The sequence below is a fragment of the Pholis gunnellus genome, assembly GCF_910591455.1.
Source record: "Pholis gunnellus genome assembly, chromosome: 24".
In the NCBI taxonomy this organism is placed as follows: domain Eukaryota; kingdom Metazoa; phylum Chordata; class Actinopteri; order Perciformes; family Pholidae; genus Pholis; species Pholis gunnellus.
In genome coordinates this window covers 6,894,996-7,172,043 of record NC_136551.1, presented here as the reverse complement: position 1 = coordinate 7,172,043, position 277,048 = coordinate 6,894,996, and the positions used below count along the sequence as shown (strand labels likewise).

Genomic DNA, 277,048 nt, shown 5'->3' with positions numbered 1-277,048 from the left:
ACACGCACCAGGTGTGTGTCTGTAAGAGTCACACAGACACACACCTGGTGCAGGTGCTGACAGAAGCAGTAGAGAGGAAGCTAGACAGGTCCAATAGTAATATCCCAGTCACCACAGAAAGGTCTACCCTCTCCCCAGGCAATGTAGATATTCTCATCTTTTTGAGAAAAATGTTGGTAATGATAAATATTGTTGCAGGGTCCGTGTATGTTTTAGTCATCTGTTTTACCGTTAATTCGTAAAAAACAAAATACGGAAATACCATATGCCGTATGCAAGAAATGAATAAATAAATAAATCTCGGCCGATGGGAGTGTGTTAGCATCAGTAGTACATGCTGTTTAATATTAATTTATCAATATACACAGCAATAATCAACTTTTCGATTAATCTGTGCATTGTTTGATGCAATACAGTTCGTGATATAGTTTAATTAATCAAAGTCATTTTTGTGTTCACTTAAATGTTGCTGTTCGCACTGATATTTCTTGTTCCACTGTGTTGTGCTGTTGATTTAGTGAACGCAGAGTGTATCCTGTAAGGACACGCAAAGTAAGTGTTCACCTTTCTAGATGGCAGTATAAGTGTATTTAAACCATATAATTATACATATTTACCTGTGCCTTTGTTAATTATCTAGGTTATTGATACAGATGTATTTAATGCTGATTATTCCATCTGATATTTGATGTTTTAACAAAATATTGGCGGGGACATTTGTGTCTTTCCCAAACTTTGGTCGTGACTAGTGGACCATATGCAAACCTACGCCCTTGCAAACAACCAAAAAATCTAGAAAAACATGATCGAAGAGAGTCAGACTCTACCCTGAGTTTCTTTGAAACACAACTTCACAAGCTGTACACATAACCCAAACAATTATGGTGTAAATGTACCTGAGTTGGACATATTAAAGACATCTAGAGTGAACACGATCACAGTTATCCGTCAGTTGGGAGGCAAGACGGGGGAACTTTTGTTGGGACTTGAATTTATTTTTTTACAACTAAACTAAATTTCAACTGCACATTTAACGTTAACGTTACCACTACACAACTTACTAGTGGTGTAACAGATCCAGATCGATCCGTGATTGGTTCGGATCACACCTCACGGTTCGGCATACTTGTGAACCGTGGATTAATTGAGTATTTATTTTTTATTTATTTATTTTTACAGCTAAATCATCATAGTGTGTAATAAAGTTTCACTGCTGCTGTTACTTTTCAAGTAACAAGTGAACTGAGTGTGTTAAGATCATTTAACGGTGAAAGTCATGGCGAGCGGAGGAACTTGAGAAGCCCCGGGCGTCATTGAAGTCACAAGTTTTGGAGCTTTTAGGCATACCTGTAACTTATGACGGGATAAGGGTGGTGGACAAAACGATTACGGTATGTAAGCGTTGTTTAAAGCAGGGGTCTTCGACAGCGGGTCGCGGAGGTATTGCAGGGGGGTCGTTACATTTTTGGTTGATTAAACAATTAATCCCCAGCTGACTAAGATCCCAGACTCAAGGACGCACGCTGCAATATTATTTAAAAAGATAAAAAGACATTTACTTCACCCACAAATCCTTGTGCAATCATTTTTTCAAGAAATTCCTGGCTAAAACACTGCAGCTCCTATCCACAACTACTGAGGCTAGTATATTATTATGCCATGTGTGTGGACATTGTTATGAGCGAAAATGGATTGTTTTATAACTCGACCAAAACACATGAATCTGTCCATTATTTTAATAGTTCAGTATTGTATGCAAGATAACAGGTATGTTTATGCATGGACATACGATAACGGCAATACATTGGGCACGTCCACACATATGAAGCGCCACCATCCTGGTCTGTCAGCAACGGGGGCCAAGCCACAACAACAACAGCTTATCAACGCGGCATTTAAGAAACCGTTTGTGGCAGAATCAGACCGGGCTAAAGCTATTACAACATCTATGGGGGTCTTTATTGCTGGAGACATTCTCCATTGTGGAAAACAAAGGATTTCAAAATCCCGTTCAAGTGCTTGAGCCACGCTACGAAATCCCCTCAAGCACCCCCTTCAGTATTAAGATCGTTCCAGGCCTCTATGAAAAAAGGAAAAGATCAGGATTGTGGACGAATTATCGAAGGCATCCTCTGTTGCCATCACCACAGACGGGTGGACCTCCAGGGCAACGGAGAGCTACATGACTGTGACCGCTCACTTCATCACACCGAGTGGGAGATTCATACAGACACCAGACACGCACCAGGTGTGTGTCTGTAAGAGTCACACAGACACACACCTGGTGCAGGTGCTGACAGAAGCAGTAGAGAGGAAGCTAGACAGGCCCAATAGTAATATCCCAGTCACCACAGAAAGGTCTACCCTCTCCCCAGACAATGTAGATATTCTCATATTTTTGAGAAAAATGTTGGTAATGATAAATATTGTTGCAGGGTCCGTGTACGTTTTAGTCATCTGTTTTACCGTTAATTCGTAAAAAACTAAATACGGAAATACCATATGCCGTATGCAAGAAATGAATAAATAAATAAATCTCGGCCGATGGGAGTGTGTTAGCATCAGTAGTACATGCTGTTTAATATTAATTTATCAATATACACAGCAATAATCAACTTTTCGATTAATCTGTGCATTGTTTGATGCAATACAGTTCATGATATAGTTTAATCGAAGCCATTTTTGTGTTCACTTAAATGTTGCTGTTCGCACTGACATAACAAGGATCTGGCAAGGAGTGACTGAGGGGCAGGAGCTTATGAAGAGGGAAGAACAGGTGAGAAGAGTTGTGCTGATGAGGGGGAAGTGCTTGATTACAGATCAGCGGCAGGTGAAGGGAATTAGGCTGAGGGAGTGACTGACAGGTAGAGTGGAGTAACATACTGCTCAGTTCACTTGTTACTTGAAAAGTAACAGCAGCAGTGAAACTTAATTACACACTATGATGATTTAGCTGTAAAAATAAATAAATCAAAATAAATACTCAATTAATCCACGGTTCACAAGTATGCCGAACCGTGAGGTGTGATCCGAACCAATCACGGATCGATCTGGATCTGTTACACCACTAGTAAGTTGTGTAGTGGTAACGTTAACGTTAAATGTGCAGTTCAAATTTAGTTTAGTTGTAAAAGAAAAATTCCAAGTCCCAACAAAAGTTCCCCCGTCTTGCCTCCCAACTGACGGATAACTGTGATCGTGTTCACTCTAGATGTCTTTAATATGTCCAACTCAGGTACATTTACACCATAATTGTTTGGGTTATGTGTACAGCTTGTGAAGTTGTGTTTCAAAAAAACTCAGGGTAGAGTCTGACTCTCTTCGATCATGTTTTCCTAGATTTTTTGGTTGTTTGCAAGGGCGTAGGTTTGCATATGGTCCACTAGTCACGACCAAAGTTTGGGAAAGACACAAATGTCCCCACCAATATTTTGTTAAAACATCAAATATCAGATGGAATAATCAGCATTAAATACATCTGTATCAATAACCTAGATAATTAACAAAGGCACAGGTAAATATGCATAATTATATGGTTTAAATACACTTATACTGCCATCTAGAAAGGTGAACACTTACTTTGCGTGTCCTTACAGGCTACACTCTGCGTTCACTAAATCAACAGCACAACACAGTGGAACAAGAAATATCAGTGCGAACAGCAACATTTAAGTGAACACAAAAATGACTTCGATTAAACTATATCACGAACTGTATTGCATCAAACAATGCACAGATTAATCGAAAAGTTGATTATTGCTGTGTATATTGATAAATTAATATTAAACAGCATGTACTACTGCTGCTAACACACTCCCATCGGCCGAGATTTATTTATTTATTCATTTCTTGCATACGGCCATATTGCCTTCTCTTTTATTTTGAAATATTCTTGTTTCTGGGTTACCTGTTGTGCTCTACGGTCATTATATTGCCTTCACTTTTATTTTTGAAATATTCTTGTTGCCGGGTTACCTGTTACCTCCGCGTCTCATTTTAAAGGATGAAACAAAAAAGGGATTGGCAAAAACGAAATACGGCTCGTTATTTGACTTTGGTTCTTTGGTTTTTCCATTTTTGAAATTCAGAACCAAAAACGGAAATACGGCCGCCCATTTCCGTTTTTGGTTTGAAACGAAAAACGAGAATACCATGGTATTTCCGTATTTTGTTTTTTCCGAATTAACGGTAAAACAGATGACTGAAACGTACACGGACCCTGCAACAATATTTATGAATTTTTTTTTTTACAACTAAACTAAATTTGAACTGCACATTTAACGTTAACGTTACCACTACACAACTTACTAGTGGTGTAACAGATCCAGATCGATCCGTGATTGGTTCGGATCACACCTCACGGTTCGGCATACTTGTGAACCGTGGATTAATTGAGTATTTATTTTTATTTATTTATTTTTACAGCTAAATCATCATAGTGTGTAATTAAGTTTCACTGCTGCTGTTACTTTTCAAGTAACAAGTGAACTGAGCGTGTTAAGATCATTTAACGGTGAAAGTCATGGCGAGCGGAGGAACTTGAGAAGCCCCGGGCGTCATTGAAGTCACAAGTTTTGGAGCTTTTTGGCATACCTGTAACTTATGACGGCAATAAGATTAAACGATAATGAAAAGTTAAAACATTTATTCAACTTAACATACAAACAATATACAAAGAACACAGATTATTTACAATATAAAACAATATCAGCTAAAACAACAAAAAAGAACAATCTTCTGAAACGTCTTGAAAACATCACAACTTGATGTTCTGTAAGATCTGGTGATTGCTGGGTATGAACTAGTTCACCAACATTTGTAAAACCCAGAAGACAAGAAAGCAGAGACAAGCTTGACCACTTTGAACTCTTAGAAAGCCGTATGTTTTTTACATAACAAACATTCATTGTGTGTGTTAGTCAATGATTCTGCATTGTAAAACCCCATCCTGGACTAATATAAAAAGGTTCCGAGTCTAAAATGTGTCACTACAGTAGGACTTTTATATAATCAGAAACAGCAGATGGCACATGAATAACAAAGCTTAAAATCCAATTACTCCAAGTACTAGGACAAAAGTGCCTTAATGCTTAATGTGATTGCAGCACGACTTCATGCAGCCACAGCAGCCTCTCGGGTTGTCCTCTTCAGTCACGATATTATCCATTTCCATTCTTAAATATTTTAATAGTAAAATGAGAATTAGAAAGATATTATTGTCAATGATATGTCAAAGCGCCTGGAGGACTTCATTATCTGAGGCCAGGACCAGAATGCAATGCTGCAGGCTGAGGTGACCAGATCCGGAATCAGCTGTCTGTTCGAGAGGAGCAGCTCGCCAGCGCCACCTTCAGGTAAAACAATAGAGCTTAAAAGTAATGTGCATGTCGCATTTGTCAGCAAGTTTTCCAGTTGTTTAATACTTATATCTAATACAACTTAATACTTGCATATAATACAACTTAATACTTGCATATAATACAACTTAAACAATTCAACACAATCATTTCAATCTAAATAAGTCATCTCAAAGTCAGCTAAATTCAGTTCAAATGAATAACGGTGCTTACTTTACCTGGAGGTTCAGGGTCTCTGTTGCACCGCCAGCTGTCGAACTGGTCTCTCTTCTCCAGATAAAGCCTCACGTTCCTCGCCCACTCCGGCCCAGGGTGGTCCCATAATGGGCGACGCTGACTGGGACTTACCTTTACAGGCTCACCGGGTCCCTGAGGGGGTTTAGGTGGACTTACCTGAATAGATCCACCTTGTTCCTGGTGCTTCACAATGCCTGGGAGAGACAGCGAGATCCTTTTTGCGGCACTGGCACCCAGTGGCAGGTGTCGGAACTGTGTCAGTCAGGTGCCACAACTGTGGCAGTCGAGCGGCACTGAGCGGCACTGTTCGGCAGCTGCTGAGCAGAGTGGGCGGAGTCACATTTCTAGAGAACACATTGTTGTTACGACAGTTCAGCTGCCTGCCATAAATCAGTTTTATGATTTTAGTTGATTCACCGGAGCCACCCGTTCTCTGTATACATTCTGTGAGTAACCACGTTGTACTTTTTTGTTTCTTATTCATTTTATTTAAGTATGATTTTGCTGGTTTTGCAACAAAAGGAAACATAATACACTCCTTCCAAATTATTACTTTTATAGTCATTTACAACAATCGGCAAAAATAATGAAACTAAATCATCCGTTTTATTATCATTTAAAAGTATATATATAAAAACGTTTTTAAATGAAAACCCATAAAATCTCCAATCCAAAAATACATGTCTGAAAATATCTTCACTCTTCCTCTGCTTAAAAAAATAAAATCCACTCCAATTAAACATATAAAAACAACATGAGAATGTATCAACAAATGAACAAGACTATATTAGGCGACCCAAACATTTGTCCCTTCTTCACTGTTGAAAACTAATCGCACTCCTTAAATGCGCCATCCACCTTGTAGCCCTTGTCCATGAACTCCTCACAAAACATGTCGTAATCGCTCTGATACTGGAATTCAAAGACGAAGACACTTTGTGGTGAGTCTTCGTCTTCATCCATATTTGCACGGTCGTCTAGCGCTTTCAGCTGGTTTTCTTTGTCCATATTTGTCACTTCTGGCAAAGTGACTGTTCCCTTGAACACCTTGGTCTGGCACCACTTGGCTGCCAACAAAGTGTGTTCCAGTCGTCTTAATTTGCCATTGTTCTGCATTTGAAGAAAAGGAGCATTATAAAAAACACCATTAATTTGAAGTATATTTCATTTTTGAAGTCACTTTGACTATAAAATATGAAACAATAACTAAATATCACATTTAATTTCAACAAGAAAGAAGTGATACATCGTAATGCTACATCAGCACAGTAATACTTTTTCCAAACGTCTAAAAGTGATGTGCACATATTGCTTGTGTACCAGACTGGAGGTCCTTGAGCACCATGTATGTTGTGTCAAACCAAACAAACGTTGGATCGAGTGGGTGTTATGGGAGACAATAACCAAACTTTTTTGTAATGGTGGTGGGGGATCATAAGCAGGATTTCACTTGAGTGTGAATAATGTAGTGGAACCCCAATTTGGAATTCACCATCCAATTCGGGTGGAAAATGATAAACCCTTTTGTTTAACTATGTAATGATGTGTTCAGACATGCTATATCAGACTTGCAAAATAATTACCTGTTGGTCTGTCGGGTCTTGGGCTGCAATGCTGCTGTTTTTTTTATCTGCTCCACTTGAAATTAACAGAGAGAATAAATTGTGATATTACTTTCAGGATTTACTTTTCTCTAAAAGATGAAATGTTCACACTTTACAGAGAATGCTGGATTCTTAAGGCAAACTGAGCATAGGCATACAGTTAGCCATAGAAACACAGTTCTTCATTTATTTATTATTAACCTTGAAAATGTTTTGATTTATATCAATTGCATTGTCCCGATATGACTTTGCCCTTCATCACACAACTTGTTTGTGTCTTTGCTGTGTCTGTATTTTGTTCATTGTTGTCATTCAAATCCATAACATCTTCATTTAACACACACCACTTCCATAGCACCTCTATTTAAACAACTATTCTATTTTAGATAGTCTTAGTTTCCTCTTCTCTTGGCTCTTTAATGCTTTTAATTGTATTTGAATGTCACTTTGTGGTGTGTTTCTTTTGTCTCAATGCTTTTGAAAATGCTGAATGGCCTTGTTGGTGAAATGTGCAGAGTAAATAAAAGGTACCTTCTTTTGCCTCGCCTTTGGGGTGAGCTTGGGGGGATGCTACGGAGGACCCCAGTAACCGTGCTGCCAGGGTCATAGTCAGGTGGGGGTCCAGGTGAGGTGTCGATCTGGGAGGCGGGTCCTCTGATCCTGAGGATGGTCCGTGAGACTCCGGGCCGGTTAGGGTCCGGGATCTGGACGCTGGTGTACGCGATCCGTCGGGCCATCTGAGGGTAAAAACACACACAACCCTCAGACCACTGACACATATCATGGTACTTTTTCACATCACATATCACATTAAAAGGATCAGTAGCACAAAGCAGTATGACTAGACCGAAAGTAGTCATACAATAAACTATATGCAGAAAAAAACACAGTAAAGTGCAAAATGTTTGCAATTGTTTCAGTGTTGTTACTGCAGGAGGCCTTCCATACGTCTAAAAGCTGCTGGTATCAAACCCATGAACACAGTCACCACTGAGAGTTTCACTGTACACAACACAGTTTACTGTCACGTGATTACAATGACACCTGACCTGCTCTGATATTCACGACACCATTTTGTTTTCATAATTATTGAGCATATGAAGGATTAGGCTGGATAATGTACTGATTTCTGTCAGCTGTTTATTGTAAACATTAATATGTGCGTGCACGTAAAAACGTGTGTAGATAATTACAATCAGCCTGGAAGCTTAGCACAGTTTACACAGAGTACATCTACACTCAGATACATTTTACACAGCGAGATTTACACCAGACTACGTTAAAAAAAACGTCAATTTAAAGCTGTCTTGCTGATTGACTAAAAGTGGGAAACATGTCCGCGCCTTTTCTATAAAATAATTATCCTTTTGTGGTTGTTTCACTCTGCTGCTCATTGTGTTAATGTTCAGGGCACGAGGACATAAAAGTGACACGTTTTTGAGCGAGGTTTGGTGTAAAATAGTCTCCTCATATATGAAAAACATCACGAGTATGTAGGAAACGTGTGAATTGTGAACACGTTGAAATAATACGGATTAAATATATTGTCATGCGTGCATCACTTATGATCCATATCCGCTAGAAGTTGTATAAATATATAGAAACAATATTTGTCTTAGCATTTCTCAGTGTGTGCTAGCTTAATGCTATACGGTCGGGTCTAAACAGCTAACGTTAGCTAACAAAACAAAAGCGTTATTGGTTTAAATTAGACAAAAACGTGTTTAAACTTGGTCACAACAGTCAAAAGTCAATCCTAGTGGATGAATTTACACTGATAATTGAACATATTACCAATATTAGCATACATATTGGTGTATTTTGGGGGATTCACAGTCTCAATGGTAAAATGCATTGAAGACCATAGGGGTTTAGAAAGTGTATAAATCTCACTTCTTTGCAGCAAATAGTTCTCACAACTTGACAGTAGGTCACAAGTAGAGTTCCTGATGGAAACAATCACAGTTTGAAGGTTTGTGAGGGATTGCGCAATCTGAGGTGAGGCACAGCTCGTCGCTGCCTCACCTCGCGTGTCTCCTCTGTTTGAACAGGACATGAGCAAATTCAGCGATTTTGACTATAAAAATGATTGAAATCATACAGAAATTACATTTATAACACAGATTAGTAGAGAAATATTATTTATTTTATTTGATCATTATTTGTTTTTTACTCTTCATGATGACAAGTGAGGCTCTGCCTCCCCTGACCGCACGTCCCTGGTTATTTATGTTTTCCTCTTTGTTAAGCACTTTGTGACTTTTGTCTGTGAAAAGCTCTTTATACATATTTTTTTCTTCCAGGGAATGGACATTGAGATGTCCATTCCCTGGATGTTCACTGGTACCACCACCAGCTCTTTGGTTTTACCAGAGTGGACCCGTGGCCTTCCTCACCTTGATCCTTCTCAGTGCAATATTAGGTGTAAAACTACTGGAACCACGTAGGGATGGACCGATGTAACTTTGTCAGTCCCGATAGCGATAGCGGTACCTGGGCTCTGGATGTTGGCCGGCTGGGTGGAAGTGACAGAGATCATTATTTTATGAGTAAGAGAATTAGACTTGACTTAAACATTGCTTTCCTAACTTTGTAAAAGAAAATACAATAAATAACAACATAGATTTTAATTAAAATAATACAATGTGCACCAGCAACTTGGTAAACAAAGAACAAACAATAAATTGGCCAAAACTTAAACAGGAATACAAATTCCATTATGTAATGTTTATAGTATACATCCATAGAATCACCCTAAAAAATGACTTATAATTTCATATAAACATTACATTTGATACGAACGACTGATCTAAAGTATGTATTTATTTAATGAAGATAAATGTATCCTGAATACTCAGACAGCAGATCCCACTTCCACTGTCGCTGTACTAAACATTCATAGCCACAAGATGGCAGACATGTTTCAGTACTTCTTCACATGCAACATTGTCTCATGAACAAATATCTCACCACTCAATGTGGAATAACTGTATTATATGATATTGAATATGATTATTGATTACAAAACATATTTAACTAGAGTTAAATGGTGTTAAAACTGTCTTTTAATGCATTTGTACATCAGTTGTACAAATGCATTGTCATAGTTTTTACCAAACTTTTTTGTAATGGTGGTGGGGGATCATAAGCAGGATTTCACTTGAGTGTGAATAATGTAGTGGAACCCCAATTTGGAATTCACCATCCAATTCGGGTGGAAAATGATAAACCCTTTTGTTTAACTATGTAATGATGTGTTCAGACATGCTATATCAGACTTGCAAAATAATTACCTGTTGGTCTGTCGGGTCTTGGGCTGCAATGCTGCTGTTTTTTTTATCTGCTCCACTTGAAATTAACAGAGAGAATAAATTGTGATATTACTTTCAGGATTTACTTTTCTCTAAAAGATGAAATGTTCACACTTTACAGAGAATGCTGGATTCTTAAGGCAAACTGAGCATAGGCATACAGTTAGCCATAGAAACACAGTTCTTCATTTATTTATTATTAACCTTGAAAATGTTTTGATTTATATCAATTGCATTGTCCCGATATGACTTTGCCCTTCATCACACAACTTGTTTGTGTCTTTGCTGTGTCTGTATTTTGTTCATTGTTGTCATTCAAATCCATAACATCTTCATTTAACACACACCACTTCCATAGCACCTCTATTTAAACAACTATTCTATTTTAGATAGTCTTAGTTTCCTCTTCTCTTGGCTCTTTAATGCTTTTAATTGTATTTGAATGTCACTTTGTGGTGTGTTTCTTTTGTCTCAATGCTTTTGAAAATGCTGAATGGCCTTGTTGGTGAAATGTGCAGAGTAAATAAAAGGTACCTTCTTTTGCCTCGCCTTTGGGGTGAGCTTGGGGGGATGCTACGGAGGACCCCAGTAACCGTGCTGCCAGGGTCATAGTCAGGTGGGGGTCCAGGTGAGGGTCCAGGTGGGGGTCCAGGTGAGGTGTCGATCTGGGAGGCGGGTCCTCTGATCCTGAGGATGGTCCGTGAGACTCCGGGCCGGTTAGGGTCCGGGATCTGGACGCTGGTGTACGCGATCCGTCGGGCCATCTGAGGGTAAAAACACACACAACCCTCAGACCACTGACACATATCATGGTACTTTTTCACATCACATATCACATTAAAAGGATCAGTAGCACAAAGCAGTATGACTAGACCGAAAGTAGTCATACAATAAACTATATGCAGAAAAAAACACAGTAAAGTGCAAAATGTTTGCAATTGTTTCAGTGTTGTTACTGCAGGAGGCCTTCCATACGTCTAAAAGCTGCTGGTATCAAACCCATGAACACAGTCACCACTGAGAGTTTCACTGTACACAACACAGTTTACTGTCACGTGATTACAATGACACCTGACCTGCTCTGATATTCACGACACCATTTTGTTTTCATAATTATTGAGCATATGAAGGATTAGGCTGGATAATGTACTGATTTCTGTCAGCTGTTTATTGTAAACATTAATATGTGCGTGCACGTAAAAACGTGTGTAGATAATTACAATCAGCCTGGAAGCTTAGCACAGTTTACACAGAGTACATCTACACTCAGATACATTTTACACAGCGAGATTTACACCAGACTACGTTAAAAAAAACGTCAATTTAAAGCTGTCTTGCTGATTGACTAAAAGTGGGAAACATGTCCGCGCCTTTTCTATAAAATAATTATCCTTTTGTGGTTGTTTCACTCTGCTGCTCATTGTGTTAATGTTCAGGGCACGAGGACATAAAAGTGACACGTTTTTGAGCGAGGTTTGGTGTAAAATAGTCTCCTCATATATGAAAAACATCACGAGTATGTAGGAAACGTGTGAATTGTGAACACGTTGAAATAATACGGATTAAATATATTGTCATGCGTGCATCACTTATGATCCATATCCGCTAGAAGTTGTATAAATATGTAGAAACAATATTTGTCTTAGCATTTCTCAGTGTGTGCTAGCTTAATGCTATACGGTCGGGTCTAAACAGCTAACGTTAGCTAACAAAACAAAAGCGTTATTGGTTTAAATTAGACAAAAACGTGTTTAAACTTGGTCACAACAGTCAAAAGTCAATCCTAGTGGATGAATTTACACTGATAATTGAACATATTACCAATATTAGCATACATATTGGTGTATTTTGGGGGATTCACAGTCTCAATGGTAAAATGCATTGAAGACCATAGGGGTTTAGAAAGTGTATAAATCTCACTTCTTTGCAGCAAATAGTTCTCACAACTTGACAGTAGGTCACAAGTAGAGTTCCTGATGGAAACAATCACAGTTTGAAGGTTTGTGAGGGATTGCGCAATCTGAGGTGAGGCACAGCTCGTCGCTGCCTCACCTCACGTGTCTCCTCTGTTTGAACAGGACATGAGTAAATTCAGCGATTTTGACTATAAAAATGATTGAAATCATACAGAAATTACATTTATAACACAGATTAGTAGAGAAATATTATTTATTTTATTTGATCATTATTTGTTTTTTACTCTTCATGATGACAAGTGAGGCTCTGCCTCCCCTGACCGCACGTCCCTGGTTATTTATGTTTTCCTCTTTGTTAAGCACTTTGTGACTTTTGTCTGTGAAAAGCTCTTTATACATATTTTTTTCTTCCAGGGAATGGACATTGAGATGTCCATTCCCTGGATGTTCACTGGTACCACCACCAGCTCTTTGGTTTTACCAGAGTGGACCCGTGGCCTTCCTCACCTTGATCCTTCTCAGTGCAATATTAGGTGTAAAACTACTGGAACCACGTAGGGATGGACCGATGTAACTTTGTCAGTCCCGATAGCGATAGCGGTACCTGGGCTCTGGATGTTGGCCGGCTGGGTGGAAGTGACAGAGATCATTATTTTATGAGTAAGAGAATTAGACTTGACTTAAACATTGCTTTCCTAACTTTGTAAAAGAAAATACAATAAATAACAACATAGATTTTAATTAAAATAATACAATGTGCACCAGCAACTTGGTAAACAAAGAACAAACAATAAATTGGCCAAAACTTAAACAGGAATACAAATTCCATTATGTAATGTTTATAGTATACATCCATAGAATCACCCTAAAAAATGACTTATAATTTCATATAAACATTACATTTGATACGAACGACTGATCTAAAGTATGTATTTATTTAATGAAGATAAATGTATCCTGAATACTCAGACAGCAGATCCCACTTCCACTGTCGCTGTACTAAACATTCATAGCCACAAGATGGCAGACATGTTTCAGTACTTCTTCACATGCAACATTGTCTCATGAACAAATATCTCACCACTCAATGTGGAATAACTGTATTATATGATATTGAATATGATTATTGATTACAAAACATATTTAACTAGAGTTAAATGGTGTTAAAACTGTCTTTTAATGCATTTGTACATCAGTTGTACAAATGCATTGTCATAGTTTTATTAAACATCCCTATTTGCATGACTTGCTAACATTGCATGAATCTGCCGTTGTTCACGTATAAGAAATGTCAGTTTAAGGGTAAAAAAAGGAACGTGTTTGCTCTGGCGATCAATTTAAGGAGAGCTAAATGAAATGAATAAACAAATAGCTTAAATCATTAACATGATGAATGAATTGCCAATGGGCGACTGGAATTATCTGAATGTAATGATTCGCTAACTGATCTATGTATTTAATTCAGACTCACATTTTTCATTATCCAACGTGAACAGTGGCTGACAAACTATACTTTATGCACGGACCGTACTTATTCTTGAGGATCCTTATGAGGCTCACTCCAAATTTATGTTTTGTCAAACAAAATATTTACAATGGCAGGGATGCAACATTTGCAACATTTATGGATGCTGCAGAGAAACACAAATGTATAACTGATAACTTAAAGGAGCTGTAGTTCATATTTTCAACGCTAATATAGCAACAAACGCATATTTGCTACATAAAAGCATGGATACAACAAAATATAAATAGGTGTTCTTTACTTTGTTGCACACTTATTTCTTGGGTTTATTTGATCTCACATGCCTGTAGTAGTGCAGAGTTGTGGAAACCATCATCTCCTCTTCTAGTGGATTTGTTGGTCAACTCTCAAACCACCAACATAAAAGCTCATTTGTGTTGCATTTTTTCCCTAAACACTGATCACTTCTGTGGTTTAATGAAGGTTTATTTATATGTGTACCCAGTAACCATACCTCCATTCTATTAATATATCAACATGTAATATTATGAGTATCAATACTTAACGGTACTAACAGCCTTTGAGTCAAATGAAAATCAAAAAGGTATTCAATTTTCACTTGCACAAAATGTATTGTATATAAATTGTCATACATTGTCAGATTTTTGAATTATATCAGAAATATTATGAAATTGTTTCTAATATAAAGACATATTTAGAAAGTTTGTCATACATTGATTTTTATTGTGCTACTCTGTAAGTAAACAGTTTACATCAGTGGCGGGCCGTCAGGGCCTGCAAAGCCTTCTCTGCTGGCCTAAACAGAATCACAAAGTTATAGCTATTTTATAATTTAATATTTTTTCTGAAATACATTTCATTTTTAATTATATGTATTATAATTTATACAAATATTTTTCCCGTTATCTTATTTTCTCACTGCACAGCTACTGTGTTCCTCAGTTGCTCCGCTTCCAGTGCAGCTTGTTTTAAGTAGATCTTTTATCCAATCAGATTTCACCTCTGTGTCTCTAGGTAAGAAGAGAGGCCCCAGGCCTGCAGACTTACCAGTGAATCCATGTGCAGGTTAAGTGAATGCGGACGATATTGTTGATTGACATAGTCTTCAACCAATCAGATCTTTAGATTGAGATTTTTAGACGCGCCAGAGCGGCTTGCAGGCCTACGGCTACGTCAGCATTACTGCAGCTCAGAATCCAGGTGCAGCTCTGCCGGTGCATAGTGTGCTGTGATTGGTCAGTGGGCGAGCACGTGACTAAAGTGAAACTTATGCTTGCTAGCAGAGCTTAGGTTGTAGCAGTCAAGTGGAACTATATGGAAGAAATTATGTCAAATTATGTTTTTTTTACCTAGCTTTGTTTTTTTAACATCAAATGGCGGAAGGAGGAGGAGAAACGGATTTAGTGGCGGAGTTACTGGGAACGCTTTTCTCAAGAAGGACATTTCCGAACAAACTGGACATAGTAAGAAACGACCCCACAGCTAGCAGCCCTGACCCAGCCAGGAAAAGGATTTGTATGCAGCGTCGGAGAAGCGTTGCACATGTTATGGCTGGGAATGTGTTTCATTTTAACTGAGCGTCGGTACTTTTGGAGAGACTCGAGTGGATCTACAACTCAACGACCACGTTCGCAGGGAAACAGCTCCACAACCGCGGCCCGCCCTTCGCCGTTCCACGGCCGAAGACGACGACCGACCGGCGGCGGAAGACGGACAACCGACCGGCGGCAGACGACAAACCGAATGGCGGTCGATTTGTCATGCTTTGTTGTCATATGAATATATGCACTGCTCTTGTGAGTTTGTCATTGTGTTACATTGATTTGGACTCTATTGTCCGTTAATGACGCAGCGTCCCGTCATGCTCGTATTCATGTATCTGCACTCTGCATTTCGTGTTTTGTATGCTAGGCGTTGAACTTCATGTAACATTTTATTTCATTTGTCAAATGTTGCAGTGTTATGTGAATATGCGGCTTTTACACGAAACAAATAATAACCCGTAGCTGTGACGTCATAATGAGGTTATTAGAAGTGTAGAACAGCACTGAAGGCCCAGGTATAAAATCCACGGCCCGCCACTGGTATACATACAGTACATACAGTTTACATGAACATACTGTGTTCTATAAATACCTTAAAGCTATTAGAATGATTATTTCTCCTTCAGTCTGAACCGTCTGTCTCCTTCTTGGTTTGTGAGCAGATGCAAAGAGCTGCTGACAGCTTCCTGTGTGTGTGAGGAGCTTCTCAAACCCACCAGCACAGAAGAAGCAGTCAGAGACGTAAGAAGAAGCAGGGAGGATGTAACCATACTCACTGGGTCTCTGACTCTCTGGGGTGCTGGGAGTGGTTCAGTGGTCTGTGGTGGGTCTGGGTCTTCCTGGGATGATGGGTTGGTTGACGTCCACTCTCAGCTGCCCCAGGAGTGAGACAAAATCACAAAGGAGTCCTGCCCTGTGAGACACAAACACAAGAGATGACTACTTTTATCTCAACTATACGACCTTTACAGTGTTGAATCTGGTCTCCAATGATGGAATCTTATTACTGATACTTCTGTAGTCTTAGTGAGGGATTACTTACTCAGCCCACTGAAATGAAGGAGACCGCCGCTCTCCATCTGGTCCTGTGGGCCTCCATCCTCCTCATCTGGTCCTGTAGTCCTCCATCCGTCTCATCTGGTCCTGTGGTCCTCAATACTTCTCATCTGGTCCTGTGGTCCTCCATCCTTCTCATCTGGTCCTGTGGTCCAACATCCTCCTCATCTGGTCCTGTAGTCCTCCATCCGTCTCATCTGGTCCTGTGGTTCTCCATCCTCCTCATCTGGTCCTGTGGTCCTCCATCCGTCTCATCTGGTCCTGTGGTTCTCCATCCTCCTCATCTGGTCCTGTAGTCCTCCATCCGTCTCATCTGGTCCTGTGGTCCTCCATCCTTCTCATCTGGTCCTGTGGTCCTCCATCTGTCTCATCTAGTCCTGTGGTCCTCCATCCTTCTCATCTAGTCCTGTGGTCCTCCATCCTTCTCATCTAGTCCTGTGGTCCTCCATCCTTCTCATCTGGTCCTGTGGTCCTACATCTTTCTCATCTGGTCCTGTAGTCCTCCATCCTCCTCATCTGGTCCTGTAGTCCTCCATCCGTCTCATCTGGTCCTGTAGTCCTCCATCCTTCTCATCTGGTCCAGAGTGAACACATCTTCTCTGTTGTCTAGGAAATCCAGGATGTTGCTTCCTGTGTTACAGCCATCGATACCTGAGAAAAAGAGACTTGGAGACTTTTCTTAAAGTCATTTTTAAGAATGTACCTCTGTCTGGTACGCTAACCCTTCACCTAACTATAAAAATAGATAGAGTGAGTAAAATGAACAATCTTTGAATAACTGTTAAGTGAGAATTTGAGGCAACTTGTGTTAATGTTGTTATTAAATGTTGACTTACCTTTGTCTGGTAAAGACATCTAGACTTTATAAAGAATAATACACAACAGAATAACAACCATTCACTGTTAACTTACCTCTGGTTTCTGCACCTAGCATCAACTATTAATCAAGGAGATATTTAAAAGCTCTGCTGCAGGATGCTACCTATCGCCAACCCCGCCAGACACGAGGGAAGGCTGTCTGGTGCTTTATCAGTCCTGCCAGATGCAAAGGTTTTACAATCCTGCAGCAAACGGTCTCAATCCGAGTCGCTGTCTTCAGCCGACTGCCAGTATTTCCTGTGTGTGTGGGGAAGCTGAGGCCTGAGGTGGAGGGGTGGAGACCATCTGTAGTCATCTGTCATCTGTAGTCTTCTTTGTGGAGGATCCGAGGCCTGAAGTGGAGGGCCCTGCGTCCTCGTGGTTGTCCTCACCGTTCCTCTTGCCTCTTCACCCTTACCTGCTCTGTACGGTCCTCTTACCTGCTCCTCTTGGTGGACTCTTCTGACCTTTGGGGGACTGGGGGCGGAGCTTCTTCAGGACGACGAACCAGCAGTCGAAACTTCTCCCAGAAACCCGGAGGTGGTAACCGCTGGATGAGAGGGTCATCTTCATCGTCTTCCTCCTCTTCTTCTTCTTCTTCTTCCTCTTCCTCTTCTTCCTCCTCTGTATCCTCGAACATGGAGTCATACCCGGAATCTAAGCTCTCCCAGTCGGGCCCGACGTCTTTCTCCTCACAGTTCACACCATATGAGAGGGAAAAATTACAACTGAAAGGATTTCTCTTAACATGAAATATTTCTGGATTACAATGAGCGATTAAATTAGAAAAAACAACAGCATATCCATAAACTAACTATGACCTACACGTGTCACCAAGTCACCAACGCACGAGAGGCTGTGTCTTTTAATATTTCAACATGAATATCAAACAAACTCTCATGAAAAACTTTTGTTTTTATCTCTTTACCTCCACAAGTGGACGGTTAGTTGCTGCTCTGTGCGGTCAAGAGGACGCCACAGGCTCTGAACTCAGTGATGCTGACAGATCTCACTCAGTGGCGCTCTGTCCAGTGCGTTGCGAGTGTGCCAAACACACAGGTATACGTGAACAGGTGCACCTGTTTTGCACCTTTGGTGAACCTGTGAAGCACAGGCTGGGATCAGAAAGAACAGGCCGATGGGAGTTAGAAGTGGGGCGAGACGTTTGAAGTGATCCATAAGTCTTCGTGGAGCTGTGTGAAATGTTTTCAGTGCGTCTGTTGATTCTCAGAAGGAATTGTTTCATGTGCACAGAACCACGGGGGCTCTGTTGTTATTTTACAGCAGCCTGAGGTTGGTTCACAAAATGTCACCAGCAGATCTGCTGTGAGTAATTGTGGCTTTACAGTTCCACCAATTGGCGAGGCTAAAACTAACCTCACGTCTCTTGCGGGCCACATTTTGGCCCTTGTTGTGGCTCAAAATTTGACATCCAAAGAAATGTTTGGTCTCATTTTGAACTGGAGAATCTGCAGATTAATTAAAATAAAATAGAACCATATTCATGGGACATCAGAATGAAGTTTGTTACACAATAATCAATATACAACATTTTGACTCACAGTCAATTTGCCTAATGATGAATAATGATTCAGTCTAGGACCAATAATCAATAAAGAGAGGATCAAAGTATATTCTTAACACTATTTTCAAATGGGTGTTATGAGTGGGAGCACTGAATGAGCTCAGCGGTTCAGCTAGCATCGAGGTGATGTAATCACCTGCCATAAATCACACAGCACAGGTTAATGGGACCCCCGGCTCCGTTCAAGGCCTAAATTTCCATTTTAATTTTCTGCTCAGTGGAGTTGATGTATGTAGGGACACAGTGAGTAGCCAGGCTCTCCACTCCCTTCTATTTATTGTTATACGACGGTGACCTTTCCTTTCTGGATCTGTAATACTAGACTCTCTCACATGAGGGGACAGGTAGGCGTGCACCACAGTCACACAAGACATTTCCTATCCAGTGAAGACAAATGCCACACAGCATGGAGGGTGGGAATTAGATTATTCCTGAGTTTTGAACAAACTGAGCAGCAATGTTGGATCTTTTCATAAGGGCATTCAGTGTCCGTGATTGGTAATCGGCAGTTTAAGGGCATTGTATTCATTTGATAAACTTGATTCTTGTTTCTATAGCACAACACAACAGAAAGGCCAACTGTTCTGCTTTTAGAGATGAAGTGGAGAAGAGTCCTCTCATCATCTTAGATATGTTTACAGTCCATATGTAAAATGAAAACCAAAACACAGGATTAGAAGAGCTAACCCCACTCTTAAAAATGGATGTGTGGATCAAATAAACAGGGCGTGTTTACCCAGGAGATCGCTGTTTGTGTGTTGCGTCGAAGTTAACGCGCAACTTTCACCACGCTCAGGTTGGTGCAGTTTGCTCATCCGAAGCCTTACAATGGTCAAGATAAGAACTGTTAACCCCCACTGAGTCTGTGGTTATGTCAAACTATCGGACACTATATGTCATAACCATAAACCAGTTGGTCAGTGAGCTGTTTTTAACGGAAGTGCTGTCCAAACATGGACGGAAAAACAGGTCTGAGGTCATCAGCTCTTTTATTATTTCAGTCTTTTGGGCACAGTAGAAACTAAATATGACGTACTGGCTAACTATATCAATAGCTACTGATAGGAGACATAACGAGCACAGACACATGACTCACGTTACCTCGTGTCGGGTCATTACCCTCTCTGCAGGTACAGAGGGAACTGCTGCTCAGCATCAGAAGGATTTTGACACAAAATCAATGGAAAACAGAACTGTTTGCGTCTGCCGTCTACCAAGTTTACAAGCAGGTGACAAAATATTAGCCTGGAAATCAGCCTGATGATGATGTCAAGGTTGTTCCATCAACCAAACATGGGAGGATCTAGAAGGATCAATAGAAGAAGTAGGGAATGAAGGATTGGTTACAGGACGGTGACTCGAGGCTGGCGGATCACTGGCCACAGCTCTGCCAGGCTGAGCCCCGATGAGGCTTCCCTCACCGTTAATGAGGCTAAAAGTCTTTGTACCAAGTTTGATTCCATGGATTTCTCATTGCTCTGATTGTCCCTGACAGGGCACAGATACCTGCTTTCTGTTCTTATAGCCAGACACAAAGTTTGCTAAGTTTTGAATATTGAACGGTTTATTCATCCTCTCAAACTTTTTTGATGATTTTTCGTGATTTTGGTCTCACGTTTGTGTTTCTCAATTTCAAGGAAGGATCCTCCTTTCAAGATACAAGGATGACCACATGCCATCTTTCGACCACACAGTGTCATGTGTTGACCCCTCAATGAGCTCTATTTGCAATACTCAACACAAAATATAGAAACACAATAGGATTCATGTTTTTAGCCTCATTGAGAACTGTATTTATAATTAAATGAGAAGGATGAATGATAAGCGTTGAAGAAAAATCAATGTCTGACATAATATTATACATTTTAAAGTCATCAAAGTATACTTTTACACTGTGGTTTTACATCTCAGAGAAAAAGCAAACTGGTGTTGGAGCATTTTTCTGACCATCTGCTGAGTGCTGTTGTACTGTATATACATTAAGTTCATGCAGAGGCCCATTAAGTGGCTAATGGGGTTTGATTGTCGGGGAAACGAGCTGCGACAAATGAGAAGATGTCCTAATGGATGGACAACTTCTGCCACCGAGCCAGAGAGTTTGATGGAGGGGGATGGGACACTCCGGCTGTGTGCTTCTTCAGCTGCAATATTCTGTTTTCACAGAGACAGAATCATTTATATCAAGTCAGTATTCAAATGATATCTGGAGAATCCAGCTGCCGTGCAAGGTTGCATTAAGAATAGCAGGAGTGGCTTCACTCGGTCAAAGCGTTTTATAGAACACGCTGCAGCTCAAAAAATGGTATTTTAGAAAAAACTGAAATGGCTTATCACAGCAGTACAACTGTAATACACCGACACAAACGCGGAACTGTCCAGCAGAGGTTTGTCAAGATGTCAGCGGCAGCAAGACAGCATTGTGTCCCCATTAAAGCACAATATTTAGGATTAGCAACACGAAGATTGTTTTCCTGTTAGTAGGAGTCTATAAATTAATTTTCTGATGTTTGTTTTTTCATCACGCCCGTGTTAAAAAAGAGAAGATAGTTGAATTATGTTTTGAAAAATGAATCAGAAAATTTTTCAATATATATTTGGGGTGAATTTATTGATATAATTAAAAAAATAACTACAATGAGACTTTTATGACTTTTTTTTATGACATAATATTCCGGGATATTTTTAATGCTATGGCATACTTTACCATGGTATTTTAATGACATACTATAATATGATTTGTGCTGACTTTTTTTATGGCATACTACACTATGACTTTTTAAATGACTTTTTTCTGAGGTATGACAGTTTTATGACATTTCATAAGCATACTATACTATAACTTTTTTCCTATGGCATACTTATCTATCATTTGTATCTGCTATTTATTTGACATATTCTCAGATTTTCTGTTACTTGTAGCATGCATAATGATTTTATTTGGCAAACTACACTATGACCTTCTTATGGCAGGTTTTATGACCTATTGACTTTTTTACCATACGGTGACGTCTTCAGGACATATTTTACGAGGACATTTGTGTGACATATGATACTATGACATTTGTATGACATATTCATGACATACGATACAATGACACTTTTGAAACTTTTATTTGGCAAACATAACGATGCTTTTTAATGCCTGTCAGCCACAGCAGATCAGTGAGGGAGCTGAAGAGGTTGAAGACAGACATAATCATTTCCAAATTTCACAAGATGTTTCTAATGAAATAATCTGCTTTAATCCATATTTGGAATTTAGCCTTTCAAAAACTATATTTTCAACAACACAACATCTTATTTTACCTTTTTCTTGGCTGATGTAAGTTTTTCTGACAGGATTCTCTGAGACGATTGTGGGTGGATCTCAGAGGAAATGTTGTATTTTAAATGAAATGCATAAATCTGGTGCACTATGAGATTAAGAGGCTAGATGAAGAACGTTGCGCTCTTATCGTGCTGGGAAGCAGGGGGCTCCGTCTTCCCCCGCAGGGCGGGAGGGTGCAATAGCACTAAGTCGACAGCCCCAGGAAGCAGCGAGGTTCGGGCAAGGGATGCTGCTATGCTCATGGCCGTTAATCATCTTCCCCGCGAGCCTTTCCAAGCCGAGCTGGTCGCAGTGCACACGAGGAAATGTGCACGGAGAGGGCCAGCCAGCGGCAAGCGCGAGGGGATCTGTGGTAAATGGACTTGTACTTGTCCAGCGCTTTTCCACTCAAAGCGCTTTCACACTACATGCCGTCATTCACCCTACATGCCGTCATTCACCCATTCATCCACTGATTGTGGTCATATTTGTGTTGCTGTCTCCGTCTAAGCGGTCGGGGCAGATGGCCGCCCACTCAGAGCCCGTCTCTGCTCAAGGTGAGTTCTTCCTTTGCACACTGAGCTGAATGGAGACCGAGTGAAAGCCATCTGCTCAGCGGGCTAACCCAGTTGCACAAAGCACACCCACTGAGCCAAACAGTACGGTAGCCCATTCACACTGAAATCGCAAACGACACAAATTGGGTAACTTAAAAGAACCAGTGTTCTCATCACTAGTCGGGATCTTGAGTTTGATGGTGTGGGTGGTGATGGTCTCAAAGTCCGCTGCAGTTAACTCAATCCCTGCGCTAAGGCTGATGAGTGTATGTCTGCTTTAGGAATAAAGGCGAAAAGGAAACAAATTAAAACAAAATGTAGTCGAGTCAATGGCAGCGACTGGCTGCTGCATCAGCACGCGTTGCTGTCACCATGGTTACAAAACCTAGAAACCTTCACATTGAATTGACCTGCTTGATGGGGTCATGCATGAGGAACTGAAAGACGCGGATGAATAAACCGTATTTTGGCAAAAACATGAGCAGGAGAAATGGAGAGTGTGTTTGTGCATATTGATAGAGTTACTGGAGCCCACTGTACGTAGAATGATTTAATATCAAGTAGGCACAGTAGGCTCTAAGCTGTTTCCCCCTTCAGCAGAGCCTGGGGCAAAAGCAGACTAAATAGCTGCCAACGCCACAGCCTTGGCACATATCCGTCATCATTTATGTATGCCTGAATTACTATTGCTCGTTTGTTTACCCCTGGTTTTACATATGCACTAAAAATGTAAAAAGAAACATCATCTGAGAGGAGAAGAGACAGAAGTGGCGCATAGGTGTGATAGTATAAAATTGCTAAGAAACGACAATTCAAGTATTGCAACTTTTCGAGGACAAGGTCCGTTTTTTGTGGCCCCTGTTAGAGGCTTAGCCGGGGAACATAATTTGCAGATAAATTGGGCGAGGTGGAGAGGTATGAAGAGCTGTTTTCACTAATCCCACTTCACCTTGAAGCTGTTTGACTTCTCTATTCTCTCATTTCTAGCCAGACTCTATCAGCTAAAATCCCATGGCCAAGAACTTTTAAACCTTGCTCTTGCGTGTGAACTAGTAAGGGGAATGCAGCCAGTGGTTCTTGAGAAAATAAACAACTGTCTTCACTGAAAGGTCTGTCTTTTTGCAGGGGGTCTGACTGCTCCCTGGTGATGCAGGACAGGTAATCCACAGTGAGATTATGTGGCTCTCTCATGTTGCACAGGTGCCAGTGGCTGATATGACAAAGTAATAGGCCTCTAACAGCCCATGTGGAGATGGCGGTCAGAAGAGCTTTAGATAGCAGCAGATAAACAGCAGCTACCTGGCATTGTGTCAACAACAACAACAGCAGTGCAGCATTCACTTGACTTTACTCAACGCCCTCATTTTGACATTACACCTAATGTGTTTTTGCTTTTCTATTCATCAATCTGTCCTATTAGGTTGATGTTGTGGAATATTCGCTGTGTGTGTATCATATGGATCTGACAAGTAGCTGAATTTTGTTGCGCAGTGTGCAAATAAATAAATAAATAACAATGATGATGTCATTATGGCGGGTTTGAAAGAAAATGACATTCAGGAGCCAGGGTTGGGTGGAAGGATCTTTGACTACTTGATGTAATCTTACAACACTTCTTCAGGGGGGCTTTCACCAACCTGTTTGAACCAGCTGACACCTATCTCTTCACCTGTGTGAGAAGCTGCTGACTGCTGTGGAGAGCAACCAACCAGCTTGTTTGTGATAACGATATCCTATGTACTTAAGGTTCTGAATACGTTTTCCACAGCACTGCTCCTTATTAATGTTTCACACAAAATCTGTCACTGTCAAGTCTTTTTGTATTGTCATAATGTCTTTGTGTCAAAGTTACGCTTGTTAAAATATACCAGAGTGGGTAACATTACCATGCATACATACACCCACTGAAGTGAAGCCACAGCCTTGCCAGGGTGGTTTGACGCGGGTGAAGAATCCTTGGGAAGGCTGTGGCCCTCTGGTTGGAGTGGCGCCACTTATGGTTGTCTCAATCCAGGCTGCAGTAGAAGGACCCAGTCTGTCTAACGATGCTGCTTGTGGAGCCATCAGATATGATTGGCCTGTGCCAGGCCAGCGCCTTGCTGTGACAACCTCAGGAGACCCACCGTTGTGCTCGGGAGGCGTACCTTTGGCCAACACTGGGATGGGCCTAGGTCATCAACGGCTTAGGCTGAATGTCCTCTGCAACACCCTGAGAATCCGAGGTCCTATTTGGAAGACTCTCGGCAGGCTGGTATGAGGGAAGGGCGTGGGACCAAGGATCCTTGAAGCCGCCGCCTTCCTCGTGATGTCAGCAAGAACTACCGCATCTCCTCAGCCCCTCGCTTGGTCTGGGCAGCCCTGGGCATGCACACCTGGGAGGACTAAGGGTCACCGGCTTCATTCTGTTCAGTCCCCCCCCCCAGATCTGTTGCTGTCGCTGGCAAGATCAGCGATCAGGTAGAGCCAGGGTATCAGCGGGCTATTTTCTCACCCTCAAAAAGGATGGGAGACTGAACGTACTGAGCCTTCAGGTTTCTCCAGCCCCTGAAATTCAAAATGTTAACAATTCCCAGGGTGAGGCCGGTGATCCAGGCAGGAGATTGGTTTGCCACCATAGACCTCAGGGATACCTTTTAGATTCCCATCTGGGAGGGCCACAGGCAGTTTCTAAGATCTTTGAATTCTGTGTTATCCCCTACGGGATCTTGCTCGCCCGTCGCACCTTCATTGGGTGCATACTTAGCCCCTACAGCATGATGGACTCAGAATTCAAAATGATCCTGATGATTGGCTAGTACGTGCCTGGGCAGAAGAGTAGGGTAGCCACCAGGTGATCCTGCGAAGGACGGACAGCACAAATGCATTAGTTTACATCAACAGGCAGGGACGCCTTGCCTTCCCTCGCCTTATCAGACTTGTGCACAAGCTGTCAATGTGGTTGTCCCAATGCCTTCTATCCATCAAAGCAGTACAAAGGCCTAGAGGATCAGGCTGCCTGTCCAGAGGTGGCCCAAGCTTGAGAGAATGGAGGCTCCATCCAGAGGTGGTGGCAGAGATTAGCGTCGCTTTGGGATAGTGGTGGCAGATCTGTTCACCTCTAGGAAGTTTACTCACTCCTCCCTGTTCTTCTTCGTGGGAAGGGACAACCCTCCACTCGGCACAGACACCATCGCCCATCAGTGGCCCCAAGGCCTTCTGTATGTATTTCCCCCCTTTGGACTCCTTCTTCCCCTCCTGCAGCTCTGCCTTGGGACCTGGAGTTGGTCCTGAAGGCTCTGCAGCGTGACCCCTTTGAACCCCTTTGAGTCCGTCAGCCTGAAACGGCTGTCAAAGACAGCGTTTCTGTTCATATTCTGCAAGGAGAGTGAAGCCCTGTTAGTCCATGATAGCCTTTGGAGGTTTAGGCTTTCGGAATTACAGCTGATAGCTGCAAATAAACAAATGGCCCAGTGGCCAAGATCACACAAATGATGACGAAAACTAAAGATTGCAGTGAGAAGAACATGGCATTTTAGTTTGCTTTTGTTATAGGTTATAACAAACTGTTATTGTCAGAGGAAATCTGTCACCTGTAGATGAGTGGCAGATAAGACAGGAGGGCAACAGCTGATAATAAACACAATACCCACAATTAGTGTAAGTAGAGGGTTGTAGAAAATGATTAATTTAAATAACTAAGCTGCTTGCAGTTAAATGGTTAATGTGTGTTGCTAATGATCGTCGCTTGTCTCCCTTGCTGAGTGATTATGCACTGTAATTATGTATGAAAGTACGGTAGTAGATACTTAGCTGTAATGTAATGTAATGACTAAGATTGAAATTATTATTCCGTAGGACGTCTTTCATACTGAAGATTCATTTTTAGAGTCTTTCTTTAATATGTATTCCAAAGCAGCACAGCCATAATCCTTTAAAAGCAAAGACACCGTACAAAATGACTGTAACAGCATTTTATTGAATCTCTAGCTCAGTGACTTGACTCAGTTTCTACATATTTTATATTCATAGTTTTCATGCTTTACAGGTAGAGCTCATGCATTAGGCCCCGCAGTCTCGCTATATTTTATGGGGGAAATCAATAACATAATGCATGAACCCATAAGAATTGTGGAGGCTCACCAAGCACCAACATATGGACAGGTAGGAACAAAATACAGTGGACCATATTTTACCGTTCATCCATTTACTTTTGCTTTACCTCAAAGTCTATGGAAAAAGTAATCCTTTCCCTTTTTAAAAAGTGCATATACCATGGAAACCTAATTGGCGGCACCTCCAAAAACCCTGAGGGCCCAAGTCTGGAGCCAGGATAGCTGAGACAGGAACAGGTCTGCACATGCTCAAAGTTAAGACGCATTTTCAGCAAGTAAATAGAAGCAGAAAGGATACACATTCAAAATATACAAAGAAAGGAAATCAACCTATATTAAAAGTAAATAAGTTAAAGATGCCCTGTGTGTGTTTGAGGCTGGAGGTTTACATCCCGAGGACTTTTACAGCAAATAAAGAATTAGAAAATCATTTAAAAGTTACAGACAAATGGTTTTACAAGAAGTAAACTTAAAACCCAGCCCTAAATACAAGCTGGATCAGGACATGAAATATTGATTTTTTTTTTGTTTTTGAGGAAAAAGGTGTTGTTTGGTTTTTGAAAGAGTAGAACATCACACATAAAACATCACTTCACACATCATCACGAGTAGTAGAGGCAGAACACAGTCATATAAAACAACATCTGAATGTGTGCAAAACAACACGGAACATAAAAAAAACTGTCAAAGATTTGACAGATGCTGACATCATCTTTGGTGAGCTTTTACTGGTGGTGATAGCGACTGAAGTGCTAACAGCAACAACACTAGCAGGTGTACTGTAGTTACTGCATAGGGACTATCACTGTATGAGAGATTCACAGACTCTGAAATGTTTGTGGAGTTTTGTTGCATAAGGTTGTGACCGTGATCTAGTGCAACAGGGCTCATATTAGGAGAGATGTTCACACCCAACATGTGTGTTTAACCTCTGGAGTGTTTCCTGTGTTTGGTCAGATGTGAACCAGGCTATTCCTACTCAAATGTGTCCAATCCAACTAGAGGAAATGACCCCGAACTACAAGGATTAAAGGGTATGAGGAGACCGATTCTGACAGTCAGCTAATTCTTTGAATAGCATCAAGTGGACAAACCGGAATGGCTGAACGATTCAGTCATGAACAACAATCACCGCTGTTCTCAAGAAGTATATTTCCAGAATCCTAAAGAGTCCCTTAACCATCGGGAAACCATATTTCATTGGTGTGACTCTGTTTCCTTATTCCAACAAAGATGGAAGCTTAAATGACCGTACTCAACTCTTACAACGTAAACTAAAATAACAATATGTATTACCACTTATATCGGTCTACATGTATATTGATGTTTCTCTCCAATATTTCATATTTTCATACAAAAATAAACATTCTATGTTTTGCTTGTATTGTGGAAAAGAACGAGGCCGTATGTCTGGATTAGGAGTGGTCATACGTGGGGCCAATTTCACTTTGAACCATCTTCATGGTGACATCAACAATTATCATTACTATCACTGTAACAGAACAAGTAACATTTAAAAGAAGAAATAACACAAATATATATATATATATAAATATATATATATCTCATTGTGTTGATATATCATATATCATATTGATATTGATACAGTAAGCTTGTTCTGGACTAAATGGGGAATAGGGGGCAAACGGGAAGACAAGAATGCAGAAGGACAACGGCCTAGCTTTAACAGAACAATGTTTTTGGTTGTAGTTCTTTGATTGACAGATGTGTCAGCCTATCACAGTCAGTAATTGTGGTTGTCGCTTGCCTCTCATCAGGTGCACCCAGGCTTCCTCACCTTTGACCAAATTTTGGATTTTCTGGTGAGTGAGCAGCGCAGCATTTATTAAAACATCTCTTCAGAAAGTTTGAGTTTGACACCATAGACACTCCACCTATGTTATTTACAGTCTGGACCGACACATTTACAGTATAATCCACCATACATGCCGACCTAATGTGGCAGGACTGCGAGTCCATTTCATTTACATCAGAGTAAAGCTGTCTTTGAAACGGAGGGTGGAGCTGTGGATGACTGTCTTCTAAAGCCATTCTAAAGTCATCTCAGTGCGCATATCCTCAGCAAAGAAAACCTCTTTGTGACCTCAAAGAAGTGCAACAAAGCAGAGAGAACACTTTCACAAACTGCAAGTGGACATTCTGAAATTATTACAACACTGATACTTGATAACAAACCTTTTACTGGAGACTTCCTATGAATTTGGCGTAAACACACATGCAAAATGAATACATCACTATTCTTATATAAACAAGTGCCATTAAAACTAACAATGCTGTTTACAAGTTTCCATTCCCAAAGTCTCTTTTTACATTTGTCCTGTGTATAAAGTTGCATAACTGACTGAATAATAATCTTTTTGAATGTGTAGTGCTGGCTGAGAGGAAGTAGCACGAGGCTATAAAGATGAAGGTGGAATGTTAAATCCATGGATTCTGACATCTGGATGTGGTGCCTCTTTCCTCCCAGTGAAACACAGTCCAGTCCATGGCAATCCAGAGGGAAATGATTCCACCAGGGAAACTGACCCAGAAAATAAAGCGAGCAGACATGTTTTCTGTCAAAGACCCATCGCACTAGCTCAGGTGGTGGGTGCAAACTGGTCCTGCTCTATAGGTTTCTTCACCCAGGCGCCCAGTGCGGCTTTGTGGAAGGCTCTGAAGAGCGCCTGCTTGGCGCTGTGGTACTCCACCGCTGCCTGCTTGGCATCGTGGTAGCTGCTGGGCCTCACTGTTTTGATCCGCAGGGTGGAGGACAGCTACGGGTCATGGACAGAAGAAACAACATTGTCTTAGCTGTAAAAGTACCGAGTGCCTTCAAAGAGGATGCTCGGTGTAATGGTAAAAAATATATATCAGTATCATGAAATGGTTTAGAAACACTCTCTTCTCCCGATTAACATAGAAATATTCTACGACATCGGCCAAAACTATTGTTATTTAAATAAGACTTGCAGTATAATTTCTGTACCAACTTTTGCCTAACTAGTCGTCTTCACCAGTGTTCGGGATTCTGATGGCATCAGGGAACCTGATGAAACTATGTGATACCAGGCTTAAACCTTAAACCACACAGTTATAGTAGTAGTAGTAGTAATCGTAGTCTTCTTATCAGTACTGAAGAGGTTTTGTTTCCAGTGGCCCTAATTTCTTTTTCATATTGAGAAGAAGAATTTCTTCTGATAGGTGTGTGTCCGACTATTCGTTCGAACAACAATGGCGGCTTGTAAAGAGGTTATCAAAGATGCTGCAACAGCATCAGTTATTAGAGATCTGGAGAGTATTTTATGGAAAGAAGAGCGAAGAACGGCACTTTTCTTGATGGTAAGAGTTTCATTGACACTTTACAACGACCGCTTCTCAGATGGTTCTGTGTAACAAACCATCAGGTTAAGTTATCACTACCAATTTAATGCTTCAGACGGGCCAAACATCACCTTCCATTCTGTGAATGTGAACGTTAATGTTGAGAATTGAAACAGAAGAACCTGAAGTTATGTTCAGGAAAAGATGTGGTTTAGGTTCAAATAGAGCCGTCTACTGAGTGAAAGTCCTGTGTTTGTTGGACCCATCCACCCACTCCGACCTCCTCCCTATACGAGGACTGTAGCTTTACTGTGCATTGAAGACAAGTACAGAATGCTGAGTGTCAGCAGTGTTACCTTGCAGTGCAGGCGCATCCAGCGGCTGTAGAGAGCGTGTTTACAGAGCCTGGAGGGTCGACCCAGATCGTCTTTCCCGGTGGTGGCGTTGATCACCTCTAAGCCTGGGTCTCCCACCGTCCAGTTCACACTGAAGTTGGGCGCTTTTCCTGGCTGACGAGCCTCTGCATTGCTTATTCCTGTAGGCAGTTCACAGTGGACATTAACAAGAATGGAAGGCTAAATCCATTTCGTAAAACACAATCAGGTAGGAGAGTAAGCAGTAAGTTTGAGGCCTTATCTATTAAAACTCTTCTGGTGTATTAATGGTCTTGAACAATAATCATTTTTTAATTGGTGATTGGTGAATTTCCTGACTTTCTCAGAGTTCATACAACCGTCTCTGCCTAAACTACTACCCTCAAACTTCCCTGAGATTGCATAAAACCCTTGACCGGTGAGAACCCTCCTTTTCAGACTTCCGAAGGACCTGCAAAATGCAGTGTGGAAAACCAATCAGTGGAAATCAGTCCTTAGTAAAAGGGCAGTCTGTTTCTCACCACTGAGCAGTGGTTTGTTCAAGCTGAAGGACTGTGGCAGGTCCTCGATCTCAGTAATCCTCTGGTACATGGCTCTGGAGAGGTGGTCAGCATGGTACAGGCTGCCCAGAATGATGCTGGAGAAGTAGATGGCCTCAGTGAAGTAGCTCATCAGAGAGCCTTGGAATCCAACTACATTCCACCTGAAGGGGGACAGAACGGACACATTTACTCATTTAGGCAAATAGCCATTCAGTTTGTCAGTTCTCGTCTTCTTTTTATGAACCACAGAGACAAAGAGACGAAGGTGGTTAAACAACGAAAACATACAAAAATCAACACGGTTCTTTCAGCTATATCTGATGAAAACACAGATCTCATTCCAGCTCAGAGGAGCGCTGAGGCCTCCTGGAGATGCATCAAGCAGCCTAATCAAAGCTCCAGTGGCCTAATGACACCTGAGAACCGCAGCTGACAGAAGACACAGAAATGGAGTGATTGCAGCATGACGTCCAGACAATTCGTCCTCTCTCCACATGCACATAATCATCAGGATTCCTAATGGCCTGCTGAAAAACACCTCAAGTGGGTCTGTAGGGCTGTGTTTACTAGGACAACTACAGTATGTACTATGACAGGTACTGTTGATTCACCTACTCACACTCTATATCGTATGCTCATATTGTGTGTTTTGTTTTAACACATTTCTTTTAAACAGAATTAGTATGGAAGGAAACAAGATAACGTACGTATCCGTGCTGGTGCTCTGGTACATTTCAATTTCACAAAATCACAACGCTTTAAACTTCTGACAGCAACTGCTGTAGTTGAGCTGACTTGTGTTAGAATATGGACAGCGACCCTCTTTCAGAAAGAGTGATGAAAGAAAACTCAATGATAGACAGAATACAGTGGAACAGAGGTGAGCGCCATGACTTCAGCTCTCTATAGCTACATTGTGGCAGATATAGTTAGGTTTGGTCAAGTGTGTGTGTGTGTGTGTGTATCTGTCTGCCTGTTTCTATCCTTTTTTGCCGGACAACTGTCAGCAGCTCTTTGACCCAATATAGTATAGGCTTGCACTGCACGCTCGTAAACATGCCGTACATGGTATTTTTATGCTTTAAGTCTATTTTCTTTCACTGCACATGCATAAACACAGTGATTGTAATGTTGGCTTTGAGCGCTACCAAAGCACAGGTGACCTACACTCAATCCTGTGCCTGAACATATCCTGTGGCGACGCTGATGGAGCACTAAAGCGGCGGCTCTGCCAACGCGCTCTCACTTCTGTACGCAGACATTGTGTGTGTGTGTGGACAGGAAGTGGAACAACACAAACCTGGCTATCTTGTCACTGCAGGACATGGTGAGCAGCCTCTCACCCTGAAGAACCCCGTCCCATGTCTGAATGGTGTTAGTGGAGCGTACTGGGATGGTTCCTTCACCAGACTCAATTTTAGTGCGGAGCTGCCCACGGGCTTTTCTGTTCGGGTGTCTATCCCCGTGGTCTGAGACAGGGAGAAGAACAATTACACACACTTGAAGAATCTTATGGTAAGCAATACATTCTCAAGCAAAATGTTCTTATTTAAGAGATATCTTCTTTCTAATCTGAGGAACTCTCACATGTTTTTTAAGTCTTAAATCTTCATCAGGGCATATCATGAAGGGACCATTTCTATGTTCCCAAGGGCCTATGTCCCCAGGTTTATATTGCATGAGAAAGGGTCCTATGTACCCAGGATCCCATGTTGCTCAGTTCTACAAGGTCCCTATGTTCCTAAGGTCCTATGTTCCAAGGGTTCTATGTTCCCACGGTCCTATTTTACCAATGTCCTACATTCCTAATGTTATATGTCCCCAGTGTGCTATGTTCCCAGGGTCCTAAGTTCCCAATGTCCTATGTTTTCAGGGTCCTATGTTCCAAGGATCCTTAGTTCCCATGGTCATATATTCCCAAGGTTCTATGCTCCAAGGTCCTAAGTTCCCCAGAGTTATATAGCACATAATGTGAACACGACAAAGGGTTCTATGTTCCCCAGTTCTACATATGTTTCCTCAATGGGTCTTTGGTTGCCAAGATCCTATGTTACCCCAACCCGTTCTCATTTCCAACTCGTCACATACGGACGCTTGGTCAGGACCCCTTGGCATCACTTAGGTTTAGGCAACAATTGTATTTAGGTTAAGGAGAAGATCATGGTTCCCAGCTCTATATAGCACATAATGGGAACCAGCATAGATATGAACATAGACACTGGGAAACTGAATCCTTGACAAAACAAAACCGTTTGCAGAGTTTACTTTAAGTGCGTTACATCATATTGAATCATAGGAATATCATAGGACCCTGGAAACATCGACACGCTCCCATACTAAACAAGTCCAGCCTTTCTCTTGTTCTTCATCCGCTCACCCTCCATTCCAGCTTCATGGGGAGAGAAGATGCGGGCGTCTCCACAGGGGGAGGTGCTGATGTACAGGTGGAACTGGACATTTTCCTTCAGTCTGAAGCCTTGTCTGTTGTCACACCTGGTAAAGACGGATGTCTGCTGCTCCTCTTCGTGGTTACTGGAGACACAAATGGGAAATCAAGTGACATTATACCATACACAATGCTTTGTAAAGCTTCCAAATTGGCTGGCAGGTATCCTTTAAACTGTATGTCAGAATGACTCACTCAACTTTGGTTAGTGTTTGACATGCAGGAGGACAAAAAACTGTGTTGCATGATAAGAATTTATTTTATTGGATTTCAGACATTTGGGTGTTTAAATTGACAGATTGACTACGAATGTTATTCTCCCTTATCACGGAGAATAGTCAGGTCTTTAGTAAAGAGTGGAGTAGTAGAAATACAAAAACAACATTTACATAGGTCACAGGATTCAGACACCAGCTCTCACCTGAGGAAATGCTCCAGCTGGGAGTACAGGTACCTGATGAGCGAGCGGCGAGCCACAATCTCAGCATGGCAGTCATTGAGGGCCAAACCTCTGTCACTCATGTATTCACCATTGATGCACTTTGTTCCTGTGGACACGCAGATGACCTGTGCCTCCTTCACATCTGCACCTGTACAAGAAAGCACGGGGACAGAGGAGTCTAAAGTGGGACATTGATCTGATGTAATCATACACAAATAGCTGTGCAGAAACCCAAAAATCTGAGATCAACCCAAAGAACATTAAAGACCTTTAATGTCAACCCCTGTTTTTCTAAACTTAACAAGGTTAAAGTTATATAAATCTTTGAGCAGCTCTTCTAAAAAGCACGAACAGGATTTCAAGGGGCTGATGGGCTACAGTTCGCTGGGCCAATCAGCTGGCCAGGCCATCGGGAATTCTCCCGGGGCTCTAAAGATACGGTGGTGGAGGTGGATACAGCGCTGTCAATCAGACTTGCTGTCAATTTGTCCCTGTGGCCAACGGTGGTACTGTAATGAAAAAATGCCCCGCGGATCAAATAGCATTCCCCGTAGACCTCTATTATAAAAGAGACATCTGTAAAACAGGACACCTACTGCAACTGCAAGCAAGGTCAAATCGCCACTCTTTTTATTATGCATTTTTAATCCATGGAGGTTTTATATTTGATATACAATCCTAGAAAATGACTTTTATTTGCATGACATCATCGCAGCGCAACACCTATGGGTCAAGCTGGAACAGACAGGTGGGCCAGCGGGGGAAACACCAATGAGCATGTGCCCCTGAACAGTTATTAATCCACCTTACAGCTCATGGGAGCCATTCTAAATCAACATTGATGATCACATTTTACCATCCAGCAAAGCAGAAGATAACCACTTGAAGATGGACAGAATACTCAATCGCTCACGTTTTTCTTTTGAGAAATCAAAAGGAACCAACTACGGCATGTTGCTCTGAAACCAAATGCTAATTGGACAGAAGCTAACCGGGAAGTGTGGCAAAACTTTGCCTCTGAAACAAAAAGCAGAACCTTTCTTCAGATTTCCGTGAAGGACTCGAACGAAGGTTTAGACTAGAGAAACTGGAGACTGACTTAATGGGAAACAAAAGCTCAGGTCAGAGTCGTGTTAGCTAGATTATATTTGACATAAAACGCAAATGCATCCCAATCACAGCTCAAGGATAAGGTAATGCAGCTGAATCAGGTCCCTGCTGATGCAAAGAGAGTGGAGAAACATTTAGTGCAGAACAGGAGTAAACTTCTCTTAATCACTAGACTCAATAGAAACGCTCAGCTGTCTGTCCAGCCCCCTTAACATTCAGGGCTGCAGCTTCGAGCACAGAGCTTGTAACCTCTTGGTGGATGAGAGTTGAACATTTTCAGAAGCAACCGTTTGACTGACGAAAAAAAAAAGAAAAAAAATCACCTGTTGTCATGACGACACCTGACAATACTTTCCGTCTGGAGTGTGGCGACGTGAAGTTGTCCGTCAGCTCGCTGAACTTGTCGACGACGAGGTGAGAGACGGCGTCTGCCAGCACCTGAGATGGCAACGCAAACAAATACGTGAAAATGATTTCAGAAAATAAAGTCTTTTGAACAAAATGAACGACGTGGGCCGACCGACTCTCGTGTGTAATACGAATATGAGAAAACAACAATGCCCACGTGTGATGAAAATAAAGTGAAAGCTGCTTCTTATCTGCACTGAAACTATTATTGAATATTTCAATTAGGAACGCTGCACTGGTGTGAATGACAGTCAGGGTTCTGAGCAGCTTAAAACAGTCAAATCCTCCGCTCCACCGGCTGCTCTGGAAGTAAAGCAGAGCGACTTGGAAAGGCTGGTATAATGAACAGCAGTGTTTGAATAGCACTCAGAGGGTGATGGTAATTAAGATAGCAGCTTTGTTATCAGTGTGCAGGGATTACAGGCAGGGATTAGTTCACGTGTAAATAGATTCCTGGTGTATTGAACTTGTCTCTCCTGAAGCTCTTCAATCAGACTTTGTCAGGTTGAACGTGAACAGTGACAAAGTAGACGAGCTTTCCGTTTAGACGACAGATGTTACGAGGAAGTGTTTGCAGCTATAATCAAACAGGCCACTGCCAATTTCTGGCTGTGACCTTTCTCAAAAAGCTTATCTTCATAGGTGCCTATTGTCACACACACACACATATATATACATATATATAAATGTAAATAAATAATAAATAACATCTATCAGTAAAGAGGACTTTCTATAAGCTAAAAGCATGAAAAATAATTCAGACATAATGTCACAGTTTATCTTAATGAAACAAAAGTCACATTTTCAAACAAACGGAGATGTTGTAGAACACAAGTGCACTTTTTCTTCTTCTAGTATTATGCATCATTTGTGTATTATTACCACACACCATCACATGACTCCAGTCCAACAGTAAGAATGGAGATCTGTGTGTATGGGCAGTTTGCTTGGTTCTGGTTAATAACCAAACATCTGGTGAAGTTACAGACTTAGCAGATGATCTTATGTTCAAGCTAACGCATCCGGCCCTAGGAACGCAGAAATCAATATCTTGGCCTCCTCTTATAAAATTGATTGATAATGTGGGTTTGACTACACTAACATTCATCAGTCTCTGTTTACTATTCATATTATGCTGGAACCAAACTTCAAAAAAATTGCTTATGTCATCAGATAATGGGCTTTGCGTTGCATATTTTCAACTCGTAGCACCCAAGGGATGCAGAGCAGAGAGAATAATTATGAGTAGCACAGAACAATTGAAAAGGAAGGGAACAAAGGCTCTGGTGCCATTCTTTAAGAAGTCCCATGTGATCATACCTTTAGTCACACACCTGCAATGCTATCATCAACTCTGTGCACTTCCTTACTTTGACCCTATCTTTGAACAACACAAGACGGAAACGGTAGAGTAAGGAAGAAAGTAACGGGGTCATTTACCTTCGTCCATGCTTACCTGTGGCAGGTGAAGCTGCAGTCCTTCTCTGGGTATCGGCTGACTTGACGGAGCCTGATCCAGCTGCATGTTAAACAGAGCAGACAGAGCAGCCTGGGCAGCCCGGGCCTTGGCCAGCTTCTTGTTCCGCCCAGAACCCTGGAAAATCTGAGCATCGACTGACACTGACATTACAAAGTTCTTGGCATGGCTCTCCCCGCTCTCTGACACAAAGTCATACTTTAGGCCCGGCCGTAACTCATTGAGGATCATGACTGGATTCTTGCCGCTTGTAGGGGAGATGAAGGGGGAGGGGACTAGAGGTAAGGGGGCCTGGACCAGGTTTGGGACAGGGGAGGGTAGCAACGGGTACTCTATTCCCAATGAGCTGAAGGAACCATTACTGTTGGATGCGAGGTAAAACGGGTCATCTGCAGGAGTGGAGGTCTCAAAGGCATTAAAGAGCATGTCTGGAAAGTCAGCCTGGTCCGAAGTGAAGTCCGTGTGAACAAACAGAGTCCGGCCCATGGCCATGTGGGCTTCGGACGCATTGGGGAACTGGACGAAGGAGCGCAAGGCCTTCTCTGCTGCATTCAGCTTTGCCTTCTTCTTGGTAGGACCAGAACCCTCGAAGAGCTGCGCGTTGACCTCCACAGTCATCACAAAGATGGGTGCATGGACGGGCCCAGTCTGAGAGAGCAGTTTGTACTGCAGCCCTGGCTTGATCTCATTCAGCTGCATTAGGGCATTCTTAGGCAGAATGGGCCCAGGGACTTTCTTACGCTTCTTGGGCCTGTACTTGGAATGTGCATGCCCATTATTGCCCTCCTCTAAGGGACGCTTCCTCCCACCCCCAGCACTCCCATTGGGGAGTTGAGCAGCCTCAGCTGCAACCCCCTCTTTGGAGAAGAGGTTGTCCAAGTTCCGATTTTCCTTAACATCTGTGCTGCATGAACCTGCGGTGCCCAGAAAGAGTAACTTACAATGCCTTCGTTGCAGGATCTTGTAAATGTAAAATTTAGAGATTCCTTTACCTCTCTTTGCAACTGAACAAGTGATGTGTGTTCCTTAATCAATACTTATGTGGTGTCAAGTAGGTCAATTATGTTGGTACTTTCAAACACATTCATTAATTTATGACAGCGAAAATGTTACACACAATCAGGACTATTCTGTTTACAACTCAAGGGGAAAATTTAGATTTAATTAGGTTTGAGCAATAAAACTGTAATACTCGACTGACCAAAGTCTAACCTTGATTACCATGAGAAGCAAAACTTTAGTATAAGCTATTTGTTGCAGTACTCAAATTTAGCAAATTACAGAACAAAATGTATTTTTAAACGTCTTCCTCAGGACGATGTTCTGTGTTTTGGGAACACATATCACCAGGCCCTGTTAACAAAGCTGATGGAACTTAATGTAAATTTCCATTTATAACATCCTCCAGCAAAAGCTCGATAGGTTACTCCTTTCGGTGCTCAGGACAGAAAACAATCCTATAAATTGCAGGCTTAGAAGGGTTGTGGGGAAAGATGGGGGTGCAAACAAGGGTGTCAACTTTTCCCAAAATAATTCTGCACCTCAACTGAGCCTGAAGAAAAATACCAGAGAAATGATATTAACTTTTAGCATTTGATTGATTAAACATGTCCCTTGTAGACAGACAATCAGCAGCTATTGTGCATTACAAAACATGTGGGTATCAATACAAAATAGAACCTTTTGTTTATTATCACACACAGTTCAGGCAGGTTTAGTAAGTAAAACCTACAATATGTAATTTCACGGAGTTATGTGCCAACAATAATCTTTCATTTACAGACTCTTTCAGTCTCTTTCTGACACTATACATAAAAAACGTATGGTCGCGTGTAAAAACACTGACTGAACATGTCAGATCTCCTGAATTTGAACATTCCATCCAAACAACTGTGAAATGCAGGATTTGGTGGAACAACAAGTCCCTGTTTAAACATTGATCACTTCTCCATCATGTTAAAATAAGAACTTGTGGCATTTTTGACAATTTTAGAAAGACGAGTACTTGGCCTCAGCCTACTGCCGGTGTTACATCGTATTCTGTGACCTGTCCGATTTTGTGACCTGTAGCAGTGCAACAACAATTTCAACTTCTGATCACGTTGGGAAAAATCAACGATAAAGTCGACTAATATTTCCACTGTGTTGTTTTTACTTTAGTGTCATTACTTCTGCAGCTGTGCAGCCCCCCAGTGAGCAGCAAACGCCGCTTTCCCTCGCAGCGACAGGAAAAATGAGTGAGGACAGGGTTAATGAAAGTCAGTCCAGTGACGGAATATGTGGCGAATGCCTTAGACCCTTAAAGCAGAGGAGAATTAGTGAAGGTATTCTGACTGAAATAAAAAACAGAACATTGTTTTCTACCAAGATGTCCTCATTCCCCTCCAAACAAACTACCTGAACACATTTGATAAGGGATTAAAAAAGGACTCTGAAGTGCAGTAAGATACAAAAGAACCCCATCCCTAACCACTGTCATCATAAGTTTAGCTTTATATATTCCAATAACAAAATGTTCTTCACTTCCTCCTTAATCAAAGTGTACAGAGTTGTGTTCGGCGTTCAGTCACAGCCAGTCGACGACTGTAGGCAAAGTAAATAACAAGCATGCGAGAGGGGAACTGAACTCAAACATGAGAAACACAATGGCAGATAATGCCCTGAGCAACAAGAGGGGGGGGGGGGGGTGATTATAGGTCTGTTGGGGAAGAGGGAACATACTGTTATTGTTCCTCTACTGAAACAGCCAGTGCTGCGGCTCAGCAAGCAAAAATACTCACAAGCAGAAACAGAATTTCTCTTCATTAGATTGAGAAGTGAATCCAATGGAAAGGTCTGTCTAGGGGTCTAAATGTCCAGTTGTAAGGTCAGTGCGTTACCTGGCATCTGACTTCTTATTTTTTTTTTTGATTTGCTGTTTATCATTTGAACAAACTTGAATAACCTTGAGCACTTCCATCATCAGCCTGCGACCAACTCTCCCTACACTGTCAGGCATAATCCACACGTTCTCCCAACTGGTTTCACTTTGGCTTACACAGAACAGGGACCGGATTACTGCTGTGTGGACACAAATAAAGAAGAGTTTAAAGAGTCCGTCAGCTTCGCGGCAAAAGCATCAGCAGGCCCAATCACAATAGACAATTTAGTCCATCTGGTTCAGGTCTTCAAGCGCACAGACTCCTTCCAGCCTACCCCGACAAACAGCCAGACTCGCTCACTCTTGAACATAGAATCTCATCTCAGCTTGATGCTTGATCGTATCATCTTTGTAAATAAAGAGGCAACTTATCAGAAGCAAAAGCAGGCACATAACTGGAGTCAGATGAAAGTAAAGCTTTGTGTTAACTTGTTTTGCTCGCTGCATATTAACGTCCCTTACAATCTTGATACAGCCATCTTTTCCGTAAAATCCTGTTGAAGCTTATCATGGGTCAGGTGGTTTTAGGGCTGAAATAGACCTACATTTCAAATCCAGAGGTGTCTCTCAGGGGGCTTAAGGGAGCTTTTTTGTTAAGAGCAAGGGGACAAGCTTAGAATTTGTCATCAAAATGGAGTGAAATCTCACAGTAGATACACCCTGACCCTGGGATTAAGCTCTGATCCTGCCTCCCGAGTTGTCCAAAAAGAACATTTTCAAGGACACTCCGACAGTAATACAATGCACCAGAGGTATTTAAGCCCAGGATTCTGTATATCCTAATACCCATATGCATGTGTCTCATACGCAACACAAGAATAAAAGTTTAATCTTTACTCGGAGCTGAAAAAAAGTTGTTGTCAATGCTTTTGGCTCAGATCTGAAATTGACATCTTGGTTAGACTTGAAATGCATAAATTGACTCACTCATGCTTTTGACTTCGCCCCCTTCTATGGTGAGCAGCCTCTGTTGGGTTCGAGGAAGCCGATCTCCCACTCGGCCTGGAGGAAACACACAAAGCAAACAATGCAGGTGGATTTGGTGATGAAGGCTCACAAAAAAAACACACAACACAGATGCACTAATAGACATGTGCTCAATGCTAACCAGCTTGGCAGAGAAGACAAACACTGACTGGCAGGTGAAACAGAGTTCTTGTTGGAAGCATTAACATTCAGCAGACAGCAGCCAGAGAAGCCTGAGCAGCCTTCTGAGACTGATACATTTGACTAACCCTCATATTCTAACAGCTTTTTATTCATTCTTTATAACACACTGAACATTTCAGAAGGAAAGCTTTTGATTTGATTTCGCTAAATCCAGGAAACGAGAGGTGAAAACATGAAGCAGCTGATGTGCACGCTTTGAAGGTGGGAAAGGTTGTTGGTGTCACATAACAGCGTGTCCACATAGGACAACACATTCTCACTCGAAACTCATCCAATACAGACGCTTGGTCAGTATGGAACCCTCGAGTGTCCGTTTCCTCCCGTTACATGTACGGCGTCTTTTTCAAAATAAACTTCCGTGATCGCGCTCGCTCCATAAATACAGTGTCTTTTCAAAGTAAATCGTGGTTTTGGTCCGTTTGAGAATGTTTGTTACATCTTTCAGTTTTAGTTTGACGCATCCATCCACTATGACCTCCTCCCTAAAACACACAGGGGGCCGCTATTCGTCTTCCATGTAAAACCAAGTCAACATTGACTTATTTTTCCATACTTTTCAACACGTACTTAACTCACACCCGGTACATAAGCTACGTAACAAACATACTAATTTACGCTTTGGTATTGGACAAGTTGGGAGTGCTTTATGAGGAAATTGAGGCATCATGGAGACACTGGTATCTAGTTTCATAGTAGTACAGTGTGTTTGTTGGAGGGTGAGCTAATTAAAGATTAGAATGTGATGACATGTGACGACTGATTTCATCCACCTCGTCACAGTTTAGCAGAGGTGTAGTGAGATCTATTAGCCGCCATACAAATAAATGAATAATCATAAAATATGAGGGGAGATTGCTAATTTCATTCAGTGGTTTGATTAAAAGAGTACTCGACTGAGACAGCATTGCACTCCTATGACACAGTCTGACTCATGATGGACAGTTAAAAAAAAAAAAAAAGAAACACATTGTTCTTCCTGGCACCTTCATTTCCCACAATGCACCGTGACTGTTTTCTTTGATTCAATTTCTCTGTGATTAGTATCATTGTTATAGCTTGTGAATTTACTCACTTTCTTTACGAGCTTGATGACACAAAGTAGAACTCAGCGTAGCATGAAAGCCATCAGTGTAGATGTCTTTACAAAGCTTTTAGGCATTTTATAACAAATCTGTCATCTGCATTTTCTTGTTGGAACCAATCCAAACCCTGTTCCCTCAACACCTCCTTGCTCATATGTCACTCAGCTTATTCTCCCCTTCAGCTAGCCCCCCCCCCCCCCCCGCCCTGCCCTAAGCTACTCCTGTCAGACAGAGGTACTCGTCTCTCAGGCTGATAAGAGACACCGAGCTGCCGTTACTTCCTCCGGTCTAATCAGGAAACTGTCGCTCAGCGTGCCGTCCCTGGACATAAATAAACAAACGGAGGCCGGCAGAAATCCCGCAATAATTAGCTTCGATTTACAGAGATGGCGGAGGCGGAGTTTCACTCCTCTGATCCGAGAACGCAGAGATCCTACTGGTTGTCAGCTGTTACACCAACCCTGGCTTCTCATCTTGGATGGGGACGGACGGCAGCCTGACTGATGTTCACATCACGGCTTCACCACATGACCAAAGAACAGCAGCACACGAAACAACTCGAAACATCTGTCCAACATGAATTGACCAAAAAAACCTTTCCACTGATTTATAGAATATGAAGAGAACAAGGTTAGATTACGTGCTGTTAATTCAATTGTATAGGTCAAAAACATATTTTAATGCTGATACTTTAACTCATAACTAAGTATTTTAACACTGTATTGTGATTTTTACAGTAGTATGCTCTGATGAAGGTCCTTTAGACGAAAAGATAAAAAATAAAGTGTTCTCTGCATAGATTTAAGTGTTCTACCGGTTTGGACAGATCTGGTAAACTCCCATTCTTTACTCTACGCCACCTGCTATACTCTGTGAATGGTTATAGTAACCATCATCTCTATAAACAGTGAATGTAGAATATGTAGGCAACGGGACAAGACTTTGGCATCGGAGGCGTTCTGAGTAGTGTTGACCAATCAGGTTAGAGCAGGCTGTGGTTGACAGCAGGTAAACAGTCTGTGTGGAGAGCTAAAGAGGCAGAACGCATTGGCCAGAAGACAGTCCATTGCCAAACTAAATCCATGAGGTAACTTTGGCAACATAGTGGAGAAACTAAGTCTTGCACCATTTATGTCTGAAATAAGTCGTCAGAGTTGAGATTATTCCATGAAATCCTGTGACGCTGTTTTTGTATCCGTACAGGAAATCCATTTATAGAAAGCTTTGGTTCACAATGTTTTTCTATATTCAGCTACAAGTGAGAGGACCTCAATTAGACCCAATGCAATGGCTAATCAGCTTTCCTCTGGAAGAAGAACAGAGCAAAACTCCAAGCCAATGGGATTGACAGGAAAGGCTTCATACTTGGTCTGTTTAATCGCTCCTCTGTTGGCAGATATGGCCTCCTGCCCCGCTGCCACTCAGCTCTGTGGCTCCAAACATTAGACATGACAATGTTATCAGGCTTTTCTGGCTCTATTGTGCGAGGCGGGTGGAAGGAGAACAGGGCTTCGGTTGCCTTTCTCAAGATAATGGAAGAAGAAATTGAACTCAGAGGAAGTAAAATGTCAACAAATGTAGTTATCAGCAAGGCTCGTCACAGGAACTTTTGAGGGTTTGAATTTTGTATTGTGCTTATTCAGAAACCTTGTTTACTTCATTATTGACTGTCTGAATCACATACAAGGCGACCGGATTACTACAGAATCTTATGTATCTGATCCGTCACACACTGCTGTTTTAAACGTTTCGAAATCGGCTGTTACAATGACGTTCTTCTTCTTTCCTTAAATAATAACAGCAAATGTATTATTTATATTTTGAAATAGTTTTGGCCTCAAAGGAAGAAGAATTAAATGATTCAAACGTCCATTGGGTGGTTGTCCCTTCAATGTTACCTGTGAGGGAGGAGACTGTTGAACTTGAACTGTTGAGTGAGTCTCTTTCATTGAAGAGGTTTTAACTGTGATTAGTTCTAGGCTGCTTTATTGTGAAACACTCGACACCGAAACAGGAAACTGCTCCTGTTTGAATCGAAGTTTCCAGTTTCTTTGACATTGACAAACGCAATCTCGGAACCCATCGGCTATCGTCTTGGTATCTAGCCTTTTAACAGCTTAAAATTAGCTTGTACACCGGCTGTGAAACAATCCAGTCGTCTCTCAACTCCAACTCCAGTCTGGCATCTCAAGTAGATAATCGAACTGTGAACAAAGAGCAGCAGGAAGAGGAAGTCGAGAAATATAGTCCCTTGTCCCCAGAGGCTTATCTGCTGTCAGACTGATTGCTCATGGGTTCAGAGATCGTGCTCCAGGTCTTCTGACTGTACTCAAACAAGCTTTGGTGGCAGGAGATTCCTAACTTTTCAAATGCAGAGTGTATGAAACATTATATGTTCTGCAGTAATACATCAACAAATTGGAAAAACAAGGAAGATTGTGGAGGATAAACAGCCAGCAGGAATGGAAAGTGGCATGTATATTAAAGGAATCCGTGGCCTACCATCCATGTCGCGTGGAGAATAAGTTTATCAGACAAGCGGGACAAAATAAATAATAAATGATTTACTCTGCCTACTGCCACGCTCCGACACACTGCCGCCTCAGATCATGCATCACAGCACACTAACCACAACAGCTAAACACATTTACACGGAGAGAAGGCCGATGCTGTGTACATTTAAACAAGGCTGGGAACAGGCGCAGGAGACAATACACCATAATAGAGAATAAACTTCAATCAATAACCCGTCCGTGTTCCTTGAAGTAAAAACCAAGTGAGGAGCAAACATAGATGTGGTGAAAATACATCCGTTTATCATCCTGTTACGGTTGAGGGGAGGCTGGAGCCATCGGCCGGGACAGACATGTTAAGTTCTACGTAACATTACGTCTATCCTAAAGTTCTTCCCATACAGATACTAGTATCGGAAACGCCTCCAATACAGCCTAAAATGCTGGAAAGGTTATCAGCGATAGACAAGTCTGTGCATGGATCCGATATGATATCATTTATCAGCTCATTTACGCTACACAGGAACAACAACAACATGTGTCACTAGCTAACCGATCCGTTCATCTTGTCCCATCGGTGTTCAATTAATACACTTCCATTTAATCAATTCCAATTGATTGCTAGCGTTGTTTGCACTGTTCGCTGTGAGGCAGCCGGCTCAGCCGTCAACATGTTGAGAGGCAATAGATATTATTTGAATTTTGCGTTTCGCAACTTTTGATTTTGGGCATCGGAGCATTTTCGAAACGGGCGAATTTGCAAATTAGCCAGAGCCACTCTCTACCCCATTATGTTAGAAGTGGATTTTCATGATTCACCTAAATAAATGGAAACTAATAACTGCTCGGAAAAAGAAATCGATCTGAAAACTGACAGGATCTTTGGTAGATGATCCACTGCTAATAGGCAACGGCTCTACCTTCAGTCACGGCTTTGTGGCTCACTGCTGTGGGGAAGAAATATAAATAATACTCCATACATTCTAGACATGTCAGAAACACCAGCTCGGCAGCATTAGCCGATATGTCAGCGTCTCGTGCAGCCCTCGGCAAACCCCATCAACAAGAACACAGAATTTGGACACCAGCCATCAGTGGTAACTAGCGACTGAGCCGACAGTGATAAATGGATTTGGGAGCCTTTTTCTGGTGCTTGAGGGGAGTTACAATCATAGCCCGAGAGGGAAAACAACTGCAAACAGCTGTCAGAGGACTCCTTTAGTGGCCTAATGCAGATGGATCGACCCTGAGGAGATGCAGACAGCGGGGAGGGGAAACCGGTGGCCTCAAACATGTGATGCAGAGACAAAAAAAAAACATTGCCGGCAACACACTGCTTTTCTCACATACAAACTCCATTTTCTCCCCATGAAATGACATTTTGAGACTCGCAGAAATTGGACCCTGACGGGCCGGGGTGTGACACATTGATAGGCCAGGGACAGGTGATGAGTTGGTGGATGAGAGGAGACAGAGAGGAGACACTGGAGGGAAGGTTCTGGCTGTATCATGCAGTCACATCAGGTGGGGAATAGTTGTTGTGCCTCTAAAAGAATTGGGTTGAAGACACTGGATAGAGCTAACATTCAAAAATGTAACCGCCATGAATCAAATAATAGTTGGGTATTGTACCAAAGAGTAAATGTAATTCAATGTGACATTTTGACTTTGAACAAGACGATCACAAAATGAAGACATTTGAGTAAAGTCTGCTCGACTCAACGATCTCGTTGCCTGACCTTTTCAGCTTGGCAGGTCCAAACAGAAAGCTTATTAACCTGCAACTCTCTGGAAGTTTGCCTTTTTAAATTGACTTCACTTTTCACAGGCTCCTGGAGTTGGATGGAAATGTGACATTTGCAGCAGGTTACAAGAAAGTCATAACAGAATCTGCCTAATGTAACGGCAAACCCATCATATTCAATCACACAAGGACAGAAAGGAACATGGCCGGAGGGCTGGGGGGGTGTAAACCCTCATATTGTCTCTGAACGTAAGGCAGGCAGCGACACACAACAACATAATTGGGAAAACAATATAGTAAGGGAGTTTATTGTCACACTATTTTACTTTCATTTCAGTCTAAAGGGTAGGAATGGAGGGACCATACTCTCCTTTAGCTTCTGTTCCAAAGACTGTCAATAAGTCTTGTGCACTTGTGATCAACAACATGATGAGCAAGATGTTCACTTCACATGTCTTGTACGTATGTCAGAGAAACGTTGGGGTGTTGAACCATCGCTGCTGGACTACAGGAAAGAAACCCCTCACTGCTTCCCAAGGACACTCGCATGGCTCCAGCCATCCCTGGAACATTTTCACAGGGACTCTGTGAAATCTTTATGACGGCTTTAATTTGCTGTGTGGCCCAGTCAGTAGCTGGAGGGCAGGGTCAATGCTGCATCAATTCCACACGCTAATGCAACTCACTTAACCAACAGGGCTTCCATGCAGACCAACACACAGCCCCCCCCCCCCTCACATTTGTGCTGCTGACAGCAAACTATTCAGACTGCTTTAGTGCCCTCTCCACTGGTGGCCAAGGAGAAGTGCCAGCCTTCCTGAAGGTAAAGCAATTAAGTGGATTATCTCCTTCCATACTGCGGGGGGGGGGGGGGGGGGGGGGGGGGGGGGAATGGGGATGCTTGGGTAGCGCATTGTAAGTGAAGCCTCAGGGCCAACAACCACAGGAGTCCTTTAGGGAATAAAGCTCACGTATTGAGTTCAAGGTCAAGGTACACTCTTCAATGTGTGAGTCTGAATTACACAAATATTAAAATGTGTATCTGCAGACCTATGTGGTCAGTTTAAAACTGATTTGACATGTAATTATCTCTCATGTTGTGTACTGCACTCACTTCCCCTGCCTGACCTCTTCGACATGCAAATGGTCACATGTAAGAAGCCAATTAGAACTTGCATGTATTTATAGAATGAATTATTCTCCAGAAGGGAGAGTTGGGTTTCTGCAAGTACTTTCATACACAGCTAAGAAACCAGAAAGCTGACAAAATCCCAGAGACTGATGCGTTTCTAAACACAACCTCTAACTGTTCTTTCAAAACAGCTTTTCACCATTTTTGTTTTCCATTTTCTTTCCCACTCTGTCAGGCTGACCTGAACTTGACGGGGTGAAAATACACCGTAATTCAACAAGACCACTAATGGCCGACCTGGGTCCCTTTGTGTATATATGTATACAAGAGTTGTTCATGTTTGAATAATGAAATATGCAGAACTGTAGAACAAAAACCAGCAGCACATCCTCCATGGACGGATAAACATCCTTAATCCAGACCTACACTGTGGCTTACTTACAAAATGTTGCTGTTCTATTGTATGTGAGCTTTCTAGAGTTCGATTGTAGCTGTGAATGTTGACATGTTGCAGTGAGATATTTGGCTGTGAGCCTCAGAACTCTCTGTTGTCTACTTTGTGCAACTTTGCCAGTTTACCCCCCCCCACACACACACACACCACCACCCCCACCCCACTGTTCCCCTGGCACACACTCTCATTTTCATTTAACGCTATCACAGGTAGCTCGGGCCTCCTGGGGCTGAAAATTGCTGCCGACTAGATGCCTGTGAATGTTGTGCTGGTGGTGGCCAGCTGGGACCAGTAGAGCAGGAATGTTTTCCCATGAGAGAACATCTCCTCAGTGGTAATTTTACTTTCTTTTTCCAGAGTTCCTGCTCAATTGAGAAGTTTCTGAGCTGTAGTGTTGTTTTCTCTGGTAGTCCAGGAGCAATTACATCCATGAAACAAGAAGAAGAACTCACCATCTGTTGAAACCAAAAATAAGACAGCATTTCGTTTTTGGAGCAATAAGCTTATGCTTTCCTTGGCCTACAGTAACACAATCTCCGAACCCATCGGCTTTGGGTCTGACGAGCATTTAGCCTCAGGGGGCACAGTTCCTCCCACAGGATTTAGTGAGACCTCAGACCCTCTACGGTGGTCCTCATGCTCCCCCAGAGGAAAATGTACTTTTTAAAGCTAAATGCATCAATCTGATAAGAGGCTATACTGTAACTAAGTACATTCACTCAAGTATTGTACTTGTAGCCTTTTTTGAGTACTTTTTGAGTACTTTTTTCCATTTTATAGAACTTTATACTTCTAGTCATGTACATCTCAGAGGGAAACATTGTACTTTTAACCTCACTACATTCATTTCACAACATAAGTTACTAGTTAGGCTACTTTGCAGATTCAGATTTTATCCAAATATTATAAATCAATAATGCTTAAGTATTTAAAGTAGCAGCTGCAACAAATAAAGTGATAAACACAATGCATCGACATTTATAACGCAGAGATTTAGGTCTACCATAAATGAAATGGCCCAATCTACATAATGCGTATACTTTAACTTTTGGTACTCTAAGTATATTTTGATGCTAATACTTTTACTTAAGTAACATCTTGAATGCACGACTTCTACTTACAGAGTAATTTTTTCACTGTGCTCTACTATTCATTTTATTAGTTGCATAAATATGAATGGTGGCGTAAACCGACCAAACCCTGCTCGAACGTGATTGGCCAATACTACTCTGACTACAAACGATTATTGAGATTAGACTCATTACAAAATATAGGTGACTTGGAGTTGATTGAATGTGTATTTTTACTCCGGTGTATTCTTCTTGGTGAATAAAGTTCATGTAAATGCACAAAGTGTAGGAGCTGACAGGGTCAGATTTCGGGTTAACGCTAGCCAGCTAGCATCACATAGTAGCACAATCACCTCACTTCTTACGGGCTTGTTAGCCTTAGCTAGCTTGGTAGCTTTGAGCTAGGTGGCCGTGTTTCAGCTACCAGGCTTCATTCGGCCCACCTCGGCTCCATCCACGCTCCACCTCTCCCCTTAATCTGGGCTCTACAGAAACCTACGGGACGTACAGGCCACACAGTCTTTGGTGAAACGACGTCAAAGAAAGATCTTATGTGACGGTTCTAGAGCCGGAACACTGAGTTCCTGACCTAGTCACAACGTCAGCCTCTGACCAGCTGATCTGTGGTGACAGGCTTTGATTTCGCTTGAGCTTATTTTCGACTTTTTCATTTTTCACAAGGTCTCTAAAGGTCGGCATGAGAGATTCCAGGTTCCCCCTCGCACCCACTGACCCTCCTCCACCCTATTCTCTCTGCATCACTGGTCTCGCCGCTCAAAACAGATGGCTATCACTGTTCTCTTCACCCCAGTCAAGGCCGGGCCGGGCCCTCCGCTATCTCTCTGAGCGGGGGGGAAGGGGGTAGAGGGTGAGGGGACGGGAAGCTCAGGGCTGATGTTGAATTTCACACCCCACGGCATCAGGATTAGCGAGACCAGGAGCTGATGGACAGCCGTGTGGAGGTGGAAGGTTGGTGCTGTCTACTGATGCCTAAAAGGTATACGTCTCTGCATGCTTCCCAGTTACCGTCCATGCTCTCAGCCGTCAGGTACTTTGACAGCTAGCACCTCAATGAACCGAGTCTGTTTCCAGTAATAAGGACACATGGTCCGGACTGCTGATTCATGGACCAAAGATATTGATGCTTTTTGATCCAAAGACATGCTACAAATCTAAAGCACATTTGAAGAAGAATTTAGATAAAAGCGATCTATTCTATTTGTTATTGTGTCATGTGACTTTTAACGATATAATTACATTGCTACCACTTTGAAAACATGTTCTCATTAGTCACTTAGACACAGAGACATGAGAAAAATATAGAAGTTAACCTTTAAGCAAAGAATCTAAATACTTCTTCCACCACTGTAAAAGAGCAGTAAGGTCAGGAATCATCAGAGAAAACAGAATGTATCTATCTATTTTGTATTTCATTGTTCATTTTGATAAATGATATCCTGCGGATGCAGCAGATTTGACACATGGCAGGAACATGCAACACGGGATGATTTTCTGATACCATTTTAAATACAAATCTTGCGTTGAATCTGGCTTAAATTAAAAGTCAATATTAGCAAAAGTGATGCATGAGTCTGCCCTTCATGCTGTGTGCTGCCTCCTTCTCTACCTGTCTGACGGACAGGGGGGGGGGGGGGGCCTCAGTGGAGCTCACAACCCTGAGCCCTGAGGAGAGTCGGAGTTATCAGCAGAGCTTCAGGCCAACCCCGGCTCCAGGGTGGAGGGTGGAGGGGGGGGTGGGGGTCTGTATCAACTCCTCTACATCACAGAGCGCCGGCTGTTTGCTAGACAGAGATCTGCGGCTGCGGTTTTGGGCCGACAGACACATCCCTTAGCGGCAGCGTGGCGTACACGCCTCACAGAGCACATCGGCTTATACCTCGTCTGAAATTCACTTTTGCTCCCAGTAGATTAAACTCACACTTCAGTTCATCTCACAACACCCCGCTTAGCAGGGACACGGAGAGGATGGGCTTCTTACTCGCCCCGCATGCAAAGTATGTACAATGGCTCCATTCCTCTTTTTTTTTTTACACATTAATACTGTTTACCACACTCTCCATGAATAACAGTTAGGCTAAATTGAATATTCCCAAGTGGGATCAAAAGATATACACCTGCTGCTTTGGCTTTTTGTGGCCGATAGCTGGAATTTGAATTAATGTGAGGATTAAGTGCACTTGACTTTTGCAGTTAGTGAAAATATTAGCAGTCGTTTGCAATCATGCACAGAGCAAATGAAGCAGGACAGTCCAGAGCCGAGCAGCGCTGTGGTGCTGGTCTGTTCCAGCACATGTTCCAGCTACAACCAAGACTAAACACTCACACGTCTGACATTCACTGAGCCATGAAGTTAATGCTGCTGCAAAGTGCATTTTCATCTTAATGATTCATTTGACAAATGTCTGGCACAGTTAGAGGATATCAACACTGGCTGTGAGCAAATGAGACTCATCCAGAAAGAAGAAACTGTCAGTAAGACAAATATTATTCATATTAGTATATATAAACAGTGGTGGAAGAGGTATTCATATCCTTTATTTAAGAAAAAAGGACTAAAAAGTTAAAATATCTGTTATTTTCTAGTATCTAGTATTAAAAGTCCTTCATTGAAAATGTTATTTCAGTAAAAATATGTAAATGTACTAAAAGTATTAAAGTAAAAGTATTCCCGTGACTTGTTATCATGAGATTATTATTACTCATGCATTCATTTAAAAGAAGGATTTGACTGTTAGCTGGTTGAGCTGGAGCTCATAGGGAACTATTGAATAATGATTATTGTCATTATGGATTTATCTGCTGACTTCTTCTCTGAATTACATCCATTTTGTGAATCAGAAACCATGAAATGTTTAGCATTAAAATGACTGAAACGTTTCAAATAGTTGTCAACTAATTGTCTGTCAATTGACTTATTGATTAATCGTTTCAGCTGTACTTCTATAAATTGTTGGGTAGTTTGATTTATGACAATTTTTCATGTTTTATGAGCACCTCATGTGTTATTTATATGCACAAATAATATTTTTTAAAGTAATTAGTCATTAAAGCTCTTAAATAAATGAAGAAAGTGAAAAAGAGAAGTAGAAGCATGATATTTAAACAAAATACTCAAATCAAGTACAAATACGTAAAGTTTAGCAAAGTACTTCAGTAAATGTACTTAGTTACTATCCAGCACTGACTTTACAGTATAATACCTTTTATATTTCTGAGGGCAGTAATGAGCCCGTCGTGATGCAGCGAGTCAGAAGGAGGCGGGAAAAGATTTACAGTATCTTTAACTAGTTCTTTAAGAAAATAAAGTGCTGCTGTTCTAATTATTAATAAGCAAAAGTCTCAGCTGCAACACCTCAAATACCAACGCTTGGTCAGTGCCCCTGTAGTGTCTGTAGGAGCGCTAGATGTAAACCCATCCACATCTTCATTGGACAGTAAAGAGCGAGAAAGTCCATGTAGCCAGACCGACTTTCACCCAGGAGACCACTGGTAGTGTCCCATATAATACCAAGTCAATGTGGATTTATTTGACCTTACTTTAACACATTCATTAACCATTATCAGCTGATATAGAATGAAAATATAGGACTGGGAGTCTCGTCGCTGATCCCTGATAATGCTACATTGTGAACAACCGGATGATTCTGTTCACGTAATGTCATCATGTCGGTAATCTTCACTAACGGTGCTCGTTGTTGCTGCTGACAGGTTCATATTGTTATTAGAAGTGTCTGACAACTTTATGGAAATAATCCTACAGAGAAATAAAAACCTGTTTCTTTACGTTTCCCTTTAAAAACGTTGTTTACAGATGTTTGAGTGGCTTTTTAAATCATAAAAACTGGAAGATAATTACTCTCAAGATACTTCAATCATCTCTTTACCGAGGAGTTGGTCCCTTCTAGGATGTCAGCATTCTAATGAATTAATAATTCTTATTAGGAACGTCGCCAGTTGATCTGCAACATCAGCACCAATCAGGACCAAGAGCATTTCTCTGATCGATCAATATCAGCTGGAAAGGCCTCTGGCGACATATTGTCCTAGAAATAACTGCAACAAACAATATTGTCATTTTAAGACCAGTAAATAAAATGCAAATTTTCCAATAAATGCAAAGTGATTTATATCGGAGATGCTGTATTTATACCTGTGCCTCTTATTTAAATACAGTTTATCATCATTTGTATATCACCTTAGCATTTTTCTGTCCAGTAGGTGGTGACGATGTAACATTTATAGATGCCGCAGAGGGAAAAACGACTGGATAACTGATAACTTCACTTCATCTATAACTGGATACATGTGCGGTAATGTTTAGAGTCAACAGCTGACGAATCAGAACTGTGGGTTGACGGTGACATCATCCCTCCAGATACCTGCCGGCTTCAGGTGTCTGCAGACGGAGAGGAGAATATTCTCCAGACGCTCATTCAGCAGGATGTTCAAATGATGTATTATTATTACAGATATAACATTTGATCATTGTGTTTTAAGAGTTACGTAACTACTTATGAGACATTTTGAACTCACACATCTACTCCACCTGACTGAGCCGTCTCTAGCACTTTAAAGCATGTCAGGCCCAGGCCAAAACAAAGTCCCAGGGTGCACTGCAGTTTCCAGGACCAGACCTTTTAAGGTGCCTTCATCCCAGGAAGTGTTCACAACTGATCCTTTTTAGTTTAGTCTCAGGGGGCTGACACAACAGAATCATGCCAACACTCATCACTTTGTGATCATTTTGCACAAACATGCTTTCAGTAGAAACTTGGTGGTGTTGCTAACTATTTATTACTGAATATTACTGTGACATATAAACAGCTTCCGCAAAGACTGAAATGCAGATTGCATGACTTTTGTTCTTTTTACACAACTTTAAATTCAGTGCAGATTGTAAGAAGTCCACGTTTACTGTGAATCCACATCTCAGCCCGAAGAAACTGGGGCAGAGAAACTTAAGTTCTTTTCTGAAGGGGGTCTGTATTAATAATGATTACCCTATGTGTTCATTTTATCTTCATTTTAACTTTAAATTATTGATACCGTCTCAAAAATACAGAATCCATCTGGCTCTAAAATCAATGCACTTGGACCTCTTCATGAGATTTCCCTTTCTGTTTCAATGTTTACTCTTCAGACCTCAAGTACATGAAGTGTGGATTAAAACACGTTCGTCACCACGAGCATAATTTACACTCGCCATGTATTATCTTGTGCTATTTCCATGATAAAGTTGATTCCTACAGAGCTGAAATAAAAAAATCAACCACAGAAAGATACCCAGTAACCAGTGAGATGAGCAATGAGATAAAAAAAAGTGAAATGTCTGTTCTAAGCAGCACATTCATGAAGAGCATCAGGACATCTCAACAGAAAGTCCAGGACAACAAGCAGCTCCTTCCATGACGACGACCAAACGACACAGAACTAACACGACCCTCCTAACAGCAGCTGCTACCACACTCGCTACCACACTCCGGTCTCAAACAGAGCAGAGCAGCAGGTACAGCACGGAGGAATACCTTTGCGCTCGGAGCGTTTCTTCCTCCTCCTCTTGCACCTGCGGCGGATCAGGCAGCAGTAGGCTGCCGCGGTGCCAGAGCTGTCCAGCAGCAGAGCCATGGCTCGGGTCCTCTCAGCCAGCCTGCAGGCTGTGGTGTGCTCCTCACTCTCAGCCTAATGCTAAGTACAGACACAGAGTGTGCCTATCCAACTTTGGACAGAGGAGGGGAGGCGGGGGGGAGGCAGGGGGAGGGGCGGCCAGTCTACCATGAAGCAGGCAGAGAGCTGTTGGCACATTGGCTCGCTGTGGTAAATGGCTGTCAGATAAATGGGCTGGGATGTCTCCTTGTCTCCTCCTCCTCCTCCTCTGTCTCTCTCTGGCTTACCTCTCCTCTCTTTTCACCCCCCCCCCCCCCTCTCAAATCCATACTCTGGGCTGTGATGAACTTGGCACGCAGGCACTCTTGAAAAAAATACCAAAAAGTGCCTTTTGAATATGCATCTGACACTACATGAGACAAGTGTTTAGAGTAGCTGGAGGAGAGGAGCACATCCATTACAGGAAACACTGCAGGATCAAAAACAGCAACAACTTTTTCACACGCTACTTTTACAGGTGTTTGGCAGCTAATACCAAAAATGTCACGGATCCGTAATGTGTTTTGGAAAGGCCTCAGAGACGGAAGGCTAAGGCTGAATAATAAACTGAAGAGTTCAACTTGTGTTGGCCAAGCAAACACGAGTAAGGTCACATTTCCATAGAGATGGTCCAGTATTACAGAGAATGTGGATCTACAACTCAAAGCCTGGACCTTACGCGACCAACACAACCCCTACCACATGTTGAATGTTATCTCCAATTGAATATCAGAGGTTATCACTGCCATTATAATGCTTTCGATGGGCCAGACTGCACCGATCATGGTGGGAAAGTCAAAATCAAACATTGTTTGTTTGAAACAAAACAACTTTAAGTTTAGGCAACACAACTATTTGGTTAAGTTGAGGATAGGATCTTGGTTTTGGTTGAAATAAGTACGTAAGTTAGGTGACAAAAGTATAATAAATTAAGTACAATAAAATAAGTATAACGTTGACTTTTGGTTTCATATGGGACACAAACGGCGGTCTCCTGGGTGAAAGTCCTGTGTTTGTTTGACCCATCCACCCCGACCTCCTCCCTAAGAGGACTTTGTCGCTATTTGTACCACGTCATGGGTCAATAAAAGGCGGACCGCGGTCCGGTTTATTATTCAAGATTGAATTGAATTGAATAAGCTTTGCAGCTTGAGTGAGCTATACACACACAGGAGAATAAACAGACTCTTATAGGTTCATTCTTCCTATGGCCAGTTTAAAAGCAGTATGTCTCATATGTTCCGAGACCGTGGCGATTATTGAAAGCAGCAATTGTGAAGCGTCACCACAAAGCAAAATATATACCTGAGGTTTCAGTAACCACAGATAAAGTCCCTGCACACAACTTTCTCCTTTTAGAAGATGAGCAGAATACGGATATCTTAGCTTCTTTGATTGACATCACTTCTCACCTGAATGAATTGAATTTAAAGCTGCAGGGCAAAGACAATTCAGTTAAATTCTTTATCTTTTTAAAGAACTTTATTTTAAGAGTCACATTCATCAAGGTGTCTGTAACTTCTTTTGCTGACATAAATCAATGAATGCAGCTCTAACACAGAGGACTACGCTGCTTACTTCAACGGGTCGCAGGACACTTGAACCCTCATCCCACCGACATATTTAACATACTCATTGTGTCAAATGAAAAGCGACAGATCACATGAGGAAATGTGTGTGTGTCTCCTTCACAGTGACCGAGTGTCCCTACCGACAGGCTTTATGAAATAAAGGATGATGGCATGATGTTCCATAAACAGTGTGCCTATGACAGTCTGAAGGTCAGCACTGCCCCCTGGTGGGCTGCAGTCACACTTCAACACCAGACATGAGGAGATACCAGCAGCACTGTTTCTTCATTACCCAGGTTTATGGCGATGACGATGATCGCAAGCGAGATGAATATTAAACTTTAACGATCGTCTTGAGGACGCACAGCCGTCCCTCAGCAGACGTTTGGAACACAGGCACAGGTGGAGCTCATGACATTAATATTCAGTGCATTCAGTTTAGGTGTTCCACAGTCCTGGTGTTGTGCTGTACAGACACATCATTAATGTGATTAGTTACACCTGACCAGACCAGAGACATCCCGCTGCTTCCCACCATTGACAGGAAACAGGAAGTCAAAACCCAATGCAGCGTTGCCCCAGCTGTATTTCAAGCATTGGAGGGGTAGTAGTGGTGAATCGATACGTGACGACTGCACTACTGACCAACAAAGAGAACACGCAGGCTACTTCCTCCTTCAACAACACAAACACTTCCTGGGTGCATCTGATTGGTCGAATGTTACGGGCAAGGAATAGGAAGCGTGGAATTGAGGGATCCTGGCTGACTTTGTCGATCTTTATACGTCTCCTGTCCTGGATCATGATTTTATCATTTTACTTTGATCATTTTACACATTTAGAATGAGGAGCCGCGAGGATTTCGCTGGTGAAAACAGTTGTATAATGTCTTCTCTGTCTGAGGAAATGACCCTCATGATGTCACAATGATGTCATCAGGAGTTTGTCAGCTTGGGCTCGGTGGCACAATTATAACGGAAACCCCCGGCGTCCTAAACTTGATGAGTTTGAAAGATGTGGACATTTATTAGGCAGGGGATCAAAGCATAAGATGCATTATGGGAAATGCAGGATCCTGTGTTTTGGGAGTTTGACTAAAAGTCAGAACACTTTTAATTATTGTGAGGCCTCCCAACTTTTTTTTGCTCGAGTGCCTCTTTAATATTCCATTCAAACATAAACATGCAGTGAAAGGGAAGTCGGCACGCAGACTCAACCAACCTGCTTTATGTCTTCTTCTGGAAGGACTTCAGCAATGTTGTGCTCTGAAATGAAGAAAACATGTTGTTATTCTGATGAATGCAGCCGTGTCTCTGTCGTCCGAAGGCCAAGCGGTAAAAGCTGAGGTTACAGAGAGCGGCCTGTAGGGGGAGCTGTCCTCTACATCTCCACACTGTGAGATACTGAGCTACATGTAACACACTGCTCCCTCTCCTCCCACTCCTCTATGCATCTCAGCTGAAGGAGCTCGGCGTTAGCAAGAAGCAAGATTCCAATAATTCCACATCGGAGAGGAGACGACGCAGTCACGTGACCTGACTGTGTGGCTCCTGCGCTGACAGGCAGAGAGAATATGCACAGATTACAATTACACAAAAATCACAGGAGCTTGTGGTGTCAGTCTCACAGTGACGCCGCTCGGAATCCTTTCATTGAATTAGTTCATTCAGTTTTATCAAGTCACGGAAAAGGCTTTCTGAAAAATCGCTCTTTTAAGTCGTGTCTCAGATGTGAAGTGAAGAAATGAAGATACTAGGAAGGAGACAGAGGATATTCCGGGAGCCAGGCCTCAGGGTGACACTCGGCTGGGGGACCCAACATGGCATCAGGACTCTCTGTGAGGAGAAGGTCAGAGGTCAGGTGTATTGGGAACCTCTCCAGTTCAAACTGGCTCGGATTAAAACACGGACTGGTGTTTCTTTAAAGGACTGGTCAGAGAGAGATGAGCGAGGAGACAAAGATTTCTCCCTTTGTTCAAAACTTCAGCAACACGAATACAAGACCACAGATACAAAGAGCCAAGAGCTGGAGTCACAAACAAGTGAGCATATAATGTACTAAAAACATACTGATAATGAGTTATCCTCCCTTTATAGCATTGTATAATTATATCTATAAGGCTTTATAACAGTAGTCATAACACATTAAAGCATGACACCACTGAGAATAATCACATTCAAATGTAACATAACAGTGATTATATATAGTGAGGATTATAATGTCTCACAGCTGTGGGAATTATACTACAGTCCAAAAATTGACCAGCATTTATTACCAGCAGATTTCTGAGAATTACATTTGAGTCATTATAAACATTTTTTTTTTTTTTACAAAAGGCAAATAATATTTCAATTTTAAAATCTAAAATAGGTCATGTATCACGTTCTTCTCAAACAAATTGAATGTTATTTTAAAGGATAAAGAATAATTTATGTATGAATGAAGAGTGAAACTCCTCCTTTAATAAGGTAGGGACATCTTAATTCAAAGCTCATTATTTATGTCTTCTGTACATTGTGACTTGACTCTCTCCTTTTTTGTTTTGTGAATACATATTTTCAATGTTCAATCTTCTCCAAACATTCATTAGAATATAAAAGATGATGTGACGACATAAACAAGCTGAAGCTGGCGCCTTTACATTCATTCAAAGACCTTTAGATCATATACAATAATAATTGTATACAATATAATTGTATATTTCCAAGTGCATAATTAAAAACCTCTCTTTAGTTGAAGTTATTAAATAGGGTCATGATTAATAAGCTGTGACACATATTGTAATAATCTTTAATAGGCCCCATTAATGGGATCCAATACACTCCTTTGTCTGTTTCTATTTTTTCATTTAATAATTAAACTGCATTCATTTTTTTTCCCCTATTTCCCTCAAAGTTCTGTAAATTATTAAATTCCCTCTGAAAACCCTTTTGAATGAATTTCCTTTATTGACTTTGTTTCCCTTAATATTATAATATTAATATGATATATTATATAATCTCTCTGGAATAAAAAAACTAAAACTGCTTTCACTGAGGTGTTAGTACCAGGCCTCCATTAGAAGACACACAGGGTCACAGTTAAATGCTAACACAAGCTAACACGTGTAGCCCGCTCCATCAACGGTACCCACACTGGATGGACTTCCTGCACTCAACCCGAAACAACACACCAGCACTGTCACTACCACGGGGCTTTAAAGTGACTTAACTAAATCACAGAGCACTATCACGGACAGGCGTGTGATAAAGACGAGTCAGATGTGAGCCAAAGACCACATGAAGCGTGAGCGCATATCTGTTTGGACAGGGAGGTGAAGAACAGCAGCAGGAGCCGAGGCCTAGCAAACACAGGCTTTAACTGTCCATCGCCAGCACACTCACACTGCTTTCAGTCACATATCAGATCAGCAGGAAAAAAGGGGGAAACATATGACGTTTTTCTTGTTAAAGCAGCTATTATTATTATATTTACCACCGTCCTGAAAAAATCAATCACGTCTTAAAAGTCATTATAAACCGTGGAAAGTTCTAAACCACTACTTTGTTCTCCTCATCGCGATGGTTCTGTGCATCAAAAAAAACAACAACACACAATTCAAATGATAAGGAACCAAAATATATAATTTGATTCTTTAATCTAGTTTTTTTAGTAGTTTTAATGATGTATTATAATCTGCTTAGAGGTCGTGTTAGGAAGTTAAACAGCTCATAATTCATCTCTAATATCTATTTTAAAATGCCGTGAAAACATCTCCACCAAACAACTGGATTTATTCAAGTTTGTCACCAAAAACTACATTAAACAACATTATATTAGAACATATGACAAATATACCTTGAATCATATTTATGTGTTATAATTTATCTTCGATCAATATCCATCTTTGCTGTATTCAGCATGAACACTTGATAATGTATTAGAATAACATTAGAGCCATAACTGGCCTTGAGAAGAGATTCAGTCTGGTGTGTCTGTGTGTTTTTAAATGATTCCTTTGTTACCTTTTCTTGTGTGGAAGATGAAAACGCACTGAAAATACAGTTAATACAAGCTTAGTGAAGCGTTCTTCTTCTACCTCTCTTCACTCCAGACCCACCACTGAGTTTTAAAGGATAGATATTACAGAAGACTTGAACATAAATATGCATGATTTTATTTTTATGATGTATTTATCTGTCCATAAATGTGAATAAGCCCTTCTTTCTTAATATGCTAATCCTTAATGTAACGCCATAGTAATCAGTCTATCTGCTGTATCTTCCTTTTTATCCATTTGCGACCGTCAGCCTCAGTCGGTAAGTAGAAACCCAACATTCCTGCAGTTCAAGTGTTTGTGAGGAGAGCAGTGTCCTTCATTTCAAAGTGCTTAGAAATGAAGGAACCAGCCATTCGTCGAACTGAAGCTACTGTATACTGAAGCAGACCAGCAGATGGTACTTTGACGACATAAACGGGGGGGGGGAGGATACCCACAATGCTTCTGACATACTGGAATGTTCTTTGTAACCAATGGTTCTATATAGTGTACCTTTCATTGGTACAATCACAGTAGAAAAACAGCGTTCACGTTACAAAGTGATCCAGCAGGAATCAGCACGTATGAACTTGCCACAGCAGCACCGCGGCAGACAACACGAGGTGCCCTCGTAGACAACTACTACTTGTTCAGGTTTAGTAAAACATTGGGGTTTGGGTCCAAATAAGTGCGTTTGTTACGTAACTGCCGTTACTCAAGTAGACTACGTTAGTGCGTAACAAAAGAAAGATAAAACGACTTTTGGTTTCATAAGAGACACAAACAGTTGGCGTCTGTCCATGCAGCAGCAGCCTCCTCGTGCCCGAGCTCCATCCTCAGAGCTTCCGCCTTTCACCTTAAGTGTCCTCCACAAACCTCAGCCTCGCTCTGATATACGCCACCGGCTAGTGAAGCCGTGAGGTCGACTGAAATCAAATGTCCAGGGGTGTGCAGAGGAGGAGCAGCAGCGACGGAGCGGAGGCTGGAGGATGCACCTTTCTTTCCTTTTTCCAAAATCCCACAGCACAGACGGATGAGAAGCAAGCGCAAAGGGATGTCTGTAACCTACTTTCGAACATTTGCATATTATTCAGAGAGGGAAGAGGCAGCTCTAGAGAGGGGGGTTGATGGGATGGGGGGTGGGGGAGCTAAGGGGCTTGACAAGGACAAGACAGGTCGGCTGGAAACACAAAGTCAGCATTTCAAAGCCCTCGAGGTCGCTGTGTTAATACATCTACTTCGAACCACATCAAAATATATTCACAGCACCAAACTCCAATCCGAGCACCTCTTCAAATTAGAGATCTTCATTTTTCATTCACTTATTCATGAATGTTGTCTTTTCAATGGCCCATAAACATTTGCCTACAGTGGTTAATATTTCATCACAGATCGGCATGTGAAAAGGAAAATGCAGCCGGTCCCATAATTTAGGCAGGAGCTGGTAACTATGGGGGGGGGGAGGGGCCTCTCTTTCCCCCGTTGTCTGATCCGTTTTTCTAAAATCCCCCTTCATCGGGTCGGAGCGCTGCTGACGGAGGAGTGTATCTGCAGCAGAGAGGGGACCGAGGCTGGAGGAGGAAATAATGGGACTCCAAAAAACAATATGGGGAGGACACGAACACACACATCAGGCGTGTGGTCCTAAAGGTCTAAATCAGATCTCATGTTTATTCAAACCTTGCGGGGGGAGTGTGTTCCTGTTTCAGTGTGTTAACGTCGCCTCTCGAACTTCGTCACCTTTCCATGAGGACACTGAGCCTACTGACTTAAAGGGGCGCTCCGCTCACTTTACACATCAAGGTCAATTTACTGAGCATTTAGAAAGAGTTCTGAATGATGTCTCCTTTGTGACGTCTGACGAACCTGCATGCCGTCATCAGAGGGAACGCTACATTTCATATCGTCAGTAACACAGTAACTGGATCTAATGTGTCATGGCCGATGCCCAATTCATTTAACGTCGTTCAGTATCAGGTCTGATCCATACCAAATATACCAGTGTGGTGTATTTGGTGCATTGCCACTTTTACATAACTGCTCAGTGTAAACTGCTCCACATACAGAGGCAGGGTTTGCAGTCGGTTACAGGGGATGATGGTAGACCATGTCCCTTGAGTAAAACATGCAAATTATTGTTAACTTTTTGTCTGGCTTATGGCTGCAACTAGCAAATAATCACTCAACTGGTTGGTCCATTAAACATCGTAAATTACGTAAAAACAGTAAAATGTGTGCCCATCCCAATTTCCCATCCCAATGCAGCTGTATCTACAGGCAACGGGGCAAGATTGTTGTATCGGAACGTGTACCGGCTCCTTTTTGTAGTCCGAGTGGTATTGACCAATCACGGTCGAGCACTCTTTGGTTCAGTGCTGGTAAACAGCCGGCGTGGAGATGTAATCCGGGAACCCATCGGCTATCATCTGGCGACGAGCTAGCTTTTCATTAGCTCAAGTTGCTAATCGGACTGTAAACAATAAGCGGCAATAAGGAGGTCTTGGTCCATATGTTGCTGCTTTCACTGTCACCTTGACTAATCGTTCTCCTTGTTTCGCCTCAGTTTCCCTCTTTCCCTCCTCTGCGCCGTCTGACACAACGCTGTCAGCTGTGCTATTTTTACACAAAGAGAGCTCATTTGATCTCATCCCAGCACTCGTGTTGCCACCTCTGAAGGTGTTCAAGTGTTTGAAAGGTCAAATTATGGCAATTATTTCTCAGGTTTGCAGAGTACCTGTGGATGCCCTGGATCCAGACTGAAACAACACTCCAAGTCAGAGTCAGGGCTTGCTCAAAATGTTCAGTGAACTCTGATAATGAATCCTGTTTGCCTTTTTCTTGCCCAGTCATACTTTATTGTGCTGATATCACACAATAACTTCATAACTGTGTGATCATAACTGGAAAGCAAGCAGCACATTAGCTTATTATTTAGTTTAACCAATAGTTTAAGTCCACAGTATTCCACTAAATAAAAAAGGAAATCCTCACGTAATGGTAGAACCATCCAGTGTTGGTATTTAAATTTGATGAATTACTTATTTATTTTGATGGTCAAAGCATACAAATGTACCGTAACATAGGCCAAATAAAATAACGCCAATAATAATTCTGTAGATTCACCAGATTACCTGTGCTGGGTCATTTTATTCTCCCGACTCTATGTGTGTGGGGTACCCTTCAGAATAAAGGTATCGTTATCAAGCCCCTCTGTGTCTCTCGTCCTTTTAGGATTGTTCCTTCATGTTGGGAGCTTTTATCTGTGCAGCCACTCTGCTGAATGAGTCCCCAGAGCGTTGTTGAATTACGCCGGCACACGGGCCGTTCGATTGGCTGTCTCTTACTGTATTGGAAAACGTCTGTCTTGATGGGAGCAGCCGGGCCGAGGGTACACTCTGCTGACACGCAAACACACACACACGCTAACACATTAACTGGATGCCATTTACTCTCCCACTCTCACTCCCATGCTTTATTGACATTGAGATGAAAATGAAAGGGAAAATGGGGCGGGGCCCCCAGGGGACACTGTGCACCAGACGGGTCGCATTCCTGTGACCTTCAACATTAAAACAAATCAATCGCAGACTCGCCTACATTTTCACTGATTCACGAGAAATATTCAAATCTAATGGGAAGATTGCTTTTGGAATGATTCGGTTTTTACAACTTCTGTTCATTGATTTATCCATCAGATCTATCGGTTCTGATAATATGAACCTCAAAGTAACTGCTGAGATCTGGGAACATGATGACATCACTACAACAATGTCAAACAGTAAGGGGGGCAGAAGGTGCCATGAGACTTCATTTCTGGGGGGTTTTTTGCGGTGAAACATTGAGAATGCATGATAAAAAAATATTAGGTTTCCATTGATTTCATAGTTATTTTTATATTTTCAGACATCACAATCCCCATGTTCTAAGAGTGGTCCACTGATCTACCAGTCACTCACATCAGACTCACATGGACAGTTCAAAAGGATCAGATTGATGGAGCACAACCAGTCTTTTTTATTCCACACGGCGTGTCTTCTTTGTCAAAATCTGGTGCCTACATTACCCACAATGCAACTCTACTAGCAACCACTAGCTTGGTCAGATATTCCGGCGTGTTATGCTGGTAACAGCAGCAGCGATGCACATGGGTCAGGTAAACTCACTTCTTTCTAACCTCCAGATTGTTTCTCAAACATGTAGTCTTCAGACACACACTTAAATAAACACCAAAGGGCCTTGGGGCCCTCACACCATAAGCACTGCGAGGCTTAAGTTTTAAACACCAAGGGGTCTAGGGGGCCACAGTGGTTATCTCACACTATAACACCCAGAGGTGGTCAGCTTGTGCTGTGCACTGATATTTCCCTGGTATTCAACTTCCTCTGGAAGTCTTAAGCAATGCACCGCGTGCCGCCTGAAGCTCAGAGGGCCCCTGGCAGTCTGAAGCCTTGGGGCCCAGTCCATAATCTAGCCATGTATAGAGCGGTCAATAATAACATCTGTCAGATGCTAGCATCTGTACTTGTTGTCGTGTAATGCGTTAATATTATGTGTCTTTATCACCACGGAAACAATTTAGGTTTAGGCAATAAACTTGTTTAGGTCTAAAAAAAGAAAAGATCCTGGTTTGGAGTAAAATAAGTATATTTCTTAAGTGAATGAACTTGTGTAGCCTACGTAATTACAAACAAGTCAACGTTGACTTTTGGTTTCATACGGGACACAAACAGAGGTCTCCTGGGTGAAAGTCCTGTGTTCGACCCATCCGTCCACCCTGACCTCATCGCTACTGTAATTAACATGTAGTTCCGTTGAACCTGGATTTGTGTGTCCACCATGACGAAGGATTCTAATTGACTTTATGAACAGGAGTGGTCATTTCACTTGATTTAGCCAATTAGTGTACATAGCTGTAATTGGGTACCATAAAAATAATGTCATGACATGGGGACCTGGCTTTAAAAACTCTTGTATTTGGAGTTCAAACTGAACAAGAACAAACCTGAAATGTTGCTAATAATCCCTCATAGCACAGAACACCATTTTAGTGATATACTTGCAGTAAAAGACAGGAATGATGGACGAAACTACAAAAACAAGTCGTAGAATCATGATTTGGGCTATTTTTAACAATCTCAGTGATGGTTGATGTTAAAGAGTGTAGGTTCAGCTGTCAAAGGGAAGAAATGAAGAGAAATTCAAGCTGCTCTCGTACAGCAGGGAAAAGACACGGCAGGAATACGAAATGACTGAAGTGAGCATCCGGAGAGCTTATCACCACAAAGTTTATCACCCTCAGAGAGGAATTAGGAGCTGTTTTGCTTCCAGCGTCACCGGTTTGTCAGAACTGATGCCAATGAAGATAACCCCGAGCTTCAATTCGACACGGTAGCAGAAATGACTCAGAACCCTCCACTACACGCAGCTCTCTCTTCTCAATAAACAAGCCTTTTGATTTAATCACAAAACTAGGTGAGATTATCGCTGCATTAGCTAATTAGGCCCTGATCCCCGCAGATCCAGAACCTGGAACACAGGTGTCGAACGGCAGACGCTCTAACTTTAAGACGCCGTTGTCTGAAACTCAACCCAGGACCTGCTGACTTCATGTCTTTAAAAGCAGCAGAGACCACACCGCGGCTTCAAAACCCTGACCTCAACCCTCACGTCTCCAATTATTCTACCAAATTCTGATGTTCCCTTTCTCTCTGAAGCAGCTATCCAATTAAGCCCCAGTCCCTCCAGAGAAGGCCCTTTCCACTTCTTCAATCACAAAGGTGGCACATGACCCTGCTGGCTGCCTTCAATCCCATTATTCTCTTTGTTCCGACTAGATTTGAGGAAGTCACCGCACTCAAGTCAAGACATATTTCAAACATGGAACTCCCCTTAAAGCCACGACTGATTCAGTATTGATGAAATAACTGAGGTAGAACGTATCAACTGGTGAGCTTTACCCCCGCAGTAGGGTTTAAAGTTCAGATGTTCAAATGTTAAGAGGGGTTTGGGGATGACTTGAATGCACATATGAAGAAAAACAAGCCTCAGCTTTGCTTCAGGTTGAATAAAGTTCACATTCAACACATTGTGTTCAACACAGCTACATATGGCCTTTGTTGTCCAGAGCAGACAGAATGGACGCGGTCTCAGTCGCCTGTCTGCTCTGAGCGGCCGCCGGTCATGTCATCTGCCAGCAAAGGAGGAGGGAGGACGAAGGCTCGGCTTGTCTCCTTGAGGCGTTGCAGTACAGACAGTGACAGTCACAGGCTGGAGGTGTGAGACACATGTATGGAGGTTCCAGACGTTCGGCTTTTATAGCTTGTTCACGAATGGATGTCTGCTAACCGCTGGTTTTCTGTTGCACCGAGCACAACAAAACATTATCACTGGTTCTCAACCTGGGGGTCTGGACCCCCGAGGGGTCGTGAGATCATCTCTGGTCTCCAGATTGTTGTAGAGATAAAAAATGATATATATATATATATATAGAGAGAGTGGTGATGGTTTTTACATGACATCACTGTGATGCAGAATGGATTTTACTGAGCGAGTCAAAGAGTTTCTGAGGGGGGGGGGGTCACAGAACGCATCAAAAACCCACGGTGCTGGAGCACAGTGAACGACGCCTCGCTGAGGTTAAAACTGGTTCTGTACAATACACTTAAATGTTCAAAAAGGAAGTCGTCCAGAGCGTGCACTATGTTCTGCACATGTAACTTGATGCAATGTAAAGTAAAGGCATTCACACCCATTTTTTCCTGTGAATAAAACATCAATATATTCCTCAATATATGTTTTCAAACTGTTGTTTTTTTGTCACACAGAACGCAAATATTAAAGGAATAAACATATTCAAATGGTACACTAAAGTACACAACAACACTGAGGCCCAGTAGTCCGAACCAGGGAAGCAAACTTTATTACTCTTTTCAACCTTGACAAAGGCAGTGCGGACCAGATCCACTCCTATTGTTACTACCTTTCACAATAAAAGCCTGACACGTATTGTGTAACTCTTTGCCAGAAGGAACAGTAGCGTAGGCTAGTTCTAGTTGTTTCTCTGCCTGCACCAATCTATTGGAACCTTTTATTGATAAAGTCTTGCAACCGTCACAAATTGACATCGTTGACCGTGTGAATAGTTTTGACGCTAAATATATTCGTAGGCAAATATCTCTTATTTTTGTGTAATCTATTCAAGCCCTTGGTGTGTAGAACTAGGAAATGAACAGACAACTGGTCAGTCATAAAGGTCAACAACTCATTTTGACACGACGGCTCGCTAGTTTATTTGCCGAGTGCTCTATTTCACTGTAAAATGCATTGCATCCACTGAAACCCACTGAACATACTCATACATACATGCTGCACACAATGACAAGAGGAGCCACAACTCCACGATGCAACGCATCCCATTTTATGAATGCAGAAATGACAGCCATGCAGTACTCCACCTGTCACAGATGATTCAGTGCGTCTGTTGCAGCGGGGAGCCACACAGTGAACGGTGTCCTCTCTGTTCCACTGTACAGCACTGAGAAAGTCACCTTGTCTCCCTGCAGTAGCAGCATCCAGGGGTCCAGTCCCGCCCTCCCTGTCACAGCGTGGCCCCTGCTGGCCCCCATCTGACGCACTGACACAGAACTGCGCACAGAGCCCGGCTCCCCAACCCCCCTCCGAAAACAAGCAACAGAGCATCTGCTGTGATGTGATTGTGGCTGACATCGTTCCAAAGAGATAGAACTGATAATTAGATTTTGGGTTCCTTGTAGTGTGTCCAAATCTGATTTAGTATCACTTTCTGATGCCGAGGTCACACTGACAGGGTGAACTCTGCTGAGTTGGGCTTTCGTCTCGACTCCTAAACAGAACAAGATGCTTGAGGAGTTATTAGAATCCATCTTTTAATCCCGATTGCGTTCCATCTGTCCGAATATAGAGGAATACATGTGTAATGTGTCTGGCTTCACAGCAGTTCATCCCTTTAAAGAAGTGGAAGAAGATTCTAATTCCCAGGTGGACGGACCGTACCGCCCGTGAGTCATCAGTTCACACGGTAACAACACACCACATGAAGAGGCCTCACAACTGCACCGCGTGTTGTCAGAAATGATTACACCAAAAAGCTGGATTCAGTCTGCAGTGGTTGCGTAAGCAGTTTGTGGCAGAGTCCTGAGTTAACCTCGCTGCAGAGCTCGACTCCAGCACACACGATCTGCAGCCTTTTTAATCCACTTCCAGGCGCCGCGTGTTCAAGACGTGGAGCAGGCAGAGGATCAAGAGCCAATCAGGGCTTCTTGGCTTGACGTGGAACAACCTCACGTGGACAGACGGAGATGCAGACGGGTTCATCTCTAAATACATAACCAGCAGCCTGCGGAGCGCCAGCTCCGATCCAGCAGGCTCTCAGGGCCAGAGGGTGCTGGGACCTTTGTGACAGTGATGGATCAATGAACTGAAGGGCTCGATTGTCAGCTGAACACAGGAACTAGTAGCCCATTCTGATTCTGATTTTATAAAAGTCTGACCATCCAATTTTGGATCTTTCGAAAAACTATTTTTGATAATCTCAACCGTCCTGAAGACGGATTTGAAATGTTATCGTCTTACTTTGTTATTGTCATCTATAGAGGTTATTTGAATTAAAACGCACAATTCAAATGATTCGTAAATAAATGATTGTATTTTTATTTAAAATATTTGCTTTGATTAATAAAACCTTAGCATTAGCAGTTTAAATTATATATAATAAACTGCTGCGAGGTAGTGTTAGGAAGTTAAACGTTATAATTCTGAAGAGCTTCCACACTGACATGTTGTGTTTTATGTGTGTGTGTGTGTGTGTGTGTGTGTGTGTGTGTGTGTGTGTGTGTGTGTGTGTGTGTGTGTGTGTGTGTGTGTGTGTGTGTGTGTGTGTGTGTGTGTGTGGCTGAGACGTTAGCTGACCGATCAGCTGGAAACCCTTTCGATTGCGCAAAACCGGCCGATCACTCCCATATTATTTCCATGCTGGTCACAATTACACACAGCTGCACACACACACACACACACACACACACACACACACACACACACACACACACACACACACACGTCATCGTGTGAAAGTTCTTCAGCATGAGTGAAGAAGACAAAAAGAAAATGAGCTGACGAGGAACAACTTATTAAATTGTAAGTCATTCCCATCATGCTGCTCAGAGTAACCACAGTGAGCCACGAAGCTAAAGCTAATATTATCAGAGGTTGCATTGACTTGATTATGATGCATTCAGGCTCTAGTCAGTAAAACTGAGTATTGGGCGAAGGTAAATTATAATGCTATCATGATGTGTTCAAATGTAATCTTGTAAAATGTAAGACGTTTTTGGCTCCGTAGTTGAATTCGTCTGGTTTATTGTTTTAACTGGGAAATAAATGAGGTATTAGAAATGAATTATAAACTTCCTCACACTAGCTCTCAGCAGATTACATTTCAACATTAAAAATACTGATGCCGACATTTTATTTTAATTGAAGCAAGTATTTCAATAAAAATAAAACAAAGTACAATTAAAATGAATAACATAGTGAAAGAAAACTGTTAAAAAATATTTTGTATTATTGTTTTGTATTTAATTGTTATCACACTGACTTCGGGAGAGCTGAAATTATTTTTCAGCCTTGCTGTCTGTTATAGTTCTTAAAAATAAAGGTCAAAATTATCAAAAATTATTAAATTATCATTATTATTATTATTATTAATAATGTCGCTCAGCCGTCCGATTTACCGTGGTGCACCTGAAAGCAACATGTCTCCTAAAAGAAAGATTCCTCATGGAGTTCAATGTGACTACTTCCTGTCTCCTCTGCAAAGAGAAAGCCGCCTTATAATAACATAATAATAAGCAGCATTAGTCTACACGGGAGGGGAATCATCGCTCACCATCACAGCGGACACACAGCTGGTCTTTAATTATTTTTCTCCACCAAATGGACCGTTAAGAGACACTCAAATGTTTAAGCTATAGTGACAAAATAAGGGAAACACCACATGTTAATGAAGTTTCACGTTAAACGCACAAACTGAGACACACAGACGAGTGGTCCCGTGTTCCCGTCAGTAGAACGTGTTCTCCTCACATGGAGACAATATTGATCTCACGCCGACAGAGATCCCGCTGCAATGACACCAACACTGAACTACTGTGCGGGTCCTCTCACTTGTATGTTTATACAGCCATGCAAATAAACACACATTAAATACTAGTAATACATCACCTCTACAATGTCTGAACAAAAATACAGCAACCAAACGAGAAGAGCTACAGCAGCTTCGCCATGTCAAGTCAATAGGAAATGAAATGCATCATAAAATATGAACAATGTTAATTGTCAGATATATGTATTCATATACTGAAGTGAGCTGCTCCAGCAACAATAACCCTGGTGAGCTGATAAGAGGAGAGAAGAGCTGTTAATCAATAATGCCATTCCGTACGCCTTTTTTCTTCTTCTGTATTATTCACAAGCAACACAACATTGGACACAGTTAACATATAAACTGCTCCTTCATGTTGCTACGTGTTATGGTGAGGCTGATGTGAAGAGCATCTTTATCCAGGTGCTGAATGTTCGTTTTAATATATATGAGAATAAATAATAGAGTTTATTAGAACTTCAAGCCTTGTAAACATGTCATTATCATGGCTGAACTTAAATAAAATACACTAATATATGAATCTTACTGATCTCCAGTCAGTAACAACAACGAATCACACAAAACATCAAAAAGATAAATCTCAACACCTGAATATGGATCAGTCACTCTAATCCTCTTCTGATCATGTAATGGTACCAGATGAACATGTTCATGTTGAACATATAACTACAACCCCCCCTCCCCCCCCTCCTGATAACATTTATTTAAATATTCAAAAAGAATTATGAATCTTACTCAGTTCAACTTTTACTACACGGTGCATTTGCCCCACACTGAGCTCTTCCTAAGAGGAGCTATTTCATTCGTTGGTGACTTCATTTCTCTCGTTCACACGACACAAAGTTGTTGGTAGTAGCTGCTACTTGTTCTGGTACCACCTCGAGGTTCTAAGTGAGCTGATACTAGAAGGTGGAGTTAAAACAATGCAGACCGCTGATTGGACCAAACTACGTACACTATGAAGTACACTACGGCGTACACTACTCTGTACACTGCGCTGTATACTACACAGTATACTACGTACACTATGAAGTACACTACGGCGTACACTACTCTGTACACTGCGCTGTATACTACACAGTATACTACGTACACTATGATGTACACTACACGTATACTACACAGTATACTACGTACACTATGATGTACACTACACGTATACTACACAGTATACTACGTACACTATGAAGTACACTACGGCGTACACTACGGCGTACACTACACAGTACACTACACAGTACACTACGCTGTATACTACACAGTATACTACGTACACTATGAAGTACACTACGGCGTACACTACACAGTACACTACGCTGTATACTACACAGTATACTACGTACACTATGAAGTACACTACAGCGTACACTACACAGTACACTACACAGTACACTACGCTGTATACTACACAGTATACTACGTACACTATGATGTACACTACGGCGTACACTACACGTATACTACACAGTATACTACGTACACTATGAAGTACACTACAGCGTACACTACACAGTACACTACACAGTACACTACGCTGTATACTACACAGTATACTACGTACACTATGATGTACACTACGGCGTACACTACACGTATACTACACAGTATACTACGTACACTATGATGTACACTACGGCGTACACTACACGTATACTACACAGTACACTACGTACACTATGAAGTACACTATGGCGTACACTACACCGTATACTACGCTGTATACTACACAGTATACTACGTACACTATGAAGTACACTACGGCGTACACTACACCGTATACTACGCTGTATACTACACAGTATACTACGTACACTATGATGTACACTACGGCGTACACTACACGTATACTACACAGTATACTACGTACACTATGATGTACACTACGGCGTACACTACACGTATACTACACAGTACACTACGTACACTATGAAGTACACTATGGCGTACACTACACCGTATACTACGCTGTATACTACACAGTACACTACGTACACTATGAAGTACACTATGGCGTACACTACACCGTATACTACGCTGTATACTACACAGTATACTACGTACACTATGAAGTACACTACGGCGTACACTACACCGTATACTACGCTGTATACTACACAGTATACTACGTACACTATGAAGTACACTACGGCGTACACTACACCGTATACTACGCTGTATACTACACAGTATACTACGTACACTGTGAAGTACACTACGGCGTGCACTACACCGTATACTGCGCTGTATTCTATGCCCTACACTAAGTACACTACTTGAGTGGAGCCGTACTATGCAGTGGAAATAAGGCAAAAGTGAATTTTTAAAGCATCAAATGTGAGCAAGTAATGGTCAGGTCAATGGTATTGATCAAGAATTCTCAGCAGATATATTAATAAAAGGCTGTGTAATGCTTCTAAAGACGGTGTTTAGCTTGAGGACTTTCAGCAGCCTCCTGGTCACAACTGAGAAGGTGTTAACGTTCTGAAGTGATTAATGATGTGCAGCTGAAGGTATTGCTCAGCTGGCTTTGTGTAATTATTAGTAGCTGAGACCTAATGAAATCATCAACACAGATAATAAACTGTTGATGCATCACAGCGCTGCTATTACTTACTCAGTGTACATCTGCTGCATTCTTCACACGTGTATAAATACATAAGTGAAGTAGCGTGAGGGAGCAGCCTGTCTCGGTGTATCTGCGGTGAGCCTGAAGGCATTAGAGCAGGTGAGGGGAAAACCGGAGTGATAAATGATTCAGCAGCCAGGCATCTCGATAGCCTGACTCCCATTAATGAGGGCCGGCGTTCCCTCTGCTTCATCAAAGTGGCGACCTATGAAATATTAAAGTGAGCCTGACAGCAGCACAACACGGAGCAACACAGAGCGGGGGCCTGACCTCCCGCAAGAAGAAAGGGAGGAAGGAAACAATAGGGGAAGGAAAAGAGAGAGAGGCGGGAAAAGCAGAAGAAGTAGCGCTGACTCAGGTGAGCATTCTGGGAATACTCACATCAGCGTCTCAGAAACTGAGGCAGCGAAACGCGTATCGACACAAGCTGGTCGCGAAGAAAAGGTCTGAAGATGGAGAACAGGAGATGAGTCTGAACGATTTACGGATATCGATCAAGACGTTCACTTCATTTCATTTAATTTGATGTCCTTTTCAATTTAAATGAAAGTGGTTCCCTTCTGCCAATGTCCCTGAGCACTGAGCGCTTCATTTGGGTCATTATATTAAAGATGAAACCCCTTTTCATCTAGCGCCATCATCAGGTCAACAATTTAATGTGTCCAACTCTTTGGTTTATGACCAAATAGCTGCAGAACTAATACATTCTCATCAGCCTCAGCTGTACTTTGTCTCTAATGCTAATAAGCAACTGTTAGCATGCTAACACCCTAAACTGAGATGGCGCGCAGGCGAATCAGGCTTTGACGAGGGAGGAGAATGTGTGAAATGTCCATAATGATGAGACGTATGTCATAAATCAATAGTCTTTTATAAAGTCAAGTCTCACAGATGACTAGTCCAAGTCTCAAGAAGTCACTTTTATGAAGCTCAAGTCTCAAGTTTCGCGCTCTGGTTCATGACACAGTGACATAAAAGTTGTCGCATAGTGAAAAATCAAGCTGGAGACTACGGACAATATTTCAAATGTGAAAGAAATGAAGGAAACGTTGTCTGTGAGGGGAACAAAGAAGATTCAACGCTAGAGAGAGAGAAGATATCATAAAGCACTAAAGCATGCTGGTTAAACGTCTCAGACATCTGAGTGAAGGATGTTGGGGGTTTTGTGCTCCCAGAACATATTTGTGGTCACAGTGTTTCCTCCTTTCCACTTCAGTTCCTTCCAACCTGTGGTTGTGTGGTTTCTGAAGGAGTACTCTAACTTCCTGTGAGATCTCTGTTACATACTGATAACATGTGATGGGAGGTGGCTTTGAATGAGGAGATAAGCAGGAAGTGGGCCGCTTTCTGTCTGCTCCTGCATGCTGTCTTTTGTTCCATCCATGAGATGTGAGTAGTGTTTGGTTTCCGTACGGCAGAGACACAACATCAGTGTGATTTAAACATTAGACTTTACGGTGGAGACCCATAGTGACATCAGAATTACTGGGCTCTGTTCCAGATGTGACAAAGTCATTAAGAATCACATTTATGATACTAAAAATCCAGCAACAATATTGTTTATCTAACTGCCATAATTATAATTAATGTCATCATTTAATATGCTTGTTTACATACTAATATTTGTACAACTTGTTTCAATGAATATTGATTTTGTTTGGATCTACACTTGATAGGAACTATGTGTACGTCCTATGTTGTTGTCAGTCTCCTAAAAGAAGACGTTTCTGTACTCCGCTCAAAGATTTAAGTTTGAAGTGATATCGAAGAACTCGTTTCAGAATAAACGAATAAATCCACCAGTAACAGAAGAACCACGGTGTGGTGTATTTCCTGGAGAGAGTGATAGTCGAACTCGGACCTGCGTGAACTTCCTCTGACTTGCTCGTCAAAACGGAATCACAGATAAGCAGTTTATAGTTTATAGTTAAAGTTCATCCGTCTTTTCGACACTTAAGTTTGTGTTCTGAAAGATTGAACAAGTAAAAAAAGACTGCAAGGGGCTGTGTGTAGCCAAACAACATAACAGTGTTTCACAAGATATGAAGGGGCATTAATGTCAGGCATGTATTGATACGGCTGATATTGATAATTCATCAATATATTGAAAAGAGGTCATTGATTTACTTCAGAAAAAGATTTTTTTGTGTGCATTTCAGAAAGCTGGAATTAATATTTATAACTGTTGCAATACGGACCTTTTGTCAACTGTAAGTGACTGTAATATCTCCAAGCCTTTATGATGCCTACTTTACTTTAAAGGGTTGATTTGAAAGACAGTGATCTCATTTAGAATATCATATTCTCTTGAGTTTTTTTTGTAAAATGTTTGTTGTGAACTGCTCTGCTTAGTTGAGACAACTTGATTGTGTACAGGTGATTTTCAAATCATTTAAAATGTCACAAACATTAAAAAGAGTCAGTGTGTAGGAGCAGCCATAGAACAAGTGGCAGAGAAGACGGATGAGTCTCGTGTTGTCCAACAAGCAGTACAGTCTGAAGAGCCTCCATGAAGTGAAAGAACCCTTACATGAACAGAAAAAGGAAAAGAATTTCATAAAGAAAAAACATATCAGTCACCAAGATTCTCATTCTCAAATTCAAGGAACAGAGGAGGAACTGATTTGGCCAGATGCAAGCTCTGTATTCACATCTAAGATTTCCAGTGTTTCATCTCCAGACATCACTCTAATGTATCCTCAGTTAAAAGACGAGAGGCCGCTGCTGAGTACGCAGCCACCCAAGCTGTGTTAAAGATTATGGCTGAGCAAGAGTGCCACCAAGAGAAGCTGCAAAGACTTGAAGTTGAGGACAAGCTGATCGTTGTAGACCAAGAAGCATCTGCATTAACTCTCCGTCTTCAAGGAGAAAGGGAAGAGGCTGAACGTAGGATAGAAAAGGAGAGAACGTCTATTCAAGGAACAGCAAGAAGAGAACGCTGCGAGAAAAAAGTCGGTAGACGACTTGAAAAGAGACGAGCGTTTTCAGGAGCTAAAAAGGCTGAAAGCAGCCAGAGCAAGGCTGTAGGTCTATGATGAAAATGAGGTCCATCCAAAGCAAAGGTTTATACCACATAAGTCTGAGCTGCCTAAGGTTCAGCAAGCACTTAATCAGGTGAACCCTGCGTATCAGCACCCACAACCACTAAGAGTTGTGGCTCCAAGAAGTGTGCTTCACAACGACACGGGAGAGCTTCCTGGCTGAGGACATTTCAGTGTATAGGCTGGCCATCCCAGAGTCTGCAGTCTTTAGGGGGGATCCACAGAACAGACCTGGGCATTGTACGGCCCGCGGGCCATATCCGGCCCGTTGACTGTCGCCGGCCGGCCCGCGGGACGTCAATGGAAAATTAGGAATAAAACGCAAGTAATTGTACAACATACAGCTGTGTTGCTTTTATTTTGAAGGCGACTGCTGCTGTTTTTTATCTACATTTACGTATGTTAGTACATTCATGGATGTGTGCGAGCAGCAGCGTCACTGCAATCCCAATAATAGCAGTGTCGGCACCGGGACTCGGCCCGACGTGTTTCTTCCGGCATGCCGAGTTTACACCGGAGCTGGGCCAGGTCATTTTGGCTACCTGAGATGTGTTGGTGATGCAGAGCGGACACGGACATCTGAGGCTTTGCTAGCTAAGCTGCTAAACCAACATGCTCAGAAGATGTTGGTTCTCTTTGGGTCGACCTACATATGTGAACAAACATTCTCCGTGATGGAGTTTAATTAATCCAGATCCAGATCCTCTCTCACTGACCATCACCTGTCAGCTTCACATCTCACCTCACACATTCAACCTGACTTCAGTTCATCGTTCACTGAACTGACAAACAGAAATTGAGGTCATTGGACGACAAACAATAGTAATAAAAGAACTAATTTTGCAGAAACATGATGTCGGTGTTTTATTATTATATATGGATATTACATATGTATATTTGTTTGGATCATTATTCCTGCAGCAGATGTTTAAGGTGGAGTTTATTCTAACTAAAGCTGCCAGACAAATGTAGTCTAGTAAAAAGTAATATTGCCCTCTGAGATGTAGTGGAGTGGAAGTACAAAGTTGAATAAAATAGAAATACTCAAGTAAAGTACCTTGACTTTGTACATAAGTACAGACTTAAGCAAATATACTTAGTTACATTCCACCAGTGATCAGAATATTTACTCTTACCACTCGCAGCTTATCAGAACCATACGATTTACTTTTTATAAAGAGGTAGAATAATATCATGTGCCCGCCCCTGCCTTAGAAGGTCATTTTCTGATTGATTCAGAAGATTCATATCACGCAGCATGGGACCTGCTCAATGAACGATATGGCGAGCCTTTTGTAACCCAACTGGTTAGGTACCTGATGGAACCGAAGGGCCACACAATACCAACTGCCACACAGAAGGTTCCCCAGCTTTTATTTTGTGACATTGCTAACAATGGAAGCTAGAATTGCGAGCAACCAGACTGTGGACGAATGTGTTCTTTCTTATTTCAATAATCACCAGCCTGGTTTTGAAAATACTACAAACGTAAGTCTGTGACACACATATTCTAAAACCCATCTCAGTCTACAGAGGCCTCTCGTTTCCAACATCTCCTCACTTGCTGCTCACTTGCTGCTCAATCACATTGACTTATTTCCAAACCACACAGCACATTCCCGCCTCTGACGGTGTGTTTTAAGCCTGTTTTCAGGAGCCATCTGCCACGCCGTCAGCATTCTGCTCCTCTCTCTCCCCCTGGTTCTCCCTCTGACTTACAGCACAGAACTAATATTAGCACAGACTCAAACAAAGCAGGGCTCGATCACTCGGCTCCATAATTAGCAAAATAATGAGTTGGATCATAATGAATGATGAACAAATACACACGTCTCGTTGCACTGAAACCACTCGGATGTTCTTCCAGGACTAACAGGTCTACCTGGCAGTGCCGTGAGACGGTCACCTTGCCGCTGAGATCATGAATCCCTTCAGCATCGCACGGATCTGGTCGGCGTGTAGCCTCTTGTCCTCCGTCAAGGCTCCCGCCTCTCTCTGAGATAAGGGCCCTTCCTCTTTGTCCGGCCGTCGCCTCAGGATGAAGCTGTCATTAAGATAAAAGAGGAGTGCTTGTACATCCCTGAGCACCTCAACACTCTGCTCTCACAATGTGTCAAGTTCAACGTTTGCATTGTTACGGTGGCAAAGGGAAATAGTTTGGGTGGCAGGGTGTTGGACACAGGACAGGGAACAAGAACAGAGGTGTGTTCAAGCTGATATTTTAGTATTTTCTTTTAGACCAAAAGTAGTAAAGAACCCACAGCCCTTGGATTCAGTAGCTTACGCTTAGTGACCGTTGTTCTCATCCCGTCTCTGGAGGCAACCGATCCGTAACCGAGTAGTTGTGGTTGATCTGCAACCTCTGGGGTAAAGGTTTGGCTACATTTGGGCAGACAGGAAGGCTCTGACGAACAAAGATCGGATCAGAAAACACTTGAATGATCTATTCTGTTCGCTAGGTATGAGGAGCAGTTGTATCGATCAGCTGGTATTCTACTCTTGGCAGGACGGAGAAACAACCTTCAGATCAGTTGTTGCCATCACTTTTCTTCTAGACTTCCAGGTACCACACATAGACCAACTTAGCTTTGATTCTGTTTATTTCCATTCATCCATTCCATTTGTTGATGCAAACCCAGGGCCTATTAGAGACAGTGCCAAGCACAATGTCCAACCCTTCAATTTGATTTTCAATGTGGCGTCAGTGTTTGAATCAACAACAAAGCATTGCAACTAATTCAGTATTCAACTAGAAGAGCACTCAGAGAGCACAGACCTCCGAAATAATGGGTTCTTCCTTGTCCACGCTACACCTTCTTCCAAGTTTCATGAAAATCAGGCCAGTAGTTATTCTGTTATCCTGCTGGAAAACAGACCAACAAACCAAATCGAAAACATAACTTCCTTGGCGGGTAACAGTGTTTAAATGAATGTTGATCCACATGCTCCCAACCCACTGCCTGGAAACAACCTGGTCAAATCCACACACTACACTGGCCAACATCTCTGCCAGCAGACATAAAGGATAATACTTTAGAGCTTGCCTGAATGTCTCGGTGTGATTCCAAAGGACTAAAGTGAAGAGGACAAACTGATTTGATGAACCATGATCCAGATTAGTCAGTGCCTTGTGAGTGTGCTTCCTTTTCAGTCCTCGTCCTCACCAATCTGATTGCAATGTTGGTGTGAAAAAAGACGACTAAGTCATGTAAGACACGGGGTTAAGCTGAAGGCACATTAATTGTCTAAAAGAGGATTCAGCAGTCTACAGACCGGTCGGACCACCCAGTCTGCTCCACTAATCCCAGACAGTTGAGCGACTCGGCCCCGGATTTACCAGAGAGAGACCATCACTAAGTAGGTCTGATATCAGGGAGAGGACGGGCAGAGACCCATTTAAATCACTTTCTATTCCTTTTACACCTCGAGCACACTCACTGAGCGGATATGTGCTGAACGATCAGGTGGAGCCAAAGTGTCAAACATTGGTCCAGAGTGAGGTTTGATTCTTTCCTCTGTTTTATGTCATTCATTGAATTTCTTTGAGGTGTTGGGCAGACAAGACAGGTAAAATGATTCATTAATAAATACATTTTTCTACCTTTAAAGACAGAAGTCAGGGTGCAATAAATAAACAAGACTCAATTCCAACTCACGAGTTGATAGAATAAAGGACAGTAAAACAACTTTGCTCTGTTTAAGGGCAGAGAACTACAAGTAAAGATGGCGGTTACTCTGGTCTCCCTTTACTTTCTGCCTTGCTACTTGAACACACTGCCTCCTGCATTGGCACTAAACGTGGACGCTGAACGTAAATCCCGAGGTGTGGAATGGTCCATTCTGAAAGTCCCACCATGCTGGGCTGCTCATTTAGAAGCATGCAAAGTGTCACAAACATCCAAAGCGTCAGCGGAAGAAACGGAAAAGTCAGAACTTGATTGTATGACGTGTCACCAGACGCACATCTAAAGGAAAAAGTGTGTGTGGCTCGAAGCATCGAGTACCAGAACTCATCAGTACTCATTCAATGTCTGATCAGAATCCCAATCTTCAATAATAATGTGTTTAAATTATAATTCAATTATAAATATAATGTTGTTGTATGGCTGCTTGTACTTGGACATCAGTTCATATTTGAAGACTTCTCAAAGGGATCCAGAAGAGATTGTGTTGGTCATTGTACCAACACTAGTACCCAAAACGTCAAACAAGATTCAGGCCTAGTTATGCGCTGGATCCCTGTTTCAGTGATGTGCAGTAAATACAACAGAATGAGTCCAGTTTTGCTAAAGATGCCCACTGATTGAGTCACACCTAACCGACTTTGAGTACACATGCATGGAAGTGCACCTGCATTTTGTCATCCGCCTTTTTTAGTTCTATTTCTGTGCATGTAGGCTAAGTGGAAGACAAGAGCAAAAAAAAAAAAAAAGAAGCCCACGGCGAGTTGAGCCGAGCCATGCAGAGGCCAGAAGTAATCGCAGCACAAATGAATTTGCCAAACAGGCGTTGTGTTGCAGCCAAAGGCAGTTTTCCTCACAGGGGAGTAACACGGGATGATCCGTCTTCATACTGGAATAGTCTTTTAATGTGTTATGCATAATTAATGCGTGTTTCCAAGGAAATGGATGTTTAACACACTCCTTCTATGAGCCGTGAATTTACAACTTCAACAACCTATTCGTGCTGAACAGGGACTGTGCTTTTATTTATGTTTTTTGACAATATCGTCAGCATAAATGTATCTTTTTCTTTTTGCATCCGTTTAGTTATTTGGAGTTCTGAGGTCAATATTCCTCAGTCTATCTGCATGAGGTGGAATTTGAAACGATTCTCATCGGAGCCGTTTTAACAACAACAACAACTGAGTTTCCATGAAGCTTCTGCTACCACCGCTTGTCATTAGGGTCTGCAGCACAGCATGGAGTGCCAACCAAAAGGACCACATGTACGCATTTTTCCACTCACATAGAGTAAAATGCACAAAGATGAATAATGTGCAAAACATGTTTTGGAAGATGTGAGCTGTAACGTTTCCACCAGAACCAGGAAGCAGAGAACAGAGTTGATGACCTGTGATAATAAATGATTTCAGGGTTCTCTATTAAAAAAGCTTGCATTGTTTCCCAGAACAGTTCTCATTATTTATGCGTTCTACTCCTTACAGACTACAGTGTTTACTTCTAGGAAGATTCTACTTTTATGAATGTTTCTCCTTTAATAACACAAACATTTTGCCCTAATTGAAAAAAAAATGGGCATTTTTCCTATAACGTTTGACTTTGACCAAACCTGATTCTTGTTTCCATGTCTATGTATTTATGCTGATTACAAAATCAAGAATAAATGTTGTCATAGAGTTTAGTGTGACACAGGACATACTACAGAATAATAATTTAGTAGAATGGTGTCCTTTTGTGTGATTAATTGTGATAAAACATAATTGATCATTCTTCAAATATTGCGATATACAGTAGATGCTTGAGGAGTCGTGCTCGCTGAGCGTTTCCTCGCGTCAAGAGAAAGGCGTGCAAAACTTCATCGAATTAACTATTCATTTAAGGAAAACTTGATTGTCGGCTGAATGGTATTTTACACAAATAAACTTGACAGACGGTCTTACTCATTCGGAGGGATCCTTCGATTCGGCGTCCAGATAAAACACATTGCAGTGCTAGTTCCAATAATACAGCCGCTTTGCCTGCTGCATCACCTGTGTTTTCCGGTAGATTCCCCAGGCTGTGCAGCGGCGGGCAGCGTCAAGAAGTTGTGTTTTAATATGCACCACCGTTGTTTTTCACCTCATAGTCTGCACACCGTGTTCATCAACGTGATTCATTTCTATAATAAAACACAGTGTTTGTTTCACGCGCCGTGTGCTTACATTACGTGAAGAGAGACTCAATTGACACATTTTACAATGGAGTCTTGAATGGGCGAAGATGTACCTCGCTATATACAATTTTAACAAGAGCATATGAAATAAAAATATGAAAGCGACACATGAACGGGGACTTACGGTGAGCGTTCAGTCTAAGATCACGAGGAGTCTCTCAGGAGCAGGTGATGCTGCAGCGTCCGAGCTCCACGGCACTCCGGGGGGGGGGACGCAACAGGGGTGAGTGTCGCTCCGCGGGGTGAGGGAGGGAAAACGCGCACCACACGGAATCACTGGGCAATATCACCCAGGCACGGTCTCTTCTGGCTGCTCCAAATGCTGCCTGTTCTCATTGGACGGGAGGGAAGCGGTGGGTGCAGGACAAAAAAACAGGCCACATGGGCGCGTTACGCAGCAGCACGCGCACTGATTGGACACGCTGGCGACAGAGGACTGTTTTTATGCGCCATGTGTAACACGCTATGTGTGTAACTCATATACTGTATAGAAGGAGGTGAACGCTCCAGCGTTTATAATTATCTTCGGATAATAAATGTGAGATATTTTGGTCATTTAATAAATGGACAAATCAGTGTAAGAAACACATCTGAGGAGCTTTTATTCTGAAAATATTCGGGTTTTCAGGTAAATAGTGTAACACAATTAAATAATAGATATCGCCATGAAACTTCCTCCAGTTGATTACTTACATTAGGCAATTATTTTTTTCTATTAGAAAAAATATATATATTGTTAGATATGTGCTAATTTGCATACATTTACAGAATATAAATCTGAATATTTGATAAAGTCAGGTTCAGAATTCTTATTGAGTCAAGTTTTTTATTTCCAGAGGGGATTTTGGATATCTCTTTGTATCACTTCATGAATCCAAAATTCTGTCAACAGCCAAAAAAATCATTTATTTATTTTTTCAAAATCTCAATGTTTTTAGAAATAAAAATGTTCTATAAATCAGACTGTGAATGATATCTGAACCACCCCCTCTGTACAAACCTTCAGAATAAGACAAACATTTTATACTTATGTTTAGGCAACAAAACGATTTAGTTCCCACGGGACATGAACATATCCAACAAACGTCTTCACCCAGACCTCATCTCTATGTGCACTCATTTAAATGAATTTATGACACATTAACAGCAAACGTAATCCACGACAGAATAAGATTCCCTTGAAACGTAATTCACAATGCAGTTTTGTTGTGTAGGACCATCTTTATTGGGGACACGGCTGCTCCAGCAGTTTGTTCTTCCTCATTATGTTACAGCCTCCTCATGTAGAGAGCTCAAGGGGTGACCTAGTTTCCCAACAGGAAGTTAGCATCACTGGTTCCCTGCACTGAAAGCCGATGTGTTTTTTTTCCATTGGATTGTGGATTACTGTAGAAAATAAACTCTGTGGAAAAGAAACGTCTACAAGTTTTGTTCAGCAAGATAATCTTCACGAACACCACTTTATGATTTCTGAAGCATGAATGCAATGTTAACCACAGAACTTATTTCAGACATCCAACCAACAAACACATTCAAAAAATACAAAGGAACCCTGTTTAGTGTAAAAATGCTGACTCATTCCTGGTTTTAAGACTCATTCATTAAGCTCTCTATTTAATTTTCCCATTGTGTATGTTTTAATTCCTCATTTAACCACGTTTGTGTTTATGATCAGGCAGAGACGAGGACTTGGACACACTGACTTGGATTTGCAAAAAATGACTTGTGAGCATCTCTGCTATCAGGCAGTAATGGCTTTGGGTTTCTCAACCCATTTCATCTGGTTTAACCTTATTACACGTCTGTGGATAAACCTGCACTTCATACTTACTCTCAATTATATTACTTGTCGAATTACAAACAAAAACGCGACAAGGGTTGTAATTTCCATTGTTGGAATTTCCACTGTTGTACTCGGAGCGTGTTACCCTGTGAAATCTGTGAACCAACACATCTGGATTTACTAGCACTTATTAACATTCCTCCATATTCTGGAACCGTAAATGTGGACTTTGAGGAAGCTCATTAGAATTTAATAGCTGAGGCGTTCCACACAAACATAATTTAGGAGCACTGAGGACTTTGCTTGTGTACAGGATAACTAAAGATGACACACGGCACACTGTGACCTTTCGACCTCTTCTTTTTAGCCTTTTGTTTTGTGGTTTTGTTAAGAACAGCTGTGAGTTTTATTAGAATGAATATGAATGCCTCATACATCTTCATGAGCTCCACAGAAGTGTCAAAGCTCTGCTTTTTTCAGAATGTGTTAAACATCTGTGGTTATGTCTGGACGACAACTTTCATCCTTTATTGTCCCTGTTTTTATTTGTCGCTATCACATCAAGCATAAAGGAACAGCCTGCCATCATCCTTTATTTGTGTATGAACCTCAGGTTTCCAGAATACCGTACATGTACCATATCATATAAAAAACGCACCAGTCCTCCTTCAGCGTCTGTGAGGCGCACTGGAATTTCAAATAACTAAACGGTAGACCACGACAAAGTCCGTATAGGAGGAGGTCTGGGTGGATGGATGTGTGTAACAAACACAGGACTTTCACACAGGAGACCTCTGTTAGTGTCCTGTGTGAAACCAGAAGTCAACAATGATTTATTTAGAGTTATGTATGTTTAAGTACTTCACTTATTTCACTCACATAATGTAGGCTGCAGTAACTGAAGCCAAGTAACAAACGAAGTTATTCTAACTGAAACCACGATCCTTTACGAAACCAAACAAAGTAGTTTTGTTGCATAAACCGCCAAAGAGCCAGCAAGCTGCCATATTTGACGAGTTGGGAGTGAGAACGTGTTAAAGTCTGGGTGTTCGGAGTGATTCACAACACAGAAAAATGTGTTATTAACCGCCCAGCTAAATTTAAAGGATTTAGGTTTCAAAATCGTGAATTCATATTCTCTAAACAATCGAATTATATTGCTGTTACATTAGGAAAATGTGATATTCATGCATTTCAAAATCCATGACAGGCTCAAGTAGAATGTGCTGGAGAACGGTGACATCATTGCAAAATTAGGACATTACAGTTTTATTTCATACTATTGAAAAACCAAGGCCACAAGCAGAAACATGTTGGTCAAACGATAAAGTTGTATTGCTGGAGTTTGGACCTCCTCTCCGTGCCTCTTTAAGTAGGTGAAGTTGTGCCAGAAGTCTTTACTCCTGAGGTCAGCACAATGTGATAAATGTCTCTCTGCCAACAGCAGCTTTCATACTCGGCTTTCTTCATGTTCAGAGTTAGTGAAGGAAACTTTTCCATGTAGGTGTTGCAGTGCAACCAAATCCCACGCTGATTATTTTTGGCGCAGCAGAGACATGGCACCCATTGTGTGTTGCTTATGACCTCATGGCAGCTACTGGAAATCATCCAATGTGAAGAAACTGACATCAGGCTTCACATGTGACTCTGGGTTAGAAAGTAAACGTCTTTTCTAACAACATGGGACTCAGTAGATATCAGTATAAACCCCTTCTCTGTGAATAAACAGGAAGGTGGAGGCAGAATAACTCTGTGAACACGTTAGTTAGCCTTAGCTAGCTTAGCAAGTTTTATGTTGACTTGTTTTTAACAAGAGGAAAATAGGAGTTTCTTTGAATATGTGAAAAAAGTTGCTCTTCCAGCATTGGCAACAGTTGCAGACATTGCAAAGCAACCCCAAAAAAAGTCATACAAGAAGAGAGTATTCCAATATCGCCGAAGCGTTTCAGAGATGTAGAGAAAATGTTGCTAATAATTTAGCTTGTGGCTATGGTTAGCATAAGGCTAAACTCTTAGCTACATTTTCTCTGTCTTTCTAAGAGTTTAGTCGATTATCATTGTATCTCGGTCCCAGCCCAGTTAGCTCTTCTCCAGTCAAAGAAGCTTTATATTCAGTAGTTGATACATCTATCCGTCCCTTCAGGCCTCCCACTAAAATGACTATAGATAATTCCATTATAAGTCAAGTGAAAAGAAAAACAACTACAGGTCCGTGGAGTAAGAAGAAGGTGTGATATGGAATTAGAAATATTACATGAACAAAATGATGCAGGAACTGCAGCACCAATGAGCAGCAGGTGAGATTGTTTTCATTCATCCAGTACATGATCAATACATCCATATTCAATTTCAAAATGACAAGAAAATGTAAAAGGTTACATTTTAAATTCATCTATTTATAGTGTAATCTTTCCTACTAACTGCCCATTGTCATATATTTACTTCTTCTCTTTCCAAGTAAATTATTTTCCATGTTTCTTTTATTTTGTTCACCCGGACACAAATACCAAACACATGTCTTCCATGTTGCAGAGTGTTGAATCATTTTGGCCCTGAACACATCCCAGATTGATCACAAAACATAAGTAGCTGCTGTATTGTCTCATTAAACACATTTCCACTGAAGTTATGAACTAGTTAAAACAATAATTGTTCAACATGTGGGACCTGTTGTTGTGTTTTCGCTCAGGTTAACTCTGTAAAAGGAGGCAGCAGACGAGAGGAAGCCCTGCAGCAACCGTTCCTCTTAATCACCAACACACTCAGGATGATTTCTTACCACCAGGAATGTTCTATTATTCACCAAACATGTTGATCTGATAAATTGTTTGTTTTGTTCCCCGGTTGGCCAGCATCCCGCAGCAGACAGGAATGAGTCATGAATGAGAAATATGTGACTGAGCTGGAGGGGCCCGCAGCTGATCCAGAGTCAGAAGAAATGTACACACCGGAGAACAAACACACAAAGGTGCTCGGTCACTCCAGTCATGCTCCTCTTATACAGCTCTGGTCTTTGAAGAGAGGGAAATATCATTCATACAAATGTACAGTGGCCCAGAGGGGCCATGCAGCACAACTTTGATCAAACGCAACCCTGAGACCAACAAGCACCTGGAGGAAGAATGACTCTCCAACTTGACTCAGCAAATACTGCATTTACATTTCTGCTGCCAATAAAGACAGGGGAGAATTTATTCAAGTCGGATATGTTGCCTTCAAAATAAAAGACTGAAAGCTGTGAGAATAAAGTGGATGGATTGTGATCTGGTTCGACATTTTCGGCTTGAATGAATAATGTATTAATAATAATGTATGATCTCTCAAATAATAATACTCATTGATGAATTAATGTAACATAATCTGTCGTGTAGGAGAGCAGGCAGCAGGGGAAGAAGGAAGTTACAATTCAGAAAGTCCAAAAACAAATAGCAATAAAATATAGAGAGACAATATTATATATTACATATATATATATATTAACAGATTGTTGGTTGACAGGTTTTATTCTTTTCATGAGTTTGGTGACAAGAACAAAAATACAGGATAACAGCAGCCTCGTCCAGAGAAACTTCAGATCTATAGAAATGAATAATGGATCTTTAGTGCTAACAGAGCTAACTCTCGCCGTCTGTAGCCCGCTGCTCATCTCTGCTGCAGGACGAAGGCTCCTGGATGCATTACCCCAAACAACCAACTGTCAGAATTCAAGATGCATTGTGGGTAATGCAGGCGCCAGGTTTTCACAAAGAAGACAAATGTGTGGAATAAAAAAATAAACTGTGTTCCTGGTTCTGCTGCATCGATTTGATCCCTTTCGAATGGCTAATAATAATAAGTAATCTGTAATCCAGGAACACATAAAACTGACACACTGATGAGTGATCTTCGATGTGAAGCAGTTCATCTGCAGCTGTCTTCTTTTATGATTTCTATCTTTTTTATCCCCCTTTCCATGTCATTCAAAGCACGTCTTTCATTCTTCGCCGGATGTTGTGAGTTTCCGCAGGAGTTGAAGTGAAGCCGTTTGTCTGTGGAGAGACTTGTTGCAGCTCGGCCCCTTAATCCTCCTCCTGCCTCTGTCTCTGGTGTTGACTTTAGGTCATCCTCTGCTGTCAGAGTATCAGCTGGTGATGAAGTCTGTCTCCAATGGTCCATTAGGCAGAGCAGGAATGTAGGACAGTCAAAATAAGAATATGTCCGTACCTGTGTGAGGAGGTCCAACACATCCACTGCTCCATAACGTCCGTGTATGTGGAGAACAATGAGCTGATTACTTTTACTCTGATTACTCTGTGCTCTTATCCATTATTAATGAGCCCTAATGACAGCGCTGAAGCCTGTATTGATTAGGTTTTTCTTACCTCTAATCTAATCATAGCCGACGCTTCCAGAGGGCCGAGGGCTGAGCCTCCTTCTTTTCTTTGTCGCTGACATATCTTCTTCCATCTCGGTGAAGAGGAGCTCACAAACTGGAAAACATCACTAAAAGTGACTGGAAATGTCTGATTTCTTTGCAATATTATTGTGATTTAATGTAGTACTGCACTCAAGTACATTTTAGAGGTGTACTTTACTTGAACGTGCCCAAAACTTTCTAATTCTACTCCACCACGTAGACATTTTACGTCACCATATTTATTACCATTCATTCATTTTAATATTGATACTTTAAGCACTTTTTCCAGATATTGACATAGTTTTCCATAAGTAACATTTTCAACGCAGGACATTTACTTGTGTATTGTTAGTGTGGCTACTTTTACTCACAGTGATAAAGTATTTCCTCCACCACTAATAAAATAAATACAAAATAAGTCATAATTATGATGCCTCTGAAATAAGCGATAATAGTTTGTGAATTAGTTCAAAGAAACATGAGAAACTTATCAACAGTATCTCATAATTATGACAAGAGACGATTACATAATTATGAAATTCAAATGTCTGACATTCTACAGAAGTAGAATGTTAGAATCATGTGAACTCTTTGAGGTGATGGATTTTATTCTGAAGCGGCAGAAACGAGATTCTGTACAAACAAGATATTGAAGTTTCTGAAAATATTCCACAACATGTTGATGTGCTGACTGATGATAGTCTGACAATATTTTCATTCAGCGCTCGGCTCGGCGTTGCCCTGACAAGATGTTCATTTACATGGATCAGTGCAGTTGCTATGGTTATTGCTGATGAGTCACTCGCTGCTGCTGATCTTATTCTCAACACGGCACGATGAGAAGATACCCAAAATAGAAGAGAGGGGATGATTGTGGAGGTGTTGATGGAAACAAGGCAGATTTGTTTGCATCATTTGATGATCACATCATTTTCACTCGGAGCCAAAACCAACGCACCTGGAGACGTTTCATCGTATAGAAAACACACACGAGAGCTGATTGTTGAGTGTACTGAGATTTATTACAGAAGAGGGAAAGTGGCTAATAAAGCTGGGAGGATATCGGTTACAGTCAACACATACAAACACCACCCTTTCTGCTCCTCTTCTTCTTCTTGGTGGGGGAGCAGTCAGCAGCATCCTTCAGTCCGGGGTTGAGAGCTATCGGGTTCTTCCTCCTTCTAAACCCAGGGAGGTTCCGGGGTCGGGTTCTCCCTGACAGAAGTGTTGACTGGGATTTGTTGATTAACGTCTGTGGAAGCACTTCCCCCGCTGCTGTTAGCTGGGACCCTGCTCTTCTTCCTGCCTCATCCTCTTCCTCAGCTGCTCACCGATGTCAGACAGAGGGTTCATTTTGGCCGAGAGCGTCTTAACTGCGTCGCTAAACCGGCTCGTCTCCGCTTCCCTGCAATAAAGGGAAACACAGAAATGTCCAGATGTGGGAAGGGGAGTGTAACATATGCAATATGAATAATATGAATATTCCGAATAAGCTGCTTACATGACTTTGCGTTTCTGTGACTGTTTCATCTGACTGAAGTCTGTTGGTTCGGGCCTCTTCACGGGCCTGTAGGGAGGAGACAGGACAAAGACGGGGACATGTTGAGGACATTCTGCGGCCCGATGCTGCATCGCGGATAACTCACCTGTACGACCTGTTTGGTACTAAATAGACTTTTATCTCCGTTGGTGCTGAGCAGGATGTGATGAGAAGGAGCCCTGCGCTCCGAGCGGTGAACCCTTAGACATTTACGAGCGCGTGAGTAACGGCCTGAGCGGGAGGATCCGCTGCAGAGCCGGACTCCGAAGGGAAGAGAGGTAATTAAAAGATTCCACCGTACGAGCCTCACCCTGAAAACGATTTATGTTTTCTGTGGAACGACTGCCTTTAATTGGCTTCTGCATCAGATAGGGAGGGTGGTCTTTGCTTGCATTAACTCCATTTTATATATATATATATATATATATATATATATATATATATTCAGTATTTTGAATCCATGGAGGTTGTATGATATGTGAAGTCTATGGGCTGTTGTAATGGATTGAACCTGTTTGTTCGTCAGGTTATCACTCAGTTATTGAGCGGTTAACGTAATGTTGCCGTGGTGGTCGTATCGGTGTAGATCTGATCTGATGAACATATTACTGGACCGATACAGATGAAAAGGTAGGATCATGGACGGTCACCTTGGCACTTACACTCTGTTTTTCCGGCTCTTGCGGCGAGCGGCGGGGGCCGTGGCGGCGGGGGCGACCAGCTGAGAGAGCTCCGGCAGGGCGTCGGCTAGTGGCCTCATGTCACCCACCACGGGGGTGGCCTGTCTCCTCACCTCGGCCGCCTGCTGCTCCTTGGCCTGTTTAATGGAGCTGATCTCTGAGAGGACGGAGGGGGGAGGGGGGGGGGGGGGGGACAGAGAGAGAGTCATAGAGACAGACATGAGTTAGACATTGATCAGTGTGATGCTGGTGTTCATACAGCTTTACTAGTTTCTATTTATTTAGAATTAGCTGTATAAGTGTACCGTTCGTTTTATTGATTATGCTTGTTGTTTTCCTTGTTCTAAATAATAAAGACAATCTAGATGAACAAAGAAGGTGAAAGCGTTTTAGCAGCTCTGTAAAGGCCGGACTTGCTCATCGGATGGATGCATTCAGGAGAACTAGACACCGCATTCAAAGATGGCGCCCCATTCATTCCTATGACAGTTGGGCCGGTACTGCACTACTGTCCCTACCCCGAGTCTATCATCTGAAATGGCTAATATTTCTCTCCATTTTCTTTTTTTAATTCCTGAAAACTGTCCGCTCTTGGGTTTCAGCCATTAGCACCTAATTATACGCCTGGACAGGATACGCGTCGTGTTACCCGGGAATTGATTGGCTCAGCAGCCGGCTACGGTTACCCGCCTCAGCGCAATTACGGGAGATGATGGCGCTGGTGTTGGGTCGTCCAGTTATAATTATAGAGAGACCCAACGATTCATCTTCAGGGGAAAAGCCCAAAACTCATGGACTCACTCGTCCATCCGAAAGATGAATTTTGTAACAGATGAGGATGAAAAGCTTTGATGGATAGCTCTGCTGGTGTTGACGATAAGAAACATGATGATGAGGATGTGGTCCAAGCTTAACTATTTGTTTCAGATTCACACACACCAAGTTGGATAAGATGTGCTTAACTGAGGTGCTAGAAGAACCATAATACCATAATAACAACACCATAAATACATAATCCGTGTAGATATAAACTCACTGTTAAGCCACCTCTCCCTCCTCTCCTTCATCTTCTCTTTCTTTGACTTGACTTTCTTCTCTTCTGGGCCTGTGAAAACACACACACACACACAGTTATATGACAGCAGACATGAAACCCGACTGTGTTTTAAAGGTTTACCTGTTCCCAGTAACATGAGATGATGGCAGAAACATTAAGTAGTACATTCAGGCTGTGACACACTGGCTCTAGTGTTTTATTGGTAGAGGAAAATGGATGAAAAAAAAAAACAACTTCATCAAAAACAAATCAAATATATTTTTAGTGTTATTGTGGAGGAATTCAATGGTGAAAACGTTGAAGGTTGTGTATCGCCCAGCCCGACCTGAACCTCCACTCGACACTCATCACGGACCACCAGAACAACAGCTGAGTGGAAAGAGTCCGTCATGGGAAAATCACCAGGGCCAGAACACCATCAGTGATGTCACTTCCTCTGTGTTCCCCTCATGATAGTGAAGTGATAGGAACAGGAACATGTCAGTGAGAGGGAACATTTAGGTACTACGTCTGCCGTTCCTCTACAAACATCTGTAGCGGTTCTCTACAGTTCTCTGCTCCTCTACAAACATCTTTAGCGGTTCTCTACAGTTCTCTGCTCCTCTACAAACATCTGTAGCGGTTCTCTACAGTTCTCTGCTCCTCTACAAACATCTGTAGTGGTTCTCTACAGTTCTCTGCTCCTCTACAAACATCTGTAGTGGTTATCTACAGTTCTCTGCTCCTCTACAAACATCTGTAGTGGTTCTCTACAGTTCTCTGCTCCTCTACAAACATCCATAGTGGTTCTCTACAGTTCTCTGCTCCTCTACAAACATCTGTAGTGGTTCTCTACAGTTCTCTGCTCCTCTACAAACACCTGTAGCGGTTCTCTACAGTTCTCTGCTCCTCTACAAACATCTGTAGCGGTTCTCTACAGTTCTCTGCTCCTCTACAAACATCTGTAGCGGTTCTCTACAGTTCTCTGCTCCTCTACAAACATCTGTAGCGGTTCTCTACAGTTCTCTGCTCCTCTACAAACATCTGTAGCGGTTCTCTACAGTTCTCTGCTCCTCTACAAACACCTGTAGCGGTTCTCTACAGTTCTCTGCTCCTCTACAAACATCTGTAGCGGTTCTCTACAGTTCCCTGCTCCTCTACAAACACCTGTAGCGATTCTCTACAGTTCTCTGCTCCTCTACAAACATCTGTAGCGGTTCTCTACAGTTCTCTGCTCCTCTACAAACATCTGTAGCGGTTCTCTACAGTTCTCTGCTCCTCTACAAACATCTGTAGCGGTTCTCTACAGTTCTCTGCTCCTCGTTTCTACCCATCGATCGGTGTCAGCTCCAGCTCTGTTGGGGGGGGGTCACAGGTCAGAGGCAACAGACAGCTCATGTCATTTCAATGAGCACAGCAGGGAGTGATGAGTCCACTGTTTACCCGTCTATTGATCCCGTTTAGCCCAACTTGAGGCCTGAGGACTGGAGCAGCAGCTGATCCCTGGTCCCAGATCTGTATTCTAGCCTTCATGTCAGCTGATAGGAGACAGTGGTTGTCTGGTCTAATGCACACGTTCACAAGCCATAGTCGCTCTGGCTCGTCCCAATCACAGGGGATTTGATACTTTTGTTTTTTTAATTCTAAATTCTGTTCTGAAATACAAGTAAAAAATAAAACTTTCACCCAGGAGACCAGGGTTGTGTCCCATGTGAAACCGAAAGTCAACGTTGACTTATTTGAAGTTCTGTACATAAATTAAGTTACTTAACGTTACGTAGGTTACATATAACGTAACTTGTGTCATGTTCTTATTTTAATCCAAACCACGTTCTATTCCTAAACCTAACCCAGTTGTCACTTTTGTTGGTGTTGTGACGTCACGTCAACGGCCTGTTGTGATTGGTCCAGAATTCACACATGATTGTAGCGTAATAAATGCCGTCTTTTACTTTTTTAGAAAAATAACTTTTTCGGTTCATTTTAATATTCAAAAAGAACTTAAGAAAATATATGTTGTTCCTGTCCCTTAGGGTGGGCCAGAGTTATAACAATTCATCATCATCTGGGGAACAGGAATGTCCAATAGTTGTAGAGATATTCCAGCCTTATGATCATTAGATGGAGGCTTCTAGCCGATATTAAACATTCATAAAATTAACATTCAGAGATGAAAGGACTTTTGTGTGGAGGAGCTTTTAGAGGTAAATGCTAACTGTGAGAAGGAGAACGGAGTTTTCCTTCAATGAGCTCCATGATCTCATTGAAGTCCTAACCCAGAGAAGGTGTGTTCAGACAGGCTCAGTATCTCCAGAGATCCTTTATCTGCCACAACAACAGCCGTGTTTCTGCTGCTGTTTGCAGGAAGAGAACAGGCAGAGATAGGCATCTGCTGCTGGCTGCTCTGTGGGGAGAGGAGGAGAAACCTAACCCTCATGAGTGTGGGGGCTGGGGGGGGGGGCTTTACCACCACTCTGCTCCACCGGGAGCATCGTCTTCCCACTGCTCAGTGAAATGGATAGCTGTGATTACGGCTGGCTGGAGTCTGCCCCTCACCTACCTAGACCGCATCCACCCAGACCGTCCACCCAGACCCCATCCACCCAGCCCGCATCCACCCAGCCCGCATCCACCCAGCCCGCATCCACCCAGACCGCATCCACCCAGACCGTCCACCCAGCTGCATCCACCCAGACCGCATCCACCCAGCCCGCATCCATCTCCACCCAGACCCCATCCACCTAGACCGCATCCACCCAGACCCCATCCACCCAGCCCGCATCCACCTAGACCGCATCCACCCAGACCGCATCCACCCAGACCGCATCCACCCAGCATCCACCCAGCATCCACCCAGACCCCATCCACCTAGACCGCACCCACCCAGACCATCCACCCAGCTGCATCCACCCAGCCCGCATCCACCCAGACCGCATCCATCTCCACCCAGACCCCATCCACCCAGCCCGCATCCACCCAGCCCGCATCCACCTAGACCGCATCCACCCAGCATCCACCCAGACCCCATCCACCTAGACCGCACCCACCCAGACCCCATACACCCAGCCCGCATACACCTAGACCGCATCCACCCAGACCGCATCTGCATCCACCCAGACCCCATCCACCTAGACCGCATCCACACAGACCACATCCACCTGCATACACCCAGACCCCATCCACCCAGACCCGCATCCACCCAGCCCGCATACACCTAGACCCCATACACCCAGCCCGCATACACCTAGACCGCATCCGTATTAACCCAGACCGCATCTGCATCCACCCAGACCACATCCGCTCAGACTCCTCACCCTGCTCAGACTCCTAAATGCATTTTCTTTGAGTATGAGAACCCCTCTAACGACTAAGACATCATTCATAACATGCAGTTGATTTGCAGTCTAACAATACTAATAATCAGTTATTTCTTCATAAGCTCTTTATGACAAGTGAAAGTGCCCCAAAATATGAACTACATTTAGATTTAATAGGATCAGGAATTTGTTTCTGAACTCGATGCTGATACAAAGGAAATACACAATATCCCTCTCTCAGAATAGTCACTTAAATGCTGTTAATGCACGAGGACCAAAGGAGGAGAATGATGTGGTGTCTCTTCCTCTTCACAGCATCACTGAGCCACATGCAGATCAGCAATACTCCCATTGCATGCTCGGATGCTCGGACGCACGCAGTGATGCAAGTCAACGCGACAGTTGGCCCATCACACTCGAGAAGAGCAACAGAGACGGGTGAAAAGTGAACTCATCACTGAGCATCAGCACTGATAACATGGGAACGCTGACAGGTAGAATGACACAACCAAGGCCATTTTTCACTGACTAACAACCGAAGAACATGAAGGAGAGGAGGGGAGAAAACGGTCAGGAGAGGAGAGAAGGATAGAGGAAAAGGAGAGGAGGGAAGTGGGCAGTCTTAAGGGAGCTGACCTCAGAATAAAGAGGATCTGGGGTCTACCCCCCAGGGTCTGGTAGTGATACGATACCTCTAATTAGACTGCAGACGGAGCACTTTGTCAAGAGGCCATGGGGGTGGGGGGACTTTCCTCTACAGCCTCAGGACAAATCACACACTTTGATTCAATTTGACAACAAGAGACATTGGGCCTCATTCACTATTATAATATAATATATTAATGTTCTTTCTTTGGCGACAAAGTGCTAGAGTGCTAGCTTTAGCATAAACTCACTGGGCTTCATGCGGGAACCTTTTCATAGTCTTGACTCGGGTTTGCAAGTTAGATCCACATTGACTTGTTTCCCACAGGACATGAACAGCTGTCTCCTGAGTGACAGTCCTGTTTGTTTAGTCTTTGGGTTAAAATCTCCGACGTTTGTTGTGTAACTTACGTATGTGGTGTTAGTTACGTAGGCAGGTTACACGACAAAAGCACAGTCAAATAAGACAACATTGCCTTTTGGTTTTAAACAGCAGTCTCATGGGTGAGAGTGTTCATCTGACTCCCCCATCCTCCCCCAACTCATGCACCTATATTCTTCTTTTGCTCCCGTCATAATCACTGCGACCACTAGAGGTCAGCGTTGACTTCTTGTATTTGTATATTTTGCGAAACACTTGACAGCACTATGTGGTTTTTAACCATATATTTGTTCTACGTTCAAATTCTAAATATCAATACTAATACGTATTAGTGAATGCCACAAACTCTCAATCACTCATACTGAAGAAAAAATCTGCTCATTCGTGAGGTATTTGTGAGGCAATGTTCAAATATGATGATACTGAATGTGGGATATGCATAATGACTCATCACGCTGGGCTCAGTCTGTCTCCTGGCATCGAGTAGTCTGGACCCACTTTAGAACATACTAAACTAGTCCCGTGCTGTTGTTTGAGGTCTCAGGAGTGTCCTTAAACTGACACAGAATCAGCCTCAGAGAGGGAACACTGAGGCAGCTAAACCGTGATTTCACGCATGAGCTAAATTTGTACCACGCCTGCTCTATAAATAGCAGCGGGCCGTTGTCTGGTGAGGCTTCATGCGGCACAGCGTGCTTAGCAACTAGGCCCCCGTCCATCACCGCCTCCTCCAGACACGTCCTCAGTCCTACAGATGCTCCCTCACTCCCTCTGCTTCTCTTTGGGTTATTTCCTCAGCAGCTCTGGAAGGAGATGTACCAGCAGCCTTAATTAGTACCACAGAACCCCCCCCCCCCCCCCAAAAAAAAAAAGACCTTTACTGTAGTCTGCTGTGGTGCTGCTGCAGGAGGACAACAGTAAGGCTCACACACCATCTAGTGGCCAGTCAATGCAACAGCAGAGAGGAGTGATATTAGTCCTTGTTAATTAAAGTCTACATATTAATTAAGATGAGTCGCTTTCTTGTGGAATAACTCCACTGCTGTGGACTCATTTAAGGCTCTTTTTCAATTTAAAGGAGACTAATAGGTTCTTCTTTGTATTTAGGGTTCTACTAGAACATGTTTTAATGTTCTAAAAACACAATGTTATTTGAATAGACCTGTATTCACCCTCTGTCTCAAACGCTCAGTGCCCGCCCCCCCCCCCCCCTCCCCGTGAGCTGGATGGAACCGGTTGAGCCATCACTGCCTCACCACCATTGACTTCAAGGAGCATATGTATCGACGATAAGCATGACATTCAAAAGTGAAATATTTATATCAGGTTAATATTTTATTTTTTCTTTGAGCACTAACAGACAGCCTGACCTCAGTCCGAGTGTGTTACCTTTCTGGGCCGGTACCGGTTCGTCTGGAGGTTCCTCAAACCTCAGCGTCTGTACCAGGGCCTCCGGGCTGATCCTGGTGCCGGCAAAGATCCCAGAGGGGAAGGAGACGGCTCCCAGAGGCTGTGAGGGGTCAGAGCACAAGTCCACAACCGGGTCTTATTTCAGAACAAATATAATGAATGAAACAATATTATTACAAGCGTTAAGGATCTGCTCTTTTGGTTTACTGAATATGATTTTACAGGAAAACATCTACAGGGGAATGAAATGTTCACACCAAGGCTATATGTGTAAACAAATAAAATAGTTATATAACTATAGCAAGTTTTGTCTTTAAGCTTTTGGAGCATTATCTATAATAATTGTACAAAATGATGTGCAATGGCATTGTTTAAATTTGATAGAGTCAATTTACTGGCACTTCATTTGTGGATGGATGGATGGATTTACTGGCACTTCATGTGTGTCTACCAAAACAATGAGCACCATATCCATGACGTCACTGCTCTGGATCCGGTGACGTTAGCCTTCTAGTTCTGATGGACTGATGGAGAGAGACTTCAAAGTAAAGCCGCCGTTGTTAATGAAACACCCGCTACATCACTGTTACTTCTAAGGTAACGGAACCACCGGGGTTCTACTGGCTCTTTTTATTTGCTGATATAACCGGACGGTAAAACATATTGACCGACCGATATTCATCTAATACATTGTGTATTCATCGGGCAATTCTTCCAACAGACCTGTTCAATGTTGGTCGAGGGGTTGCTCTTCGTGTTCCCCAGACATGGAGCGCTTGTTTTGTGTACTTCCGATGCAGGAGGCTTCTCTAAACTCGGAGGGAACGCGGAGCCGGGGGTCTGTGTGAGGCTGCCCGGCCTGTCGAGCCTCACCGCCTCCTGGTGGAGCTTCTGACGGACGTGTTTTATCTTTCCAACCATGTCCACAAACGCGTAGGAAACTTTATATAGAAGCGAACCTACGGTGTTTCACACAATCCCTTGTAATGGTTCTCCCCGGTGTCGACAGCGTGTGAGGTTATCAAGTGAGCGCCACTACCACCGGAAGTGAATCTGTTTTACTTTCAAACGTAAATGTCAAATCTCAGTTTTACCACTCTTGGCAAGTGTTTCGCTTCTAGCCACGGCCGTGGTTTGGATTATTCACACGAGAGACGTCATCGCGTAATTTAGTGGTTTTTTTTCTTTTTTTTTTTGCTTACATCTTAATGTTAATGTCTTAATGATATGTGTCTAGTAGCTATTGCTATGCTATTCTGAGAAATATGACATTTGGTAGAAAAATACAGTTTAATTTAAAATTCTAACTACTCTACCGCTCAAGTTTTTTTCCAGTTTGGGAATCATTTCTTAAAGCTTCTGTACGTAACACATGAACGTCTTAATAACTGTTTTAATCTGAAAGTAAATTCCGGAAATACATGTTTATACTCCGGGAAACTTGACGTTGTTGTCATGACAAGCGTGACTGGTGTTCCGGTTTAGTGGTTCGGTGGAAAACGGCATAGAGAGAACGTTCCGCGTCTCATACGTCGCCATATTGTTCCGCTCTCAAACTATTTGGTTTTATTTACTATTGCTTTAAATTATTTGATAAACCAATCACATCAATATCAGCAATATATTATCTACCACTAGATAGGCTATCGGAAAAATACAACTCTGTTTTGCACCTGAATTTGCTCAAAATACATATTTGTTTGAGTGGCTGGAAAACCAACTGATTTCTGTGCGTTGTCCCCTGAGTTGACAAGAAGAGCACTCACTTGAGTATGAAGGAGGAAATAGTTGCATCATGAAGTGAAAATCATATTTATTTGCAGGTAGAATGGCAAATGAAAATAAGGTATTCTACAATAAAAAACAAAAACAAATACACACTACAATGTGCTATGCTGTACAGTACATATGAAGGTTTCCAAGTATACAAAAATAGACATATCAAAACACATTTACACAAACAGGTAATATGTACATACCATAAAATAACATGAGATGACACAAGACTACTCATGATTACTGGACATTACTGGTCACTCTTTAGCTGGAGACGGATGCAAATCAAGAGAGCTTCACTACAGTCACTTTAGCCTTTTCTGAAGAGCCGACATGCAAAGGAGTCTGGTGTTAGTGGAAAGAGCAGATAAGCGGCCGCAGGATGCGACTGGGAACACTGGGAGGCGTCATAATGCCCCAGAGATTCAACCTCCGGCTGCTCAGTGGACAGCAGAGAAGAGTAAAGGTAAGAAAGAGGAAGTGAGGAGGGGTTGCTGAACGAAAACACATTATGAAAAGAATCCATAATTATGGCGTGGTGTTCAGATGTTTGTAAAGAATTCGAGTTCAATCAGTTGAATGTTATGAATAAAAGAGAATGAACTATAAAAATGAATTAAAAAAACCTGACTTCCAATGTTCTATGACAAACTGTGGAGGGACGACGTTCTGAAATAGTATATTTAACTTTCTGAGACACATCTGGAGCATTAATAAACCAGTAGAGATTCTACTGATTCAGCCATTCCTACACCGGGTCTCTATGAAGCCTCTACTGAACTAATGTGCTGACAGTGCAAATATAACTATTTATTTAAATCAAAGGTGTGAACCAATAAACACTTGACTGACAGTTTGAAATCTGAGAAAACAGGATGTTGTTTTTGGCCTAAATTATTTTTTTTAATTTATTTGTTTTGCAAGTTGTCACCAGGACCTCTGTGCTACTCGGTATATAGTTCCAGCTGCTGAAGCTCAACATCCTCAACCCTGTGAAGAACACAAAGGTACATGTAAGGTACATTTTGTTCAAGTCATTTCTGGTAGTGTGTAATAATCTAAACAGGTTATTTGACCTCTGAAATACAAACCTCTCACACTGTAAAGAATACTTTTTGTTAAATAGTTATGGTACTTTGAGATTTTGAGACAAACGTCTGTAGCAGCACAGAAGAGCTGAACACTATAATAACGTCGATATCAAGACAAATATAATAATGACAATCACCCTCATCTTTAAGTATGCTTTCCACTGCGTCTGTGTTGCTTGGAAACTACATTGCTTGGCTGAGGAATGAATATTTGTTATCAATACATTGTTTTCATTTATGTTGCTGTGCGTTTATTTGACAAAATATTTCCAGATAATAGTAGTTAGAGTTTTATAGGCTGTGGTTTGCAGTCATTTTGAACTTAGCCTGACTGATTTATTAGCATGTCTGATTTTACTTTATCATATTACTATCCTGATGCACAGAATTGTCACATCTTTGTCACATGACTCTCATATTTACAGAAGAGGATTCAGCCCAAGTTATGTTTTGTATCGCCACAATTTGGAGCTCAATTTAGTTTAGTTTCTTTTTAAGGTAATTTAATCAATCTCAAAATGTTTTAGAAACAGAGAATGAATTCAACTTGATTGGTATTTGATCAAATGTAGTATACTTTACAAACACTGTCCCCCCTCTTACATGTTCCAAACAGGAGACTGTGGTGCTGTCTGTGTAGCTGGAAACTTTGCATGTTGGCCACAGTGAAAGCTGAGGACTGTAGTGGTCACACGGTGATGATGAAGTGCTGTGAGTTAAAGGGAAATACTGACAGGATACGTAATATACATCCTGATCCAAACACATTGGTGGCACGTTCTTCTCTACAACACAACATTTCAGCAGAAACAAATACTTGTGCTACGGAGACAGTACACCAAACATGAGCAGCAAAGTTCAAGTCAATCACAGGGACAATTTACACACACTAGTGAGCAAAGCTGAAAACATGCAGATCGCATATCCATCTGCTGACTAACGGACCTCTAGAAGATTTGGCATAATATTTATTCACATCAAATAAGAATAAAATACTAGTTTAGGAGCTATTAGTATTTTCTAAGGAAGGAATGACTCTACTCTCATAACTACATAACATGTGCAGAGGAGTGCCTCTGTGTGTTAGGGAAGCCAAGAAGGATTAGTCGAGTTCCGTGATCCTGATGTGTACGAATAAGGAGGAAGGAGGGATACTGGTTCCATCTCTGGACAACAGGTGAATGTGACGATAACCTGAGAACACAAAAACAGAACCAGAGTGGAGCTGAATTCAAACCAGTTCTTACGTAGAGCATGTTACACTTCCTGTTCCCTCATCTGGAAGTCAATGTGTTCTCTGAATGTGTTTTTATGGTTTGATGCTTAAAATAAGATTTGAATGAAGTCAGTAAATACCCCTCTGGTGAATTTAGAAGCTTTCACGTGTCTTAAAAAGGGCGGTTGCTAACAAGTGTCTAAATGAGACTATGGGTGTGATACTATAACATTATTTCCACGTCCAGCAGACATAGAGCAACATTATCATTCATTAGCTATTCTTTAGGGCAGGGGTCCCCAAACTTTTTCCTGTGAGGGCCACATCACTGAACATATCGTTTGACCTAGGGCCCGATTATGGGGGGGGGTGCTACGTGCGTGCGTGCTACTCGCAGGTGAGCGACTGTTGCATCGTGCGCGCGGATCGGGGCGGAACACCGCTGTGCGCGATACAGAGAGCAGGGGAATTGAAAACGCGCGACCATGTAGTGACAGACATGACATGCCGGTGTGTAAATAAATTAAGCACAAGTACTCGTCCTTCAAGCTCCCGTCTCTCGGCTCTTCTACTTCTTCTACTCTTCTACTTCTACAGGGTGCGCGCATGACAGCTCTCATCTCGTTCGCCCCCTGGTGGTTGGCTGATTCAGGAAGCGTTTGATTTGATATGTAGCAGAGCACGTATTTTAAACGTTAATATCGCAGACGATCATGCTCATTTAATCGTGGCAGCCAAAATCGTGATCGCGATTAAAATTCGATTAATTGTGCAGACTGAAAAAAAATCATAATGCGTCTCTGGTATTGTTCAGGGGGCCGGACTAAATGTGGAGGCGGGCCGCATCCGGCCCGCGGGCCGTAGTTTGGGGACCACTGCTTTAGGGGAACATGTACATTATACCTCTGCCTCTTTCATAACAGATTTCGCTCTGCAAGGTTGTGAAATATACATTTAAGGAAATTATAAACAGAAATGAGCAAATCATTTGACTGTAAATGTACTATGTATCAATGTGTGAGAAGGGGCCTCACCTTGCTGCATGCAGCCGAGAGGGAGCGTGTACTGCCCCACAAAGTCATTTTTAGAGGTCTTGTCGTAGTCTTCCACCACAAAGCGCACCATGGCCAGCTCCGGAGTGTGGATGGTGAAGCGCAGAGTGTCATACCACACCGGGTTGAATCCTGCGCAAAGGAAAAAATCCTTCAACATCAGCGCTGCATGCTACAGCGACAAGTCCGAACTCTGTGTGGAACGACACCAAAGTGACCCATTCATCCATTCATCATCTCCAACAGGAGGATCTACAACCGGTCACATGCACGAGTGACTGAGAGTGCAGGTGTCTGTCCATGGCTAATTGGCAAAAACTGCAAAATATTTTGTGTGTTGTGTTTTGAGGTGTACCAGCATGGGAGCAAAGCAATGTAATGCTGTGGACAGGGGCAGCAGTTAAATGTATTTTAGACACCTAAAAAAGCTTTAGTGTACACTAAGTTTAGATAATTTTCTGACAGAGTACTGAACTAAAAGTTACACTTATTTATACTGTTTTTGTTTTGGAGTCTTAGGACTTTGAAGAGAGAATAGATAAGATCCACTTTCTGTTCTGTTCCCCGTTGGAAAGAGTTGTCTGATGGCTTTAAGATTAAAGGTGAAATATTCTAAATATAGCGTACACGTAAACGGGTATTCATTTTTTTTTCAGGTTGGTCTTTCTTTTGTGACTTACACAATACATTTTGTTACTGCCCTTGTCCACAGCAGTGCATTGCTTTGCTCTCGCTCTCCTGTCTGTTTCTCCAAACTGAAGGCGTTCCGACCACCATAGGTAATATGCTGACTATGGATAAGTGCCTCGTACAACCACGAACAGGTAACGGAACTACAAGCACACACTCTGCTGAGTACACTGCTGCTAAACGGGCAGATAGCTTTGTGAGTTTAATTTATTTTTTGGCAAGATATTATGTGGTCTGTACTCTCTCCACTGAGTGCACCTTTTCTAGTTCCCTCCTGTATTGATGTCTATGTAGGTAAGTGTAAGGGCCCACAGCCTCTACTGCACCATTGTTCTCGATGTATCTGGTCTCCTGCTTGGCCTGGTCCATAGGAACACCATGGATCTCCACTCTGACCAGAGGATCCACGATGGAGTCCTCTTTGATGTTGACTTTGGGCAGCTGTTGACCACTGATCACCTTAAACACATACATACGGTTTCCTCAATAAAGCCATGAAACAGCTATTAACTGCAGGGACACATTTTTCTTATTTTCTTTAAGGTTTGTACCTGTATAGTGAGGATGACAGGTTGGTAGCCATCCCTTTGTTCAGGTGTCTCAGAGTCAAATCTTTTCTCGACCTCTCTCATGAAACTGGGCTTGAGGACATAGCCACAGCTGCCATTCTGACCGAACAGTCCGTCGTTCAGATCCATCCCCTCCCCGGCTGTCTGGAAATTCAACGCAACTGAATGAAATGGAAAAAAAAACAACAACAATGACTTTTTGACTCATGCTCTTGCCATGAAATTTAGATTCACAACACACCATATTCAGGCACTTTGAGAGGATGTTATTAATGCTGCACGGGGCTTGGATTTGAACTTCAATACATGAAAAATATCGAAGGGAACATAACCATGCATAAATACCCATGAGTTTTTGTTTTGCTTCAATTTACAACATTAACCACATGTTTAAAAGAATGGATTCCCTTGTCCCCAGGTGGACACTCGAAAAGTAATTGACAATGCAGTTTAATTGTATGGGAACATCATTTTGCCCTCTACACAAGGACATATTAAAAGATGGAGAGGTCCCAGGACGAAGCCGTGTGGAACTCCTGTTGGCTGCGTGGTTCAGACTCGGATCCTTTCCATGTTCCCTGGAACGGAGCGACTCGTCCTTTAATAGTGGAGAGGAGGATTTGGTAGTACACCAATAACCTTAGTCCACTCGGGATGACATGTTCTGTCTTTAAGGATATGTCTGTTTGAATTTCCTGTGTCTTTTTTATCACATCATAACTTATTTGCATCTGTTGTCACTGAGAGAAGTCCAACCTATCAGCTATTTTGTTTGCCATGGACAGTCGAGAGAGAGACAGTTCAGTCAACTATGAGTCAATCCTAACCGAGACCAAAACTCTCACTCCCCATTCTCTCTCAGTAAACAGTTACACTAGAGCAAACAGGGAATTGAGATTTCTCCCAAACTGCGTTTGTTTTTGACGGATGACAAATTCCTTTCTAATCGTAGTCTGTGTAAGTCTGCACAGGGAGTAGGGCAGAGTGGATCGGATGGGTCAGCACAGGACTTTCACCCAGGAGAATGCTGTTGTTGTCCCGTAAGAAACCAAAAGTCAACACTGACTTATCTAAAATGGAATTGAGAAGTTTAGTTGTATGGGAAGTTGCTTGTGAGACATAATCTAAACTGCTTAGAGTCCTAAAGCCAGCATTATGCCTTGATATTATAGTTGGGTAGTTATTATATTGGCTACCTAGTGCTGTGGTGAGGTTCTATGCGACTCTTTCTGTTATCCAAACCCTCAAACAGTCAAACATTTTGGGAACTGCAATTCTTTTTGCTGTAAAATGTATTGCCTCTTAACCCATTTAAGTGAAGAATAAATAATTATGCAAAGCGTATAGCCCCGTGCAGCAATAATAGTAAAAACAATACGACAGAAATGCGAATAATTAATGCCGGGGGTCTGCTTTAGAAAACAGTCAAGTCTGTATTTCAGATGCAATCACCGATTTGGCACCCAGCATTCCACATTTCCTGAGGATTGAAATTGGAGGAGTCCGTTCGGAAGCCACTGGGATAAACCCGGGTCAGCTGCCGGGAGTTATGGTGCACAAACTCGGTCCCTGAAATGGAGATAATGTCAGAAGGATAGTGAAAGTTGACAAATGACGAAGCCTCAGATACATATTATTGTGTCAATCATAAAAGACAAGAATGACGAGAGTATTAATTGCTTCACAAAATGTATTACTGCTTCTCAAAACTGAAACAAAATATCTGATGTCGATAAAACTAAAATCCCAGACTACACTGTATTACTCAGACCTTCGTGTTTACAGTTCCTATCATAATCATGTAAAGCAGAGAGGAATGATGAGGCTGGACTCACCAGCCTCTCTCAGGTGCTTGCGGGCCTTGGACTCCGTGAAAGAGGCCACCTCATAGAACTTGGAGTGGATGCGGGAGTGTTTGAAGTTACTGAAGTGGACGCTTTTGCAGTAAACAACACAGTCGGACAGCTCCTTGGACAGACGCTGCTTTGACTTCTGAGGAAAAAGGAAGAGAGGGGATAAAAAGGTAACACACTGATTAATGCATAGCTTATTATAACGTCCCATCATGAAATGGTTTTGTGAAACAGAGACAAACGGCGTCGTCCTCCTGATGTGGACGTCAGATCAGAAAAGGACCAACAATACATTTTGTTGTTACAGTTGGAGAACCTGTTGGTAGACTTTATCCAGGGCCACATCCAGCTTATCAACCACTTGTGTTTGCCCCATCAGACAGCTGCCTATGTATCATTTTATGAGTTTAACATGGTACGTACTTGCCAGTCAAAACCGGTATCTGCCAGTGGGACACAGGTGGCATGCCGTTTTTGTGTGGCACACAGCACTGGCATACCAATAGTCAGTAGGTGTACTGCATGCCAGAGTGGAGTGCTGTGGAGCAGTGGAGCATGAATGAAATACCATTTTTATGCCAGATATGCCAGATGTTCAGCAGCGACATTCCACTAGTCAAAGAAGCATGCTGTTTAGTGCTGTTTTTTTTTTCTCTGGCCACAAAGAGGATTGATTGCAGGTATTGTTTGACTGGAGACATTTCGATACTACTCGGTACCTGCTATTTCTGTAATAGTGTAGTGTAGGTCTAGAACGAAGATGCAACTTAAAGACGTTTCATCATTCTGCTCACTTGTAGGAAGAGGCCCAAACCCAATGACACAAAGAGGCATTTGAACATCTTTGGGTCGTTAACACATTGAAGTCACATGAGGCTCATTGAGGTCGACCCATGAACTGGCTCCGTGTAACGTCAGCTGACCCAGCACCACGTGAGAGGGTAAACCCCTTTGATGCAAAGGAATCCTGTCAGGGATGGAAGCACCGGGCACATCGAAACCCTGAGACAACCCTCTTGTGAAAGTGATACTCGACCGCAATGCCAAGCAAAAGCAGGTGTGCTGCCAGAGTAGCTTCCATGACTGTGAGATCCGAGGTGTGGCGTCCCAAACAGCCCAATGACAGCGTAACCTGCAGAGCACCTCTGCATGCACGCCTGCCTGCTTCCACATGAAAGCCGATCCGGTGGCTCCACCTTCACCCGTCTACCAGACAGCTAGACAGCCTCTCCGCAGACACCTACACCATCAGCAGGGGCACCGGCGAGCTCACATCGCTGCCAAACTCGCCGCTGGCCTCACCTCTCATGACCATGTTGACAGGAGTCCCAGTGTGGCGTTTCATGCTTCTCAAATGCTTATCAATAAACATGACTCTAAGTGGCCAATGATTCCTTTTGCGCACTTAGTTTGCCGGGGACATCAAGCGTTATCCTCTAACACAGTATGCACTCAAGACTGTGCCATCAATATGAATCCATTTTACAGATACAGTACACACGGCAATCAGGGGAATAAAAAGGAGCAGCATGTGTTCCCTGTGATGCAGTGGTGTGAATACAGAAAGACAAAGTTCAACCTTCATCAGAGCTGGAACAAGAACTTGTCCCCCGGCCCTGCTTTCTCAAAACTCAAAATGAAAACCCAACTGATCGGCCAAGGCAGCAACTTGCCGGAAGCTGTTGAGCCAGAGCCCCCCTGCTCCCCACACAGGCCCAAAGTCCATCTGAACGTGGACGAGCAAACTCCACGTCTTGATGAAGAAAACAAGATTCAGTAGAAAGCTCCAGAAAAAGCTTGCAAGTGGACCTTGAGTTAAAAGGTTCTTTGTCAAAATACATTAATCCAGTCCGCAAATGAAGGTGCCTGATGCACATTTTATTTGAAATTATACAATTTGACAACAAAAGTCTCGAAAGACTTCGAGAACCTCGGTAATGAGTTTCAGTTGTACTGATAAGGGTTGGCTTTTTAATTTGTATTTTAAAATGTTCAGTATCAAGCTGCTGTTTGAATGGTTTAGTGATTTATTAATTATAAGTATTTTAAGAACCCCTGTTAAAATGTAATTGCCCAGTGAAATATTTGCAATAGTTGATACTTGATATCACATTCTAGCCCTACTTACGCCTCAGTATTTACCAACAGAGGTGATTACTGACTGCAATTAGTACTGTTCAGGGTATCAAATATCCCATTTTAGAGGAGACCGTACATCCATCACCTGCTGAACTTAGCCTAGTTTGGCCCAGCATGGCTTGGTCTTGGTCTTGTTTGACAGCAACTATGAGGTCCTCTTGTTCGTCCTTCTTCTCTATCTGTCGTGTCTACTTGTACATGTGACTTGTCCAGTGGTGGAAGATGCGTATTTCCTTTAGTTAAGTAAGAGTTGATGTGTTTGTTTAAGTTTTAAAAGTTCAGATCTGGATGACTGTGGGTCACGAGTGGTTGACAGTGTTGAATCCTCATTCTCTCTTTCCTCCCTGCGTCTTTCTCTGCTATCACAGTGTAAACAGATCACCATATCTAACACCCATAGTCTGCTCCCTGCCCTTAAATCCTCTGTATTTTTCATGAAGAATGAGAGGAGTTCATGCAATCCTTTTCCGCTGGCTAAAATGGCAACCAGATTTCTGGGAGTCCCTGAGAGGCTTCCTGCTAAACACACACTATATATTAGGCTAACGATAATTTATAATTGAATCGGCTACTGATGATGTAACGAATGGTGTCCCATTTCCTGGGTAAGGATTTCAACCACTACCCCTCTTGGATCCGTTCTGAAGGGCTACTACAGTTGAAGGTACTCAAAGGGAAGGTATCTGGGATTGAGCCTTTGTCAGTGCATCAATGAATACAATGAATGGACGTGCCAGAATTACCTCTTGCTAAACAAAGACAAAGCTGAGGTCCAAACCTGCCAGAGCTCCTAAAAGAAAGCAGGTTCAGTGGCATTGGTTTTGAAGGAGGTGAAAGTCATTAACTGGTCTCAGAATGCTTCCGGGTTTCAAACAGGCAACCTTCTAGTCCATCCCACAGGTGTTGGAAGTCTAAAGAGTTTAGTAAATAACCTGGACTGCACCGCAAAAAAACAGTCTACCAACTGTAATCAACAAGATGCATTTAATCTGCCCTCATTTTGGGTTGGACAGCTTAATCTATTAAGTGTTCCATTTATACATGAAATCTGTCTCAATGTTGCGTCATCAGCCTAAAAAGGACGGAAATAGAGGATCCTGCTTCTATACCAGGCTGGTTCATCAGACTGCGTATAATAGGGTGTCTGGGTCTGAGGCCTAACAGGTGTACCGCCGTGTGCTAAACAGGCTGACCTACCTTTACCCTGCGACAGACACTCTCGCGGTGGAGGTTATCTTCATTGATTTCAGCCACCTCGTCTTCATCGCTGACCTCTCCGGTTTGAGAGTCCTCCACCATCCCGTTGAAACTCTCCTCCAGACCACCGATTTTCTTTGCCTTCAGGAGAATCTTCCTCTTAAGATCCTGACAGGGAGATCAAATAAAACCTAGGGTCATCCTTCACAACCAGTGTTCAACATTGCCAGAGGGGGGAAATATTGTGGTGTTGAATAGTTCAGGGTGCCAGTGTGGCATGTAGACACAGATCATATGGCCCAGGAGGCTCTGACATGCTTTGGGGTGAAAGGGAAGGTGCCCTATGACAGGGACTAATCAAAAAGGATCGGTTCCAATTAAAGAACAGAAATGAGCTGCATTTAAAAGGCTCTGTACACCCACAGATTTTCTTTCAGTTATTCTTGCTAATTACATAAACAAGTGCAACATAACAGTTTTGAGACATAATTCAATGAATACTACTTACATGTCTATACTGGCTCACACAGTAAAGGTGATGTAACGTTGAGTGTGTAGGTGCCCCCAAGTCTTCATCTGCAAGTTTTCTTCCAGGTTCATAAGATTTTTTTTTTTGTTTCTACTGGAACATGTTTACAAGTTTTAATGTAAAAAAAAAACACTTTATTCTTCTCACACTGTCTGTCTTAAACGCTTTGTTTTAACGCCTCTCCAGGAAAAGCCCAGTCTGCTCTGATTGGCTTGCGAGAAAAATATAGCGCACCTTTGCAAATGTAGTTCTCAAGCTGTGGCCGGTACATTCTAATGAGCCTGCATTGGACATCAGAAGGGGAGTCAAATCTGATTGGCTTGTTAAATCACATGTTTTCTGATCTAGGCCACCTGAGAAAACTGCGATACAGAGTTTGCGGGTTAGGCACTCCAGATACCCAAATGTAACCACGTAGAGTGGATTAGGGTTGAGACATTGGACTGCACTGCTCACCTCAGGAGACGGCAGCCCGACGGGGGCCTTGCCGTCTAGTGTGCTTTTCAGCAGCTTGTCACCGAGGATGTGGTTGAGGTGTCGGGCCATGACTCTCTGTTGCTCAACACTGCAGTGGTTCTCGATGGACAGGATGACTGGATATTCCGATACCTGGGTGGGAGAGAGGAGCGGGGATGGAGGGAGGGAGTTTGTAATTGAACACTGGAGAGCATTATCATAGGGAAAGCTAATACGCCTGCTGCCATATACCTGTGGGTTGTGGCTGGCTGGTTGAAAGACCTCAGACAAGGGGTCATGAGGACTCAATATTCACTGCGGACAGATGCTCAGACCCAACAGGCTCTGTCATGCATGTGAACCTGGCTGTTGTTCACTCTGGCATGAGACTGGTACTCCCTGGCTAGCTTCATAGGGCTTTCACATGATGTCTTGGATATCATTGCACTGTTGTCCTCCCTCTCATAAATGTACAATGAGAAGCTGAGCGATTTGTTGATACAGCTTTACTAGACAATGAAAGCAAAAGCAATTGCAATGCCAGCAAGAGGGGATTACACCACATGCTTGGTCTACTTGAAAAAGCCCCATTTGGACCAATGTGATCATCTCCCCAATCGGGCTGAGGGTGTGAAAAAATGTCTTCAAAAAGAAGAACTATGTTGTTTACCACATGATCCACTGAAGGACGAGTACATCAGAAAGCAAACATTCAGAATAATGCTTTTTATTGCAAAGCTTACGACTAGATGTTTTGATTGATTCACATCCATTTCTACACTTAAGCAATCAATTGAGTGATACAACCAGACAGGGGATGCTACCTTGAAGGCATAGTTGCTCACTGCGTTGACTACATCCTTGAAGAGTATCTTGGAGGTGAAGGTGTGTCCATGATAGACGATGGGCTCTCCGTTGGCACCATCCCAGCAGTCCACTTCCACACACCGACAGCCACGACTCAGAGCCCTGAGCAGCAAAACAAATTCACTCATTATTTTATCTATTTACTCAGGGTCACAAGATGGTAGAACGTATGCTGGCCACCAAATTAATTCATTTGTTAATGGCATTATCAGACTTACGTTTACAGCTTGATGAATTAGAATAAATCACTTAGGAAGAATTGGACTTAATTCTATTGATGCATTTTGTAAAACTAATGAATGGTGGAAGATGGGCAATGTCAAAGTGAAGCTCATCACCCCTGAGAGGAACACATTAGGTAAGGGATTTGCGCTGATGGAAATCTATAAAATTGGTTGGTAAGTGGATTTAGAGATGCATAGGTGATAGTTGCAGTGGCGTTTCTGGATGTGTGCCACAGGCAAACTTTAGTTGTCTTGCAATCAACTACAGACCTATTTGAAGGGCACTGAAAGGTTCTTTGATGAACCAGAAATGGTTCTTCTATGGCATCCATCCGAAGAACCATTTTCAGTTCCAGATGGCACCTTTATTTTAGTATTTATTTTAAGTAGTCTTCCAGCACCGGTTACAGTATTCGCTGTGCAAATGCACATTTTTCCATTAGTGGGCACTTATTGAGGTCATTGGAACATCCCAAAAACATTTCCTTCAGTTAACCCAGCGGCATCACCTGATGTATCCCTCCACACTGCTCTGCCCTCGGAGCTGGTCCTCCATCAGGTAAGTGTTGTGGGAGGAGGAGATGAAGTAATGGCACAGCGGCTGGCTCATGTCCTGGAAGACACCCTGCCACTGTGGGTTGAAGATGGAGCCCTCAGCTGAGCCGAGGTACATCAAGAAGCCGTCAAATGTCATGGCATTCAGCAGCTTGGCTGGAAATACAGCAGGGGTGTGTCAGACCCTCCTCACATAGTGCTGGCACCCAACCTTCAGTACCAAGTGACAGGCCTTCACAATAATTGTACACCAAGGTTCATTATATACAACATACAGGCCGTGTACCTGTGTCAGACCGCTCGTAGCGCTCAATGAGCTGCGTGGCATGCTGCTGGATGTCAACCCCGTCCAGCTGTTTCTCTCTCAGGAAGTCCTCCAAGTCACTTTGGGATAACTTCTGGCCATCAACCGAGTACTCCTGGAAAACCTTCAGGACATCCTCCCGCTGGGTCAACATCTTGTAGAAGAGCACAAACTCATCGTCCTCCAGTGTACCCGACTGGGACTTATCAGCCATCTGAGAAGAGAAAGGATCATGCTGTTGCTATATGGATAAATGCATCAAAACCCAAGAGGTCTTACAGCGGCCATAGAAACCAAACAGTAGATGTGGAATGCTTCAATCACAAGCGAAACCATAGTTTAGGTATTCAGCTCGAAGGCTCTCACTGTGAAGAGACGGTGAGCGTGGTGCTCGTTCATGTCCACATTCATCATTTTCAGTAAGTCTTGCACTTCCTTGAAGTTCATCCTGCCATCGTTGTTCTTGTCTGCCTTCCTGAACCAGTCACCAATCCATCTGGGTAGGCCACTTCAGGAGTGTCACATTCAATAGTGGCTGAAATATTCTGACAGCTTTGGAAGAGATACTTGATGAAGACTGACACACTGCACAATAAACTTTACTGTATATTTACTCAGTTCTTTAATATGTATAGCAGTTAAGCTCTGACTGTATCAAGAATCCAAAAGGTGCATTTACCAAGAAGGTGCTCTGGGAACCATTTGTATACATTTTCTATGTTATATTTAATTTGATCTAATGTTTTCAATCTCATTTAGTCTCACATTAATTGTTATTCTTTGACAGGAAGTGAATGTGCTACACACCCATCATCCAGCCTGACCTCCACAGCCTTACCTTCCACCTCACCATACATGACACACTACTTTGTACACTGGCACTGAACATCGGCACTGGGCACAAATCATGAGGTGCATAATCTTTCAATGTGGTCATAATTCAGAGGATGCTGAGGTATCAATATCCAGTTGGCAGGTGGCCATGAGGTGTGGGGAACTCCATGCTACAATGGGGATACCATTTTTGATTGCAATTCAGCCTTTATTGACTAGTTGATGAGATTGAGTCTCTTTTGTACTGTCTATCCTTTTGCTAATAACCACAACTTTGGTTGGACTGAAAACCAGCAAACACTTTGAAAGCATTGATGACTGAAAACCCTGAGTGAAAGATACTGGTCAAGTTTCTCCCGCTCCCCCATGTTCTCCAGGTTATCGATCAGCTTCCTCATGCCTCTGATCCAGGACTGCGCCTCCTCGGCTGACTCGGCCACCAGGTCCAGGTTGCCCCTGCGACCACGGAAGACCAGTGTGAAGCATCGGTCCGCTGGGAACTCATCAGCGATGCTGAGCAGTACCTCGGACTGGTGTCCATCTCGTATTGCCTCCACATCACTCACTGAAACTGGGCACAAAGACCAACACAGGATAGAGAACTAATTATATTATGTCAGATACAGTTAATAACAATCAGTGATGATCAGTTATTCATCAAAAAGCTAGATGAACAATGATGAAATGGGAATGGGGAATCTTGTTTTCTTCACTAGAAAAGCACCTTTGGGGGGGAGCGCTTAATCACATTTTCTCTATTGGAAGAGCAACCTGAACAGCACTTTCTCACTTTTTATCTACTGGAAAGGCTCCCTGGAGGGTGTCTAATCACATTTTCTCTACTGGACGTCCCAATTTTATCATATTTCTCTACTAACTGGGAACCCTAGAGGGCACTTCATTTTGTTTTCTCTACTAACAGGGAACCCTAGAGGGCACTTCATCACGTTTTCCCTACTAACAGGGAACCCTAGAGGGCACTTCATTTTGTTTTCTCTACTAACAGGGAACCCTAGAGGGCACTTCATCTCGTTTTCTTTACTAACAGGGAATCCTAGAGGGCACTTCATCCACCTCATTTTCTCTACTAACAGGGAATCCTAGAGGGCACTTCATCACGTTTTCTCTACTAACAGGGAACCCTAGAGGGCACTTCATCTCGTTTTCTCTACTAACAGGGAATCCTAGAGGGCACTTCATCTACCTCATTTTCTCTACTAACAGGGAATCCTAGAGGGCACTTCATCACGTTTTCTCTACTAACAGGGAATCCTAGAGGGCACTTCATCTCGTTTTCTCTACTAACAGGGAATCCTAGAGGGCACTTCATCTCGTTTTCTTTACTAACAGGGAACCCTAGAGGGCACTTCATCACGTTTTCTCTACTAACAGGGAACCCTAGAGGGCACTTCATTTTGTTTTCTCTACTAACAGGGAATCCTAGAGGGCACTTCATCCACCTCATTTTCTCTACTAACAGGGAATCCTAGAGGGCACTTCATCCCGTTTTCTTTACTAACAGGGAACCCTAGAGGGCACTTCATCACGTTTTCTCTACTAACAGGGAACCCTAGAGGGCACTTCATTTTGTTTTCTCTACTAACAAGGAACCCTAGAGGGCACTTCATCTCATTTTCTTTACTAACAGGGAACCCTAGAGGGCACCTCATCTCGTTTTCTTTACTAACAGGGAACCTGAGAGGGCACTTCATCACGTTTTCTCTACTAACAGGGAACCCTAGAGAACACTTCATCTTGTTTTCTCTACTAACAGGTCATGTCTCAATGTTTGACCAGAAAGGTCCATCACATGAGTAAATCATTTGGTCTTACATGTGGAGTGAGTGTTGCCAGCCTTCTTGGACGTGTACCAGATGGTCATATAGTCATCCTGCAGTTTGAAGTAGCGCTGCTTCTTCCAGGTACGAGACTTGATTTTCCTCATTACCGTCCCCACCAGCATGGACTGGAGGTTGTCATCCCCCTGGATGCCTGGAAAGAGAAGGACAGGTATACCGATTAGTTTTATATTGATAAGAGTATGATTAGATCGTATTTCTGCTCTTATGTAGGGAAATCCAACTGTTAACATCCCATTATTAATTCCATTACCAAGTTTAGGTTGCATGTTGCCTACCAATTTGAACATGAAGAGTCCATTTCACATGCTATGGAGTACACTAAAAATCATGTACATGGAGTTTTCAATTCTAATCTTCATTTTGGCAGTAATTATGCCATTTCAAACATGGAAATGAACACATTTGGATTAAGATTTGGTCAGACAAGCTCTATAAATAATATACTATAATGAGTTAATTCAAGCTCTGAATCATTCTTTAAGACAATATCTGAAATCTTACTTTATATGCACTGACTAGACTATAATTTAAGTGTTAACAACCTGGCCAGTATCAGTCATATGTTGTTCTAACACAAACTCAAATGTACATAGTGCACTAATGGTGAATTGACACATGTCCTCAGTCTAATATTTTAAATAGGAAACCATAAAAAACAGACTTACGGAGGCCAGACAGTGTGGAAGCCATTCGTTGTTGTCTCACACTTCTGCCATCTAAAGAAAAGAGGTTAATTATTCATGGAGGTTTTAGACATTCAGACCTGATGGTAAATTCATCAGCGAAACAAATGATTATTTATTTGTATTTGACAGTCCACACTCACAAAAGCCCTCATCGCTGCATCCATTGCAGGACTACCATTCAACACTATGCAGTGGCCATCTTCTTCTTTTTGTATTGCCACCAGAAGATGAGACAACAAATGCAATAAATAACAATTAATTATTTTGTAAGCTATTCTGAATCTGGTCTTCTGAAGGCATCTGGATGTTCTGAAATTTGATTATTGAGCTTTTTTAGCTTTTTACTGGGACATTGTGGAAATCCCTGCCAGGCCTGAGACCTATTCTGCAATAAATAGATTTGAATTATTCACTCCTGATTTAGGCAATATGGTAAATGTATGTATACATCTTAAGTAAAGCTTAGTCGACAGAGCCTTTTGCTGCAGAGAAAATGCTACTTACATACAGATACATTATAGTAGATGTTGCCCAGTGTTGCTGATGGTGCCACCAGGCAGCTCGCTCAGCTGATCTGGATGTTCTTTTGCTGCTCTGTGATGTTTTCACTGCATTCTCTGCTATCCTGCACTTTTTGTTCTGTCCCGGTGTCGCACTCACTAAGTCAACTAATCTCCCCAAATCCCTGTCATGGTCTCAGCATTCCTTTCACTAATGACCTAAACTAACTGAGTGCTGGTCCAACCCGTGCTCAAAAACACCTAACATCATTTATTTCATGAATAAAGTTCATTCTTATGTACAGAACTATACCATTTGATCAAAACCACCTTTTCTCAGCCGGCAGTAATGCGATTATGATTGGCTAAGCTTCCACTGGGTCACTAGGCCTAGACAATAGATACACTGCAGTAAATACATTACAATAAAACACAGCAAATACATGACATAGACAAAGAATACACAAAAACACACAACATGAACTCGATCAGAAAGTCCAGAGGGTTTAGAATTGAAATATGTATTCAGTTCTAGGACAACGGTCCTGTGTTTCTCTCACGGGTGGCACATCTAGTTTACATAAAGTCAGAGATAACATGAAAATGTTGTCTGTTAGCAAACAGATTCAAAATTCACTCGACAGTGTGTCTGGTTTTCTGTCTCGTCCTACATTTCCTAACAAAGTGGTTAAAAACTGTGCTGAATATTCCTATGATTTCTTTTTTTACTGTTGTCGTACATCCACACATATTAAAGGTCCAACTATCACTGGCTGTTCATGGAAGTGTCGTACCGCGTTTCCCTGTTTTATAGCCCTTCATAGGTAAAGTAAAAAGAAGCCTTCTGTCATATTGCTATGTGGGTCTGACCTGTTGCAGGATCATCCCTGAGTCCCGGTCGGTGCTGCAGAGCTGGAACAGATCAGATGGCCCGGGAGCTGCTGCCGTCCCTCTGCATGCCGAGCTGCAGTGATGGAGGACGACTGAAGCCAGAGTGTCCTCTCTGTGATGCTCACCCCCCCCCCCCCCCCCCCCCCCCGGATCCCTCTCTCTCTCCGGATCCCTTCAGTCCTGTTGCTCGAGCAGCTGTTTGGCCCCGCTTAGCATTTCTTAAACTACTCTGAGAGTTGTATCCTCATTACGTCCCGTGGACAAGGAGAGGAGGACGGTGTATTGGCAAGAATCTGGCAATATAATAAGCATCACGATACAGTTACCATTCAATAGCTTGGGATTTTTAAAAAAATGTAATTTCAGGGAAACTGTCATAAAGAAGAGAGAAGAGTTACAAATGTTGCTTTCTCTGAGCAGAGTGGTGCGCCTTGTGTCTGACCCTCCAAGCATCTGATCCAAAGACCCTTTATGGTCTTCATGTCGGACCAGATCTGGTCCTGGACCCCCTCTGTCCCATCAGGGGGAGGACCAGCAGAGCTCCACAGTGTTGTCTGTCCCGTGTAATGTTACTAAGCCGCGCTCATCAAACTTTGATCAGGCCAGTTTAGCAGCAGGCCACGGGGACAGCACCATCACATTAACAGACTGACCCCAGATCACCTCTGCAGTCATAACTGACATCCCATCCCATCCCAGCGGAGAGCTCACACTCATACGTTCAGAAGTTAATATTAATATTCTCTCTGTGGTCTTCATCTGTGCTCCCTGCTCAGGTTCGGAGGCATTAATAAACCACAGCTTCAGATCAGTTTCCCAGCTCAGATTACACGCAGCGAGCCAAGACTAAAATGGAAGGGCTCCCTCACAATGACCTCCTCTCAGGAGAGAAAAACTACAGTACCCAGCAGCCACCTCTACAATAAGTGCCCTGAAGTCATTTACACTACACCCACTCCTTAATGTAATGGCTTCTTCTCTGGCCCATTCTACACCCTCCTACCAAGTTTCCACTCACCCCCACTAGGCATCCAGGTTCTGTGGTTCCTGCATCAGAATCAGCTCAAACAAGCCTCATGTTACAACGGGTTAGTTAATTATATAACATGTAACATAAATATCAGAGATGAGCCCACAGCGGACACTGAGCCTAAACTACACCAAGATGGTACCTTTTTATTTCCCTTTGGATCATGCATTTATTAATAATGTTCCTCTCTTTTTCAGCACGATAGAAAGAACGCCCCAAAGCTTCAACCGCCCTTATTCTAAATACTATAATAATACTGCTGGAGAAGGCGCCAATGTTGATGTACAAACAGCTTCTGGTCTCCAGAACATTACTGAAATACTCAGATCAGTAACACAGAGGGCAGGGCTACTGCAGCAGAAGGAAGGGGCTCAAGCTGTTATTTGTGGAGCACCAATTTATTGTAGATGCGTAAATATGTTTCAGGGCATGAGGCGACACACGTGAATGTCTTTAGAATCACGAGAACGTAAGTACAGGAGCTCAAGCGACTCGCTTCTGAACACAAAGGATTCTGTCCTTTGAAAGAGTTTCATAAAAACAGTGTCTGCTAGGCACTCCTCTGCTGGTGTTCCTCAGAGTGGGGTGGGGCGGGGGGGGGGGGGGGGGGTCACTGTGGAGGGAGAAGGATGCCCCGGGGGTTGCTGACCTGACCCTCCTGCAGCTTCTTCACCAGCCAGGCCAGCCAGCGCTTGGTGGCGGGTGTCGTCCTTCAGGACCTGGGCTAAGGTGGTGTCTTTGAGCTGGTCGGGGAGGAGACAAACCCTGGTCAGCTGCATTTCCAAGTGCCCACACAGGTTCAAAATGTTAGGGGGGTGGGGGGGGATGTGGGGTCAACGCGGTGAACATATTGACCTATGAACATTTTGACATCGTCTCTGTGGAAACAGTCTGTGTTTTTGTCTCCAGACTGTTGGTCTCAGTCAGATAAACTACGCTTCCTTCAAGAATTCAAGGTAACACTTTGTGGTGAAGCGTTCCTTTAAATGAGCAGATTCAGAGTCGTGATTAGTGTCATAATAATCCACATTCTAATGTGTATGTCTGCATTAATACCATGATAATAAAACTATAGGGAATCAAATGGACATGGATTAAATTAAGTAATAAATTGAATTGTTCATGAAAAACTATTGCCGCAATACACATCACTCACTTGTGAGATGTGATGTATTTTGTTGCTGTGCGTCACAAACTAAATATAATGAGAATGTTACATAAATCATGTGGGATTGGGCCTTATGAGGACAGTGATACTAGTCTCATGAGCTAGACGAGCTGTGGTTTGTGCAAAATGCTGCAGTAACAACAGTGAAGAGGCTGAACTGATCTAAATGAGCTGTGTGCATATGATTCCTCTATCAGAGATGGGTAGATGTCAAAGATTTTCCTAGCAATGGCAGAGAATATTTCATTTTGGAGGATAATGCCTGAGAGGACAGATGCACTGGCTGTGTGTAAGTGCTTCACCTGCCTAACCTGGCGGGACTCCAGCACGTGTAACCCTAGATGTGTGGAAAACATTGGCCCGACTCACCTGCAGCAGGGCCGCTACGGTGAACAGCGTGGGAGCCAGATCGTGTGCGGACTCCCTCTTTGTGCTGAGCTCCAGCAGGGCACTCTCCCTGGCCTCTGGACCGGACAGCTCGCTGATCCACTGGTGGATCTTTTCTCTGTCCACTTGTGCCGGTGCTGAAAGCATGATGGGACATGTAGTTCTCTCTGGTACAGGGACCGTGCCACATTTAAAACCCGTCAGTGTGATGAAGACTGGCCAAAAGTGTTGCATCTGGTAAACTCCAACTCTCTAGGAAGCAGTGTTCCAGTGTCTGGGGCTTTTACTGTGAAGGCTAGAACGGAAGAAGAGAAAGGGGGAAATGCGCTACTGTGGTGTGTATTTCGAGAGGAATACAGTTGTTGCCATCTTGGCGCAGACTACGGGGCCCTGTGTTATTATTGTATTACTATGATAAAGCATAGGTGCAACATACGTCTCGGCTACAGCACTGTACTGTAGCGGACTTATACCACACCTGAGCTCGCCACTGTTAGCTCACGCTAGCTAGCACAACTACAGTACTTCCGGTGTGCTGTTTTCAAATTAAAGGCACAGTTATTGCTAAGTACTGCTACAGATGTATTTGGAACTACACACACATAGACATTTATTTTCCTTCGGTTGTCGAAAAAAAAGTGAATAAGCATAATTTTGTGCTTTTTTTGTGATGGAGTTAAACACATCCACACAGTAAGTTAATGTTCTGCCCCAAACTACAAAGTATAGTATAATATACAGCCCTGCGTTACACCGTGTGCAGTCAACAGAAACATGAATCCCATTAAAAACGGATTGTGAGGGAAACGTTTTATTATAGAATATTAAATATGTTCACAGAGAAAACTGCTGCTCTAGAAATGATAGTTTCCAGTTTCCTTGTACATGCTTATGTGTTTTTTAACCACATTGTGAGGTCTGTTTATGAATGTGTACGCTACACAGATACAAAATCTGAACTTCATACTAAAAGGATGTCACATTTAATATTAGTTATGGCTTTACATTCAGCACCGATGTTTTGTTGACAAACTGTATTAAAGAACAACAACAACAACAACAACAACAAACAATGTCAGTTGTCTTGTGTGGAGGTCTGGTGACATCTGGTGATTCCTGATGAGGTTCCTGAGATGAAAGAGAGAAATATGGTAAAGAATAATAACAATAATCTCATACTTATTAATATAGTGTGTAAACTGAATTTGAATAATACTGCAGTAAGTAAAACACATCGTATTTGTGCAGGACGGCCCTTGACCATGTTGACCATGTTTTTATTAATGTACTATCTCAATGAAATTCGAATTAATCAATATTTATTTTGACATGAAAAATGTAAGATGTGATAATTGAACACTCTACAGTATTGCCGCACTTTGCTGCCCTCTAGTGGATTCTTCAGGAAGCGGTTCTCTGTGCATGTTTTGGTCGTTCCATAACGTGCATGAGGCTCATGTTTGCTCTGACTCAGTTCAAGGGTCACCTGTGTTCTCCTGTAGGAGAGAGGCCTCTTCTGCCTGGACCTCCTGGTGGCCAACGGTCTGCGGCTCTCTAACAAAACGGAGTCCTGCACACAGTTTCACTTGTCATTCAAATGTTTCGGGCTGTTTCATGGAAGACAAGCATGTGTTGAATGGACCGAACAAACGGAACCAACCTGTTTCATAAAGCAACTTGGAGCTGATGAGTACAAGAAAGAAAACTAACCATGAGATGAAAGAGAGTTAACTTAAACTCTGGGTCAGTTAACACCATGGAACCAATGATGATGGCTTTCTTTATTTACAAAGCACGAGCTTAACTCAGGGGGAATAAACTCTAATCAGATGCTCTGGAACCGAAAACTCAGAGTTCTTCTTCTCAGGATTATTAAACTCAGAATTCAGGGCTAGGCTCAGAGTTGTTAAACCTGCTTTCTGAAACAGTCCAGGAGGGATCAGTCAGACTTATTCAAACCTGGCAACAACATAAATAATCCAAAGGAAACCAACGGGGTCAACATATCCACGGTCAATATGAAGTAGAATTTCCTTTGACAATGTGAATAGAATAGCATCTGGTCCTAGGAGAAAAGGAGTAACCTGAAGAAGGGGTCCTTGAGGTCCAGGACGTTTCCAGATCTGAAGCCTGATTGGTCAACTGTGGCGGTGATGTTGATGTCATAGCTCTGCCTGGGATGTGGAAAAAGTTCATGATTATTCGTTACACTCACAGGTCACAGACAGAAATCACTATTGACTGATTGATCTGGAACTGTTCTGAAGCAAAACAATGCTGCAGTAGCAAGGAGACTGCCGTTATAAAGCTGGACACACGATCTACGTTTCCCGTCCCACTCAAGGATCTTCAGGGGAAAACATTTTGAAGACCAGGCTTGATGGAAGTACAGCTGTACCTGTCGTTAGCGGCCAGCAGGACCGTCCCAGACAGAGTCTGTCCCAGCTTGGCGAAGAGCGGCGTCTGAAGCAAACATCTGACCTGATACCAGCGGGTCAGAGGCTCCGTGGGAGCTGTGGAGAGCCACACTGTTGACCTGCAGAGACCCAGAGAGAGAGAGAGAGGGGGGGGGTCACTAGTACATCTAAAGCAGGCGCCAGCCTCCGGTTCTGAAGAGTGAAGCCAATGCGTAAGTGTCTTAAACTTGCATTCTTACTAATGGCCAGCAGGGAGCAACTCCTCTGGTTTCAAAAAGAAGTCTGATTGTATAGAAGTATACGAGAAAATAGACCACGACGCAGGGGATGCTTTAGGGCGGGGCTAGAGATGGCGACGGCAAAAATGCCGAATTTGAGGCTTCAAAGCGGCAATCCACAAATCAATGGGCAACTGCGTCCACTTCTTATGTACAGTCCATCACATAAAGCAAGGACTCTCTGTCTGTCTGTCTGTGTGCTCTTCACATATCTCGACCACTGTGGATCAGCTGTTGTGCATCTCTTACTTGGATCCTACATAGGCCACATCGAACCAGAAGGCCAGTCCATGGACCAGACCGGACTGCAGCAGTGTGAACACAAAGGGAATCTCCATTCTGGAAGAAACAAACAGGTTTGATTCCTAGACTCGGTAAGTTGTTCTGCATTTTGACTAATTCATTTGATCACGTCAGCATTTAGATCATTGGTTGCATCAGTAATACCTATCACTTCATACATTTCAGATCTTTGGCGACTCTTCACTTTAAAACACTATCATGTGTCAATCAAACAGCTCTGGCAGTACGCCATTTCATTTCCTCTCAATGTTCTGCTGATTCAGCACACATTTTTAGTTGTTAGTGGACTTAATAAGTTCTTAGTAGTAGAGGCATCTAAAGCCCCTTTCAACAAACAGGAAGTGTTTCCCATAAAATGACATCAGAATAGTGCTGATTGCTTGATGAGCATCTGTGGTGCACTATAGTGTTCATTAAATGTGCATACGGTTACTAAATGCACTGGTTAAAATCCAGTTTTACCGATAACACCTCATCATCCATCATGATTATGGATCTAACCTGTGCAGGTCTTCTTCTTTCGCCTCCATGAAGTTGATGCAGTGCTTGACAGACCTCGCCATCAGGATCTGAACATCAAATGAGTCCTGAAACAGACAACGAATAAAGAATCTGAAAATGAAATTGAATTTAAATATAACATTTTTCCTTCTGGGGAATATTTTAGATGCCCTCTGCATTATCCTACACATCTGTTTAGTGTCTTTACAGACTTTGAAATTGAACATTTCCTTTCTTAACACACTGAAGGTTACCGAGTTGTGCCACACGTACCACTATCGGCTGTCTGAAAAACTCCTCCACTGTAGCATTGTGGAGAGCACTCAGGTTAACTCCGTAGAAGCCTCTCTGCTGCCTGAAGAAGGAGAAGTCATTTACTCAGTCAGCTGACTGACACAGGTGGTAGTTCATGAGCAGATTCCTGTATTCAACAAATGATCAAGTCATTCTTTAGTCTCTGCTGTTACTGGTTCCTGTGGATACTGTTACATGTTTGTCGGATTTATCAAGAGTTGCCTCTCGTGCCGTTTAGCCGAGTGCCGCTCTGTGTACAGGATGTGATGGAAGGATGTAATGAGGATGATTACTGTGACTCAGGTAACTTTTTCCTGTTGGGATGCTGGAGGTCTCACCAAAAGTTACAGATCCTGAATGCAGCCAACCTATCCGTCCTTAAAATCACTTTACAGATTTCACCGATCTGTTAAGTGATCACAGATTTAAGGAGCAAGCCGTCTATGGACGCTTTAATCCACAATCTCCTTCTTTCGGTCACTACTCAAAGCCAATTGCTAATTGCATCAGTGTATAGTTTACCTTCATTCCTCAAGGCTGACTGAGCCTGACTTTCACACATAGTGGAGGAGCAGTGAAGGGCACAGACCATGGCAGCGCACACACACACACACACACACACACACACACACACACACACACACACACACACACACACACACATGCTGGTATGCTTGCATGCACTTGTGCACAAACAAACTGTACAGCAGATGTTGTATTGTTTGCACAGATTTTCCAGGAAACATGGATACAGCAGAATAGAGCTTTTCCACTTTTGTGGAAGAAGACATATTCTGCAGGAACTAAATAAATGAGTGAGTCAAAAAGAAATGCTTCTCATCTTCATGTCTCTCCCATTTGGTGACCTCGGTTATGTTCATTGCATCACTATATCCAGGTGTAGCAGCTGTCCAGGCCAGAATACTGGTTCGCTGTTACACAGATGACTTGTATTGTTCAGCCTGAATGAGGCTCTTTACTGTAGTTTGCTCTTGACAGGGTCCTCTCTTCATAATACTGTAACATCCTGTTTTGATAGAATATAGTAACATTCTATACACCTGAAGATTTATACATGGTAGTCAATTAAACACAGATCTCTTTTAATTGTACGCTGTGGTTGGATGGGGATCTTTCTACTTTTTTATCTTGAATATCTTTTTTTCATGATCATTGGATGCAAAAAGCGTGATTGCATATACTGTGAAATTTGACTAATCGCCCACGTTCTGTCAGAATCCAATTCTTCAAAAAACATTCACCTGACTGAGAGGACAATGTAATCATATCAATAGCACATAACATCAGCTTTAACCCCAGTGTATCGGCCTACAAAAGCTCATACCAGTCTTGGTTCCCCTGTATGAGTCAGCACTGGACTGAACTCGAGCGTTTAACACCCAACAGGAAACATGGCTGACTGAGGAACATGTGTGTCTCTGTGAGAGAGACGGAGACAGGGGGGAAGAAAGGGAGCCAGTGTGTTTGCGTCCTCATGCATGGATTTATGCCTATACATGCTTGTGTGTGTGTGTGTGTGTGTGTGTGTGTGTGTGTGAGACCAGAAACTAGCTCGTGCGTAGTGTTCGAAGTAAAGCTGCTCATCACTGAAGGGAGCCAGATGAATATCTCCATAGGAGGGAAACATCAGACCTGGAGACAGAGAGAGAGAGACACACAAAGGGCAAATAAGACAGAGAGCTAAACTAACAGTGACAGTAAACAGAGACAGAAGTAAAGTCAGAGACACAAGCAGACACTTAGACTGACTAGGTAAACGGCTGGAGTAACCCCTTTGAGGGCCTCAGGGAAGAAATGAGCTGTCCCAGGTCAAGAAAGGATATTCTAGTTCTAAGTGCCAAGTCAATACCAACAAGTCCCAAGTCAAAACCCAAGTCAATACCTAAAAGTGCAGAGTCAACATGGGAAATTCCCAAAGCAGGACCCAAGTCAATACGCCCAAGTCCAAAAATGAAGTCCCAAAGCAAGTTCCAAGTCAACACAAACTTGTCCCAAGTAATTCCCCTCCTCCAACTAGAGTTTACCATAGGCCCCCTACACAAGACACAGTCCTCAAGATTGGGACCTTAATTGGAACCTAATACCTTACATTAGTACTAAAATTAAAATGTATTAGTTTTATTAACTGTCATATCAACACTTTGGGTCAACAGTGTCTGAGGTTTTGTCCTCTGCATCCCTGATGTTTCTCTACTCCTACCATTGGGTCTCAGCCATTTTTTGGCATGCAAGAAGCTCTCCATGAGTTTTAGATTGAGCAGCATGTATCCCATTGGCTCAGAGACAATGACGTCGACCATGTCGGGACAGCTGACCTCCTCCACCTTCCCTTCTAGAACCCTGATCCGCTCGGACAGACTGTTATTCTGGACCAGGATCTGCACAGGAGAAAGACACATGTGCACTGTAAAACAACATACCTACTAACGCATCCCCATTTTCCCCATAAGACCATGACAAATACATTGGACCACGCTGTATGGAGAAGGCAGTAAAAGTCTCATTGTTGTGAGAAGGAAAGGTCCATCTAGATACTATACAACCAGACCTATCTACAGCGATGAACATCTGGAGAGGGAAGTCATTTCAGGTTTCCAGTTACTGTTATTTGTGCCAAACACCAATCTTACCACTAAAACCAGCCAGTAATTCCATTATTTTTTTTAAATTACACATGATTAGCTGTGTTCACATAGAGCCGTTAATTACAGTAATTATCTGAATAAGAGCCCGATCAGAATACAACTTCCTTAAAGGGAAAATTCACTGATTCTTAACCTCATCTCTACCTATCCGAGTTAGGTATTTAGTGTGAAATACGCCGGCAGGTGTTACTAATGTTCTCTGTGTCTCTGGGCCGTATACCAGCGGCATGACAGTCACTGACTTATCATACTAAGGAACAAAAGAGTGATACTCCAGTGCTGCTGTCTGTGGGGCGCAATGCCGCTGAAAAACATCCTTGTTCTCATGCTCGTTCTTGCGTTACGTTTCCAGCAGCGAAAATGGCATCCCAAAATATGAGTGTAGAGGATCTTATGGACAAGGATTTGTTACACTGTAGAATTAAAGTGTAGATTTGACAATATAGATTTTACAGCGTTTTTGGCTGACTCTCATATTCAGACTCAGAAGGCGTGAGAGCTGCAGGTGAATATTTTCCTTATTGACGTTTTGTGAGTTTTCTGTTGACGTAGTAAAAACGCCATTGGCGTGCAATGCATCCTGGTACTTGTGGGCACAAGCGGCAGCAGGAGAGATCAGCTTTCTCTGTCAATAAAGCAGCACTAGGGAATGTTCAGTGGATGACATTTACCATCAGCAATGATTAGACATCCACATGAGACATGGAGAATTTTCCCTTTAAAGGGATAGTTTTTAGGTACTTATCCACAGTTTGGCACTTCCCTAGTTTGGAGGAACAGACCAGCACTGGAGCAAAGCCATGTACAGCTGTGGGCGGGGGGCAGCAGCAAAACGTATTTTAGACATCTAAGAAGATCAATATCCATTTCAAAGTTGGCTATATTCAGAACATTGTCACCGCGTTACCTTTCTGACGGGGAACTGAAGCCGTTCTATGCTCTCTTCACAGCCAACATCTATGAGTTCAGTAATAGATGAAGAAGAAACACCACGTTATCTTCTTCTGCTGCTGCTGCTGCTATAGAGTTCTTTTATCCTCTATGGTGCTTAACATAGAAACACAGACGTCTCCCAGATAATGAAGCAATCCTGTAGGTTTGTATTGTGGCCAATTTTTTAATTTCGTCCATCATTTTGGCATGGTTGATGGCTCAAAATATTACAATGGTCAAGTGCCTCCGTCATTGCCGTTGCCATGGAGAAGAAGCCAGTCAGAGGCAGGAATTTAAGTGGGAGCCAATTCAGAACACTTTGTGAACAAAGCGCGATCATTTCAAGCCGTAGGTGTGCTCGGACGACACGCACTGTTTTGAACAGTTTTAAATACATGAACCATTTGTTCTATTTGTCCACTTTTCGAGATATCTTTCTCTGAGATTTCCACCCCAAGCAGGCAAACCTGACTCCATGTTAATGTTTAATATTCATATGAAGGCAGGTATAATCCAGTACTGTGTGCAGCGGCATCTCTCTGCTGCAGCCCCTCTCCTTCTGAACATCGGGCCAGATGTTGCTGCAATCCATTAACTCCCCAGTATGCCACGCTCTGCATCTGATGTATGTACTCTATGTGTGTGAGAGTGCGTTTAGTGCATTGCTGTGGTTTCCTTTTAGCCTCTAACTAGGCCAGCAGACACATAACATCGCTCTCCAAAAATCTGCATGGGCGATTCAGTCAAAGTGTGTTTCCTGCAGAGAGCTTTAAAGCATGTGAGCATTAGAGCTTACGCCATCATGAAGGTGACATTATAATGACAAAGATGGGAGGATGACCTGTGTGTACTTGGCCATCGGGTTGGACTCAACAGCATACACTCTGGTGGCTCCTGCCTGGACTGCAAAGAAAGACAGAATACCAGAACCACAACACACATCCAGAACCACCTACAGAGACAGGAAGAGAAAGGGAGAGCTGGTTGGAACCAACTAAATACATATGCACTCCCAAAACATATACGACATGCGTCTCTGACAGATTTGAAGCAGGGAGGTTGCTGTTAGCTGGTATGAGTTGTTGACCACTAGGCCCCGCCCCCCAACATGTATGTTATACATTTCTTTATTTTGGAAGCATTGAACTGCAGGAAGTATTTAAAATGATAATTCCAAGTCTTATTTTTGTACTTTTGGTCATCATTTCTGTAGGTTATGATGATATTGTAGTCACTAAAGTAGTAAAGTAGCATGACAACATTATATTGATAAGGTCCAACAACAAGAAACACTAACACTCATACAACCAGTACTTCAGTGTAGATAATCTGTGTGGATAAAACCACTTTGTTTATTTGGTTCATGATCTTATTGTTAGCCAGGAGAGCTGGATTCATGTAGTATCAGCAGCTACTGTTGGTTGGTTTATTTGCTAATTATATTAGCTTACGCTCTGGTTCCATTTTACCCAAAGTGTTTTTTTAATGGGAAAACTAAAGTGAAAATGTTTGTTTATCACAAATTGGGTCATATTTTTTAAGTTTTGCCACTATTCCTATGACATATTATCACATTATACTCACCAGAGTAACTGTTATCTGGGAGATGTGGGAACATGGCGACATCACTAGAACAAATAGCAGTTGAAGCAGGAAGTGGGTCTGTAAACTGTGATGGTAACTTACTGTTACATCACAAACAACTTCTTACCACTAACCTGTAGTATTATAGTAAGGTAGACCATTGTTTGGAGGGTTGGCTGATTGAACTATCTTTCAGTATGCTGAACCCCAAATGGTGTGTACGGAAAAATGTAGTACAGCTTTGGCCCATAGACTGTATATACAAGTGGACGTAGTCCTCTTGACGTCCCCCATTGGGCACCGGAAAGATTGAACGGTGTCATTTAGCACAACTAGACACCGTGGTAGTGACCTGTCACTTAAAGCAGCAACGCCATTAATTATGCATAACTTTACGCCTCTATAGGCGAAATGGATGGAGCTTGATGTGTGACTTGGGGAACATGTGAACACACACCTTGTCTCTGAAGTCACTCTCATTGAGTAGAATGGCTCTCTGGTAGGTGGTGATCCTCAGGTAGTCCTGAAGCAGGTTCTGATGCTGGGACAGACAGCTGTGGAACTAAACACACAACAATGACCAGTTTGAAGTTCTTTTTCAAGTATCTCTTTATACCTACACCTGCAAAGTCAGAACTACTGAGTGGCCTACCTGGTAATCCTGTGTAGGGCCATTTTCAGTACTTGGATGTCTTGTTTGGCCTCTCTCAACATCCTTGTTTCCTCTGTCATCTCCTTCGGTGCAACCTTTCCTAGTCTCTTCACCATCCCCTCTCTTCAATAACCGCTGGAAGTTCTTCATATCTGGAGAGTCAGAGAGGACAGGATGTTTTAGTTTAAAGTCCTGAACGCCAGGATCATAAGCAGTGTGAACTTAAGCACGTATGTACAAACCAGTTGGAGTTGTGAACTGCAGCAGGAGACTCTGTTTGCCGACGGTAACCAGGAAGGACTGTCCTCCGACCTGGCAGCAGTCCATCTCCTTGGAAACAGTGATCTGGAAGACTGATGCTCTGTTGGCTGAAAACATATTGCTTTAAACCACACAGGAACCGAAATCTGAGACCCTTGTAGAAATAAAGGTGCTAACTAGAACCATAGAGGGTTCTTTATACGTGTTTCACTTATTTCACCCATTTTTATTTAAGACATTCAGGTCTCCATAATGAATTAATACTTACACAATTACTGGTTAAGATGGAGATTAATGACCATTGTATAAAACATGATACAATGTAGGAGTTAGCTCCATGTTGAGCAGCTAAAACCTAATCATCCAATGGTATGATATATAATGATAGAACACTGCATAATACATTTAGTTTTTAATACTCAGGTACAATTTATATTTCTCTACATTTGAATGCAGAGCTTTTTCTTGTAATAGAGTATTTCACCACTGTGGTACTTTTACCAGTAATAGATAATATAATAAATCTTCCACCACTGACCAGCTTTAACTTCACATGATGTTATTAATGATCAGCTGTCATCAGGACTCCAACATTCCATCTCTGGTTGGGTCCTCAGCTTTATCCAAACACTGCACTTTTGGCACACACTTTTTCCACTACTACAGCCATTCTCTAAATAAACAAACATGGCGTGTGTGTGTGTGTGTGTGTGTGTGTGTGTGTGTGTGTGTGTGTGTGCGTGCTCGCTCACCATCCTGCACAGTGAGCTGCTGAGCCTCCAGTCCTGGGCTGAGGAGCAGAGTGAGCTCCTGCTCTGCTCCCTGTCTGCGCACACTGACCTGCTGCTCCCCGCTCACCTCCTCCTGGACCTGCACCTCCTTCAGAGAACAGCACACTGGATTGTATGACTGCACGCCGCATCGGGCCAAACTACAGCAGATCAGATCCAATAGGAAGTCCTCTGTGCAGCTACTTTTAATATTCACCCTGCAGACTATTCAAATCTACGTTTGGGGCGAAGAGGAGGAAGTCCGAGGTGTGCCAAGCCTGCTGACTGTGATAGGCTGAGACACCTGTCAGTCTAATGAACACGATCAGCCATACCTCTTTTTGAAGTATGATTTTAATTTAACAGAACTTTTCCAAATCATCACCAAAACAAACCTCCAGGTGCTACAGTTTCCTCTCACAGGTTTGGTTTCGGTTAAAGAGCCTTAATTATGCATAACTTTAAAACTGGTGAGTTATGAAAATATTCCCGTCACCTACATTGTCATGAACGTGGATAGTAGTTATAGAGACAAAAATAGGTATTCTTAGGTCCAGAGGTTTGTCAGCACCGGAGGTTGTTCTATGTGGACTTACTCTTAAAGGGCAACACCACCTAAATTAGGATTCCCAATATGCTATTTCCATGGCCTTGCAGAGTTCAATCAATACTTGTGAACATGAGCTGCTGTCTCTCAAAGCCACAAACCAGAGAAGTCAGTCTCTTACTTGTGATGTCATCAAGCTGCTCCAGAGACAATTACTTTTATTTTCTTAAATCCAATTGAGCTTTATTCGTTTGTGTTGTTCTCAGCAGAAAATGTTCCCATGTTCTCAGAACATTCCTCTGGGTGCTCATCTCACCCAATTCATGGTCTATGGAGCACACTTTATACTTGATGACATCGCTCATTTGAGTTTTTGCACTCTACTTTTTGGATTTGGGAGAGAGTTGTTCACGTTCACTTAGACCATTGGAGTAACATGAATGCATTTTGAAAATGTGTGTAGTTCCCTTTTAAATCAACATATTTCTTCACTCAACATGACAAACCTTAATTACTTTGAAGTGAACTGCTCCTAACAACCGCTTCTTTGTTCAGTCAAACAATGTTCATATTCACATCGACATGATGTCAAACGACACAATGATAACAAAAGGGCGATTTAGTCAGAAATAACTGATTATGAAAAACCAGAAGGTTTCTGTTAATTACTTAATCAAACATAGTAAATTGGAGTTGTTTAAACAAGATATCTTCAGCTAATAGGGATATGTAGACTACTTTAGTGCATATAAACACAGTATACATGCCTTTGGCTTAGCATGGTTTTGTTGTCTCATTTCTTGCTGATTCTGCCGTTTTTAACCAGATCAAAAAGCATTAAACCAGAAGAGCTTCGTTTTAGAGCTGGTTAAATTAGAACCGCACAAGTTGTAAGTAAGTATTGAGAGAAGAGCTTGATTAGTTACATCTTGAACCCTACACCTAAAATGCATGAGTATTCACGAGTGCGCCCTCTGCAGCCTCCACTGTTACCTCCTCAGGTGTCTCCATGTGCTCCTCCTCGGCCCGCACCTCCTCCTGCAGAGTGAAGACCCTCACAGAGAAAGCCAACGGCTCTTCGCCCTTCTCCTCCATTCTTCAATGTGAAAGCAAGCTGCTCCTCGAGAAGAAAGAAGAGGAGAGAGCAGAGGGGGTGGAGGTGGAGGAAAAGGGGAGGAGAGATGGAGGAAGGATTAGAGGGAGAAAAGTGGGGAACAGAAGTTAACATGGCAAGAAATCTTTGAATCTATATTTTAGTCATACTGGAACCAACAAATACTGTCGGAATTTTACAGTTACACAGTTACTTTAATGTATTGTGAAACATCAAAGACAAGCATCTACTTTACAAAAGCATAACTGTCGTAATACTTATTCTAAATCATTTCACAACTAGAAAAACAGTGTGAGGCCCCTTTGAAGGATTATTCCTCACAGTCCTTCTGATAAAGCCCAAAGGTTCACAAGTTGCAACTGATGCAGCTTCTTCCTGTGAGGCAGCAGCGTTAACCTCTGCACTACTGTGCCACCACTTGTTCCTGACTTATTAAGCATGTATTAATGGTTCACAAAGCTGTATAGCTATGACTAGATAGATGATATGTTATTAGCATTCATCCTCTGTGGACCATGGATATCTGAGACAAATATCATACCAATCCAGCCAATAGATGTTTCAGCTAAACATGTCACCCTGTAAGTGGTGCAAGAGGAAAAGTCATTTTAAAATAAAGCCACTGCCGCTGAAGCTCATTGTTGAGATTTAGTCCTCTCCATAAAAAAGCCAGGGAGACTTGGTGTAGGTTGGGATCATTTTCCGATTTGATGACTTAGTTTATAAGCTGCTTTCAATCACCAAGAAGATTGGGAGACAGTTCATGGTATAGACGTAATAAAATGTAACTCTGTCTCACGCATCATGGTGGAAAGTCAGTACATTTACAATAACAACACTCCCTCTGCAGGATGTACAGCATCACTACAACAACAGATGAAACATGAACCCATCTCATTTCACAAGAACATTGAAGTCTTTGCTCTTTTGCTGCAGTTGTGTGGCAGGAGGCGACTCCTCTGGTTGTATAGAAGTCTGTGAGAAAATGACTCTACTTCTCTCTTGATTTATTCCCTCAGTAAACATTGTAAACATGAGTTTATGGTCTCAATCTCTAGTTTCAAGTCTTCTTCAATACAGCATGATGTTCATTTAGTAAATTATGGTCCATTTAGAGTCAAACAGACCATAAAGCAGGGTATGCTTTAGGGCGGGGCTACACAGTGATTGAAGTAATAAATCAAGAGAGAAGTAGAGTCATTTTCTCATAGACTTCTATGCAACCAGAGGAGTCGCCCCCTGATGGACATTAGAGATAATGCAGCTTTAAGACACTTCAGTCCACTTGTCTCCCTCCCAGCCTCAGACCTTACCCTGACAATTGTGCTAGTATAACATGTAAAGTTGCTGGTTTGTAGGTCCGGTCATGTTCAGGTGGTGGACTGACGCATATTGTTCCGGGTAGATCGGCTCTCATAACGGGTCGTGTGGGTGCGGGTAATTAACGCTGAGCCAAGCATCACCCGTCTGCTGAATCTGACATAGAACACTCCTTCCACCTCATGGGTAACAAATTAAGTGAGTTAGATGGAGATGGGAAAAAAAGATACTTCATTAATTAAACATGGTTCTGTTGAAACATAAAGACTCACCATTGCAGACCAGTCCACACTGAAGAGACAACATCATCAGAACCAGCAGAGGAAACATCTCGTCACTCTACAGAGACAGAACAGCCTCATTCAGGATCAGATAAACTGTATGATTTTAATATAGCAACATATATACATAATGAAAAGAGAGATTTGGAAAGCCAAACCCCCTTCTACACATTGGTACTTTACATTGTTTAATTACCTTAAAGGTTTAACCATAACAAGAGGAAATAAGGTCCTTCTCTTAAATTCAAAAAGTTCACAAACTGGTCTTACTGGAAAATGTTGAAAGAAGATTGGTGGCGGTGGTGATGATGGTCAGCTGTGTGTTTGCTCCAGTCACCTCCCGTTACAAGACACGCTATCTCAACGGCACCACATGACGCCTTCATGGGCTGTGGGAAATATCAAAACTCGCTTTTACCCTTTTATTGTAATGCAAAAGATTAAATTAAATATGCAGTAAAAGTCATTTAGCGTCGTCATTATTATTAGTAGGTCTGTGAGTACGGAATGGCACTTTACTATCGAATAAATTAGTAAATAAATACAGAAATAAAAAAGGTGTTTTTATTCCATAGGCTTATTCATATATTTATTAACATATTCATGTTATATATTTATGGAATATGAAATAAATTAGCATTCTATAAGTTTGACACGGCTTTCTGTTTTGTTACAGGTTGCTGGCCTTCACAGCTAAACTCAGAGTACATAAAGCAGCACCAGACCTCTACGTTGTGCTGAGTTGGCATCCTGCACAGAGGAACCGGACACCAGCAGGAACGTGGAAAAACACTCACTTGTCCATAACGAGGAACTCAAAGTGCACAGGTAGCATGCAGTATGTACAGTTCAGCAGTGTGTCATGTATCACATGTACGGAGACCAGATATCACTTTTCTGAAACAGAAGATGGCACGAGGCCGGCGCTGCCTGTAAGAGGACTTCCACCAGACTGCAATCCACAGGGGCACGGAGGATGATGCTTTCAGGCTCCGTGGGTAAAAATACACAATATTTCACCAACAAGTGGGCCACTCACTGCTCACCTCATCCATAGGATTATTATTCCAGGTATTGCTGGTACCTTTTGCATTAGTCACTCAGACACAAACATATGAGATGAATAAAGTTCCCCTTTAAATATATGGTTGATAATGGAGTTATTGAAAGGAAATCTCATATTGGAAATCAGAAGATCAGAGGTGGTGAAAACAGCACCCGATGCTCCCACATCATCTGGTGGACCAGTCTGAGTCAATAAGTCCAGTAGTCCACATTCCCAGTCTGTCCTTGTTGTAAAGACAATATTGTAGAAATACAATTGTTCTGAGAAAATCTCTTTAAAAGTGAGCAGACGAACCAGAGGGACAAAGATAAAGAATAAAATCATATAACGAAGCAAAGTTCAGAATCAGACGGACAATGACAGTAAACCACAGGTGTTCAGTAGTATTCACACACACAGGAGAAATGTACATCACTTTACTATCACAGAGATTATGGCTGACATACTACATATCTGTCCTCTTCCTGTTGATTATCAATCGAGGTTGTTTTGGTGCGAGTATAATGGGACTATATGGACCTCCATATAATATCAATAATATGGCACTTAGCTTGTGGTGCTCAAAGCGTCAAAAACACATGATTTGTGCTCATGCTGCTCGTCTGTCTGAAACACTTTAAGCCCCTCCTCCAGTCTGCGCTGATTGGCCTCTGAGAGAAACATGGCACACCTTTGCAAAGGTAGTTCTCAAGCCGCGGTGGGTATGTTCTGATGAGTCAGCATGTTAGAGATTAATTCATTCGTTCATTAATCCTTAATGTTGCCGTGTCAATTTAAAATGCCAGGCTGAACACACACGTGCCGTCCTATTTGTGTACCTTATTCTGTGTTATAGTTCTCCACCTGAAGTCTCCTTTAAGAACCAGCCTCTTGCTCCCCCCTCAGGTCGTCTGGAGAACTGACGGAGGTAAAAGATGATGAAAAACACAGGACCGTGAACACAACAGTCTTCCTCACTCTCTCGGGTGGACTACTCATCTGATCAGAGGACCAGAAACAAAGAGATGTCAGTATGTTAGAATGGTCTTCGAATAGAAATGTGGCTCTTTAACTTTTATCTCTTTCTCAGAATAAAACATGTTTGTGTGTGAGTTACTTATGACCATCTGAACACTAACTGGATAATAATAATAATAGCAGGAGAATTTACGTCACTTAACTTTACAAACAGCAGAATGCCCGAAGGGCTTGTTGATCTGAAACAAGTATTATATACAAAATGTAGTGGATTCTATTCAAATCTTTGCAAAAAAACTCATTCAAACAAGTATTTAACAAAACGAAAATACAAGATAAATAAATATGTTCCAGAGAAATCATGGAAACATTGAGTTTCTATGATGAGCTGGACGGTTTGTTCCTGAAGTTGGAAATGGTATTTTGATATTTATTCAAAACCAATTTCCCAGCATTTCGTCAGAGTGCAGCAGCATGTCACACCTTCTAGCCTGTATAAAATAAGTAGATGGCGTCGCCGTGACGTCACCCACTGGTTTCAGAACTAAGTTTTCAAATTTGGCACTTTGGCCAAAAACCATAAACCACACTGGCGACCTGTCACTCCTTAATAGCCTTCATAGAATTCAAACAGGGAAGTTAGACAAAAACTGAGATAACGTTTATTACGAGACATGGACGTGAAGAAATCCCAAAGAGACGTGTGAAGGTGGATCTTTATTCAATAGTAAATGCGTCATGTTAATGAGCTGGAGCAGCAGCAGTAGAGAAGCAGTGAGTGGAGCTCCTCACAGGGAAGATCCTCCAGGAGAGACGCTGCACAACTGAAACACAAGCCGGTACCACTATAGAATAATGTCACAAACCATAACCAGCAATATTAGACACACACACACACACAGTCTGACAGCCAGTAAGAACACAAGACATGAGCTGATGGACACAGCAGCACCAGAAGAGGCTGAATAACAGCTTCACTTCTCTCCGACGATCCTTTCACAATACTTTTTAGGCCAAGCATGAACTTTAGAAGGTTAGCCCTGGTTGTTTTTTTGTTTTTACAGACAAGACATCAAGGTGGGTGTGGCTGAAGCCCTCGTTAATGAGGGCTGGCTTTGTGTGTGTGTGTGTGTGTGTGTGTGTGTGTTTCGCATTTAAAAAGAAAAGGCTGTGTGATGAAGCTCTGTTAAATGTCAAATAGCAACAGCTGTTAGCTCAACAAGCAAAGCACAGACTGAATAACAGACATCCAGATCATGATGATGAAGGGGGACAGACTTTATTTTCTCCTGACCAGCTTCATCTCACACACACACACACACACACACACACACACACACACACACACACACACACACACACACACACACACACACACACACACACACACACACACACACACACACACACACACACACACACACACACACACACACACACACTTGGTCATGGTACCTTTCAGGGGTTGTTTTTTGTGTGCAAAATATCACCACAAACCAAAAGAATCCAGCAAAGTCTCGTCATCGTACTGGAGCACTACGACCAAAACACGACAAAACACTAGTTCCTACATTTCAACACTAACATTCGCTTCAGTTCCGTCAGGCAGACATCGCATTCATCATAGTGGTTTTCCAATAGGAAGGTCACGTCTCCCGTCTTTCCCACAGGACATGAACGCAGCGCTGGTCTCTACGGGACACGGCAGCACCCTCGGGTGTCTCTCCAACGTCCCCCAAACTTTCAGAGCTCCGAGAGCGCGTTGAGCTCTCGACCGATCGTGTCGGGATCAAAACGTTACGGCCGCTCACTGCTCCTCTCCGGGCGTGTAGTCGGGCCGGCGCGTCTGGACGATTTTCGGCCGCAGGGGGCGGGGCTTGTCGTCTTGGTCACTGTCGTCGGGGGCGGAGCAGGCTCCGCCGCGCTCGTCGTCGCAGACGTGGACCACGACGCTCGGGGTGGTGGGGGTGGCGGTGTGCAGCTCGTACTTGTCCCCTGGAATCACACAAAGAAGAGGTTCAGGAAGTCATGCAGGAGCCTTCAGGAGGGGGCCGGTATGGAGAAAGAATGAGGTGAGGATGTAATGATGCTCGGTTCTTAGTGGGAGGAGTTAGAGAACACACTGGAACTCCAGGATGGGTTGTGTTCAAAGGGGGGCGTACCTGGTCCGAGCTTGGAGATGGCACACAGCAGGTCGTAGTTGACGACCGGCGTGGCGTCCAGAGACTGGGACCAGCCCACCGGAGGGGAGGCGGGGGGCGAGATCAGGAACTGCTTGTCTGGCTTGGGGGGCTCCAGACGAGGATTCCCGATGTGGACGGACTGAAGACACAAGATTGTAAATATGATGAAAATAACAGTTTCATTTATGAATTCCATATTGAGGTCTTTGAGGGCTCCAGGGGGACATTGGTAAACTACAACCCCCCTGTGAGATCAATGCAGCGTGTGGAAACGGGTTCAAACACACTACCTGGGCGAAGTAGAGCCTCATCTCTTTGCCGCTGAAGTCCGTCTTGTGGAGCCGGAGTCTGGCCTCGGCCGCAGCCAGAGCGTCGCTGAAGCTGATCCTCACCCGCCGGAAAGACTTGAAGTACTGGAACTGCACCTCCGGGTCGAAGGACCGGAACAGGGCCTCGAAGGTGGTCTGCAAAGAGGGACTGGAGTCACTCAATGTGTTCCCTTCAGCTGGAGGCTGGGAGCCAGAGGCAGCCATGAATACAGTTATGAGACATGAAGTATATAAATAGCCTCACATCTCACCCTCCTCTGTGTCTGACCGTGTGAGAGCCTCGTGTTTAAATGACCAATCAGTGATACAGGAGAGAAGACAGAAGAATGAAGTGGACAACACACACACACACACACACACAGTGAAACTAAACGGTCCTTGTTCACACTGATGGGGTCTCAGAGGAAAACACAACGTTCTCTTGGAAACTTAAGTCATGGAACTAGTGAAGACTAGCGGCTTCAATCCAAAACTATTCAGCCGCCATTAGCACCATGGAGCTGGTTTGGGCGCTCTCTTACCTGTGCCTCGGGACGGTGGAACACTTCCTGGTTGGTCACCGAGGCAACCAGGCAGAAGCGGTTACACTTGGTGGTCTTGATGTGCATGATGGGAGATCCGGGAAGCCCAAACCGTGTCCACCCGATACCTGAGATGGTCTTCAATGGGGACGACGATGATGATGAAGAGGAAGGGGGAGATCGGTGGAGCGTTGCCTTCCCCAGGGTGACAGATGAGGAGGTAGTGAAAGATGCTCCTTAACAGGAAGCTGCTCCGTTTCCTAGTCCACCTGGATCTTCTTCTGTGGTGGTGAAGCTGTCGTTTCTCTTCTTCTGTCTTCACACTGAATCATCCACGATGTCAGCGATACACTTCTCTACAGTCAACACAGCCTCCTAACCCACAGCCCAAGGTTATCTGGTCTGGGTCTACCACTGAAGGAATGTTCCAGAGATTTGGGTGTGCAGCAGAAAATGTCACTGGGCCTCTTCTAAGCTCACTCTCTCCTCTCTCTCCTCCTGCTCCACTGCCGCTTAAATGAGCTCGAGCCAGCCGATGACGCATTACCCACAATCCCCTCCCTCTCCTCAACCCGGTCTCATCTATTCGTTCATTCAGCGTGAGCCAATCATCCGTGGAGGGAGGGAGGGACGGCCTCTTTCTACTTTTTCTGCCTTTCCCTCTACTGACAGATACTAGCCAATGCTGACTAATCACACAGAAAGGAGGGCTGTGTGTGTGGAGAGAGATACTGGAAAATAATGACATCACCCTTGAGCAAACTGACGCATTAATCTGCTTTCTGTTGCATTCACAAAAACCCTTTGTTGAATGGAAAACATGTGACTAAGAGCCTCTGAACTCTTGATTTCACACACATGCCGAAGACGCATCAGCTGACTGCAGAACATGTCAGCCTTACTTAGTATGGATGAAGCTGAGAGAGAGGGGGGGGGGGGAGACAAAGGGAGAGAGAGAGGACAGCTGACAGACAAAGAGGGGAGATAAGAGGAAAACAAGAGTGGAAGGAGACATGACTGGTAGAAAGAATGCAGGATGGAGGGATACAAAGCAAGAGGTGGTGCTCATGGAAAGTATGCGGTTTGATAACATGCTTTTATGAGGTATTAATAGCAGAGAGCTTCAAGTGGAGAGGAAGTGTGTGTGAGTGTGTGTGTGCAGCCAGCAGTTGGAAAAACAAGAGCAGGCTGTGCGGGCGATCCACCAACATTTGCACTTTGTGTGAGTACTTAAACACTTGTGGGTTGGGAAGAAGAGCACGACGCCGCTGAGACAGAGCACACGGGACGACACACAGCTGTTATTAGAACACAGGAAGAAGCACTCTGTTGGACTTGTTGACGTGTTTATTCCTGGTTTTGGTGGAACATTAATTATGCAATCAATAGCAACACAGACGCATTTGACGAGACAATATTCAAATCCACCGTGCCTGGAGCACACTGAAGTCTGAGGCTCACTGAGTGCAGGTGTTACTGCACGGTGAAATGATTAATAGCACCGTCCTGTGTGTGCGTGTGTGTGTCGGATGGAAAATAAAGTGTTGTAATGCTGCCGAGCCTCCCGACAGTGAAGCCGATGCTCTCATGTAAGTGTTGTTTGTTGGTGTTAAACATTACCGCGTGTGTGTGTGTGTGTGTGAGAAGGTGCTAATCATCTCCAGACCTCGCCCCGCTGTGGCCGCTATGTGAGCGTGTGCACAGCCTCGCATTTTTTCCATCCCTGTGTTTTGTTTCATCTTCCCATTTTTTTTCCATTCCCTCAGTAGACAGGGAGACAGGCGACGCGCTGACAGACAGGTGTGCACACAGAGCACACATGCACCGCTCCACCCACACACACACACACACACACACACACACACACACACACGCACACACACGCACACACACACACACACACACAGCTAATAGCCAGCTGCTACATTTTTATTGGTGAAAGTTATAGGTACAAAATGACATTTGAACACACCATGAGAGCGTTTAAATGTACCAATACTCCTTTGCACTGAGTAGAGCTTGAACGCATCATAATGAAGTCGGTGAGAGACCCCTCTCTGAACTTTGACCTCTGCTCTGTGATGCATTCATGCTCCTTGTTAGAGAGAAGACAGCTGCTTCACTAGACCCACAGTATGAAGAAGTGTTCATAAAATAAAATAGACTTCCTTCATAGAAGAAACACTTTTTACACACGTGATAACAGTTGACACTTTTTGCAGTGATCCCTACAATACAGTTATGAAAGAAAACCACTGCGTGTCAGCAATAAAGACAGAACTTAAATCATTATAAAGCTTAACAATAAACATGGCAATGCAGTCCCTTCAGCAGCGTCTGTCTTTCAGTGGTTAAAGACATGGAAACAGACTACAACACTTTGTACTTTTAGGTGGATTCCAGTTTCCCTCAAGTCAAACCCCAATGACACATCATGACCACGTTTCCTTGTGTCTTTAACAGAGGCCTGGAGCACCGTGACACACGTGTCCCTGAACGCCTCACAACAACAGTAGATCTCGCACTCTGAGTCAGTGGTAACGAGCATCACCGTGAGAGAGTTTTACAGTTGAAAAACGTTTTTACCCAGCCGTCCAATCGCAATGGAGGAGGGGCGGGACAAATGCCTCAAAGACCAACCGTTTCATCCTGTATGTAGGCTACAAGTGCTGAACAACAACAACAACAACGGAGGAGCATAACATACAGCGACCAGCCGGACCATCTCTACCGTGTGCCGACATTTTTACTTCTGCAAATAGACAAGAGCATCCAGAGCAGGACTCCGCTCTGACAGCGCGCTGCTGTGAATAACACAACGGTACGTTCCAACAGCGCTCGCTGGGACTATTTATGAACTGCTCTCGAGAATCCATGAAACATTCACACACCCTCAGTGGAATATTCGGTCATATGATACATCAGCTGACCTGCTGATGCTTGAAGATGCTCAGCAGGAAAGCAGCAGGAAGATGGAGGAAAGGGGAGAAGGGAAAAAACAACAACACCGGACACTTTTTCACCAGACGCCCTTTGCCCCTCTGCTCTGTTGTTTGTTCTTTTCCATCGGCGTCAGCAAAGCTCATAGCATCTCTCAAACACTGGCCTGTGTGTGCATGTGGCTGGTACAAGCAGCAGAGAAGTGGTAGCATGACGTCCTGTGATGAGACTAATGGGCATGCCCATATTGTAATGTCCATGAATAGAAGAATATGTTTTCTAACAGAGCTTTTCTTCCATCTTAAATGTTAAACTTCGTCAGCAAGGCTCGAGCTTCAGGACGTCCCGTTGTCCCCGAACCAAAGACAAATAGGACAGGGGGAAGAATTTTGGACAAGAAAATAAAAATACCCTGCTATGCTAAGATTTAGATTTAAAGGAGGAATGATTGAATCAAAGAGCAACACTCTGACCAGGTCCTCACTGCTAGTGACAGCTTTTAAATTTAAACTAACAAATCAACACTCTTCCAAAGTCAACAGCACCACAAACCCTCAGTCAGATCCATGTTATGTGCACTTTACACCTGCATGTATGTTACTAGCTGTTTCCTAATCTATTGTACAGCAGACGTGTTATACAAGGCCGGTAGCATTATTAGAAACGTCCCATTGATGCATCTCAGTGGCTGATGTCATGTGTGAGCGTCATCCAGCATTACATTAAACTGAGGCAAGTTCAGCCATCAAGTCGCTCACAATGACTAAGGAACCAGGAAGTGAGGATGCTTTTTTTGTCAACTTAGTCATAACCACAGCAGCATTCTAATAACTCAGAACTCCACCTAGTGGCGCATCTCTGTCACTACAGCCAGAGTGTGTAGCACCAAACTCCATTCAAGCTGGTCTCAAGTTTAAGCGTTTCCTTGCACATTTGCTTAAATCAATGTTCCACAGGACATTCATTTACATGTTTTACAATCCAAATGTGACTCTCTAAAGGTCCGCGTGCAACGCTACACAAGAAGGCCCGCAGCTGCATTAAATGCCAACGTCTGTAAATGACAGACAGCGCTCGGTCCTTACCTTCAGGCTGCTGCCTTCATTGAACAAATCCTCCGGTACTTTGCAGGCTATCAGGGCGTTCGGTAAATCGGTAAACTTGACGTCCACCGTTGCCTCCTCTGCGCCGCCTTTCTCCGTCTGCTGCATCGCGACTTGTAACCCGCACAGGGACAGCTCTCTGGAAACACAGGGACGAAGCCGCTTTACCACAACGCTAATACATACACTTAAATAATCAGGCTTTGGCTAACGCCCACCGTCCACGGCTTAACGTTACTAGCGGTGTTGTTAACGAAGTAGCTAACACAATGATGTATTTACGGTCATGCATACCGATAAAGCTGGAGACGTTATATCATGATACTCTCTCCACGATGTTTTCCTCTAAACAGCCGTCAAAAGGAGCGTTAGCTTACGACCCGCTGTAAGCTAACTAGCTTATGCTAACCAGGAATCTAAAACTATGCTCCTAAAGAAGCGAAACGCACGTTACTGCGTGAATATCTCCTTCCGGTAGTGATGGGTGATGTGGCTGGTGTTGTCAGCACAATGTTCTCTGATATTAACAGTAAATAGAGCTCTCGGATAGATGTGTTAGCATGGCGCAGGGGATAAAGGAGATGACGTAAAATGAACAGCTTCGCCTTCTTCTTCTACTACTACTACTACTTGTTCATCTTCTTCTTTGGTGTTTAAGGTCAGCTCCCATCCTCAGTGTTACATTACCGCCACCTTCTGGTGTTAGCTAACGCGTACAGCAGAGCGAATGAGTCGATAACACACATAACACTGACACAGTAACAATATTTCTATTAATTGTAGCAAAGGTTCCAATGAAACTATGAATATCTTTAGAAATCAGCCAGACACACACACTCACCGACTATCTGAAAACGTTGACATCACAATAGGGATTTTTTTGGGGCAAATGATAGAATAGATAGTTTATGTAGGAACAAACCACATCCAGTATTGCAAATCCCAAATGAAACAAGTTCTGATTGTAAACCTTTATTCAAATATAAAATATTACATTTAGTTTTTTCAACTTATAATGCTCACTGTATAAATCGTAATAATTTGCATACCAACAAATCAGCAGTTTCCACCAGAAGGACAAAGAAAACCATGTGACACAGGCTACAATGGACTTCTATTAGCAACAATTTAAATATTACATGAATAATGTTCTTTAAATACAATTACAATAGACAACACAAGATTTTTGCAAGGAAAATAAACAAAACAACATCTTCCTTTCCTTCTTTAAATGTTTTTGTCAAAGCCACCCAGTAGTCTGCTCCATATTTCAGGTGGACGTCTGTAAATGACCAAAATTATTTAATGAAATGAAATTGCTAATGTCCATCAAGGGTTTGATATATATTATTGAACATACCTGCAATTTCCGTAATTGCATTTTGATATACACAACTAAGGATAACATGATGTTGTATTCCCATCCTCCACATTTCTATTTGCGTTGCTTTTGTTATATAAATATGCCATCTTGCTAATGAAGTAAATGTTTATTCACAAACCTCCCAATGTTCCTTATAATTAGGGTCAACAGTTTTAAAACTGACTTTTACTGTTTGCTGCTCGACTCATCCTGTAGTCAAGATATAATTTGAAGTCAACATTCTGCTCTCTTGTGGTGGCCTCTACGTATTACATAAGCATGTTTACTACTGTAAGTGCATTTGAAGAGAGAAATATTTGACTTTATTTAAATAAATAATACTATATATAGAAATTGCGCTCTTCCACATCTGTTAAAAATACAAAGATAAGAAAAATAATTATATGTGTTAATAACAAGTTTAAATACATTGCAGAATGTGTATGTCTCAAGACCATTGTTCTGTTCTGGCTGTTGCTGTGAGTGAACAACAGCACAATGCCATACTGTGTTACCAACTTCATGATAATACAAGCTTACACAATCACTTTCAAAATGACGGTAGAAATAGACGAAACAAATCCAGTGTGACAGTACAGTAAGCAAACCTTGAAAGATACACCGTGCTGAAAAAGATTTAAACTAAGACTGTACGTGCTTCTGTGTAGTGTACTGTTCTGTATGTAATGTGTGTGTGTGCGTATGTGTGTGTGTTTGTGTTTAATGAAATTCAACTCAAGTGGTGCTGGTCCCTGGGTGGCAGAGGGGTTTAAGCTCCAGGTCATGTGGGGATCAGGCACCATTTAATCCTTTGGAGAGAGAGAGAGCGAGAGAAAGAGAGGGAGATTGTATTTATTGATGTCTAACTGGGCTTAAGGTGCAGTACTAATTCGAGCACCATAGCCACAAGCAAAGAGTAAAAAGAGTGTGTACTTCAAACCACAAATCCGTGTGCCTGATTAATTGTCTTCGGATCGGTGGAGGTAAAATATCAGAATCCTCATTTTCTTCCCTTTTCCCTGGAATTTTGGAACTTCCTGGGAATCCAACAGGTCTTTTATGATCTTCAGGGCTGTGTAAAAATATTCAGAGATCCATCTAGGAACTACTCTTCAAACTTGGACTCATCCGGAAATCTTGCCTTCGACCTTCAGAAACAGTGTGAGATCCTTTAAAACTATTTTTCTGGAATATTGGATATATTTTCTGATCTTTGGTACCTTGGCCTCCTCAGAAACATGCTGAGATTCGTTTTGGGATCTAATTTGGAAACTGGATCTATTCTGCAATCTTAGTCATACCTCCAAAATACATCTTTGACTTTTTCTGGAATACTGGGCCCAAACCACAAACTGGACATCTTGTAGAACTTCACACTGATCTTGGTCACTTGGGCATCAATTCTTCCCATCGTAAGTGTCCCATCATTTCCTCAAACTTTCCCAATGGCTCAATCAGGATCCTGCCCAAACCCAGACCTGTCAAATGGCACCATTGTCTACGGCCCACTAGATATTTGTTCAGACCTGGATACCCAGAGAGGAAGAGAGGATGAGGCGGGAGAAGAAGATGATGAGGAGGTGGAACTAGCCGAGGAAGTAGGGGAGGAGGTTTTGATGATGACTGAAGCAGAAGAGGGGCAAGCTGAAGGAGACAACAGAGAGCAGAGTGAAAGGGTGGAAGTGAGGATTATCCAAGAGGCCTTGTTACCAAATGAAGTTATATCGGAGGGGGAGGGAGGAGGTGCAAGACTGGAGAAAAACAGGGAGGCAGGAGTAAAAGTGGGGGATGAAGAGCACCAAATGATAGAAGAACAGACAAGAGAGACCGAAGGTGAGCAAGAGTCAAAAGACACAAAGACGATGATTGAAAATCCATGTCACTTTTCAGCATTGATTAAGGTTGAGAAAGGTCAAGCGCAGATATTAGAAAGCAATGAGGAAAAAGAAGAAGGCAAGGAAGATGAACAAGAAGCAGTGATAGCAAGTTTGGAAACAGAGGTAAGGGAGGATAAGACCACTGACAGAGACAATGGGTTTGAAGACCACCAGATGGTGTCCACTTCAGATGATGCCGAGCATGTTGGGGACTCAGGTACTCTTGTAGAAGAGCCGGGAGAGGGTCCACAGTTGTCTTCAGATAACACAGACAAAGCAGAAGATGTTACTCTACCCACCAATGGTGATGTAAGAGAAAGCTTTGAGGACTCAGCAGTAGATGTGACCCCCGTGGGGACAAAAGAACAAGTCGACTATCAAGAGGATCTATGCCAAACCTCAACTGTTAGCAACAATGGAATACCCTTTGATACAATTGCTACAATTAAAGTGGTGGCCAATGAGACCAACCAATTAACCAGTGAGAAGAATGATGAAATGGAAAACACTGATGTGAAGGACAATGCAGAATCCAGCAAAAAGGACACCAGTAATAATCACATCACATGGCAGGAGGATTTCATAGAAGCAAAAGTTGAGCATAAGGAAACCAACGAGTGTGTGAAATATGCAATGACCTCTCGTGATGATGTTCTAGAGATAGCGGGTGAAGTAAATCAGAAGGTAGAGACACCAGACGTTGCCCTTGAACCCTCTGAAGAACAGCCACAGACAGGAGGGATTGAGGAAACTAGGATGGTAGGGATCAACAAGAGGCAGCAAGAGGAGACGCAAGTGCGACAGGTTGGGGTTAATACTCTAGTGATGGATGGGACAGGACACAGTACGGAAAACGACGGGGAGACGGGTGATAAAGTTAGTAGAGAGTCAATGGGGGAGGAAGAGCACAGAGGAAGAGGTGATCTAAAAGTGCAAGAAGATAAGATTGCTCAAGCTGAAAACCAGGCTGAGGAAGATCTCCCAGAACCAGTACCGCAGTGTGTCGAGGAGGTACCTTTAGGCAATCAGCGAGATGTGGAATTGGACCAGGTGGACGAAGCATTTGAACTAGAGGAAGGAGGTGCAGATGTACCTGATAACCTTGGAGAAGAGGCCACCTCAGAAGATAATGAGTCCACAACAGAGCAGGGAGGTGATTTGCAAGAACATCCTTCAGAGCTCCTCAAAGAAGGAGGAACAGATTGGGGAGAAAAATTTAGAGAACAGCTAAGAAAGCAGGCACTTGTAGAAGACGAGAAGGGAGGAGGAGCAGAAGAAGAAGCAATGGAAGGAGAGTTAGAAATGGCGGAAGAGCCTGTGACTGTTTTAGATGATGAGATTGAAGAGATAGAGGACAGTCTGAGGAGAGAACTTGAAGAACAAAAGCCTGCCACCATTACACCCCCTTCTGAACACACTATAGCGGAGACAAAGGATCCAGATAATCAAGAACTGCAAGAAGAGAAACTTGAACTTGTTAAAGAGAAAGATGAGGAACTGAAAGATGAAAAAGAAGAGGTAGGGAAGGATGAGAAGCAGAGAGATGAAGAAGCAGAGGTAGAGAAGGATAAGAATGAGAAAGATGAAAAAGAAGAGGTAGAAAGGGATGAGGAACAGAGGGATGAAAAAGAGGTAGAGAGGGATGACAAACAGAGAGATGAAGAAGAGGTAGAGAAGGATGAGAAACCAAAAGATGAAAAAGAAGATGTAGAGGAACAGAGAGATGAAAAAGAAGAAGAAGTAGAGAGGGACGAGGAACACAAAGATGAAGAAGCAAAGGAAGCGAAGGATGAGAAACAGAAAGATCAAAAAGAAGAGGTAGAAAAGGAGAAGACGCCAAACAATGACAACAGAGAGGTAGAGTTGGATATACATGGAAGAGTTAAAGGACTGAAACAAGCAATGGAGAATGGGATCTTGTGTCGTGAGCCACAGCCGTTAAGGATGGAAGAATGGGGGACGGCAAGAGTGCTGTCACCCAGAAAGAAAGATAATGAGTGGATTAAAAAAGTTCAACCAGAGGAAGAGAGTGCACCAGAAATTAAACTCTGGAGGAAAGAACTGAGGCCTGTGAAAAAAGATGTCTGGGAATCTGAGAGGGGAAGAAAAGAGAGAGCCAAAAGTCCTCCAAGGAAGGAGGACTGGATAAAGGAGCTGAAGTCAGTGATCAAACATGATTCCCTGCCCAAAAAGAGGGATGATCAGGTAAAGAAAAAACGAGTGGTGCTGTTGGAGGATGGCCATTCGTACATCCCCCAGCGGGAGGAGATGATCGAAGAGAAGAGAGAGGAGGTGAAACTGATCTCCCATAAGAGGAAGGAGAGCCCTTTGGCCCCTGGGCGAGGGAACAGCAGAACACCCCTAGACCAGGACTATGAGATCTCCCTTTATGTCAAGGTAATGAACCATATGAACCGACACATGCTGTAAACATACCATATGTCATCCCTGAGTCAAACAAGAGTTTCTTGGTCGGGGTCAATGCCTTTGATGGTTCTAGCACCCTATAATGACATAATGAAGCTGAAAGCTAGTCAGAGGAACTCCACACAAAACACAACTTTGCAACTAAGAATTGTACATAAAAAAAAGAAACAACAGCTATAAGATGACAATTCATTTTTCACTTCTGTCAACTTTTGCAATTCGAGATTTCCGGCAAATTCACTGCGTTGACCAATAAAAGACCCATTGTTAGTTTGCCTGAATGCTGCATTGAAAATATTTCAGAGTTGTAAATTCCTGTATTACAGTGCTTTTAATAGCTGTGCAGTGTTTTGATGTGTGATGAGCTTTTAAACTCGATCAACTGACATCCATGACACACACAGAATGTGTCACACAAACAGGAAGAAGTCAAGCAGTATTTATGACTTGCTGAGAAGTACACTGGCATACACTGATGAGTTGACGTGTCAACCTATAATGAAGCACGTCAAAATGCAGACTTCCTGGTTTGTGTTTCATGGGCTCACTGGTACCTAAAACAACCAATAGAGCCGCTTGTATTATTTCAACGCAGCTCTATTTGGGCTTTGAAGTCTTGCTAACAGTTTTGTACTGAATATGGAAGCCATCGGCTAGAAGCTTTTGGACAGAATACACATAGCCAGCTAAGTTTGGCTAACTACAGCTAGATTGGCACTTGCATTTGTGACACCGCAGGCCCAAACGTGAAGCGGCTCAGGTACATGGCCGCCCAAGGCCACGTTCTCGAGAAATTAGCAACCAATTAGCAGCACATGAACAGCTCTGGAGCAGTAAACTGAGCGCGGTTTTGCAGCATCCTTCATCAGGAGACTGGCATGGCTCTCACAAACACAAATGCCGGATTCAGGCCGCTGTTGAGCCAAGCCATTTGGGCTACCGGGTCTGGACATGAGCCCAGGCAGAAAGTCCTGTGGCATGCCGGAACTAAAACAAAAAATGGTGCTCTTTTGTATGTTTTGCCTCAGAAATATTACAGTAAGTGAGTGAACAGATTCAACATAAATGTTCAACTATATCCTTTCACATTAGCCGAAAACATCCTTCCAGCGGACACAGACATACCTACAAGCATGTTGTTAATGGCTCCATTGTTGTTGTACTGTGGCTACTTTTCTGAGTGAGTAATAAATACACAGTATAATTGAACATTTAGCCACCTGCTAATCTGAACATAATCAGTTCAAACCAAGCCATCCAACACGGTTAGCTTGCAGACTCAACTGACCTGCCACTGATAAGGTGTACATGTATCACGCCTACCTATGTATGATGATATTATTTCAGCATTATTATTGAATACTAAATAAAGCAGTATTTGGCTGCTGTATATCCAGGACATAACGAAACAAACTTGTCAGGGACTGTAGATATTTACTGTTTCAGAGCTGTTGATCTGCTTACCTCATCTCTTTTAGTCAGTGATATCCTAATCCATCCGGCACGGTAGCCTACATTGCTCCATGCATGCAATCCTTAAGGTTGTGGACAAAATAATAAGGACACACATATTACAATATAAGCCAATGCAATAACCTTGTTAGAACTCTGACCTTTGTGAAGCTTGTACTGGTGAGTTTATGTAGGTGTCCATTCTTAAACATGAATGAACACTAATGTATGTATCAGGTGAAGACCTACACACACAGAGGTCAGTTTTGCTCTCTGGTTCAGCAGCACATTCCTAAGTGAGGCGGAAATAAAAGAGGCCAGCAGAGAGATTTAACACCATGAAAAAATGCACTAATATCATCACACGTACACACAACAAGCCTGCTCTCTGTGGGGGCTCACATTCAAACAATGGACACTCTGTTGGCAGCACAGACTGAAGTAGAAAAATAATGGAAAGGATCAAGCGTCCCATGTGTCGCTGGACTCAATAGCGCCTGAAGGACACAATTTACACTGGCTTTACTCCCCCCCCACTGACACAATGAGCCAGCCAGTAAATACAGGTCTGTGGAGGATTTCATTGACAAGTTAATTCATGATTACAAAACACCAGACGTACTAATAAGATGGTGACTTGTCATGAAATACAGTCATTTGTCTTGTATGACACTCTGTCTTGCTGGTTTTAGGGCACTAATGAGTGAATAACAGAGCTGTGCTGCTGCCTGTTGCACGCAGGGTTAATCTCTGCATGCTCACTCTGTAAGCTGATTAGCCTGCTGTTTGGTGCTGAGAGCTCTGGGCACAGCGTTGCTGGAAAGAACACATACTCTCCTCAAACTGAATACTGCATGTACATTATGTTTAACAGCCAAGCACCAAGGGTTGACTCAAGGTTTACTGGTTGTTATTTTTAACACAGGGCATTCATTACAATTAGATCTGTGGCACTGACTGTGGCCCAGAGCTGATCTGTTGAGCCGAGCTGTCCCGTCTACTTACACTCCTGCTCAGCCTCACCCCCTCCTGTGAACTTGTAAACAACCTTAAGTGAACTTTTTCATGGACTTACTATTTGACTTGTCATTGTAGGAAAAGCACAGGTGTATATAATGAAATCAATGAGGGCTGAATTACATTTAGCTGCTTAGATTCCAGGTTCCTGGTATTGTTCATGCTGGCTCACTGTCAGACTGACTGGAACAGAGTGGTTGTTAGGGTTATTGCTGTGTGTGTTTCCTTGCTATGACAAGTGTCTGCCATGAGAAAGCTCTATTTGCACAAGACTCGTATTAACGGGGGACCTCATGTGATTGAGAACCCCCCTCCCACCCCCACGTCTGTGTTTCAAGTGGCGCATTGGCACAAGAAGCAGGAAAGTCTTCCTAAGTTGAAGGGAGGGGTGCTGGATGACAAACACAGGACTTTAACATCAGCGTTCGTATCCCATGTGAAACCAAAACTTGACTCACAGATATGGCAGATTCACACGGGATTAAGATCACAGACAACCTCTACAATTACATATTATTAGAGGTCCCACAAACTAGTCCTGTAAGAACAGGAAGAACTGTGTCTGGCCACAGAGCAGCAGCTGAGTGATGCAGTCGGCTGCGTGTTTGGTTCAGTTAGCTGATGGCTAAACACACTATGCACTCAATAAACATAAGCAAACTATTTTCCCCATACAGTCAATGGTTTCTCCCCACTGTGTCTGGATGCAAAGTAGCTGCTGGGAGCTCCTACCAACCAGGGGCCGGTTAAGTGTGGTCCCTGAGCGTGCAGTCATAGCTCACCATCCAAAGTACTGTGCAGTGTGCTGCAGCAGAATGAGGGATTAGTGGACAGACATAGAGGTGACCACATGATTCTCCTGAAGGAGATGATACTATAATGAGGAGTGGAGGTACAGAGCAACTGAAGGGCCACCGGATCCTGGAAACAGCATTTAGAGTGTTTAGACTGCAGGGAGATGTACAGCACATGTACTTACACTACCCCGGGTTGAACTCACTGCTGCTGATTCATGTAAAGAATCCATATTGGATGTATTCAGTGTGGGAAACAAAAGAGACGTCTCAGCTGCTGTGGGTGTGAAAAACATCTTTCCATTCACACTGGGTACTTTGTGTGTGTTTGAGATTCCACTCCCACCCACTCCTCTGGGAAATGAAGGAACTCTTGCACTATTCTGTGCCTCCCAACTTCACACAAACATTGACCTCAAGTCACATTATCCTTTTATGTAAACTAAGCCACAACATTAAATTAGACCAGGGGCGTAAAGTGGCCCAATGGCACCTTCCCCAATGACTACCCCCTATATCTGGCGCCCTCGCTCGGACCACACCCATCTTAAAGCTCAGTCTTCATTTTGATCTCAACTACACACCTTTAAAGACTACATCTCGCTTCAACCCTTACCATAACCTCAAGCAATGCTCAGCTTCCTGTTCCTACATGGCTTTTTATTCTCGTATTGTAACTTTGTGAACATGTTTTACACTCATAATGTGATTAATACACACACATATTTTGACTTGAGACTGAGTTTAATATTTGTTCTGACAAAGAGGGGTTGTGTGTGGAGGAGACACTGGCATTCCAGGGAAAGCAGAAAAAACAAGCAGCAGTCTGAGGAGCGGGCAGATGGACAGGCAGACAGGCAGACAGGCAGGCAGACATTGTGCTGGTTTGTGGTTTATTATCGTGCTTTTAAGGATAAGAGGGATGCTGTTTTGGATGAACTAAACATGGATTATACTTTTTGTTGGGGTTCATTTTTTATTACTGGGGTAAGAAGCTGCCTTTGGGGGGTCTTCAGAGGAGTGTGAGCTTTCACACCACCTTTCACCTGGCCACCATGTCCTGGTGTGACATTGCAGTAAAGAAATTGGGCTTCCCTACCATTGAGCTATTTGTAAAGGTAAGTGATTAGTAAAATCCTTCCCTAATTATATCCATCCATGAATGGCAGCGTTGGGGAAAGGTTGGGTTTAGTCAGGTCAACTCTTATGGTTATCGTTGATGAGTGCAGTTATAACCACGGGCACAAGGTTAATCCGTGGATTTACTGGCCAGGTCATAAATGTTGATGTCACATGATGTCATGGTGATGTTATACACCTCCAGTCTTTCTCTCAGAGGAGCTTCTGTCTTTGTTCAACTATCAACAGACCGCTATGACCTGGTCATAGGTCAGGTTTAAAATATAGGCACTGACACTCTCTTAGGCTTTGTATTATGTGATCTATGGCATTCTCTCAACTCTGCACTGGTGTGTGTGTGTGTGTTTGTGTGTGTGTGTAGGCGGGAAGTGATGGGGAGAGCATTGGTAACTGTCCATTCTCTCAGAGACTCTTTATGATCCTGTGGCTTAAAGGAGTCATCTTCAACGTCACCACTGTCGACCTCAAACGGTAAATATGTTCCACACACATATCCATTCTATATTGGGAGGATGTGCCCGTAGTGCTAGTTTTTCCTCTGGTATGCATTTTGACCTTTGGGCTCACCATGTAGAATATTCAGTGAAGCTTTTATTTTAAGGAAAGAAAGTCGCAATGATTTGTGCGAATAAATCAAACGTCAATTTAAAATTTCTATCCAAACTAAATCCCACAATGTCTTATTTTACGGGAGAGTTTTCCCTTTTTCACAGCAGGTTCAATTTTCTGCTAATTTTGGATAAAAAAACAAGACAGCCAATAATAATAATGACCCTTGCTTATGGGATGAGTAGATTTTCCCATAGTTTCTGTTATTCAGACTGTCACAGACAGTTCCCCCCAACATAGTGATAAACAGTAAAGATGATAAAGACAGCGTACATAAAGAGAACACCTGGGGAGGTGAAGCAGTCGAACTTGATTGTGATAGTTAAATGAGACAAAAGAGGGGTAAACATAGTTTGTTGTCAAGGTAACGTATAGAAAAGCATTTATTACCAAGTGCATTAGCCAACGCTAACATGGACATCATGTAGTTGTTGAGAAAGCTATACTATAGAATCTGACAGGTCAGGATCAGTGACGCCAACGGTCTCCATGATAAAGGTTTGAGCATCCTCAACGAATATTCCCTATTTTTGTGTTTTTCTTTGTTTTCTCCCTGGTGTGTAAAGGCAAGAGCAACAACCATAAGTCTACTGTAGTGTCTGTCTTTCTTAGAGTCTACACCGTATGTTATATGTTTTGTGTTGTCAGGAAGCCGGCTGACCTGCAGGACCTCGCTCCAGGAACAAACCCTCCTTTTGTGACCTTTAATGGCGAAGTCAAGGTCGATGTCAACAAGATCGAGGAGTTCCTGGAGGAGAAACTGATCCCGCCACGGTACAGGACACACATTTACACACATTTACTTCAAGTCTACAGGGGTGTTCAGTGAACTTCTCCAACATGTCTTTAACGTTAGCTACCCCAGACTGGCTCCCAAACATCCTGAAGCCAACACAGCGGGCATCGATGTGTTCGCCAAGTTCTCAGCTTACATCAAAAACCCGAGGAAAGACACCAACGACGGTAAGAGAGAGGATGTGTGAGGGCTGCCTTCAAATGATTTCACTCAGGAAAAGGGTTTTCATTCCAACCAAAGGGGTCGACAGGCCAACTGATATGGGCTGAAAAGCTTTGATGAAAATAACCACACAGCACAGACACAGTTAGGTGTTTTCACTGTAGTTAATTTACTCTGGTCCCAAACTGGTACCACTTTGCTACAATAATGCAGATTGGTTTGTGTCACGCGGCAGCATTCACTATGCAGGAGAACTCTTGGAAGTAAAGTGAGAGTGAAAGAAGAGCAGATTGTTCCAAAAATAGATTAACGTGCCACTTTCTAATGCCACAGTGGAGGGACAACTACTGACGTTGATCTTGGTCCTAGTAATTAATTATTACATCGTTTGCATTTATCAATTTATGCAAACAATACAGTTTGAAAACGAGACACGTCTGCGGATAAAATAGTGTGTTGCAGCACTGGGTTCCATATAAAGGCACATATCAGGAGGAGGCACGCATTAATCACACAGCACAGCTGGCCACGGGAGCTGGTTTAGTCCAAAGAAGGCACAAAGCATCTCACAGTTGGATCGAATCGTGGTTGGATCATGTTTTCACCACAAACGGACTGTATGGAAAGGTAGAAGAGTTTGGTTGTAACCGAACCTAGACCACCTCATCAACAAGGTCTCGGTTCAGCTATTTGGATTTGTACCCAAGTGTGATTGCTGTGTTCACACCTGTCTAAACAAACCGTACCCAAGGGGGTAAACGCTCCAGGGTTCGATTTAACCGAACTAAACAAGCCGGTATTAGAGACTACCTGCTGAACATTGTGGAGCACTAAGACGCTGCCAGATGTTACTCTCTAAAGGTGGTGGAGACCAAAAATGGAGCTCAGAGAGACAGAATATTAGACTTTTGAACTATGATGTTGCTCTGTGTTTGCTGGATGTGGATGTGGACTGTTTGCTAACATGCTCACCATATCAACTTTATATGGTGATAATGTGTCAGTGTTGAGTTTACAGCTTTGTTAGGCTGCTCTGATTGGCCAAAAGCATGCAGCTCTGCTGTAATCTGTATATAGCTTGAGATCTCTACCTCTTAAGGTCTTAATGTGACGGTTATATTTGTCATTCAAGGAGCTATGATATCATCTGATCCATTTTTCTACTGCTCCATCTCTATCTCTATCTGCAGCCTTAGAAAAGACCTTGCTGAAGTCTCTCCGGCGTCTTGATGACTTCCTGAGGACTCCCCTGCCGGAGGAGATTGATGCGGACGCCTCAGGAGAACTGCCCGAGTCCTCCAGGAGCTTTCTAGACGGGTCTGAGCTCACCCTGGCTGACTGCAACCTGCTGCCTAAACTACACATCCTGAAGGTTCACTGATTTTCATACTGTAGGGAAAGAATGGTCTACAATGTCTTTATTTGCTCCAAATCAAAGAGATAATGCATTCTGGGAATATTGGATTACTTAGATTACTACAACAATGTTCCTAACACCTTTCAACTCACTGATGGTACATTTTTTATGTTTGCAGGTCGTAGCCAAGAAATACAGAGGCTTTGAGATCCCAGCGGAGATGACAGGGGTGTGGAGGTATTTAAACTGCGCCTATCAGAGGGAGGAGTTCACCAGCACCTGCCCCGCTGAGAGGGAGATCCACTTTGCCTATCTGGATGTGGCAAAGCAAATTAAATGAGAGCAAGAGTTGGAAATTATGGAAACAAGGGGGGTGAAAAATGAGAGAAAACAGACAGGAGGAAAATGTCTTTTAGTAAACCCTGGAGAGATGTATCCTGTGTGACTGTAGGTGGTACGACAAGCAGACAAGGAAGCATGACAAGAGAGATGAGGGTAGTAGTAAGGAATGGAGAATACTGGTGATGAGGAAAGAAATCCAACTGGTGGGAGAATCCTGATGAATTTACATTAACATGTAGGAAGCTATATGAAGAATAACAGCTCCAGGTTATAGACTAGGCCGATCCATACTAATACATCTATTAACTCCTAACTTTTAACTGTAATATCGCTGCATCAGTTGGAAGTGGAGCCCTCATCCTGATTACATGTTTGTGTGTGTAAAAGCTTCAGTGTGTGTGTGTGTGTGTGTGTGTGCTCTCACAGGTTGGGTTGCACATCTACTGTATCTTTGTACCTATCATTTTACAAATAATTACAAGAGGTTTTGTAGAATGATTATTAGTTCCACTTTTCAGATGATGGCCGGTCCAAGTTCACTGCAAAGACTAAATAAATAGCACAATGAACAATGTTTAGCTCATCTGACAGAGTTTTGTGAACAACTTGTTTTGTTCATTTGAATCAGAACCTTTAGCATATGAATGTATGGAATCTGAAAATCAAATCTTATTTTAAATCATGGCAACAGTTCATATGTGAAATTACAGAACAATACACACACTGACAACTGTTTTTGTACGGTACATGTTAATTAGTGAGCTGTAGAGGTGCATCTTTATTTTTTTCGGGCAGAGCTGAGCTAGCCACTTGTTTAGCTTCATATTTAACATAGCGGCATTTCTTCTTATCTTCTAAAGGAAGAAAATAAGAATATCTCCTGAAACCTTCCAAACTATTCTTCATGATGTGTCTCTAGGTCCTGTTTCAGAGCATTGGAGTAGAAAACATTATGATGTCTTATGACCATGACATCCAATGTTGATCTGTGTCTGGGATATTACTATCAATATGTGAATGCATTGGAATCTGGGAGCCACTGAAGTTCCACATCTAGTGTTTAGCATGTTAAGGGCCGAGGCTGCAAAATGACTAATGTGAAACATGACAGTTTATTACAATCTGGGTCTTATTTGTATAGTTTAGTCCATCAATGATATCAGTAAGAATAACATTGTAGGGATCGGGGTGGCATCGCTCCAACATCAATCATGAAACGAGCAGTCAGATTATCAGACCTCAGGTTAGTCGTTAATTGGAAGAGGAAATGAAAGTGAAGAACAGTGTTACCCAAACTGTACATTATAAACATTGCAGTTTACATCCACGTCCTACTTTCATTTCAAGTGTGCTCACTCTCAGTTTGCAGGAAAGTCTTCACAAAAGCAACACATCCAGACGATAAATACAAAGTGATGGACAGAACAACCTGTGAGAGACGCAAACGGGAGTCCAAGACACACAAATTGATAAATACAAAATATACAAATACACATCCGTGCAAACAATCACATGATCACACTAGTGCGTAGTGAACATAATCACTGTGTGACTGAATATATAAATACCATAATGCATAATGAGAACAAAGAATCTACAGGAATATATATATATACATACACAAGGTCTGTAGCTAAGTTCAATATCATCTGACTGCTTGTGTTTCTTGACCAGCTGGTCTTTGAAATGTAGGTAAAAAACTCCAAAACTTGAATTTTCCCTCCAGTCCTGCCATTATAAAGTGATAGAACCAGTGCAGGTGGAACGGGACCAGAGATTTCAGTCGCAAACACTTTAGCTAACGTGATGCGTGAACAAACGTTGGCTCGCCTGCGTTAGCCTGCTGACACTGCAGGACAAATCCAGTAATAAGTCATTTTCAAGCTGTAATAAATCAGACACTTTTCCTTTAAGCCTTACTTAACAGAAAACATCGATGATTGTAAAAACAACTACAGTGTTCAGTGGATCACAGTGCAGTCAACCCTCCCACTATAGGCACAGTGTATGAATATCTGCCTTAATGGTAATGAGGAATCTGAGGTCAAATCAAGATGGACAGTTCAATTTGAAGAGCGTTGTGTACATTGTATGAATATTTCATTGTAATGAATGTGTACTCCATACTGATGCTTTAACACTATGTACTCAGATTGTGATCATCGTTGACATCCTGCTTTTGTATCTAATGATACTGACTGGCTGAGTGTGGGCAGGCCTCGGTGCTGCTTGGTTTAACTTTTTGATGGACTCATTCTGTAAACACCATCGTTATAATCCTGTCCTCATTTATCCAAAGTCTCCCTGCTCCCTGCACGGGTGAAACTTGCATTTATTTTCCTACAATAATCACCTTTATCAGTTAAAAATAGTGCCTCCTGTCATGGTAATTTACTCTTTCTGAAAACAAAATGATTTGAGTGTGATATAATTTGTTTTATTTCAATCAATTTGGTATTTTATTACAGGTTTTTGGGAATAGCAGAATTCAGGAAAAAGTTCTAGTTCCCTTGAATGCAGCTTTATTTCTTTCAAATCATTAGTTTGATCGATGGACAGAAGTGGTTTAGTGTGTTTCTGCACCAAACCACCACTTTATTAGACGTCTTCCAGCCATTCAGTGTTTGGCAGAGATGTGTGACACCAACCTGCTGTGTTCTGGCCTTATATCCTCTCTGGGGAGAATCTTTATTAAACTGATTTTATCACTGATGTCTCCGGGTTTCATTGGGATTCTGGTTTCAGTGTGTGAATGCTGAGTTACGTGATCTTTCTATTCTACTCCATTACAATTTGAGTACAATATAACATGCATTGACAGTAGCATATACATGCTGTACTGACTCAACATTGTTACTGACCGAATACATTAGAGCTCCTCCCAGTGGTGATGGGTCTTTATCACAGCAGACAGTTGGACTCGTCACAATGAGAGAAGCACAGATGTATTCCAGGTTCCTGGGATGCTTCATGCTGGCTCACTGTCACTCTCACTGGAACACTTGAATAGAACTGAGCGATCATTAGTGTTATTAGTAACAGTCAAAATGTGTGCCGTGAGAAAGGCCTTCAGGAAGCACTCACTGTGGTCCAAATCCCAGACTTCTGTCTTTTCACTGTGCTCTATACATTCAATTGGGAGATACTAGATCTTGTTCTGGCATACTAAGTAGTATGGTAGTATGGGTATTGGAATGCACATGCTCAGCGGAGAGATGCAGCATGCTACGTCCTGGTTAAAAGCACCTGAAGGCTGGGACTCGGTCTTTGACCCCTTCGGAGCTATGGAGTAGGACACATGGGCAGCGTAAGTGGAGCTCTTTGGGTCCACTCGACCTGACAGAAGTTTTTTGGTCCGCACTAATCAGGCCAAGCAGATATGACGCATTTCAGCTTCTTTGGTTAAAAGCTTATTGAAAGGCAGTGAATGCCACCGATTTATCAATTTATTATTGATCTGTAACTATTCACTGTAAACATCAAAAAAGATTTCAGTGTCCCTCTACAGACTCCATAAGTTGGAATAGATTAGATAATAAAATTCACTAGCTCTGTTATTTTAAAATAATCTCTTATTTCGCTGCTATTTGATTAACAACACGTTGTAGTTTTACTTCATATCGAGGACTCTTCGCTCAAAGAATCCCAAATAATTGTACGTCCAAGACTCGGTATACACGCACCCGTAAACACTGGAGCATGTGCAGACACACACACTGATCACCGGGGCGACAGTGATGGTGACCTCTGTGGAAACCCTCTGAATGTAATGACCCAGAGTTTACACACCCAGAACGCAAACACACAGCTCAGTTACCATAGGAACATCCAGAGGAGGAATGTCCTTCTGTTCATATCGTGGTACTGTGAACTCATCACGCCGGGGAAAGTCACACTTCAAATTGGATAATTATACAGTTCTGGGACAAACCACAGTTATCGACAGCTCATCATTGGAGGTCTGATCTTTCACTTGTAGTCCTGGTTCAAGTATAGTCCGAAAGTACAGGTTTCAACTGATTTCAATTAAACAACCAATGAGTGATGGAGGTCCAGGTTTCCACACAAACTCACCAATTCTGTTAAGTTACGGTCTACCATGTGAAAATAAATTACACACAATTTTCAGTCCTTTAAAAAGGTTTGTTCTGATCACTCGTAGTATAAAGCTGCTTGCTCTTCAGAGGCCCCGCTTCATCAATAATGAGCATGTTCATATGAGACGACATAATGGTCATGTCATAAACTTTTAGGAATACAGGCTGAACAGTTCTTTGTTCTTCAAGTGTAATAATAACAAGAGATCGACCAGCCACGGCACTAAATTAGACCAGGGGCGTAAAGTGGGGCCCAATGGCACCGTCCAATGACTACCCCCCTATATCCGGTGCCCTTGCTCGGACCACACCCATCTTAAAGCTCAGGCTTCATTTTGATCTCAACTACACACCTTTAAAGACTACATCTGACACAGCTGTGATGCTATCGCAGAGATGTCCACAGCCAGAAAGACACACAGAGATATGTATGACCTGTGAGTCTAGCTGCATCATGAACAACTGAAGAGAGCGTAAGATAAAAAATAAAATCTTTATTGTCACAGTGGGGTTTTGCCAGAAATTAACTTTATTTCAAAGTTGGTGCACACATACAAAAACGACGTGTGTCTGTCTTATAAGGAAGAGAAAGGTTAACAGGGATGTTTGTTCATGTGCCCGGTCTCGAGCACACATCGTCTTCTTTGATTGGTCAGTCTTGTTAATTAATGAGTGATGGAAAAGGTCCAAGTCAAGGCTGGCGCCGGTGTGGAGGGAGGTGTGGGGCTTCCTGATGTCACGGCAACAGTCTCCGAGCACGCAGAGGTCCGGGAAGAGCCAGAGGAGAGGAAGAGAGACTGGATGGAGAGATGGAGGGATGGAGGGATGGAGGGATGGGGGATGAAGGGAGAGATAGATGGGTGGATGAAGCAGTATGAGCTTCTGAAGGCCTGCACTGATGCTGATATTTTAGGTTGGACCCACCAATAACAATGTTCCGATTAACAATTACCACTTTAAATTAAAATGTTACATTTTCACATCAATAAATGAACCAGTTTCATAGACTGATTCATTGACAACAGAAAATGGCTTCTACTCTTCTATTGTTAAAGATGTGCACCCAGTAGTTTGATGGTGATTTAAAGGTAGGTATTTGCCAAAAGTTGAAGCCAGCAGCCACTTAGCCTAGCTTAGCATAAAGACTTTAGCTCTTTATGCTAAGCTAAGCTAAACAACTGGGTGCACATCTTTAACAGTAGAAGAGTAGAAGCCATTTTCCATTGTCACTGGTTCAATTTGCAATCTTGTGAATATATTTCCTGAAAAAAACATAAAAAGTTAGGGATTGTAAACATTATCGATTTTCTGAAGTTCTCATTACATTCTGACAGCAATCAATAAGTCAAAAAATCTGGTATCCCGGCTGTCACAGGACTGTAATAAGCCCCACCTACCTGTCTACCTGCTCGTATTCTGCCCATGCACTCACAGTTCATCACCAGAGTATTCCACACGTTTCTATCTTGACAGCTGTGGGTGCTAACAATAGCCATGATGGTTGTTTATGTTCATAAAGGATAATTTTGGGGGAGTGTCTTTGGATGGAGGCCTAAAGGGACAGCTGTCCTTGTTGCCGACTCGCTAGATTGAGTGACTTTTGGAGTGCTGCTAGCTACTTTCATTGGAAAAGAGTTGGTAACACACACACACTGGGTATGGTTTACCCCAGTGTGTAAGATGTAAGATGTGTACTACAGGGTTTGGATCATTTCATGATAATGACCACAATGTGACCAGATGGATTAAATACAGCAGAGTGGAGGTAAGATCTTTTGGATGCATGGATGGATGGTTGGTTGGCTGGATGAATGGATAGATGATGGATGGACGGATGGATGGATGGGAGAAGGTAATTGGTGGGTGAGGTGTGGGATAAAGTGGGCGAGTATGGAGGGAGACCAGCGGTGGGAAGGTAAACACCGGCTGAGAGACGATTAGTTCTGGGAGCAGTACTTCCAGAAACACACTGTTGGACAAGAAGAAGAAGAAAAAGAAGAAGAACATCCCGTCATAAAGCAGTTGCAATACTTGCATGACAGCTGAAGACAGTGATAAACATTGAGTATAAATAACACTTGCTGACTGTTGTTTGAAGGTTGCATCCTATTTTCCACTCAGAGTTAAATGATAATTCTGGTTCATTACAACTTGGATCTTACAATATTTTAATACTTTCAGATGCTGTTTTTCGGAGCTGCTTGTTGCAGACAGTCACCTTCAACTTTCTCATTAGAGAATCTGCACTTTGCATTTATATAACCTGTTCTTCTCTTTGACGTGAACTAACAAATTGTGGAGTGATTTGAATGTACTATTTCCCATAATGTAGGCAGCAGTGAGGAGATTCTGGCTAAGAAAGGGTAACATGTAGCATGGTCCAACCCCTTTGGGAGCACTTGGGCCAATGATGGATGGCCTTGGTTTAGGCTATAATAGAGCAAAAGCGCTTTAAAGGGAAAAGACAAATCCTGGTTCAATATAATAATTATGTTTTTTTAAAGGCACATTGTTATGCATAGCAAAGAGGGCTGAGGTAGACGCCATGTTGGTGCTCTGTGGGTAGTTACCAACCCATGCCAATGAATTTTGCTTATATTCCTTGTAAAGTTACTACGATAAGGCACCGTTTAGGCCTTTGACTTTCACCTCTTTTGTTGGTCTTCTTGGTCTGCGTTGGGATGGACTTCTTGAAGTTTCGACCAGTCAGACTGGGGACGACGACACTTGCTCTGGACGCAGTGCTATCAACTGCTGCTGGGGCTGCAGTGGTGGGCTTCACCCCTCCTTCAGGAGCAGGAGGCTTCAGCCACAGCGGCAGAAGAAAGAATGGAGAATGGAGAGAGGATGATTACTGAAACGAAGGATCCTCAACTGCCTGCATCCTTGTAAACCCACAACAAATCCATAGTTGTTGGCATCCATTCCCCGCCCTTGGACTCCCTTTGTTTGGTATTTATACTGATGTACCATGTATTGATTACATATTTCTCTGGACTTAAATTTTGGTTGTTGCAGCAGCACAAGGACAAACTATATACAGACACAAAAAGAAAGTAAAAAATAAGTAATAAGAGGTGTAAACCTAAAACAAGAATAATAGGAAGTATACAAGAATAAAAAGTGGCAGTGGTGCAAGCAAGGTAAAGTATTCCTTTCAAAATATATGAGTGCAAATATTTTTACAACTCACCACTTTATTTCTTCTTCCTGAATTTCTGCCGTTTGCTGAAATGAAAAACCAAACAGGCTTCAGTGAAAATCCCCTGGTGGAGAGCAGGACAGTGTCTCAGTAGTGAGTTTAGTAACTTGGGCCTAAAGACCCTTTCAACAGAATTGCATTGCAAAGCAACAGCTCGGGTCCACGTTTACTTCCTGTCAGCTGATGTCATTCACATCCACAACAGGAAATAAACTGTGACATGTTTGAAATTTGTAGTCATAAATTGTAGAAATGGTGCTATATTATGTCCTCACCTCAATTCTAGCTTCCTATAAAAAAATCTGCAAATTTTCATTTCTTTCCATTGTTTCAAAACACAGTAAGTGAACCTAACATGTTCACAGTATGGTTACCTCGGGGCATGATGGTGATCCGTGAGCTCAGTGTGCTGTTAAATGTCCTGTGCAGCTCCTCCAGGGCTGAGATCATCTTCAGCATCTGGGCTCGTTTATCTGGACCGGCTGTCGCAGGGTTGGTCCTCAACCTCCCTGCTCTGTTCCCAGCAGTGATAGTCCTTGTAGTGGTTTTGTCAGTGATTCTTGTTGTCCCATCCACTCCAGCTGGTTTGGTACTCAGGAGCCAGTGTTTCAGGTACTGGCTTGGATTTTGTGCTGAAGACTTCTCTGCGTGAGTGAGACTGGGAAGAGGTTTCACAAAGCCTGGGGGAAAACAATTGTAGGGGGACTGGTTTTTGATGTAGTTTTTGCCAGCACACAGAAGACTTTCCCTTTGATGAGTCATTACGTGGTCCTGGAAAAGCTAAGCTATGATGGAAGTGCCTTGTGCTCTGCCAGAGGACTAAACAATACCTTTCTTCAGACCTTTATAGTTTTGATCATTTTGCCCATTGTGCAATGTATAATTATGGTGGGTGCTTCTCACTAGCCAGTCTAGATTTATAGTTGACCCCTTCTTTCTAGAACTGCACCACTGCTCATGCACATGTTCTTCTAAACAGAATGGTTTCCAAAGGAAAGGGCCTTGTTCTTGTTTAGATAGGTTGAAGCAACACGTTCTCTCTCCAAACTCATCAGATACCGATGCTTCAGTCAGTGGCGCGACAATTCAAACTTTTCAATGCAATCTACCGATTCAATTCAATGTGTTGGTAACATGCAAAGTGTCCTACTTAGGCTGTAGGTTTACTTGGTTACGTTTAGGCAGAAAAACTACTTCATGGTTTGGGTTAAAAACCTTTGTTAATTTGAATAGGTATGTTTGTTACATAACTTACATTCACAACGTTAGTTAAGTATGTAGGTTATGTAACAAAAGAAGGTAAAATAAGTCAATGTTGAATTTGGTTTCACCCAGGACATGGACAGCTGTCTCCTGGGTGAAAGTCTGTGTTTGTTTGACCCAACCATTCACCCCAAACTCCTACCTTAGCAGATTTTTATAGTTGCTGTGAGCGTCTAATTCTGACCTAGATGGGTTTACATTGAAGTTAGTTGAAAGCTTGGTGCGTCCCGTACAGCTGCTTTGCTACTTGGTTGGCCATGCGTCGTTATTCAACAGGGTTGGGATTGAGAATGGGTTGGCTAAAGAGAAACTATACCCGGCAACTAACTCAGATTAGGTTTTGTTTGGGAAACCTGAGTTCAGGGCTTTAATTTGCTTTGATTTTCAGCCTATTCTTAGTCTCGTATAGCCAACACACACACACACACACACACACACACACACACACACACACACACACACACACACACACACACACACACACACACACATATGCTGTTTTGGTGGGATTCCACTGCTTTGCTGGTTGCTAGAAGAGTTGCTACGAGACCTTCAGCTGTGACATAAGAGTTGTATGAATTGTGTTTATGTGTGTGCGTAATGACGTCTGAGGTTTTGCAACAATGCAGCTCAGTGTGTTTGTGTTTAGACAAAACGATCTCCACACACACACACACACACTCACACACCTACACACACTCAAAGGTAGTTTTGTAAGGAATGAAAGGAATGTCAGCAGGTCAAAAAGTCAAATTACAGAACTGCTTAATTTACTATCCAAATCTTAGTTTGTCACTTTCCAAAATGTTATTAATGTTTTATATTGGGATATAAATGATATTTATTCCACAAATATGTATCACTATTTTGAATCAGTCAACAAAAGGTGTCTGATTCCAAACATGTTCTTCGTAAAGGCATTGAGTTTGTAAAAAGGTTTAACAGCTGCATCCACATTCACTTTGTCTTTGTCTACAGTCAATGTCGTGAGCTTGCCCTCTGTGTCATTACGTGTAGCAAATGTTAATGCAGTCTAACATATAATGTCAAATCTTTGAGAGAAACTTTGTTGTAACCATCCAGTTACAATGTTACTGGACCTTGTTAGGCAGCTACTAAACACATAGTTCAATTTTACATTTAGGATGGAAAAAACAACATGACAGTTCCTCATTTACTATTACTATATATTGAGCCAATAACATGTCTGTTATATAAGTCACTTTTGCTGTGAATATTATATACTAACAGTACTAAGCAAAGTATGCTCACTTGGGATGCCTGCTGACGAACGCTGCTGGAAAAAGGCTAATTTAAATGTGACAAACTCCTGCATGAAGGTCAGTAGCACTACAGGTCCATCCAGCACCCCCACACCTCGTTTCCCCCTCTCGACATAAAGGCTACTTCTAGCATTGGTACTGAACATGCTGCTGTGAACAGAATTCCTAGGATAGGCTTAAAGGTATCTGGTGAACCAACATGAGCTTGGTATATGATCTAAACCGACATGCTGGTCCGGCTCTGCCCATAAATCTGGCTTTAGCTGACAATCGCCTCATGATGTATTCTTAGGAAATGACCATCTTATCAGGTCTACCACCGCTCTATCCTTGAATTCTCTTCGTATATGACAATCTGTAATCTACATCCAGTAAATCATCCAGGAAGTAGTGTCCTTCATGTAGAGGTGGAAACCATCATGTTTCCCTCACCTAACCAAGAGCTTTAGTTGTTGGACTTTCACTGTTGGCTTAACTGTAGCTTGTTTGCTCTAACCTTCACCATGACCTTTTTTTTATAATAACCGTTAAAAATTATGGTAAATGTTGGGGGTACCTGTCGGGTCATGTTGTTGGAGGACACGCAGCACTTTGAAAAGCTTCACAGTGTGTCTGTCTAAGACGAGCTAGCTTAACTAGTAGCCCTTACCTCTCTCCGTGGGTGCTGCCTCCGCTCCCGTCCCAAGAACCATCAGCATCATCATGACCACCTTCATCACAGACACGAGCGCTGCACTGTTAAGCATGGCAGCTGTTACTGAGCACCTAAAGAACAGCACGTTATTTATGTCGCGCACAACTATTCTCACAACTGTCTTCTGAAGATTTGGACTCAGTGTTCAGGATTTTGTTCAAAAAAGCTTTCTGATAAACAGGCTTTTCAAACGGTGTTGCTTCTCCTCATGCTCAACTCATTCTTCTGACCCTTCCGACTTCCTGTTGATTTCGGAGATGTTGGGTGGAAGGTGTGGACATTCGCTGCGATGATGTTAAAGTCGGTCTGTTGGTCCAGATCAACCAGCTTGTTCTAGAGTTGAGTTCTTTTAGTTACTTGTCCTGAGAAACTCAGTTGATCCTGAAATGCTCAAAAACCTCTTCAGGTGTGATAGTTTCAGAGGTTTCTAAGCTTCTTCTGTTTGTCAACCAGACCGTGGTATTCGTCTACTTAATTCCAAGTCTTCTCAACAACTTTACAGTTAAATATATTTATTTTTACCTGTATAACAAAGTTAAGTCTCTCTGTTCATTTTCCAAGGATGCGCCTCTTGAAGAAGGCTTGTCAGTATCGGATGTGTTCCTTTTCCTAACGCACCGACCAGTCTTGCCTTTATAAACCTGAGTTTGCCCCTGAATGACTGACTGATGGCTCAGCATCAACCAATGACTGGCCTGCAAGGAACTCTAGCCCCTTCCTCATTGATGGATTGGTGACATTTGGGGAGTTTGGCGGCGATCTTTGTGTGTTTGGAGTCAAAGCTATCTTTTTGTGAATGTGGTGTGTGTGTGTGTGTATGTGTGTGTGTGTGTGTGTGTGTGTGTGTTTAAGCTTGTATTTAAAGTGTGTGTGTTGTGTGTGTGGCCCTGGCTGTATAAGCAGTGATAAGGTAGTTCTTAATATGTTTGCTCAGGGGCCACAGAGAGAAAAAGGCCCTCTGACGCATGAGGGCCTGGAGCCACACTGACTGCACACACACACACACACACACACACACAAACACACACACACACACACAACACGCTCACAAATACAACATTCAAACACAGAAAACGACATGGCAAATTCATGTACGCACACACACACACACACAATCCTGGAACTCAGTTTGAAGAAAGGGTTGAAGACACACACACACACACACAGAGAATGTAAAAAGAAGCGTGGGATGCACATCAAAGGGCACACAAAGGCTGAAAAGTCGTGTCCAAATGACAAAAGACCAAGAGAGAGTTTTTGCCTTTTCCTTTCTTCTGCATTGTGGCAACTAATCCCTCAGACAGGAAGTTGACAGAGTGACGGTGGGACTCCACCTCGCCAATAACCACCACGAATACCCAAACCCCCAGATACATGGGATGGAGGACAGAGACAGATGAATGAATGAGGGAGGTAGAGACAGAGGACAGTACTGAACACAGCAGAGTGAGAATGATATGAAATGTGTGTGTGTGTGTGTGTGTGTGTGTGTGTGTGTGTGTGTGTGTGTCAGTTGCTGGGCGAAGAGAATGCAGTTTAAGAACATCCACTCATTACTGCTCTGTCTGTCTGCAGAGCTTTGACACGAATACACTGTGTGCATGTGTGTTTGTGCTGATGCTGATGCTGAGGAACAGTACCATTTTTCGCTCAGCCCCGTTTATTCAAGTGTGACAAATAAAACGCTTGTATTCTCGTCAGAGTTAAAGTACATTAAGGTCCAGTGAGCTCAGCGCCGACGTCCTCCGTCACTTCCAGGCTGTCAGAGTGTGAGCGGCAGCGCTCAGAGCTGCTGAGTCATGTTTACCTCATGCAGCCGTTCTCCCTCTGCACACTGCACACAACGTCTTCTCCCTGCCAGTCAGAGCAGACGTCACATCGGTATCGGTGACGTGCGGTGAGGTTCGTGGCTGGTGAGGCACTGACTATTTCAGAGTCAGATTTACAAATATATGAACCCAATAGAGTAGCTTAAATCGCCATTCAATTGGCAGCTTGCACATTGAGTACTGGTTGTATTTCATATTTCATATCAGCATTCTTTACACACACAAAGGTAAGGTACATATTTGATTGCACCAGGAGCGTCTGCTCCGCGACCTGCCCCACCAACCTGTGTTTCAGAAGCGGAGCGCTCGCGGGCGCCACCCGCGAAAATCTGTGTAACATACCTTGTTATTGTGCATTCAAGCTATTCAAATAATAGACAGGTTCATATATTCATGTTTTTATTTTAAACATGTGCAAGGTACAGTGAGTAGGGGGGCCGCGCCACTGCCATTTATAAACATACCTTCTCAGCTGATACCAATGCGAATATCAATATTGTCTGTCAACTGCATGATAATCATTCATACAAGCTATTCAAATTGACGTTTTTATTTTAAACATAAATGTGGAAATGAAAAATGAGTGATGGCCTATTAGTGCCACTTCCATGCATAAACGTACTATCTTGCATACAATACTGAACTATTAAAATAATGGACAGATTCATGTTTGGAATATATATATATCTTTTTTTTATCAACCACAAATTTCGCGGCACCCTGCAGTACCTCCGCGGACCCCCTAGGGGTCGCGGACCCCCTGTTGAAGACCTCTGTTCTAAAGAATCTAGCTAAAACGATTAAGAGTAACACAAGTATAAAGTATAAACTAAGAGCACTGGCCGGACAGAGTTGGATGTAAGTATATGTTGTATGTGTGTCTAAAGTCTAATATAGTATGTGTAAATGTCTCACCATGGTGCAGAAAGAGGATGAGTGAGATCCATGCATGTTGAATATGTTCATAGTGTGTTGGCTTGTTGTCTGTCTTGTATTCCTGGGAGGATTAATCTGGAGAGCAGTACATGCCTCTATGCAAGATAAACCATGAGCAAGATTTAGTGTAGAACATATAGAGGCTTTATGAGGAAAGGTCATATTTGAAAGTGGTGAAGACAGATCATATTAGAATAGTGGCGTACATAGTGTGACGACAGAAGGATGAGCCTCACCTGAGCCAGCTCTGCCTGAAATGCGTCTTCATTTGGCAGCCTCGCTCTCTGGGAGAGGACGTCCTTTAAGCCACCAGCATTTAACTGTTCTTTGGGTTTATCTTCTGTTTATCATGATACACTGCCACACGCATCCATACATGCTCTTCAGAACTGACAACAGATACCTACCTTTTGCATTTGCTTCATTTGTTGATAAGTTAATAAAATGCTTTTGTTTGCAGCCACCTCGCTTGTCTCCCTGTTTAGTCTCAGTCTGTGAGCCGGGCTGTGACAGTAGATAAAGGTGTGTAGTTGTCAAAATGTGTGAGTTAGTTATGAATGTTGGAGGAAAGTGAAGCCGACAGGAGTCCTTTTTCTTTTTGTCTCTCTCGCTCTAGACACAGAAAAAAAAGGTGGGGGCTGAAGCAGTACAGAGCTCTACACCACCCATAGAACATAATTTAAAACTACTAGTGACAGAAATAAGACAACACTTCTGGTTGAAGCGAACTTATAAATTAAGGAGAGGCTTGGAGCAGCGGTAGGACGAGCTGGAAATGAATCAAAAACTTTGGTAGATCACAAAATTCACAAATCTAACAAAAACACAAGAAGAGTTTCCACAAGTACAGTGGCAGAGACTCATACGTGGATGGTGGACTGCTTTGACATTTTCACGAGTGCTGGAGCATTTGTGCAACGATCCTAGTGCATTAGCAACACTACCTCTAAATCCAGCACTAGGATCATCTGAAGGGTTTGGGATAGCAGGAGAGAATCGGGTGACAGCAGACCCATGACAGTCTTCCCCGGAAGAGTGAGGTGAGAAACAGGTAAGTTCCAGTATATTGTTAAAACTACGGAGGAGGACAAAATGGAAAAGATTGTAATTTGACCCAGTGAGAGGAAGGAAAATAAGGCAGGTATTATTGTGGGTAAGATATTAGTACTGATAGGAACCAAAAGCTCAGACGAAGAGCAAGAAACAAATACATGGGGTCCAAAGGGACAAAAGGAGGTGTGTTAGCAACGGCAGAGTTAATCATGAAGCAGCACCCAGATCATAAAAAACTGATCAATTATACCAGGCCTCAGGGGCACCTCCAATATAGGCTTCAATTGACCCCTGTCGATACAGCAGTGATGGGATCAGGCATAGGATACATCAAGGACCCTATAGTGCAGGTCCAGCTGTCAACTCATGGCACCGGATGGAGAGAGCGCCCATCCCTATCAACGAGAGATTTCCCCAGTACATCGCACCGGAACCAAAGGAGCCAGACTGGGTGATGCGTCAAGCCTGACCTTCAGGCCTTGCAGCACCTCCCCAGGTGCAGAAGTCCTCCTACCACTAACGACCCCACCGCAACCCACCTTCCTGCCCTGTCTGCTTCAGGACAATGGATCGGACCAGCAACCCCTTTCACTGAGCACCTCTTCCCTACTGGATCTTCAGGATGATGAGTCATCAGTCAGCTCTGGTCTCACCCCCACCACACTGAGCGACACCTCAGACGGATGGCCACCAATGGACAATCCACCACTGCAATCTCAGTCAGTGCAGTCAGCCGTAGCTGACCAGCCACCACCTAAAGAGACCCTGAAATCTGCCTCCGAGATCAACAAAGACCTTGCTGTTCTTGCTGACACTGGGATTGAAATTGGAGACCCCAAGACCTTGGCCACCATGACCCGGCAGGAGTCCTCACGCCTCACATTAGACCTATGGTGCAGAGAGGCTGGAGCACTACAACGTCTGAGAAGCAAATACAAGAAACGACATTCCAGCAGAAAACACCACCTCAGTATACAAGCTCAACTGAAACAATACAAACGACAACTGGCTGAGGTGACCAGCACCATGAATAGCTACGCCCACCACTGGAAATCGAAAGGCAGCACCTTGCAGAGTATCGTCGACTGCGAGACATCGCACTTCAACCAGAATCCCCATATGGCCCCTAAACAGAGAGTCAGTATACAAGCCTCTGTCAGGATCTCACCTTTTAACTCTGATGAACAGAAATATATATTTAACACACTAAAGCAAAGGGATGAAGCAGTAAAGCAGAATATCTATAATACAATAAAATAATATTTTGAAATGGTCCATTGTGCATAATGAGTGCTTTTACTGTAACAGAGTATTTCTACACTGTCTTATAAGTACTTTTAAAAGGCAGGGCAAGTTTATTTCTATAGCACATTCTATAGTACAAAATAAAAAGCAGAGATTGAAAAATGAACCTCCAGAGCAAAACAATATGAGTTGATGTGAATAAAGAAAGCAGCAGAGCTGAACACATCCTGCAGCTTTATGAAGGACTAATTAAACTACAATTACAATTCTCTAGTCAGGAAAAAAAGAAAAGCAACAAAAGACCCAAGCAATATTTGAAACATAAAATGTATTCAAGGATTCAAAGAATGATAACTAAAACACTCATGGTTTGTCGAAAGTACGAGTTTTATAGTCAGAATTGTGACATAAGTAATCAAAATTAGGAAATGCACAAATACAGGATTGTGATGGCATCTTTCTTAAAATCCATTAAGCCATTTGATTGGGTAGATCTAATATTTAGACATAATATCTTCTCAAATTGAATTGTATTAAGAGGAATCCACTTTTTTGTTAGTTAATCACAGTCACTTTATTACATTGTCTATTGTTCCTGGTTTCATTTTATATATTCCTAATTGTAACAGGGGTTATTATTAATAATATGTGAAAAACCGTGACTTTCCACCACTATAGATAGATAGATGGATATGTTTTTTAATATAAATCTCTATACAAGTACTGTAAAATGCAAGTATGAACCTGGAAAAGAGCATATACGCCACCACGGGCTGTTTTAACCGTTAAGTGAATGGGGACGATATTGTTGATTGACATAGTCTTCAACCAATCAGATCTTTAGTTTGAGATTCTTAGACGCGCCAGAGCGGTTTGCAGGCCTACAGCTACGTCAGCATTACAAGGTGCATAGTGTGCTGTGATTGGTCAGTGGGCGAGCACGTGACTAAAGAAAACTTATGCTTGCTAGCAGAACTCAGGTTGTAGCAGTCAAGTGGAACGATATGGAAGAAATTATGGCAAATTATGTTTTTTTTTACCTAGCTTTGTTTTTTTAACATCAAATGGCGGAAGGAGGAGGAGAAACGGATTTAGTGGCGGAGTTACTGGGAACGCTTTTCTCAAGAAGGACATTTCATGACAAACTGGACATAGTAAGAAATGAACCCCCAGCTAGCAGCCCTGACCCAGCCAGGAAAAGGATTTGTATGCAGCGTCGGAGAAGCGTTGCACATGTTATGGCTGTGAATGTTTCATTTTAACTGAGCGTCGGTACTTTTGGAGAGACTCGAGTGGATCTACAACTCAAAGACCACGTTCGCAGGGAAACAGCTCTACAGCCCGCCCTTCGCCGGTCCACGGCCGAAGACGACGACCGAACGGCGGTCGAAGACGACCAGCGAACGGCGGTGGAAGACCGACAACCGACCGGCAGCGGAAGACAACCGAACGGCGGTCGAAGACGAGGACCAAACGGCGGCGGAAGACTGACGGCGACCGGCGAAATACAACTGGGGAGGCTCGACTGTCATCAGTGGCGTCGATGAATCGAGAAGGACTTCTTACTGGAACTGATGTACTGGGATTAAACTCTTTGTCAACAAAGAAAGACAGCATTTGGTAAGTGAAGTTTGTTTGTTTACCTCTACAGTTACTACTGTTCATTTGTCAATCGTGGCGTTTTTATGAATAATATTTGAATGGCTCGTGCTCGTGTGGTGGAATGCGTGGATCCGCTGCAGGTCTGCTGGATTGATTTGTTGCTTTGTTGTCATATGAATATATGCACTGCTGTTGTGAGTTTGTCATTGTGTTACATTGATTTGGACTATATTGTCCGTTAATGACGCAGCGTCCCGTAATGCTCGTATTCATGGATCTGCACTCTGCATTTCGTGTTTTGTATGCGAGGTGTTGAACTTCATGTAACATTTTATTTCATTTGTCAAATGTTGCAGTATGTGAATATGCGGCTTTTACACAAAACAAATAATAACCCGTAGCTGTGACGTCATAATGAGGTTATTAGAAGTGTAGAACAGCACTGAAGGCCCAGGTATAAAATCCACGGCCCGCCACTGGTATTTACATGTGTATATATTTATAATCCTGTTGAGCAGGGATTATATATAGATATATATACTGTATATATACACACACACTATAAATGTATATATACTATAAATATATACACACACTATAAATGTGTATATACATATATATATATATAATGGTGACGGGAGCAGCAAGAGGGGGCGGGGCGGGAACAGCTGTTGACGTAAACAGGAAGTCCTCTGTAGCGTAGGCCGTCTCATTTCGTAGACAGCACGGTCCAGCCTACGCGGTCCTCAAAGGACGCAGCCCATGTAGACCGCGAAGGCTGGATCCTCCGAAGGATGCAGCACCTGAATTGGGACATAGCTATTGTGTGAAAAAAAAGTCTGCAGTCAGAATCACTCCCTCTACACCACCATCAGCTACTGTGTTGTCTTGTAGGCTAAACTTAAACTACTACAACTCAGTCAACAGTTGCTCCTAAGAGCAAAGGGCCACCAGATCAACTTGTGACCACACTGCACGTTTACCACGGAGCACTCTGTACTTCACAGCAGAGCAGAATATAGCTGTTTCTGAAACAAATGGTGCCTTTTTAAAATCTGACAGTTCAAAACGTGTTTGTATCGCTGCAAATTAATGAGGCAAATGTTTGTGATGTCGTCATGAGGTGAAAATACACAATGTGGACAAAACGCATGACAGCAAACAAGAAAAGCTAAGGCATAAAATGAAGAATTTAACCAGCCAAGAACACAGAGATGTCAAACAGTTGAGTTCATTTGAGTTTAATAAGTAAAAGACATAATCACATTTAATTTGACTCACATAGCATCACACTATGTAATACATGATGGGACTATTAGTGTCCAGCTCATTGACAAGGTTGAATGGTCGTCCTTAAAACTGTATATTGTGTGGAAAGCCGATGGCCTCTCTAAACCTTGGCTCGGTTTCTTGTTGAGTGTGCCCACCATGTATTACACATTGTGATGCTATGTGGCTCTGCTCTGCTGTGAAGTATACAGAGTGTAAACGTGCAGTGTGGTCACAAGTTGATCTGGTGGCCCTTTGCTCTTAGGAGTTACTGCTGACTGAGACTAAAGGAAGGACTCAGTGAAAACTTGACTTGATTTAAGAAAGCATAATACACATTACAATAACCGTCTCCAACACTCAACAACACAACATGAATCAGCTACAGGTGAGGGAGAGGAATGAGGAAATACAAACACCTCTGATAGGCTGACATCTACCACCTGTTGGACAGGTTTTGACGTCACACTGGTTTTATTTTAGACTTGGACTCTGAAGTGATGAGGGTGTGACGGCGTCCTCAGGTCAAATGGACACAGACACCAGGACTGACAGGAGGACATGAGCAGCTTCTTCTCTCCAGTGTTTCTTCCACACATGAAGGTGGAACGTGTGTAAACTGACCTGAAGTGAGTTCAGCAGGTGAGAATCCTACCAGAGGAATCTGTACATGTTTGATCATCAGGATCACTTTGATCTCTTTGTGTTGTTTCTCTGTTTAACTGGAGAATAGAACGATGTTTCAAAAGATATATTTGTTATATGCAGTAGAATTTCTCTCTGAGATAAAGAACAATGATCTTTAGAAATATAATGTTCATGTTTCTCAAGTAGTTTCAACAGAAGTTTGTAATCTGAACTGGTCTGACAGGTTGGATCAAGCTGAGTTTCTTTTAACTGTTAACACTCTGAATGTTCACAACGCAACCATCTTAACAACCCTGACACACACTTGGTTTCACTAGTGGAGTCCTGTTTGCGCAGTTCATATCTCAACTGTCCCAGAGGACAAAACCCGTCCTAGAGGACCTGTGTGTCTGATGGTGTAGTGACAGTGAAAACGCTATAATACCCTGTAACATGTATATAATAGACTGTAAACAAGTCACAACATGTTAGCCGTCTTATGATTCTCCTGTTATACCTCAGAAAACATCCACAGGCCTGTAATTAATCCTCACATGTGCATTACGCAATCAAGCAATCTCCTTCATCCTCTCCTTAGAGAAACCCATTCCTATAAGCATCACTTCCTGTCACAGACCCTCTGCGGCACGCTCTATGTCAAACCCCTCTGGTGCTAACCACAACTATTTAATGACAGTACCTCTGCAGCCTCTGCTACCTGCTGCTCCTGACTATAAGCCTGTTCATTTGGGACTTTTAAACATCACATCTCTAAATAACGAGTCGTTTTTATCTCAGTTTTACTTCATTTGAAAGTCTTGATTTTATAGTGAACTCTAAAGATCCAGTGATCATTTTAATAATCTATAGACCGTCCAGGCCTAACAGTGTTTTTATCAGAGCTACTCTCCCATTTTACATCAGCTGCTGTCACTTATACTCTGATGAACAGCAGGACAACCTAGGACGACCTCTGAAACCACAGTCACCACTTTCTGTTATCACTCATCAAGTGTGTTCATGTCTCATTCCAGTTATTGAATTCAATTAGCAAAAGCTTCTATACTTTTTAATTCAGTGTTCTATGTCTCATTTTGAATTATTCAGTATTTGTTATAATTACAATAAATAATCAGATGTGAGCATTTTGACAGCGTCAAACTCTTTGAGCGCTGCAGCGCGGTGGTGAAGCCCCCTGAGGTGAACTTGTGCTCTGTGACTTTGAGCTGCATCATTTAAATTGAGTGAACACGATGCATACTGCTGATCCATTGATATGCATGTAGAGAGCGTGTATCAGAGCTTAATGTGATGTCTTTAATGACACTGCTCCAGGATCAGATCCAACATTCAGAGTGTCTCCAGTGTCTCATGTGAGCTGGACTTTGTATTTGAAACAGCAGCACTGAGTTTGATCCAAGTCCTTCAGTTTGATGCTCTGTTGGTGATAACATGAGATGTTCACATGTTTCTACTTCTTCATCATCATGTGATCTTCTGCTTATTTGACGGGTTCACACTGATTGTTTTGACTGTAAACGTTTATAAGCTGCTGCTCAGAAATGTTACAACATGTAGGTTATAAATCATTATAGAAGAATGTGATTGATGAACATGTTTCACCAAATCTTCATTCAAAATAACACTTTTATTAATAAATACATGTAAACGTCACATTGTGTCTCATCAGTGAGACATGCATGTGATCCAAGTTGCTGCTGCTTCATTAAATCTTTGTGAACTGAGCTGCTCTTTATCTCTTTAGATGGTTAGTTAGCATCATCTAGTGGACAGTGAGGAGAACTACATCACCTGACCTGTGATTTGTCTGATTGGCTCGCTGTGAGGACGTGTTCTAAAGGAAAGGAAGGACTCAGTGAAAACTTGACTTGATTTAAGAAAGCATAATACACATTACAATAACCGTCTCCAACACTCAACAACACAACATGAATCAGCTACAGGTGAGGGAGAGGAATGAGGAAATACAAACACCTCTGATAGGCTGACATCTACCACCTGTTGGACAGGTTTTGACGTCACACTGGTTTTATTTTAGACTTGGACTCTGAAGTGATGAGGGTGTGACGGCGTCCTCAGGTCAAATGGACACAGACACCAGGACTGACAGGAGGACATGAGCAGCTTCTTCTCTCCAGTGTTTCCTCCACACATGAAGGTGGAACGTGTGTAAACTGACCTGAAGTGAGTTCAGCAGGTGAGAATCCTACCAGAGGAATCTGTACATGTTTGATCATCAGGATCACTTTGATCTCTTTGTGTTGTTTCTCTGTTTAACTGGACGGTAGAAATGGTTCTTGATGCTGATTGGCTGATAATTTATTTTAGCTTTCAGGTTGAAATATTGTCTATAGTCTTTATTTAACTTAAAAGACAGTGATTTGATAATGATTTGCATGTATTAGAAAAAGCGCTAACGCCTAGAACCAACTTGAGTTTGACTCGCTCATGAAATATGCGTCAGAACGGGTTTGACAGCTTTTGTACAGTGTTTGTGTTCAGTGATGTGAGTCTTGTAGTGATGAATGACTGCATGTTGTGTTTGTGTGAAGGTGTGGACTCTGCTATGAGTCAGTGTGAGGACAGAGAGGAGGGAGTCCCTCCCTCTAAAACCGCTCTGTGTGGGGAACATGACAGCCAGACCAAAGCTCAGAGGTGAGATGAGGATCTCCAGCTGTCCAGGACACATCACTCCACCATCATTGTTCACCCTCTAAGCTCTGTGTGTGTTGTGTTGAACAGACCACACTCTTCTGAACATGGACCTGGACCTGGATCCAGCTGTGTGTCCATTAAGAGGGAAGCGTCCATGAGCCCTCCTCCTGTTTTTAAAAGTGAACTTCCTTCAGAGACTCAGTGAGTTAAGATATTGTACATCACACTGTCTGTGAGTGTTCATTCTAGCTGATGAACACTCACACATGCATTATATACATATACAGGACTGTCTCAGAAAATTAGAATATTGTGATAAAGTTCTTTATTTTGTGTAATGCAATTAAAAAAACAAAAATGTCATGCATTCTGGATTCATTACAAATCAACTGAAATATTGCAAGCCTTTTATTCTTTTAATATTGCTGATTATGGCTTACAGCTTAAGAAAACTCAAATATCCTATCTCTAAATATTAGAATATCATGAAAAAGTATACTAGTAGGGTATTCAACTAATCACTTGAATCGTCTAATTAAACGAAACACCTGCAAGGGTTTCCTGAGCCTTGAAAAACACTCTTGGTTCAGTAAACTAAAATCACACGTATGGGGATTATCACAATATTCTAATTTTCTGAGACAGTCCTGTATAGTAGATCACATGTGTATTATTAATGTCAATATGTAGCCTTAAAATCACTCCGTCTGTTCAAGGAAGGTTTACAGGATTGAAGTTTATCTGTGTTCACAGTCTGTTGCTGGTTGTTTACAGCAGCCTACATTTTCCATCTTTGGGAAGAATGTGAACTGGCTTTTTTAAAGTTCTTTATTCTTCTTTCAATCAGGTTCAAGAAGCAGAACTCAGACTCTCCTGAACCCAGCTGTGTGAGCTTGAAGAGTGACTGGTCTATGGATCCCCCTCTTAAATTCGAAACAGCTCAGTCGATAGCAGAAACGATGTCAATGAGGTATGGAAAGCATCTGTGCTACTTTCACTCCTGCACGCTTAGGATGGTTGTGAAAATGATTGGAGGCCGCTCTCACTCCAAATCACTTTTAGTCCTCTAAAAGGCTGCGTAGTACTAAAGTTACAGTGAGGAACGTTTAGCTGGTCCTGAACCAGTCTCAGTGTAGTCCTGATCCTCTATCAGACCTCCATCAGTAAACGAGACCATCGATCATATATAGTAGATCACATGTGTATTATTAATGTCAATATGTAGCCTTAAAATCACTTCGTCTGTTCAAGGAAGGTTTACAGGATTGAAGTCTATCTGTGTTCACAGTCTGTTGCTGGTTGTTTACAGCAGCCTACATTTTCCATCTTTGGGAAGAATGTGAACTGGCTTTTTTAAAGTTCTTTATTCTTCTTTCAATCAGGTTCAAGAAGCAGAACTCAGACTCTCCTGAACCCAGCTGTGTGAGCTTGAAGAGTGACTGGTCTATGGATCCCCCTCTTAAATTCGAAACAGCTCAGTCGATAGCAGAAACGATGTCAATGAGGTATGGAAAGCATCTGTGCTACTTTCACTCCTGCACGCTTAGGATGGTTGTGAAAATGATTGGAGGCCGCTCTCACTCCAAATCACTTTTAGTCCTCTAAAAGGCTGCGTAGTACTAAAGTTACAGTGAGGAACGTTTAGCTGGTCCTGAACCAGTCTCAGTGTAGTCCTGATCCTCTATCAGACCTCCATCAGTAAACGAGACCATCGATCATATATAGTAGATCACATGTGTATTATTAATGTCAATATGTAGCCTTAAAATCACTTCGTCTGTTCAAGGAAGGTTTACAGGATTGAAGTCTATCTGTGTTCACAGTCTGTTGCTGGTTGTTTACAGCAGCCTACATTTTCCATCTTTGGGAAGAATGTGAACTGGCTTTTTTAAAGTTCTTTATTCTTCTTTCAATCAGGTTCAAGAAGCAGAACTCAGACTCTCCTGAACCCAGCTGTATGACCAACTGGTCTATGGATCCCCCTCTTAAATTCGGAACAGCTCAGTCGATAGCAGAAAGGATGTCAATGAGGTATGGAAAGCATCTGTGCTACTTTCACTCCTGCACGCTTAGGATGGTTGTGAAAATGATTGGAGGCCGCTCTCACTCCAAATCACTTTTAGTCCTCTAAAAGGCTGCGTAGTACTAAAGTTACAGTGAGGAACGTTTAACTGGTCCTGAACCAGTCTCAGTGTAGTCCTGATCCTCTATCAGACCTCCATCAGTAAACGAGACCATCAGAGAGAAGATGCTCTGTTTCTATAGTTATTCTTAATGCTTGTCATCGGAGCCACCGGGTCGGATTCTGGTGAAATCAGATGAAATCATGCAGGTTCACCAGAAACTCCTTCAGCTCAGACTCCAGCAGAGACCGATCCATCGTGGACAGACCCAGATCCTCCAGCAGAGACCGGTCCACCGTGGACAGACCCAGATCCGGCTTCACCCGCAGCCTTTGACCTGCGTTTGGAGCTCCGGATGGAGGAGGAGAGCTCAGCTCCCGGCAGCAGCAGCGTCCCCTGCTCCTTCTCCTCCTCCTCCTTCTCCTCCTCCTCCAGGAGCAGAGCTTCTCCTCTCTGGGAGTCAACACCAACACCACGCTGCAGGAGACCCAGGACGTATTGCTGGACCCGCTGGGGGGAAGGGAGGCACAGGAGAACCAGAACCAGGACTGAGAGGAGCAGACTGTCAGACCCTGCTGCAGTAACATTAGGTTTTCTAAAGAGACTCTGGTGCTCAGAAGCACTACCACTTTAGTCCACAGGGACCGCCAGAAACAACACAAAGTCAAAGGTCCTTGTAGTAACTTTAAGAGTAGAACTGCTTTTTTCTGTAACAGCATCCTGAAGCAATTAGGGCTCTTAACTCCTCCTCATCAGTTCAGTCTATGAACTCAACTTAAACTGTGTCCTTTAGTGTGTCTCTGAATGCATCAAATGCTTGCGTTTTGTATCTGTATTGTTTGTCACCTTTTGTCTTCCCCGAGCAAACACCAAGACAAATTACTCAAATGATTGACTCGTAAACTAAAAGAAACTTTTCTGGAACTTCCTGTGAAAATTTTTGCTGAACATGTGCACTTATCAGTACTGTTTCTATCAGTGTCAACCAGCAGAGAGCAGACTCTGAACCCAGCTGTGTGTCCACGAAGAGTGACCGGTCCAGTCCTGTCCCTCTGGGGTTCCTACATGGACATCAGTCCGATAAACAAGGGTAAACTTTTCAACCAAAAGAAACATTTTTATTTTATTTCATATGAAGAATTTAGCTGAACATGTCTTCATTTAATAGTCCGTGAGGAATCATCTACACAGAAAAAATATTAAGAAGTTTAAAAGAACGCCTCTCTCTATGCAAGTCTTTATTTTTCTGGTTTCTCATAATATGACACAGAATTGCTTTGTTGTCATTAAGCCTAAACCTTTTTTCTCTACAGACTTCAGGGATCAGAGGCTCCCAGTAGTCAACATGTCCAGAAGCCTCAAGCAAACTTGGATTCAGTGTTTGAGGTGTGTACATTTGAACTCTGACCTGTGTAAACTGTCCACCTGTAACAGTAGATGCAGCTACGGTTTTGAAGAGTTTTAATTATTTTCTGTTGAGTTTGAATGAAATGTGTTTTACCATCGTCGAGGTAAGATTTCTGTTTTTTTATGGAGTCTGGTGGCTCTGAGCAGAGAAAAACACCTCCATTTCTTCTGTACACCTTGAGCATGTGACACTGTACGGCTGACCACTGCTGATGTGCAGGTTTGCATCTTGTATGGCAACCTCTGCCATCACTGTGCAGGGCCTAAAACAGGCTTGTTGTGATCTCTAAAAACAAACTTGACGGGAGAATGTGTGCACCTCTACTGGGTATTTGACCCATGTGAGAGGCATGTTATTCATGTTATAAATCCACTTAATCATTAACATTCAAACCAGCAGTTATATTTGTGCTAGTGCTAGTGAGCCATAACTATTCCAAAAGCACCTTTCAATTGTCAGAGCTATAAGTCAACTCAAATCAAATTTCGCTCAGTATTTCATCAGTGCTGTCTGCATTGGAGAGGGCTAGACTATTGGCTAGGGGTGCAACGGATCACAAACCTGACGGTTCGGTTCGGATCACGGTTTTTGAGTCACGGTTCGGTTCATTTTTCAGATCAGCAAGGGGAGGAGACAAATATAACTTTGCTATCCAATTATCAATTAAAGAACTTCAAGAACACTTAAAGCAAAGAACTTTGGGCTATAGTCTGAGATAAAAACTAAAATATTGAAGATGTCCAATTTGAAATAAATAAATAAAAATAAAACATTCAAGAATACTAAATTCTGTTAATTAAGTTTAAGTGCAACATGAGGTATGTTGATACCCTCGTCCTTTGATCAATGTTGAAAGAAAGAAACAGCCAGTGAGCTAGCTTCCACTGTTTACACTGAACTGAACTGCTAGGCAGCAACTTGGGTCTATGTTTACTTCCTGTCAGGTTAAGTCATTCAAATACACAATACTGTTTATATTACTGTGAAATGGTCTACAACTCTACATTTCTTTTAAAAAAAATGAGAATATCTCCATTGTCTGGGGAGAGGGTAGACATTTCTGTGGTGACTGGGATATTGCTGTTGGGCCTGTCTAGCTTCACTCTGCTGCTTCTGTCAGCACCTGCACCAGGTGTGTGTCTGTGTGACTCTCACAGAGGGGGCGTGTCTACAGCACCGCACTATGAATCACTCCGCTGTGATGGAGTGAACCGTCACAGTCAGCCGTTGTCATATGTCTTTCAATTTAAACAACGCCTAGATACCGTAACGCTTTTGTCCACCACCCTTATCCCGTCATTATAAGCTACAGGGAAGACAAAATGCTCCCAAATGTGCAAATGAAATGACGCTGGGAGCTTCTGAAGTTCCTCCGTTCCTCCGCTCGCCGTGACTCACCGTTAAATACTTCACGCTCCGTTCACGTGAACACAACACACTACTGCTTTATATCTGTTCACTGACACTCTGCATTGATATTCGGGGACTTGTTACTTGAAAAAGAACAGCAGCAGTAAAACTGTATTACACACTATGATGATTACACTGTAAAAAAAAAACTAAAATGAATCCGCGGTTCAGAAGTGTGATCCGAACACCACTATTATTGGCCATTAAGTGAATTACACTTTTAGTTTGTGTATAGTTTTAGTTTGTAAAATTACTCTTTATTTATTCATGGTTCATTCAATAGGGACGGATACAGTATGCTGTACACAGACAAACTGAAAACAGATATCAATATAACTATTGAAGCTCACTGGAAACACCTCAGTGACTGTAACACACTCTGCCTCTTCCAGTCAGCTCACCAGCACATCTTCATTAACAGCTGTCATACAATCACTCCATATCCACATGGTCTACCAACTTTACTCCTGGTATCAGAATCAGTCGGTGGGTTAAGCAGCGCGCTGCTCCGCATATGACAGCTGGGAAGACAGTGAATGTTGACTTGCAGAATCCGGAAATTCCGTGCAGGTTAAAGTGGGAGAGCACGGGGAAAGTTATCCGTCTCTTCTTCAGGATCCAAGTGTGTTCGTTAACAGAGAGGTCAGGACTGTTACCTAGGTTTTTCGTTTGGGTACTAATTTTGTTACCTCCTTTTAGCAACATGAGTCGAAATGAAACGGCGCAGGGTGAAGGTATGCGCCGGCCTATATAGCCTTGGTGACGTCATGGTTGGTCACAGGTACTCCCTGGGGTTACCGTGGCTCTCATCCAATGATGGGGGATTGGCGCGGTTCCAAAATTTAGTCTTTCAATTTTACATGTTGGCCTCTCTCTTTGTTTCACCCCACATAGGGAAGTCCCAACACCAGTAAATCAAAGCGCTTTATACTTCATGTCATCATTCACCCATTCTAGCACATTCATACCCTGATAGCACAGCCTTCAAACCGCAGATCTTCAGATTGGAAGACAACCCACTCTACCTCTGAGCCTCAGCTGCAGTAGAGGACCCAGGCAGTGTGTTGTATGCGTACTCAACCCAGATGAGCTTTTTTTCTCCCGATTAAGTCGTTCTGTCTGGCTGCTGGATTGGGGGTTTGACAGCCGCAGGAGAGGCTGACGGTGGCACCCAGGAGAGCACCAAACTCCTTTCAGAACTGGGAAACAAACGGGGAACCTGGTCTGACACCACATTTCAGTGAAAATAGTGTGAACGGAACACATGTGACAGAACAACCACTGCCATTTCCTTTGCGGAAGGCAACATGGGTAGATGAATAGTGCACCATCTTGGAAAATCTGTCAACAGAAAAAAATAGCTATTTTATCTTCGGAGGGAGGTAGGCCAGCGACGAAGTCCAGGGAAAAGAAACTATGTCTTGGGGGCACACCGGGCAAGCAGCAACATATTTACCCTCCTAGTGAATATATTGCTCCTTGCTCATACTGTTGTTGTTTGTGATCTCCCGGGAAAGGGTCACGTGATAGGGGCGTGACACGCTCAGTGTAAACGTAGCAAAACATATGCGTTTTCAAATGGAAACGTAGTAGTGTGGACATGGCCTCAGGCTTTGACAAAAAATAACATGGAAATAAATAACGGTTATTTTAATTTTATGCACAGTGCACAATCTTTCAAAGGGAACACTTCTTATCTTGCGGTTTGTGGCGATACTGTGTCACTGAAAATAAAAAAAAATGTATTTCTCTTTTCTTTTGTCAACTAAAATGTGCATCACATTACGTCGCTGTCAAGCGCCTTTCTCTACCGGTGGCTAATCATGATTTGCAGAGCCCCGCCCTCGGTAAACTATCAATGGATAAATCCAACAAAATAAAAGTCACAGAGGAAAATAGAGAGTTTAATTCTGCGTGGACGTGTTCATTTGCTTTCACTGCCAACGATGCTGGCTTACCTGTATGCTTGATATGTGGCGAGAAATTTGCAAAAAAACAATGTAATGTTGAAAGACACTTCCAGATCAAACACAGCGTTTGCTGAAAAGTATCACGCTGGAGATGAGCGAAAAAGAGCAATTTCTCAACTGCTGCAGCAAACTGAGCAAGTTTTTGTTATAGCAGGTAAAATAGCAATAAAATGTCAAGAATTGTTTTTATTCTTGTTCTATCAATTCATAAATACAACAAACTATAGTTTCTGTATATATAATATAACTATATAGACAACTTTATAAGCTGTGATATCAAATAGCTTTTGCGGCTCCATTTCATGGAAAATAGGATAAAATGGCTCTTTGGATAGTAAAAGTTGCCGATCCCTGAACTAAGAAGACGCACACTGCAATTAAAACCTATTTTACAGTGAACCCTAGACAAGACAAGACGGGGTCAAATAGCAGCATCCAACACATGACAGGATAACAGTATGAGGACACATTAGACCATGGGTCTCAAACTCAAGGCGAATTCGGCCCGCCACGTCATTTTATGTGGCCTGCGAATCCGCCAGCAAATAATTTAAGAAATTAAATTAAAAATTAAAAGTTTGACTTGATAATAAAAATATTCCCATAGTCGAAATTATGAGATAGAAAGTCAAAGTTATGAGATACTTAAACACACAGTCATAGAAGCAGCTCTTGGTTACATTTGACATGTAAATGTAATGTAAGTACATTGAAGACGACTTTAAACGTGGCTTTACAACACATGAAATACTTCACGTGGGATTGTGCAAACGCACCCTTGAAAGGATTTTAAGCTTTGAACAAAGTTATTGTAATAACTTGTGTTTGATATTTGTCTTTGCTATTTTCTTTAAAAGTTTGATAGAGTAATGTGGGTTTCTTAACCCTAAATTAAAAGGATTTAAGTTATAATAACAGAAATGCGCTTAAATATATTTTTACATTTATATAACTGCATGCACAATATTTTTACACTTGAATAAACAATAATCAAATGCAGAGACAGTTATTTACCAATATGTTAGGAGTAGTTACATTTACACAATCTTACATTTACAACCGGTCCTATGAGGGCGACCGTGATGCTGATATGGCCCAGAGTGAAAATGAGTTTGAGACCCCTGCATTAGACCATGAAGCAGTGTATGAGATCGCGTTAGACCATGATGCATTAAAAGTGACCCACTTACCAGAGTACGACGGATAGAGGGAATTAGCAGAAAGCTATGAATAGTAGTTATCAAGAAGAACGCAATGAATAAAAAATGAATAAAAAAGTAGAATACATCAACAGGAGGACATCTTGCAACAAAATCGCAGTGCTACGACGCCAAATCAGGCCAGGCTGTAAAGTGTGGTGGGCCAGTGGGTCATTCCCCACTTCTTACCCACATCTTTGAACTCTGCCTGTTTTTTAGTTTTTTTGTGATCCTACTATACACTTGAAAAGATTTGTGACTTAATCTATCGTGACATTATTACCGGGACAAATCTGCCCTCAGACAGACAAGCAAATTTTCACAAGGTGAAAACAATACCAGCCGCACACTGAGGCGAAATATAATAGAATATAACATTTAAAAAAATAACTATCGATGATTTTAATGATTGTGACCAGAAAGACGTGAATGTTATGTCGAGCTCAGCTATGACCAAAAAACAGGTTATCAGAGAGGACAGTGAGCAGCGACGTAGCTGTGAAGCAAAAACTCCACCACCAGTTATATGCATGTGTATATAAAATCTGAGCAAGGCACATATACAGAGCGAGCACTTTCCATGCCACGTGAAATATTGCGATGATGACTTGTGTGCTCGCTAACTGCGTGATACTATCACATGAATCATGAAGAGGAATGCTCACTCTGAGGAATGCTGACGACTGATTTAGGCATGAGAGTGAGGCAATTTGTGTTTCGGTTGCTGGCCCCAGACACGAGAGCTTCTGCGGTCAGATATCTCACACAATGCAGATTATATTAAATCTGGAGTAGAGGGAAGCCGGAGAATCACTGACCGTGATATCCCTCAAAAGCCCATGGATATAGATATGAGTCCCAACTTCAGAGTCAAAAGAAATATAATGGCAAAACATGGAAGAGTTTTTCTGCTATGCCAACTGAGCATGCTTGTTGTGGTTTGTGATGAGGTCAGCAATGACCAGGGTTTGAATGAGGCCGGCGTGATCTTTCTTATGGACTTCATGATCTGTGCTGCTATGGATAACTTCTGACCATGTCATGAATGGCCACGCCTTTTGGCATTAAGTACTCCCTTTGCGTGATTGAAAATTAAACCATAAACATAAAAGAACTTCACAGTGTACTCAAGTTAAAAGTCTCAAACAACTTGTAGTAATGTAACATAAGTGCCATACAATGTAGACGGCTAAACTAAGGTACGGATGAGAACCTTAAAAGTTATAAATTTTTTACCATGACAATTTCTGCAACTTTCACCGAAGTGAGCATGTAACACTGCAAATGCGGAATATTCTAATACCCTGAGGAAACAGAGGGGTTAAATACGCCCTGACTGCGTGTGTCTTTAATATCCCTGCTTCAAAAGAGCCTTATTGATACCTTTGTAGTAGAGGTAGGTTAATTGAGGCCCGCCAACAACTAAAGCAACTAAAAACTATTGTCAAAGCAGTCTGACAATATTTATCTGATTGAGAAGATGGTCCAGTTGTGACACGCTAATTCATGTGTTTACCTTGATCGATGAGCAGCTTGAAGTGAAATTGGACGGTGAGGAGGAAGAGCAAAAGAGGAGCAGCAGGGAGGCAATTCTGAAGATCCCACTAAACTTCCTGAGGACAATGAAGCAGGAGGAGCTGGCTGACTGTCTGCAGAGCAGTAAGATGATTTTAAAAACTTTAAAATGAAATTGAAGACAACCACTCACTAATTCCATCCTGTGATTTGTTTTCATTTCAGGAACTAGTGCTGTACTGTGGAAAAGTAAATCTAACCTCAAATCTAACCTGAAGAAGAAGTTCCAGAGGGTGTTTGAGGGAATCGTTAAAGCAGGAAACAAAACCCTTCTGAATCAGTTTTACACAGAGCTCTACATCACAGAAGGAGGGAATGCAGAGGGCAGTGATGAACATGAGTTCAGACAGATTGAAATAGCATCCAGCAAACCACACAGATCAGAAACAACCATCAGACAAGAAGACATCTTTAAAGCCTCACCTGGAGGAGAGGAACCAGTCGGAACAGTGATGACAAAGGGAGTGGCTGGCATTGGGAAAACAGTCTTAACACAGAAGTTCACTCTGGACTGGGCTGAAGGCAAAGCCAACCAGGACATACAGTTCATCTTTCCATTCACTTTCAGAGAGCTGAATGTGCTGAAAGAGAAAAAGTACAGCTTGGTGGAACTTGTTCATCACTTCTTCAGTGAAACCAAAGAAGCAGGAATCTGCAGGTTTGAAGAGTTCCTGGTTGTGTTCATCCTTGACGGTCTGGATGAGTGTCGACTTCCTCTGGACTTCTACAACACTGAGATCCTGACTGATGTTACAGAGTCCACCTCAGTGGATGTGCTGCTGACAAACCTCATCAGGGGGAAACTGCTTCCCTCTGCTCGCCTCTGGATAACCACACGACCTGCAGCAGCCAATCAGATCCCGGCTGAGTGTGTTGGCAGGGTGACAGAGGTCAGAGGATTCACTGACCCACAGAAGGAGGAGTACTTCAGGAAGAGATTCAGTGATGAGGAGCAGGCCAGCGGGATCATCTCCCACATCAAGACCTCACGAAGCCTCGACATCATGTGCCACATCCCAGTCTTCTGCTGGATCACTGCAGGAGTTCTGGAGAAGGTGTTGAAGACCAGAGAGGTAGGAGAGCTGCCCAAGACCCTGACTGAGCTGTACATCCACTTCCTGGTGGTTCAGTCCAAACGGAAGAAGGTCAAGCATGATGGAGGAGCTGAGTTAGATCCACACTCGAGTCCAGAGAGCAGGGAAATGACTGAGTCTCTGGGGAAACTGGCTTTTGATCAGCTGCAGAAAGGCAACCTGATCTTCTATGAATCCGACCTGACAGGGTGTGGCATCAATATCAGAGCAGCCACAAAGTGCTCAGGAGTGTTCACACAGATCTTTAGGGAGGAGAGTGGACTGCACCAGGACAAGGTGTTCTGCTTCGTCCATCTGACTGTTCAGGAGTTTCTGGCTGCTCTTCATGTCCATCTGACCTTCATCAACTCTGGTGTCAACCTGATGGCAAAAAAAAAACCAAAAATCCATTGGCCTAAAGTAGTGAGAGCAAAACCTAAGCTAACACATCTCTACCAGAGTGCTGTGGACAATGCCTTACAGAGTCCAAATGGACACCTGGACTTGTTCCTCCGCTTCCTCCTGGGTCTTTCACTAGAGACCAATCAGAAACTCCTACGAGGTCTACTGACACAGACAAAAAGTAGCTCACCGACCAATCAGGAAACAGTCAAGTACATCAAGAAGAAGATCAGTGAGACTGTGTCTCCAGAGAAAAGCATCAATCTGTTCCACTGTCTGAATGAACTGAATGATGGTTCTCTAGTGGAGGAGATCCAACAGTCCCTGAGTTCAGAACGTCTCTCCACAGATAAACTGTCTCCTGCTCAGTGGTCAGCTCTGGTCTTCATCTTACTGTCATCACAAAAACATCTGGACGTGTTTGATTTGAAAAAATACTCTGCTTCTGAGGAGGCTCTTCTGAGGCTGCTGCCAGTGGTCAAAGCCTCCAACAAAGCTCTGTAGGCGGATACATTACGGATACACCACCATTAATAAATATGTTTGATATTTGACTTTGATTAAACATTTTGCTTGTATCAATCCCTGTTCCTCCCCTAGGCTGAGTGGATGTAATCTCTCACATAGAAGCTGTGAAGCTCTGTCCTCAGTCCTCAGCTCCCAGTCCTCGAGTCTGAAAGAGTTGGACCTGAGTGACAACAACCTGCAGGACTCAGGGGTGAAGCTGCTCTCTGATGGACTGGCGAGTCCAGATTGTACACTTGAAACTCTCAGGTCAGGATCAAGTGCTTTACTACAAAGATGACAAAGTGGTCTAAGTGTCGGATCTACTAAATTCATGGTGGTGTTACCGAAATGTTACTGTGGGATAACAATGTCTACTAGTGTCTCTGCTAATATGCGTTTGGAAATAATGGTGTAAACTGAATGGTGAACTGGCCACTATCCTGCTCGGGATCAAAGTGTTGGATGACTTGTCCAACAAACATGAACATCCGTTGGCCCACCTGCTTTCAGGGAACCAGGACGGTTTAAGTCGTGCTTTTAGTTTGTTAGAGCAATCTACTACACTGGAATAACTTATTTCACTGTAATTTTTAAATTTTTAAATGTGTTTACAGTGACTGGATTTTCACAAAATGAAAGCCACTCATGTTTATGATGAAAATAATTATTCATTGTGTATCAATATAAGAAACTGTGTGTTGTTTTGTGTGTTTACAGTCTGTCAGGCTGTAAGATCACAGAGGAAGGCTGTTCTTCTCTGGTCTCAGCTCTGAAGTCAAACCCCTCCCATCTGAGAGAACTGGATCTGAGTGGAAACAACCTGAAGGATTCAGACGTGAAGCTGCTGAGTGGTTTTCTGGAGAGTCCACATTGTAGACTGGAGACTCTGAGGTGGGGTCACTGTCTGCTGCTAGTGCAGCACCTTCATGTTTCATCAATAACTTTGATTTGATTTATCTACATATAAATCCATAAAGTGATACATTTTTTGGTAATATGTTCCACTTCACATCAGCTGCCTCGTTGTCTGCATGTCATCCTCTACAATCATGAAATGTACAACTTGTCTGGCTTCATCCTACTGTTGGATGGATTACTGAACAAGCCTACCGGGCACAGGCCCAGGGGCCCAAGGTGTCAGGGGCCCCGCTGACCTTCACCTACAAAATGTCACTCAAAGAGACTCAACAAGTCTACAAAGAGACACATAAAGACCAAAAAGAGACACATGAAGACTACTGTGGTAGTGGGTGTGGTCTCTGCTTGGCTGCAGGGGAGAGATCTTTTGGAGTGGTTCAGGCACCAGTGTAGCCAACTCCTTGCTACTCGCGGGTCCTCAACACACCACACCGTCTTCAGCAGTTAAGGTTTACTCAAACTTATTTTATTTACAAACTTAATCAAAACTTCACACTGCCGTGCGCTCTCTCCTGCCGCCCAGCTCCTCGGAGCGCACACAGGCCAGTGTGCATCAATCAGTCTGACTCTCGTGGGCTGGTGTTCCTCTTCCTCTCTGTGTCTTACTGGCCACCAGAGCTCCAGCCTGCTACTGCTGAAGAGAAATGAGGGATAATTAGCAACCGGTTATAGCTGTGCCAATTAACTCTGGCACTGTTCCCCTGAACCACTCCCACAGATCTCTTCCCTGCAGCTGAGCACAGACCACGCCCACTACACAACTACAAAGAGACACAAAACAAACACAAAGAGACACTAAAAGGACCAAAGAGTCTACAAAGAGACACAAAAAGACACAAAAAGTCCACAAAGAGACAAAAAAAGACTACGAAGAGACAAAAAGTTACTTGAATATTCTAAACTATACTTGATAAATATAATATGTATACTATACTTGAGACTCAATGTTCATCATTTAAAAAAAGAGTTTAATTGAATCACACTTAAAGAACCAAACCTTTTTCATCTTTAGGAAAATAACTGCTAAAGACATTTTTTTTAAACATTTCTGATGCTGACTTTTTCAGAGCATTTGGTATTTTTCAAAATATTTTATTAATAATAATATTGTATTTTCTGATCCACTCTGAAGAATCTGGATCAATACTGATCAATGATTTTTAATTAATGTACAGTGACAGGATTTTCACAAAATGTCTGTTTACAAAAGAATATGAAACCAAAATGAAAGCCACTCATGTTGATGATGAAAATAATGATTCATTATGTATCGATATAAGAAACTCTGGGTGTTGTTTTGTGTGTTTGTAGTCTGTTAGGCTGTGAGATCACAGAGGAAGGCTGTTCTTCTCTGGACTCAGCTCTGAAGTCAAACCCCTCCCATCTGAGAAAACTGGATCTCGGTCACAACAACCTGAAGGATTCAGGAGTGAAGCTGCTGAGTGGTTTTCTGGAGAGTCCACATTGTAGACTGGAGACTCTGAGGTGGGTTCACTGTCTCCTGCTAGTGCAGCACCTTCATGTTTCATCAACAACTCTTTTTGATTTATCTACGTATAGATCCATAAAGTGATACATTTTCTGGTAATATGTTCCACTTCACATCAGCTGCCCCCTTGTCTGCATGTCATCCTCTACAATCATGAAATGTACAACTTGTCTGGCTTCATCCTGCTGTTGGATGGATTACTGAACAGGCCTACCGGGCACAGGCCCAGGGGCCCAAAGTGTCAGGGGCCCCCCTGGCCTTTACCTACGAAATGTCACTCAAAGAGACACACAAAGACTACAAAGAGATACAAAGTTACTTGAATATACTATACTTGAGTGACTCAATGTTCATCATAAAAAAAGGAAATGTAATTTAATCACACGTAAAAAAACATTTTTTTGAAGTTTTAGGAAAATAACTATTAAAGTAATATTTAAAAATAAAAGAAATTCTGATACTAACTTTTTTCAAAACATTTTGAATTTTTTGTGATCTGCTCTGAAGAATCTGGATCAATACTCATCAATACATTTTGTAACAATGTCTCAAAGTTCTAAAAAGCATCATCCATTTCACATCTTTCATCAACCTGTTGTGCTCCAGGTTCATTTGAACATTTGCTTTGTGATCAGTTTGTCCTGAAAGTTCATATTATATTTGAAACAAGTCATGAATTCTCCTGACTTAAGCTGCTTTTACACGTCTGCTACCACGCTGTGGAAAACCCTTGTGAAGTTGAGTTACACATTTAAAAGCTGAACACATCTGATTGATGATGAACAGATTGTTTCTCTTCATCATTTCTTCTTGATGCAGATTGAGTTACTGCAGTTTGTCAGAGGTCAGCTGTTCTTCTCTGCTCTCAGCTCTGAAGTCTGAAGTGATCTACTGCATACAAGTTCATGGTGGTGTTACCAACATGTTACTGTGGGAGAACAATGTCTACTAGTGTCTCTGCTAATATGTGTTTGGAAGTAATGGTGTAAACTGAATGGTGAACTGGCCACTATCCTGCTCGGGATCAAAGTGTTGGATGTCTTGTCCAACCAACATGAACATCCTTTGGCCCACCTGCTTTCAGGGAACCAGGACGGTTTAAGTCGTGCTTTTAGTTTGTTAGAGCGATCTACTACACTGGAATAACTTATTTCATTGTAATAATAATTTTAAATGTCTTTACAGTGACAGGATTTTCACAAAATGTCTGTTTGCAAAAGAAGATGAAACCAAAATGAAAGCCACTCATGTTTATGATGAAAATAATTATTCATTATGTATCGATATCAGAAACTGTGTTTTTTTTGTGTTTGCAGTCTGTCAAGCTGTGAGATAACAGAGGAAGGCTGTTCTTCTCTGGGCTCAGCTCTGAAGTCAAACCCCTCCCATCTGACAGAACTGGATCTGAGTGGAAACAACCTGAAGGATTCAGGAGTGAAGCTGCTGAGTGGTTTTCTGGAGAGTCCACATTGTAGACTGAAGACTCTGCTGTGGGTTCACTGTCTGCTGCTAGTGCAGCACCTTCATGTTTCATCAATAACTATTTGATTTATCTACGTATAGATCCATAAAGTGATACATTTACTGGTAATATGTTCCACTTCACATCAGCTGCCTCGTTGTCTGCATGTCATCCTCTACAATCATGAAATGTACAACTTGTCTGGCTTCATGCTGCTGTTGGATGGTGTAGTGTTCCCATTCAGTGTGTCGAAACTCTGATTTAAATACCGAGCTAAACCACAGTCAATGAAGACAGAGTCGTAGTCATTTTCACCCTTTATACTGTCACTCTGTTCCTTTTAACATGTTGTGTGGTGAAAACTGAAAATACAAACAATACAAAATATTCAGTCTGATTATAAATACAAACATACATAGAAACCACTGCCATTGTTCCAAACTTACATATAATACAAACCTATTTAAGTGACCCATCAAACCAAATATTTACTGATATAAAATGCCCACTATGTCCAATGTCAAGTAAATGAACTTACAGCATTGCTCCTAGGATGCTTCCAAGTGGATGCGAGCCGATCACTCCTCTGAGCATGCGGCTCTCTTTTGTTTGACTACCACCAATGCAGCTACCAAAACCGGAAGTGACAATCCGGAAGTGACACACCCGGAAGTGACATCATGACGTGAACGAAAAACAACATTACAATAACCATCTTTTCATCTTGTAATGAGCATAAACAAATTATCTAAACAAAGTAGAAAAATGCCTTTAAAGGCAACACAGATGGATTACTGAACAGGCCTACCAGGGGCCCAAAGTGTCAGGGGCCCCCCTGGCCTTTACCTACGAAATGTCACTCAAAGAGACACACAAAGTCCACAAAAAGACACAAAGACTACTGTGGTAGTGGGCGTGGTCTGTGCTCGGCTGCAGGGGAGAGATCTGTGGGAGTGGTTCAGGCACCAGTGTAGCCGACTCCTTGCTACTCGCGGGTCCTCAACACACCACACCGTCTTCAGCAGTTGAGGTTTACTCAAACGTATTTCATTTACAAACTTAAACAAAACTTCACACTGCTGTGCGCTCTCTCCTGCCGCCCGGCTCCTCGGGGAGCACACAGGCCAGTGTGCATCAATCAGTCTGACTCTCGTGGGCTAATGTGTTCCTCTTCCTCTCTGTGTCTCACTGGCCACCAGAGCTCCAGTCTGCTACTGCTGTAGAGGAATGAGGGATAATTAGCAACCGGTTACAGCTGTGCCAATTAACCCGGGCACTGTTCCCCTGAACCACTCCCACAGATCTCTTCCTGCAGCTGAGCACAGACCACGCCCACTACACAACTACAAAGAGACACAAAAAGACTACAAAGAGACAAAAAGTTACTTGAATGTACTTTATATACACTATCCTTGATAAATATACTTTATAAACTATACTTGAGACTCAATGTTCATCATTTAAAAAAAGAGTTTAATTGAATCACACTTAAAGAACCAAACCTTTTTCATCTTTAGGAAAATAACTGCTAAAGACATTTTTTTTAAACATTTCTGATGCTGACTTTTTCAGAGCATTTGGTATTTTTCAAAATATTTTATTAATAATAATATTGTATTTTCTGATCCACTCTGAAGAATCTGGATCAATACTGATCAATGATTTTTAATTAATGTACAGTGACAGGATTTTCACAAAATGTCTGTTTACAAAAGAATATGAAACCAAAATGAAAGCCACTCATGTTGATGATGAAAATAATGATTCATTATGTATCGATATAAGAAACTCTGGGTGTTGTTTTGTGTGTTTGTAGTCTGTTAGGCTGTGAGATCACAGAGGAAGGCTGTTCTTCTCTGGACTCAGCTCTGAAGTCAAACCCCTCCCATCTGAGAGAACTGGATCTGAGTGAAAACAACCTGAAGGATTCAGGAGTGAAGCTGCTGAGTGGTTTTCTGGAGAGTCCACATTGTAGACTGGAGACACTGAGGTGGGTTCACTGTCTGCTGCTAGTGCAGCACCTTCATGTTTCATCAATAACTTTGATTTGATTTATCTACGTATAGATCCATAAAGTGATACATTTTCTGGTAATATGTTCCACTTCACATCAGCTGCCTCGTTGTCTGCATGTCATCCTCTACAATCATGAAATGTACAACTTGTCTGGCTTCATCCTGCTGTTGGATGGATTACTGAACAGGCCTACCGGGCACAGGCCCAGGGGCCCAAAGTGTCAGGGGCCCCCCTGACCTTTACCTACTAAATGTCACTCAAAGAGACACAAAAAGACTACAAAGAGAAACATGAAGACTACTGTGGTAGTGGGCGTGGTCTGTGCTTGGATGCAGGGGAGAGATCTGTGGGAGTGGTTCAGGCACCAGTGCAGCCGACTCCTTGTTACTCGCGGGTCCTCAACACACCACACCGTCTTCAGCAGTTAAGGTTTACTCAAACTTATTTTATTTACAAACTTAATCAAAACTTCACACTGCCGTGCGCTCCCTCCTGCCGCCCGGCTCCTCGGGGAGCACACAGGCCAGTGTGCATCAATCAGTCTGACTCTCGTGGGCTGGTGTTCCTCTTCCTCTCTGTGTCTCGCTGGAGCTCTCCAGCCTGCTACCTCTGTAGAGGAATGGGGGATAATTAGCAAACGGTTACAGCTGTGCCAATTAACCCTGGCACTGTTCCCCTGAACCACTCCCACAGATCTCTTCCCTGCAGCTGAGCACAGACCATGCCCACTACACAACTACAAAGAGACACAAAAAGACCACAAAGAGACAAAAAGTTACTTGAATACACTTTATATACACTATACTTGATAAATATACTTTATATACTATACTTGAGACTCAATCTTCATCATTTAAAAAAAGAGTTTAATTGAATCACACTTAAAGAACCAAACCTTTTTTATCTTTAGGAAAATAACTGCTAAAGACATTTTTTTAAACATTTCTGATGCTGACTTTTTCAGAGCATTTGGTATTTTTCAAAATATTTTATTAATAATAATATTGTATTTTCTGATCCGCTCTGAAGAATCTGGATCAATACTGATCAATGATTTTAAATGTCTTTACAGTGACAGGATTTTCACAAAATGTCTGTTTACAAAAGAAGATGAAACCAAAATGAAAGCCACTCTTGGTTATGATGAAAATAATGATTCATTTTGTATCGATATAAGAAACTCTGTGTGTTGTTTTGTGTGTTTCTAGTCTGTTATGCTGTGAGATCACAGAGGAAGGCTGTTCTTCTCTGGGCTCAGCTCTGAAGTCAAACCCCTCCCATCTGAGAAAACTTGATCTGAGCGACAACTACCTGAAGGATTCAGACATGAAGCTGCTGAGTGGTTTTCTGGAGAGTCCATGTTGTGGACTGGAGACTCTGAGGTGGGTTCACTGTCTGCTGCTAGTGCAGCACCATCATGTTTCATCAATAACTCTATTTGATTTATCTACGTATAGATCCATAAAGTGATACATGTTCTGGTAATATGTTCCACTTCACATCAGCTGCCTCGTTGTCTGCATGTCATCCTCTACAATCATGAAATGTACAACTTGTCTGGCTTCATCCTGCTGTTGGAAGGATTACTGAACAGGCCTACCGGGCACAGGCCCAGGGGCCCAAAGTGTCAGGGGCCCCGCTGACCTTTACCTACCAAATGTCACTCAAAGAGACACACAAAGACTACTGTGGTAGTGGGCGTGGTCTGTGCGCGGTTGCAGGGGAGAGATCTGTGGGAGTGGTTCAGGCACCAGTGTAGCCGACTCCTTGCTACTCGCGGGTCCTCAAAACACCACACCGTCTTCAGCAGTTAAGGTTTACTCAAACTTATTTTATTTACAAACTTAAACAAAACTTCACACTGCCGTGCACTCTCTCCTGCTGCCCGGCTCCTCGGAGCGCGCACAGGCCAGTGTGCATCAATCAGTCTGACTCTCGTGGGCTGGTGTTCCTCTTCCTCTCTGTGTCTCACTGGCCACCAGAGCTCCAGTCTGCTACTGCTGAAGAGGAATGAGGGATAATTAGCAACCGGTTACAGCTGTGCCAATTAACCCGGGCACTGTTCCCCTGAACCACTCCCACAGATCTCTTCCCTGCCGGAAGCCTGGGCGAGCCGATCGCCGGCAGCATAGACTAGCTCTAGAGACGTGGAACGTCACCTTGCTCGCAGGGAAAGAGCCGGAGCTGGTGCAGGAGGTAGAGCAATACCAGCTAGATATAGTTGGACTCACCTCCACACACACTACTGGCTCTGGAACCAAGATCCTGGAGAAGGGTTGGACTTTGTCCTTTTCCGGAGTTGCCCAAGGTGAGAGGCGCCGGGCGGGAGTGGGGATACTCACGAGCCCCCGGCTGAGCGCCGCTGTGCTGGAGTTCTCCCCAGAGAACGAGAGGGTCGCCTCCATGCGCCTACGGGTTGCGGGGAGCAAGGCTCTGACTGTGGTTTGTGCTTATGCACCAAACAGCAGTTCAGAGTATCCAGCCTTCTTGGAGTCGGTGGGAGGGGTCCTGGAAAGGGCGCCGCCAGCCGACTCCATAGTTCTCCTGGGGGACTTCAACGCTCACGTGGGCAATGACGGAGAAACCTGGCGGGGGGTGATTGGGAGGAACAGCTTGCCCGATCTGAACCCGAGTGGTGTCTCGTTATTGGACTTCTGTGCTAGCCATGGTTTGGCCATACCGAACACCATGTTCGAACATAAGGTGGCTCATAAGTGTACCTGGTACCAGAACACCTTAGGCCGGAGATCAATGATCGACTTTGTAATCGTATCATCTGATCTGCGGCCGTATGTCTTGGACACTCGGGTGAAGAGAGGAGCAGAGCTGTCAACTGATCACCATCTGGTGGTGAGTTGGATCAGATGGCAGGGGAACCGGTTGGAAAGACCCGGCAATCCCAAACGTATAGTGAGGGTGAACTGGGAACGTCTGGCGGAGGACCCTGTCCGGGAGGTCTTTAACTCCCACCTCCGGAAGAACTTCTCACACATCCCGAGGGAGGTTGGGGACATGGAATCCGAATGGACCATGTTCAAAGCCTCTATTGTGGACGCGGCCGCTAGGAGCTGTGGCCGGAAGGTCATCAGTGCCTGTCGTGGCGGCAACCCGAGAACCCGGTGGTGGACACCGGAGGTGAGGGAAGCCGTCAAGCTGAAGAAGGAGGCCTTCAGGGCCTGCCTGGCCCAGGGGTCTCCTGAAGCAGCTGAGAGGTACCGGCAGGCCAGAAGGACTGCAGCTGCGGTGGTTGCGGGTGCTAAAACTCGGGCATGGGAGGAGTTCGGGGAGGCCATGGAGAAGGACTTTCGGTTGGCCTCAAGGAGGTTCTGGCAAACCATCCGACGGCTCAGGAAGGGAAAGCAGGGCCTACCCCAGGCTGTTCTCAGCAGGGGGGGGGAACTGTTGACCCGGACGGGGGACATCGTCGGGCGGTAGAAAGAGCACTTTGAGGAACTCCTAAACCCGACCAACATGTCCTCTGCAGAGGAGGCAGCGCCTGAAGACCTGGGGGGCTCACCCATATCCCTGGCAGAGGTCGCTAAGGTAGCCAAAAAGCTCCTTGGTGGCAAGGCGCCGGGGGTGGATGAGATCCGCCCTGAGATGCTGAAGGCGCTGGACAATGTTGGGCTGTCTTGGCTGACACGCCTCTTCAGTGTCGCATGGGGGTCGGGATCAGTGCCCATGGACTGGCAGACCGGGTTGGTGGTTCCCATTTTCAAAAAGGGGGACCGGAGAGTGTGCTCAAATTATCGGGGTATCACACGACTCAGCCTCCCGGGGAAAGCTTATGCCAGGGTGCTGGAAAGGAGGCTCCGACCGTTTGTCAAACCTCAGATTCAAGAGGAGCAGTGCAGATTCCGTCCCGGCCGCGGAACAGTGGACCAGCTCTTCACCCTCGCAAGACTACTGGAGGGGTTCTGGCAGTTTGCCCAACCAGTCTACATGTGTTTGGTGGACTTGGAGAAGGCTTTCGACCGGGTCCCTCTGGGGTTCTTGTGGGGGGTGCTGCGGGAGTATGGGGTGCCGGACCCGTTACAACGGGCGATCCGGTCTCTGTACGACTGCAGTAGGAGCTGTGTCCGCATTCTCTGCAATAAGTCAGACACGTTCCCGGTGGGTGTTGGCCTCTGCCAGGGCTGTCCTTTGTCACCGGTCCTGTTCGTGACTTTCATGGACAGGATTTCTAGGCGCAGCCGGGCGGTGGAGAACGTCAGGTTCCGGGGTCTCGGGATCACCTCTCTGCTATTTGCAGATGATGTGGTCCTGTTGGCCTCCTCGGATCGTGACCTCCAGCATTCACTGGGGCGGTTTGCAGCCGAGTGTGAAGCGGCGGGGATGAGAGATAGCACCTCCAAATCTGAGGCCATGGTGCTCTGCCGGAAACCGGTGGATTGCTCCCTCCAGGTGGGGATGGAGTGCCTACCTCAAGTGAAGGAGTTTAAGTATCTCGGGGTCTTGTTCACGAGTGAGGGTAAGATGGAGCGGGAGATTGACAGGCAGATCGGTGCGGCTGCAGCAGTAAAGCAGGCGCTGCACCGGACCGTCTTGGTGAAGAGAGAGCTGAGCCGGAAGGCAAAGCTCTCAATTTACTGGTCGGTCTACGTTCCTACCCTCACCTATGGTCACAAACTCTGGGTCGTGACCGAAAGGACAAGGTCGCGGGTACAAGCGGCCGAAATGAGTTTACTCCGCAGGGTGGCCAGGCTCAGCCTTAGAGATAGGGTAAGGAGCTCGGACATCAGGAGGGAACTTGGAGTCGAGCCACTACTCCTTCGCATCGAAAGGAGTCAGCTGAGGTGCTTCGGGCATCTAATTAGGATGCCTCCTGGACGCCTCCCATTGGAGGTTTTCCGGGCACGTCCAACTGGGAGGAGACCCCGGGGAAGACCCAGAACACGCTGGAGGGATTATATTTCCCAGCTGGCCTGGGAACGCCTCGGGATCCCCCAGTATGAGCTGGAAAATGTTGCTGGAATAACTTATTTCACTGTAATAATGATTTTTAATTAATTTACAGTGACAGGATTTTCACAAAATGTCTGTTTACAAAAGAAGATGAAACCAAAATGAAAGCCACTCATGTTTATGATGAAAATAATTATTCATTATGTATCGATAAAAGAAACTGTGTGTTGTTTTGTGTGTTTGCAGTCTGTCATGCTGTGACATCACAAAGGAAGGCTGTTCTTCTCTGGTCTCAGCTCTGAAGTCAAACCCCTCCCATCTGAGAGAACTGGATCTGTGTGGAGACAACCTGAAGGATTCAGGAGTGAAGCTGCTGAGTGGTTTTCTGGAGAGTCCACATTGTGGACTGAAGAGTCTGGAGTGGGTTCACTGTCTGCTGCTAGTGCAGCACCTTCATGTTTCATCAATAACTCTATTTGATTTATCTACGTATAGATCCATAAAGTGATACATTTTCTGGTAATATGTTCCACTTCACATCAGCTACCTCGTTGTCTGCATGTCATCCTCTACAATCATGAAATATACAACTTGTCTGGCTTCATCCTGCTGTTGGATGGATTACTGAACATGCCTACTGGGCACAGGCCCAGGGGCCCAAAGTGTCAGGGGCCCCGCTGACCTTCACCTACCAAATGTCACTCAAAGAGACACAAAAAGACTACAAAAAGACACAAAGTTACTTGAATATACTATACTTGAGTGACTCAATGTTCATCATTAAAAAAGGAAATGTAATTTAATCACACGTAAAAAAAAATTTTTTTTTTAAGTTTTAGGAAAAGAACTATTAAAGTAATATTTAAAAATAAAAGAAATTCTGATCCTAACTTTTTTCAAAACATTTTGAATTTTTTTTTTCTGATCTGCTCTGAAGAATCTGAATCAATACTCATCAATACATTTTGTAACAATGTCTCAAAGTTCTATAAAGCATCATCCATTTCACATCTTTCATCAACCTGTTGTGCTCCAGGTTCATTTGAACATTTGCTTTGTGATCAGTATGTCCTGAAAGTTCATATTATATTTGAAACAAGTCATGAATTCTCCTGACTTAAGCTGCTTTTACACGTCTGCTACCACGCTGCAGGAAACCCTTGTGAAGTTGAGTTACACATTTAAAAGCTGAACACATCTGATTGATGATGAACAGATTGTTTCTCTTCATCATTTCTTCTTGATGCAGAGTGAGTTACTGCAGTTTGTCAGAGGTCAGCTGTTCTTCTCTGCTCTGAAGTCTGAAGTGATCTACTGCATACAAGTTCATGGTGGTGTTACCAACATGTTACTGTGGGAGAACAATGTCTACTAGTGTCTCTGCTAATATGAGTTTGGAAGTAATGGTGTAAACTGAATGGTGAACTGGCCACTATCCTGTTTGGGATCAAAGTGTTGGATGTCTTGTCCAACCAACATGAACATCCTTTGGCCCACCTGCTTTCAGGGAAACAAGACGGTTTATGTCGTGCTTTTAGTTTGTTAGAGCGATCTACTACACTGGAATAACTTATTTCACTGTAATAATGATTTTAAATGTCTTTACAGTGACAGGATTTTCACAAAATGTCTGTTTACAAAAAAAAGATGAAACCAAAATGAAAGCCTCTCATCATTATGATGAAAATAATGATTCATTGTGTATCGATATAAGAAACTATGTGTGTTGTTTTGTTTGTTTGCAGTCTGTCATACTGTGAGATCACAGAGGAAGGCTGTTCTTCTCTGGGCTCAGCTCTGAAGTCAAACCCCTCCCATCTGAGAGAACTGGATCTGAGTGGAAACAACCTGAAGGATTCAGGAGTGAAGCTGCTGAGTGGTTTTCTGGAGAGTCCACATTGTGGAGTGGAGACTCTGAGGTGGGTTCACTGTCTGCTGCTAGTGCAGCACCTCCATGTTTCATCAATAACTCTATTTGATTTATCTACGTATAGATCCATAAAGTGATACATTTTCTGGTAATATGTTCCACTTCACATCAGCTGCCTTGTTGTCTGCATGTCATCCTCTACAATCATGAAATATACAACGTGTCTGGATTCATGCTGCTGTTGGATGGATTACTGAACAGGCCTACTGGAAACAGGCCCAGGGGCCCAAAGTGTCAGGGGCCCAGCTGACCTTCACCTACCGAATGTCACTCAAAGAGACACAAAAAGACTACAAAAAGACACAAAGTTACTTGAATATACTATACTTGAGTGACTCAATGTTCATCATAAAAAAAGGAAATGTAATTTAATCACACGTAAAAAAAACATTTTTTTTAAGTTTTAGGAAAATAACTATTAAAGTAATATTTAAAAATAAAAGAAATTCTGATACTAACTTTTTTCAAAACATTTTGAATTTTTTTTTTCTTATCTGCTCTGAAGAATGTGGATCAATACTCATCAATACATTTTGTAACAATGTCTCAAAGTTCTAAAAAGCATCATCCACTCCACATCTTTCATCAACCTGTTGTGCTCCAGGTTCATTTGAACATTTGCTTTGTGATCAGTTTGTCCTGAAAGTTCATATTATATTTGAAACAAGTCATGAATTCTCCTGACTTAAGCTGCTTTTACACGTCTGCTACCACGCTGCAGGAAACCCTTGTGAAGTTGAGTTACACATTTAAAAGCTGAACACATCTGATTGATGATGAACAGATTGTTTCTCTTCATCATTTCTTCTTGATGCAGATTGAGTTACTGCAGTTTGTCAGAGGTCAGCTGTTCTTCTCAGCTCTGAAGTCTGAAGTGATCTACTGCATACAAGTTCATGGTGGTGTTACCAACATGTTACTGTGGGAGAACAATGTCTACTAGAGTCTCTGCGAATTTGAGTTTGGAAGTAATGGTGTAAACTGAATGGTGAACTGGCCACTATCCTGCTCGGGATCAAAGTGTTGGATGTCTTGTCCAACCAACATGAACATCCTTTGGCCCACCTGCTTTCAGGGAACCAGGATGGTTTATGTCGTGCTTTTAGTTTGTTAGAGCGATCTACTACACTGGAATAACTTATTTCACTGTAAAAATGATTTTAAATGTCTTTACAGCGTCAGGATTTTCACAAAATGTCTGTTTACAAAAGAAGATGAAACCAAAATGAAAGCCACTCATGTTGATGATGAAAATAATTATTCATTGTGTATCAATATAAGAAACTCTGTGTGTTGTTTTGTGTGTTTGCAGTCTGTCAAACTGTGAGATCACAGAGGAAGGCTGTTCTTCTCTGGGCTCAGCTCTGAAGTCAAACCCCTCCCATCTGAGAGAACTGGATCTGAGTGAAAACTACCTGGAGGATTCAGGAGTGAAGCTGCTGAGTGGTTTTCTGGAGAGTCCACATTGTGGACTGGAGACTCTGAGGTGGGTTCACTGTCTGCTGCTAGTGCAGCACCTTCATGTTTCATCAATAACTCTATTTGATTTATCTACGTATAGATCCATAAAGTGATACATTTTCTGGTAATATGTTCCACTTCACATCAGCTGCCTCGTTGTCTGCATGTCATCCTCTACAATCATGAAATGTACAACTTGTCTGGCTTCATCCTGCTGTTGGATGGATTACTGAACAGGCCTACTGGGCACAGGCCCAGGGGCCCAAAGTGTCAGGGGCCCCCCTGACCTTCACCTACCAAATGTCACTCAAAGAGACACAAAAAGACTACAAAAAGACACAAAGTTACTTGAATATACTATACTTGAGTGACTCAATGTTCATCATAAAAAAAGGAAATATAATTTAATCACACGTAAAAAAAACTTTTTTTTTTATGTTTTAGGAAAATAACTATTAAAGTAATATTTAAAAATAAAAGAAATTCTGATACTAACTTTTTTCAAAACATTTTGAATTTTTTTTTTCTGATCTGCTCTGAAGAATCTGGATCAATACTCATCAATACATTTTGTAACAATGTCTCAAAGTTCTATAAAGCATCATCCATTTCACGTCTTTCATCAACCTGTTGTGCTCCAGGTTCATTTGAACATTTGCTTTGTGATCAGTTTGTCCTGAAAGTTCATATTATATTCGAAACAAGTCATGAATTCTCCTGACTTAAGCTGCTTTTACACGTCTGCTACCACTCTGCAGGAAACCCTTGTGAAGTTGAGTTACACATTTAAAAGCTGAACACATCTGATTGACGATGAACAGATTGTTTCTCTTCATCATTTCTTCTTGATGCAGATTGAGTTACTGCAGTTTGTCAGAGGTCAGCTGTTCTTCTCTGCTCTCAGCTCTGAAGTCTGAAGTGATCTACTGCATACAAGTTCATGGTGTTGTTACCAACATGTTACTGTGGGAGAACAATGTCTACTAGTGTCTCTGCTAATATGTGTTTGGAAGTAATGGTGTAAACTGAATGGTGAACTGGCCACTATCCTGCTCGGGATCAAAGTGTTGGATGTCTTGTCCAACCAACATGAACATCCTTTGGCCCACCTGCTTTCAGGGAACCAGGATGGTTTAAGTCGTGCTTTCAGTTTGTTAGAGCAATCTACTACACTGGAATAACTTATTTCACTGTAATAATGATTTTAAATGTCTTTACAGTGACAGGATTTTCACAAAGTCTGTTTACAAAAAAAAGATGAAACCAAAGTGAAAGCCACTCATGTTTATGATGAAATTAATGATTCATTGTGTATCGATATAAGAAACTCTTTGTGTTGTTTTGTGTGTTTGCAGTCTGTCAAACTGTGAGATCACAAAGGAAGGCTGTTCTTCTCTGGTCTCAGCTCTGAAGTCAAACCCCTCCCATCTGAGAGAACTGGATCTGAGTGAAAACTACCTGGAGGATTCAGGAGTGAAGCTGCTGAGTGGTTTTCTGGAGAGTCCACATTGTGGACTGGAGACTCTGAGGTGGGTTCACTGTCTGCTGCTAGTGCAGCACCTTCATGTTTCATCAATAACTCTATTTGATTTATCTACGTATAGATCCATAAAGTGATACATTTTCTGGTAATATGTTCCACTTCACATCAGCTGCCTCGTTGTCTGCATGTCATCCTCTACAATCATGAAATGTACAACTTGTCTTGTTTCATCCTGCTGTTGGATGGATTACTGAACAGGCCTACCGGGCACAGGCCCAGGGGCCCAAGGTGTCAAGGGCCCCCCTGACCGTTACCTACCAAATGTCACTCAAAGAGACACAAAGACTACAAAGACACATAAAGACTACAAAGAGACATAAAGTTACTTGAATATACTATACTTGAGTGACTCAATGTTCATCATAAAAGAAGGAAATGTAATTTAATCACACGTAAAAAAACTTTTTTTTTTAAGTTTCAGGAAAATAACTATTAAAGTATTATTTAAAAAGAAAAAATATTTCTGATACTAACTTTTTTCAAAACGTTTTGAATTTTTTTTTTTTAATCTGGTCTTTAGAATCTGGATCAATACTCATCAATACATTTTGTAACAATGTCTCAAAGTTCTATAAAGCAACATCCACTCCACATCTTTCATCAACCTGTTGTGCTCCAGGTTCATTTGAACATTTGCTTTGTGATCAGTTTGTCCTGAAAGTTCATATTATATTTGAAACAAGTCATGAATTCTCCTGACTTAAGCTGCTTTTACACGTCTGCTACCACGCTGCAGGAAACCCTTGTGAAGTTGAGTTACACATTTAAAAGCTGAACACATCTGATTGATGATGAACAGATTGTTTCTCTTCATCATTTCTTCTTGATGCAGATTGAGTTACTGCAGTTTGTCAGAGGTCAGCTGTTCTTCTCTGCTCTCAGCTCTGAAGTCTGAAGTGATCTACTGCATACAAGTTCATGGTGGTGTTACCAACATGTTACTGTGGGAGAACAATGTCTACTAGTGTCTCTGCTAATATGTGTTTGGAAGTAATGGTGTAAACTGAATGGTGAACTGGCCACTATCCTGCTCGGGATCAAAGTGTTGGATGTCTAACCAACATGAATATCCTTTGGCCCACCTGCTTTCAGGGAACCAGGACGGTTTAAGTCGTGCTTTTAGTTTGTTAGAGCGATCTACTACACTGGAACAACTTATTTCACTGTAATAATGATTTTAAATGTCTTTACAGTGACAGGATTTTCACAAAATGTCTGTTTACAAAAAAAAGATGAAACCAAAATGAAAGCCACTCATGTTTATGATGAAAATAATTATCCATTGTGTATCGATATAAGAAACTATGTGTGTTGTTTTGTGTGTTTGCAGTCTGTCACACTGTGAGATCACAAAGGAAGGCTGCTCTTCTCTGGTCTCAGCTCTGAAGTCAAACCCCTCCCATCTGAGAAAACTGTATCTGAGTGGAAACAACCTGAAGAATTCAGGAGTGAAGCTGCTGAGAGGTTTTCTGGAGAGTCCACATTGTAGACTGGAGACTCTGCGGTAGGTTCACTGTCTGCTGCTAGTGCAGCACCTTCATGTTTCATCAATAACTCTATTTGATTTATCTACGTATAGATCCATAAAGTGATACATTTTCTGGTAATATGTTCCACTTCACATCAGCTGCCTCGTTGTCTGCATGTTTATCCACTACAATCATGAAAAGTACAACTTGTCTGGCTTCATCCTGCTGTTGGATGGATTACTGAACAGGCCTACCGGGCACAGGCCCAGGGGCTTAAAGTGTAAGGGCCCCCCACTGACTTTTACCTAAGAGATGTTACAGGTCCCAGGATGTATGAGCCTGATGGCAGATCTTATTCCTGAGAAAATCAGGAAATATTAAGACAGGCAACATTTGGCTTCTTTTTTCAGCATCTGAACTGCGTCTGTGCTTTATACAGGTTTTAATTTCCTGTAAAATATGTATATTTCACATACCAGGACAACTGCTGTCTGTCTTCAAAAGGCAGCCAAATACATTGTTCTCCGTTGTGATAATGGGATCCAGAGTTACTTAACTTATGTGTATTGAGAGGTACCCCTAGTCATGGCCATACATTTATAACAATTAACAACCCACAACTAACACTCTTAAACAGAGCAAAACTCCACGACACAACAGTCTGTGACACATAAACAATTTGTAACACTAATAATTGTAAATTTATAAAATTTCACCGCCGAACTGCATGCTGGGTACAGCTCACTCGCCTGCTAGCACAACAGTCTGCTAATAGCTGGGAGAGGCTCCATCGCTCCAGTAACGTTACAGTAAATAACAGAACAGAGCGATGCAGGATGAACAAAGACAGACCGGAGATACACCGATAGAGTTTGACCCATATGCAACGCTGATTACATGTAATATGTGTGGTATTTGTTATCAATGTACGTTGGTACATAGAGGGTGATAAGAAGCTGTGCTTAGAGGGGCTTAGGACCCAGGGGAATGTAGGTGAAGGAAACAGGAAGAGACGGGAGACACACCACACAAACAGCTGTTCACCGCTCGTCATGATCTTGTAGACCAGTGAATCTCAACTGGTGGGTCGTCGCGGACCCGTTTTCAGTAGGGGTGGGGGAAAAAATCGATACTGCATAGTATCGTGATATTTTGCGTGGCGATATTGTATCGATACACGGATGCCAAGTATCGATCTTTTATTCTATAAACTATAAACTTTTTTTTTTTTGGTAAAAATTAAATCAATTGCTTTTTCAGTCCACTAGATGGTGCTGAGTTGTTTTCTGGTGAGGTCAGAAGAGGTCCTGGGTGAGTGAGATTGGTAGGAAGTTGGTCAAAACAAAGAGAGACATCGATCGGAGAAAGAAATCAGAAATGTGCCGTTTTAACAAGGAAGGCCTTCACGGCGTTCTTTCACCGACACAGCCGTGCCCAAACTCTACAGAGATTAACGCGATGAACGCGGCACGAATCGCGTTAATCGCGTCATTCGCTCCGCCGGTCTCACCGGTGACTATTTGTTTTCATTCGCGTGAATCGCGCTGGATGCACCGGAGAGGGGGCGAGGCTTATCACCCTGAAAGCCGTTCAACTGTCCGCCATCAACCGTGGAAAAATAACCTCTATTTCTGCTCAGTACGTGTTGTGGAAGTCCCAGATATCACCGGAAACTAAACGCCGTCATGTCTGGTTCATAATACAGTCCGGAGGAGCTCCGTGGATTTCATCGAGCTCACTGTGTCGAGCAACCCACACGTCGGCTGTTTACTAAAGCTGTATGAACACAAAATAAACTGATTTGGCTGTGATTTAACGGCAATAAACCGACAAAAAGGGACTCTGAAATGACTACGCAATGATGCCAATTTGTACTTGTTTTCTCAATGGAGCTCAGATCGATCGGTGCTATTCTATACTAACATTGTAGCAGCTCCATCAACACTCAACATAACGTCATCTAGACGTAAATACGGCAGCGTCTTTCCATTGTTTGCACCAGTGCGTGTGCCTGGCTGCATGTGAATTCTGTTTCGCTCAGACGCTCAATCTGGCCTCACAACAGGCCTTACATCTGCCAACAGCAGCCAGGCTCATGGGGAGAGTGCAGCGCATAACTGGCTCTCTGCCCTTGACGTCCACGCCTCGCAATTTATACCAGTTATATAACTCTTATATCGTACTTATAGAAGTTATAGACACGTTTGAATTCAGTTAAGTTTGTCAGGTGCAACATTTATGACAGTGTTGGTCAGTCTGTCTGCTTGACAATCCCATTTTGCTGCAATACAAATGATTGAAGTGAGATGAACAGACTGAAAACTTACCTTATTAGATAAAACATGTTGACACAGTTTTCCTTTGGGGACATCATTTGCAGTTGAAAAAAGGTAATAAATCGCAATATATGTTCTCGCAATACTCAGCATATTGCAGTATCGTGATAATATTGCAGTATCGTGATAATATCGTATCGTGACCTAAGTATCTTGATAATATCGTATCGCGGGATCTCTTGCGATTCCCACAGCTAGTTTTCAGTGGGTCGCGGGCCTTTGCCTTATGCAGCGGAGTTATTCACGATCCTTTCCAGCATTAACGGCACTTGTTCAGCGGTGCAGGAAAACGACGACCAATGCGTTGTAAATCACGTCACGTGATGCAGTTTAGCCAATCAAATAAGGGTATTCTGATATGTTTTCTGCCTCCAGTGAGATGTACCCACACCGTGACACAGGAGGGAGAGACAAGGAAAGACGTAATTCTGCACAGCTGTTGTAATGTTAGATGTGAAAGTCGAATGACTAGATGAATTCTCAAAGATCGAAATTGTTGGAAAGAGCACAGTCCTTATCCTATGCTCCGAAAATACTATTAAAAGTGTCTGCTTAATAAGTAAACAAGCGATAAATTATGCATTATTCGTGATGTGTTATACTGCAATAATTTTGCAATATACTGTGATACACACTTTAAATCATACCACCCACCACTACCCGCACACACAAGTCTCACAGTGCTGCACTGTCACCTACTGGGCATAGATAGATATACACTTCTACAGGAAGTTGTATTATGACTGGCAAATCACAGAAATTCATTCAAATATCATGAATCAAATATTCATAAAATAATGAAAATGTGACCATACATTTTGTGTGCATCACAGAGACATAAAAAGACTACTCAGAGACACAAAAAGTTACTTGAATATACTATATATACACTATACTTGAGTGGGTCAATGTTCACTATAAAAAAAGGAAATTTAAGTTAATCACACGTAAAGAACAACATTTTTTGTTTTCGGAAAATAACTATTAAAGTAATATTTAAAAAAAAAAACTTTTCTGATACTAACTTTTTTTCAAAACATTTAACTTTCTTTTTAACTTTTTTTTTTTTTTTTCTGATCCGCTCTGAAGAATCTGGATATCAATACTCATCAATACATTTTGTAACAATGTCTCAAAGTTCTATAAAGCATCATCCACTCCACATCTTTCATCAACCTGTTCAACCTGAAACAAGTCATGAATTCTCCTGACTTAAGCTGCTTTTACACGTCTGCTACCACGCTGCAGGAAACCCTTGTGAAGTTGAGTTACACATTTAAAAGCTGAACACATCTGATTGATGATGAACAGATTGTTTTTCTTTATCATTTCTTCTTGATGCAGATTGAGTTACTGCAGTTTGTCAGAGGTCAGCTGTTCTTCTCTGCTCTCAGCTCTGAAGTCTGAAGTGATCTACTGCATACAAGTTCATGGTGGTGTTACCAACATGTTACTGTGGGAGAACAATGTCTACTAGTGTCTCTGCAAATATGTGTTTGGAAGTAATGGTGTAAACTGAATGGGGAACTGGCCACTATCCTGCTCGGGATCAAAGTGTTGGATGTCTTGTCCAACCAACATGAACATCCTTTGGCCCACCTGCTTTCAGGGAACCAGGATGGTTTATGTCGTGCTTTTAGTTTGTTAGAGCGATCTACTACACTGGAATAACTTATTTCACTGTAATAATGATTTTAAATGTCTTTAAAGTGACAGGATTTTCACAAAATGTCTTTTTAGAAAAGAAGATGAAACCAAAATGAAAGCCACTCATGTTTATGATAAAAAGAATGATTCATTGTGTATCGATATAAGAAACTCTGTGTGTTGTTTTGTGTGTTTGTAGTCTGTTATGCTGTGAGATCACAGAGGAAGGCTGTTCTACTCTGGTCTCAGCTCTGAAGTCAAACCCCTCCCATCTGAGAAAACTGCATCTGAGTGAAAACAACCTGAAGGATTCAGGAGTGAAGCTGCTGAGTGGTTTTCTGGAGAGTCCACATTGTAGACTGAAGACTCTGAGGTGGGTTCACTGTCTGCTGCTAGTGCAGCACCTTCATGTTTCATCAATAACTCTCTTTGATTTATCTACGTATAGATCCATAAAGTGATACATTTTCTGGTTATATGTTCCACTTCACATCAGCTGCCTCATTGTCTGCATGTCATCCTCTACAATCATGAAATGTAAAACTTGTCTGTCTTCATCCTGCTGTTGGATGGATTACTGAACAGGCCTACCGGGCACAGGCCCAGGGGCCCAAAGTGTCAGTGGCCCCCCTGACCTTTACCTACCAAATGTCACTCAAAGAGACAAAAAGACTACAAAGAGACACAAAGTTACTTGAATATACTATACTTGAGTGACTCAATGTTCATCATAAAAGAAGGAAATGTAATTTAATCACACGTAAAAAAACTTTTTTTTTTTAAGTTTTAGGAAAATAATTATTAAAGTAATATTTAAAAAAAAAGGCATTTCTGATATCTCATCAAAACGTTTTGAATTTTTTTTTCTTCTAATCTGGTCTTTAGAATCTGGATCAATACTCATCAATACATTTTGTAACAATGTCTCAAAGTTCTATAAAGCATCATCCATTTCAAATCTTTCATCAACCTGTTGTGCTCCAGGTTCATTTGAACATTTGCTTTGTGATCAGTTTGTCCTGAAAGTTCATATTTTATTTGAAACAAGTCATGAATTCTCCTGACTTAAGCTGCTTTTACACGTCTGCTACCACACTGCAGGAAACCCTTGTGAAGTTGAGTTACACATTTAAAAGCTGAACACATCTGATTGATGATGAACAGATTGTTTCTCTTCATCATTTCTTCTTGATGCAGATTGAGTTACTGCAGTTTGTCAGAGGTCAGCTGTTCTTCTCTGCTCTCAGCTCTGAAGTCTGAAGTGATCTACTGCATACAAGTTCATGGTGGTGTTACCAACATGTTACTGTGGGATAACAATGTCTACGAGTGTCTCTGCTAATATGAGTTTGGAAGTAATGGTGTAAACTGAATGGTGAACTGGCCACTATACTGCTCGGGATCAAAGTGTTGGATGTCTTGTCCAACCAACATGAACATCCTTTGGCTCACCTGCTTTCAGGGAAACAGGACGGTTTAAGTCGTGCTTTTAGTTTGTTAGAGCGATCTACTACACTGGAATAACTTATTTCACTGTAATAATGATTTTAAATGTCTTTACAGTGACAGGATTTTCACAAAATGTCTGTTTACAAAAGAAGATGAAACCAAAATAAAAGCCACTCATGTTGATGATGAAAATAATTATTCATTGTGTATCAATATAAGAAACTCTGTGTGTTGTTTTGTGTGTTTGCAGTCTGTCAGACTGTCTTATCACAGAGGAAGGCTGTTCTTCTCTGGTCTCAGCTCTGAAGTCAAACCCCTCCCATCTGAGAAAACTGGATCTGAGTAAAAACTACCTGGAGGATTCAGGAGTGAAGCTGCTGAGTGGTTTTCTGGAGAGTCCACATTGTAGACTGGAGCGTCTGAGGTGGGTTCACTGTCTGCTGCTAGTGCAGCACCTTCATGTTTCATCAATAACTCTATTTGATTTATCTACGTATAGATCCATAAAGTGATACATTTTCTGGTAATATGTTCCACTTCACATCAGTTGCCTCGTTGTCTGCATGTCATCCTCTACAATCATGAAATGTACAACTTGTCTGGCTTCATCCTGCTGTTGGATGGATTACTGAACAGGCCTACCGGGCACAGGCCCAGGGGCCCAAAGTGTCAGGGTCCCCGCTGACCTTCACCTACGAAATGTCACTCAAAGAGACACATGAAGACTACAAAGAGACTTAAAGTTACTTGAATATACTATACTTGAGTGACTCAATGTTCATCATAAAAAAAGGAAATGTAATTTAATCACACGTAAAAAAACTTTTTTTTTTAAGTTTTAGGAAAATAACTAAAGTATTATTTAAAAAGAAAAAACATCTCTGATATTAACTTTTTTTTAAAACATTTAGCTTCTTTTTTTTGATCCGATCTGAATAATCTGAGACATCTGTTACAAAATGTATTAATGAGTATTCATCCAAAGTTCTATAAAGCATCATCCATTTCACATCTTTCATCAACCTGTTGTGCTCCAGGTTCATTTGAACATTTGCTTTGTGATCAGTTTGTCCTGAAAGTTCATATTATATTTGAAACAAGTCATCAATTCTCCTGACTTAAGCTGCTTTTACACGTCTGCTACCACGCTGCAGGAAACCCTTGTGAAGTTGAGTTACACATTTAAAAGCTGACCACATCTGATTGGATTATGAACAGATTGTTTCTCTTCATCATTTCTTCTTGATGCAGATTGAGTTACTGCAGTTTGTCAGTGGTCAGCTATTCTTCTCTGCTCTCAGCTCTGAAGTCTGAAGTGATCTACTGCATACAAGTTCATGGTGGTGTTACCAACATGTTACTGTGGGAGAACAATGTCTACTAGTGTCTCTGCTAATATGAGTTTGGAAGTAATGGTGTAAACTGAATGGTGAACTGGCCACTATCCTGCTCGGGATCAAAGTGTTGGATGTCTTGTCCAACCAACATGAACATCCTTTGGCCCACCTGCTTTAAGGGAACCAGGACGGTTTAAGTCATGCTTTTAGTGTGTTAGAGCGATCTACTACACTGGAATAACTTATTTCACTGTAATAATGATTTTTAAATGTCTTTACAGTGACAGGATTTTCACAAAATGTCTGTTTACAAAAAAAAGAAGAAACCAAAATGAAAGCCTCTCATCATTATGATGAAAAAAATTATTCATTGTGTATCGATATAAGAAACTCTGGGTGTTGTTTTGTGTGTTTGCAGTCTGTCAAGCTGTGAGATCACAGAGGAAGGCTGTTCTTCTCTGGGCTCTGCTCTGAAGTCAAACCCCTCCCATCTGAGAAAACTGCATCTGAGCGAAAACGACCTGAAGGATTCAGGAGTGAAGCTGCTGAGTGGTTTTCTGGAGAGTCCACATTGCAGACTGGAGACTCTGAGGTAGGTTCACTGTCTGCTGCTAGTGCAGCACCTTCATGTTTCATCAATAACTCTATTTGATTTATCTACTTATAGATCCATAAAGTGATACATTTACTGGTAATATGTTCCACTTCACATCAGCTGCCTCGTTGTCTGCATGTCATCCTCTACAATCATGAAATGTACAACCTTGTCTGGCTTCATCCTGCTGTTGGATGGATTACTGAAGAGGCCTACCGGGCACAGGCCCAGGGGCCCAAAACGTCAGGGGCCCCCCTGACCTTTACCTCCCAAATGTCACTCAATGAGACACAAAAAGACTACAAAGACACATAAAGACTACAAAGAGACATAAAGTTACTTGAATATACTATACTTGAGTGACTCAATGTTCATCATAAAAGAAGGAAATGTAATTTAATCACACGTAAAAAATGTTTTTTTCTTAAGTTTTAGGAAAATAACTATTAAAGTAATATTAAAAAAAAAAAACATTTCTGATATTAACTTTTTTTCAAAACATTTTGCTTTTTTCTTCTAATCTGGTCTTTAGAATCTGGATCAATACTCGTCAATACATTTTGTAACAATGTCTCAAAGTTCTATAAAGCATCATCCATTTCACATCTTTCATCAACCTGTTGTGCTCCAGGTTCATTTGAACATTTGCTTTGTGATCAGTTTGTCCTGAAAGTTCATATTATATTTGAAACAAGTCATGAATTGTCCTGACTTAAGCTGCTTTTACACATCTGCTACCACGCTGCAGGAAACCCTTGTGAAGTTGAGTTACACATTTAAAAGCTGAACACATCTGATTGATGATGAACAGATTGTTTCTCTTCATCATTTCTTCTTGATGCAGATTGAGTTACTGCAGTTTGTCAGAGGTCAGCTGTTCTTCTCTGCTCTCAGCTCTGAAGGAAAACAAAAAGGTGTTGGTAGTCGGGTTCGGTGGTCAGGACTTTGGAGGTGCTGGTGATATCTGCTTTAGGCGACCGGCTTCTTCGCCTGCGAGGCGGATGGGGGATGTGGCATGATCGATTCTTATGTACTTCATGGAGTAGTCCAGGCTGGGAATTAGGTGGAGCCTGGCGATGTCTGCGCAGGTGGGGAGTGGCTGTTTGAGTGCAGCGGCCAAGCTTGGTTAGCAATTCCAGGAGAAGTGGGGATTGGGTGTGGATGGCTCGATAATTGGGTGAGGTCCATGTTGTTACTGGTGATTGATGCCTGTGTTGTATTGAACGGAAAGGCAGAAGCGAGGGAAGAGGAAAAGATGCTGGGATGAAGGGATGTATGTGCGTGGGTTGGAAGTGCAGATTGTGGAAAAGAGACTGCAGGGTGAAATATCCCTGATGCAGAGAGAGTAAGGAGGGGGTGCGATACGAACTGGCCCTCTGGAGGGGCTGGTGTGAGTGACTGGGCTTGTCTGGCCGTGTTGTGCGTTGTGACGTCATTGACGTAGCGCCTGGCGCTGGTGGCTCAGCGATTGAGGGAGGTGTAGTGCTGAGTGTCCGTGAGTGGTTTGAAGAGTTTTGCTTTTCTGTCGGACTGGTGGAAATGGATATTGAGCTGGGTGAGTGCGTGCTTCAGTCGAGAGACTGTCCACTCGGAAATGCGGGATGTATGGGGGCCATGGGATGTTGGCGTGGAGGAGAAGGGTCGCTGAGGTTTTGGGCGTTGTTCGAGCGGCTGGATCTCGAGCGGCGTTGTGGAGGGACAATGTCCCTCGGACTCCGAAGTTGGGATCTCCCCCTGGGGTTGTTGGAAGGCGAAGGACCGACGACTTCGGAATTATCCGAGGATAGGGTTAGCTGTGGCTAAGAGTGAAACTGGTAGGGGGAGGGGGGGGGGATAAGTTGGAGGACGCTGGAATTGTCTGCTGGCGGGGCTGTGGAAATGAGGAGGCACGTTTAAGATGAGATGGCAATACTAGTGGGGGTAGGGGTGGAGGAAGAGAGGGGGGGGGAAACAGGCAGGGAGAAACAACTGTTGCGTCCCTGGCAAGATAACCAACCCAGAGCTGCTCCCTTAGCTGTGCCATATACCTACCTGTTCTCTGTTGTTGGAGCAGTCTGTGCAGCTGGGGTAGCCGGTAGAGGTGGGAGGAGTTGGCCGAGGTGGGTGGAACATGGCAGGTAGAAGTAACAGAACATGAAAGGATGGAGGGATGGATGTACCTGGGTTAATCGTGAATTTAGGGGGAAAACATAGCGAGGAGATGTCTCTGGCGCGGGGGAGCTTGACGGCCAGAGTCAGTATGGCATGGGACAACTTAAGGCAGGACGCAGTCGACTGCCCTTCTATAAACACGTTTAAGTCGAGGCCGACAGCAGACTGGAAGCAGCAGCCTATCTATGCTACTACACCTTCTCCAACTGAAAGCTGTATCTCTGTCAAACTACATGCGGGAGTCAGATATTTAATCGTGACTCGTCTTGAAGAGGATCGGTTCATAGCCTTAGTACCGGTCTCATTACCCTAAGCGGGTACGTATTGGCCGTTCAGGTTAAAGATTCACGATCAGAGTATACAACCTGGCCCTCTGGAGGGACTGATGTAGATGGATGGGCTTCTTCCGCCGTGTGATGCGTCATGACGTCATCGGCGCGCGCCTGACGTGGCGCCGGGAACCCGGAAGTGCTCTGGAGGCTCGGAGAGCGAGAGAGTTGTTGTGCCACGGGTGCTTGAATAGTTTGCAAAGTTGGGCTTTTTAACAGACTGATGATTCTTCGTTTAAGAGACTGTCCGCTCAGAGAAGTGGGATTTACATTCCATGACAGTCATTTAGCAGACGCTTTTATCCAAAGCGACTTACAATAAGTGTATTCAACATTGGTATTCAATAGAACTACTAGTCACCAGAAGTCATAAGTGCATATCCTTTGCTAAATAAGTATCTAAGAGCATAAACCAGGGCAAACGTACAGTGCAGAAACAAACATACAATAAGTGCAACGAGCTAACACGCAATACAATAAGTGCAACAAACTAATACGATTACAATAAGTGCAACAAACGAATACAATTACAATAAGTGCTAAGTGGAAGGCTCAGGGTAGTACTTCTTGAAGAGGTGAGTTTTCAGCCTGCGCCGAAAGATGGGCAGTGACTCCGCTGTCCTGACGTCAGTGGGAAGTTCATTCCACCATTGTGAGGCCAGGACAGAAAACAGCCGTGACCGGGTCGATCGGCCGCAGGGACCTCTGAGCGACGGGGGAACCAATCGCCCTGATGCAGCAGAGCGAAGTGGTCGGGCGGGGGTGTAGGGTTTGACCATGGCCTGGAGATAGGAAGGAGCTGTTCCTTTCACTGCGCTATAGGCTAGCACCATAGTCTTAAACTGGATGCGAGCTCTGACAGGTAGCCAGTGTAGAGCACGGAGAAGGGAAGTTGTGTGGGAGAACTTGGGGCAATCGAACACCAGGCGAGCTGCAGCTTTCTGGACAAGCTCCAGCGGTCTGATGGCCGACGCCGTGGCTCCGGCAAGTAGAGAGTTGTAGTAGTCCAGGCGGGAGATGACAAGAGCCTGGATGAGCACCTGTGCCGTCTCCTCAGTGAGGAAGGGGCGAATCCTCCTGATGTTGTAGGGCAGGAATCTACGGGAACGTGTAATCGATGAGATATTTGCTGAGAACGACAGTTGGTCATCCAGGGTCACACCCAGGTTCCTCGCAGTCCAAGTTGGCGTCACCACGGCATCATCCCTGGTGATGGACAGGTCTCGGCGTGGGCAACCCTTTCCTGGGAGGAACAGTAGCTCGGTTTTGTCCAGGTTGAGCTTGAGGTGGTTTGTCGTCATCCACTTTGAGATGTCAGCCAAGCACGCAGCTATGCGTATCTCCACTTGAGTGTCACCAGGAGGAAATGACAAGACCAGCTGGGTGTCATCGGCATAGCAATGGTAAGAGAAGTCATGTGAGCGAATAACAGAACCCAGAGATGTTGTGTAGAGCGAGAAGAGATGGGGGCCCAGGACTGAACCTTGTGAAACCCCTGTAGTCAGCAAGCGTGGTTCCAACACGGCCCCCCTCCATGTCACCTGGTAGGATCGACCTGTCAGGTAGGATGCAAACAGGGAGAGTGCAGAGACGCCCATCCCCTTGAGGGTGGAGAGGAGGATCTGGTGGTTCACAGTGTCAAATGCTGCGGACAGGTCCAGGAGAATCAGGACAGAAGAGAGAGAGTTTGCTCTTGCGGCGTGAAGGGACTCCGTCACCGCAAGGAGGGCTGTCTCAGTCGAGTGACCCACTTTGAACTCAGACTGGTGGGGGTTCCAAGAGGCTGTTCTGATGGAGATAGGAAGACAGTTGGTTGAAGACAGCACGTTCAAGTGTTTTGGATAGAAAGGGTAGAAGAGAAACCGGTCTGAAGTTCTTGACGTCAGACGGGTCAAGTGATGGTTTCTTCAGAAGGGGAGTGACTCTGGCAGTCTTGAAAGCCGTGGGAAAGCATCCTGAAACGAGAGATGTGTTGATGAGGTGGGTGAGGAAAGGAAGGAGTTCAGTCGCAATAGACTGAAGAAGAGGGGAAGGAATCGGATCAAGGGAGCACGTGGTGGGGCGGTTAGATGTAACAAGTTTGAGGACCTCGTTAGGAGAGAGGGGAGCAAGATAGGCTAAGCTGGGGCATGGAGAGGGGAGGGAGACTGTTGGGGGAAGAGCTGAACAGGGTAGAGAGGGAGAGGGTGGACAGGGACAGGGGAGTGGAGAGAAGGAGGATCTGATATCGTCTACCTTCTTGTCAAAGAAGTGGGCGAAATCGTCAGGGCGGAGGGAGGAAGTAGGTGGAGGGGGTGGAAGAGATTGGAAGTTAAGAAGGTCCTCCGGCAGTTTGCCTTTTCTCCATATATTGAGACTGTCGGAGCCTCGAAATGGTGAATGAGGGTCGCGGTGGTTTCACCGGTCGTTTGAGCGCCTGGAACTCCGGCGGTCGAGAGAGCGGCGTGAGTGAAGGATTGAGAGGATTAGGGTCGAATAATGGGATTCCGGAATCAGGATCAGAGAGCGTCTGTCGTACGTCATGTGAAGACAGAGTCGAAGAGGAAGTGAACAGGTTAGTTGTGCTTAAATACTCTGTGCAGAGGAAATGAGCTGTGTTCTGGGCGTTCGTTCCTGAACGAAGTTTATAAAACTCAATTAATGGTGTAAAATGAATGGTGAACTGGCCACTATCCTGCTCGGGATCAAAGTGTTGGATGTCTTGTCCAACCAACATGAACATCCTTTTAACCACCTGCTTTCAGGGAACCAGGACGGTTTAAGTCGTGCTTTTAGTTTGTTAGAGCAATCTACTACACTGGAATAACTTATTTCACTGTAATAATGATTTTAAATGTCTTTACAGTGACAGTATTTCCACAAAATGTCTGTTTACAAAAAAAAGAAGAAACCAAAATGAAAGCCTCTCATCTTTATGATGAAAATAATTATTCATTGTGTATCAATATAAGAAACTCTGTGTGTTGTTTTGTGTGTTTGCAGTCTGTCACTCTGTGAGATCACAGAGGAAGGCTGTTCTTCTCTGGGCTCAGCTCTGAAGTCAAACCCCTCCCATCTGAGAGAACTGGATCTGAGTAGAAACAACCTGAAGGATTCAGGAGTGAAGCTGCTGAGTGGTTTTCTGGAGAGTCCACGTTGTGGACTGGAGACTCTGAGGTGGGTTCACTGTCTGCTGCTAGTGCAGCACCTTCATGTTTCATCAATAACTCTATTTGATTTATCTACGTATAGATCCATAAAGTGATACATTTTCTGGTAAAACAGCGGTAAACAAAACAGACGCCGGTAGGCAAAACAGTGGCAAACAAAACAGACGCCGGTTGGCAAAACAGCAGCGTTCCTCCAATATGAGCAGGTTAGCTGTAGCCACTTTGTGGCAACGTTCCGCTCAAACCCAGCAAAAGGTCCCCTGTAATAGAGGATGACAACAAATGAATAAAATAATAATAATTAACCCCAAAGTATATGAGGGAAATGAAATCACCTACCGATCAGGCAATATTGGTCTGCTCCAGAAGGGGGGAGGAGGGCATGTAGCGCTGCTACCAGCGGCTATATGAGTAAAACGCGGTTACAAACATAACGCCATAATATAATAAACTCAGGACCCAATCGAGACTCACCGACACAGATCCGCAGGTGAGTCTCCTGTGCAGGAGGAGGGGAGCCCAAGAGATAGTCTACAAAATGACAGAAAGCCAATATAATACCAGAACAGCACGACTGATAGAAACAATGCGGCAGCGTCTTGCATACCTGCAACAGTAGCGGAAGTCAGGCAGACCGGAAGTGAGACACGTGTTTGACGTCAGGGGTGCGCTAAGGGAATTCCGTCACATTTATATGATGCAGCACGCACCGTAATTGTCTCGGGATGGTCTTGCAATTAAAGGGATGACAGCAAGGCCCAGCGAGGGACAAAAGCTCCCTTCTGCTACACTGACGTAGCTGTAGGCCTGCAGGCCGCTCTGGTGCGTCTAAGAATCTCAAACTAAAGATCTGATTGGTTGAACACTATGACAATAAACAATATCGTCCCCATTCACTTAAACTGCACATGGAGGCACTTGTGAGTCTGCAGGCCTCGGGCCTCTCTTCTTACCTAGAGACACAGAGGTGAAATCTGATTGGATAAAAGCTCTACTTAAAACAAGCTGCACTGGAAGCAGAGCAACTGAGGAAGACAGTAGCTGTGCAATGAGAAAATAAGATAATGGGAAAAATATTTTTATAAATAATAATACATGTAGTGTATTTAAGAAAAATTATTAAATTATAAAATAGCTATAACTTTGTGATTCTGTTTAGGCCAGCAGAGAAGGCTTTGCAGGCCCCGACGGCCCACCACTGTGTAATCAACATGTTACTGTGGGAGAACAATGTCTACTAGTGTCTCTGCTAATATGTGTTTGGAAGTAATGGTGTAAACTGAATGGTGAACTGGCCACTATCCTGCTCGGGATCAAAGTGTTGGATGTCTTGTCCAACCAACATGAACATCCTTTGGCCCACCTGCTTTCAGGGAACCAGGACGGTTTAAGTCGTGCTTTTAGTTTGTTGGAGCGATCTACTACACTGGAATAACTTATTTCACTGTAATAATGATTTTAAATGTCTTTACAGTGACAGGATTTTCACAAAATGTCTGTTTACAAAAAAAAGATGAAACCAAAATGAAAGACACTCATGTTTATGATGAAAATAATGATTCATTGTGTATCGATATAAGAAACTCTGTGTGTTGTTTTGTGTGTTTGCAGTCTGTCACGCTGTGGGATCACAAAGGAAGGCTGTTCTTCTCTGGGCTCAGCTCTGAAGTCAAACCCCTCCCATCTGAGAGAACTGGATCTGAGTGGAAACAACCTGAAGGATTCAGGAGTGAAGCTGCTGAGTGGTTTTCTGGAGAGTCCACATTGTGGACTGGAGACTCTGAGGTGGGTTCACTGTCTGCTGCTAGTGCAGCACCTTCATGTTTCATCAATAACTCTATTTGATTTATCTACGTATAGATCCATAAAGTGATACATTTTCTGGTAATATGTTCCACTTCACATCAGCTGCCTCGTTGTCTGTATGTCATCCTCTACAATCATGAAATGTACAACTTGTCTGGCTTCATCCTGCTGTTGGATGGATTACTGAAGAGGCCTACCGGGCACAGGCCCAGGGGCCCAAAGTGTCAGGGGCCCCGCTGACCTTCACCTACGAAATGTCACTCAAAGAGACACAAAAAGACTACAAAGAGACACAAAGTTACTTGAATATGCTATACTTGAGTGACTCAATGTTCATCATAAAAGAAGGAAATGTAATTTACTCACATGTAAAAAAACTTTTTTTTTTAAGTTTCAGGAAAATAACTATTAAAGTAATATTTTAAAAGAAAATCATTTCTGATATTAACTTTTTTCAAAACATTTAGCTTTTTTCTTCTAATCTGGTCTTTAGAATCTGGATCAATACTCATCAATACATTTTGTAACAATGTCTCAAAGTTCTATAAAGCATCATCCATTTCACATCTTTCATCAACCTGTTGTGCTCCAGGTTCATTTGAACATTTGCTTTGTGATCAGTTTGTCCTGAAAGTTCATATTATATTTGAAACAAGTCATGAATTCTCCTGACTTAAGCTGCTTTTACACGTCTGCTACCACGCTGCAGGAAACCCTTGTGAAGTTGAGTTACACATTTAAAAGCTGAACACATCTGATTGATGATGAACAGATTGTTTCTCTTCATCATTTCTTCTTGATGCAGATTGAGTTACTGCAGTTTGTCAGAGGTCAGCTGTTCTTCTCTGCTCTCAGCTCTGAAGTCTGAAGTGATCTACTGCATACAAGTTCATGGTGGTGTTACCAACATGTTACTGTGGGAGAACAATGTCTACTAGTGTCTCTGCTAATATGAGTTTGGAAATAATTGGTGTAAACTGAATGGTGAACTGGCCACTATCCTGCTTGGGATCAAAGTGTTGGATGACTTGTCCAACCAACATGAACATCCTTTGGCCCACCTGCTTTCACGGAACCAGGACGGTTTAAGTCGTGCTTTTAGTTTGTTAGAGCAATCTACTACACTGGAATAACTTATTTCACTGTAATAATGATTTTAAATGTCTTTACAGTGACAGGATTTTCACAAAATGTCTGTTTACAAAAGAAGATGAAACCAAAATGAAAGCCACTCATGTTTATGATGAAAATAATTATTCATTGTGTATCGATATAAGAAACTCTGCGTGTTGTTTTGTGTGTTTGCAGTCTTTCATGGTGTCGGATCACAAAAGAAGGCTGTTCTTCTCTGGGCTCAGCTCTGAAGTCAAACCCCTCCCATCTGAGAGAACTGGATCTGAGTAGAAACAACCTGAATGATTCAGGAGTGAAGCTGCTGAGTGGTTTTCTGGAGAGTCCACATTGTGGACTGGAGCGTCTGAGGTGGGTTCACTGTCTGCTGCTAGTGCAGCACCTTCATGTTTCATCAATAACTCTATTTGATTTATCTACGTATAGATCCATAAAGTGATACATTTTCTGGTAATATGTTCCACTTCACATCAGCTGCCTCGTTGTCTGCATGTCATCCTCTACAATCATGAAATGTACAACTTGTCTGGCTTCATCCTGCTGTTGGATGGATTACTGAACAGGCCTACCGGGAACAGGCCCAGGGGCCCAAAGTGTCAGGGGCCCCCCTGACTTTTACCTAAGAGATGTTACAGGTCCCAGGATGTATGACCTTGATGACAGATTTTATTCCTGAGAAAAAGAGGAAATGATAAGACAGGCAAACTTGTGGCTTCTTTTTTCAGCATCTGAGCTAGTGCTGGACGGTATACCATTTTTAATTTACCCTACGAGCTACATATCTTTAACAGGCAGCTAAACATATCATTCACAGCTAGATGTAATGGTGTCGGAGTTACTTAAATTATGTGTATTGAGAGGTACACCTAGTCATGGTCATATCTTTTTAACAATTAACAACCCACAACTAACACTCTTTAACAGAGCAAAACCCCATGACACAACAGCCTGTGACACATAAACAATTTGTAACACTAATAATTGTAAATTTATAAAATTTCACTGCCGAACTGCATGCTGGGTACAGCCCACTCGCCTGCTAGCACAACAGTCTGCTAACAGCTGGGAGAGGCTCCGTCGCTCCAGTAACGTTACATTAAAGAACAGAACAGAGTGATGCAGGATGTACAAAGACAGACCGGAGATGCACCGATAGTTTGACACATATGCAACGCTGATTACATGTAATATGTATGGGATTTGTTATCAATGTACGTTGGTACATAGAGGGTGATAAGAAGCTGTACTTAGAGGGGCTTAGGACCCAGGGGAATGTAGGTGAAGGAAACAGGAAGAGACGGGAGACACACCACACAAACAGCTGTTCACCGCTCGTCACGATCCTGTAGACCAGTGAATCTCAACTGGTGGGTCGTGGCGGACCCATTTTCAGTGGATCGCGGGCCTTTGCCTTATGCATTAGAGTTATTCACACTCCTTTCCAGCATTTACGGCACTTGTTCAGTGGTGCAGGAAAAACACAGACCAATGCGTTGTAAATCACGTCACGTGATGCAGTTTAGCCAATCAAATAAGGGTATTCTGATATGTTTCCCACCTCCAGTGAGATGTACCCACACCGTGAAACAGGAGGGAGAGACAAGGAAAGAGAATATAGAGCAGAGCACTAATATTATGAAATGTGAAAGTCAAATAACTGTATAATTTTTCAAAGATTCAAATTGTTTAAAAGACCACAGTCCTTATTCTATGCTCCAAAAATACTGCCTAAAAAGTGTCTGCTCAATAAGTGAACATACGATAAATTATGCATTCATGTGTGAAATGTTATACGGCCATAACTTTAAATCATACCACCCACTACCCGCACACACAAGTCTCACAGCGCTGCACTAGAAATACAGTTCTACAGGAAGTTGTATTATGATTGGAAAATCACAGAAATTCATTCAAATATCATGAATCAAATCTTCATAAAATAATGAAAATGTGACCATACATTTTGTGTGCGTCACAGAGACACAAAAAGACTACAAAGAGACACAAAAAGTTACTTGAATATACTATATATACACTATACTTGAGTGGGTCAATGTTCACTATAAAAAAAGGAAATGTAAGTTAATCACACGTAAAGAACAAAACTTTTTTTTTAGGAAAATAACTGTTAAAGTAATATTAAAAAAAAAAAATTCGGATACAAACTTTTTTTCTTTTTTTTTTCTGATCCGCTCCGAAGAATCTGGATCAATACTCATCAATACATTTTGTAACAATGTCTCAAAGTTCTATAAAGCATCATCCATTTCACATCTTTGATCAACCTGTTGTGCTCCAGGTCCATTTGAACATTTGCTTTGTGATCAGTTTGTCCTGAAAGTTCATATTATATTTGAAACAAGTCATGAATTCTCCTGACTTAAGCTGCTTTTACACGTCTGCTACCACGCTGCAGGAAACCCTTGTGAAGTTATGGGGTCAGATCAGTCTCAAATATTGCAAATGCACACAGAAAGACTCATAAATGCAAACAGAAAGATTCACAAATACATTCCAATGCACACATTAATAAATTACGATTTATATATACATGTAAAAATAAAATCACAAATATATTTCTGCATTTGTATGTATTTGTGTGTGGATTTTTCTATTTGTTTGTGGATTTGTATGTATTTCTTTGTTACAAATGAATGCAGTACAATCCACAAATAAATACATACAAATGCAGAAATATATTTGTGATTTTTTTTTTTTACATTTATATAAATCGTAATTTATTAATGTGTGCATTGGAATGTATTTGTGAATCGTTCTGTGTGCATTTGTGAGTCAAATTTATTTGTAAATCCTGTGTGCATTTGTAAATCGAATATATTTGTGGATTGTTCTGTGTGCATTTGCAATTATTGAGACTGATCTGACCCCATATGAAGTTGAGTTACACATTTAAAAGCTGAACACATCTGATTGATGATGAACAGATTGTTTCTCTTCATCATTTCTTCTTGATGCAGATTGAGTTACTGCAGTTTGTCAGAGGTCAGCTGTTCTTCTCTGCTCTCAGCTCTGAAGTCTGAAGTGATCTACTGCATACAAGTTCATGGTGGTGTTACCAACATGTTACTGTGGGAGAACAATGTCCACTAGTGTCTCTGCTAATATGTGTTTGGAAGTAATGGTGTAAACTGAATGGTGAACTGGCCACTATCCTGCTCGGGATCAAAGTGTTGGATGTCTTGTCCAACCAACATGAACATCCTTTGGCCCACCTGCTTTCAGGGAACCAGGATGGTTTATGTTGTGCTTTTAGTTTGTTAGAGCGATCTACTACACTAGAATAACTTATTTCACTGTAATAATGATTTTAGATGTCCTTACAGTGACAGGATTTTCACAAAATGTCTGTTTACAAAAGAAGATGAAACCAAAATGAAAGCCACTCATGTTTATGATGAAAATAATGATTCATTGTGTATCAATATAAGAAACTCTGTGTGTTGTTTTGTGTGTTTGTAGTCTGTCATACTGTCATATCACAGAGGAAGGCTGTTCTTCTCTGGTCTCAGCTCTGAAGTCAAACCCCTCCCATCTGAGAAAACTGGATCTGAGTGGAAACAACCTGAAGGATTCAGGAGTGAAGCTGCTGAGTGTTTTTCTGGAGAGTCCACATTGTAGACTGGTGGCTCTGAGGTGGGTTCACTGTCTGCTGCTAGTGCAGCACCTTCATGTTTCATCAATAACTATTTGATTTATCTACGTATAGATCCATAAAGTGATACATTTTCTGGTAATATGTTCCACTTCACATCAGCTGCCTCGTTGTCTGCATGTCATCCTCTACAATCATGAAATGTACAACTTGTCTGGCTTCATCCTGCTGTTGGATGGATTACTGAACAGGCCTACCGGGCACAGGCCCAGGGGCCCAAAGTGTCAGGGGCCCCGCTGACCTTCACCTACGAAATGTCACTCAAAGAGACAGAAAAAGACCACAAAGAGACACATAAAGACTACTGTGGTTGTGGGCGTGGTCTGTGCTCGGCTACAGGGGAGAGATCTGTGGGAGTGGTTCAGGCACCAGTGTAGCCGACTCCTTGCTACTCGCGGGTCCTCAACACACCACACCGTCTTCAGCAGTTAAGGTTTACTCAAACGTATTTTATTTACAAACTTAAACAAAACTTCTTAATTGTCATTTCCTCGCTCCTCGATCCGGAAGTTGTTCTGCGCCGCCATATTGACGGCCGTCCCAAAGCTCTTATTTAGCTCGGAGGATCGAGGATCGAGGAGGGAGGAGGGATCGAGGAGGAGCCATGAGCGAGGAACCATGAGAACAGACTTCCAGGAAGTGTTTTAACGGCCGACACGCCCCCTCATTGTTCATCAGTTATGTGATTGGACGCTGCAGCCGATCGGACTGACTGACTGAGTTTAACACCAGAGTGAAGACAGATCACAGATTAAACTCTAGTTTATATTTGATTAGTTTTCTGATTAACCGTCTGGTTTAAATATATGTTAATTGTAGACTGAACAACAAAAGGACCACAAACAACTTTCTTTATTTATTAGAAAGATTTGTGTTTTCATGATCTGATATTTCCCTCAATAACTTTTATTATGTAAACAGTTAAAGTCAGAGAGAGCTTTTTACATAATTTATCATAATTTCATTCAGTCACGTGAGGCGGATCATTCCTGAGTGTTGGGTTTGATGAGTTTTAGCATTTAAGAGAAACAATAATCATATTCTGGGTTATTTAATGTCGATGTCACAATCTTCATTTCAAAACGTACAGACGCAAATAATGCATAAATAATACGAACGCATTCCGCTGGTAGAAATCGATCCTGTGCTTATAAACAGAACACAAACACAGTTTGTTAACAGGCTACAGAGAGACAACACCTCTACAGTGATGATAACTGTGTCTTTATTAGTTATTAGTATTATTTGTTACTATTATTAAGTATAGTGATCATTAGGGGTGGAAATCGCGAGAGATCCCGCGATACGATATCACGATACTGTGATATTATCACGATACTGCAATATGCTGAGTATTGCGAGAACATATATTGCGATTTATTACCTTTTTTCATCTGCAAATGATGTCCTCAAAGGAAAACTGTGTCAACATGTTTTATCTAATAAGATAAAGTTTTCAGTCTGTTCATCTCACTTCAATCATTTGTATTGCAGCAAAATGGGATTATCAAGCAGACAGACTGACCAACACTGTCATTACTGTTGCACCTGACAAACTTAACTGAATTCAAACGTGTCTATAACTACGATATAAGAGTTATATAACTGGTATAACTTGCGAGGCGTGGACGTCGAGGGCAGAGAGCCAGTTATGCGCTGCACTCTCCCCATGAGCCTGGCTGCTGTTGGCAGATGTAACGCCCGTTGTGAGGCCAGATTGAGCGTGTGAGCGAAACAGAATTCACATGCAGCCAGGCACATGCACCATATGGTGCAAACAATGGAAAGACGCTGCCGTATTTATGTCTAGATGACGTTATGTTGAGTGTTGATGGAGCTGCTGCAATGTTAGTATAGAATAGCACCGATCGATCTGAGCTCCATTGAGAAAACAAGTACAAATTGGCATCATTGCGTAGTTATTTCAGAGTCACCTTTTTGTTGGTTTATTGCCGTTAAATCACAGCCAAATCAGTTTATTTTGTGTTCATACAGCTTTAGTAAACAGCCGACGTGTGGCTTGCTAGACACAGTGAGCTCGATGAAATCCACGGAGCTCCTCCGGACTGTGTTATGAACCAGACATGACGGCGTTTAGTTTCCCGTGATATCTGGGACTTCCACAACACGTACTGAGCAGAAATAGAGGTTATTTTTCCACGGTTGATGGCGGACAGTTGAACGGCTTTCAGGGTGATAAGCCTCGCCCCCTCTCCGGTGCATCCAGCGCGATTCACGCGAATGAAAACAAATAGTCCCCGGCGAGACCGGCGGCGCAAATGACGCGATTCGCGCCGCGTTCATCGCGTTAATCTCTGTAGAGTTTGGGCACGGCTGTGTCGGTGAAAGAACGCCGTGAAGGCCTTCCTTGTTAAAACGGCACATTTCTGATTTCTTTCTCCGATCGATGTCTCTCTTTGTTTTGACCAACTTCCTACCAATCTCACTGACCCAGGACCTCTTCTGACCTCACCAGAAAACAACTCAGCACCATCTAGTGGACTGAAAAAGCAATTGATGATACTTGGCTTCCGTGTATCGATACAATATCGCCACGCAAAATATCGCGATACTATGCTGTATCGATTTTTTCGACCCCTAGTGATCAAGTGAACAGACACAAACTTCTCAAAAGTCTCTCCAGCTGATAAAGCCGACTGACAGCTGATCCAGCTGTTATCTATGGGGTCAGATCAGTCTCAATAATTGCAAATGCACACAGAAAGACTCACGAATGCAAACAGAGACTCACAAATGCGCACAGAACAATTCACAAATATATTCGATTTACAAATGCACATGGAAGGATTTACAAATACATTCCAATACACACATAAATAAATTACGATTTATATAAATGTAAAAATAAAATCACAAATATATTTCTGCATTTGTATGTATTTGTGTGTGGTTTTTTCTATTTGTTTGTGGATTTGTATGTATTTCTTTGTGGATCGCACTGCATTTATTTGTGGATTGCTCCACATTTGTTTGTGGGTTTTTTGAGACTCCCCTGACGTGGCTGGATTCGCAAATGCATATTTTTCAACATAGACCTATCTGTAGCCAATCAGATTTCAGCCTCATTTTCAACCAATCATTTGAGCGCAGCTCCCCCCTCCCCTCCCCACGAGGCTGCCATAGAAAAATCCACGCAGAAATATATTTGTGATTTCTTTTTTTTTACATTTATATAAATCGTAATTTATTTATGTGTGCATTGGAATGTATTTGTGAATCGTTCTGCGTGCATTTGTGAGTTAAATTTATTTTTAAATCCTTCTGTGTGCATTTGTAAATCTAATATATTTGTGAATTGTTCTGTGCGCATTTGTGAATCTTTCTGCGTGCAATTGCAATTATTGAGACTGATCTGACCCCATAGTTATCAGCTGTGATCAGCGGCTGCCGTCATCAGAAACAGACGTCGCTTCACGTGACGCAACTGAGGAAAGACGTCTCATGTCTCTTAAAATATATATCCTTGTTTCGTCTCTCCTCGCATTGGTTTCCTTGCGTCTCTCCATGCATCCCTGGTGGGAGGGACTAAGACGCAAGGAAAGGAGCCAAGTGAGGGAAACGGGGATACAATTAAGAGACTTGGCATGTACCCTCTGTCTCACCGGCCACCAGAGCTTCTTGTTCTTCTTGTTTAAATTTGATTGGCGGATCGCAACCAACTTGAATAGGTGCATACCGCCACCTACTGTACCGGAGTGTGCAGTTTCAGGATAAAAGTTTCATCCCTGTTCTATCTGAAAAATAAAACAGAACAGAACAAAACATATACATGTAAATAACTAAATAACTAAACCTAATACTACACCTACGGTCTAATCCTGTTTCTTTAAGAAATCGCAATAGTGCCCTGTAGCTATGAAGGCAAATCACTGTCAAAATCCGAGAGCGCAAATGAGATCCACGCGCGTGCGTAAATCAAACAGCCGCGTGCGAATTTACTTTGACGAGCGCTTTTACATCACTGTGCGAGCAAAAGTCGCTTTGCCTTCATATGTAGCACTCACGCCATTCTTTGTCCACTGCCAGAACTCACTCCACCTCCGTCCCAACTTACACAGTTTTTGCTTCAAGATGTACCTGTCTGAATTGTATCTTCGACATTTCAGGATAACATGCTCCACGTCTTCAGTATCATTACAAATAGTGCACTTATCCGAGTTCATTTTTGCCATTAAATAGAGTCAGTGGCGGGCCGTGGATTTTATACCTGGGCCTTCAGTGCTGTTCTACACTTCTAATAACCTCATTATGACGTCACAGCTACGGGTTATTATTTGTTTCGTGTAAAAGCCGCATATTCACATAACACTGCAACATTTGACAAATGAAATAAAATGTTACATGAAGTTCAACACCAAGCATACAAAACACGAAATGCAGAGTGCAGATACATGAATACGAGCATGACGGGACGCTGCGTTATTAACGGACAATACAGTCCAAATCAATGTAACACAATGACAAACTCACAACAGCAGTCGCATATATTCGTATGACAACAAAGCAACAAATCAATCCAGCAGACCTGCATTCCACCACACGAGCACGAGCCATTCAAATATTATTCATAAAAACGCCACGATAGACAAATGAACAGTAGAGGTAAACAAACGAAGTTCACTTACTAAATGCTGTCTATCCTCCTTTCTTTGTTGACAAAGAGTTTAATCCCAGTACATCAGTTCCAGTAAGAAGTACTTCTCGATTCATCGACGCCAGTCGAGCCTCCCCAGTTGTATTTCGCCGGTCGTCGTCGGTCTTCCGCCGCCGGTCGGTTGTCCGTCTTCCGCCGCCGTTCGGTGGTCGTCTTCGACCGCCGTTCGGTGGTCGTATTCGGCCGTGGACCGGCGAAGGGCGGGCCGCGGTTGTGGAGCTGTTTCCCTGCGAACGTGGTCGTTGAGTTGTAGATCCACTCGAGTCTCTCCAAAAGTACCGACGCTCAGTTAAAATGAAACACATTCACAGCCATAACATGTGCAACGCTTCTCCGACGCTGCATACAAATCCTTTTCCTGGCTGGGTCAGGGCTGCTAGCTGTGGGGTCATTTCTTACTATGTCCAGTTTGTTCAGAAATGTCCTTCTTGAGAAAAGCGTTCCCAGTAACTCCGCCACTAAATCCGTTTCTCCTCCTTCCACCATTTCATATTAAAAAAACAAAGCTAGGTAAAATGTCTTTCAAATATTTCCACTTGAACTCTGTCTGCTACAACCAAAGCTCTGCTAGCAAGCATTATGTTTTGCGGGCACATAGTCACGTGCCCGCCCACTGACCAATCACAGCACACTGCACCTTGCCGCAGAGAGGCATCTGGACTCTGAGCTGCAGTAATGCTGACGTCACTGTAGGCCTGCAAACTGCTCTGGTGCGTCCATGAATCTCAAACTAAAGATCTGATTGGTTGAAGAATATGTCAATCAACAATGTCGTCCCCATTCAACTTAAACTGCACATGGAGGCACTGGTGAGTCTGCAGGCCTGGGCCTCTCTTCTTACTAGAGACACAGAGGTGAAATCTGATTGGATAAAAGCTCTACTTAAAACAAGCTGCACTGGAAGCAGAGCAACTGAGGAGCACAGTAGCTGTGCAATGAGAAAATAAGATAATGGGAAAAATATTTTTATAAATTATAATACATATAAGAAAAAATTAAATGTATTTAAGAAAAAATATTAAATTATGAAATAGCTATAACTTTGTGATTCTGTTTAGGCCAGCAGAGAAGGCTTTGCAGGCCCTGACGGCCCGCCACTGAATAGAGTTGAGTTAAGTCCTGTATGTCCGAATCTTAACCTTGATAATATGACCTCCTCTCTTCTATACTTCCCTTTGTATGTCTTAATATTTATGGATTTCTGAATGTTATAATAATGTCTTCCTTTGTTGTCGTTGTCCCGCTTCTTCTGCCATAAATCCCGTACTGCCTCTCTTATTAATGATTTAGCTTCCCCCTTTCCAAAAGGTATATTCAATATCTCCTCTTCTTTTAGTTTTAGAGCTCTCTTTGCAATCATATCTGCTCTCTCATTGCCCTCCACACCTACATGAGCAGGAACCCAGCAAAATTGCACATTTATTCCCAGTCTTTGAAGTCTCAACATTATCAGAGATATTTCCATCACTAAATCCTCTCTTATTGTTTGTTTTGACTTTAGGCTGTTTAAAGCTGCAGCAGAATCTGAACAGATGACCACTCTCTCAGGCCTGACCTTTTCTACCCATTGCAGTCCCAAGATTATTGCTATAATTTCAGCTGTAAAGACAGACAGTCTGTCATTAATGCGTTTGATTATTGTCACACTAAATTCTGGTATGAATACCCCTGATCCTACGTGTTCATTCCCGTTGTCTTTAGATCCATCTGTATAGATCTGCAGATAGTTATAATAGTTATTGTTGATGTATACTTGAGTCTGATGTCCAATGTCATACAAGTTTCTTTCCATCCATTTTTTCCTCTGTTCTATGAGTGTTAAATCCACATTGTGAACTGGTAGTATCCAGGGAGGAACATTTCCCCACATAACATTGGGACCATACTCTAACCCATTTAAACCGTATTCTTTGGCTATTGTACTGATTGTCCAACAAAACCCTTTGCCTTTACTTTGTGTGTATTCCCAGCATTCATACAGCACATTTGTTGCAGGAAGTTCCTCTCCAGATCCCTTTAGCTTCACCCAATATGCCAGAGCTAGTTTTGATCTTCTTAAGCATAATGGCAGTTCGTCAGCTTCCACCAGCAGTGCGTTGTTTGGGGTAGATTTAATTGCACCCATGCTAAGTCTTAGAGCTGAATTCTATCTAATTGTTCTAATGTACTTTTGGCAGCTGCTCTATACACCATACATCCATAATCTATACATGCTCGTATAATGGCCCTATAGATATCCATTAGTGACCGTTTATCTGCTCTCCATTCATGTCCAGCAACTGCTCTCATAACATTGAGCACCTTTTTACATATAGTTTCAATCTGCTTAATATAAGTTCTCCACAAACATTTTTCATCAAACCATAAGCCTAAATATTTAAACTCTGTCACCCTCTCCATACTTTGTCCATATAATTTAAGATGAGTATTGTATATATTTCTCTTTCTGGTAAATAGCACGTAGCAAGACTTAGCAACAGACATCTTAAACCCCCAGTCATACGACCTCTTCTCAACATTAAATATAACCTTTTGAATACTACTGATCACATGTCTAATATTTCTTCCCCTTTTCCATATTGCTCCATCATCAGCAGAGCAAGGAGCCAATATCTCTGTCAATGTCCATAAAGATGTCATTTATCATAATATTAAATAATATAGGACTAATAACACTACCTTGAGGGATCCCATTTACAATAGTGAATTCTTCTGACACGGCATCTCCAACTTTTACCTTGAATGATCGACTGGACAAGAAATCCATTATCCAGTTATACATCCTTCCACCAATACCCATTTTATATATTTTAATCAATAGGCCCTCTCTCCACATGGAGTCATATGCTTTCTTTATATCAAAATACACTATAGCCATACTATAGCCTTCATACTTATTGCTTTCTCTGCCTCGTTGCTAACTTTTATTAATGCATCTAGTGTCGATCTACCTTTACGAAAACCATTCTGCGATTTATTTAGCAAGCCCCTTTGTTCTATCAAATAAGTTAATCTGTGCGTGATTATCTTTTCCATCCACTTGAACAAGTGAGATGTCAGTGCTATTGGTCTGTAATTGCCAGCATTAGCTATAGGTCTTTACCAGGTTTACCAAAAGGTAGAATCAAAGCACTCTTCCAGCTGCTTGGCATTACACCTTTCCTCCAAATCATATTAAACAATTTAAGAATAATTTCCAAGGCTTCTTCTGGTAATTGTCTAAACATAGCGTAGCATAGTTGGTCTTGACCTGGAGCAGTATACCCACTTCCCTCCAACGCTGTTTTCAGCTCCTGTATTGAGAACTCCAAATCAAGAGGTGTTCCTTCATTGACCTTTTTCCTTTTAACTTCTGTATGTGCTGCTAAAATGTTGTCTTTTCTCTGTCTGTGCATCTCATGTAAATGACTTCCGCTATGAACATTTGCAAATTTCTTCCCCAATAACGCAGCTTTCTCCTCATTTGTAATTGCCCGATATTCTCCTATCAAAACTGGGATTTTAACTGATTTTCTTTTCCCACTCATCTTTTTGATCATCGCACAAACATCACGTACCTCTATTTCTCTTCCAATAGCTGAACAGAATTGCCTCCATGCATTCCCCTTGGATGTCTTAATAACCTTCCGTACTATCGCTCTCTTTCTTTAATAATCGGTCAGATTATCATGAGTCAAAAGGCTTCTTACCTTTCTGAAGGCACGATTTCTTTCTTTAATGGCATTTTTACATTCATCATTCCACCATGGAACCATTTTCTTTTTCCCATTCACCTTACTCTTTGGAATGTATATTGATGCAGCACCAATAATCATAGCGGTCACTACTCTCGAACAGCTGTCCACATCACCCTCAATCGACATTTCTTCACATGACTTCATACAACATTCTTTAAATTTTCCCCAGTTAGCTTTAGGCAAACACCATCTTTCTACTATATTACCCTTCTGATTCAATATACTACAATTTAAAGAACACCATATAGGATAGGGATCACTCCCTATGTTAGATTCATTCATTGTATTCCATTCACACAAATGACTCATATTTCCTGAGACTAAGGTAAGATTCTTAAAATTCTTCCACTACCCCTCCATTGGTATCAGTGACCTCACTTCCCCATAATGTATTATGAGCATTCTTTTGAGCAAATTTCTTTTTCCAATATTTCGTGAAACATTTGCAAAGATAGCTTTTTACAAGGATTATAAAAGTTCACTAATTTGATATCTCCCCTGAGACTATATACTTCTATCATAATACATTCATACTGTTCTGGAACATTAATCTTTCTATATGCTAAGGTATCCTTAATAAATGTTACACACCCTGCACCTTGTTTTCCAATTCTATCACATCTGACAGAGCTGTATCCTGAAATGACAAAGTCCAATTGTGGTTTTAACAAAGATTCTTGAATGCAAATTACATCTGGTGTAACTTTCAGATCAGCTACAACCTTCTTGAATTCTTGCCCATTTACAATTAGACTTCTGGCATTCCATTGTAGGATATGCAACACCATTAGGAGGCCTGAGCCTGTCCATCATAGTTGGGAGGGTTCAACATTTTATGAATCAGATCAGCCTTAACTTCTTTAATCCCCAGTATCTCTATGGCTGCCTCTACAATTGTCTTTATTCTATCACTTTTTCTCTTTTGTTGAATTGCCAAATTCATAGTTTTGCAGATGAAGGCCACAAAACAGATTTGATCTACAATTAACGTGTCCTCATTTATCTCTTTTATGCATGGATTTAACTCTGACTCTGATTTAGGAAAGGTCCACAAGAGGTTGTCTATTCCCAGATTCTCTTATATCATTCAGGAGGGTTTCCCTGGATGTAACTTTATCCTTTTCCTTCACTTTTTTTGCTGCTTCCGCATAAGACACTTGGTGGAGTATTTTATATTTCTGCACTTCCTTTGCTTGCATTTGAACTGGACATCCTCCAAAAGCAGCGCTGTGTTCACCACCACAGTTACATTTAATTTTTTCATTTTGACCACATTTCCCATACTCATGCTCACCTCCACATCTTGCATATCTCTGCTTGCCCTTACATTGCCCTGCAGTGTGTCCCATTCTTTGACATTTGAAGCATCTTAAAGGAGCTGGAATAAATTCTTTTACATCATAGCTTATATATCCTATTTTTATTTTCCGAGGCAAGATCTTTTCAAATTCAAGCAGCACTGACAGGCTATCAGTTTTCATTCCATTTCGATTTATTTTAAGTCTCAAAGCTTTCACCACTTTTCCTCCTTTCACTTCATGTATTATCTTATCTATGGACACTGACAATGGCACATCCTGTATAACACCTCTCAGCTTTGAAACGCTCCCTGGAATATGACTGTTGATCCTTTCTCCATTCAAAGTTTCAGCTGTGAGGATCTCCTCTCTTTGCCTTTGATCTGTAGCAAAGATCAAAAGTCGCCTGTTGCTTAAAAACGTGGCAAACTTAATCTGTCCTATTTCCTTCTGTATTGCCTTTGTCAGTTTTAACGGGTGACAATGGGCCCCTTCATTCTTAAACGCAATCTCAACTTTCCATTCAGTTGTGTCATCCTCCTTCCTCACACTTGATCTATTAGCCTTCACTTTTTTACTCTCCTCGCCAGAATCAATTCCGGAGCGGCCTGAACTGCCGCTCCCTTTTCTCTTATTTCCGGTAGCTTCTTGCCATGCCATGTTATCACTCTCGCCATCTGAACTATCACCCATGATATCTGCATTCACGGTACAGTCTGTTCGTAATCCACAAATTATCCAACAAACTGTCTTTCTCTGGTCTCGTCGCACACCGATGACGCCGGTTTCTGTCAGGTTTTCGGCCACCAGAGCTCCAGTCTGCTACTGCTGAAGAGGAATGAGGGATAATTAGCAACCGGTTACAGCTGTGCCAATTAACCCGGGCACTGTTCCCCTGAACCACTCCCACAGATCTCTTCCCTGCAGCTGAGCACAGACCACGCCCACTACACAACTACAAAGAGACACAAAAAGACTACAAAGAGACAATAAAAGACACAAAGAGACACAAAAAGACTTGAATTTACTATACTTGATAAAAATACTTTATATACTATACTTGAGACTCAATGTTCATCATTAACAAATAGTTTAATTGAATCACACTTAAAGAACCAAACCTTTTTAGAATTTTTAGGAAAATAACTGCTAACTGACTTTTTCAGAGCATTTGGTATTTTTCAATATATTTTATTAATATTAATATTTTATTTTCTGATCCACTCTGAAGAATCTGGATCAATACTGATCAATGATTTTAAATGTCTTTACAGTGACGGGATTTTCACACAATGTCTGTTTACAAAAGAAGATGAAACCAAAATGAAAGCCACTCATGTTTATGATGAAAATAATGATTCATTGTGTATCGATATAAGAAACTCTGTGTGTTGTTTTGTGTGTTTGTAGTCTGTTAGGCTGTGAGATCACAGAGGAAAGCTGTTCTTCTCTGGACTCAGCTCTGAAGTCAAACCCCTCCCATCTGAGAGTACTGAATCTGAATAGAAACAACCTGAAGGATTCAGGAGTGAAGCTGCTGAGTGGTTTTCTGGAGAGTCCACATTGTAGACTGGAGACTCTGAGGTGGGTTCACTGTCTGCTGCTAGTGCAGCACCTTCATGTTTCATCAATAACTCTATTTGATTTATCTACGTATAGATCCATAAAGTGATACATTTTCTGGTAATATGTTCCACTTCACATCAGCTGCCTCGTTGTCTGCATGTCATCCTCTACAATCATGAAATGTACAACTTGTCTGGCTTCATCCTGCTGTTGGATGGATTACTGAACAGGCCTACCGGGCACAGGCCCAAAGTGTCAGGGGCGCCGCTGACCTTCACCTACGAAATGTCACTCAAAAAGACACAAACAGACTACTGTGGTAGTGGGCGTGGTCTGTGCTTGGCTGCAGGGGAGAGATCTGTGGGAGTGGTTCAGGCACCAGTGTAGCCAACTCCTTGCTACTCGCGGGTCCTCAACACACCATACCATCTTCAGCAGCTAAGGTTTACTCAAACTTATTTTATTTACAAACTTAATTAAACAAAACTTCACACTGCCGTGCACTCTCTCCTGCCGCCCAGCTCCTCGGAGCCAGTGTGCATCAATCAGTCTGACTCTCGTGGGCTGGTGTTCCTCTTCCTCTCTGTGTCTCACTGGCCACCAGAGCTCCAGTCTGCTACTGCTGTAGAGGAATGAGGGATAATTAGCAATCGGTTACAGCTGTGCCAATTAACCCGGGCACTGTTCCCCTGAACCACTCCCACAGATCTCTTCCTGCAGCTGAGCACAGACCACGCCCACTACACAACTACAAAGAGACACAAAAAGACCACAAAGAGACAAAAAGTTACTTGAATATACGATACTATACTTGATAAATATACTTTGTATACTATACTTGATAAATATACTATGTATACCAGTGTTCACCAACCTTTTTAAGCCCAAGATCCCTGACCTCTGCCTTATTGGTAACAGGCAAGATCTATCTATTGAGGATTTGAGAGAAACAGACTGTACTTACAACTTGAGGCTTTTTATTTGGCCTAATTGTAATTGAATGAAATCAAACACTTTGGTCCAGCTTTCAAATTGATGTGACCAAGAACACACTAAATTACTTAATTTCAGTGCAACATAAAAAGGAAATAATTTGTTAACCGCACACAATATGAACAAGAAAAAACACATTTGCAATGAGCAGGCTGGATGAACTACCAATATTGACTGTTGTATTTATCAACTGAAGTTACAACACAACAGTCAGTGCAACTAATGTAAGTGCAGTTCAGCTCTGTGTCCCATCACAATGCAGAAGTCATGTGACTCAAGTCAGTGTGATGGCTGTGACTGAACACTGTCTGTGAGTGCCTTGTAGTTCAGCTCATAAGCACAGACAGACAGTCTGAGGCAGTCTGTGAGGTGTCTGTCAGTAAGCCGGATCCTGTACTTTGATTTGGTGATTTTCAACTGTGAAAATGCCATTTCACAGAGGTAAGTTGATCCAAAGTAGGCACTCACTTTTAGTGCGCATGCGCTGAGGAGAGGAAACTTATCTCTGCTGACAAGTCCCCAAAAGTCACTGTCCCTTGACCTGGCTTTCAGCAATGTCATTTTGCATATCAACCATCTCCATGTCCACTCCACCTGGCAAAGCAAATGCTTTCTGGAATTTGGCTGCAACCTCCTCTGTATCAATGGGCAGGAATAGGATTCAGTCTTTCCCTAGGTTTACAGCTTTGGGGGGGGGGGGGGGGGCTGCTCGCAGGGGAGCGTCTGTGGCATCTTCACCACATCCGCTGGTGGGAGTGTGCGCGCACGTGTCTGTGTGTGTGTGTGCGCGGATCGGGGCGGAACTGCAGAGAGCAGAAGAATTGTAAACGCGCGACCATGTAGAGACAGACATGACATGACATGCCGTCGTGTAAATAAATGTAACAAAATTAACTCGAGCTTTTAGGGGGGGGGGGGGGGCATTGGGGGCCTCAAAGTATAAAATAAATACACTCAATTATAAATCATATTTTTTGTCATTTTCATGATACACGTGATATGTTGCAGCAAAGTGTTGTCCCATTCCTATTTACACCATCTCAAGCCCTCACAGCCTCTCACACTCAACCACTTACCAGGTGACGTCAGTAAGTCCTTGAGGATTCAGGGTTTGAGGGTTTAGGGGGGACATTGGGATTTGGCCCTACATTCTGCAACAGTATCTGCACCGGTGAAGTTAGGTCTCAGTTTACTCGACCGGTGCTCGCTTTGACATGATTTTCATCAGTCTGAAGTTGCTTTCGCGTTGCCTGTGGAGTCTGTCGATTGTACACGCGTCTCTTCAGTTGCATGCCCTTATAAGGTACTGGCGGGGCGTTTCTGTATGCAAATCCAGGTGCATGAGAATGCGCATTCAATTTAAGAATCCTCATTCGGGGGAGCACAGCTGAGAACACTTCGGCTGTGTAAGAACCCATTTTCAGGCGTTCATGAATCAGGCGGAGATTTTGTCTTCCAAAGTCCGTAAGAAAACATTTCAGAAGACACTTCAGTAAATGTTCGAGAAAGAGGCCCAATGTGTTTCTGAATTCATTTTAATTTTATTTTGGAGAGCGACAGGGAAAGTCTCCGAGATCGATCGGTCGTTCGCGATCGACGGGTTGGCGACCACTGATGTATACTATACTTGAGACTCAATGTTCCTCATTTTAAAAAAAGAGTTTAATTGAACCAAACCTTTTTTTATCTTTAGGAAAATAACTGCTAAAGACATTTTTTTTAAACATTTCTGATGCTGACTTTTTCAGAGCATTTGGTATTTTTCAATATATTTTATTAATAATAATATTTTATTTTCTGATCCGCTCTGAAGAATCTGGATCAATTCTGATCAATGATTTTAAATGTCTTTACAGTGACAGGATTTTCACAAAATGTCTGTTTACAAAAGAAGATGAAACCAAAATGAAAGCCACTCATGTTTATGATGAAAATAATGATTCATTGTGTATCGATATAAGAAACTGTGTGTTGTTTTGTGTGTTTGCAGTCTGTCATGGTGTGAGATCACAAAGGAAGGCTGTTCTTCTCTGGGCTCAGCTCTGAAGTCAAACCCCTCCCATCTGAGAGAACTGGATCTGAGTAGAAACAACCTGAAGGATTCAGGAGTGAAGCTGCTGAGAGGTTTTCTGAAGAGTCCACATTGTAGACTGAAGACTCTGAGGTGGGTTCACTGTTTGCTGCCAGTGCAGCACCTTCATGTTTCATCAATAACTCTATTTGATTTATCTACGTATAGATCCATAAAGTGATACATTTTCTGGTAAGTTTTAGGAAAATAACTTAAAGTTGTTTTTAAATAAAAACATTTCTGATATTAACTTTTTTTCAAAACATTTAGCTTTTTAAAAAAAACAAAATTTCTGATCCGCTCTGAAGAATCTGGATCAATACTCAATACATTTTGTAACAGATGTCTCAAAGTTCTATAAAGCATCATCCATTTCACATCTTTCATCAACCTGCATACCTGCAAACTCATAAGAGGTGAAAAAGATGACGAGCCCGAAACCCTGTCGGGGGGGGGGGGGCATGAATTTCATTTTAAATATGAGCTTTAACATGTCACATTCTGTAATCTGAGAATAAAATTAAGTGATACGACAATATTTACTTTAAGCTAAATAATAATTTATTATTCAGTGATTAATCAGTATTTCAGTATTTCAGCTCTCGTTGAACAGCTGGCTAGTTTTTTTCAATCAATATTATTATTATTAACCTTTATTTAGACAAAATCCTGTCTAAAAGTTTTAGTCAAACAAAAACAAAGACAGCAAGAGTAGCGAGAACCATCGCCTGTACAAATAAAGTGATTAGTTTTCATTGAACCCTGTTACTGTATGGCTTCATATTAACTTCTACTGTTACTATAGAGCTGTTAGGATTGTGGCCAATCTTCTATTTGCGATTAATATGCATTCAATCCAGTTATATTATTTAAATTAAAATGATAATCTACTCTGGCTGTGGTCATCACAGTGAACAGTGTCTGCAGTGTGATGAGAGGGCATGTGAGCCCTTGTTGCTGTACTTTATCTCCTTGGAGCAGAGGCTACATTTAGCATACCCTGCCTTATCAATGTATTTAAAATACTGTGACAGCAGGAAGCTGTACTCACATCTGTTTAGACCTCCACCTTTATCCAGGCCCAGCTCCACCTTTATCCAGGCCCAGCTCCACCTTTATCCAGACCCAGCTCCACCTTTATCCAGGCCCAGCTCCTTCACATCTCAGCCCTGCGTCAAGCTGCGCTACACAAACAGCCTCCTCTTCCTGAAGCTCTTTGACCTCATCATCTCATCAGTATCTGGGCCTCATCATCGTGGTCATAAAAGTTATGACCACCACGAAATCATCCTCATTCTACTTTGAGTTAAAACAAACAACCTGCAACCAGATCCGCCGGTGTTCCGGTTTAACGTTAACGAATGACCGCGTGAACTGAACCGGAACTTGGGGGGGCTTCATGTTTCATCACGTTACGTTGTTTCCTCCTAAATCACGATAATGATGAACGTTAACAGTCCACAGAGTTCTGCATGCAGTGGACGTTAATTTAACTCAGCAAGTCTGAACTGTAACGGAACATAACGTAACTTAAACTTTAACGGAGAGAAAGACGCTGTAGACATCTTAACGCTGATTGGCCAAGACTCGACACATCACATCAAAGATGTTTTATTGTGAAGATCATGACATCACCTTTTCTCCTCATCTCACTCCAATCTGAGAAACGCTGGCTGGCCGGTTGACCCCCCCCCCCCCCCCAAAAAAAAACCTCTACGGATCTACACAATTCACGTGGATGATATATTTTGATTCAAAACGGCGAATTTCGCCCGAAAAGCGACAAGTTTGCAGGTCTGAAACTGTTGTGCTCCAGGTTCATTTGAACATTTGCTTTGTGATCAGTTTGTCCTGAAAGTTCATATTATATTTGAAACAAGTCATGAATTCTCCTGACTTAAGCTGCTTTTACACGTCTGCTACCACGCTGCAGGAAACCCTTGTGAAGTTGAGTTACACATTTAAAAGCTGAACACATCTGATTGATGATGAACAGATTGTTTCTCTTCATCATTTCTTCTTGATGCAGATTGAGTTACTGCAGTTTATCAGAGGTCAGCTGTTCTTCTCTGCTCTCAGCTCTGAAGTCTGAAGTGATCTACTGCATACAAGTTCATGGTGGTGTTAACAACATGTTACTGTGGGATAACAATGTCTACTAGTGTCTCTGCTAATATGTGTTTGGAAATAATGGTGTAAACTGAATGGTGAACTGGCCACTATCCTGCTCGGGATCAAAGTGTTGGATGTCTTGTCCAACCAACATGAACATCCTTTGGCCCACCTGCTTTCAGGGAACCAGGATGGTTTAAGTCGTGCTTTTAGTTTGTTAGAGCGATCTACTACACTGGAACAACTTGTAGCCCACCTTCTCAATTTTATTGTAGTTCAGGGTCTTCACATCATACCCCTGTTGCATGGGAGGTGAATTGGAGAGGGTCTACAATCGACACATTTAAGAGAATGACTGTGACTAAGGTGCAGAGAGGCCTGGTTAGCTGATGATACAGCTATACTGTCCTGTGAGTTCAAACTCCCATGCATTCATATGTAGCCCTGTTTAGCCCTTACTTTCTACGTTGACATACGTTACTTTAACACAGTGGTTCTCAAACTGTGGGGCGCGCCCCTCTAGTGGGGCGCAGCGGTATTGCAGGTGGGGCGCGAGGGGAAATGCATAATTTTTTTATTTCAAGAACTTTGTCGCTTTTCGGCGAAATTCGCCGTTTTGACACAATAATAGTACCCTGGATTAGATAGTCAGTGTGATAGGACCATAATGTTGGCGCGCTTGTTGGAGCTCATTTGAATCTCAAGGAAAAGTTGTGTTCAGTTATTATTATTCATTGTGTATCGATATAAGAAACTCTGTGTGTTGTTTTGTGTGTTTGTAGTCTGTCACTCTGTGAGATCACAAAGGGAGGCTGTTCTTCTCTGGGCTCAGCTCTGAAGTCAAACCCCTCCCATCTGAGAAAACTAAATCTGAGTGGAAACAACCTGAAGGATTCAGGAGTGAAGCTGCTGAGTGGTTTTCTGGAGAGTCCACATTGTCGACTGGAGACTCTGAGGTGGGTTCACTGTCTGCTACTAGTGCAGCACCTTCATGTTTCATCAATAACTCTTTTTGATTTATCTATGTATAGATCCATAAAGTGATACATTTTCTGGTAATATGTTCCACTTCACATCAGCTGCCTCGTTGTCTGCATGTCATCCTCTACAATCATGAAATGTACAACTTGTCTGGCTTCATCCTGCTGTTGGATGGATTACTGAACAGGCCTACTGGGCACAGGACCAGGGGCCCAAAGTGTCAGGGGCCCCCCTGAACTTTACCTACGAAATGTCACTCAAAGAGACACAACAAGATTACTCTTGTGTTTTTTTTCCTCGTTGATGAGCTGCTTCTTTGACTTTAGCTAACAGCTGGCTCAGTAACTGTTCTCTATCTGACTCGAGGTGAGACACCACAGGATCTCACTGTTAGGAACTCAGTAACGAACACCCACAGAACACAAGAGAGATTGGATTTTCTTCAATTCACACAGATTTATTTGCATCACAAAGTATACAAGTAAACCGAGCTGTCCGGAGTCAACTAACTCCACAATAGCACTGTTTATTATTTATACCTCTATTCTACCCTAAGTCTCCCCCCTGTGGAGATGTCCTCCTCCTCTGAACTCTCACCTAGACAAGTTACACTGTGTACCTCAGACAAGTCATAACAGAGGGTTCTTTGATTAACCACCGTCTCCTTCCCAACTCGTCTTCTTCTGATTTTGCTTCTGGCCGCCCGTCACATCTTCCATATTTCTCTCCTTTAAACCATTCAAACGTTACACAGTAGAACCCACACAAGAACAACCAACCACAGAGCAAAACATTTTAAACGCATTAAACTTTGAGCTGGCTTTCTGGGAGAAAAACTCTGTAAATCCACTTAAATCCATTCGCAACATATGGACCCTGTCCCTCTCTCTTTTGAAAGTAAAATAGAGATAATGTGTGCATTTATGACGAGATGGTCCTCCTTTTACTTTTCAGCGAATCATTTCGACGCTCGGTCTGTTGCGCAACTCTTTTGGAGTTTTAGTGGCGAAAAAGTATGTCAATCACCTGACTGACCGACCCACTGCATTCTAAACTCATTTCCACATTCTAAGACGTGTCACATGTGTAAATCAACCAATCATAGGCAAAATTCTGAAAATTCTGAATTTTGGCTTGACCTGGTGTGAACTCTGTGTACTCCAACCTCTATCAACTTGGCCTGCTTCACTTTATCAAAGTAAAACCTTTTTGTGGAGACTTCTGACATGTTGTGCTATGATTGTGGAGAGCTTTAGGCTTACTGCTGCATTATTTCAAAGACAAAAGTGATTTTTTTTCCAGGCGAACCTGAACATTTTCAATTTGAGCTGTGTGCCATCTTCATTCAGCATTAACCAGTAACATATACAATGATATTTACACATCTCAACAAATCTCACAAGTGTTAGTGTTATTAAACCATCACAATTATTCAAATAGACCTTGTAGTTAGAGAGGCTTATGGGTTAAACGTTGTGCTTTTAGTTTGTTTGAGCAATCTACTACACTGGAATAACTTATTTCACTGTAATAATGATTTTTAGATTTCTTTACAGTGACATGATTTTCACAAAATGTCTGTTTACAAAAGAAGATGAAACCAAATCGATATAAGAAACTCTGTGTGTTGTTTTGTGTGTTTGCAGTCTGTCACACTGTCAGATCACAGAGGAAGGCTGTTCTTCTCTGGGCTCAGCTCTGAAGTCAAACCCCTCCCATCTGACAGAAATGGATCTGAGTTTAAACAACCTGGAGGATTCAGGAGAGAAGCTGCTGAGTGGTTTTCTGGAGAGTCCACATTGTCGACTGGAGACTCTGGGGTCAGTAAAGGGTTGGAGTCAGTCCATGCTGGTTTCAGCAGTATTGTACCAAACACAGATCCACAGGCTTCAGGATTGGACGAGAGAGAGAGAGAGAGAGAGAGAGAGAGGTCAGATAATCAGATGAATCAGAAGCTTGTTGTGATTGTGTTTGAGTCGATGTGTTGTTGTTCACGTCTACAGGAAGTGAAGCTTGTTAACAGCTGATGGCATCATCACATGTTTAGAGACAGTGGTCCTCATTCATCAAACTATTGATCAGTTCATCTTTGTCACAGCTCTGAGATCAGTCTGACTGAAGCCTGCACATCACTGGCTCTCACTTCATAGAACCAGCATACATGTAGCCAATCATCAATCATGGCTGAAATAACCACTAGTGCTGCTTTGTACAAGTTGAGGAAGTCCCAGATATGTGAAACCAAACTCCATCACGTCTGGTTCATAACATCATCTGGAGGCTGTATTCACTGTATCTATCCAGACACTCGTCGGCTGGTTTACTACAGCTGTATGAACCCAAAATAAACAGATTCAGCTGTGATTTAAGTTCAACAAACATTCAAAGGATGCTGAAATAACTATATAATGATGTTGATTTATAAAAAGTCTGAATTCATGCTTTGTCAGGTCTGTCCACAAGATGACAAGCTAACAACTGTTAAAATGGTTGTTTTCGGATTTGAGTTTGGATCAATAAATGCTAGGCTATGCTAACATTGTAGCTGCTCCATCATCTAGGTGTAAATAGGTCAGCGTGGTTATTGTTTGAACACAGACGGATACGATATGTTTATCCTCCATTTGTGATTCAACAACGTCAGGACGTCAGTGATGAAGGAGGAGAATCTCAACGCTGAAAGGCTTTAACGACACAGCCTCACGTTTATTTCTTACTCCATTGGAAATATTTAAATTTGCATCGCGTCTGTCGCCTCATTGGCTCAAATTTACGTCTATTAGCGACTTTGCATTTACTTTGTATGTAATCGCGTTGCGTGAAAAGTCTGCTTGGCAATTGTTGTGAACGCAGCATAACAGGGTTAAATCCATCTTTACAGTGAGCAGTGAACACCTCTCTGGGTCTGCAGTCATGATGCGTTCAGGACTGTCAGCACTTTATTTCAGTGAAACCTGCAGAGTCAACAGACTGGAGGCCCAAAGTGTGTGCAGGTGTGTGAGCTTGGAGCTCAGTGTAGGTTAACATGAGAGCTGAGAGGAAGCTGCTCTTTCTACTGGATGTGCTGTCACTGACTGACGGCTGATGAAGGGAGTCTCTGTAAACACTGATTCATCTCTTCTCTTGTCTTCTTCTTCTCTCATCAGGTGGGAGTGATCTCTGTCAGCTGAGTCCTGATGATCCAGAGAGCATCCAGAGACTGGCGACTGCTCCACCACCTCCACCTGGATTTTATTTAGTGTACCAAACACCAGAAGACATTTAAAAGACTAAAGTCTGTCACATTCTCACATATAAATACGTTGGGCCTCATATAACTACAGATTTACTCTTATTTAGGGCCCGACGACCTTTTGAAATTCTACTGATTATTTTTGTTAGGGTTCATATTTGTTGTCTGCCGCTTCAGCTCAAACTCCCGTGAGCTGGAATGAGGTAGAAAAATTAAACTTGGAACAATAACTGGAAATGATGTTCATGTGCTTCTCAAGACATATGACTCCGATCGGCCACATGGTGGCGCTGTAATTAACGTCCCAAAATGCGATTTCTGAAAAGCCACGCCCCTCACAACAGAAGTCCCATCGACTGGAAATTTGATTTGTTTCATGATAATGTTCAACCACATTTGTAAAACTATTGTTAAAACGCTCAATAGGGGGCACCACCAGTAGTCATGATTTGCATGTTCCTTTTCAGGTAGAAACAGGAGGAGACTACAAACAATCAGGGCTTTTGGTGTTTATTCAGATGTTTCTAGCGAGTCTTTTTGACGAGGATTATTTGGTGATTTGAAACTTTGCCTTTTCTTTTCTTTTCTTTTTATATTCTTTTTTTTGTAACTTTGAATCTTCTTTTTTTTGTAAAAACCAAATAAAACTGGTTTGTATTTTGTACATTCCAACCAAAGTCCAGTGTTGCTGGTCTCTGAGGGTGTCTGCGTAGTCTCCATGAGGTCAGAGAGCTCTTCTCCTGGGAGAGCATTAGAAGAGCATTTTAGGACCCAGGTTTCTCCACTGGTCATTTGCTGATTTGGAAAGAGAGATGTGTGGGTAGGAATCATCAACCAGGAACACACGCTGTTGTGCGGGGGTCGATCTCACTGAAACAGCACTTCTCTCTGTGGACCAAAACAGTAGAACACTGGAGAGGATCATTCAGCCACTGATAAAAGATATTTTCATAATCAGAGTCAGGGCCATGGGACACGTGTGTGGTGCAATGTACGTGTACTGGAGACATAAAGTTCACATGTGTGAGCATTTGGACTGTACTGTGTCATTGACAAATTGTTAGTTGGATTGTGAACAACTTTAGGGGCCAATGCCTAGGCTCAACATAATATCTCTCCCTAGCAGATTTACAGGACAACATTGCGAGGACCAAAATGCATGTTTAGTTCTAATGAGTAGAGCTATGTCATCATGACGAACACGTGTCATAAGGACAGTAAATCTTAGTCCTGAAGCTCCCAGAGAATAAACATAGTGACCTCTAAGTTTTGGATTTGGAACATCCTTTTCTGTAACTACTGAGTGAGTTGCTCCTGAGTCAACAAGAAAAGTGATTGCCTTTCCACCAATCACAAGAGTGGTTTCAGATGGCAACAGTCCATCTAGGAAGCACTGTTTGAGGTGGCACTCCCAGTTGCATGCTGCATCTCCTCTGTTTGCAGGCTCCTGAAAGCCGCTGTGCTCGTTGAAGACAACATGGAGTCTGGTGGAGTAGTCTGCCATGACTGTGGTCGGACCTTGCTGTGCTGCTGGACCGGGTGGTGGGGGCACTTTTTTTATCTGATTTATGCTAAATGATCCTCCTAGAGGAAAACCCACATTCATTAACCCCTTCATTCAGATAGTGACAACTCACTTCACCATACTTGTTACAAACTACATTGGGCCCATCAGGCGAAGGTTCCTAGTCTTTAACGCACTAATTATTTAAACACAGTCGTCACTGTGAGTCTTTAGATTTGTTTATGGCACAATCAAGTCAAAGCCTTTACTCTAGACCTGGGGTCTCAAACTCAAGGCCCGAATACGGCCCGCCACGTCATTTTATGTGGCCCGCGAATCCGCCAGCAAAAAAAAATTACAAATTAAAAGTTAGACGTGATAATAAAAATATCCCCATAGTTGAAATTAGGATATAGAAAGTCGAAGTTATGAGATAGAAAGTCATAAGGATGAGATACTTAAACACACAGTCATAGAAACAGCTCTTTGGCTGGTTACTCTACATTTGACATAGAATGTATTGTGAGTACATTGAAGACAACTTTAAACGTGGCTTTACAACACATGAAATACTTCACGTGGGATTGTGCAAACGCACCCTCGAAAGGATTTTAAGCTTTGAACAAAGTTATTGTAATAACTTGTTTTTGATATTTGTCTTTGCTATTTTCTTTCAAAGTTTGATAGAGTAATGTGGGTTTCTTAACCCTAAATTAAAAGGACTTAAGTTATAATAACAGAAATGTGCTTAAATATATTTTTACATTTATATAACTGCATGTACAATATTTTTACACTTGAATGAACAATAATCAAATGCAGAGACAGTTATTTACCAATATGTTAGGAGTAGTTCCATTTACACAGTCTTACATTTACAACCGGCCCTTTGAGGGCGACCGTGATGCTGATGTGGCCCAGAGTGAAAATGAGTTTGAGACCCCTGCTCTAGACACATTTATCCTTGCGGCTCTTTGTCTCTTCGGTCGAAGGACTTCAGTGTTTAACGTCTACCTGTAAGATATTCAACCTTTAAGGTATTCAACGTGACTGTCAAACACTCACCCTTGTTTTCAATATTTGATGTCACCGTATGTTCTCTGCTGTCACAAGTATAAAACTTGATCAACTATCAAATATTCACCTTTTTTTTCCCGTCCTCCTTTACCCAGCAATATTTTGAATCCCCTTACAAGGAAGTATTCTATATTACGATACTCTTTGACTTTTCATGAACAACAGCATTTTATGAAATGAGGTCAATAAATATCCACAAAGGCCTGTTAATGCAAATATTATTATGAATATTGACAAAGATTTTCCATCTCCTAATTCAGTACAATTTGGAATCCCAATTTGACTTTCAATAAATGGTCTTTCAGGGTCAATTTTCCAAATTTCAGTACCTCATCGAATGTTTAGAAGTCTGTCTGGACTCAATCAGGTCCTTCAGGATCCCAGTGAAGACAATCAGGAGCCGCCACGGATCGGTCCTCTCTTTATTTAGTTTGGAGGTCGAGGCAGAAGGAGCCTCCTTCTGGAGGGCCAGTTCACCAACCGCTGTTGGCTCCCGACGATCTTTCAAGGGATTCTGTTCATGACGCCAAGTTTGTGGTGGAAAAACTATTGAATAATACAGAGTGAGTCCTATAACACTGAAATAAGGAACATTGAGAAAAGAAGTTTGTCTTTGGAGTATTTATTCTCTGCGCAGAGAAGGCTCCATCGTGCAGTGTGGTCTGCAGGAGGATGAGCAGAGAGTGGCCCGTCTGTATAGCTAATAAAGGACCTGAGCACAGGGTGTGAGGCAGGATGAGTTCACACTAAAACATCTGGTCAACAGTTTCTAACTGCCCATTGACACCACCATTCAGCCCCTTCCTCTTATCTAACCTGAGACTTGTCACACTTAGACATCTGTCTTTATTAACCTTGTGTATAACTGGGAGTGCTCAAACCTTGTTATCTCCGGAAACAAAGAGGTTTCAAACCCCCAAACGGGCTGACAATAGAATCATATGTCCACCGTGTGTATCAGAGCTTAATGTCATGTCTTTAATGACACTGCTCCAGGATCAGATCCAACATCCAGAGTGTCTCCAGTGTCTCATGTGAGCTGGACTTTGTATTTGAAACAGCAGCACTGAGTTTGATCCGAGTCCTTCAGTTTGATGCTCTGTTGGTGATAACATGAGATGTTCACATGTTTCTACTTCTTCATCGTCATGTGATCTTCTGCTTATTTGACGGGTTCACACTGATTGTTTTGACTGTAAACGTTTATAAGCTGCTGCTCAGAAATGTTACAACTTGTAGGTTATAAATCATTATAGAAGAATGTGATTGATGAACATGTTTCACCAAATCTTCATTCAAAATAACACTTTTATTAATAAATACAAGTAAACGTCACATTGTGTCTCATCAGTGAGACATGCATGTGATCCAAGTTGCTGCTGCTTCATTAAATCTTTGTGAACTGAGCTGCTCTTTATCTCTTTAGATGGTTAGTTAGCATCATCTAGTGGACAGAGAGGAGAACTACATCACCTGACCTGTGATTTGTCTGATTGGCTCGCTGTGAGGACGTGTTCTAAAGGAAAGGAAGGACTCAGTGATAACTTGACTTGATTTAAGAAAGCATAATACACATTACAATAACCGTCTCCAACACTCAACAACACAACAGGCTAGATTAGACTGTAACAAATACATTTTTGGGGCTGTACAACGCTCAAATACAGAATATTGTGGCTGTGTAAATTGTACATTTGGGGAGTAAACTGATATTTTGGGTGTACTGTAGCACATTTTGACAATATTACAAATATATTTTATAGTGTGGAAGGACCAGGTGAGCTTAATCGTCTTGACCTGAGCTCAGCATAATAAAAGACACAATTCATACATGACACTTTGCACTACCGTTTAGTTAGTTAATTTAATATGATTCGATTTCATTGTATATAGTGAGCATTTTATATTCATATTTTTACTCTTATTTTATTTACCTGTACCATAATTGCTGCTTTAGCGAGGATTAATAAAGTAACGCTCTATCTATCGCATCTATGCTATAAATAAAATAGTAGAAAACACTTGTTTGCACACATTGGCTGATTTAATCTGGTTTGCTTCGACTGTATGAACCCCACAAAAAAATCATCAAAAAAATCATCACTCATTAGTCACTTATTTTATTCTAATATTCATTATACTGAAGAAGTTAATTCAACCCAAACACACTTAGAAAAACAACAAAGGCATATTCTGGATAAAAAACGCTGCTGAAAAGACCCCAAAGAGAAAAGAAATAAAGAAGCATCAAATAATTCAGCGTGTTCAGTATTCAAGATGCATCCACGAGTGCACTGAACCTTTAGAGTGGCCTCATCCTGCTGTAATATATATATATATATATATATATATATATATATATATATTTATTAAGGAGAAGTTGTGCTAGTTAGTAAGAGCTTCACGAGTCGTCGTTCGTATTTATCTGGTTTTAAACGATATAATAACATGATGGGAAATGTTACCGTTTGTGCTGTCGCAACATTTGTTAAATTTATTTCATTTTTTATTTCATGCAGATTCACAACCTCTTTAATCTGATGTAAAGAGGTTTACAGTTTGTGAAGCGTTACACTCTCTGGCCGTGTGGTATCTGATATGAACTCAGTTCAATTAAAAAATCAGAGGAGCTTTAAGGGCTGAGCAGAGGCGGTAACTCACACAGATCCAGACGCATCACAACCTAAACTCATGAACTATAATGGGATCTGCTGTGTGATGTAGCGCCTCTGCTCCTTCCACCTAAACGTTAATGTTTCATTTCATAAAACTATATGAAAACTACTTTGATAATTAATTATCATTAAAAACCAAAAAAGGATGCTTCCAGCTACTAGAATGTGAATATCTTTCTCTGAGATTCAGCGAAACCTCTGTTAGTTAGACAAAACAAGCACTTGGGTATTTTATACCGTATATATATATTTTATCATTTCTTGACATTTTCTGGACCAAATCATGAACTGAGAACCAGATTGAGGGATCAAACAGTAGTCGGTTTCAGCAGTAGTGGTCTGTATCCCCTCAGAGGTGACCTGAGTGCTTCAACAGAAGAACTGTAGCATGAACAGAGAGTTCACACGGCTGAGACCAAGAACACTAAAGATCTAACTCCATGAGGAGAACATGAGGGACAAAGACGTCATAGTGCTGACGTGTGACTCAGGTGGCGCAATCAGAAACACAGCTGTACGTATTCATGAGAATAGCTTCTCCATCATTTAAAGTATGTTGGGTTAAAGCGAGGCATTGTCAATGACAATGTGATCGCCGAATGTGCAATAAAACAGACCCTATGGTCTGGTATCACCGGGACCTTGTGGCTTATATAAGCATACGGTAGTAAACTTCACAACTTGCTTTTTACCTTTGCAACCCTGGCCATTGATGCTATCGGTTATAATCCAGCAGCGCACTTTTGGTACCAAGACTTGTATTTGACGTATTCTTAACCAGCTGCTGATCACACAGAAGAAATCATTTTATTGTGTTATTACCAGCGTGGTAGAATAAAGATTTCTGAGTGATTCTTACCCGCTCCGTCATCTAATACAGTTGCTACCCTCTTTGCTCTGGTGACTCTCTTTACTCTGAATATTAATTCATGATATCCGGTGTATGGATCAAGCCCACGGTGTGAGAGCAATATCGTGGCGTGCATAAAATAAATGGAAATTGGGATACTTTAGTTTTATTTTAGACAAGGAAAGCTATTGGGAGTGATAACTTAATGTTAATTTAGCGTAAAAAACAACAATATATTGACTTACCCTGCTGTGACCATTGGTGTCCTGCATGTTTGTCCTTCACATGAGTCGTAAAGTCTTTTGAGTCCTTCTTCACAGAGCTTCTCTTGGAAGAAAAATACAATTGTACCAAAACTTTTTACCCAGAATGAAATCAACATCTGGATCTCCCCCTGGTGGCCCCTGATTTGATATGCAGCAGTTTTTCACAAAGAAAGCAAAAGAAAAGTCATATTCTGATATTCACTTTTTATTTTTTTTTTTAAATCATAAATCACACTCTGCAATCATTACATTGAACTAAACACAGCACCCAGTTCAGTCAGTGCAGCACGTCATTGTGCTGTTTGCTTCAAACACTTCAGAGCTGGAAGGATGTCGTCGAGCTGACTCACTCCTGAAACACACACACACACAACGTGCTGCATCAGCATTCTCAGATGGAAAAAAATCAATCATATTCTACCATATGAATGTACAAATGAAGTATCATTTCCTCCTGATAGAGAACTTATTGCCTTGTGTCCAAGTTGTTTAACTGTATTTTGCTTCTCATTATTACTGAAATATTTGACTCTCCATAGATGTTTTGTATGCGTGTGTTGCAGCATTTGTCTTTACATGTATTGTTATGGTTTCATATCTACCCAGAGTCTGTAAAATATCCATAATGAAGGCGTGGAATGCAGGGAAGAACTCCTCATGCTGCTTCACTTTGATGATGATTCTGGAAAACAAGAGCGGTTCGGATGAACGTGGCCCAACAGAAACACGACAGACCCAACAACATGCGTGTGCTCTGTGCATGTGAACCTGTCGATATCAGCATCTCCCAGCACATCTTGGAGTCCAGCGGTGTGCTCGGTGGAGGAAACCAGTCTGGCCACCCGTTTCACCACCTCAGTCGGAGGAACCCTGCTGTCTGACACACAACCACAAACTAGCGTCTAACTACCGTCCAGAGGTCCCAAACAGACTGAAGGAGCGCGTGAAGCTTAGGTTACCGAGCTGCAGAACATCTCGGAGGTTCCTCATGGTGTTGGTCGTCTCTCCCAGCCTGCTGTAGACCTCGGTCATACGTGGGTACACTCCACTGAGGGAGGTCACGTCAAACAGCTTCTGGAAGTGAGACACCATGAAGCCCAGAGTGTATCGAGTGGGACTGCTGAGCACCTAGCAGGACCACAGCACAGGAATGCCGTCTTAAAGTTCCATACACAGTACACATCACCACTACCATGAGCACGTAGTGCACAGTTCTACCTTGTCATCATCAGCTGAGGCGTTTTCCAGCATGGTGTCCACCAGCAACAGCATGTCCTCCACCGTTACTGCTTCTGCAGCATTATGGTCGCCATCACATGGCTGCCAGGGCATCAGTCTGGCAGTCAACTGATTTAAAGCCCTTTGCAGATCCTACCAACACACACATTCAAGAATTCTAGTCAGCGAAGCATCCTTAAATGGGACTCCACAAAGCAGCTCCATGTTCAGCTGTGTCAGCGGTTTCCTGGTGAACGATCAGCTCGCATTTATAGTATTCCCATCAACTCCTCTGGTGTTCACCTTCAGGAGGCGGATCTGCTGGGCCCAGACCTCCAGTGTGGGGAGGACAGTGTGAAACTCAGCCAGGTCCAAACCAGCAGAGGAGGGTCTCTGCCTGTGCAGTCGTAACGGAGCGCTGGGATCGGTCATAACAGCTCTGATCTCGTTCAACAGCTGGATGTCAGGACAAGAGATTACCGTTAGTTTTTAAGTTAGAGAGAAGAAAGGGAACATTCAGACCAAAACACCGTGCTTACGTGCTGATAGTGGGCACACAGACTGGCCTCCCTGGCTTGGTCTCCGGTGTCCTCGCTGATCTCACTTGTGTCGTCTTCTTTGAGCAATCTGCAAAGAAGGTTGGTTCTTTACGTGTGTTGAGGGCCTGAAACTCCAGCTTCAGAGCAGTCTTCTAGAGCACATTCATCAGAGATCCTACCTGTTGTTGTGTTTGTTTGAGCCCTCCAACAGGCGGAGCTTGTGTTTGTAGAACTTCACGTCTCTGAGCGACGGCCTGCACAGAAGAGCACAGTCAGCGGGTTCACCGATAGGACAGCGCATGTCTCAGGCCGGAGGAACACACACCTCGTCTCCAGCTCCTGCTTCAGGCGCACCACCTCCCTCTTCAGCTCTTCTATTTGAGCTTTGCTTCCCGTTTGCTGCTCCTGGAATGCCTTGGAAGAAATGCATGAGCATGACCTACTGCTTCAGGGGGAATAAGTCTGAGAAGGAGTTTGTCAGGTTACCTTGAGAATGGTTTTGAAGGATGGAGTGACCTTCTTCAGTCCTGTCTGATGAGCCACTTGAGATCCTTCTGGTTGACCTTTGACAAATCTGGGGTGAGAATGAACAGCTTAGGACCAGGAGAGGCAACACATCCTACCACCGTAATCATCATGCGACACCTTTAGAAGTGTCTCTCAGCGTGTCAGCATGTGTTACCTGAGCTCATCCAGCAGCTGAGTCATTTTGGTCTCGTAGAAGTCGATCACATCCAGCAGCCTGCAAACAGAAGAAGCAGGTCAGCTGCAGAGTCACCTGTGAGCGCGTTAACTGGAGACTCTCAGCCCAACGCGTCTACATATAAGGTGTCCTCGTAAAAGAGCCTTTACGTTCAAACTGAAACACCTGTTGCTCCGAAATGGTCGTAATCTATTGATAATAATAATAGAATATCATTTATAATCTAAATGGATGGAGAACTGTTTGTTAGGTGAAAGGAGCTCCTGTCAGTCGCTCATGTCCTCACTGCTGGTCTGCTGGGGAGTTCTGCTGGCTGACTTTGTTGCAGACGTGCTGGAAGGTCCGACTCTGTCGAGCCAATCGTCGCTCTTCTTCTTTGACGGTGAAATGTAGTTTTCTCTGGAGTTGAGCCGCTTCCTCCCTCTGTTGAGACAGCTTCTGCTCCAGAACCTCACACTGTTTCTACACACATGGAACCAAAGATGTTTTCCTCACTGAGAACATCAGACAACAGATAATAGATAATAGTGATAGTGAATGAATACTTTATGTCGGCCTGTACTGGCCCCTTGACATACCCGTGCTTCCTGTTGTTCCCGCTGCAGCTGTTGTGCGTGTCCGTGCTGTTGGGCGGCCTTGCCGAGGTAGCGCTCCTCCAGGTCCTGGACTCTGGTCCTCACCCCGTCCAGCAGCCCCTCCAGCTCTGAGGCCCTCTCAGACTGCTGAGCCGCTCGACTCGTGTGCTCATGAACCTCCTCTCTAAAGAGACACACACACACACACACACACACACACACACACACACACACACACACACACACACACACACACACACACACACACGATTTGTTCCAACGATGCAACAGGTGCATGTGGTGTGGTTTAAGTCCATCATGCTGCCTTGTGGTTTGTAACTGATGCAAACATCTGGAACTTATATAAAATGGTTGCGTAAACTATCGCAGCACATCTCCAGTTTAGGAACATATTACTGCAGTAGCTATGACTAGATAATCAGAGAAAAATAATCCTCATTGCATCTCAATGGAAGCAATAAATGTTCAAGATTATTTGTGCAGAAACTCAGTTTTCAGATCTGTCAAAATTGTAGAAGAAGAATTTCTTCAGTCGAGGAACTAATGAGAGGATCATTTGAATATGAGGAAAATTATGATTTGAGGCTGATAAAAGTATTTAATACCTGGTTTGTTCTCTCTGGTGTAACACAGCAGCCTTAGAACTACAGTACTTCTTTGGACTAAATGAAGGCTGAGGCTTCATACCTGCACTGAGCTGGAGGACAGGTGTGTCTCTGTGATGCTCATCTGATGCTGATGAGATTAGATGACAGGAGGACAGGTGGTCGACACACACACTGCACATACATTATTGAGTAGACACACACACTAACGCCCGCAGTAATATATACTGCAGCCATGTATACGCTGTTGTACTTCAATCTGAACTGCTCCATACATTCCAGGACTATTGTTCAATATTTCCGTGACTCCTCCCCTCTTTTGTGATGGATTGTTGGATTAGACAATAAAGAACTTGTTTGGATACTAGAGCGAGATTAAACTTATTTAAAGTGATGTCAAGTTCTGCACGTTTGGCCAGCTGTTTGTGGGAACTAAACACTGGTACTTAGTACAAGGACTTACTTGAGTGTGTTGTTGGACTTGATGAGCTCCTGGATTAGCGCCTGTCTCCTCTCGGAGTCTGTGAGCATCGTCCTCAGAGTCGTCCTGATCTCACCGGCCGACTTCTTGTCCAGCACAATCAGATCTGAGGACACATGGAGAGTCATGTGACGGAGTAATTCCACCAGAGCAAAAGTAAGAGAGGCAAACGTGCTGGAGAATACTCTGCACAATGTAGCAGTTACAGCCTAATTACATCAGAGAACCGTAGACGTTGGAAGCGTTGACTCTCACCTGAAATATTCTGATTCTCTACAGGATCTGCTAAATGCACCGGCTTAAACCCGTGATGCTGCAGAAGTTTATTCACATCCTCCCACTGGACCTGCTCCTGCTGAAACACACACACACAACCAATGAGCACACACACACACACACACACACACACACAGCACAGAGCAACGTGGACCCGCTGAAGAAACCGGAGCTCTGAAGTCACCTGGAACTGCCTGCTAGTCCACAGATAAACATAGGTCTTATTGCTGCATTGCACAAAATGAGTTGTCCTGCTGTCCCTGTCCATTTCTAAATGTCCTCTACTGCAGCACACTTCAGTCTGAACACAGCTTTCTGAGCCTCCTGTCACAACCAACCGGTGATCAGGTGTCTGCAGCTCCTGCACCCCCACAGGTGATGACAGGCGCTGCGTACACAGTGACGGCATAGTGCTGATGGGGACTCACCTGGTCCATGTTTCACCGCACTGCAGGAGAGAAACAGAACGTGTTAGAGTTTGTGGAGCTTCATTGAGATCACATTCTGACAATTAATTCAAATTATGAACATTTAAAAATCAGCCAATTTTAGAATGCCGAGCTGTTGTGAACAACACACAGACACACATTAGAAAAGAAACCATTCATGAATTATTCTGGTATATTCGGCATACAAGTAGCCAACCAACCGACACTGGTAACTCTTTCAAACAGCAATAAAAAGCCACATTTAGAATGCAGCGGTAACGTCCACTTAGATAACGTAACGCTAGTTCTTTAGCTCGGCTAGCTTCTGTAGCTAACACGGTAGCGTTGCCTCCATATTAGCTGTGCATTTGTTACTGTGCTCGGACTCTGGAGGTGACAGGTGCGGCTTTATTTACATGGTAAGTTACCACTTGTTGCTGTTGCCGTTACCGGGCACCGAGTGTTGTGATACTGCACGGCAGCAGCTGGTGGACAGCAACAGGCGCTCCGGTTTACTGACTCCACGTTCCACCGACACGCCTCTTCCGTTATTCAAACAAATGCTCTGTGACGAAATCCTACCAAACCAATGGGATGTGGCTGTTTGGGTCTTTCACCAATTGGCATTCAGTCCCGCCCATTATTCCGCGTAGTCCCGCTCTTCGTCCTGTGATTGGCTAGTGCTCCTGCGCTGCAGAAAGGGTTCCTTTAAGAAACAAACACGTCTTTATTAAAGACATCATATAAAATACATAAAGGACGCACAAAGACACAAGAACATTTGCATTTCCCTAAATGTTATGGGGATTTGACATTTTCTCAAAAGATGAGTAGTTCTTCCATTTGAGTCAAATAGTTGATAGTAATAAGAATGATATCATTTGTTAATCATTTTTTTAAAAATAAAGACATATTTTGTACACAATGTCCTTATTATTCCAAATGTACTATTGATGCAGGTAGAAGTATACAAGGGAGAATAAGACAACCGCATCTGCTTATGAAAGTTTGACGGTTTGACTTTGATTTTTACTAATATTATAATTGCACAATAAAAGAAAGTCTAGTTCTAATTTTGGAGAATAGATCATTTGGGATCAAATTCCATAAAGATGATGGGTTTTTATTGAATTGTCTGTGCCAGTTAATGTTTTATGCATTGTTCAGAGTTGATGAGTCCAGAAAATTCAAACCACTGCATTGATTTGCATTCATTGTTACATTAATCATTACATATGATTATTACATGAGGAATGCTGCAGTCACACGAGTCCCTGTCTGATGATGATATAAGTTTACAATGGCTGACTGAGTCTATGAAAGAGTTGGCTGTTGCCTCACAATATTTAAATGAAAATTACTTTTAAAATTGAAGCAAGAGGCCAACATTTCTCTGGGATTATCGAGTAGCTTGACTATTTTCTCATCCACTTTAAATTGATCAATAGTAGTTGAACTTTTCTTCCAATCTAAGTAGGATTATACATTTTGCAGCTCACTCATGCATTGATGCTGAATGAACATGCAGGCTATAGAAGCAGCTCCTGCAGTGACAGGCTGCTTCACCTGTGGTGTGAGGAGAGCTACTGCACTTATTATTTCCTACTGTCACACTATGTGTGTGTGTGTGTGTGTGTGTGTGTGTGTGTGTGTGTGTGTGTGTGTGTGTGTGTGTGTGTGTGTGTACACATGTATGTACATTGTGTGTGTTAAACCACTGAATGAAGTGACTCATGTCACCTGTGTGAACTCTATCTTCTTCATCAGCTGCTTCAGCTTCACGTGTTGGAGAACATCGCCATCATGTGGACAGACGGAGCAACAGCAGCTTCACAGGCTTCACAGGCTTCACAGTTACATTTAGAAAAGACGATGAAAGCGTCTGTTGTTGTAAACTGAATCAAAGGTTTTACAGAAATACAGGTTTTAAACAGACTGAAGAGTCTCTTTGTTGATCCAGACCAGGTTCATTAAACCTCTGTGTACTTTAAGTCTCCATCAAGAGGTTTCTGATCCAGACCTGGTCTTATGTGGTCTAGATGGAAAATAACTGTTAAATGGTCCTTTTTTCTGTTGTTGTAAAGTGAATCAAAGGTTTTAAACGTATAAATAAAGGTTTTAAACAGACTGAAGAGTCTCTTTGTTCTCTCATATTAAGCTATACCACTGCGTGCCCCTTGTTGCTAAGCGAGGTTAAAAGAGGAAGATATTCACATCAAGTCCGGCATGATGTCGTCTAATTCAAACCTTTAGCTCTCGATGACAAACTTCTCCAAGAAAATAGAAAAAATAGAATGTGAAAGTTGGGAACAATATAGATAAAAATACTTATCACATCATTTTGACTTAATCTTATTATTTTGACTAAATATCTTTACAAAGTCACATTCATATCTCAGTGTCTCATAAACAGGAAATCAAATCCTTTTACATTTGCCTGAGAAGAAGACGTCAAGGCTTTGGTTATGACTTACAATCTGTTAGATTCAGCTCATTCACAGTTTCATAGTTTATTAAACTGGTTTAGTTTTCTTTGAACATAGATGATAGAGATACATTTATCACAGTGATCTTCATCACTTCATCTCTCTGTGTGGACACATCATTTGCACATAATTGAACACAGATGTGCACATGTGAGTTTAAAGTGCTTCTAATGATGCTCACGTTTGCTTTTGGTTGGTAAAGGCCAAGGGTCACATGTTGTCTTTTCTACGTCCAAGTATCCCAGTTCAACAACCCTTAAAGTACTTTCTTAAAGTAGTACTAGTACTACATGTATCTGTGCGGTACAAGTGTGTGTTTAGTTTTACGTATGTGTTCATATTTTATTCAGATTATTTGATTAAGAGGATATTTTGTATCAAAATCCTTTTAGCACAAAAGTAATCAAAATACTTAAATACAAAAATAAGCAAAGTTCTTATGAAATATGAAAAATCCTTATTTAAAGAATTATGTTAAATTCTTACGAAATATGCAAAATCCTAATTTAGAAAATTAAATAAATTTATGAAATAAGAAAAACCCATAAATACATCATTCTTATTAATAAGCACAATCCTTAATTACATAATATTGTAAATTCATGAAGTATAAAATAAGCTACATTTGAATGAAAGAGGTAATTTTGTTACTTACAAAATCAAGCGAAACTCTCACAATTTAAGCAAAATCCTTTATTATAATTCTTTTAATTCCTTAATTACAAAATTAACTCAATTTGCGAAAAACTAAAATTAGCTACGTTATTATGAAATAAGCACAATCCTTAACTATAACAAAATTGTAAATTCCTTGATTGCAACATTATTTATATTCATGAAGAATAAGCTAAATTCTTATGAAATAAGTAATATCCTAAATTATAAAATTAACCTAAATGCATATGTTTTAAGTAAAACCCTCTAATTATAAAAAAAACAAGCAAAAGCAATAATTACAATTGTGTTATGATGCAAGCAAAATCCTTAATTATTAAAAATAAGCAAAATCATTAATAACAACATTCTTACCAAATAAGAAAAGCCTTAATTATAAAAATAAGTAAAATCATGAAGAACAACAATGAGGAAAATAGTAACATTTCTGAATGACAAATGAGGTTTTAGAGGCTGATCACAGCAGGACGTTGTTCATATTTGTATTATTATGATTATCTTATAGCTAAATGTTGTCCTGCTGCCAAAATCTTGCTCACTACAATAAGTTAAGTCATGAAGTTCATTATATGTTTTAAAGGACAAACACCAACAGATTGTCAACATTGAGTATCGTCAGAGATGGGCAAAAATACATCAAAATGTATTTTGATACAAAATACAAAATACCCCCAAATAAATGTATTGCAACAAAATACAAAATACAAAATACTGGTGCCAGAAAATGTAACAAAATACTTGTATTTTGTATTTAAAATATAGGACATACTTTTTTCTAGATTTTCTGTCTCCCCCCCCCCCCCCCCCTCCCCCCCCCCCCCCCCCCCCCCCCACACACACACACACACACAATTAAAGTGCTTTTTTTCAATTTGAGCTGTGTGCCATCTTCATTTAGTATTAACCAGGAACATATACACTGATATTTCCACATCTGAACAAATCTCACAAGTGTTTCTGTTATTATAACATCAACATTATTCAAATAGACCTTGTAGTTAGAGAGATACACTCTTTTGAGTATGGGTATGCAATTTTCGAGCAGAGGCCTAAAATTAGGGCTAGGGGTAAAGAGGCTAAGATAAGCTCGCTGGACCAGAAAGGACAGTCGAGATCGCAGAAGCAGATATTCATCTGAGACTGTCTTGTTGTATTCACAGCGCAATAAATTCACCTGGAAAACTGAATGGACATCATCATCATTCAGTGTGTAACATTTGCACAAAACCAATGCAAGATAAGATAAACTGTTTGTAAAAACTCTTTCAGAACGTTGACGTAAATTGGCATTACCTATATCGTGGATCCAGCGATCCGAAGACAAATGATGGTGGGACCTGGTTTTAAAAGGGAGCACAGTTTGAAGACCACGAGATGACCAGCTTTGTGAAGTCAGGTAGGCCCAAAGTCACCTACCTTCACTCACCTCATCTGAGGATTAGTAGTCATGCACATATAACCACCTGAACCTGTGTAAAGTTAGTATGCGTTTGTTTGTATGGAGGCGTGGGTTCAAATAAATAAACACAGTAATAAATAAATACATGAAATCTGATACCAGTGTTAGATTAATACGCTGTATGCCTCACTGTGTGGAAGTTCCTATGATCACTATTTTATGTCTAAGGCAAAATCAGGCTTGACTTAAACATTGCTTTTCTAACTTTGAAAAACAAAATTAGACAAATAAATACATAGATAAAAATGTACTGAATTGTTATTTATTTAAATATTGGTATCCAATACTGGATCTGCATGTCGTCACCGATAGCTGATTCAGCTATTTGAGTCAGTTTTGGACTGATATCAGAAATATGTTTCGGTATCGCTCCATCTGAATGAATAAATATTAACGATAATTACTACTATACAAACCTTGGCGCTCTGTGCATTAGCGTGGGCGGGGCCTCAGGTCTCTGCAGACAGTTGATGATTTCGTCAGCGGGTCTTTACAGCCCTCTGCTCACGTCTGCTGCTGGATGCGGGATATATTAACCTTTCTAATGCATTTCCTTGCCATAAAACCTTGAATTGCAGCTGTGTTTGAAAGGCGCTGTGACATTAAATGAACCTTATTGCCTTAAGTTCTCAAGCCACTAGACTCGTACTAAACCATCTAAATGTTGCAGAAAGTAATGTTCAGGTGTTTTTAATTGAATTATTCTCTTTAGATGACCAACAGACTAACGACACTATATTTGGACCAACATGTCAAATCAGTTGAGCTATCCTACTGTATATTTTCAGGCTGTTGGGTGCAAATGAGAAGTCATCAGTGATTGTCCCTGAATTTATACATCAAAATGTATTTTTACACATTCAAATATTAAACATGACAGCAGTACAACTTAGAATTTTCAACAACGATTTACAAGCATGAAATAATTCAAACAAACACATTCAATTACATTTTTTTTTTTTTTTTTAATTTAAATCACAAATTAAAGATTTGCCTCAGAGGGCTTTACAATCTGTACACATACGACATCCTCTGTCCCAGAACCCTCGCATCGAAACAGGAAAAACTCCCCCAAAAACCCCTTTAACAGGGAGAAACGAGGAAGAAACCTGTGGGAAAGCAACAGAGGAGGGATCCCTCTCCCAGGATGGACAGAAGTGCAATAGATGTCATGTGTACAGAATGAACAGAGTTGATGGGTGGGTTGAGTGGGCATTATTGAGGGCAAATCACTGTCAAAATCGGAGAGCGCAAATGAGATCTGTGCGCGAGATCTGTGCTCACACGAGCAAAATTGCTTTTACTGTAGTGAAGGATCTGAAAAATGTTTCATCCACTAATCACTTGTAAGTTATTTGAGTTTGGGAACTTACTTTGCAAACAGTTAATATACAAACAGTGATCCTAACCCTGACTCCAAATCCTTAAACCGGTCAAGAATCTGGAGCCAGGGTTCGGAACGACTGTTTGTATATTAACAGTAAGGACTTACTTTGCAAACAGTTAATATACAAACAGCGATCTTAAACCTGGCTCCAGATCCCTAAACCGGTCAAGAATCTGGAGCCAGGGTTCGGAACGACTGCTTGTATATTAACAGTAAGGACTTACTTGGCAAACAGTTAATATACAAACAGTGGGATCTAACCCTCGCTCCAGATCCTTAAACCGGTCAAGAATCTGGAGCCAGGGTCAGGACCCACTGTTTGTATATGAACTGTTTGCCAAACTCACTTACAAGTAATTAGTGGATGAAAAAGAGCGATGTAAAAGAGCTCGCCAAAGTAAAATACGTGCGCGGCTGTTTGATTTGCACACGTGGGACCTCTACACACGCACGGATCTCATTTATGGATTTTGACAGTGATTTGCCTTCATATTAGGGTTTTGTGTTCATTAGTTAACTCTTTTTGAAGAGTTTAAACTGTTTTTTCTTCGTCTTTTCTTCATTTTTTCTTTGTGTTTTGTGTTCATTAGTTAACTCTTTTTGAAGAGTTTGAACTGTTTTTTCTTCGTTTTTTCTTCGTTTTTTCTTCTTTTTTTCTTCGTTTTTTCTTCTTTTTTTCTTCGTTTTTTCTTCGTTTTTTCTTCGTTTTTTCTTCGTGTTTTGTGTTCATTAGTTAACTCTTTTTGAAGAGTTTAAACTGTTTTTTTTTCGTCTTTTCTTCATTTTTTCTTTGTGTTTTGTGTTCATTAGTTAACTCTTTTTGAAGTTTGAACTGTTTTTTTCTTCATTTTTTCTTAGGGTTTTGTGTTCATTAGTTAACTCTTTTTGAAGAGTTTGAACTGTTTTTTCTTTGTTTTTTCTTAGGGTTTTGTGTTCATTAATTAACTCTTTTTGAAGAGTTTGAACCGTTTTTTCTTCTTCTCCTTGTCGGTGTTCTGGTTCTGAAGATCTTTTTCAATGGCCTGAAGGAGGGAAGACTTCTCCTGCTGCCAAAGGAGACGCTCGGTTTCTAACAGATCTTCTGTCTTTTTCCGGGCTGCTTTGATCCTGTTTGTCTCCAGTCTCTGCTCCTCCAGCTGGGCTTGGGACTCCTGGTCTCTTTTGAACATCTGCGTAGCTTCCTCCTCCAATGTTTGATGAGTAGCTACGTTCTTCAGCTGGGCATGTTCGAGGTCCCTGCAGGTGCTTTCCAGGTGTTCCGTGAGGGATGACTGTTCCTGGAAACGGAGATGCTCGGCTTCTAACAGATCTTCAGTCTTTTTCAGAACTGCCAAGATGTTGCCGATCTCTGCTCGCTGCTTCTCCAACTTGGCTTGAGACCTCTGGTCTTTTATGATCATCTGCGTAGCTTTCTCCTCCAATGTTCGATGAGTAGCTACGTTCTTCAGCTGGGCATTTTCGAGGTCCGTGCAGGTTTTTTCCAGGTGTGCCGTGATGGATGACTGTTCCTGGAAACGGAGACGCTCTGCTGCTAACAGATCTTCAGTATCTTTCAGAACTGCCATGATCTTGTTGGTCTCTGCTCTCTGCTCCTCCAGCTGGCCTTTATGTGCTGCGAGTAATCTCTGCAGCGTTTGCTTATCATCCCTCTGTGCTTTTCCAATATCAGCTATGATCTTCACCTGTGTATGATAAAGTTCACAAGCTTTTTTATTCTGGTCTACAAGGGAAGACTTCTCCTCTTCCCATTGTCGATGTCCATTTTTCAGCTCCTGGTCAGCTTTAAGAAAAACTGCCTTGAGCTTACTGTTGACATCTACCAGTTCAACAATCCTAGCGTGACAGAGGTTCTTAAATAACTCCATCTCAGCCTTGGTGGTGGTTTTAGGCTGAACGCGACGCTCGTGCTCCAGCAGCTCCTGTGTTTCTTTCAGAGCTGCTTTGATCTTGTTGGTCTCTGCCCTCTGCTCCTCCAACTGGCCTTCATGTGCGGCCTGGAATCTCTGCAGCTTTTGCTTAGCCTCCTTCTGTACTCTATCAAAATCAGCTATGATCTTCCCCTGTTTTTGATAAAGTTTACGAGCTCTTTCGTTCTGGGCTACGAGGGAAGACTTCTCCTCGTGCCATTGTTGATGTCCATTTTTCAGCTTGAGACGCTCAGACTCCAGCAGCTCCTGTGTTTCTTTCAGAGCTGCTGCGATCTTGTTGGTCTCTGCCCTCTGCTCCTCCAACTGGCCTTCATGTGCGGCCTGGAATCTCTGCAGCTTTTGCTTAGCCTCCTTCTGTATTCTATCAAAATCAGCTATGATCTTCCCCTGTTTTTGATAAAGTTTACGACCTCTTTCGTTCTGGGCTACGAGGGAAGACTTCTCCTCGTGCCATTGTTGATGTCCATTTTTCAGCTTGAGACGCTCAGACTCCAGCAGCTCCTGTGTTTCTTTCAGAGCTGCTGCGATCTTGTTTGTCTCCGCTTTCTGTTTGTCCATCTGGACTTGACAGAAAGCCTTAGAAGGGGCTTTCTCCTGACAGACGTTCTTAGATGTCTCCATCTCCCACTCGGTGGATTTCGTGGTTTTGTTTTCGTGGAGAACATCTAGAAAATGTTGCAGACAGTCTTCATCAACTTCTAGGAGGACTCTCCCCTCAGATCTTGTAGGGGTGAGCCTCGCCTCGTTGTCCAACAGTTCACATCTCACTTGTTCCTCCAGTGAACTTAAATAAAAGTTCATTGGAGGTTCGACCTCTTTGGAATTGAATTCCATCTCCTCTTGCTGACCCTTCAGCACCTGTCGTGTTTTTTTGTTCAGTGAGCTTTCCATTGCGATTGCCAAATGTGTCTCTGAACCAATTTGCTTGTATATGTGTATGTATATATATCTGTCTATATGTATCTATGAAATAATCTATGTGAGCTAACTATGGTGTATATGCGTATGTATATATATCTGTCTATATGCTAACTATATGAATCGTCAAATGTGTCTCAGAACCAACTTACCAACCTACTGCACCAACTTACCAACCTACTGCCTGCTGTGAAATGTGTGAGACTTGAAGTAGAGGGTAGGGGCTGAATACCAGTGGGAGGGGCTTAATGACGTCACAAAGACAACATTAAAGGCAGAGAATCCGTGATGTCATCATGACACCGTTCTGTCCATGGAGTCCTTCATGGCATCGTTACTATGGATACCAGATTGAATGTTTATCTTTGAATTTATGAATGTAATGATTTCTGATGATCCTTAAAATATGGCAAAGAAATGAAACTATATGTAACCATATATATGTATATGTATATATATGTGTGTATATATATATATATATATATATATATGCAGGGGAGCGTAGTGCTTTTCTTGCTTGGCTGCTTCTCAGACGGCCAATTCAAGATGCCTGCAGAGGTCGTCCTAATCCTGATGTGCACATAAACCCGGAGGGGTTCTGTAGTGTTTAGGACAGTCTGATGCTGGTTGTACACACTTTAACCAGCCGATCTGCCTCGCGTAACTGTGGCATGGCAGTGAGCCACACCACTCCAGTTAGACACAGCAGATGGAATGTGGATTGAAGTGTCAAAAAAAATTAATGTAATACTACATTTACATGTCAATTCTCATAAACTTGATCAAACATAACTGCAGATGGCTGTAAAGAGTCACCAGTGTAAAGGACAGGCCTTCAGTATAGTAGGCCTACAAGTCTACAGGTCAGGACAGACGGGACTTCTGCCTCCATGTCATTAATGTTATAACCGCTGGTTGGAAAATCCTGTTGTAGTTATAGTTGCTGTCACAACAATTGACCCAAATAAATGTATTCCAACAAAATACAAAATACAAAATACTGGTGCCAGAAAATGTAACAAAATACATGTATTTTGTATTTAAAATATAGGCAATACTTTTTTCTAGATTTTCTGTTTTCTCACAATTTGGTATAGCAGAGCATTCAGGTTTGGGCTATAATGTACACAAAGCTCTGGTGAACCCCACAAAAAGGAAGAACAGTCACAGAATGTCAGTGTAACTAAGCAAAGCTATTGAAAGACAACAACTTGATTATGTATATATATATTTTTATTAATGGGACTTAACAGCCCATAAACTTTGGCTTCGTATCAACAAGAAAATATTCATCACTTATGACATACAAGCTCCCAATCTCCCTCTTCCTATAGCTAGCTACGCGACTGATAATCTAACTTGCTAAACACTGGCTATGCACTAGCCTAGACAGCATGCTAGCGTTATTAGCATGTTAGCATCGATCGCTAGCTTGATATTATAACCATCACCATGTTTATACAATAGGCTATGTAGCCAGACGCAGACATAAGTTATACATCAAGCTAGTTGACATCTGTCACACTCAGATACAATATTTAACTTGACAGACAATCCGTTGAACTTGAAGATCTGAAGACTGAACTCGTGAACTGTTTTTTGATTTGTGGAGAAAGTATTTTGAGTATTTTAAATACAAAATTACTCTACTCTGAAGTATTTCGTTACAAATTACGTTAGATTTTGAATCGGCCCTATCAAATACAAATTACAAAATACTCAAAAGTAATTGAAATACGTATTTCAAATACAAGTAATAGAAATACTGCCCATCTCTGAGTATCGTTCTACAGAATGTAGAAGATAGAAGTCAATGTTTCATGTTTATTCTAATATCTCACATTTACACTACTTTTAAATGAAACTTTATATCTGTGAGGTGTTTTTAAAGATTCACGTCTTCAGCAGGAACCAATGGGCTTGGAGCTGAGAGCCACAGACAGGAATTCAGAACGTGTGGAGAGACCAACACATTGTTGAGAGTAAGACAGACAGGCCATAATAATGTGATATCATATTCAGCCTTCTGGTTTAAGGGAACATGCGTATCAAAGGGAGCTGATGGTGGTTGTGTGGTAGAAATCATCTGGATGTGAGATGAGCTTCTTGGAGGAGCTACTCTGCTTCCTGAGCTTCTTCTTCTTCAGCAGCAGGAACACCCAGGTTATAATGAACCAGCTCAGTGTTCTTCTGTCTGCACGGCATCTGCCCCCTGCTGGCCTGGAGAGACATGACAGCGCAGTCCTGTCTTCAGTTCACTAAACACAGAGCGAGAGCTTCATGTCAGTGGCTGGTCTAAACACGTGACATGTGTCAGTACCTTACAGTAGAAGTAAAGGGCAACGTTCACCAACAGCAGAGTCAGCGGCAGGACGATCGCTTTGATGATCAGAGGTGTTGGATCTGAACAAACACATGGACAGTCATCACATCATGAGTCCAACAGCTCCCATTGACCCTGAAATCTACAATCACTGACACGTATTACTCTTCATGTTTACTTCATGTTCACTGTTTGAACCACAGACGTTGTAGAAGAAGTGGACGTAGTCGTCGTGACGTCACTCAATGGTTTGTGGACTGTGGCCGTCGCCATCTTGTTTTTTTGCAACCAGTGAACAGGAAGTGACCATATCTGGACTGAGGAGGAGTGACGTAGAGACGCCGTATACGTCTCTGGTAGAGACCTGTCAGTCAATGTGTAGCCCCGCCCTAAATCATACCCTGCTTTATGGTCTGTTTGACTCTAAATGGACCATAATTTACTAAATGAACATCATGCTGTATTGAAGAAGACTTGAAACTAGAGATCGAGACCATAAACTCATGTTTACAATGTTTACTGAGGTAATAAATCAAGAGAGAAGTAGAGTCATTTTCTCATAGACTTCTATACAACCAGAGGAGTCGCCCCCTGATGGACACTAGAGAGAATCTGGTTAGTCTTGGTTTCATGTTACAATGATGTCATCACCTACGTCTTGTTTTCATCACCAGAGCTTCTGGTCAGAGCTGGACCATGCTACGCTATGATTGGCCAGTCAGCGTTAGAGGGGCGGGACTTAGTGAAGAGTCAATTGAAAGCGTAATTGCTATCATTAACGACTGTCTCGGCGCTCAGAGAAGAAGGTATGATTAAAAACATAGAGGTGATGAACACAGCTGTAGCTTACTTGGTGGGCGGGCTCTGCAGCAGGAAACAGGACGTGGGCAGAGTGATTGACAGCTGACTGGGTGTAGTTGTGTGCTGAGTTGGAGGAGGTGAAGGTGAGCTGGAAGGAGCCTCCTGGGTACTGTGGCTGGATGGAGCAGCAGATGGTGAAGGTGGAGCGCCTGAGCATCAGAGCCCCCTGCTGCTGGGCCTCGGAGCAGGGGGCTGTGTACATGGAGGAGGACACAGAAATGATTGGCTGAAGCAGCAGGTCTGTAAACACAGAGAGATGATAAAAGTTCACATTTACCCTCCGTTGAACAAGATGGACCCTGAATAAGGATTTGATGTCACAGGTCTGATGGACAGACAGACAGACAGACAGACAGAGAGGTGTGTCCTGCCAGGTGGAGCTCAGCAGTCTATGGAGGGTTTGAAGCTTCCAGAAACAAGCCCACCTCTCTACACTTCAGGATGTCGTTGTCCTGGTTAACTTTACAGTTCAGTCCAATGGAAACCCACTGACTGTCACTGTGACAGAGGAAGGAACATACTGGAAACATTGCTGTTAGAGATGATGTCATAGATGATGTCACTAATGTGCTTACCTGAGCAGATGAGATTCAGGATGGAGAAAGAGGAATGTGATCTTCAACAATCTCTCAGAGGAGATCCAGACAGAAGTTGAAATATTTCAACTTCTGCGTTTGGGGTGATATATTTTATTCATATCTTGCACAGGTTGTTGAATACTATGGACTTTCACATTCAATATAAAATAAAGACTAACAACTAATCATAGAATAAATGCACGTACAGGCTTAGGCAAAAGGAAATATTTGCACTGTTTAAAAACGAATATGAAAATGTATAGAAACTGCCGGTTGCATTTTTTTAAGTATGGCAAAAATATGTCAGTAATGTAAAAATAAAAATGTAAATTTTCCTAAATATTGCGCTTTCTTGTAGTACTTAAACGTTGGAGTGGCCCTCCTATGAGAAAACAATACCAGCTGTGGCCCCGAGCCAAATTGAGTTTGAGACCCCCGCTCTAGAGAGAGTCATCAACGTTTCCACGCTGGCCACCGTAGTTCTCCTCTACACTTGGCACACGAGAAGCTTCAGTTGGTTGCGATCTGCAACCTCGCCGCTAGAAGATGCCAAATCCTCCACACTGCACCTTTAAGAGAAGTCAGATATAAATATATTGAGTCAAAATACTGCTATCAGCTAATCAGACACTTCTGCTGATGACTTGAACTATGTGTGACATGATGTCACTTCCTGCTCGTGGGATGTGAAGTCATCCAGATATCAGTTTCATGTGCCAAGATTTTTAGAAAACTTGTTTGAGAAATAAACAACAAACTGTTTTTTTTTTGTGTTCCAACAATTAGATTCTGGCCTCTCTGAAGCCACTCAACTGTGTGAATGTGAGTCAGCTTTCTCCGGTTAGACCAGGGAAAGCCACCCTCATATTATTTGAGACTAAAATCCAACTTTTCATCAATAACATCCTGAATGAATTCATGTATTTAGTTCCAGTATTTCTGAATTATTGGTCAGCTCCATATAATATATGTTTTCCTTCCACATATTTAAATCCACAGCAGTGATTTTTACCTTTAAGACAGAGTCTTTATGATCTTTAATCTATGTTAGGATGAAACACACCAGCATCACATTTAGGATGTTTTCATGTCCTCTCTGTCTGCAGCTGAAGGAGGCAGGAGATGCGGAATAAGATGCTCGACAAAGACCAGCGATCGTCTCCCGGAGCAGAGCTGGTCTGCAGCGCCACCTGCTGTTTGTCCGCTGAACAACAGACAACATGGGTATCGCGTGTTAAGTGTTAACTCTGGCTGTACATTTATCCTCAGTTTGGGTCTTTGTATAGTTTGTCTGTCTGGACGATTGTTTGTCAGAGTTTTTGCTCTTTGAAACTTTGGAATCCAGTTTGCCCACTTTGAGCCCCTCGCTGTGGTTTAACAGTCTTATATAAATGCATAATTTAAATGACTACTCAGTCTATCTAATTTATAAATGTATAAATGATTATTGACATCAATAGAATTATTAATGATTAATAATAATAACGGTGCACCACCCTGAGAACAGGGACCAATAACCAAATGATAAACTAAGTCTCATAATTAGTGTTCACTCACAATGTCAATAGTCTGAGCACTATTACACATTCAGAGTGAAAGTGAAGGTTGAGTTTGAGCAACAGACCACATATCCACCTATTATCACAATACATGCACAGAGTAATCACAGACAGCTGCTCCTTAAAGGATAACAGCGTTTATTAAGTTCTTATAACATTGATCAAGTCAAATCATATTTGCACACAGAAAAGGACTGTTTGGACAGTTATGACGTTTGGTTGGACATCTGGACAAAGCGACTGGATCTCAATTGGGTCTCAACGTGGACACCGGAGACATATCAAATCATATCTAGATATAATCTGGGTAGGAGACACATCTTAATGCCAGGTGTAAAAGAGGTGATGAGTGTGAACCAGTCCTCTTAGATAGATATAGATATTATCCTGCCCTCCTCCCTCCCTGATGAAGGCTTAAAGGGTTTGAACAGTCGCCTCCAGAGGGCAGTCTTCCTCTGAAGATGGTCTCAGTGCAGCTGCAGCGCTGCAGAGACATCGAGGGTCCTTCTGATGCCCGTTACACCTCAAGGTGCTCTGTGATTCTAGTCTGAGAAGGGATGTGTTCTTAAATACCATCCATCTTGCGTTTCAAAATAAAGCCTTGCTTTTCTTCAACCTGAAAGGATTCTAAATATATTTCATTTTCTTATATGATCAGTGGATAGTTTTGCTTTCAGAACTGATTGTGATGTTATTGACAAATACAACAAAATAAAAGGAAAACTTATGATTGCTGATGCAAAGGATTGAGATGTATCTGTGATGATGATGATGATGATGATGATGATGATGATGGACAACAATAAAGTTATTTCATTGATATCTAAACATTTATAAAATCATCTTGTTTGTATTGTAATTGCTTCTATTGTTTCTGTTTTTATCATGTAAAGTGTCTTTGAGTGCCTTTTAAAGCGCTATACAAATCAAATGTATTATTATTATTATTATTAAAATGATATTCCTTGATTGATGCACTGACTGACTGGATTGCGGCTGTCTCAAAGAGGGGACTGAACAGTAGTCGAATATATTATCTCAAATTGTACATATTATGGAGCAATGCAGCCACATTTAAAGGATTCATAGTTTTCATTTTTTAATATCTTAAAATACATCATGTTAGGGAAAATAAATGTCTTTTGAGCTCTTAAAAGTGTCTCATAAATAAAGAATCATGTCCTTTATATTGTTGATTTGAATGATTATTAGCTCCCCCCCCCCCCCCCCCCACACTAGAATCTCTTCAGCCAACATTCAGATGAGAGCAGAGAGGAGATCATCAGAACAATCAGCTCAACTTTGCTTTGGATTTAACACAAAGACATGTCAAACACCTTGACATATCTTAGTTTTTAAAACATTGAATCTATATTTCTTATCCCTAAAAAACAATGAAATATCCCATATTAGATAAGGCAGTAAAAGACAGTGCTCTTTTTGAGTAAAGATGAACAAACTGGATTCCTCTTCAGGTCTCTGTCAACAAACACCACATGGACTTCATTTCTGAAGCATGATATGACACATCATTTCATGTCATCATTTCTAGATTGATATGAATGTAAACATGTCAAATGTAGGAAACAGCATCCATCATCCACACGCTGTAATTTCATTTGAATTAATACATTTTTTTAAATGACTTCTATTTTTGTCGCTTAACATTTCTGGAAGCAAAGAGACTTCACTGCTTCATACGAGGATGTTATTACTGTTGCATTACTGTTCAAATATTGAAGAAAACTAAACAGAATAAAACAGAATCCAGAGAGTACTTTAAAATGTTCTTTTGATTCTGAGATGATTGAGTGTACATAATAAACCAAACAAACATTATTACTAACTCACACTGTGTGCAGACAAAAACGGTCACATCCCAAAGTTTGACCAAATACGTGTGAATAAAATGATGCACAGTGTATTATATGATATTGAGAACATTCCACGTGGTGGAGTGTTGTGCTTGAGCACATGTGGAATAAGAAGATCATTGATGCAGCGTCCTCCTTCATGAGCAACGCTCGAGATGATGACCACAGACAACAACGGCATTCCAATCAAATGCAGCAAACACACTTAAAGTCAAATCTCTGAAATGACTGCGATGAAGAACAACTCCAAAAGACGTCACAAATACATCAAGACAAGAAGGAACACGCCACATTTCAAATCCTAAGATAACAGATGAAGAAAGCAATTCAAACATTTACAATATAAATTACAAATAGAGTCAAGACTGTTGATGTCAGCGATTTCAAATTGACCTAATGTGTAAAGCTGGATTGTACTGTTATGATATAATAATAACATAATAATAATAATAATAGTAATAACCTTTATAATTACCGGTACATTGATTTGTCGTGGAAAAGTTTACAAAGTCCTTCACAGACGTACAATGAGAAAGTAAACACACACACACACACACACACACACACACACACACACACACACACACACACACACACACACACACTAGTATTACTTCTACTAAATGTACCACAACAATTATAATACATTCTGATAAAGTAAAAACAATTTAAAAGTATACTTAATGATTTTAACAATAGACCAAATGACTGTGATAATGTGACGTGTGACAGCATGGAGACCGGGTTAAAAAGAGGAAAGTGAGAAAAGGAGAGTTGGGATGGAAACTAAAGGACGGTGAGTGACGGAGAGGAAGAGGAGAGCACCCATGGGAGGAAGAGGAGGAAGGTCAGAGACGAGGATGAAGAGGGGGAAAAAGAGAAAATGGAAAGAGAGGAAGAGAGTGCGTGGAAAGAGAGAGCAGGAGGTGTGTGTGTGTGTGTGTGTGTTGGTGAGCGGGAGAGAAAGAGAGTGATTTGTTTTCAGTGAAAGGTGAGGCCACTTAGCCGAGGCGTAGAGCTACAGCGGAATCTATTACCATGTGTCAAAGGAAACCTGAGAAGGGCACGACCTGACTGTGTGTGTGTGTGTGTGTGTGTGTGTGAGTGAGTGACACAGACAATAAGAGTGTGGGCTGCTTTTGAAATAGTATGGGTGTGTTTGATGTGACATTTTATGAGTGTGTGTGTGTGTGAGAGAGAAATTAAAACAATAGATTCACTATATACTGTGTGTGTGTGTGTGTGTGTGTGTGTGTGTGTGTGTGTGTGTGTGTGTGTGTGTGTGTTTGTAGCTTAATGTGACTGATGTTATGGCTGTGTTGCATTTTGTTAGATAAAAGCATTTGGATTGATGGAGAGTGAAGAAGCCTGGAGAGGATCAACTGTGTGTGTGTGGGTGTGTGTGTACGTAGGTGTGTGTGTGTGTGTGTGTGTCCAGCAGATTGGCAGGTGGTGGTTGGATGTAAAAACACTAGAACAGAATTACCGGCTCGTCAGTCCAACATATCATCACTTCCTCTTCATTCTGCATTCATGTTTTCATTTTACTAAACATTTGTGTGAAATTGTCATAATTAGCATATGAATTATTGGGTTATGGCACAGTGTTCTTTGACCACCAAAATCAAATCAGTTCATCCTCGAGTCCAAGTGGACGTTTGTGTGAAATGTGAAGAAAACTCCTGAGATGTCACGTCACCAGAAGAACACACGGCTGTCACCGGAGCGGAGTCATGAAAACATTTTCAAAAAGAGTGTTTCATTTGTCCGGCAGCAAAGAAGTTAGCTGCCACTGAGATCTCAGAAAAGATTGTCTTGCTGAACAAAACATGTAAGAAGTGTTTAGCACAGAGTTGTTTAACACAGAGCTTAATTTCTGCAATAACTTTTCTGCTAACTTCAATTAAGGAAGAGAAAGAAAAAACAGCTCACGAGAAAGATGTCAGACGAGACAACTGGAAAGGTCACACAAGTGATGGAAGTGTCTGTCTGTGTGTGTGTGTGTGTGTGAGCAACTTGTAGGTCTGCATGTGTGACTTTATGAGAGACACTATGGGTATGGGTATGTGTATGAGAGAGAGAGCTTGTCACTCTACACCTCATGGATTCTGTGGCTCACCAGAGGCCAGTGTGGTTCACTGGGGGCTGCAACACTCTAACCACACTGTGTGTGTGTGTGTGTGTGTGTGTGTGTGTGTGTGTGTGTGTGTGTGTGTGTGTGTGTGTGTGTGTGTGTGTGTGTGTGTGTGCCAAAGCCGCAGGCCGCTGGCCATCCTCTCTGTGTGTATAACAATATTTCTTTGCGCCTCACACACCAAACGCTCCTCGTCACTTCCCAGATATTTGAAACACTGACATCCATATATGTACACATACACACACACACACACACACACCTACACACACACACACGCACACACACACACACACACACACACACACTAGTAACTGTACAACTGTCTTTGGATCATAGCTTGAATTCCTACAGAGATATTACAAGAAGCTACATGCATTACTATAGTACTTGCATCATAACAAAATAGACAATAAATAACTTTATTTAAATAAATTCATGGCACTCTTTGTAAACAATACGACGTCACCATAGCAACATATCATCATGCGTGTTTGGTCCTGAACCTTCTGTCCGACTCTCTGCTTGTTTTTCCTCTGCCGTCCAGAAGGTGCTGCCTGGATCCATGTGAATGGAGCATTACCCTGAGTGACTGAGGCTTTTATTGTGGAGGGGTCATGCTGTGATTGTGTTTCTTTAATCATATATTTTCACTTACTTTGTGATACAAACGGTAGAGAGCAGAGAGCAGAGTGAGCTAAACCTCTTTTGCTGTGTTCCTGAAAGGAGAATATGGTGCTGTTTACAGTTGGCTCCATGTTGTCTTACCTCTCAATAATCTCCACAGGCATCGCAATATTGACCGACCAATCACAGTCCTTGTCTATGCGCTTCCTCTAGTCTGATCTCACAGGAATCACGTGGTGGCGGCAAACTGCCGGCCCAGTCAGTAACCACGTAGAAAACGTTTGAAAACGCATATGTTTTGCTACGCCGGAGTTTTCGAACACCGAAAACGGAGGAGTTTGAGAAACGCTCCCGAGAACGGATACGTTTGAAAACTCCGGGGTTGCCTCTTTGTGTGGACGGTCGAAGACGGATACGTTTGGAAACGATGACGCCCACACCTTCACTACTTGATTGGTTCTTAGCAGTCATGACGTGTCCGTCCCTGATTCGTTACGCCCCCATCACGTGACCCGTTCCCGGAAAATCACAAACAACAACATTGATTACCGATTGACTACCAGGAT

General features: G+C 42.3%; 8 protein-coding genes across 19 annotated transcripts; 2 read left to right on the top strand and 6 right to left on the bottom strand.

Annotated features, from left to right (window-relative positions):
- Window positions 1-29,509: 29,509 nt before the first annotated feature.
- adarb1a (adenosine deaminase RNA specific B1a) lies at window positions 29,510-54,763 on the bottom strand (the record flags this gene model as incomplete). The annotated part of the gene is made up of 10 exons (XM_079185365.1): window positions 29,510-29,686; window positions 30,590-30,768; window positions 31,129-31,310; window positions 32,450-32,618; window positions 33,527-33,681; window positions 34,017-34,185; window positions 35,471-35,585; window positions 37,012-37,946; window positions 40,880-40,954; window positions 54,664-54,763. 10 exons carry the CDS (start codon window positions 54,761-54,763, stop codon window positions 29,510-29,512), a joined length of 2,256 nt encoding a protein of 751 aa, XP_079041491.1.
- Window positions 54,764-89,309: 34,546 nt separating this feature from the next.
- Window positions 89,310-98,314, bottom strand: slx9 (SLX9 ribosome biogenesis factor). The gene is made up of 6 exons (XM_079185934.1): window positions 98,043-98,314; window positions 97,299-97,419; window positions 91,566-91,634; window positions 90,512-90,686; window positions 89,811-89,876; window positions 89,310-89,714 (listed from the first exon to the last, which is right to left on the bottom strand). The coding sequence occupies exons 1-6, from the start codon at window positions 98,238-98,240 to the stop codon at window positions 89,588-89,590; spliced, it is 756 nt and encodes a 251-aa protein (XP_079042060.1). The 5' UTR covers window positions 98,241-98,314; the 3' UTR covers window positions 89,310-89,587.
- Window positions 98,315-101,195: 2,881 nt separating this feature from the next.
- On the bottom strand, window positions 101,196-115,223 carry plcd4a (phospholipase C, delta 4a; the record flags this gene model as incomplete). Its single annotated transcript, XM_079185478.1, has 15 exons — window positions 101,196-101,380; window positions 102,437-102,586; window positions 103,471-103,603; window positions 103,696-103,874; window positions 105,166-105,282; window positions 105,549-105,705; window positions 108,903-109,070; window positions 109,888-110,040; window positions 110,712-110,856; window positions 111,488-111,689; window positions 111,820-112,051; window positions 112,204-112,333; window positions 113,014-113,242; window positions 114,505-114,663; window positions 115,199-115,223. 15 exons carry the CDS (start codon window positions 115,221-115,223, stop codon window positions 101,289-101,291), a joined length of 2,271 nt encoding a protein of 756 aa, XP_079041604.1. The 3' UTR covers window positions 101,196-101,288.
- Window positions 115,224-120,009: 4,786 nt separating this feature from the next.
- Window positions 120,010-134,114, bottom strand: carm1l (coactivator-associated arginine methyltransferase 1, like). Of its 2 annotated transcripts, XM_079185774.1 has the most exons (18): window positions 133,914-134,114; window positions 133,387-133,505; window positions 133,108-133,174; window positions 131,395-131,515; window positions 129,837-129,963; window positions 129,066-129,191; window positions 128,824-128,975; window positions 128,629-128,733; window positions 127,429-127,539; window positions 125,210-125,387; window positions 124,551-124,641; window positions 122,968-123,049; window positions 122,695-122,780; window positions 122,140-122,229; window positions 121,594-121,731; window positions 121,280-121,369; window positions 120,682-120,765; window positions 120,010-120,323 (listed from the first exon to the last, which is right to left on the bottom strand). In XM_079185774.1, exons 4-17 carry the CDS (start codon window positions 131,494-131,496, stop codon window positions 120,750-120,752), a joined length of 1,494 nt encoding a protein of 497 aa, XP_079041900.1. In that variant the 5' UTR covers window positions 131,497-131,515; window positions 133,108-133,174; window positions 133,387-133,505; window positions 133,914-134,114; the 3' UTR covers window positions 120,010-120,323; window positions 120,682-120,749. The 2 variants fall into 2 exon arrangements, with proteins under 2 accessions (XP_079041900.1, XP_079041901.1); XM_079185775.1 differs by lacking the exons at window positions 133,108-133,174; window positions 133,387-133,505; window positions 133,914-134,114 and adding an exon at window positions 132,829-133,006.
- A 1,734-nt stretch (window positions 134,115-135,848) lies between these two features.
- On the bottom strand, window positions 135,849-142,815 carry rcan1b (regulator of calcineurin 1b). The gene is made up of 5 exons (XM_079185776.1): window positions 142,510-142,815; window positions 142,198-142,354; window positions 137,613-137,786; window positions 137,302-137,461; window positions 135,849-137,134 (listed from the first exon to the last, which is right to left on the bottom strand). The coding sequence occupies exons 2-5, from the start codon at window positions 142,321-142,323 to the stop codon at window positions 136,947-136,949; spliced, it is 648 nt and encodes a 215-aa protein (XP_079041902.1). The 5' UTR covers window positions 142,324-142,354; window positions 142,510-142,815; the 3' UTR covers window positions 135,849-136,946.
- A 9,317-nt stretch (window positions 142,816-152,132) lies between these two features.
- On the top strand, window positions 152,133-155,549 carry LOC306715524 (chloride intracellular channel protein 4; the record flags this gene model as incomplete). The annotated part of the gene is made up of 6 exons (XM_079185921.1): window positions 152,133-152,263; window positions 152,647-152,756; window positions 153,543-153,668; window positions 153,751-153,857; window positions 155,043-155,224; window positions 155,388-155,549. The coding sequence occupies exons 1-6, from the start codon at window positions 152,201-152,203 to the stop codon at window positions 155,547-155,549; spliced, it is 750 nt and encodes a 249-aa protein (XP_079042047.1). The 5' UTR covers window positions 152,133-152,200.
- Window positions 155,550-174,529: 18,980 nt separating this feature from the next.
- On the top strand, window positions 174,530-247,126 carry LOC306715139 (uncharacterized protein). Of its 8 annotated transcripts, XM_079185383.1 has the most exons (35): window positions 174,561-174,666; window positions 176,417-176,615; window positions 176,711-176,869; window positions 177,225-177,327; window positions 177,415-177,528; window positions 178,175-178,297; window positions 178,710-178,832; window positions 179,245-179,358; window positions 180,430-180,540; window positions 180,764-180,836; window positions 186,970-187,096; window positions 187,178-188,987; window positions 189,088-189,261; window positions 189,712-189,885; window positions 191,224-191,397; window positions 192,718-192,891; window positions 194,680-194,853; window positions 196,088-196,261; window positions 200,031-200,204; window positions 201,530-201,703; window positions 203,027-203,200; window positions 204,531-204,704; window positions 206,049-206,222; window positions 210,370-210,543; window positions 211,870-212,043; window positions 213,375-213,548; window positions 219,014-219,187; window positions 220,792-220,965; window positions 222,295-222,468; window positions 225,598-225,771; window positions 236,911-237,084; window positions 240,050-240,223; window positions 243,025-243,198; window positions 244,870-245,043; window positions 246,370-247,126. In XM_079185383.1, exons 4-35 carry the CDS (start codon window positions 177,239-177,241, stop codon window positions 246,377-246,379), a joined length of 6,522 nt encoding a protein of 2,173 aa, XP_079041509.1. In that variant the 5' UTR covers window positions 174,561-174,666; window positions 176,417-176,615; window positions 176,711-176,869; window positions 177,225-177,238; the 3' UTR covers window positions 246,380-247,126. The 8 variants fall into 8 exon arrangements, with proteins under 8 accessions (XP_079041510.1, XP_079041508.1, XP_079041511.1 ...); XM_079185384.1 differs by lacking the exon at window positions 176,417-176,615 and having other exon boundaries at window positions 174,530-174,666; window positions 176,711-176,856; XM_079185382.1 differs by lacking the exon at window positions 176,417-176,615 and having other exon boundaries at window positions 174,530-174,666.
- A 5,916-nt stretch (window positions 247,127-253,042) lies between these two features.
- On the bottom strand, window positions 253,043-258,214 carry cep70 (centrosomal protein 70). 4 transcript variants are annotated; one of them, XM_079185910.1, is made up of 17 exons: window positions 258,102-258,214; window positions 257,674-257,693; window positions 257,225-257,324; window positions 256,952-257,075; window positions 255,866-256,046; window positions 255,574-255,749; window positions 255,267-255,326; window positions 255,071-255,158; window positions 254,910-254,998; window positions 254,764-254,838; window positions 254,585-254,672; window positions 254,349-254,501; window positions 254,046-254,198; window positions 253,787-253,955; window positions 253,596-253,704; window positions 253,430-253,509; window positions 253,043-253,179 (listed from the first exon to the last, which is right to left on the bottom strand). In XM_079185910.1, the coding sequence occupies exons 2-17, from the start codon at window positions 257,680-257,682 to the stop codon at window positions 253,118-253,120; spliced, it is 1,716 nt and encodes a 571-aa protein (XP_079042036.1). In that variant the 5' UTR covers window positions 257,683-257,693; window positions 258,102-258,214; the 3' UTR covers window positions 253,043-253,117. The 4 variants fall into 4 exon arrangements, 3 of the variants coding, with proteins under 3 accessions (XP_079042036.1, XP_079042037.1, XP_079042038.1); XM_079185911.1 differs by having other exon boundaries at window positions 257,225-257,321; window positions 258,102-258,203; XR_013767682.1 differs by lacking the exon at window positions 253,043-253,179 and having other exon boundaries at window positions 253,596-253,700.
- Between the last annotated feature and the right edge of the window lie 18,834 nt (window positions 258,215-277,048).

Coding starts and splice junctions, on each gene's coding strand:
- slx9 (XM_079185934.1), bottom strand. CDS start 98,240: ATGGTTGGAAAGATAAAACACGTCCGTCAGAAGCTCCACCAGGAGGCG. Junction 90,687..91,565: donor GAGGGAGAGGTGGCTTAACA/GTGAGTTTATAT, acceptor CCGTCCTCTCAG/AGATCAGCTCCATTAAACAG. Junction 89,715..89,810: donor TCACAGAAACGCAAAGTCAT/GTAAGCAGCTTA, acceptor CCTTTATTGCAG/GGAAGCGGAGACGAGCCGGT.
- carm1l (XM_079185774.1), bottom strand. CDS start 131,496: ATGGAGGAGAAGGGCGAAGAGCCGTTGGCTTTCTCTGTGAGGGTCTTC. Junction 123,050..124,550: donor TACGCACGAGCTAGTTTCTG/GTCTCACACACA, acceptor CTCCTTCTTCAG/GCAGCAGAGAGGCTTCTACG. Junction 122,781..122,967: donor TTTTCAGACAGCCGATAGTG/GTACGTGTGGCA, acceptor TGTCTGTTTCAG/GACTCATTTGATGTTCAGAT.
- rcan1b (XM_079185776.1), bottom strand. CDS start 142,323: ATGCAGCAGACGGAGAAAGGCGGCGCAGAGGAGGCAACGGTGGACGTC. Junction 137,787..142,197: donor ATGAAGGCAGCAGCCTGAAG/GTAAGGACCGAG, acceptor CCCTCTTTGCAG/ACCACCTTCGAGGCCCTGTT. Junction 137,462..137,612: donor TGAGGCTCTACTTCGCCCAG/GTAGTGTGTTTG, acceptor TTGTGTCTTCAG/TCCGTCCACATCGGGAATCC.
- LOC306715139 (XM_079185384.1), top strand. CDS start 177,239: ATGAGTCAGTGTGAGGACAGAGAGGAGGGAGTCCCTCCCTCTAAAACC. Junction 177,328..177,414: donor AGCCAGACCAAAGCTCAGAG/GTGAGATGAGGA, acceptor TGTGTTGAACAG/ACCACACTCTTCTGAACATG. Junction 200,205..201,529: donor TGTGGACTGAAGAGTCTGGA/GTGGGTTCACTG, acceptor GTTTGTTTGCAG/TCTGTCATACTGTGAGATCA.
- cep70 (XM_079185910.1), bottom strand. Junction 256,047..256,951: donor AAGTCCAACAACACACTCAA/GTAAGTCCTTGT, acceptor GTGTCTCTTTAG/AGAGGAGGTTCATGAGCACA. Junction 253,705..253,786: donor CCGAGATGTTCTGCAGCTCG/GTAACCTAAGCT, acceptor GTTGTGTGTCAG/ACAGCAGGGTTCCTCCGACT.